The sequence below is a fragment of the Cyprinodon tularosa genome, unplaced genomic scaffold (assembly GCF_016077235.1).
Source record: "Cyprinodon tularosa strain WSP-4 unplaced genomic scaffold, ASM1607723v1 ctg144, whole genome shotgun sequence".
NCBI classification, from domain to species: Eukaryota; Metazoa; Chordata; class Actinopteri; order Cyprinodontiformes; family Cyprinodontidae; genus Cyprinodon; species Cyprinodon tularosa.
Window position 1 is genome coordinate 758,396 of NW_024038265.1, and position 234,827 is coordinate 993,222.

General features: G+C 37.6%; 5 protein-coding genes and 2 long non-coding RNA genes across 11 annotated transcripts; 4 read left to right on the forward strand and 3 right to left on the reverse strand.

The window, feature by feature from the left end:
* The first annotated feature begins 6,525 nt into the window (after positions 1-6,525).
* On the forward strand, positions 6,526-156,798 carry nbeaa (neurobeachin a). Of its 2 annotated transcripts, XM_038278784.1 has the most exons (62): positions 6,526-7,120; positions 58,166-58,397; positions 64,078-64,178; positions 67,571-67,666; positions 69,623-69,744; positions 75,208-75,334; positions 76,574-76,693; positions 77,536-77,682; positions 85,778-85,975; positions 88,094-88,227; positions 88,670-88,778; positions 90,071-90,223; positions 91,626-91,794; positions 100,809-100,888; positions 101,188-101,250; positions 101,662-101,759; positions 104,088-104,180; positions 107,145-107,253; positions 107,388-107,469; positions 107,626-107,749; positions 107,868-108,060; positions 109,469-110,158; positions 110,266-110,715; positions 113,200-113,417; positions 113,544-113,697; positions 114,132-114,155; positions 116,187-116,270; positions 116,879-117,059; positions 119,094-119,218; positions 119,324-119,392; positions 119,505-119,673; positions 119,962-120,356; positions 121,821-121,957; positions 126,206-126,360; positions 127,642-127,768; positions 130,372-130,491; positions 131,948-132,081; positions 132,661-132,722; positions 135,916-135,980; positions 138,555-138,663; positions 139,273-139,439; positions 140,959-141,083; positions 141,164-141,319; positions 141,408-141,440; positions 141,702-141,838; positions 141,948-142,065; positions 143,247-143,349; positions 143,441-143,556; positions 143,997-144,109; positions 144,254-144,394; positions 144,485-144,604; positions 145,803-145,955; positions 146,060-146,224; positions 147,887-147,976; positions 148,469-148,661; positions 148,744-148,815; positions 151,534-151,689; positions 151,908-152,078; positions 152,156-152,257; positions 152,359-152,555; positions 152,643-152,794; positions 155,201-156,798. In XM_038278784.1, the coding sequence occupies exons 1-62, from the start codon at positions 6,797-6,799 to the stop codon at positions 155,289-155,291; spliced, it is 9,213 nt and encodes a 3,070-aa protein (XP_038134712.1). In that variant the 5' UTR covers positions 6,526-6,796; the 3' UTR covers positions 155,292-156,798. The 2 variants fall into 2 exon arrangements, with proteins under 2 accessions (XP_038134712.1, XP_038134713.1); XM_038278785.1 differs by lacking the exon at positions 141,408-141,440.
* Positions 115,308-135,056, reverse strand: LOC119779209. Of its 2 annotated transcripts, none has more exons than XR_005280192.1 (3): positions 134,766-135,056; positions 121,687-121,968; positions 115,308-120,318 (listed from the first exon to the last, which is right to left on the reverse strand). It is a non-coding gene; the product is annotated as an uncharacterized LOC119779209 (long non-coding RNA). The 2 variants fall into 2 exon arrangements; XR_005280193.1 differs by having other exon boundaries at positions 121,793-121,968; positions 134,766-135,046.
* Positions 156,799-159,502: 2,704 nt separating the features above from the next.
* On the reverse strand, positions 159,503-177,178 carry LOC119779207 (serine-rich and transmembrane domain-containing protein 1). The gene is made up of 2 exons (XM_038278782.1): positions 176,840-177,178; positions 159,503-160,919 (listed from the first exon to the last, which is right to left on the reverse strand). The coding sequence occupies exon 2, from the start codon at positions 160,912-160,914 to the stop codon at positions 160,570-160,572; it is 345 nt and encodes a 114-aa protein (XP_038134710.1). The 5' UTR covers positions 160,915-160,919; positions 176,840-177,178; the 3' UTR covers positions 159,503-160,569.
* Positions 177,179-181,862: 4,684 nt separating this feature from the next.
* Positions 181,863-206,511, forward strand: ccna1 (cyclin A1). Its single transcript, XM_038278788.1, has 9 exons — positions 181,863-181,925; positions 200,427-200,585; positions 200,664-200,883; positions 203,019-203,131; positions 203,214-203,440; positions 203,531-203,735; positions 205,692-205,805; positions 205,902-206,035; positions 206,179-206,511. Exons 2-9 carry the CDS (start codon positions 200,427-200,429, stop codon positions 206,228-206,230), a joined length of 1,224 nt encoding a protein of 407 aa, XP_038134716.1. The 5' UTR covers positions 181,863-181,925; the 3' UTR covers positions 206,231-206,511.
* Positions 206,512-206,730: 219 nt separating this feature from the next.
* LOC119779212 lies at positions 206,731-212,667 on the reverse strand. Its single transcript, XR_005280194.1, has 3 exons — positions 212,543-212,667; positions 207,199-207,338; positions 206,731-207,109 (listed from the first exon to the last, which is right to left on the reverse strand). It is a non-coding gene; the product is annotated as an uncharacterized LOC119779212 (long non-coding RNA).
* Positions 209,357-220,254, forward strand: sparta (spartin a). 2 transcript variants are annotated; one of them, XM_038278786.1, is made up of 8 exons: positions 209,357-209,515; positions 210,270-211,035; positions 212,578-212,772; positions 213,491-213,647; positions 215,130-215,324; positions 215,489-215,650; positions 215,795-215,885; positions 219,625-220,254. In XM_038278786.1, the coding sequence occupies exons 2-8, from the start codon at positions 210,271-210,273 to the stop codon at positions 219,914-219,916; spliced, it is 1,857 nt and encodes a 618-aa protein (XP_038134714.1). In that variant the 5' UTR covers positions 209,357-209,515; position 210,270; the 3' UTR covers positions 219,917-220,254. The 2 variants fall into 2 exon arrangements, with proteins under 2 accessions (XP_038134714.1, XP_038134715.1); XM_038278787.1 differs by lacking the exon at positions 219,625-220,254 and adding an exon at positions 218,436-219,017.
* A 1,822-nt stretch (positions 220,255-222,076) lies between these two features.
* On the forward strand, positions 222,077-228,382 carry ccdc169 (coiled-coil domain containing 169). Of its 2 annotated transcripts, XM_038278824.1 has the most exons (8): positions 222,077-222,197; positions 222,278-222,360; positions 224,408-224,518; positions 224,983-225,023; positions 225,875-225,973; positions 226,250-226,303; positions 227,315-227,391; positions 227,744-228,382. In XM_038278824.1, the coding sequence occupies exons 1-8, from the start codon at positions 222,121-222,123 to the stop codon at positions 227,934-227,936; spliced, it is 735 nt and encodes a 244-aa protein (XP_038134752.1). In that variant the 5' UTR covers positions 222,077-222,120; the 3' UTR covers positions 227,937-228,382. The 2 variants fall into 2 exon arrangements, with proteins under 2 accessions (XP_038134752.1, XP_038134753.1); XM_038278825.1 differs by lacking the exon at positions 226,250-226,303.
* The last annotated feature ends 6,445 nt before the right edge of the window (positions 228,383-234,827 follow it).

Here is a 234,827-nt window from a genome sequence, read left to right on the forward strand (position 1 = left end):
TTTGGGGATCTCTAAATATTGAGTGAAATTTTTAATAAACTTCTGGGAGTTTGGCAGCATTAATATCTGACTCATCAGGGAGCCGAGGCTCCATGGGGCTAGAATACTAAGCCATGCTTAAATACTGTCAGAAATATTTACGAAGGATGCTCACAAGCGGAGGAAAGGAGATTAATCTGTCTAGTGTCCACTGCTCTCTGGTGAGAACTGGCCTTGCCTCCCGATGTGGTGTATAAGATATAATTTATTAGCTTTTCTCTTACATCGAAGAGCATATGTAATCTCAGCCTCCCAATCTATAGCAACATGTTCCATGGTGCAAAGCTATAGGACAACAAATTCCTTAATCGTAGACCCAGGCCATCCCTTACTTGATAGTTAAACAGGCCATTGTTGTATGGAAAGCAAACTTGGCATTTAAATGATTACAATCACAAATTGGGGCCTACAGAAAACGTTTTAAGGAAATTTTGTTGTAAGGGTATTTTTATGACTAAAAACAGCTGTGAAAATGTTCATCCGTTAACCCATATAACAAAGATGTTGGTTTGTATCAACTCAAATGGAGGATGTAATTCTTAAAATATAATAATCAACTTTGCTTAAAGTATAAGAAAAGTTTCATACAAAAAGCACCACTGTTTTCCTTTTTATTCATTAAAATTCTACTAAGCTAGAGGGAGTGCTTCAGAGGATATAACCCTACCGCTGTACTAACCAACACACAGAACATATTTTGTCCCAAGATTACTGAGGATTAAAAAAAATAGGCCAATAAGAAAATCTTTTCTAATCTTTTCTAATACTGTCAGAATTTGGACCTTGTTTGTTTTGTTTACAGGGGAAAAAACCCTCAAATGTAGCAAATATGAGAAGTGCTAATCATTAAATTACTGAAACATAATCATCATTTAAGTCTGCTATACAAACCAAGGTAACACACTGCCAAAGAAAATGTAATATTTTAGACTACTTTTACTACTTTTACTTTTTCCATCAGCAACCAAACACATTCTGGGCTGCTGTATTTCACGATGTTCCAGGGCCAGGGTTAGAGGCCTTTTGTCCTCTTTTGGTCGTGTGAAGTTGAAGCAAGGCCAGAAAGCCTTCAAAGGTAGATTCCCAGGAGGCTGGATGCTCATACTAGCAGAACACACTTCTTAAAAGGCAGCAGAGCCGATATTCTACTCTAACCTGATGAAAGGCACCACCTCGTCTTATCTTTGAGAATAAGCTCTGCCACCCCAAGATAAAGCCCATTTCAGCTACCTGTTTTAGCCAATATGCATAGTGAGTTTTGGGTTTGTAAAAATATTTTGTCTACCTTTGAAATTATTTCTGCTTTTGCTTAGCTTTTCTGTCACATTTATGTATTTCAGACCATTGTGCAAAATCTACACTGCAAAAATGTCAATCTAGGTACCGGTAAGTAATTTTTCCTTAAATTAAGTGCATTTCTTCTTGAATTGAGCAAGTAAGTAAGGCACTTTGCCAATGGAATAAGAAAAGTTAAATTTAAAAAAAGAAAAAAACAACTGCAGTGTCTTATTTAAAGTGTATAACATCTAATTATCTCAGTTAAGGCTAAACATATTGATTCCACTGGCAGATCATCTTATTTACCCACTCAAATTAAGGGAGAATACACTTATTTTAAGATTTTTTTTACTAATTTTAAGATTGTTTTTGCAGTGTAATAAAAAAAAAGAACTCAAAAGATGGAAAAAGGCCCTTTCTAAGAAAGAGAGATCAACAGAAATCTGGCTATTTATGAAAAGGCATCATACTACCACAGTAAGAGCTGAAACGTACAAATGGAGAAAGCACAAAACAGTGGGGGCAATTACTAGAAAAATGTTTCGATGACTCATGCACTGGGTCACAAAATTACCAGAACAACATCTAAAAGCCACCAGGATGAACTTGTCTCAGTTGAAGTCAGTGTTCAGGATTCAACAGACAAAAAAGAAGCACAAATGTGGAAATATGACAACCCTTCAAAAATCAATAGTTTGATGTAGTTTTGCTACTGTCTGGTGTGACACTGGCTCAGTAGGCAAATATAACACAGACACAAACTACAATCACAAAAACAAAAATTCAGCATCCTTACAAAATATAAAAAAAAAAAAAACACCAAGCCTCTCTTTTGTCCTAATAATTACCCTTCAGATTCCTAAAACCTTTGGGAAAAGGCCACATCAACTGAAAAGAGAAAAGTCAAAATTTGTGGAAGGTGCGCTCACTATTTCATCTCATCATTTAAACCTACATTTTGCATTTACTTATTCTCTCTCTGTCTGCTTTGGCCCTTTTTTTTTCTTTTATAAACCTGAAAGCATACTCCGTGGGTGTACAGGAATATATCTTTAACTCAGGTTAAGATAAAAAAAATAATACCTTCAGGTTTACAGTTACTTTATAACAAGGCACCGCAAGAAATGTTAGAAACATACAGAATTGAAACTCTGTGTGTTTTTAACATCTTTCAACAAATATATGTTAGAGTGAAAAAATAATTATCAGGTAACAGGCTCTCGGAAATGACATAAAATTATTCTCGGACGATTTGCAGAAAGTCCCAGAGAATTGATGGGTTTTTTTCCACTCCTGTAATCATTCCATTCCTCATCTTTATCACACTCTCCCCCTCACATACAGACAGATATTGACACAGATTACACACAAGAGGGCAAATGGACGCGCTAGCTCACAGCCATCTTGCTGATGACTCACATTTGTCTGTGAAAACAGGAAGTTATTACCTGTTACCATCCTTGTCTGATGTCATGTCTGTAAATCGCCGAACCCTAACAACAGAGTCAAAAGGAAAATAGGCTTTTACGTTTCAGATCTTAAAATCTATAGTTGGGTATTTTCTATTTTGTTTAGTCACACAGATGCTCCAGTTCTACATGTGAAATAGGTCTACCACACAAGATGCTTGCAAGATAACCTGGAACTGGTGCAGGACTGTGTCTGGCTGCAAGGGCTGCACATCTAAAGGAGACATGTTGCAGAAGACAAACAGGAGAGTGAGAAAAGAAAGGAGGTCGAATGATACTAATGCATTTCCTCCAATCACCAGCCAGAACCCACTTTCTCTCATGATGGAGTCCTTTGTGAAGTCATGACAAAAGCTGCAGAGGAAAAGTCTTTTGTACAAAAACAAAAACGAGTGTGTCTGCGCGTGAGGACCTGCCATTGTGCTTCTGCACATGCATGTGAATCCAAGGGTGAGCGTGAATGAGAGGTACAAGCTATGTGATAGCTTGAGAAATAGCTTCTTGGAGGTGTGAGGGAAAGTGTGTAGCAGATGTGATCCGGGCAGAGTGTGTGATTGTCTTCTTCGATTTCTTTATGTTGAAGATTGGGGCTGAGGAGAGAATGAGATGATCTCTGCTCATCTGTGAAATTCACTAATGATGTTACTCAGTCACATGCATGGACACGCACACAAGCATATACACACATACAATATGTAAGCCACAGCTTGATGCCCTTTTCCAATGGTCAGTAACCCAAGGAGATAAGGAGGAAGACAATAAAGAGACATATTTGCCTGCATGAAAATACACTCCAACAAACACAGGCAGGCAGAGATAAAGAAACAAATCAGCCTTCATAACCTCCTTGTTAAAGGAAATCCTACCCAGCAGATGTGCCCTGTTGAAGAGCACATGGTGCAAGAAACAGGCTTATGCATACACACACACACACACACACACACACACACACACACACACACACACACACACACACACACACACACACACACACACACACACACACACACACAATGGTTGTCAACTATATGGCCTGTGTAGCCACCACGGGGTGCTGTTGGAGTATGATTTTGATTTGTGCTGGCTTGACCTGTGAGTCAATACTCAAAGTACAAAAGGATTCACATACATGGTAAAAAAAAAGAGACATGAATTTTTATTCTGATGGTTTGACAAAGTTTTTCCTCGGTTGGGTGATTCTTAAGGCTACTTTCTCTGATATTTGTTTAATTTATAATGGAAAGTGAATATTTTTCAATAAAAATTTTCTATATTCCACATGGTTTGCATCCTCCAAAAGCGTTTTAATAAAAAAAAAAAAATCCCAAAATGTATGAAAAACCTAAAGTATGCCTCACTGGCATTTAAATACGGTTTCAATTGTCAATGAAAAACATATATATTTTTTCCTTTTATTATATGACTGTATAGCTTGTTTTAGTGTTTTACCCACCCAAAACTGTAATTAAAAAATGTCAGATTTTTATATAAAGCGATATATGCCAACTGCATGTGTTCAAAAAGACTGGATTGCGATGTAGTCAGATTTAACCCTGCATATCTCTTAATATATAACAGCCTTTTCCTGCAAACTAGACATCATAAACTGAACTCAACCTGAACTGCCCCTGTGCTCAACCCAAAACCTTGTGGAGAACCGCATTTATGAGTCCCCCCCCCCCCCCCCTCACTCTACATTACTATATATTTGCCTGAGTAACCATTAACTATTTATGATGAAAGTTTATTTAAAGAATCCTGAAAAACTCCACTTGTATCTTGCAGGTCTGTGCTCTGCATCAACCCATGCATGCATGGCTCCATGTTATTCTGCTTCAGTACCCTCCTAGGGAAGCTTCAAGTGCGCATGCCGCACATAGGGGGCGTCAACATGGATCCAAATATGGAAGGTCATTATAACACATATTCAAATATAAGTCGTGTCTCAAATAAAAGTATAATTTAAGAGATTTTGACAGCCTTCTTAGTCAGTTGCACATTTTTGTATTAGTCAGATTTAACAATAATGGCAACATCCTTCAAATTAAAATAGTTTCCTAAGTATCCATTAGGATGATTTTTGTCAAGAAGTAATTTCTTTTAAAATATCTTTAAAACAGAAATAACCAAATAAACGATTTTAAAAAATGAAGCTTATCAGTATCACAGGATAGGTATATGTCTAATTTCCTAATCATAATGAAAACTGTCAATTAGATAATCAAATTTATACAAGAAGAGTTTTCCTAATAAAAATACCTTGTAAATGGTTGATATTACAAAGGAACAAAGAAATATTTTCCTTGTTGTTATATAAATGAAAGCTGAAGATCTAGGTGGCTAAATAAATAATTTATTGCCCCCATTTTTGCTTAAAAGGTTGGTGTCAGCAATTTCCTAAGAAGTCAACATTTGTTAAGCATGATTTTCTTACTTTTGTAATATAGATAGTCATAAAGTGTCAGATACTGTTAGGTTAAGCCCTCTTCATGCAGAATTTTTTTTATATAGTTTAAAAAAAAAAAAAAAAAATTTAAATTTAAATTATATAGTGTTGTAAATTAAGATCTAAATGTGCACCAAGCCTTCTTTAGTAGCACAATGCAAAGCTACAGTGAAAAGCAATGCCATGTCTACATTTCCTAATGTAAATGTAACTGTTGCTGAAAATCAACAGAGATAAGTTACCCAACCAAATACTGAATAAAAAAAATCTGAATTGCACTAAATCTGATATAGATTTCACATTAAACACAGGTGTAAGAAAGCACATAGGGGAAAGAAAATATCAAATATACAACTGCTGGATACACTTTGAAAATATTTCACAGCCTATTTAACTGATTGTATTTGTATTGAATTGTGTTATATAAATAAACTTTCCTCAATTTTATATCATCATTCTGATTAATGAGCATGAGCTACTTTAGATTGGTAATAATTGGTAATATGAATTGATTGACCAAAACTAAACAATGGGCTTAAACAATTGACATTCTTGCCTGCATCCTGCCTCTCCTTCTGTGACACATAATCAAAAAACAAAACACCAAAAATAGATTGTCTTTGAGTCATTTAATATATTTTTAAAAACACAACTTAGCATAGGTCTATTGAATCTGTCACGGTCTTGGTTCTGTTATGTTTTACTTTACTGCATGTTTTCCAGTTTAGTTACTTTAATTACTATTTTGTTGTATTTTCTGTATATATTTGAGTCTTCTTTTCCCTAGCTCCTTTCTAGAATCCTCTCTTCACACCTGATCCCAATCTGCTCGTTAGTCTTCCATAAATACTCTTCTTGTGCAGTTCCTCAGTGCTGGTTCCTCCGCTCTCCTTGCCTTTCCCTGAATCCACGTGCTCTTTGACCATGATGTCTCCATGGTTCTGGTTAAGGTTTACATTTGAAGTTGGATTTTGGATTCCTGCCTCTGTTACCTGTGTTGATTCATTAAAAACTGTAAGAACTCACCTCTGCCTCTCAGCCTCTGCATTTGGGTCCTCAAATCTCCACCAAAGCTTGACAGAATCCAATTATATGTGAAATAAACTTACATTTTTTTTTTTATAATAAAACGTCGATGCCAAGCTATGAATTCTGTATTTGGAAGTGTCTAATCTTACAGATGGCGAACTGCCTTATCAATGGGCGAAATGTAAGGAAGTATTCCAATTATGTGGCATGTTGTCTTGCCATAACCACCGCAACTGACTGCAACCTGCCAATGAGAGGGGGAGACAGAGGAGAGAAAGAGAGATAGGAATATAGGCTTCTGTCAAGGCGCTGTAGTTTTCCTCTAGCCTTATGCATCCCTATATATTTTCAGGTGGATAACGTGAATTTAGAGGATATTTTTTAATATTGCCTCTCTTGTTTTTTATTTTATTTTTTTTCTTCTTGTATTTACTCCTCAGTGGATGGTTTTTTGCAGCAGCAGACGCCCGAGCTTGTAAAGCAGGTGTGAGAGACAGCGGCGACCGCTCCTCTCCTCCCTGTTTTCCAAGGGGAAATGTCGAGCGAGAAGCCGGTTTCAGCACCACCGGGCTCTGCGGACACAGACCAAGACTCGCAGCCCCCGCTCCCTCTTCCCCCGGGGGGCTCCTCCGCTCAGCCTCCGCCGCAGCAGCAGCAGCAGCAGGTCGCCGCGGGCGCTGGCTCCGGCTCCAGCGGGGAGAAGATGGTGTCTGCGGCGGGCTCTATGGTTCTCCCGGCCGGGGTGATCAACCCCGCGGTTCCGATTCGGAATATCCAGATGAAATTCGCCGTGCTGGTGGGCCTGATCCAGGTCGGGGAGGTTAGCAATCGGGACATCGTGGAGACGGTGCTGAACCTGGTGAGTGGATGCCGCTGGGGGGGAAAACAGACAGAGGAAGCCATAGAACCACTGCGCCCCAAATGTTTTATTTACGAAGCTTCTTTCACCCCCCCTCCTCCCCTCCCATCCCTTATGTTGTGTGGCTTTCAAGCGATGATGTCATTTATTTGTTCAAAGGATGCAAACGGTTGATTATTAGGAAATAACTGCAAGCAAAAATGCTTTAGATGGCGGAATAAACGAGGCTGTATCCCCATAGAGGCAGATGGAAACATGTGACTCCACCAGGGCTTGGAGGGATGTCTAATCACCAACCATTGTTGACTAAATAACCTGATTGTTATTGGATGCAAAGAAATGCACAGATCTGTGCAGAAGGAGAAGGTGCTGGACTCTTCTCTTGACCCCGATCTGTGATGCATCAGCCTGATCCAAACGGCTTTTTTTTTATTGGTGCAAAATTACGCACGCATGCATGATGTGTCACCTCTGTGCGCTCATTTAGCAGCATCGGACAAAAGGCCCGACTTAGCATTATGCTATCCCCCGTTATATTCATATTCGTTTATGAGGAAAGAAAAAAAAATCAGTACAGGCCCTATTGTTGCAGGCAGGCAGGCAGGGCCCTGCATCCTGTGCGCAAAGGGAGTGATGTATTGGTAGCTTGGAAGCGTTTAGTGCTTTATATTACTGTGCCTCACATTACTGTTATTTATGGAGTTGATATAGGTTGCAACCACCCCCTCTTCCTCCTCCTTCCATCTTTACTCTTTGGAGGTTGGTAATGCTGGGCCTGCCTGACACAACACATCAGAGAGGATTTAATCCAGAGGGGGGGCTACAGAGATGACTAGTGTGGATTGTTATGAAACAGTTCATGCTGAGCTTTATGTAGAAACTGGATTTCTGTATGTGGTTTTAACCTCCTCTATGTTGATGCATAAATGTATATGTTAGAGGCTCTGATCTGTATAGATTCTCTTGTAAAAGAGTTGAAAGATGCATGTTTTTAAAATTTACAATGCTGGAGAGTAACTTTTTTGGGGGGGGAGGGTGTTTGTGTTGCCAGTGGCCTGTTTTTTTAAAATTTATTTATGCATTTTGTTCTTCCACTGGATGCTTTAAACCATCTTCATTCAGGTTGCCTCTTATCTCTCAATCTGCTGCTTATTGCAGCAGAGGAGCTTTTTCGCCTGCTCACTCCAATCTCGTCTCCTTCTGGAAGGAACGGAGAGCAGTGATGCTGTATGCACAGGCTGGTTTGGCTTGGCAGGGAAGCGCCATGCATTTAAAAGCAGGTGGAGAGGGGTTGAAGGAGAGTGGGGGAGGAGAGGAGAGGAGAGATGGAGTAGGAGGAGGAGGAGGAGGTAGGATGCTGCAGTGGCTATGTGCTCAGAAATCACCAGCTGATGCAGTGGAAGAGGAAGGGATTCTGGATTGGTCCACATCAGATCAGTGAAAGCTCATCAGAGCATTCAGCTGAAAGACACTCTAAAGTATTTTAAAGCAAACACCTGTCCTTTTTTTTTGCCTTCCACTTTTAGGCCGGTGTGTTTAATCGCCAATTCCGCTCTGATGTAACACACACAAGGGGCCTGACACCCCGACGAATTAAAGCTCTATGTGTTGGTCACACAAAGCTTTAGTGGCTAAATCCTGAATTGAACAATCGCTCCTGGTTGCAGGGCTGCCAATAGCTAAGCCTGTTAGGGAATTCTGTTGCCCAGTTCTTTAATTAAAAGACTTGAAACAAAGAGGTGCAGAGGCAGGAAACCTCAGTGGTCATGCTGCTGGTACAATGAGTCCACAGTGACCCAAAAGCTGATCCATTTTTCCTGTCGATGTGGGAGACCATAGCAGCCTCATTCTCTGCTCACCGTGGCTGTATTGATCAGATCCCACTGTGTTTAGGGTGAGCAGCTGGTTTGTCAGTTATACCAATCAGAAGGTGCATACTGTTTGATGTAAATCACACTATTGCCAAATGAGGGGATCTTAATTTGATTTCCATCTTGAAAATTGCATTTGCATTGCATCTTTATATATAAAGATGCAATGCAAACACTATATATATATAGTCTATGTGTATAAAAACAGTGTTTGTCGAATTCTGACTACAAGCTGCTCAACTATCATCATCAACAAGGCATTGCTGTTGTCCTGGCAACGCTACTCTTAGGCTGCTTGCATCCTGAAGTTGGACCTCGTTGTGTTGTTTTCCAGTTCTAGATTGCTCTGCCAACTCCTACCGTCACTGCTTTTTATTTTTCATTTGTTTCTCTGGTATATATATTAGTATCAGCAATGCACAAAGAAGAAAAAAAAAACTAGCTAGAAAGATTGATTAGACGATGTGCACCACTAAAGCTGCATTGTTTTGCAGTGACAATGATGAGGTTTGGTTTAGGAACAGATGGGTGAAAAGATCCAGTAGTTTATTGTTAAATATCCCAAATATCACCTTATTAAGCTAAATTCTGTTGGGATTTTTAAGGCCATTACACATAATTCTTACTTTTTTAGTATTCTTCCAAAAAACACAATAATATCTACAAGTGATGTAGTGATATATTCAGTTAACTAAGAACACATCCTCCATTTGTTGTACAAGAAATGTGAGATGAGATTTGAACAATATTTTTTAAATAATTTTGAGAAAAGACAGAAATACAGTAGTGTCAATACATCATTAATCAAGCATCAATCAAACTATACAAAAAATAGATAAATAAAATCAGTGTAGAATGATCTAATCATAGTTTGACAGTTTATATTAATTTATGGTGGACCTTATTTCCAAAAAATAAATACTGAAATGCCATGTTTGTGTTTCACAGGTAGAAGAAAGGTGTCATGATTCCCGATCAGCTTTTTATTTTTGAAACATTTTTGTTTTGTAAAAGATAAAAGCAATTCAGCACAGATGTGTCCAGTCTAAGTAAAATAGCCTGTTATCTTGGTGCTTTATTTATCACTATAGGGCTGGCTATACAGATCATTTTAAAAGCTTACCCTTACTACTAAATGCCTCTTATGGTGATGTGTTAATGAAATGACAAAGAAAGTGCTTTAGAGAACACAGTTTTCTTACTGTATGTTTTAAAGCGGTGCATTCCCTCCCTCACCTATTGCTCTGCACTGTTAGTCAGTTTGCAAAGGGAATACAATATTTTTCATGCTTACAGGAAAGAGAATTTTGGCTTTACTTTCATAAAAGGAAATATTAAGAACAGTATTTGTTTATTCAGACTTTATTATTATTAGCTTTAATTTCAGTGCAGCACAAGGAGTTATATTATATTGCTGAGGTATAAACACATAAATTAGGGGTTTATCCGCAGCTACCAAGTTTGGTCAGCTTTAAACAGACCAGAGTTTTTTTCCCCCTTGGTCTGGACCTTTTGTGTGAATACACCCAACAATCCTCAGTTCAAACATACGAACAACTAGACCGAGACCCACTTTCTGTGGTTGTTTTTGGTCTGAATACAAACTGGCCTTAATCTGACCCATCTGAAGAAACCATGCATCTCTTTTGGGCTTAAAAAGCCACCATAACAGTGAATGAAGTATCAAAATCCTACCTGATCTGCTATTTGTTGCTTAGCAACGCAGCTATCAGCATGCTGTGGATCTGCTCTGGCTTGATGTTCTCAATATCCAATAGGGTTCCAAAACTAGAAATAAAATATCCTAAAACGCGCTTTCAATGAGCGGCTCTTGTTTTCCAGCTCTATGCTCGGTCTTGGTTCGTCATTTTTGTCCATTTGGAGCAGCAATTGTTAGCAGCATGGCTTTGTTAGAAGTTGTTGTCCACTTTCAAATAGTATAACATGAAAGTAAACCAAACCAGAAGGTCTGCTTTTGATCCAGAACTAGAAAAAACTTTTCTGTTATGATTATGTGCACTCATGCCAGTTTGAAAAATGTTGTCCTACTCTGAAGCCATGTTGATTTTAGTCGGGTTTGCCATAGAGTTTCATTTGTCTCATGCATGATGCTCATATAGTAGGAAGCTTCGAATGCTAATAGAGCCATCAGGAGCTCCTTGGCTATGTTTACAGTCGAGTGTTGTCAACCAGTTAACCCGATTAACACAACAGGGTGAGCAGAAAAATCTATTCTCTCTTACTTTCATTTCAAATTATCAATCAGAAATCTCATTCTGAGAGCAGCTTCACTTTAACAACTGAAGTTATTGCATTTTAGTATTAAGATTAAGTGATTTATTACATTATACATGCTACAAAATTCGTGTTTTACCAACTGTTTGGTTTTGTGCAAAAGAACTAAATCATTTGGTGCAGATTTCAGGAATCTGTTTCTTTTCTATCTTTGAGTCCTGAAGAAGGAGTCATGTAAAGCAGCTGTGAGATAAATGAAAAGCAGGTCTTTGATTTTTTAAAGATTCCTTGAGTTGTTTTGCATAGAAATAATCAGCACCTTTCTATTTTCAACCTTAAGAACGAATATTTTTATTTCTGTTGACACAGAGATATTAAATTGATGACTCGGTAGTTCTTGTTCAAGGCGAAAGCCTTCAATTAAGATGACAGTTTAGAGGACACAGTTCTTGGTGGTGTAGTGATGGACCAATTTACTGTTTGTGTCATCCCTTTGGAATACATTCCCATTTATCCTGCTCACTGGCTAGATAATGGTCAGTCGCTTCAGCTCAAAGCCTTTCGTTCCTTGACATGTTGTGATGCTTCCTGTTGTTACAGAAGGAAGCCAGCTGAGCAGCAATGTGTCTGTTGACAAAAGGGTTGGCATGTGTGACTTCTCTATCTAAAGCACGCTGTCATGTTTTTTTTTTCTTTATGTGAAGACTTGGGACATATTTCAGATGCATCTACAGTCGGCCTTGTCAGTCTGGGCGCCTTTCGAAAAACAGCACCAGGTGTGCTTATTTATAGGCAGATTTATCTTGCTGGGCTGCTTTTTTTGGATCAAAAGCAAAAGTTTTTTTTGGATAGAAATTGACTCATGACAGATATTTTTTTTTGGGATAGATAAATGTGCGCTTGCACTCTCTGTCTCTACCTTAGCCCATTTAGAAGTCCCACTGAATCTCTGGCAGCAAGCTTTTCATTATCCTTGTCCTCACGCTGTAATATCACAAAGGTCTTCAGTCCACGGCCACTAGTCAGCGTTGACAGATAAATCAGAGCCTGGAACACACTGACTCACCAAATTAGCTCAATAAATAAAAAAGTGAAATGAAAAAAGGAGGAAGGCAGGGTCTCCAATGAAGACATCTCCTTGGGTTTTTGTCATGTGCTGAGCAATGTGTGACACTTTGCTTTGCTGAGGTATAACCTGCGGGATTTCAAAGGAACCTGTCAGCCATTTTTAATATCTGTTCTAAGGCAGGCACGCCAGGGTGGTCTAAACAACTCCGCAGAACTGAGTGCAATCAAAGTGTCTTTCAGGTTTGCCCTGTGGCTGCGGACTTAAAGCATGAGACGCCTATTTCCTGCAGCGCTTCTAATCTCCTCCAATGTCCACGCAGGGGGAAACAGTGCGTCATGGTGCGTCTGGTTAGCTGAGCAGATGAGCGTTCCACTAATAGCCTTAAATCTTTGATCGAATTATGATTTGCTGCATTGTGAAATCCTTTATGCCAGTGAAACAAATCCTTTTTATTCATGTGTAGTGTTTTATTTTTTTATTTTTAGAGCTAATTTTTGTACTAAGTTTGTGTCAGAGTGTTTATCTCACAGATTTTGCCCAGATTATGTTAAAGGTACACAGTACTGTGAATATGTACTTTTAAAATTTCATAATTAACTCATAATTGACTTCAAGTTTGATCTTATTAGCACACGACACACTTGAAAGCTTTATTTGTCATACAAAGTACATCTAGGATTAATGTTGTTATTTTCCAGTTGAGGAAGAGAAGCTTTCAGCTTGATCATTTTAAAATGAAATTTTTTTTGTTAATGAAATTTTTGTTCCTAATGATCCAGCCTGAGATTTTAATCCAAATTGGAAAAAATCAAACTAGGTTCTGAAAAATATCACAAAAGTCTAAATCTCCTTTTTTGTTTTTCTACTGATGACTGACGTTTTTTCCTGAAACCTTTCCAGGGAAAAGTGTTGCTAGCTCCTTTCAGCCTGCTGGTGAGCAGTCAGCAGCAGCATTATAGAGTACTACACTACTCTATTATAAGTGCAAAAAGGGTCCAGAAAGACACTCAATACTGCAGTAATTTTAAAACTTTAACTGACAAAAACATCAGTAGACTTTGACCACGTAACCAGCAAACGCCTGCTGTTGCTTATATTTGAGTATTTGGAAAACTTTGATTGGTTTTTCTGATTTCCTGATTTTATTTCTTTAAATTTGAGCTTTTTTGGTTTGGATTTCTTGTTACAAAGTACTGTTTAGGTTTTTTGTGTGCATATTTTATTCTGTTATGTGTCCTGGTACAACTGTTTAATTTCTGATATGATGCCAATATTGCAGCGTTAGGAATTGACTGATACTGATATTGAAACGATACATTAATTATCACTAAAGCTTCATGCTTTTAGTACTTATTATATACTGTAGAATCTTAGAAAAGCCTTTATCAAGCGATGAAAAATATTCAACAACAACTGACCCATGTAATATTAACCAATAAGTTACAGCCTGCCAATATCGGAGATATTACGTGCAGGCTGATATAATCCAATATTCGTTTTTTGGCTAATGTTGGACCAATATCTGATATTAATATCGGATTGGGACAGCCCTAACTTTGATCTTTAAATCAGTTACATTTCTGCTATGGTCTGACTTGATTTTTATTAACTAGCAGAATGACTACTCTATCAAGATGAAAGAAAGATGCAAACTTGACCTTCAGGCCATCTTGACTGCAAACAGAACATCTAAGTCATTAAGATAGGATAATAGGGAAATTAAACAATGGAAAATATCTCTATACAATGCGCATTTAAAGTATTCATCCTACATCTCCATTAATATGAAACTGGAGCATCTTTGCGGAAGGATTTGCTAACATTATGAAACAGAGAAAGCAGTGCTGCTCCAGATGCATGAAGCAACAGGAAATGTTTTATCACAGACTGACCTGCTACTTGGACTGCTTAAACAGGCTGTCCCATTTTCTTCCTTTCACTTCCACACACGCATCTATCTATATAGAAATGGAGGACAGAGGGTGTGGCTTCTGCTGCAAGGTCATGAATGACTGCTATCTATCACACAGCCGGGCTGTCCTGACCCCTGTGTGAGCCATGCGGAGCGAGAGCCCAACCGTGTGATAGATGGAGGAACAAGGAGGACGCATGTGGGGGTTCTTATCTTAACTGTCGAAAGCAATAAGGAGAAGAAGTCTGTTAATCTTTGGAAGGTAAAGGATGAGAAGGATTCAGAAAGAATATTCAAAAGTCGACTGCCCCCCCTCCAAGAGCTATTTTCATCTGAAGTGTGGCATAGGTCCAGCTGCATGATGTTCCATGGGGGTCTGATGAGCTCGGGGGCCCCCTGCAGAGCCTTATCACACCGTAGGTATCACTGGTTACCCTTCCTCTGCTCCTGGGGACAGGGGAGTGAAATACAGCAGGAGTCTCATGGAGACGGTGCACACGGTTACTAAACAAATCACAAAGCACATTAGTGAAACCTTGACATGCTGAGTTATAATTGGACCTTTTTCCCCTCATCATCACTTACCTGTCATGCAGGATGGTAAGCAGCTAGCTCTTTAGCACAGCATGCATGTGTGAAACCAAGCTCTGCAGTTGCAGTTAAAAAAAAAACCCTGAGGCTTGTTGGCCAAATCAAGAAGCATATCTTCCCACTAATACCTACTAAAGAACCCAATTAACAACAGAAATCTCAAGTTGTCCCTTAAACTGCACACCCTGTCACTCCCAAATCCTCTTATTAGCAGCTTGTTTTGATCTGCTCTCACAGCAAAATAATTTATCTGAAGGTGGAATCCTGATTGCTGTTGTTGAAATCTTTTTTTTTTTTTCTCCCTGTTAAATTCTTTAATATCTGTGCACATGTGAGACGCCGGGCGTACTTCTTTATGTCCTAAAGCGCCTAAATTCTGCTCTGCTCCTCTAAATTCCTCCTCATCCTCTTGTTAGCTTCCATATCCAGATGGTCGGATTTGTTTCCGAGGATAAGCCGTGTGAGATTTTAAGTGAGGCTTCCAGTCTGGAAGTGGGGAAAAGAACGCAAAATGTAGTATCCTATCCTTGCCGGGTGTCACCTTTTGTTACCTTTCTCTGTTCCTTGATCCCCTCAAAGCACACATATGTCCTGCTCACTGCTGAGCGTAATCTGGTCCCTCGCTCCCGGACTGGAGCCGGGTGAAGCCGCTGGTGAATGATCCCTATTATGGGGAGGTAATGGAGGTCTCTGCAAAGTCATCACCTCTGGTTTCTCGTCTCTATGCACATCCTCGGTTCCCACATTTACAGAAAGCCTGCTGATGGAACCGTGGAACCTGCAATCACTTCTGTGTAGTGATGTTTCTGTACCTGGGGAGTGTGGAGTTGAAAACAGAAAAGGGAGAAGGTGAAACATTATTTAGAGGCCCAGAATTGTGGAAACTGTAGTTTGGAGCAGTTAAAATGGGTCATCCTTATTATTTAGATAACCAATGTATGATTTTAGGCCCTTTAAACCTAATTTATTTTCATAATCCATTTCCTTCCACGTAGAAACAATTTTAAATCTGTGAAAATATACATTTAATCAGATATAAAACCGTAAATGTACTTTTTACCGCTTGCTATATCTTTTAGAGGTTCCCTGTCGAACTGGGTTATCAGTATTTATTTAAAAAACGCAGGTCTGAAACGACTAATAAGATTAATTGTAATTAATCGATTATTGAAACAATTGTCAACTAATTTAGTAATCGATTAATTGTTAACTGGAGTATAGAGACTCTGAAACATGCCTTTAGCTGGCAGAGCAACCCACTTAGAGCAGTAATTATACCATGATTGTTAAAAAAAAGAAAAATTTTGCATTTAAGATAAAACAAATGTTTCATTTGTCAATACACTCTATCCAGAAGTCCTCAAGTGGAAAAGTTTTAGATTCACCTGGTTTAATTTAATAAAAAATTCTTTAAGGACTTTTCGCTATCCGATTATATCTTGATTAATCAAAAAATAATAGACCAATTAATCGATTAGCAAACTAATCGTTAGTTGCAGAACTAAAATAAAGCATTATCCAGTTAAATTCTGACATTAAAATCTCGTTATTAATGCATTGGAAGTTAATCACTGGCTGGTATGAGGTTATCTCAATATCATCAGTCAGAAATCAGGGTCTTATTGTGCAGTGATTGTTTCGCAATAATTGAAAATTTGCTGATAAGCTGCATCAAAATGCACATCTAGTTTACAGACAGGAAATAAAAAAGGACAAAAAATCAAAGTGGGAGCATCTTTAGAGGAGATTGCACAAAAAGTAAAAACAAAAAAGCATATGTAGATGAATATGGCATGTAGTATTTAGTATTTACAGAAGATAGAGGTTCTGCTCAACGGTCTATGAAATTGGCAGGAGGTTTAGTTGATTTCCAGCAGGGTTGTTTGGTGTCTGCCTGCAGGGGACGATTACCTTCACAGCTGTGGGAAAGAAAACTGTATCTGAATCTTCTTTTTTGATGTTAATGTTCCTGGATTTTTGTTTTTTTTGTTTTTCTGATGGAAGTGGATCCAATAGTGAGGCTGAAAAATGCTGTGGTTCCACTCTACTTAGGTATACCATTTAATTTTTTTTAATCTATAAATGTATTCAACATCCAGATCTGCTATTCTTTTTCATTTTAAAAAAACACACAAAAACTAGGTTTTATCCTGAATACATGTTGATGAATAAATGTATTTTAAATTTTAAAATATGAAAAGTTATTTGCACCTCTTTTCTTGCACACATTGGTTAACTACTAGAACAAACTACTGGATGGAGCAAACAATGAAAATGTGTTGATTTTTATTGTTTAAAAAAAAGTAGATTTATAGTTCTGATGCTGCTTAAAAATCCTTTTTAAGATAAAAAAACAAAAACAAATGATATATATATATATATATATATATATATTAATGCTCTCCTGCCTTCCTATTATCTCTGCTGTCTTCCTCTCTGTTGTCATCGTCAATGACTGTCTGCTTCATGCCATTGTGTCTGGCTCTTTTATGTGTGCGAGTGTGTGTTTTTTGGAAAGTGTGCATTGGGTTGTTGTGATTTTCACATTGGATAAGCCGTGTCTGTATGGCACCTTCACACAGTATTTGGATGCAAACCAGCACTAAGACGCTGCTGTGGCTCTGGGTGTGTCTTTCTGTGTGTCTTCCTGTCTGGCTCCCCTAACCAGCAGAAATATTCAAACTCTAACAACCCACTTTGTTGGAATCAGTTGATTGTTATTTTTATTTTCAGGGCTGAGCCTGTTTCTAAATGAGCATTCTTTTGAAACCATGGCTTTAGTTCCCTGTCATCCACTTTCATCTTTGCATTTTTTTCTGGCAGCACAATTCTACTCATATTTAAGCATCCAGAAAAGAGGAAAGAAAAAAAAAAGCACACACTGCTCTTCTCCTTCTTGTAGCCCACATCATTGCCTGGCAGGGGTGATTTTATATTCATGCTGGCCTACTTTGCCTTCCTCCCTTGGCTCTGCACACACATACATCACACATCTGCTGTACTGGAAGTATAACTGACTATGGTAGCTATTCATCATGCTGTGTGCTGCAGTGGCCGAAGGTTGATTATAGCCAACTTTGTAGCGTGTGTGTGTGGAGGGGTGTGTGTGTGTGTGTGTTTGTACCTGGGGAACTTTAGAATTCCACATTAAACATCCGGAAATTTCCTGCGCTTCTCATGGATCCCCTGCAGCCTGGAAAACACTGTCTGTGGTTGTAACTAGTCTTTTAAGACTACATCAGGCTGGTTAGGACATCCACACTCTATATCGAACATTTCCACCGTCTCCGTCCTTCCTTCTGTTCTCTGCATGGGGAGAAAAATAAATCATGACTTCTTGCTGCCATTGGTAAAAAGATCTTAAGTAGGGATGGCAGAGAGCAATGTTATTGTAATAAACCCACATCAGCAGATTGAAAAAGCTAGAGTTAGACCAGGGTACACATTTTCAGAAATAGCCCAGATGGATATCAGAAGAACTTAAACAAACATGTTTAAAAAATTAGAGATGCCTGATGTAAAGATATCAAACTATATCAGTTGGATCTAAACTGTTGTCAACAACAATTTGAAAGTCTTTCGTACACTGGAAGGTCTTTTGTCGTTTTACTTTCAAAAGTTGCCCTGCGATGGACTGGCGACCTGTCCAGGGTGTGCCCCGCCTCTCGCATGTAGACAGCTAGAGATGGGCACCAGCACCCCTCGCGGCCCCACTTGGGATAAGCGTGTAAGAAAATGGATGGATGGATGGACTTTCAAAAGCAAAAACTGACAAATGTCTTTTATTCTTTGGGCTAAACAGTAAAAACAACTTGTGGATGGGGGGAGGGGGACCAGGGTTTGGAAAAGACCAGAAAAGATGAGTGGATTGTCTCTAAATTTAACAAAAAGTTGACAAGATGAGAAATAATCCATTAAAAAATTTATTATTTCTGAGTAAAAAAAAAGTCTTTTTTTTCACCTAACAATGTCTGTAGCAGTGGCCCACTTTTGACAAGCAAGCAAACATTTTTAACTTAAGGTTGAATCAGAATTTCTTATGGTTGCCATCATGAAATGGCAGAATAAAACCGACTGTTTCCGTTTATCCAGTTATAAAACGATAAAAAAAATGGTCAAGGCTGATCTTGAGCAAATGCTAAATGTCACTGTCTAAGCAATTAATAGTGGGAGAAAATGTTGGAGTTGTTTCGATATACATCTATGAACTTGAATGCACCGTAGTGCATCAAATGTATGAGGACCACATAGACTCATCCAGACAATATCAGTGCATGGTTGCATTGTTGCTTCTGTGAAGACTTCATATTCTATTCATATTCTCAATGTTGATTATTGTGATGTTTCAGATTACAGGTTGAGTTATATCCAGGGTTGAACTGTTAGAGGAGGGACATAAAACTGGTTCAGTCCATCTTTCTTTCTACATCATCTTCAAATTTCTCCAAAATTTGAAAAAGCACTTATAAATAAAATTTATCATTATTATATGTTTTGATGTGTGTTAAAAACTGAAAGTAGTGTTCCCAACATTTCTGCACCTGCAGAGCATCCCTTTAATATTGGGTAATGTCATTATTTGGTCATTGTTGTGGCTTGTGAGTCACAGTTCTTTAGTTGTTGTGGTATTGGTACTGTACATGTTTTTTACACATGAGCTGTGGTGCTCACATGGCTGCATGTTTGTGTTTGGGATTTCAGTCCCATGCTGAGTTCGAATTCAGGGGCTGCGTCCTTTGAGGGCTAGATTTGTCGGTTGATTACGCCGGACTGGAAGACTCCGTGTTATGTGGCCGACAAATGCAGCATTCTTGTTTTCCTTGTTGAAGGACGGGTATAGTGTATCCTTCCTAGCCTTGGGTATCTTGTGATTGATTGCAAGTCCAAGCAAGCCGTTTGCTCTGTGCTCTGCCATCCAACAGTGGTGAATATTGTATGTGCAGTTTAATATAATGCAAGTATGAGAATAATTCCGTCTGAAACTAATGAAAATAGTTTTTCAAATGGTTATTGAGTCACGTATGTGGTGGTTAATGTTTGGTTTATTGAAAGAGTTTATCTGTTCAAATGGCTTTATTGGACATTTAAGCTCAGATTCCAATATCTGTGTAGTTAAGGAACCATATGAAAGGGTGAAAGCCGCGGAAGGCTGGACCTGTTTGAATCCACACCCAAAACTCTTCCTGTCTTCTTATTTTGACCAACCTAAAAGGATCCATTCTAGATAGACCGGGTCTTTGGAGGATGCAGACTGTGAAGTCCAGCACACCTTCTACTGTGACTGCGTCCTCTACAGAAATGCTGCTGCGCTGCATAGCAAAAGGGCTCCATGCACCATCTACTAGAGTGTCAGTGCAGGTAGCCCATTCTCCCTCATTGTTCTAGGTAAAAAAAAAAATAATAATAATAAAATCAGTATTAGGAATTAAAGGGACTATGCCTCTGAGCTGGCCTGGTGTCACCTCGGGGTCCCCCCAAGAGCAGCTGGAGGAAGTGTGTGTGGATCGGGAATCTTGGGCATCTTTCCTCAGACTGCTGCCTCCGCGACCCGGCCCCGGATAAGCAGAAGAAAATGGATGGATGGAAAATAGAATATGAGGAACTGAATGATTGATATTATATTGGGCAGCCAAATACCACAATATATCGCCAAATCAATGTTTCCCACACCCCTGTTCATTGGGCTTATGCTTCAGATGATTTTGGCTTTCAAATTCTGCTGCTCTACTCAGGGATCTAATCTAACTTTTTGCTGTGGTTGCACCGATGCACCTTACTTTTTTCCTTAGGTGCTGGCAAATCCCATTGGTTTTAGAAATTCACAACATTGGGCTGCTCACTTGCAACAAGAAGGTTCCTGGTTCGATTCCCAGCCCTGAGTGTTTCAGCATGGAGTTTGCATGTTCTCCCTGTGCATGCGTGGGTTTTCTCCGGGTACTCCTGCTTCCTCCCACAGTCCAAAGACATGACTGTTAGGTTAATATGCTTCTCTAAATTTTCCTTGGGTGTGAGTGTGTGTGAGAATGGTTGTTTGTGTCTGTGTTGCCCTGCAATGGACTGGCGACCTGTCCAGAGTGTACCTCGCCTCTCGCCCGTAGACAGTTGGAGATAGGTACCAGCTCCCCTCACAACCCCGCTTTTGATAAGCATGACAGACAATGGATGGATGGATATACACAACGTAAACTTAATGTATATATATATATATATATATATATAAAAAAACTAACGATCTATTAAATTCTTTTTTTAAAGCACAATTCTATAAATACATAATGAGAATATTTTGGTTCCTAATGTCACTGAAATTAAAATAGAAACTTGAAATACCTCCAAATAAATACAAAATAGAAGACAAATGCAAGTGAATAAATCCTTATTTCTAGTATCATTTTCAAGGAGTATTTCCATATAATCATTCCCTTAAAAAAAATATGACGAATGACAAAAATATGTATATTAAATATAAAATGCAAAAAAACCCAAACATCTAAGGAGCTATCTAACACACCAATCAAATCTCTATCTGAAGCTTGTAGCACATTCCCCTATTTTATTCTTGTTCTTTCTGCAACATTCTGACTTGTTGAAGTAATGTACCTGGCAGTAATTTCGGCTTATAGTGGTACTTCTCAGACTCCTCTCAACCCACTCCTCGCTATTACTAGCATTACATTTCTTTCTGAACCTGCCTAAATCTTACTTTAATGACACTACTGTCTGGAGTATACGTATGCAGGGTGGTTTAATCTATGGGTCATTTTTATGCAATTGATCTGTTCTACCTTAATGGTGCTAAGTGATAAAAATACGTGTTGGATTAATTTGAGGATTAATCTGGCATGGTGTAGGAGAGCAGACCTAATGGAGTTCCAGCTTAGAAACCTGTATCCGGAAGAGTTTGATCATTTTAAGCTGGTTCTATTTTTTAGAACATGCTCTTCTCTTCTTGCACCACTGGAGTTATTGCTCCAAATTTCTGGCCTTCCCAGGGAAGAGACCGTGAGATCTCAAGGCTACATGTGCAAGCTGACAAAGAGCAGTGATATTTGAGAATGGACTTTGTGTTGGAATGACCTTTTCTTCTAAAATTGTTTTTTGCGAGGGAGTTTGACATTTGACATCATCTTCATCTGGGAACTAGAGTTTCCCTTTTTCAAATTATCTTCAAAGCAGACTCCGTTGAATGAAAAAAAAGTTAAAATAAATGTATATATATTAGTTTTTCCCTTGTGTGGAATAAGTGATGTCTAAGGCTTGTAACAAGGCAACCTTATGATTAGACTTTTATATGGATTGTGTAAAAAGTAGCCTACTGTTATATCCTTTCATCACAGCTGCAGCTCTAGATGATTCTCTTCAAGGTTCATTTTTTTTAAGCAAACATCTGACTGCCACATTTTTCCGGCTCTGTTTTATCTCAAACGACAGGAGTGTGAAGCGCTTCCTCTGTTCTGGCATCCAGACAAATCTAAACAAGAGATGAAGTATGAGATGGGTTTAAAGAAAGAAGGGGAAAAGGCAGAAAAAATAATTATTTTTTTTCTTTTTCTCGGTTAGATTTTGATAAACTTCAGCTTTTTAGAAAATCTTTTTATATATAAAGCAGAGATTCTCAATTATTTTGTTTTTCCTTGTCAAGATTTAAGTTTTTTTTGGAGTCAAGTGATTTTGTTTTTGTTTCAAATCCATGTCAATCCTCAAATCTTTTCCAGCTGACAGCACAAGTCTTTCGAAGTACAGATTCAAGTCTTTTTAGGATCAAGTACTCACCAGGTTCTAAAATCAAGTTAATTCTTTCCCCTGAAATTATGGCTCTAATCTATATAACCAAAATCAAATATCACATTGACTGCTTTTTATTTGAACCCTTGAGGTTTTAACTTCTTGATCATCTGTTGTCGTGATCTTCTTTCTGAACATTTCATTTAACAAGTAAGAAAACGTACTTTTGCATGCATTTAGCCAATACTCTGGTTTTTATTTTAAAAGTCTTTGTGGTCTAAATTTGCACTAATGCAAAAAATGTAAATAAAGCAAAGAAATGTAATAGAGGGAAAAAAATAATCATTATTGTGATGTTAAAGGACACAGACACAGATTGTTAAAAACATTAATAACCAACAGACCTTAAACACCCCGTCTTTTTAAATCAAATGCATCATTTTACAGAATATGCATAACTCTGTCAGAGCTGTTGTCTCTGCCTTACTGGAAATGCTTGCTTGGTGGTAGCTTTATATAAAAACAAATGACCTTGAAAGCTGCAGTTAAAAGTATTTGCTGTTATGAATATGTGGCGTGAACATGACCATAATTAGTCATTTGCATGCATAAACCTAGAGGGGACATTTTATTTCTTAGTATAATGTTTTAAAAAACAGGTTGACCATTTAAATCAGTTTGGTTAATAGAAACCACTTTTGCATCAATATGAAGTTTTTTTTTTTTTTTTCCAGTTTCCTGCAATCTGTGGTTCTCCTTCCTGATATCATGTGTCTATCCTGTTAGGTCTCTGTGTGTGGTCCTTGTACAGTAAATCAGCCCCGTTCAGTAAACCCTTCAGCCTTATTCCGTGTGTGTCCCTGTGTCTGCACACAGATTTGTGTGTTTCTTTTTTGACCCTGTCTCATGATGATGGATTACTGCGACTCGTTGGAGCTGCTTGCTGCCTCTCTTATCCTCCATCAACTGTGCCTCAGTGAAACGGCTCCCTCCATTGTTTCATTGGACAGCGGATCGGGCACGGAGGGAAGCAGATGCATGCGCGAGTGTGTCTCTCAAACAGAGAAAACAAACAGATTAGTGGTCCTGAATTGTCACCAGCTTGGCTTGATTCAGGTCTGCAGGGCTTATCTGGAGACCTCCAGCCTCAGAATCAGCTAGACTACACCTGCCTCATCACTCAGATAGATGGAAACACACTCAGTTAGTGAAAAACCTTGACATTGTTTAAGAGTGAATGGTAGGCAGTAAGGGAGAAACAAGTTAAACCTATCTTGGTGGTTTTTGAGAGGATAGATGTAGCATTTAAGAGGAAATAAAGCTAGAGATATGGAAGAGAGGCGTCATTCTTTTGGATTTTTTCGAGCACCAACAGAACAAATCAACATTAATCAACATTATTGTTCAGAATGAGGGACTTCTAACTTTTGGTATCCACTACAGTTAAAGGAATCCTCTAAATACTTTTTTTTTTTTTTTTTATTTCTCCTAAAAGAGCTTAACTGAATTAAATCTGGAGACAAGCAGTGAAATGTGTTATGGGGGGAAAACACCAAGGCTACATTCCTTCCTCCCACATGTTGTTACAAGGAGGCCTTGATGGTTTTGATGCTCATTAAAGATCAAAATCACTATACTGACCAGGTTCTCAAAGCTCATGTTTTGTAAAGCTTTGGCTAATGATACTAATGATGCTGGGGGTGGGGGGTGGGGGTTGATAATCAATTTTTTCTTTTAAGCTATAATTAACAGCATTATAGATATATTCTTCTAGAATTATTAGAATGAAAAATAATAATTTCAGAAATAGAACAGTTCTCTCAGTCTGCATCCTGTTGACATAGTGTATGGGTAAGTGTAAAAAGGTGTTGGAAAAAAAGCTATTGTTGAACATCATTTGCTTATTTATACAGTCTATATAAGATTAAAAGGGAGTTTCTAGATCCGCTCTTAACGCTAACTCTCAAGAAAAAAAAATCTTTCTAAACTTCTAGGTCCAACTCCTAGGTTGTTTTTTTTATCTCATAGTTACTTACAGAAAAGCAACAGAAATGGTCTTGCAGCAACTTAAATGAAACATAAGATTGAACATAGCATTGAGGCTTACATACAGTACTTGAATTAAATTGTGTTGATACTCCTTCCTAAAAGAAAAAAAACCCACAATGGTTACAGAAATAACTTGAATCCAACAAAAGTAATAATATATAAAATAATATGAAAACAAATAAATAAATTCAACAGAAATAAATTCATGAAACAGGCCTGAAAAAACATGAAGTTACAATTAACTTAATATTTCAATGCATACCCTTTCAGGCAGTCGCTGCAATGAAACAATCCTTTTAACTGTTAGAGACTTCTGCTCCTCTCATCAGGTATTTTGGCCCACTCCCCATGAGCAAACTGCTCCAGTTGTCTCAGGTTTGAAAGGTGCCTTCTTCCTTGTGTGAATGTAGAGCTGATGTGTTTTGCCACAAAGTTCAGTTTTTGTCTCCTCTATCAACAGGACATTATCCCAGAAGCTTTGTGGCTTGTCAACATGTCGTCTGGCAAATTCCAGTTTGGCTTTTTTATGATTTGCTTTTAACAATGGTGTTCTCGTTTCTCATCTCGCATAAAAAGCTGTGCATACACTGTATGATACTTTTAGTCATTGTAGTAAGCTACAGCTCAAACTGTACAACAAAACCAAAAGGTTTAAAAGTTCACAGCTCAGGATGTATGTTCGTACACTGTATGGCCTAATGCTCTGATGCTATCTTCCTGCTCACTGCATGTCCAAATACCGCATGGCGGAATCTTCACCCACTGATAGAGCTGCTTGGACTCTAGATAAAAGATGTATGACGGAGGAGACTCATCCATGACCTCTGACACAAAACTCTCCTCCCTATATCTATATCTAGCCCTATATCTAAGCCCACTGACTGATTACAAGATTGTAGACACATGTGATGCTAAGTAGTTGACACACCTTAATTTTCCATGTCCCTTTGGTCACATTACTTTCAGTCTTTTCTAAGGGTACCATTATTTGCTGACAGGAAAGGGGGTATGAGAGAGAAGGAGAGACATGCGGCAAAGGACCGACTAATTTCTCCGTACATGGGTTGTGCGTGCTAACCACTGCGCCACCTGCACGCCCAGTATATTTTCTTAAATCATTCTGTTGTAACATGGTTGAAAAAAAATGCATGACTTTTATTTATGGATTTTCATATCAATTTTATTTATCATTGCTTTTGTCAAACTTGAGTTAAATCTGTGACCGTTGTAGATTTGTCTTTGTTTAAGTGAAGGGCATAAACAATTCTTGTCAGTGTGTAGGTTTTTTATATTTTTTGAACTTGCTTCTTTTCATCTAATGCAGGATAATTTCTCTTGGGTTTGCAAATCCATAGGGAAGATTTGAAAGTAAATGAACCCTTTACCACACAATCGAACAGCATATTCAACATTAGCATTGTTTCTTTTTAATATGGAGAAAGTAATGGTTTTGAAACCAAACAAGGACACTGTATTTTACTCAAATGAACAAACTGTGATAAACATGGCCAGAATCAAGAAGTGTTGGTCTAACGATATATTTAGTATTGAAATGGAAATTGATAAGAAACCCTGATTTTAACATCTTAAATTAGTGATAAATTTGGTACAATCACCATAAATCTGAGCTTTGTAATATCCTGACAATATTCACAAATGCATGTTTTTGACAGACAGGAAAGGATGAAATCAAATAACTTTATTGTAATATGTTCTGCTTTTCTGTTACCTGCTGAAGCATCGCTCCCTGTTTAAACAAGAGCCTGGATAAACAGCAGATGTCTCTAAAAATACTGTTTAACTTTAGTTATTTAGGGGTTCCTCAGCCTTTCTTTCAACCAACTCCGTAATGAAAAAGGCTAACTTTTATTCTTCCGTCAGTGACAACAGCATCCTGGGTAATGTTGTTTTTACCACATAGCGAATTCAATGACCGGAAAAAGACAATTTATCTCCAGTCAGACCAGTGGAGCTAAAAACTATAGATTTTTATTTTTTTTTCAACCAGTTGTTTTCTTTCTGAATGATTTAGAAAAGCCTTTCGACAGAACAAGGTAAAACCTTTAACAGTTCTTATTCATTAAAATGAAATATTCTGTCAGTTATTGTTGTGATCATAATTCACGTTTCAGTATTTTGGTTGCTTCCAGTGATTTTTAGGAGCTTTGGTTTAGGGTATTCTCAAGATAATTCATACTTGTGGTTTTTCCTCTGAAATGTACCAAGAGACACCAGCTAACTCCCCCCAATCCCTCCATTCCTACTACATACATTTCACATTTTCCTTTAATGCTGTTCCCTGCTCTCTGTGGCAGAGAATACAGTACTCCTGCATGTCTCATTTGTTTTCTGCTGTCCCTCTAAGGGTGAGCTCTCAATCACAAGCTCCCTTTCATGCTTCCTGGCTGATATCCTCTTGGTTTTCCTCTTTGTTCTTTATTTTTTCTCTCACTCTGATTCTCACCACTTCAGATGTTTTCTCTCTGTCTTTCACCTCTCCCCAGCCTGTTTGTGCCCTGGTGATTTAAGTGCTTTTTAATGATAACTCTCTCCCTCTTCACATAAATCAGAATGGTTTCTGTTCCGCTATGGTCCAGCTTTTAAACAAGTACAGTAAAGTGTAGCTGTTCCTGAATGCTACTGTTACTTTTATATTTCCTTTAAACCTGGTTGGTTGAATTGATGGTAAAACAGTTCTAACATCGTTTGTTTTTTAGATCTCTGCGGCTACCGCTATTTTCTTAAGTGTTGTTTAAAGTGTAAATTCTATGGGTTAACGCAGTAGAATAAACCTTTACGTCAGTGAAGGCCTGGCCAATAAACCAGATTATTACCATTAGCATCATTCACTACGGTAATCGTGGATTATTTTCCCATGTCGGTAAAAGTAATAAACTTAATTCTACTGCTTTGCCTGTTTGCGCTGGTGGCTGGTATTTCCTTCCCCTTCAAGACATGGCAGCGTGTGTCCAATCACGTGAGTCCACCAATCCAGTCAGAAGCATACACAAAGAGAATGGAGGATGAGCCCAGTTACAGGTATAATGGAGGAATTTAACGAAAAGACCTGCTCTCCTCTTAAAAAAAAAAAAAAAAAGAAAGAAAAAAGCACATGCACAACCCTGTACCCACTCCTGAAAGGGAACACCTATTAAATGAGTGCAAGAGCATGCAGGAGGCCATTCCCCCTTGTGCATGCTCTGTTTAAAAGTTGCTGTTTGCATCGTTCTTACAAGCTTGCTTTGCTTTTGCAATTTTTCCACTATGTCAGACTAACCACTGGTAAGTTAAAAGCGGAACGAACACGTAGGACGTCCTTACATAGACATTAGGGATGGGACGATTTATGAAAACCGTCAGAATCGTTCGGTTCGTCTCGGTTCGGTTCGCGTGTGTTTCGTTCAGTTCATGCGCTGCTCCTTTTTCTCATAGAGGAAGCGATTACACTCCAGAGCAGAAGGTGGCGGTACTGCGACCAAAGCCAACCACCAGTAGTAAACAAGAAGAAGAAGAAGCGTAGCAGCTTAGCCGGGTGTAGCAGAAAAAATCAGTTGTGGAGAATTGTGTCAGACTGGCGAGTGGGAAAGAACAGGAGTTGGAAGACGCGCCAGCAGCACTTTATAGGTCTGCTGTATGGGACCACTTTGCATTTAGAGTGACCTACGATGACGGCGGAAAGAAAGTTATGGATAAAAGTGCAACAGTGTGCAAGCATTGCGCAACACGTTTTATGCTAACAGCAACATGTCATATTAACCCCGAAATCCCTCATACTCCGTCAGCAACCCCTGCTGCGCTCCAGACCGGCTGCTCAAAGCAAAGCCTACAGCCTCCACTGTGGCTTCGTCTGCTCCCCTCTGAGTTCCTTGGAGATGGTAGAGAGCATGTAACCTGACAACAGCCAGATGCATGTCTGGCTCCGGCGGAGCCAGACATGCATCTGGCTGTTGTCAGGTTACAGAGCATGCGCCAGATGATTAAATTCAAAGCAGCAAAACATACGGAAATGATCCAGGGTTTCTCCGGACCATTTAAAATAATTACAATCCATTATTTTTGGGGGGAGTTTTTCATTAATTTCATAATTTTTTATGGGATTTCGGTGTAATCAACATGTATCGAATCGAACCGAAAACCCGTGACCAGATAGCTTTAAGATGCGTCTAACAGCTGTAAAGGAAATTACATCAGTTAATCTTGTGGAGCTGAGTGAGATCAGAAATTAAGCTGAGCGTACAGAGAAGAAATCAAGAGTGCGTTGTCAGAGTTGAGTGCACAGCAGACCAGTTTTGAATAAGGATGTGCGAGTTTAAACAATGCACATTGTTCTCACTTTACAGTCATTTTGGTGGCACCAAAATTACGCCATAGATGTTGAGCAAAAGAACACGAAATGCGAAGTTCGTCTGAAAACTGCTGGGACTACCCAAAGTAACACATCCTACCACCTACAGCACAGCCATGCTGTTGACTTCAAAGTTGGGCAAAAGGCTCTATTACCTTTGAACCCAAATGTTTCCAAGAGAGGTAACATTTTTCCCCTCTTCAAAGAGACATTGTTGAATGTTCAAACCTGAATGGGTACAAGACTTTAATATTTAAATCAAAATAAAACGTAATATGATTTATTCAATAAATAAATTATAAATAGATCAGTTGCATTTCCTGCAAATGCCTTTATTTCTGATAGAGGAACCGGAGCATTTATCTTACATTTATTGTTATTGAGGTAAAACTGCCTAATTTATCATGTTGATTCCAGGTCATATTAGGTAGCCCTACCTCAGTGTTTGCCTTACCACTTTCAGTACTAATACATTCAGCATTATATTGATAACTGTATGGCTATATTCACAACCCAGCAACCCGGAGATCTCTGAGATCTATACAGGTGCTGGTCATAAAATTAGAATATCATGAAAAAGTAGATTGATTTCAGTAATTCCATTTAAAAAGTGAAACTTGTATATTATATTCATACAGTACATACAAACTCATATATTTCAGATGTTTATTTTGTTTAATTTTGATGATTACAAATGACAACAAATGAAAATCTCAAATTCATCATATCAGAAAATTAGAATATTGTGAAAAGGTTCAAAATTGATGGCCCCTGGTGCCACACTCTAATCAGCTAATTAACTCAAACCACCTGCAAAAGCCTTGAAATGGTCTTTCAGTCTAGTTCTATAGGCTACAAAATCATGGGGAAGACTGCTGACTTGACAGTTGTCCAAAAGACGACCATCGACACCTTGCACAAGGAGGGCAAGACACAAAAGGTCATCGCTAAAGAGGCTGGCTGTTCACAGAGCTCAGTGTCCAAGCACATTAATAGAGAGGCGAAGGGAAGGAAAAGATGTGGTCGAAAAAAGTGTACAAGCAAGAGAGATAACCGCACCCTGGAGAGGATTGTGAAACAAAACCCATTCAAAAATGTGGGGGAGATTCACAAAGAGTGGACTGCAGCTGGAGTGAGTGCTTCAAGAACCACCACACACAGACGTATGAAAGACATGGGTTTATGCTGTCGCATTCCTTGTGTCAAGCCACTCTTGAACCACAGACAGCGTCAGAAGCGTCTTGCCTGGGCTAAAGAGAAACAGGACTGGACTGCTGGTGAGTGGTCTAAAGTCATGTTCTCTGATGAAAGTAAATTTTGCATTTCCTTTGGAAATCAAGGTCCCAGAGTCTGGAGGAAAAGAAGAGAGGCACTTCATCCACGTTGCTTGAAGTCCAGTGTAAAGTTTCCACAGTCAGTGATGGTTTGGGGTGCCATGTCATCTGCTGGTGTTGGTCCATTGTGTTTTCTGAGGTCCAGGGTCAACGCAGCCACATACCAGGAAGTTTTAGAGCACTTCATGCTTCCTGCAGCTGACCAACTTTTTGGAGATGCAGATTTCATTTTCCAACAGGACTTGGCACCTGCACACAGTGCCAAAGCTACCAGTACCTGGTTGAAGGACCATGGTATCCCTGTTCTTAATTGGCCAGCAAACTCTCCTGACCTTAACCCCATAGAAAATCTATGGGGTATTGTGAAGAAGAAGATGCAATACACCAGACCCAACAATTCAGAAGAGCTAAAAGCCACTATTAGAGCAACCTGGGCTATCATAACACCTGAGCAGTGCCACAGACTGATCGACTCCATGCCACGCCGCATTGCTGCAGTAATACAGGCCAAAGGAGGCCCAACTAAATACTGAGTGCTGTACATGCTCATACTTTTCATGTTCATACTTTTCAGTTGGCCAACATTTCTATAAATCCTTTGTTTTTATTGGTCTTCAGTAATATTCTAATTTTCTGATATGATGAATTTGAGATTTTCATTTGTTGTCATTTGTAATCATCAAAATTAAACAAAATAAACATCTGAAATATATGAGTTTGTATGTAATGTATGAATATAATATACAAGTTTCACTTTTTAAATGGAATTACTGAAATCAATCTACTTTTTCATGATATTCTAATTTTATGACCAGCACCTGTATAGTGTCTTTTGCTAGGAATGGTGAGACGATAATACAGCCGCCAAAAAAAGGCGTCCTATGATTTATGTAAAAAAAAATGGAAAAGATTGAAATTTGATTTAAATGTTTTTTTCTTATTCTATATCATACATGCAAAGAACAAAATTCTTAAATAAAATAAAATAATTTAGCATTTTGGGCTTCGAATCAGGTTCAATTTAGTAATGTAAATCATATTTTTTTTTTTTTTTTTCTGTTGGACGCTGCAGATCATAAATTGTGGATTATAGAATCTAAATCTAGGATAATCCTGTGCAGATCTTCTGGTATTAGAGATTTTTCCATTTGTCCAAATGCCAAAAAACTGTAAAATAGCCCTTTATCCAAACTAGATGAATATTTTCTTCTCGAACTTTGGCATAAAAAAAGAATAGAAAACCAGCTGGAAAAGTGTTGGATTTTGAAATAAAAATGTCAGTTGAACCCTGCGGGTAACAAATCTCTCTTCTTGTCAACTGTCCTCTATCACACAGTACTGCAAGATGGTGTGTTAGAAAACTTTAGAAGGTACTAAATCTTAAACATAATGGTGAGAGATTTAGATATGATTAGCAATTAGTCCCAAAAGCCTTATTAATGGTCACACATGTTTCTCTGCTTTTTTGTGCTAATGGCTGAAAAATGTCTCACACCATTTCTGGTGTGGCTCGTGGCAAATAGAGGCCAAAAGGTCGAAGGAAAAAATTGAAGCAGCTTTTTGTAATCCAGTTAACCTTCCAGTTTTCTGCCAAAGCTTGTTGTTGATCCTCTGTAAAGCACAGTGTCTCTGTATGGAATATCATCTGTTAATATTGTTTTCACACTCTGACAAAATTTTCAATGCTGTAAATATTTTTAAAAACTGCACAACAGCAGGCCGTCTTGTTTTGTAACATTGCTTTCTATAAATGAATCAAATTTTTGTTCCTAGCTTTGTCGTTTGTGGACTCGGTTCTTTCTCGTATAAAATTACAGTTGTATGTTTCAGTCAGTCAGTACCTTTTAAAATGACCAGATTGACAGAAATTGTACAGTGCATCTGCCTAATGTATGGATTACTCAGGCTAGTCCAAAGTCGGTCCACGAGGGCCTCTGTCCTGCAAGTTTTAGAGGTTTCCTGCTTTAGCTAAGCTGGTTTCCATGATAGCTGATTAAGAGGCTTTTACTGAACTGCAATAATCAGAATCAACTGTGTTGAAGCAGAGAAACCTCTAAAGCTAGGCATACACTCCCCGATTTTTTTTTCCCTTTTGGGCCGATTCTCTAGCCATAGAATTTTTCAGATTGCTTCGACTTTCAGCCTGATTGTGCTTCTTGCATCGTGCAGTATACAGGGGGTAACGGGGGGCAATCAGCCTCTCATGACCACATCCCAATCTGGTATCGTAAGGTCGGGAGAGATTCAATAATGGTTGAAATTCAGTCAGCACTTATAAGGTGGTTGTTGGTAAATCCATCTGTTGAAGCAGATTTATGAGTGTCTACGAGTGCATTTACCAGATCCTCACAGGCTACGCATGTCCAAACAAGGGAGTTCTTCTTCCAGACTGACGAGTCCGACCAGCGCCGTCTTTTGGCGCTGAGTGTGACGTGTGGTTTTTGGACGTGCAGTGTAAGCACTTAGATTGCGTCAGAGCGTCGGGCCGTACAGTGTAAGAACATGCATCGTGAGCTGTGAACTTTTAAACCCTTGCGGTTCATCGTACAGTTTGAGCTGTACCTGAATAAAGCGATATCACTTTAAAATTAAATTCTTTCATTTATCTTTAGATTTATGCTTGTTTAGCATATGGCAGAACTTAATTATCTTTGCTGTGTCCCTCAGTAGTAAAATGTTGTTGTCTCACAGCAAATTGGCATGCATGCACACTAAACATAAAAAAAATAGTTATAGAAAAACATATCCTTACATCTAAATCAAGTACAAACTTCCATAAAGGAAGTTAACGCCTATGTTTATGCATATCTTGTCTAATTCTTTGCCAATCAAGAAAGGGACAGTTTTAAACAATATATTTTCAAAAGAGGTTTATATTTTCTCCATATTGTGAGCTATTTTTTTAAGCTGAAAAGACCTAATATCTTTGAAAATAGCATGAAAAAAATGATATTTGGTTTCTCTAAATCTTTTTAAAGTCATTGACAAAATTGTTTTGAAACACATTACAACGTTTTGTATAGAGAAGCTCTAATAAGCTTTGCTGTGCTAACTCAAGTGGGTGTTCCATGCTACAAATTTAAAAACTGTCTTACTGCTGTGTTTTTGGTGTGAATTCTTGGTCTTCTCAGTCAGGCCACCACTGGAGGTTTCTTCCTGGTTTCTTAGTGAGATTTCCAATCTCACTAAATGGATGTTCATTAGTGATGCTCAGAAATCAGTGACCTATTACTGTAAAAACAATAGTACAATGTCACAACATCCCCATATAAATTTCGAGATTTCTGCTAACCAAGGCAATCATCTGGGTTTCCATAGTAACCTTTTAAGTTATTAAACAAAAAACGGAACAGAACTTGACTGCATTGTTTGATAACAAGAATTAGTTTTTAATATATGTGAATCATTGAACTGAATGGAATCTGTTTCTTTTGCCACAAATTGTCTTGATTGCATTTTTCTGTGAAATGTGGCTATAGAGATAACTTAATTCAAATGAACTGATTAAAAAATAAGTTTGACTAAAAAAACAACAATGGAACCAAAATTTGAGTTGCATTACCAAGTATTGCTGTTTGTTATATTGTAATACTATGCTGTCAGTTAATTTAAAAATTGGGAAAAAAATCCCTTTAAAGTATGTGTGAGTGTCTTTGGGACCATTTTACATATGCCAAAGCACTAGACCAAATGCTCTAGTTGGGACAAATATCTGGTTCCTATGGATACAAATGCTGTTTTAGGCTTAGGTGTTAGGTTAAGGACTAAGGTGTGAATTGAGATTAGGGTTAGGTATGAACCTGTAATGGTTAGGTTTACGGTAAGTGTCACGGTTAGTCTTTATAGCTCACCTAAAAATGAATGGAAGTCAATGGAAAGTTCCCACCAGAATAGTAAACCAGACAAGTGTGTGTGGGTATGTGTCAGAGTGCATCATGTGGTTCCTCTGTTACACAAAAGGGCAAATATGTTTTTTTGTTTGTGGCCCAATAGCATGTGACGAGGCTTATTGCTCGGTCCGTTACTAAGCCTCTTTGGCCAATCAGGTGGCAGACATTTTCAACTGCTCTTGGGATGAAGTCAGCTTTGTGATCACTTGGCTGGAGTCCTCAATCCCTTCAGTGTGTATGCACATGATTGTGGTTTTGACCTGGAATCATTTTTCCAGAGCTGATATTTCCAGAAAATAAGGAATTGCTGTTTCAGCTGTGTTCATACCACGTTCTTCTCTTTTATATTTATTTTTACATTTGCTATATTTATCTGTTAAACCTTTCCTTCTGGAAAACACTGATGGTCTGAAGGAGTTCTGAAACCCTGTCATTGAAGTGTTTGTTTTGAAACTTCTTCCCATTAGTGCTACTGTCTGCAGAGAGAACAGGAGCTGTCCATTGTGCTGAAATGAAGACTACTGTATTTGTGTTCTTTCTCCTTTTGCCATTTGTCAAAGCGAACATTCGCACATTACTTGCTGTGTTTTTCTCCTTTGGCTTGATGTCACTTTCTTGTCATTTCCCATTCCCCTCTAGATCTGCCTGTCCTTGCTGTTTCTCTGTTCTTTCTAAAGCTTCTTTTTCTTCCTCCCCTGAAAAGAAGCTATTTTTACCTAGCATTTTATGCTAATGAGACTGCATTTCATTACAGTAACGTGTGAAAGGATCCATATCCCTTAATATTTTTCAGTTTATTTCATTGTATTGGTATATGACAGACCAACACAAACTGGTGTGTAATTTTGAGGTGGAATGAAAAGGAATGTATTTTTTTCTGTGATTTATTTTTGAGATTAAACTGTGTTTTGTATGGCATATATCTCTACTATGCTATCCTTACTCTACTACTGAAGGAGGATCAGAGATCCACAAATTAGGTTGTAAAATCTGTTGGCAGATGAGAAAATGTTGTATTTAAAGAAACACAGCAGCCACAAGCTTTGTAGAAACATTTGAGATAAAGAAAATACGTTTTCTTGACAAAATTTAATTTCATGATCTTCATGTAAAAAAAACTATGTGTGACCAAAAAAAACAAACAAATATAGCACCAACATATATTTCAGATGAGTTGGTGTCAATTTAACAACATATCTTAACATAAAGATTGAGCTATGACAAATAGTTAAGTCAAAGTTCAAACCTAAATCCTGCTGGCGGCACTTGCACAGTGATTTTTATTGATGCTTTCTGTACGATAAGACGCACAAAAAAAGAGCAAATACATTTTCTTTTCATATTTAAGCAAAATGGGTACAAATCTAGAATGATTTTTCTAAAAAAGTTTTTTTTTTCTTTTCACAAAACAGTTCCTTCATAAACACATTAAAACGAGTTGCCTTCCAAGCTTCATTTCATATTTTCCTTGGTTCTGATGTCAGCTGGGTCCACACTGCAACTAATAAATATTTTGCAAATCTGTTTGGTTGTTGATTATTTTATCAATTAACCGATTAATAATCAGACAGCAAAAGATTTCTAATAGAACATTTTTTTATGAAATAAAAGCAGATGAAACTAAAACTTTTCCAAATGAGGAATTCTGGATAGAGCGTATCCACAGACAAAAAGTTTATTTTTATCTTGCAAAATGTTTATATATTTATTTTTACAATTTTGCCATAATTACTGCTCTAAGTGGGTTGTTCTGTCATCTAAAGCCATGTTTCATGTCTCTATGCTCCATTTAATTATTAATCGATTACTAAATTAGTTTACCATTATTTCAATAATCAATTATTCACGATTAATCTGATTAATTGTTTCAGCTCTAGTCCATACAGAGCCCTACAAATAAAATAAGCATCAAACCACTTCAAAAAGACTAAATATGTCTGTGAGATGTTTTCCCCATGATCACTTCTGTCTCCTAGCCTGACGTAGTCCTACTCAATTCTAGTCAGAATATGAGTCTGATACTGCTCCATAGAGCTATGATTATGGGGCGTGTTTTGAACGAACCAGGAAAAAAAATGCCTCTGCACTCAATTGGATAGACCTACAACCAATAAGAGCAACGGAGTGCGTGACGTATGTTAAGCCACGCATTGTTGTTGTCAACAAAAATCAAAGCGTGCAGTTGCACACCTAGAATAGGAAGATGAGCCTTGATCGTGTTTCTCTGTTCCTCTTTTAAAATTAATTTGCTGTCGATATCTTCTAGAACAGACCTAATAGCAGAATCTACTCACCTCAACTCTCCGGCGGCAGCCATTGTTGTTGTCACCCAAGCGCGCTTTGGTCACGTGGTTGATTACGTTACTGTTGATCATCTGTCCATCGTATAAAGCCCGCCCTGACAATTTGATTGGCCTGCCAGAGAGTGGGCGATCATACTCGCGCTACTATGGAGCAATACCAGACCGAACTTCCCGACCTCAAACCTTGTGGGCGGGACTAAGTTCGGAATGGCACCCAGGCTATCTGTCTCCATGCACCTCACTATAACTTTTCCAAATTGTAACTTTTTAAACCTGCAACACAAAGAGTCGGCCCCCACATTTGCTCCCATACTGTAGTTGTACATCAACTATTAGGCAGAGACGGGAAGTAACGAAGTACAAATACTTCGTTACTGTACTCGAGTAGATTTTTCTGATATTTTTACTTTACTTTACTACTTATTTTTATGGCGACTTTTTACTTCTACTCCTTACATTTTTACACAAATATCTGTACTTTCTACTCCTTACATTTAAAAAAATTGGCTCGTTACTTTAGTTTTGAATCATTTCAGTGAAGTTACCGTGATTATTTTTCACATCATCAATACCAAATTCAATCTAATTGGATGGGAATCTATGTTGCATTTGACGCACCACTACAAGGTGAATTGACAGATTCGGCGGTATTCATTGGCGGCAAATCATTGCAGCTTGGTGGCGGTGGCGTTAGCATAGTAGTATGGACGACGAGATGATTGAAAATGAACACAACGGAGATCTAGTCCTATTGGCAGACATCCATTTAAAATGTAGGCAACAGCATGAAAAAAGTGGTTTCAACTTTTACTTTTATACTTTAAGTAAATTTACAAACCTGTACTTTGTTACTTTTACTTGAGTAAAGAAGTTTAATCAGTACTTCCACTTTTACCAGAGTATTTTTTAACACAAGTATCTGTACTTTTACTCAAGTACGGAAAGTGAGTACTTTTGCCATCTCTGCTGTTAGGTAATACTGCACTTGGACCGCTCATCTGGGCTAGTCACCAGTGTAACAAAGACAAGTAGACTTCAACACACCTAGCTTCTCTAACCATACAGGGATGTCAAAAAAGGTCTCACTTAGAAGTGTTTAGAGAAAGGGGATGGTGACAGGTTAGTATACAGAGTCCTGACCTAGGTAGGTTAAATGCAAATGCAGATAACAATACTTTAGTTTATAAGAAATATATATATAATGTAAAAATCACATGTCCATAACCTCCCACTTTGCTAAATCCAGTTTGATGTTGCTCTGTTCAAAGTATTCCTTTATATACATAAATGTAAGTTTGTAGCTGTTAAGTCCCAAACTGTGCAGAAAGTACTATAGAAGGTTGCTATATTCTTGTCATGTTCTTGTAGGTGTATTTGCTCTTTTCACCTTCACTCATGCTGTCATTCATGTGAACTCTTTCTGCCAATGTGAGAGTGTATGAATGTGTCGGTGACAAACTCAGCCAGAGTGTGTGTGCGAATGACTAAGTTCTTCGCTCTTTTTTTTTTTTTGCAGTGAATCGTCTAAAAGCCATTCAACCTTAGAATGCTGAGTGTGTACGCTTGTATTTTCTAAGTGACTTATAAAGAATGGTCATGTTGTAAGTGTAACTGACTTTTGTTGTTCTTTTGTTCATATATCCAATATGTTTCATGTTAGCACTTGAGGTTTGAGTCAGATGTTGGAGGCGGTAAAAGGCGCACACCAAACCGGATTGTGTTGAAGTGTGGCTTTCATATAGAAGTAGTAGGCAATTAATATAGCCTCCACTTGGACCTTATTTTCTTACCTGACTCTGCCTCTTTGTTTTCTGGAAGTGTTAATAATAACTGAAAAGGAAATACATGGCAAGAGCTCAATGGCTTTCTTTTCATTGTATGTACAGACGTGCATCTTTACTTATTTTTACCCAAAATTTGTGCCCAGGGCCTCGGCTGTTGACTCTGACTTCACAAATGTCGTGTTTTTTAAACGGCTAAAGCTGTGGAGCACGGAGTTATTCACCAGATTGGACATAGAAGCTGTTGATTAAATAAGCTACCTTTGTTTTGCAGTGCCCTTAACTCAAGCCGTCTTTGCCGTTTGGTTACAATATGATGCATAAATGATATTTGCTGTATGCCAAATACAAGAAAATATTTTTCTTTTCATTTAATGTGCTATGATTCTTGCTTAAAGCATTTCCTGATCTATAGCAGAATTAGCTCTGCGTATATTTTGTTTTGCAGCATAATAATCCAAATTTATTTTCAGACCCTTTTGGTTTTACACTAACAGAAATATTTCACTCAAATCTTATTGTAATTTTTTTTACATTACAAATTCCCATTTATGGTTTGTAGATAATTTAAACACAAATCTATCAAATGAACCTTATGATGAATATTTATTTGTATATATAAGTATACTTACTTAAAATTAATACTAATAATATACAAAGTTTGTTGTTTGAATTGCATAAAGGCAACCTGATTATTATGCAATTCAAATCAACTTTATGTATTTAAAATTATATACTCATTAGTATTAGTTTTATTATGTAAACTTCAGAGTTATTTATTTCAAATAAAGAAGCTACATGAATATGCCTCATGTAAGGTTTGTAGCTTAAATTAAAAAAAGTAAATGGGTATTTGTTATGTAATAAAATTACATAAATCTTGACATTCGGATAAAATATTTTTTTGAGTGTACAGAGTAAATTATTTTTAATGCATAGCCTTAGGAAGGCATATGTGTAAGATGGAGAGAAAAAAGAAGAAGCTGATTTTCAGGCTACAATATTTATCATCTTATAATTTTCTTCAATCTACATTCTTCTGGATATAGTAAATGTTCATATTGTACAACTTGCTGTGGTTATTGTCAGCTTTCTAAATGTGTTTTTATTTTATTTTTTGCTTTGTCTTTTCATTTCGGTGCAAAAAAAGAGTCCTTCATCCACTTGTGTCGTGTTTTGTTGTGGGAAGATAAAAGAAGATGCAGTACAGGCCTATTAGTGTCAGTCTTTTCACAAAGAGGATGCTGGATGACGACATGTCAGCTCGTCTTTTGATCCATGAGGGATTCTGTTGTTCATACATATCGTCTACAAAGGTTTTTAGTAATGCTTTAATTTGCGATTTTTTGTTAATTTTTCCTCCCTCAAAACCTTCAGTTGAGGTTAAGAGGTATACTGTAGGTTTAAAATGCAGTTGGAGATGATTCTGCTCCTTTCGCTTTTGTTCCTGTTGTAATTCTTTTTATTGCAAATTTACAATGTTTGCCATATCATATATAGTACGGTGAAAAATATCCTATGAAACTTATTTGCAGCAGCCCAGTACTAATGGTAAATTATTTTCTATACTGCTAATGCAAATTTTGTCTTTTTCCAGCTCTTATCATAGACTTGGCAATTTAAGGTACATCAAAGAGAAACGGACAATAAAATAACAAATTATAAATTTAAATAAGAATAATAAAGAAAACAAAAAATAACATTATTAAAAAGGTAATAACTGCATTTTATTTAACGTCACATAAAAGCATTAATGGCTGATTTAAAACATCTTTCTAAAAGGTGAGGAAAAACGACCTTATTTTTCAGCTTCTATTGGGAAGCAGTCAATTGTTTTCACTCCTGATTGGATTAAACTATCAGTTTCTATCTATTCAGTCTTTTGATAGTTTGTTCAATTGAAAGTAGAAAGTAAAAGCTGTTTCTCTTTGCTTAGTTCTGGTTCTATAGCACTTTTCTGAAGTGAACTTTGGGCTACACTGAATGCTTCATACCTTAGCTCCTGAATTATTAGGCTCTACACAAAATATTCTGCCTTTTATAAATAGAGAACCAGTGCAGTGTTTAAAGCATTTGATATAGGAGCATTTGGTTGAACAAGTTTCAACTTTCTTTTTTTTTTCTTTTAGTAAAACTTTTTAAATGTCATAACAGTAAATGTCATAACTTTTTAAATGTCATAAAAAATCAAACAATGCAATATTTTATCATTGTCCTCTTTTTATTCTCTCTATGATAGGTCTATACTGGCAACAATATAAACATTTTTTTCGTCCTTTGAATTCTGATGCCTTAACCTTTTTTTCTTTTTTTTGGGATAAAAGCAATGACCTTTGATTTTTAATTTAAGTGGAGGAAATATCGGACTTATTATTCATTAAATTGATCGATAAAAGAGCAACGCTACCTTAGTGACTACTACGACCTGTGGTGAGGTGGTTTCACTCAAAAAAAAATGGTTTTAGTTAATTTTACAAATGCTAAGATGAAGCATGAATATGAATAAAAGTAGGCCGAGAATAGAGACTTGAGGAACCTCCACATATGGTCTTAACTTAGCTTTATATAGTCATGAAAAAAATTATTAGTCCTCTCATGATTTCATCAGTTTCTTGTGCTAAAGGTATATTAACTGAGCAATACGAATAACAAAACTAAAAACAAGGATGGTCTATGAATAATAAGTCAACTTTAAACCTAAATAAGTAATAAATAAAAGGCTTTAATGTAATTGTACAGAACATAGAATGTTCTTTCATTTGATAGCGTCTCTTTAAGAATGGACAAGAATGTTTAAAATTTAAAAAGTATTGGCAACTCACTTGTAAAGATAAAGATTATAATTATTGGTTTGAAAAAAAAATTTTTTTTCAACTGAAAATAGTTTTCCAGCCTTCAGAAAGTTATTTTCGGTGAAGTGGTGTTTATGGTTTTGGTTTTTAGTCTTTCCATCAGTGTGTTGAGCACGGTAATAATGATTAAAACATTGCCATGTAGTTGTGTTGACAGGGAGGGAAGTACAATCCTGTTTTGATGGATTGTTGATGTGTGCACAGAGCCTTAGAATCTATAAAACCTTTACCTTTCAGTTGGCTTGTACTCTATTCATATTCACCTCACAGGTTGAAAAATATCAAACTATAAAAGTTTTTTTTACTTTGTTAATAGTAAAAACTGCCAGACCTGAGATCTACTGTTTCTTAGAGCCATAATGGTTTCTTAACAATATTGTTTGAGTAAATGTTACCAATAAAATATGCAGAGATTGAAATAAGACGATAAGCTTGTTGGACAAAAATACAAAAACAAAACTAAGAATCCCTGCTTTGTTCAATCGATTATTTCCCCAAAACAGGACATCTACATTGATGTGCTTTCCTTTTTTTGGTTTGATTATAAAAAAATAAAAAAAAAACAGATAAAGCTTAAGGTTGCATCCTTTTTTAATAAATAGGGATAATCATATTTTCCCTTTATTTTGGGTTGGATTCAGATCTTATACGGCTACCAAAGTGCCTGCTACTGATTTCTTTGCTTTTATAAATATTGTATGGGCAGTTCAAGTACCAAATAAAAATGGAAGAAGGCCTTTCTCCAGACAAGCCTTGATTAGTACATCTCCAGTTGTTGGCTTGGCTATTCAACAGACAAAAAACAACAACTTTTGAATGTAGGATTGTCTAGTAGCTGATCAGCTAAAATTTTGCTACGTACGGTCAGCTTACAGATCGGATCTAGTCTTTATCATTTATCTAAAAGATTTTTGTGAATTATTTATTTGCATGTCTCTGCTAGAGGAATGCTAGAGGAATAAAGCATAATTATGTCATTTTTTTGGAGAACTTTGACTGAAACCAAACAAACAAAAACACTGTCATTGTAATAATATACAATATAAAGTAATAGTTTACCTGCTCTGAAACTATTGAAACTGACCCATAAATAATTACATATAACTTTGTGAAAAAGATGAATATTTCAATTAAGTCGGTGCGATATGAATGATAAATATATAACCATATAAACTTTTCATCATGTTAGATATATTTGTACCTATTTGAAGTAAGCATCCAGGTGATCGTCTTAAATTTAAACTGTAATCCAAATCCTTTTTAAATGTAGTCTTTAACTTTTATGAATAGATCAGCCATATTGTCGAACTTGCTTAGTTTAGCTGTGAGAGATTGGGATGCAAAAACCTTTCCTCCAGCAACATCGTCCCATACACCATATAGTTCTGGATCAGAGTGCAGTCGAACTACTGAAAAGTCTATTGGATGTATTTTATATTAGAAATGATCAGGGGATTATCATAATCTTTATTGATATTGATTTATTAGGTCAGATTTCATTATAAAAATTTTTACAACATGTCCAGCTATGGTTTTCAGATTCTGTATCAAATTGTTTATTTTTTTCTATTAGAACTGAAACAATTAACCAAATTAATCGTGTTTAATAGATTATTGAATCTTCAACTGATTTAGTAATTGATTAGAGACTGGAGAATAGAGACTAAAATGTGCCTTTAGCTGACTGGGTTACCCATCTTGAGCATTTTGCATTTAAGATAAAAATATTTTTTTTCTGTCAATACGCTCTAAGGATAGTTGGTGCTACTTAAAAAAGTGGAAGTAAGGTAAGAAGGTTAAAACACTTTTCTTCTCTTTTAATTACTCTGAGACAGTTAGGCCAACATTAAATATGTCTGTCTGCTAACAGAACAGATTTTCCACAATATTAATAAAAAGATCAACTACTGAAACTCTCTCCATCCCTGGGACGATTGTAATACTTCTCAGAGACAGCTGATACATGACATAAATCCATTCAATTTTATAAATAAACTTTAGCTTCTTTTCCTCAATTAGCATATTATTATTATTATAATTTGAACTGTTTATAAAATTCAGCTTGCTGTACAGTGCACATACACAAAAGCTGGACGTGATAAAGACAAAGACTGCTGTTTGTAACTGAATTTCCTTTGCCACTTTGCTCCATTACCTGGATCACAAATGTGTGTTTAAAAAAAATAAAAATAAAAATATATAATGATTGAGTGAAATCTATTTTTGATGTTTCTAAAATAAGTTGAAAATCATTTAGTTGGCATGTAGAAATGTTTCTTCTGTATGATCCAGAGCTTTAAAGTAATTCCTGATCTTCCTAAATTTTTTTTTATATTTTTTTGTAAATTCCAACAACTGTTTTTGAAAAGATTCTGTGGCATAGTGGCTTTTATTTGCAGAATCAAGAGGAAATGGGTAAAGGAGACATGGGAAGACATGGAACTAATGTCTCAAAGCTGGCAATCAAACTACTGACTGCTGAGAGGACTGCGAATTGGCCACATCTATACCACACCACAGTCCAGTGACTTGCATTTTTCTGCGCTGACCTGACTTCTACATGCCAAATTTCTCATCAGAGTTTTATAGTTGGTTTCAAAGACTGTGAAGATGTAACCCTGTTGTTTGATGTATCTGTTGTGTCTAAAAATAGCTCCCTAGGCCAATGAGCATCCTTTCTCCGTTGTGCTTGCTTTTACAATCTTACCATCCGTGGGAATTTATTTCATCATTTGCCTTTAACCTTTGTTGAATCATGACTTCATTTTGCATCCTTTCATAAAGTAATCTGCTGTGATTCTGCACTATTTCAATTTTTCAACTCTTTGTTTCCTAATTTCTAAAGTGGAACAGATGAACTCCAAGCATTGCTGCTCTGAATGATTGTAAGAACTCATTGTTTATAATGCTGATTTTGCTGACTTGTGCATTCATTTGTGTGTGTGCTGACCTGGTGATGGGGAGGCACTGAATCTTATGAGTGGGGGTTGTGTCTTGTCTCGCCTACCATCTGTGCTGATGTTGCTACAAAGGCCCATGGGAAATGCAGTCCAGCAGGCTATCCCTCCTCCCTCCTCTGTGTCTGGAGGCTATCCTGGGTCCATATGTCATTATTGATTACAATCAGTGAGGAAACACACACACTTACTGCCGTTTCCATACCAGATATGAATCTGTGATTCAGATAATAATTAGTTTATTTTCCATTCATTGGATTTATAATATTTTAGGTTCAGGTTAGAAATAATATCGACTTGGTCTTAATGGCAGCTCTTTATTGGTCACAGTTAGTAAAAACTACATGGCATATTTAGAGATTTTTTTTCTGCTTCCTTCTTTTTGCATTAGTCTGAGTCCTCCTCCTTAAAGGTCTCATATTATACTACATTTGAACATAAAACATATTAATGATGAGCCCTCCAGAGCATGTTTTTGCTATTTGAGCAGTAAAATTGCTCTATTAGGTAGACAGTGCGTACCAGTAACCTCCCGAAGGCCGTGCCCCCACAACCAGCAACCATGACAACCACTCAGAGTTCATAATGATGGCAGCTAGGAGAGCAGAGTTACACAGAAGAAAAAGGATGACCTTAACCAATGGGCTCTGAGCAGCTTATAAGTGACAACACATTACAGGAGCGGCTTGACCAGATCAAAGCTCATTGCTATACATTTATGATGTTAAAAAAAGTAACGCACATTTGTTTGTCCCATCGGAAATATGGACGAATCTTACTTTAATAATTTCAATAAAGAGCACGGAGCATTCCTTCTACATACAGAAAACCCCCGTTTTGTTCAAGGGATGGCTGGAAACCCTCGACTGTAAAACAACCATTCAATAAACAAACAAGTACACCCAATAGTCAGTTAACCTGAGCTGCTACAGCTTGTATCTGCTGTAATGAACTAGCCGATCTGCTACTGACAAAATTTATTTTATACAAGTACACAATCAGAATGAATGCAGCTATTGTGTTGGGAAAGACTGCTTGTAAAGAACAGAGAAGATCATCTATCTTATAAAAACCACCAGCTTATTAAAACAGCCGAGGACTCAAATGTTAGCTGCAGTGTGAACATGTTTATAGGCTAAGCATTCCAACACAGTAAAGTCATGTTCAGCTCTTACCTTCACAGCTTTGTAACAGACAGTTAGCTTTGATCCACACTCTTCATAAGTGTGTGGAGAAACCTGCTTGTGAACACCTATGTTGTGAAGCACTCTTCTGAAATGATCAAAAATAAAATCCATCCTCTGAGTCTTCAGGGGTCAGCACCTGCTCTGTTAGCCATGTCTCCTTGAGCGCTCAGCAGTGTTAATTTCGGCATTGTTGGACAGGCGCCGTGTAGAAACAAACAAGGCAATAACGTGTAATCTTCTATGAAGTTCAAGAAACACTTATATTAACAATTACAAATTAATAAAAACAATTACATTTGTTAATGTCAGTTCGTCAATGGCTCGGAAATTTCATCTGGTCTTAGTCTCGTTAACGATAATCATTTTTTATTTTCGTCATATTTTTATTTTCTGAAAACAATTTTTGTGCGTCATCGTCTCGTCATCATCAAGAGAAAAAGGGGAGTTGAAAAAATATTTTCATCATCGTCCTGGTTGACGAAATTAACACTGATGCTCAGTTGGTCTTAGATGGGAGGAGGGAGTGGTTATTTCCCTAAATGACATCATAAAGGGCATGATTTTCAAACATAGTATTTTGTGTGCACATTACCTAAACAGAGGATGAACAAGGGAGTCAGAGAGGAGAACTTTTTTATTTTTTATTTGTGAATCTCACACACAGGCTTGAGGACACATATGACTGTGATTTATTTCATAATATGAGACCTTTAAACATAAACAACTGCATTTAAGTTTAAGAGTAGTATTTCTGTTTAAAAAAAAAATCTCAAATGCTGTTCTTTTCTTCCGACTATGTTTGTGCTCTCAGATTCAATACCTCAATGTTCTCTTCTGTTTGTAAACTACTACTCGACGTACAGAAACAACCTCTGCCCAAGCTTTACCTGGACCTCCAGGTTTACGATCTGCTCTGTTCCAGTTCTCTTTAAAAAAAGGTGATAAAACATAATTTTAACATTTCCAAATCACAATAGGATTTTGTTTCTACTGTTTTCTGACAGTGTACTCTCTACCCTGAAAGAGCAGCTTGTTTTATTTAGTGTTCATTTCATGCCAATGAGCCAATGCCGAATAACAAGAGCATGGATTTTCAATGTAACAACAAGATTTTATATTCTAAATCTGCCATTGATCTTGTCTCCCTTTAAACTCGTCTCCTTTAGTCTGACATATGTTGCTAGCTTACAAATATGTTCTACTCTCTTAAAACCAAACTTCTGCTTTCAGGTTCAATACTGATTGTAGAAATACTCTCAACCTGTTTTCAACCTGCTTTCTCTCAAACTTTTTCTCCTCGTTAGTAAACTCATGCATTACAGTTGTTGTCTTGCGAAACAAATGTGAGTCTGTCTTTTAACGGATCAAGCAGGTGGAATCACAGCATGCAATAACATAACTGCTTGGTTTTTGGTACACTTTTATTATTTTGTTACTCCAGCGAGCGTGTTAAGCCAATTCAACATTGGGAACTGCTTTCACTTAAACATGATGTTGCAGCAGTAAATGAACAAAGACTGCAAAAATTTCAGACTGTTTCTGAAATATATGTTTAATTGCTTAGGAATAAAAATTCTCCTATAGCTTCCAGATTCAGCATAGAGAATTGCTGATATCAACACTTCTGATGCTGAATAGAAAAACTGAGTTTTTTCTTTTTTGTACAACAACATGAATATGCTCTTCTTTCCTAAAGGAAAAGAACCCAACAAAAAACGCAAACATACTTCAGTTAAAAACCGAATTGATCAGCAATTTACACACAGAATAAGATAAAGCAGAGGAATACAAATTAAAGGAGAAAATATTACTAAAAGAGGAATTTAAACTGACTTAGAGAAGATATAACAGAGTGGTATCTTATATGGAAACACTTTTGATCTTTATTAAGATGAATGCTCTTTTTTTATAAGGAAAAAGGTAATGCAACTCATTAAGATTAGAATGCTATAGAATGTGATTTAATTTCCAACAGACTATTAAATAATTTCTGCTTGATATTAGGTTTTTATTTTATGTAAACCTTAAGAAATAAATAGAGGTTCCCTGTATGAATATAAATTTTGTGCTGCTGATAACATTAACCGCTGCTCTTATTGATGGAGTTTATTGCAAATGAGGTCATGCAGAAAGCAGAATATGGATTATGGAGTGTTTAGTGGCCCGTTTAGACCCAGCATAATCCATATCTTTGCAGAGATTTGCTATGTTCATCTGTGGAGCATTAAAACCCTCCACTGCACATTGTAAAAGCTGCAAGCAGTAAAATTGGCTTGCAGTCTTGATAAAGAAAACACAAAAGCGTGCGCGAACGACGACCCCTCCTGCAGCCACCCGTGTTCAGTGTGACATAGACAACATCTCTTATAACAGTTTTCTCCCATCTACGTGCTGCTTTCTTTTTTCCCCCCTCACTTCCAGTTTACACTGTCCAGTCTTTTGTTTGTTTTTCACTGTTTTATCTACCCCCCACTCTCTTTCAGCCTTGCTCTCCTGTGCTCTGTTGAGCCCTCTTGGCGAAGCGTTAAGTGTATAATCTGTGATCTCATGTCTAGATGGGCCTCTTGTCTCCCCTCTCTCTGCACACAAAGGGCCTGAATGGTTGCGAATCACTCAGGGGACACAAATGAGTCGTGAGCCACCCGTGCACACTCATGCAGACACACACCAAACAAACATCCAGAGGTGTCCGCAGCTCTCCAGCACTCTCCCTGGAGCTTTGAAGTTGCACATTGATGATGCCAGATCTGAAGGCTCAATTGAACGTGCAGAGGTAGAGGGGGTGGCTATTGACCGTCCTCTCACCTCTGTCACCTGTCATCCAGGATGAGCCGTAATGAGCAACAGGTGCCTGCTTCGCCAATGTTCGGCGTTCAGTCAAAGTAATCAGCTGGTGTAATCACTCGTTTGATGTGTCATCGCAGCTTTTTATAATGGGCTGCAGCGGGGCCTGAAGAGAATTGTTTTTCTAAGAGGTCATTAATGTTATGATTATTTAAAACGTGCTTCAAGAACAACATCCTCGACAGTTATTGACACCTCTGTTAAATATTTATAAAAAAGCTTTAGGAAAATCATCTGTTTATTGCAGCTGCATAATGAATAATATGAAATATCTGTAAAATTTACGTTTTGTACGTTTTAGGATTTCTTTTTTGGCTTGACATTAATTCAGCCAGTCTGCAGTGTTTACACAGTTTTCTAAATAAATAAAACAATTGCATAATTTTTTTTATTGGAATTGGGTTTTTAAAGATGTTTGTTGATTTGATATTTTAAAAAAAGTTGTTGAAACCACTGATCAACAATTCCTTCATAGTGACAACAGAAGCAGTTAGTAGTTTGTTTATGCATGTAGCAGACGCTTTTATCCAAAGCAACTTACAAAGTAGGCATTAGCGTGAAGGGTCTTCCCTAAGGACTCACACTGGCAACTCATGTTTTGCACACTTAATAGAGATGCGTTTAAAAGTCTTAAAGCTAATTGTTGAGATGGAAAATTAAAGATCCTAAGTATCCTCTTTTTTGTAGTTCTGCAAGAGTTAGATGCAGAGTTGGCAAGTGAAACTTTATGTTCTCATCCTGCCTCTTTCATCACCGTTTAAATCTCTTTATTGGTTGCCTGGATCTAAAATGTATCCTAATTAGTCAAGTAGCTATTTTGCTGTCATGAAATACCGCTTCTTTAGAGTCAAGTCACATTTATCTCACCGCTAAGGCATGCTCTCTTGTATTCCAATTTTAAAGACTATTTAGGGGAGTCATAACAAAGTGTTAGATTTGTAGTTAAATGTGCATGCACATTTTACGCACAGAGGAATATATTACAAAATAATTGCTACCTTTAATCTGTAGGAATTGTGAGGTGAGCCATTAATACTGCCAATTACTCCTTAAAATGGGATCATTGTTGGCTTTCAAATTTTGGATTACATTTTCTAGTTGTTCAATGCATTAAAAGAGAAATTCTTACAAGGGATTTTCGAACCTTTAAACAGGACGGTCTGTAAATGTGGATGCAGAAGACAAGGTCCAACTTTAGGAGCAAATCTGGGCCCCAAAACAAGCCTGAAAGTGAACAAGTTTACAACAGAGAGATCATTAGACAAAACATGCTGACTTAAAGCAGAAATGTCAATGAATGCTGGTGGGTGAACAAACTACAGAAGGGTTATGTTTAAGGGCAGACCTCTTATCTCTTGTTGGGGAAAAATAAACACACAAAGTAGGTTTAGTTCTTCCCAGGTCTCCTCTGAGCATCATCTACTGTATATTTCATTATACTTCTGATGATCAGCAGGCCTCTATTTTCTGTGAAGTTCTCCTTGCCAACCGTAAATGTCTATGTGATCTACGGGCCCATAAACTAAAAGCCCCTCACAAAGTAGTGTGTAATTATGTTGGCAAAGAAAATAACTCATAGTTTTATCTCTCTTTACAAAATGAGTACCTGAAGTGTTATAAAAACCTCTGTAAAAACAGATTTTTCAGTTTAAAAATTTCTATAAAAAAAAACAAAAACCTTATCAGTTTTTTTTTTACAGTTTTTTTTTTCTCTTATGTAAATTACTCTAAAATGTTGTCGTTGCAGTTGTCAGAACTCTCGTACCTAAACGGCTCTGGTAGATAAGGTTGAAAGATCCGTGAAAACAAATTACGGAAAATTCCTTCAAATAAATATAGTAGCCTACTTTAAACTGTGAATTTATAGACATTTCTTAAAGTGTAGCTAGAGTGCTGTGCATTCATATCCAGCCTCCTTTACTTAAACAACAATGAATAAAGTCCTGAGCAATGCAAAGGTCAACTTATTGATAAATGGATATGTTTACTTCAGTGGAGCTTCTTTCAGTTTATTTCAATACATCTGTTTTTTTTTTTAACTTGTGATACTATATCAGGATTATACAACTCTGAGCACCAATCAGTTCATCATTTCAGGCAGTGAAAGCATCAGTCAAAGACGAGTTTTGGAGATCACCAACTTAGAAGTGGGGAAACAGTTCAGCAATTTAGTATAGTCATACAGTTCCCAAGTCTGTGCTTCATAGAAACTGCCAAGAAGAAAGCTATTGTAAAATGAGCTCTCTGCTCAGATAACCGTAAATAACTTTTCTTTTCAAACATGCCAAAATGCGATGGGTGAATTATGTGGAAATCACCCTACAGCTTTCCAAGGTGGAATGTCGTGGTGGCAGCATGACAGTTTGGTCCGGAAAGAAAACCTCATGGCCGTCGAGAAATATAGAAAACAGAAATTCAGCCAGAGCTGATGAATACAGCTACATAACACTTTTTCTACACAGAAATCAAAGAAATGTGTTTATTTGTCCTTTAATTGATAATTCTGATCTTTTTTTATCTGTCACTTAGAACCACAATAATGTACAAAGAATTAAACCATGAAAAAGTTGATGGGATATTGGTTTTTCAAGGCACTGTAACAGGTTTCCACGCTGACTCTTTTCCCCTCTGATGCTCTGTAACCTCCTGCAGTCGTGGAAAACAGGCTGCTGCTTCCTTAGCAACTGGTTTAAACAGGCCGTGACTCAGCAGCTAGTGTCCCTACATGGCTGCCTCTGTGCCTGTGTGTTTGTGCGAATGGAACATGCAATGCTTTGGGAGCAATCACTGTCATGATGCTGCCAAAAAAAAACAAAAAAACTTCAACGGGTTGCCAAGAAAACAGTGAGGTCAGTGTTTTACAGCCAACGCGGTGGCACTGCCAGGCTCCTTCTATTCAGACAGGACGGTGTTTCTGTTGGTGGACCCTTTATCTTCCAGCATCATAAATGCCGCTAGTGTGATTACTTGAATAGATGGGAATCTACACAGTGGGATGTGTGCGGCAGGGTGAACGGAGAGATGAAAGGTGACTAGTGTTTATGCAAAAGAATCATGTTTGTTCATAAAACTAATTAGTTTGCTTTTGTCTGTTTGCATGATGGCGTTTGGTGCTTGAGTGCACTCGAGTGAGCACGACCTTATTGCTATTTAGGGTGCCGTGTTTATTTAGACATCAATTAAAAGCCCCGTTTGAGCAAATTATGAGCTCAAGCCTCCATTTTTTTTTTTTACTTTGATGCTTCCGCACCGCTTCTCTAGGTTTCTCTTGGTAGCATCATTTCGGGGATATAAATAGTCTTTCCTGTTGTTTGTTTTACTGCAACACAGATATTAATAACAGGAGATTGAGGACACTTCCTCCTTTTGGCCTTCTTTCACTGTTTTTTGCCCCCCTTTTGCTTTATTATTTGCCACTAGATGTTTCGTTGCAGTTGTTTGCATCACCCCACATATCTCGCTCTGATGCTCTAAAGAAGAAAGAGTTAGCACAGGGGCGTAACGCTCGTGCTCTACATGAGTAGACATACCTCAGGGATGTGTGTGTCTTTCCATCTTCAGGTTTTTCCACGTATCTACGCCCTCCGCCACCAACCCTAAACCCCCCTCCTTCACCAGGTTGTTTTATATTGAGCGTCTTCAGACGGACAGGTTCTTAGAATGCGCTGCGGTCCCCAAGCGAGCGCTGTAATTGGGAACCTCAGTGGAGTTGCAGGGAGAGAGAAATTCGCCGTGGGCTGAATTTAATTCCTCCTGATTTTATTCTGAACACCATTCTGTGTAATCTGTGCTAATGTATTCTGAGAGTGCGGCGGATCAATTCACTTCACCAAGGGGGAGATGGGACGGGCAGAGAAAGAAAGGAGAGGAACACACGCAGGTAGACAACATGGAGGTGATCTAAGAATTGCAGCAAGGAAGCTTGAGATAATGAAGATATTGAAATGCATAAAAACTCCAACTGTTAATATAAAAGAAGTCTCCGGGGGCCTGAGATTAGAAGCTGTCGATTTGCTGCAGCCAATGTTCCTTCTTACTGCTGACCTCAGTTGGAGGTTTCTTCCTGTTTAAAGGAAGTTTTTCTCTCCACCTTTGCTGCATGCAGTCAAATATCATCGCTGTAAGCTCAGCCAGAAGGAGCAAATTTCACAAATTCATGACTCGATGCAATCAACTAGTTTTCCTTAATAGAAAATTTTAACCTCTCTAACTGTATTGTCTCGTTTAGACATGTGATGAAATGTGTTGTGAATTGGTTCTATATAAACAATCTGAATTTAATTTAATTATTGAAGTCAAGATTTTCTTTTTTTCATTTCTGATACCATATCGATATTGAAGCCTTGACTATTGAGCGAATCAAACATACTTTTATTACTTATTTTTTTGTGAGGAATACCAGAAACTGCTTGATCTAGATATGCAGTAGCACTCAGAAATAAACCAATACTCCACAAATAAAACTTTCAATGCGGCTGAAAGTAAGCAGGCTTATAGTTCGATACTCATTTTTTGGCTGATTTTGGACCAATTTCCAATATCAATATCAGATCAGGAAATTTCTAGTCAACACAGCATATTGTTTTTACTAGCAATGTGTTTAAACTAGAGGGAATATTTAAGCCATTTCAACTCAAAATTATCTAAAGAATTCAGAAGCTGTGATAATCTTCCTGCAGTATTTGTTAGCTCTATGAAAATATAAAATTGTTTCTGTCATTTTAAATAATGTATGTATTTTTTGAGGACAAATTTTCAGTCAGATATAATAGTATGCATAAATGAATTTGGTAATAGAAAATTTATTTAAAAAAATACATCTAAAACTATTTATTGATTGCAGCCAGTGATGCATTTCAAGCATTTATCCCTGTTAATTTTACCATTTACAGTTTACTAATAAACAAAATTCAAAATTGAAATCATGGAAGAAAAATGGAAAAAGATTTGAAGAGAAGAAAAAAAATGTAGTGGCCTACAGCGTCATTTGGAAGAGGTTACTAAAGACTAAAGACTAAAGCATCTGTGAAGTGAATAGTGTGAAAGCCCTTTGGGAAACTCCTCCAACTCCCATTGTCATTGTGACACAGCGCACACAAGTGAACACTGCACACCATGAAATTGCATTTATGCCTCACCCGTGCAAGGGGGCAGCCCTCAATGGCGCCCCAAGGGAGCAGTGTGGCAGGACGGTACCATGCTCAGGGTACCTCAGTCATGGAGGAGGATGGGGGAGAGCGCTGGTTAATTACTCCCCCCACCAACCTGGCGGGTCGGGAGTCGAACCGGTAACCTTTGGGATCCAAGTCTGACACCCTAACCGCTCACCCACGACTGCCTCTATGGAAGCATTGCTAAGATGCACAGTCTGAATATTTTTTTAAAAGTTTCACAGGAAGGTTAAGTGCAAGGCAATAGTACACATCAAGAAGAATAACTGTAACTTTAATAGAGTTGGTAACAGTGACTATTGAAAGGCACAGTGTGGACTTTGTGACCTAATGAGTTGATGCATATGGGTTATTTTATTATTTTATTTTAAATATGTTCCCTGGCCAATATACATTGCTTGACACGATCCTTGCTATGAGTGGGGCCCATCTTGAAATACCGTCTATGTAAGTTGGGAGAAGATGCTCTGTTGTTGTCCAGGTAATGTGACCTTGAAGAACGCCCCGTCCAACGCAGTGGCTCTGGGTGGACCGCACACTCCTTTGCGTGGGACTACTCGATCCGTCCCAGAAGCACGATCCGTTCTGCATCCAGATATACGTCCGGGTCGTCCTCGACTTTCTTTTGTTGAAAATACCTGAATGATATTTTCCCTCCCCAAAAATAGTAAACATACTAAAATATAATGTTTTAAAGGTAAATAATGTATTTCCTGAGAAAATAAATGGCTTTAAATACTTTCTGTTTTATCAGTCGTCTCTGCACGATCTGCACCGGAAATGCAGATGGTGCAGAGACGACTGATAAAACAGAAAGTATTTTACTTACGCTACTTCCGGTGGCTAGCTTTTTCGGCTTCGGATAAAAAAAAAAATCTACTTTTTGAGTTTTATGTTTTCATTTCATTTTAACCTTATGCTATATAGTGCATAATCCAAAGAAAGAAACTAAAATGCAGATAAACATGGTTTAATCATATTCTGCCGGACTGCTCTAAGCATTTCTAATGATGACGTCGGAAAAGCAGTTTAACAAAGGAAATGTAAAAAGCATAAAAATTGTTTCACAAGTCATAAAACATATTTTAGAGATGTGTATTGGCATTCTTTAGTGAGTTAAGGATTAAGTAGTTTAGTACCATAATTACATTATTTATGTACAGCTGGATGTATATCTGTTTGGGCATGTGCAGAACGGATCATGCTTCCGGGACGGGGCATTTCTCATGCCCCCCGAGCTGAAGCTAGACGCCTAGTAAGGTCTCCAGTCAAAAGACATGGGAGGCCTGCCGGCTGACTGACTTTTGCATCAGTACTGCGGCATTTGTGGCCAAAGGTTACACAGTGTGCCTTTAAGGGTTTTCTCAAGTTTTACAAGATGTGTACTGTGACTAGAGTCGGTGCTTCAACGGCTGCACACACCTGGTTTCAGGACATAGGTTACAGAAGTAGCATATTTAGTTTTAAAAATGTACATTAGGCGACTTCAAGGAGAAAAAAGACTGATCTGCAGTGTAGAGTCCAGTGGAAGGAAAAGGCACAAAAATTCAATTCCACTGGGAAATCTCTGCAGTCACTGATGATTTGGGGAAAACACCTGCTTTATTGGGTCTACCATGTTTTATATTGGTCTGCTGACAAGCTTTATGGAGGTTCTAATTTTCCATTTTTCAAATCCAAGTACCAACACCTCCATCAATGACCATACTGTCACATTTAATTGAATGATAATTGAATTAATCATCAGCTAATTTAGTAGTCCAAACTGCTAGCTTTGGTATAGAGACTCTAAGCAAATCATTTGCAGACACAGCTACTCCGAGCTATAACTAAGACAAAACTGTAGAAAAAAGAAAAACAGTGTTTTAAGATTGAAAACCTTTTTGTTTGTTAAAGGCACACTATGCAACATTTTTCAGTTAATTAATGTGTTCCATAACGTTATGGATGATTAAATGAGTTATTTCAGGTTGAACAAAGGTATTCTCGGCCGCCCTGTTGGTCTGTGGGGGAAATACTGCACTTGCAACTGCAGGAGCACCGACCCGCACCCACAGGCTCAGAAGTCTCGTGAGAGTCAGTCTTGCTTTACGGCGAGAACTGCTACACCCCCCAGTTAAAAGCATGCTCGTTGCTAGCACAGTGGCAATCTTTGTGGAGTAATGCTACATTCACGCAGCAAAAGCACGTCTGCTGCTTTATTTTTGCTGCTTGTACCAGTTTGTTCTGACGCACGGCTGAAGCAGCTTTGCTGCTCTGGCTGCGCGGTGCAAAAGTGTGTCTGAGGCGCATTGGGCGGAGCTTCACTAACCTTTCTCTGCCTTCCAGCTATATTTGCTGTGATTAGTGGGAATAAAGTAGTTTTAATATGTGTTTAAGTGAGAAAATACACCTGAAAACGTAATCAGTGCAGTCAGTTCATTCAGATTATTATCCTGCCTTCAATATTTTTTCTGTCGGAGCCGCTCAGACCCCCACATACCAGGGATGCGCCGACAGTATGGATCCCTTCATCAGCAGCGGTTCACCGCGGCAGCTGGTAGGTGTTTTTCATCTAAATAATCCAAACTGCATATTCTGCAGGCAGATTTCTGCATTTTAAGTTAATTTAGGCGTCAATAAACTGTTTAAGAGGAGTGATCATCAGCGCTGTGTCTCTCTCCCTGCGTTAAACGCGCCCGATGCGCTGCTTCAGCTGCTCAGACGTGCTGCGCCTGGTGCTCAAAACGCGCCGCTGGACCTTTTGCTGCGCCTTGACGCGCGTCAACCATTGACTTTGCATGTAAACTCGCTGCTTCTGTCGCGCCAGATACGTCCAGTGTGAACGCAGCATTAGTCATTCGCTGCTAAGCTCAAAACAACCGCGCCTGACTTGACGGAGAAACCAGGAGAACAGCTGAGCATATTTACGACAGTGCACTTTTACTTTCGCCCTCTGGGGGGAGCCTCGCTGGAAAATCAACACCGGTTGCATAGTGTACCTTTAACATTTAGCAATAATTCCTCTCGCAGAATAGTTTTAGACCCAGCTTGTTTAGATATTGTAAAAAAAGTATACCATTAAACAATCTTATCACTTTATCAAAAAAAGAAGTTAACAGATTATTGGTAAGAAAAATAATCATCATTAATAATCATTATTTTTCGCTACAATTGTAATCCATTGTCTTTTTAAAACAAATGTAAAGGAGATGCAGTGTAAGTGTATCCTGGACACCTGAGGAAAAGTTACATGCAAGCCTTTTAACATTTATGCACAAATTTTTGTGCATAAATGCATGGATTTGTCCTCCTTTAAATATCGGGAACATAAAGAATTCACCATCTTTTAAAAGAAAAACCAAAGATTACTTGGCATTGGGTCGTTGTGAATATGATTTGGGTGTGGACATGTTATTTTAATGTGAATTATGTGGCATATTTTGTTTAATCTTTGTGCAATATAGGATGAAATATATAAATAGTAGTATTTCATCATATTTCAATTTGTATAATGAATTTTTAAAATTTTCCTGGACCCCAGGGAGACTAGCAACCTCTTTGTGGGGGCTAATTGAGCCGGGGCTGAACAATTAATTGGATTAATCGTGCTAAATCGATTATTGAAGTAATCATCAACTAATTTAGTAATTGATAAATCGTTAACTAGAATGTAGACTCTAAAAAGTGTCTTTAGCTGATAGAGCAACCCACCTTGAAGAGGTATTGTATCAAAAATTATAAAACAAAATAAAAATATTTTGCATTTAAGATTAAAAAAAAAAACATTTTTGTCTGTAAATATGCTCTATCCAGAACTTCAAAAGTAGAAAATCTTGAGTTTCACCTGGTTTAATTTCATAAAACATCTTTAAGGAACCCTTGGCCATCCGATTAACAATCGATTAATCGAAAAAATTATCGACAGATTAATCGATTTACAAAATAATCATTAGTTGCAGTCTTAAATCAAACTCTGGAATGGATATTAACATCTATAAAATTTTATTCAAGTTTTTCCTTGTTTACGTTTCATTTAAAAAGTCTAATAATTGTACTTTCTTTTAAGTTTTGATAAATTACTAAACATTTTTCTTCTTAGAAAGGCACATTCTGCTTAAGGCACTGGAACAGTTGTGGTCTGGCTACCAGAGGCACCCAAATAATGAACCAAATTTTTCATGATGAATATTCCTGTTAGGAATGTCTGTCTGATTATAAACAGCCCTGCTATAACAATCATAATGTTTATCTTTCTGCTCCCTCTTGGTCTCTATAGTCTATGGCTTGTTTCAGTTTCATCTGATTTAATAACCTCAGCGGTGCTCCCAGAGCTTGCTGGTTTCCATGGCTTCCATTTCCTGGACAGTTTAGTATGCCGAGGACGAGCTGTGTGGGTATGCTTGTGTTTGTGAATGTGAGGCACAGCCGTATGTACTTTCACAAGTAATTATAGTGCTTCGGCCATTAAGAGACAGAACATTTGCGCTTGATTTGATAAGTGTGGTATGATCTGACTAATGCCATCTGAGAGCACCAGGACTGTAATGTGTATTAATCAGTGTCTGTGTGTAAGTCTGGTTGTCTGTGCATACCGTGGTGTTGCTGATGAAGAGGAGGCCTATTTTATGTGCTGTATGTTGAGTGATTGAGGTTTGCAGAGGGGAGAGCTCCTCTTCTGGTATGAGAGGGCGAGTAGTAGAAGACATAGTGTGTGTGGGTTTTTTCCTGAGTCCATCTGTGCATCCAGATGAAAGACATTTATTTCTTCACTGCCTATCTCCCCCAGGCCAGAGAAATGTTTTGCTAACCAATCAACATCCATCAGAAGCTATCCTAACCTCTCTTGGAGACAAAACTGTAAACGCTTTTCCAAATCATTCAACATTTTTTTCTCCCCCCTCCCCGACCCCTTGCTTCTGCTTTCCCTTCCCCCTCGTCCTTCTCCAGCTGGTGGGTGGTGAGTTTGACCTGGAGATGAACTTCATCATCCAGGAGGCAGAGAGCATCGGCTGCATGGTGGAGCTGCTGTTGCACTGCGAAGTGACGTGCCAAGCCGAGATCTGGAGCATGTTCACCGCCATCCTGCGTAAGAGCGTGCGCAACCTGCAGACCAGCACTGAGGTGGGCCTCATCCAGCAGGTGCTGCTCAAAATGAGCACTGTGGACGACATGATCGCAGGTGAGACCAGGAGGATGCGTTTTGGTATTATTTTAAATATTGTTATTGGTGTGTAGCATTTAAACATTATTAGAAACTTTTAAAGACTTAAGTAGTTTTCAACAGATGTTTGTAATGTTAGTCAAAACAATTAGTCAGTTTAAAAACTATCTAATAAAGAACCTTAGCACTATTTTGTGCAATATTAAAACTATGGCCTATTAAATAAAGTGTTGCATTATTCAGTTTACTTAGGCAGACTGGAAAAGTATAAAAGGTTTTTTTTTTTATTTGATTTCTAAATTAGCAAGAAAGATATAGAATATTGAAAAACATTTGCATTTTTATGCTTTTCCTAAAAAATCTACATTTCACACAAAGGATCAGACTTGTATCTTATATTGATACTGTATAAGAAAGGGACCAAAAAAAAAATTTCTGCGGTGTTAAATTAAGCCTCTGCTTACCTTACTTTACCTATTTTGTATTTAAATATGAGCACAGGTTCTTGAGCAAAAAAAAGCTGGTGCAGCTTTTGCACGAATTGTTGCAGGACTAGAATATATAGAACCACCTTTGAGAAATCTGCAGTTATCTGAGACAAACCAACAAAAAAGTTGTTTCAAGATCAGTGGTAAAATAGAGTTGTTCTGTCATTTTTTATGTTTGGACTTTGGTTAAATTGAGGTTTGATAATGAAATTATTAAGGAAAACATGGAAATATTGATAAATGTCTCTTTTATCTCCCGTTTCTTTGCACTTCAAATCTTTTCAGTTATTGAAGCATAAATATCAACAATATTTATGACTGTAAATTATTTCTCTGAAATGTTTGTGTTTAGATCATTAAAATGGTTTAAGAAAAGTGGAAAGTTGAATCTGGAGAGAGAATGGCCTGTTATGAGATTAAAATATCAGAAGCGTAATTATAACAAAGGAAAAACAATTTCAATATCTTTAAATCAATATCTGCAAAAAAAAAAAGTTTTTTAAAATATGTTAGAAGACTTGTCTTTTGTTAATAAATAAACCCATCTGATACTCTATCTACTGGAAAAGGTCAATAAAAAAGATTTTTGCAGTTTTGCACTGGAGGAAGTGGACTAACTTAGACCCCAAACAACATGGATAACAAAAAAAACTAAATGATCAATATCTTCTGATGAACATATACAGCACTTGCTTTTTTATTTATACATTTGATAGCAGGGAAAAAATATCGCAATATTGTAATATCGGGATTCGGGCTGAAACAATCTGATTAATCATGATTAATCGATTGATTAAATAATCATCAACTAAGCTCAAAATTGATTGATTAACTGGAGTATAGGGACTGTAAAACATGCCTTTAGCTGTCAGAATGACCCACCAAGATTGTAAAAAAGAAAAAATACATTTTGCATTTATGGTTAAAACTAAAAATCTTCCTCAATATGCTCTATTCAGGACTCCAAACTGGAAAAGTTTGAGTTTCACCTGGTTGAATTTAGTAAAAATCTTCTTTAAAGAACATGTTGGCTACAGTATATGATTATTAATCAATTAATGGAAAAGTAATCAACAGATTAATTGATTTGCAAAATAAAAGCTAGTTGCAGCCCTAATTGTGATAATATCGTATTGTCACCCACGTATCGTGACACGTTTCCTATCGCAACACCCATCCCGATACTCACCCCTACTCTTTACATGGTCATTAAACAAAAAGCATCATTTTAAGCTATTTAATGGAGCATTCTTAAACCCTTATCCAACATAACCTCCATTCGGAGTCTATATTGTGTTTTTGCTGTACGTGGTGGATGACCTCAGAACAGGAAAACATCTGTTTGTAAGGAATATTAGGCCTTTATTATTTTGACCAAACAATACCCAAAGCTGCCAGCGCCACTACACCATAGCAGATAAAGGATATACTGTATATGTTTTATTTAACATATGGTGAAACACAAAAAGTATTTCATTAGCAAATAAAATCACACATATCATATTATTGGTTTAAAGAGTTTAGGTGCTGGAGTCATTTTTTCAAGCTCTTCTACTGGTGGAGTAGAAATTTCACACAGGGAAGAAGGATTTTTCCATCAGCGCCTTTTAGAATAACACAAACACCTGCCTTTAATAATGGATTTTACTGTACCTGCTGAACAAATAAAACCCAAACGGTGTTTCCAATAAGCAGCATACAGGTTTTTTTTTTTTTCATCCTGATTATGGGTAAAATCTTCAATCTTTTTCTTATAGAAAATCTTTCATTATGTTTAATATGCACTAAACTTGCCTAGAATCATTTTTCACATCTAATGTATGTGAACCAGTATGTAGAGGGACTTTACCCTCCCAGTCTTTTCTCTGCATTACTGCATCGACCTTGGCTTCCCTTTAATAACATCTCAGCATGCTCATCCACACACTTAACTGTCCATGTCCTCTCTGTCCTATCCACCGCTGCTAGAGAATATGTTTTATAGATAGCTGCATCAGTTTACTGCCAGTTCTCACCAGCTCTCTTTTCTAACTAGGATTTCTGACTTTTTCCTGAAACTATTTAAAATGACCTATATGGATTTATTGTACCAAAACTGGAGCTCTAGGGACCCTGAGGGTAAATCTGGGACATTTTGTATTGCATTTTGCTCTCTAATCAAGCACCTCAGCGAGCTAGCCTTTCTCCTCTATTCCCAGTCGCTGGATTCTGGTTAATGAATCATGGTGGGGACACTCTTCATATCCACCAAGAGGAGCACCTCTCTGAGCAGACTCTTTCACTCTGCAGAGGCTGAATGCTCTGCCTCCGCCATAGCTACTCTGCTAATGTTGTTTGTGCGAAGTGAAGGTCGATGCAGCAGGGAGGTCATCTAGAAATACCCCTGATTTATTGCAGATATGCTAAAGTATGCTATCATTCTACTAAAGTGAAATTATCAAATACTTTCAACCCAACAGGAAGTCATTTTAGATATGAAGCTAAGAGCATTTGGTCATTTATCATTTAGGATCATGTATGTATATTAAATGAGTTGCTGCAATTTAAATTTCTAGGGTTATTATTACCTTTATTTCAAGATTAATATTCATTTATAATAAATTTTCCATTTTATATTAAATGAAGCTTTCATTTGATGCTTATGGTGAATGTTTCATGCACTTTGATGCCAACTCCAGTTAATTTAGGATTGAATTAATCTTTTGCTTAGAGCAACAAATTTCCTCTGACAAAACTGTAAGGATTTCTTTTGTAATATGGCCCAACTTGAATTGGATTATTTGTAGAAAATGGTCAATATTCAGGTTTTTGCAAGGAGACATTTCAGTCTAAAAGACATTAAAGGTTTATTACCAAAATAAACCAACAAAATAAATGTATTAACAAAGAAGCTGCCCTGTGATTATAAGAAAAAATGTATTCTTATTTTTCATTAATTGTTGAGAATGTTATAATTTAAAGTACTTTTATGTGAAAGAACACTTAGGTTTTAATAATTTCTTTATTTACTATCGCAAACAGGCTACTGAGTTGGATTTCAATAATCTTAAATCCAAATGTATTGGAGGCATGAATGATATGGAGTTTTATTCTGGATAAATATAAGAAAAATAACTAATTTTTGAGGAAGCTCAAAGGCATTCCAGACTTTGGGGCTCGAGCAGAGCCTAACAGGGAAGGGATGCTGATCAGTCTTCTCTTGAACTTTGTAATGCATTTATGGATGGTTTTTTAATTTTTACAAGTAAAAAAATAACAAAACAAAGCACATCTGTGTGTTCTTTGAAAAATGTTATTCTTAGTCAATTCCTTTTACCATATTTTGATTATTAATAAGGGTTACACGTTACAATAACCATCAGCACCATCATTTATAAATGATATAAATTTATAAATGGCATGAGAGAACATTTAATAATTTTGTTTATTTATTTAAGGATCCCCATTATGGGCCTTTCAGATAGGAAGCGATTTGCGCTGCGCTGGCCGCGGGGTTCAGCGCATTTGCGCTGCGCCGGCTGGGTTGCCGGGTCTAGTCATTTGTTTGTTGTTCCAGCTTTTGGTCAGCAGCAAATATGTATCTGACCCGTGCTAAGAAGCAAGCGCTAGCACTAGCCCTGCTAGTTCGAAGAAAAAGAGCAGCAAGAAAGAAGAGGCTGTGGGTGCACGAAACACTCAGGTCCAGAGAGCAGCTTGGGGAGTTCCCACTTGTGAAAGAAATTGCAAACTTGTGTCATATAGTTCGGGGAATTCAGACACACACAGTATAAGCTTTTCCTCCATGTTGCTTCCTGGTCTTTCCAGCCGATGGTTTCTATTGGCCACGCGTGCATTCGTCACGGCGCGCCGCGGTCAAAGTTCAACATAGTTCAACTTTGACCTGTCCTGCGCGCGAGCTCGCGAAGCGCTGCGCTGCGCTGTGCTTCCGCTTTGCTCGACGCAGCGATAAACCGCCCTGGCGCGGCGCAAGCCATTGAAAAGAATTGGTTTCACAGCGCAGCAGTGCGGTCGTCGCAGCCTGTCTGAAAGGCCCATTAGTCTCCACGAGATTAGCGACTACTTTTCCCTGGGTCCATTATCAACTGAAAAACATCACAATCAATACCACTTTTATTAATGTTTAATTCATTTATAAACTGCACATAAACGTTTTATTAAAAGTAAATAGTTCATTGAGGTATCAAGCCCACTGATGTTATGGGGAAATTAATATGGTAGGGTAAAGTGATCCATTTATTTTTTATTAAAGGTTTAGATGCAGTTTATAAATGATCAAACATCCATAAAACATCTGTTAAACATTAATAAATGGTCACTTTACCATTTAAAAGTGATGATTTTTATGGTTACTGTAATATAAGAAACACCTGAGAGTAGTTTGTGGCTTAGATTTTTTTAGGTGATATAAAAGCCTTTAATTGATCATATTTAAATCAGTCGTTCAGCCCAAACAGTAATCTGAACAGCAATTAGGAAAATACAATATTTGAAAAATGATAAAGCAATACATTTCCTTTTAAAAATGCGATGAGATGTTTTTTGGTGTTGTGTAAAAACAAAATGCCTTAACTAATGAGATAAATGATCTTATACACATCTGTAAAATGTTGGGGTATAACATGAAAAAAGGTAGGGATGAAAATGCAGCAAACCCTAATTTGACTTATAGCCTTCAAACTATCTTTTGTTAGTAGTTTGACTGAGTTAGTGTTACTAGTTTAACTGAATGAAGGATTTTTTTTTAACTCCGGCTCTGTCCAAACATCCGCCCTAATCCCTATATATAGCACTATAAAGAGGCTACTCCATTTTAGATGAGTGTCCGAATGTTTAGTGGGTGAAAGAGTAGTGGACTCAAGACAAGCAGTGTAGATCCGTGGTCAGTAGACAAGCAGATGTATCCCAAAATGCTTTGCAAAAGCTCACCTTGCAAAAGGTCATAGGATCTGTCTTGGGGGTGAGAGAGAACAAAGATGGTGCAGGGATGGAGCCTGAGTCATGTGACCAACACGGAGTGAAAAATAGTGATCATCTGTAACTGTGTTCATTATAAACTCCACTATATATTCCCCACTCTATATAGTGATTGAGGGATTTAAGGGCGGATGTTCGGATACAGCCTCTCCTTGTATATGAACTGTTGAACCAAGTTTAGGACCTCATCACACAGACAGAGATAGCCATAACTTTCTGCTCTTGTGTTTCCTCAGACCTCCTGGTGGATATGCTGGGAGTCCTGGCTAGTTACAGCATCACAGTCAAGGAACTGAAGCTTCTCTTCAGCATGCTGAGAGGAGAAAATGGCATCTGGGTAAGTTGGTGCAGTTCCTGCGCAGAAACGTATAGTTGCCTGAAGTATTATTAGTTTAAAAGCAAAAAGCAGTAGTAAGCAGTAGGGAACTGTAGACGTAAATGATAAATTCAAGGAATATTATTTCTAAAATCCTAAGAAGTTTTTTCTTGAGTTTTTTTTTTAACTAAAACTACAAATTGTTAAATAATAATATATGAAGTCACTGACGATGTCACATCGAACTAATATCAGCATTTTTTCCCAACATCTTTCAAAATCATTCATCAAATGCAATAAGAAGACCAATTATACAATTATATTATCGAGAATATTTAACAGTATTAAAAGTATTTAATGTTTAATTATAAAGCATAACTGTATATTTTTTTTGTTAAGTACACTAATTGTTAGTAAAAAAAATTACTCATCTTCGAAATGACAGATCTGAACTGGCATCTCCATAAGGAGCTGGTGGCTGGGATTCTGAGGTTTAGTTATCCAGACTTTATCAAATTGTGCTTTTCCATTGTCTGTTTTCTTCTTAGAGACATAATGTTGGTTAAACAGGACAGATTTTCATGCATAATTCTTTAAAGAAACGCTCTATAATAATAAAGGGCAGTCCAGTCATATAAATCAATCCGTTCAAAATGAATAATGTGTCGGTGATGATGGGTGAAGGACTAGAAATGAAGGCATGTAACACATAAATCACAGTCCTTGGGTTTCTTAAAGGGCACTTTAAAGAAAATGTAACACCTTAGTATATATTTCTTTATTTTCTTCAGTATTACTTGTATGTCTTTGTCTTCTTACTGCCTTTAAATTAGATTTCCCTCTGATTCTAGGACTCTTTTATCCATTTACAATAGTGGTCAAAGCTAAATTTATTCCAAATGAGATTAATTATACAGAAAGAGTCTGTGGTGTGATTAGTCTGGGTGTCACTTAATGGGATTATTGTGCTAATAGACTTGAATAAAAGAGGATGCGCTTGTGTTTTTGTTTGCTGTGTATCTGTCTGCATTGATTTGTAAGTGAATGTAGAGACAAGAGTTATTTGTGTTTTTGTTAAGGTGTTTTTTTTTTTGGGTGGGGGGGGTATGCAGGGGCTTTTCTTCCTCCCTCTCTCTTGTAATTGGCTTGGTGGCAGCAGCGGAGGAGGGACTGCGTTATTGGCATTAGGAGTATTAGAAGCTTGATGAAAATAGCAGTGACAGCCCAATCAGGTGTGAAGGTGAAACATTTAGTGCAGTTCAATATACTCAGACTCCCTTTATATGTAACTACTATTCTGTTTCTAAACACAGAACAGCTCCAATGAATTAAACGGTTTTGCTCAAGGGCACGCTGTTTTTTCTTTCTTCCTTCTGACAGGTTCTATAACCACCGCTCTCCACAGGCACCAATGCAAAACCTAACTTTTCAGATAGAGATGGAAAGTTTCCTTTTTCTAATTTCTGCAAATAATCTGAATCATCCTTCACTCTGCGTCTTTGTTTTTCATATGATCTTATAACTTATGGCGTCTTTCTGTTTGAGCCACTGTACTAGAACCTGTTAATAAGATTACTCCTGGTGCTGGGAATGAAAAGTGATTAGTTTAAGATCAGACGGGCTTCCTGTTGTCGTAATCTGACCTGCTCCCTGTAGTTTACCGATTAGCTCAGCTGCCGGCCACTTGGTCTCACAGCTTTAGAAGAGAGGGTTTAAAACTGAGCTGTGCAAAGATGTTTTTATGAGGTGAAAGTCCATGTGAAAACAGCCAATGCAGGGTTTCTAAATCTGTGTATTTACAGATTTCCAGTAAAAGTAGAAACAACCCAGGATCCCAGCCCCCATTTCCAAAAACCCTTTACTATTTGTCTACTTTGATTGGTCCACCTTTGATCAGGCTGAAATCTGAACATTTTAAATTTCTTTTCCAGGAATGCCAGTAGAACAAGGTACGAATTTCATTACTGTCCTTGTTGGGTCAGATTTGGCAGAAGAGGTCATTAGAAAACATTGAAATGTCCTGTTTGATTTAATGCAGATTTGTAATCCTCTTTTGCAGAATTGTATTCTCTCAAAGCTTTGTAGAAATGGGAATGTTTCACTAATTTCAGCTGCACATTAATACATACAATATAAAAAAAATCCTAATCTAGAAGTGAAACTCATAGATTAGTTGAACAGTTTTGAACTGCATTTAAAGTGGGTTTTTTTTATTATTTGGTGGACAGATTCAGTTTATTAGAAAAGAGGACTAGTTAAAAATACCATTTTGAACTCAAACTGTATGTAATGATTGAGATGATTGTTGTCCAGCAGACAGGCATGGACAAAAGCCCTCCTTAAGTGGGATAGGTTCCAAAAGGTCATTTTTAAAGAAGGGTTTGGTTCACCGAGCTATTTTACCTACAGTGTCAAAAATCAAGCAAAAATAAATTTTGCCGTAGAAAGTGCACTGCAAACAGAGATAAGTGCAGCTTTGAGAGGATTGTTAATCTGAGCCCACTGAAGAGGCTGGGGAAGATTCACATGGATTCCATCTACAGGGAGCGTTCTAAGAGAATACAAGGACGTATCCAGCTAATGGCTGCAAAGGTCAAATTCCTTGTGTTAAGCCATTTATAAACTAAGATCAGCATTAGAGCACTTTGTGTGGCCTGAAATAAAAAAATAGCTAGATTTTGCATTATCATTGAAAATTATGAAAATCAGAATTGATGGGATATATTCACTGTAAAGGCGCCTGACTGATTATTTTGTGTGTATATATACATAGAAAATTATCAGTCAGGCGCCTTTACAGTGAATCGGGTGAGACAGAGGCATGGATTGAGTGGATTGATCACTGACCGTGAGCCATAATGACCAAAATTAATTAACAGTAAACAGTTGAAATGTAGCACTCTGTTTATTCAATCTATGTAATAACTTTTTGAAGTGAATTTCTAAAATAGTTTTTCAAATAACTTTGATTTCTTTTCATATAGATTTACCTAAAAAAAAAAAAAAAAAAAAAAAAACGTTTTGGAGGAGCTCATGCATGACCATGCTCGGCCACCTCTGGTCACTGATCGACGGTCCGTACCGTCAGCTCTTTCACAGCTCCTCCGCTGTCCAATAACGATCGTCACCCCGTCCACGTTGCCCCTATTTCCCTGTGCATTCCCATTCCTCCTCCCTCAGCAGACCTCTCAGGGGACAGATCGATTAAGGGGCACCATGGTATTGAGGGGTTGTTATTGAGGGAGGGAGGAGGTGATTGAAGACATATTGATCCACGGTGTTTGCGGTAGAGATTTGAAGCCACACAGTTATTTCTCTTTTTTTTTTTAAACAGTGTCTCTCTGCTCTCCCTCTGATGGACAGCTTTTGTGATGTAATCAGGACTGAATTTACTTTCTCGTCTCCTCTTCCAGCCAAGACACGCAATCAAGCTGTTGTCAGTGTTGAACCAGATGCCTCAGAGGCACGGCCCTGACACGTTCTTCAACTTCCCCGGACGCAGTGCAGCGGTGAGAGACACTTGCAACTCTTTCCTTTTTTGTAGATTTATTCTTTTAGCTTCTTAATACCTTCATTTCCTTTCACTTCATGTAAACCTTCGGTCCATACATTCCACCAAAAAAATATAAACATTTTGTACTTATGATGGTCATACAGTGAATCTCAAAAGTGTACAGCATCCTGTTAAAAGTGTCAGATTTATTGGTTACATAAGAAACATGATTATCCTTCAAAACTGTGTAATATTTGATTTATTTTTACATAAACAAAATAAAAAACTTATAAAAACCTGGTTGCAAACATTTGCATTGTATTAAACCTTCTTAAAGCACCTTTTCCTTCAGTTTTAGTCTGCAGTCTTTTTTTGGTTTGAAGTCTGTTAGCTTTTTTTCATCTTTAACATGTTTTACTCACTCTATCCTGCCAAAGCTTTCAAGATCTGTCAGATTTTGAGTGCATTTCTTTTCTACTGCTCTAACTGGAACATTCTAGTATGTCTTTTTTTTTTTTTCTCCCCTTGAAGCCCTTTTTTTGGTTGATTTGGATGGATCAAATCCCTCTTCAATTTTACCTTAATAGCAAATGGCTTAGAGTTTGGGGTCAAAACTGCATTTCATTTCATCCATCCTCACAAAACTTCCAGTTTCACTCATAGAAAATGAACCCACAGGGAGTATGGTGTTTCTTTCAAGATGGCTAATATGTTGGGGAAAATTGTTTTAGATATTTTGGCAGCTGCTTTAGTTTTGCTTAAGGCCTGTTGGCAGCAGTTCTTAACAGTTTGTATATTTCTTGTGTTTGTCAGATAGACCATTGCCATTGAGCTGGGGTGAAAGGGGAATTTTAATGTGTTCATGTTTGGTTGGAAGCTCTTTTTATTTTTAGATGATTACATTTCCTAAAAAATCTTTTTTATGCTACACATTCTGTTTTCTAACCCTAAAAAAAACATTTTCAGTGCTAAATTAAAACATGAGCTGTTGCACATGTAAAAGGCATGGAAATAAATGTCAGTGGATGTATCATTTAGAGCTGGGGTTCCAAAAGTGGTAGTCCGGACCCCCGGGGGTGTCGTGATCCATTAAGTGGGTTGGAAGATAGTTTTAATAGTTATTGGGATGTGATTCCTTTGGTATATAGGTAATATATCTTAAACATCAATGTGAATACCTGAAGTAAGTGTAATTTAAGATGTCAAATGTATTTACTGTATTTACTTTTTAAATCTAATCCATGATTCAAATATTAAATAATAGTAATTGTAAAAAGCAAAAAATAATAATTGATTTTGTATTTGTATAACTAAAAAACATTTAACATGATGGATTCAATGATTTATTGACAAAGTAAAATGCATTTAGTTTAAAATGAATTTTAAATGTATAAATAAATTCAGGGTAAATACAGTATATGTATTTTCAGGGGGGCCCCAGTCTGATGCTTTGTTGTTTTTTGGGGTCACAGGCTGAAATGTTTGAATATTTATTGCTGTGTTCCTTTTTCTGTAACCCTCTGCTGAATGATACCTCTGTGCATTTAGATCTTCTGGATGATGACTCATTATGGATTTATATAAAGGATTGAGATGAGTAAATACCATCAAAGCTGTTTAGGTTTATTACTAAACAATTCAATTTACTATAATAGGTTTTAGTGCATTCTGTAGAAAATGGTATCATTTAAATGTTTATTTTTTTTTTTTATCAGCTCAAAAATCGCCTGGTAGTTGATTTGTACACCATGCATATTATGTAATGTTCTGTATTTATCAGTTATGGTTTATTATTTAATAATTTCATTTTTTTTTATCATTATTTACATTCTATTAAATTTCCCTTATTATTATTATTTCTATTATTATTAACCTGGGCTATCAATAGCTGTCTGCATACTTTTGAGATCCACTTTAATTGCATGTGTGTTGCGTTGTTGTTAAACGAGGTGTTTTGTGTATCCCTTACCAGGCTATAGCATTGCCACCAATTGCCAAGTGGCCGTACCAAAACGGATTTACCATCAACACCTGGTTCAGACAAGATCCGCTCAACAACATAAACGTGGACAAAGACAAACCGTACCTCTACTGGTGAGTTGAAACACCCCTGTACTTAAACCGGAACTAAAGGGAAACTTTGATTTTGTAAAATAAATGTTATCAAATGTATGTTTTTATCTTTTTTCCACTTACAGCATTATATAATTGTAACAAGCTTGGTCTCAAAGAACAAAAGACATAAATCTTCTTTGTTTAAAAACCTTTTTCTTTTTAATCATGTCTATTTTTTAGCGTCCAGTGATGCCTTTTTTTCCCCTCAAAAGAACCTCTGCTATTGAAACTGATTCATAAATCAAATAATGCAAAAATAATACCACATCTGAATGAAGAGGCTGGGTTGACTTTCAATTCAGTTCAATTCAGTTTATTTATATAGCGCCAATTTGCAACACATGTCATCTCAAGGCACTTTACAGAGACAATACAACCAGATCATACAATCAGATTGATTCAAAGTTTTCTATCTAAGGAAATCCAATTGATTGCATTGACTCATTGGCTCAAAGGCAATCCTTCGCACAGAGCATGGTTGTAGTGACTGTAGAGAGGAAAACGCCTCCAGCAGAACCAGGCTCAGTGTGAGCTGCTATCTGCCGAGGGTGACTGGGGTTCAAGGAGATAGAAGCAGACATAGAAAAAGAAGCAGAGATACAAAAGGCAACAGTCCACCAGCTCTACAGGCGGCCCCATCCAGGAAACACAGCCAGAAAGACGACCTCACAGCCAGCTCCCATGTCAGAGAATGAAAAAGAGCACATGCATTTAGTCGCAGTCAGAGAAACAGGACTACACTGAAAAACAGGCAAAGTGCCAACATCTATAAACAAAGGTGTTGATGGTAGCAGCAAAGCTGATATTTCTCTCCAGGATAGAGTCACAGCCAATCAGAACAGACCAGATGAAGCTACTATGAGAAAAAGCAGAGAGAGCATAACGTTAGACATTGAACTACTGTAACAGATTCTGCAGAGTGGGAGAATAGAGATAGAATGAAGCAGCATGATGAAAAAGGGATCCCTATGTCCTCCAGAAGTCTAAACCTATAGCAGTATAAATATAGATAGCTCTGAATAACCTGAGCCACTCTAACTATAAGCTTTATCAAAAGGAGAGTTTTAAGCCTTTCATGTGTCCAGGTTGACAAAAAGATAGTTGGATTAAAGGAAGCTTCTGCACAAAGCAGAAAGTAAAGTCTGATACTTTCCACAACAATAATTAGTTGATTGATTTTAGCCCTGTTATTTCCTGTAATGTAAATCTTTTAAGCATGGCAGATGATGGAAGTATAATGTGCACACAATTAGTCTTTTTCATCCACAAAAGGTGAAAGAATTACTGAGAAGAGATATTGGCTACAAAATAAAAGACATGCATGACTAAAAACTGCGACTGTGATTTTCTTTAGCTTTGGATGTTAAGTTTAGCTTTTAGTTTAAGAATATACGTATGTGATGAATATTTTCTTAACTCGGTCATTAAAGCATTCTAACACTGTATTTCTAAAGGGAGGCAGGTATGAACTTGTAAACCATAATTTCTAAATACAATCTAAAAATGATTGCTGAAAAATTTAAATATAAAATAATAGGTTTATTATGTTTATATATTTTATAAGGTTTGACCTGAAACCTGTCAGAATCGTTTCACAGGTATTTACAAGGTTTTATAGTTAATTACATTTCATGGTGTTTGTATGAGCCATCTGGATTAATTAGTATTAAAAATACTTTAACGTCTCTCATTGAAAGGTCTCGACGGCTCAATGATGAAGCTGAATAAATTTTTTTGAAAAAAGAAAAACCTAAATTCAGATAACGTTTACTTTGTCTTGTTTGTTTAAAAAATTATATATTATTCAATAGTTACCAAAATATGATCATGCAACATTAGCACTTGTTTCTTTTTGCAATTTGCTTAATTATAAATTATGCAAACACATTTTACCTCCTTCCTTCTATGCAGGAAACAACATGAAACAACTGTAGTGTTTTTCAATATTTAGATATTTGTCAATATTGAGTCAATGTACAAAAAATGTTATCTTAAAGCTCTTTACAGAAATAAAACTGGGAAAAAAAAGAAAAATGTGTCATGGGGATAAAAATACAATTAAGAAAGATTTTTTTTTTTTTTTTGAATTTATACAACTTTTTAAAACCTTTTTATCTGGATCTGCTGCTTCATGGAACAATATTAAACTACTCTTTCTTTACAAAAGCAAAAGGTCTATTAAATTAAACATGCATCCTCACAGCGAACTCTTTGAATCTCCTTAGATTTTCTGCAAAATATTACAACAAAGATGTGTAAAATTGTAGAGTAGAAGGAAAAAAGTATTTTTCATGTTTGTTTTAATGATAAAAACTTTTATATTTTCTTACCACTTTGTTCTCCTCTTCAACAAAACTCTCAGTCATATTCATTGAAGTTAATATTTGAATTGGGACCAAATAGGATAAAGTTTAAAGAATATGAAATCCCTAGAAGATTCTCTGTAGACCTTATGGTAGATTTTTATAGTATGTTGTCCATTCATTTTTAAAATCATGAACATATTTGATGTACATTCAAATATTTATTGGATACATTTTTTAGTTCTCTACTAAAGCGTTTTAAAGATCCTATTGCCTGCTGTTTACATGATATATGTGGCTGATCATTTCAATTTCCGTATCGTATCTCGGGAATAATTTAATCACTACCTAATTCAGGTTTTGAGCTCTATGATGATGGATGTCCATATGGTTTAGTCAAAATAAAAACATGAAATGTATGAGATATTTGGCAAATTAAGATGAAATTATTTTGTTGCTGCTGCAGGATTTGTCTACTCTTTTCTATTGTGAAGTTAGGCTTCACAATGGAAAAGAATGGCCTTAACTTTCTTTGTATACAAGATGTGCAACAATATGGCTGAGCTTTTTCTCATTTATGAATAGTAGGTTATCTTAAAATGACTATTACAAATATAGAACTTTTTTCAGTGGTGATCAGGAGGATAATGAAATCATTATAAAAGCTAGGGTATTTATAAATATTTGTTATGAGCATTTTCTGTGCTTCTAGTCAACATATAGGTAGCTATCTCTAGTCTTGCAGGGGCAGCAGCCCCCAAAATTTCCAAGATAATGTGTTTAATTTAGCATCTGTTAAAGTTTGAACTTAATTAGATTATTTTTAAAAGAGCAATAAATTCAGCTCTGGTTTTGGGGATTGATCTCTCTATACAAGCTGAAAGAAGAGCTTTATTTTTCCACGTAATGTTAGACCTGAGGTGTTTTCACAATGTATGTATGTAATCCTACTTGCTAAAAGTAACCAAAAACCTTTATTCAAAGCATGATTTTGCATTTCTCAGTCATGCATGTTAAAAAATAAATAATGAAAAAAAAACCTCTGAAGAGAGCTTTGGTTGAAGACAGCTAAATTGTAAAAACCTGAGTGAGAGAACAGAGTGACATAAACAGTGAGGTAAAAGGTAAATAGATTATTGATTTGGGGCAAAACTTTAAATGTCAAGACTCTCCATTATGAGCGTACAGTTTGTTGATTCCCTCTGTTTGCTGTGCACCTATGCACCCTGCTTGTCTTCCTGTTAGTGTTGTAAGAGCAAGCTGTAAGCTGGTTTAAAGCGACATTACTTTTTACCTCTTATTTAATTTAACCCCTTTTTCGATGTGATGCTAACTAGCAGCCTCCTTATTCACCTTTGCCCTGATCCCCACTCAGAAAAGTTAGTCATTAACACCAACAAACGAATTAAAACGAAGCAGGACGTAATCTCCTGAAGGAAGGATACTATCACAGAGATGAGCTCTAATCATGTAAAGCGTTAGGATGTAATCCTGTTACCTTAGTAACCGTTTGTCAGGTTGTCATGGCAAAAACGGGCGAGAGAGGGAGGTTGTCGTCCTCTGTTCTGGCCCAGGTCTTATCATCCTCCCCCAGATGCAGCTGCTTTCTTGAGCAGCGTGTTTGACAGTAGCCCATGCAGCTGCGTGACGGCCACGATAACGCACATTTACGCGCTCCTAATGCACACCAAGGATTCGCTCAAGAGGGATTTATATCTGCTCTCCGGATTTGCAGCATGTGTGATCCTTCTGGGCCTATTTTAGGACAGAAATGTGTCTTAGCTGTGAAACTGTGCCGTGCGTGGATGTAATGAGAGTGGGAAGATAAATATTATGAGGGATAAATAAAAGGAAAAAAGGATTAGTAATATTCTTTAAAATTGTGTAGTCTATGGTCCTTGGGGTTCCTGGAAATAAAAAAAATTGGTCTTAATTCACTGGCTTGAAAAATTAAGTGGCTGTTCTCTTTCCAAATTCAGACCAACATTCATATGAAATAAATATAAAATAAATAAAGGCCATCCTAAACTAAAATACTGATTGTGCCACTCCTGTGGCAGTAACAGACATGAAGCAGATTTCTTTGTCAGTTCTCATATGAAACCATTTCTAAATAAACTGAAACTATTAGATGTTTTCATTCATGGTCTTTCACCCATCGCAGAAACCTCTAGTCCTTGGTTATCTGGGCATTTTTTTCCTCAAACAGACATGTTCGGTGGAGTTATTAAATATATAAATCAATACTTACACAGTGATCATTCTCCTTCGCAGCTTTTATTCTTTAAACTGTTCATTCACAACCTGCTCTTTGATGTTTTATCCATTTAAGTTATTTACAATAACTGGAATTTTTCTGTTACATTGCTGTGGAGAAGTTTTGAACCTCTTTTGCTTTCTGACGGGTCTTCATTCAGCCACACTCGTAGTTCTGCAGTATTTTTCATGGAAACCCCAGAATACACTCTTGGAGTAACTTTGGTAGGCAGGGTGTTTCTAGATATGATGGTCACAGTTTGATGTCTTCATTCCTGGATAACGGCTCCAGTTGCAGTCCCAAAATCTTCTTTGAATCCTCCTTTAAACTGATGGGAAAGTTTACATACCCTTCCATTGAAGACAGAAAAATAATCAGCTCAAACTAATAAATAAAAACATATAAAATGGAAATCATGGTGTATATACTTATATATATATGTATATGTCTCTCTCTATATAATATATTATAATATAATAATACATGTATATGTCTATATATGTATGCATATGTCTATATATATGTATGTGTGTATATATGTATGTATATGTGTATATGTATGTATATGTTATATGTATGTATATATGTATACGTATATATGTATGTGTATATGTATATATACACGTGTATATATGTGTATATGTATATATTTGTATGTGTTTATATATATATATATATATATAAGAAAAAGAAAAAAATTGATTTCTTCTTGGCCTTGTGTTTGCTGCCTAAAATATTTATTGTAAATGCTCTTATATTTATTCATTTAATTGTAGTTTTATGTAAAAAGTAAATAAACCAAAGACATTTCAGGATTGGTCATATTTGTTGATATTAAACTAATTTATTTTATAGAAACTATTCTTTCTTGTTCTTCCTCAGTTTTCGCACGAGTAAAGGGATCGGTTACTCTGCTCACTTTGTGGGAAACTGCCTTATTGTGACATCTTTGAAGTCCAAAGGAAAAGGCTTCCAGCACTGTGTAAAATACGACTTCCAACCACGTAAGGTAAGATAACCCGCAGTCTAGAATTCTTAAGCCGCTGATTCAAATAGACGGAGTGTTCTGCTGCTCTCTCCTTCTTATATCGCTCGGTGCACCGAATATTGATGAGCCTCGATAAGGTCTGTCAATTAAGGCCCCCTCTGCCGTTTCGTCAGCAGTTTGCTGCTGTCCTAAACAAAAACACCCACACAAGTCCTTGCGTGTGCCCGTAAACAAACGCACATTCGGTTGATGAGATGGCCTTCTGCAGTATTTGCTGACCCAGTGGAATTCTGGCACAGCCTAACAAAGTTCCCTGTGGTTTCATCTGATCAATTTGTATGTCACCCTCATTTGTCTGGTTAGTGTGTGGGTTAATGTTCATGTTTAAGTGTGCGCTGGAGAAGTGAACGATTACCTCCCTCATGATTGCTAAACCTCACAGAAATTTACATTTTCTTCCTGAAAGATTTTTAAGTATGGGATTCATTTTTAACAGGCACTCATAGGCAGCCTTACTTTGAGAGGTTTCCTCCTGCTGAAAAGACAGAAACGAGTACAATGAATAATGAGGTTTTTACATTTTACATATTCTGAAAAAGTCAGATGTTTTATGTTGGTATTTTCCAGGTCTAGGTAAGTACGGAAAAAGACAATGGAGTATGGGAAGTTTGCATTATCAAACTTTAACTGGTTGTCCCTCCTTCTGACTTCCTTTATTCCAGTATCTTGTTTTTCGGATTTTATACATAAATTCTGAACATTGTAAGCCAATGCTTAATTTCAGTGTTTAATTAGAAATTATCAAAAAAATTGTAGGGAAGTACCGATTAATCGTTTGGCCAATAGATTGCCTTAGAATTCCTTAATTTTGTTAGATTGGTGATTGGCCGATACTAAGATTTAAAACCAATCTTTTCCACCAATCACATCTACGTCTGCAAAGGTCTGAAAATCTCCCACTTTATTTTATTGTTCCACAGGGACTAATTAATTTATCTCTATCAGTAATATAAGGTTAAAATATTAAAGGTAACTTATGATCTTATAAGAACTTATGGTACCAGTTATTTTTAATAAAATCTGTATCGGTCAAAATCTGAATCGGCATGTTAGACTTTTTAAAAATCGCAAATCTGATCTGGCCAGATTTTTTAAGGGAAGTGGTTTGATATAGCTAAATTATGACCATAATATTGATATACTGTACAGATTGAGCTAATTGATGTTGTTTTCATGTTTTTTTTTGTGTGTTTTTTTTAGTGGTACATGATCAGCATCGTCCACATCTATAACCGCTGGAGAAACTCAGAGATCCGCTGCTACGTCAACGGTCAGCTGGTCTCCTATGGCGACATGGCATGGCACGTCAACACCAATGATGTAAGGATGTTATCGATGCTGTCTTTAATAATAAACAACTTATTATGGAACAAGGGTTCACAGGACCAGTTTTTTTTTAAATGGCTTCTAGAGATTTCTTTTTTTCGTAATTCATCTTTGGCTACCTAACAAGTGCTTCTGATAAAGCTTTGGAATCGAGTATTGCTTTGGCTTTGCTTCAAGCTTTTCCTCATGTTGCGATCTTGGCAAACATATAAGGTGTGCCCTCTGCATTTGCCAGCTGCAGCAGACTTGCCCTTGGGCTCTTTTCCAGCACAACTCGCCCAACTTCCAACTTTTCCATTTATCCAGGGACAGGTAGCCTGACCTCACAGCATCATGTCATGCTTACTTCCTCATAGGTTCTCTACTTTTTGCTGCAGTTACAGTAGGGCTGGAGATTACACATTTACCTGGCCTTGAGGCAAGGTGTTTTATCTTGTGCAGCTCATCAGAAAAAAAGAAACCAGAGGTGAAAGAACAGGTCTCAAAATGCACCGATCTTATCACAGTTTGTTTTCTCTTGAAGGCTGGAGATAAAATGTTTGTCATCATTTTTAAACAGCAGAGCTGGGCAGATCTGATTGTGATAAAGGATATTAAAGGGATGTAGCTGCTGAGAGGCGAGTGGACTTAAGGAACATATAGAAGGTGTTAGTGAAGTTGGAGGAGAAGAAAATAGAAGCCAGCAGTCGTTAAAGATTCTCCTGCTTTCCTCTGTCCACAAAAGGCTTTTTATCCCTTTGAACAGAGGCTAAAAGTTAAAAACATAGAAGGATTAAAGATAATACTTAATGTTATGAAATAACATTCTGAATTAATGATTATTCTTTGTTTTTCAGAGCTATGACAAGTGTTTTCTGGGTTCATCAGAGACGGCGGATGCAAACCGAGTCTTCTGTGGTCAGCTTGGAGCCATTTATGTTTTCAGTGAAGCTCTCAATCCTGCACAGATATTTGCCATCCATCAGCTCGGTCCGGGATACAAGGTACATTTCTATAACAGATCGCATCTCCACCTCTGGATTCTTTTCTTAGATTTAAACTGAATTGATGTGAGGCACATTTGGCATTTTTTTTTGTTTAATTATCTTGATGTTGCTGTTACCCTGCTGACATTGGATCTGATGGTACTGCTGGGGATCATTGTGCATCTTAATTTGTTTTATTAAAATTAGAATTATTGCTAGTACTGGGAAAGTCATGAAAAAGATACGTGATATGGGGGCAGAGTAGGAAACCCCAGGTTTTCTTTCAAATCCAAGGACTCTAAATCATTCAGGTAATTAACCTGGCCAGTATTAATAAAATGTTTTTTTTAGATTATATTGCTTCATCTCCAGGACACATTGACTTTTTTGTATTAATTAATTTTTACTTTATTTCTATTTATAAAATCTTAAAAGCGTAATGAAAAAGGTTATTTCTGATGAGAACTAAGTGAGGACCCTTTTTTGGCCTAAATCACACACGAGTATCCCATTAGTTAAACATGATTAGAAATTCATTACTCTACATTTTGAAGGAGGTTTTTCCAATTGTAGAAGCTTATCAGTGTAATGAGGGATTTAAGGAGCTCTCAGAAGAATTTTAAATCAGCCGTTGCACTGTTCCAAAAAAAAAAAATGGCTGATGGCACCAGGATTAAGTCAGCTGAAGGAAATACATTCAGCACATTGAGTTAAATTGTTACGTTTTAGTGCAAAAAAATTGCTTTGATAAAAAATTGTTATAAACAATCATTGATTTTATTTTATTTAATTTTTTTCAATATTTTATGACTTTTGACATGAGTGCAAATGTGAATTTTTAAAGATTATCATGAAAAATGCGACTCTTGTATGAAGAGCACCAAGAGCTTTAAAAATCACATCCCAGGCCTTTTTGGCCCTGCTGTCAGTGAAAGATGAGAGATCTCACCAGCTGTCTTCCTCTGGTTTTGGCAGACTGGCCTCAAGCTGCTTGCAGCTTTTTCATGAAGGTGTCCAGACCTGTCAAAAGTTCTGCACCATGAGACTGCATCAGTATGAAGCTGCCGGATATACAGCCATTGCATTATTTCCCAATTTGGCTGATTCCTATTGAATAGGAAGTTTGACTCCATCCTTCCGTTAAATGTACATACAGTTTACATCTTTAAAAGAAAAACATGTATGTATAAAAACCACAGGTGTTGGTATGGTTTTATTACTATTTTAACAAGGCTTTAATGTTTATAGATAATGGTGCAAAAGGTTTGGCTGGAGGCCCCTAACATAAAGCCAAGCCCAAATGAAAATGTAACTTTTTTATAAGCATTGCTTAACAAGCAAACACTAACATGTAAAAACATTATGTCATACTGAATAGGACTGGATATTTTTGTCAAAGTCCTGAATCGATTCGATTTTGATTCATACAGTTCTAAATCGATTAATTTCGATTCGATCTGTTTTTACAATAATGAAAGTGGTTCAACTGTGTTTCAAAATACTCATACCCTGTCATATTAAACACCAAGTGCAAACTTTTAAATCAGACGGTTTAAACTTGAGATATGAACAAAACTGTCTTAGAAGTGCACACTTTTTTGTGAAAGTGAAAAAGTGAAGCCTCACTCAAGCAGGCAGACGTGACACAGCAGGGACACAGCATCATGCATGAACTGCATTATCATCACTGCACAAACCATATTTGCAGCTTTGTAACAACTACAGGTTGTTTGCTGGTCAGCCCCCATTTTTTAATGTCTTCAGTCAAACTATTGGCTATATTTGCAGCTGTCTGGCTTGAAGTCATCTTTCCTGCTCATTTGAATGTGAACCTCACGCGTGTCACTATAACACTAATCGATCTCATTCACTAGACATCGATTTTGCAAAAATGTAAAGGAACTGATCCAAAATCGATTAAATCTGTTTTTTTTACCCAGCCCTAATACTGAAGCATATCTTTTTTCAACATCTTGCAAAAGGAATTGCTGCTGTTCATTTTAAATGCCAGTTTGTAGTTTTACATGGTAACTGAGCTCTACAGCAAGACCATTAGGTCAGATTTATTTCACAACTAGCAACTGAACAAAGTCAAAAGTGGCTTTGACCAGACGGTGAACTCACACTGGTGAGGGAGTGTAAAGCAGGGGCTAACATTATCTCTGGTGAAACGTGCAGACTCGGCACATTTGATATGCTGCTGATGGGGGTGTCTCCTTGACTCACCTCTACCAGACCTGAATTGTGACGGCACTGTTTTTTTTTTTTTTTTTTATCCAATAAGAAACCCAAAGAAACTGAAAAGTACTGATTTCATGTATGTTTTTTAATACATCAGTTCGTTATTATACATTTAATATCAGAGGTTGGTAGTAATTAGTCACTTTACTTGAGTAACACATTGAAAAAAATTTACTTTTAGGAGAAGGTTTACTCATCTGTACTTGTTACTTTTACTTGAGTAATATTATTATAAAGTATTGCTACTCCTACTTGAGTAACATCTCTGATTACTCTGTCCTCAGTGAGTAATTGGAACTTTTCTAAAATCAGGTAAACGGGTAGTACACAGTAGATATTAACAGTGGAAGTTCATTACCTTGCCCTAACATATATAAAGTTCTCATAGTAAGGATTGGTTTTCTAAGTTTTATATAGAAAAATAATATTGATAAAGGTATTTCCTCTGCATGAATTTGTACTTTTATATTCATGACATTTATTTGTATTCTTTAGGCATTTGAGTCTTTAAAATGCCAGAATTTGCATATAAAGTCTGTCTGTCAGCATCATTTATAAACATTAAATCTGGTGTTGTTACCCAACTCAGTACTCAAGTAACTACCAAATACTTTTTTTTACTTTTACTTCAGTAAAAAATGTTAAAGTAGTGCCATTCTTACTTAAATACTGTTCTTTCAGTACTCTATCCACCTCTGTTCAATATATTTATTAGATGAAAAAAATGGGTTACTCTAGGTAACTCCATGGCTTATGTCTAGGACTTAGCTTTGACATTGGTGTATTTTATTGCTTTTATAATGCTTAAAATTTGGATTTTGGTCTGCTTTGACTTTTTAAATGTTATGACTTTTGATTTCAGTTACACTTGTTTTATGGAAATGTATGTTTGGCCAAAGTAAACTAATAAGAATCATCTGATGATGATTTATTGAAAGGATGCACTGATCTGTTTGACTTACAGATTCTACAAATAAGTAGAACATAGAAGCTCTCAGTCATATAAGGATTTTAAGCCTTATTTCTCCATTTAATCCAGCAGAGTAAGAGTAGGATATTTTATAGACTGGACATCTCATATTCTCCTCCTAATGATTACATGCTCTTACACATTTTTTATTTTTTTTTTAGCCCATGAATTCTGATTTTGCACTCTGTCACAGCCCACGGCTTCCTGAGGCTGATCAGTTAGATGATTGCCTCTGTATGGTGCAGAATGGCCTTCTCTGATGCCCAGAAGAGACCATTAAATAGCTTGGTTGGTTGTAAGATGCTGAGCCTCCATGCTGGTGCTGTAATGATAAGTGTGATTTTTTTTCTTTCCACTGGGTTCAAGGATGATGCCACTGAGACTCAGTTTGTCGCCTGGTTTTCTTTCTTAATGGGAACGTAGGTCTCTTCTTGTCATCTTTGTGCCCTGTAGATATTGTCTGTTTATGACTAGAGTTTTTTCTGTTATTGCTTAGTCCATATTCAGGAGAACTTGATCTTCAAATTACAGCATGTAACCCTTGCAGCTGTGCTGTCTGTATTTTTGTGGCCTCAGCCGTTGTCAGTGTTACTGCTCAATAATGAGCAGCTAGATGTACAGTTTGCTCTACTGAACGAGCCTTCAGCACGGCGAGGATGACCGTGGTCTGCGCTTTTCTGGCAGGTTATGATGGCCGACACACTGTGTTGCATTGAAATGTCTGCGTGTGCAGTTTAGCGACTCCATGCTCCACTAATGACACAAGAAAATGGAGCATAACATCTTGTTTTCCTGTGTGGGCTATAGCTGAAGGAAAGCTCCTAAGCTTCTCTCTTTCTCTCTATGTTTATAAAAAAAAATGGTGTGTGGGTTTGTTTGGTTTCTGTGCTCTCTCTCATGTGCTGCTGAAAGCTCTGCTGGTTGCTGTCTTCATAGAAGATCCAGATGTCTTTGTTGTAAAGCTGCTCCAGCAATCTGGCTACTGCAAAATTATTGAGGCCTTCAAGTCTACCTGTTTATGTGTATTTTTTTTTTTTTAACTTTGTGTAAGTTTTGATGTTAAGCTGCTCACTGTAGCCTCATGCCCTGGCTGATCTGGTGGGTTTCTCAGTCTTTGGGGGGTTGAGGGTGGGCCCACATCGCTTGGATGGTCCAACCCATGGAGGCGGCCTCTCTCGGGGTTTCCCAGTGGGTGTCTTTCGAGATCTGTGTTTTTTTTTTTTCTATGCTTCTTGTATCATATTTTTTGTGTCTTTGCTAATTAAGTCTTTGTTTTCTCCAATGTTTGATGTGATGTTCATATCTCCCCTTAATATGCAAAATATCAGACTGACCCAGAGACATAGCTCTGATAAACCTGCTGCTACACACCGGCGCCGCAATGTTAGATTTTATTGAGTAGAAAAAATAAAACAATAGTTACACTATTTAACAGTCAGTGTATGGCCCAATTTCAGTGTAATTTTTACAACTTTTAGTGTAACCAGTGTTTATGCTGAAATGCTCTGGACAGAGCCCTGGGAAGGGGGCTCTGTCTGGGCAAAGGGCCGCTACACTCGTCTATTAGCGTGGGGGCTTGAATTTCAGCAAAGCAGTGAGAAATGTAAGCGTAGTGGCCTGTTGTGCTGAAATACACTGGTGAGGACCATGCAGTTAGGATTCTGTTTTCAGGTTTATTTTTGTTGACCAAACTCGCAGGTGATGTGCCTTAAATTCTGTTACGATTTTAAGTTGCATTCAGATGCTGAATGGAGCTGTTTTACTTTCCATGTCATGACTTACTGAAGAGCAGACCTTTAAACTGAGTGTACGCATTGTAACTCTGGCTCCTTCATTTGAACTTCAGCTCATGATGTATTGTGAAAAGGGAGTTTTTCCTCTCCACTGTCGCTACAAGCATGCTTAGTGTGAGGGATTGCATCCGAGTCAATGAGTCGATGCAACCAACTGGTTTTCCTTTGATAGAAAACTTTAAATCAATTTGACTGTATGATCTGGTGAACTGGAAAGTGCCTTGAGATGACATGTCTAGTGAATTGGCGCTATATAATTAAACTGAATTGAATTGAATTGAAATGATTTAGGTTCATTTTTACAATATTTTACAGGAAGGCTTATTCTCTTTCCATTCAAATTAAGCTCTGTTGTATGAACAAAAAAATCATTTTCAATGAATACTTTCCTGCTTCTCCTTTCGATCTTTTTCCCCTCACCAACAGCAGTGTGCAGTATTAAATTATTCAGAAATTGGAGTTGACGTGATGCAATTCTTAGTGACATCTGTTGAGTCTACATATATTTATCGAAGCAGTCATTTGGAGAAAGTCCAGATAATTTCCTAGCTGACTTGTACATTTCAGTCATATGCTGGAAAGCCTATTTACAGCTTTTGGCCTATATTCTGCACACAGCGTGGAGAGGCAAACTGAACTAAGTGGATCAGACGTTTGTGTGTGTGTGTTTTGATATCAACTCTGTGTCATAGCTGCAGCTGTCAGGTGCATAAAAAGGTGGCAGTTGTCACATTCGTTCCTCTGTGCGTTTAGGACACATATGTCTTTAATCTCAGCTCTGAAGAACTTCCCGTTTAGAAAAAAAAAGGCATTTCTCGCATGCGCCTCCTATCTACTTAAAGCCTCTGTGGCCTTCTTAAGCCTTTCAACACTCAGCAAAGCTCTTTTACACTTTCACCTACCTGTCTCACCAATTCGGTACGGTAGCGTAAATGCAGGCCTATTTTACAGTGCCACAGATGCACACGCTTCAGAAATGCTGCACTGCAAACTGGCTTACTCTGCAAAAATTTGCATCTTATTAAGTGTATTAATTTCCCATTCAAGCTATTCGGTATCTTTTTTTTTTTTTTGTGCAAAGGGGCCACTGACCTTCGAATTAAACCATAGAGCACTTTATTTGTTTATGTGATGGATTACCACTGCATATTTCTACTGCTTTATTAGCATAGCCTTGCAATAGAGATGCTGAAGTCACCTGGTACTAACTTTGGAATGTGCAGCAATCCGTCATTGCTTATATAAATGCTCCAAAGTAGTTGTAGGTGTATGGGTTTTAAATTTCCCTTGGATCAAGATAACTACATCACATCTTCTGCTGCTTAAGAACTGCTCAGGGCACATATCTTCACACTAGACCTCAGATGAAAGGTTTAGAAAAACATGGGCTTGTAGGTCTCTGAGTGGCTCTGGGCTTACCTGTGCAGTCAGGCTGAGCGAGGCACCGAGAGACTCTGCCGCTTGAAGCTGGGAAGAGGAGCCTCTGCCTGGAGCTGCTGCCAAGGGTTGCAGTGTAACTAGTGAGCCTTTTTTTTTATCTATAGGCATTTATACTTGAAGAGACGCTTGTACTGCCAAAGGATACATGAACGTAAAGCCCTCTGCAAACGGATGTTAACCGAAATGTGCAAATGCAGAAATGGCTTCCTGTAAAATTATTCCATCCATCTTTTTCCTGTAGAGGGTTGACATTTGTATGCTTGAAACTATGAGTGTACACCATTCTGTTAAAATGTTTCTGTGGTATCAAAAGTTAAATCCTTTTCAAAAATTATTTTTCCATATTTAAAAGGACCTACGTTATGTCCCATTTTACCACATGGCTGATGAACCTATTTGATGAAAAAAAACTGCTTCGGTGAACAGGTTTTAACATCCAGGAACTAATGCTTTAGGGAAAGACTTTTTGATTTATTTCCATTTTCAGCTCCTCTTTATAACGACATCATAGCTTCAGTTAATGGGTGTGAAAAACATTAAAGTGATGGAAACCAGTAATTACATCTTCCTGCATGCTACTACTTAGTACAGTAATATCAGAAAAGTACCAAATGGTTAACATACCACTATCTTAAGTCAAAAATTATTCTTCCCCTCATTTCCCTGTTGGAATGACTTTTTTTCTGAATGTGTTATATTCATCTATCTATCTATCTATCTATCTGTCTGTCTGTCTGTCTGTCTGTCTGTCTGTCTGTCTGTCTGTCTGTCTGTCTGTCTGTCTGTCTGTCTGTCTGTCTGTCTGTCTGTCGTCTGTCTGTCTGTCCGTATGTACGTACATTTTAGAATACATTTTTCTGTGAAAAGAAATTCTTTGAAGTCATTATTTTGGTTTACAAAAATGTCCTCACCAAGCCAGAATCCAGATCTGTGGAAGGAGTTTAAGATTAGGGTGCTGGAAAGGAGGCCTTCCCCATTCAAAGACATTGGAGTTCATTACCAAATCCAACCCCATAAAAGGGGGAGAATGTTGGTATGATTATGGAAATAATAATAAATTTTATTATTATTATTTTTTTTTATAAAATGCAAATAAGAGTCAGAATAATTTATTTCTCTAAAGTTTTAATTAAATATACAGTATTAATTATAATAGACAAAATAAGCAGAGGGACATGCAGCAAATTCTATCCATTAGAGACATTCGTTTGAAGAGCTTGGTATGTTAGAAAAAAAGTTGATGGGTATGATTGTAAGATTGGATCTTGATAAAGGCTTTAAATCTTGGCGAGGTTAGAATAAACATAATTCAACATGCTGAGATTGGATTACAAATGTGTTGATCTTTTTGCGGGTGGTTGTCTTGACAGACTACAAAAAGATAAATCTGGATCCCTGAGTGCTTCTTTCCCACACAGGCGCTCCCCCGCTCTGCCTCTTATTCTGCACTAATTGAATTAGTGCCCGGGTTAGCACTGTGTTCATTAAGATAATGCTGTGTTGTTTACACGAGGCTCTGTCTGCAATTAAGCAGACTCCATTTTGGGTGTTGAACTTGTACACGCAAAAACACACTCGCTCTTATCTCGTCTCCTGACAACACATTCGTCTTCCTGAGTTGAGGTTCTTTTTTTTTTAATAGCCTCTCTTTCAATGTCCGTCTCTGCAGAGCACTTTCAAGTTCAAATCTGAGAGCGACATCCACCTGGCTGAGCACCACAAGCAGGTGTTGTACGACGGCAAGCTGGCCAGCTCCATCTCCTTCACCTACAACGCCAAGGCCACGGACGCCCAGCTTTGCCTGGAGTCATCGCCCAGGGAAAACCCCTCCATCTTTGTCCACTCACCGCACGCACTCATGCTCCAGGTCAGTTTACACTACGTCCTCTAGAAAACTCAAGCTACATCTACTTTGCTGGTTCATGAAATGCAAAACTGTATGAATAACGTAAAATAAACCAGTCGGTCTGATAATCAGGCAGCTCTGATGAGGGCTGACTCACAGCCACTTCAGGAGCAATTTTTAAAGCCTTGGTGTTTATTTTGCTCAACATATATAGGTTAGGTGGTTTCCTATAAAAAGAATATATTACATATTATGAATAGAAAACTAATTCCGCACAGTATGAATAGCATGCTGCGGAAAATCCCAGTGTCAATACGCCTAGTTTTATTCTTCCTTCTTTTACTTAGAGAGTGCAGAGCTGTGATTTTACTTTCTCATATTGTTATGAATCAGAATATTTCCTCCTGAGCACAAAAGGGAATAAAATTTATATAAAAATTGTAGAAAAGTGACAGTGTGGTTGGCTGTTAAAGAACTTCTTTTACAGATTGGGATTTTTTTTATTTTTATTTTTAGTTTTTGAAGCTTAGAAAGAGGAAAAAGAGGGAACACCAAGTTTGAGCTTCAGCCAACTTGAGCTTCTCTGTTTCTTTGTTCCTTTCTTTCTTCATTCATGTTTTAAGTAATTACAAAATAATATGATTTTATTATTATACACTACAAAAGAAAAAGAGCAGGAAGAAGATAATCTGATAACATTTGTCCCTGTCTGTACAAATATTTCTATTAGGAACCAATGAGGTACAAAAAAAGGTACACCAAATCATTTTCATAGAAGAAAATTGAATAAATAGAAAATACAAACAGAAATCATTGATTCATTACGTCTTTTTTCCTAAGAAGAAAAATAGTGGTGCAGGGTAACATTTTGAAAATTACATAGTTTATCACCTGCAACAAAAGTCCTTAAAGCATCCCCATTTAGGGCTTCACTGTAGATAATAACTATTTATCCTGATTAAAAATAAATTAATGCTAGTTTGGTTGAATATTAAATGAAGCATGAATCTGAACCTGATCTAACTGACTAAATGAAACCAATGTTATTAACCACTTAATATATATTTTTTTGTATATTTTCTCCACCTCAGTCTCCTACTAGTCTGAAATCATGACAGTGGTAACACTTTAGAGAGGCAATATAGTGTTTTCTAATGATGCTGCCACTTGTGGCCAAGCACAGAACTGCAGCACTCTGCTCCTTGTTCTGGTAGCTTCTGCTCATATTTGACAAGTTTTTGTTTTTTTGTTTTTTTTTTCTCTTACGTGGAGTTGCCATTCTTTTAGTGAGTTGAAAAGTCAAATTGTTTGCTAGTTCGGACCCATTTAACATGGAGGAGCTTTATGTCACATCCGCCGAGCAAATAAAGGAAAATAGGCTTATAAATGCATCGTCGTTGAACTACTGAGGTGTCACTCTACTTATCAAACAATGTTTTATTAGTAACTGTTCAAATAAAAAGCCTATTTTAAAGATATTTTTTTTTAGGAAAAACATACATAATGTATCTTAAAGCTCAATTTAGTTTCCAGTAGGGGTGGGTATTGCCAAAGAAGTCACGATTCGATTCGAATCACGATTCACAGGCCACGATGCGATTCTATCACGATGCATCACGATACTTGAATTATTGTGATGCATTGCAATATTTTCTCCTCCATGTTTTGTTTTTGAATGACTCGGCACAGTATCCCGTGGCCGGAAATGCTTGTGACACAAGGCAGCATGCGTCAACACATTTGCAGCGACATCTACTGGACTGAAAGTTGTATTACACTTGTTTTTGGCTGATGTTCGCCAACCATCCATGCAATTTTATTTATTCATTTTTTTAAATTAATAATCGATTCTTGGCATCAAGAATCGATGCAGTAGATCACGAAAATTAGAATCACGATGCATCATCATCACGATTATTTTGCACACCCCTAGTTTCCAGTACACTAACCAGTAAAACTGACCTAAATACTAAACTTAAAGATAGATTTTAAAAACCACTGGAGCATTTTTAGATTAATAAATATTATTTTTCATTACAGCTTTTTTTTTCTCTTTTAAGTCTGCATTACTATTTTGATTCTTTCAATTTTGATTTCATTTGCTTTATATAAATCTAACCAAGCTCTGTTCTTCAACAGGATGTGAAGGCCATTGTTACTCATTCCATCCACAGCGCAATCCACTCTATAGGAGGCATCCAGGTCCTGTTTCCGCTCTTTGCTCAGCTGGATTACAAGCAGCTCAATGACAGCAGTGTGGACACCACAGTCTGGTGAGTCATTAAGAAAGAAAAGGCAAAATGAGCCTTGTCTTGAATTGAATGCGACGTTATACAGCTGTGCTGGAGGCTACAAAACAAGTGTGGAATATTAGTATGAAAGGACAAAGCAAGAAACTCTTCCTCCTGCAGAGAGCTTTGATTTTCCCAAAGAATCCGTCCTCTGGTGAAGAGATAGCACCATGTGGTCTTTAATGCAGTTACTTTATCGGGCAGCATCTCAACATCATGTCAGCCAAGGACAGATTATTTATTGAATATCATCAGGAGGATGGAGATAAGGTAGAAAACACAGCTGCATATTAAAAATGAGCTATGAAGTGGCTGAATGTGGGTGGAAGGAGTTGTGATGGGAATGTCGATCAGGTTTTTGCCAACAGCTCTCAAACTGCAGTAGAGAGCACGTTCAAACTCATCTGTGTGTTGTGTGTTGCAGTGCGACCCTACTGGCGTTCCTGGTGGAGCTGTTGAAAAGCTCAGTGGCCATGCAGGAGCAGATGCTGGGAGGGAAGGGCTTTCTGGTGATTGGATACCTGCTGGAGAAGGTCAGTGCGAAGGCCTTCGATATGAAGAGCTGCAGCTTTTACGTCATGTCTGTTTATTTTTGATAAGTAGAGAAACCTTGGTCTTCATTCTGACCTTCGCTGTTTCCTGATAGCATCCACATATAGGGATTCACTGTCGGTCATATCTATCTATCCTGATTAAAAATAAACTCATGCTTAGTTTGAAGCATGAATCTAAACTTGATCTAACTAAATGAATGAAACTACTGTTATTAACCACTGTAAATATATTTTTTTGTATATTTTATCCACTTCATCATCCATGTTAGCTGTATGTACAGTGTTCTTCAGAAGGCTTAAACTGTTGAATATTTCATCACATTAAATACAAGAAGGAAATAAGACTGAAATGTCAGTTTTTCTCTAAAATTTGCATGTTTTTATTTATTTATTTTTTTTTTTACAAAAAATACTAAATGAATTAACATGGTGCAAAAACATCATTCAACATATTTAAGTCACAACTAAAAGATTGGATGAAGGAATACCAAACTTTTAGCCATCAGTAGAGCCTCTTCACAATGGGATTTTCTGTGTGGATTTTGTTGTGTACATGCATGCATGCTCCTGTTTTAGAATAAAAATGAGGACCAGTTTCAGTTTTGAACCTTTGGAATTTTTACTAACATTTTTACTAAGTGAAGACATTTTGGCTGGTCCTCAAAAGCCAACTGTTAAGTTTAGGGCTAAGGTGTCTATTGGGAATAGAATAGAATAGAATAGAAAATCCCTTTATGTCCCACAATGGGGAAATTCTGGTATACATATGCATAATGTGGCATATTTACTTTGCTGATATTCATCATTATTCACTGTCCTTAATAAATAAATAAATGAAATGAAATGTGGAAGGTCAGATGAGATGAACCTTTTATTTAGGCCTACATTCAAAGCTGTACTTGTGGAGAAATAGTTTCCTCCCATCCTCCCTGTGAAATGTGGTGGTGGCAGTATCATGCTCTGGGGCTTGTTTTTCACAGCTGGGACAGAATAGCTGGTCAGAGCAATTGGAAAGGTAAATGGAGTAAATTTTAGTTCAGCAAATGATTTATGTTTAATTCTAGAGCAGCTACTTCCTAAATCAAATATCCTTCCTAAATCAATATAAGTTTGAGTTTATAATGATGCTTAATGTGAAAGATTCATGGCATTTTCTACCATACTTACGTTTTGTAATGTGTTGCATCTGCTGATGGTTAAATTAACTTTATTTGTTTGATTATTTATTTGCTTCTTGATGTTATAGCTCATACTTGCCCTTCTTCTTGCAGTCGTCTCGGATTCACATCACCAGAGCAGTCCTTGAGCAGTTTCTGTCCTTTGCAAAGTATCTGGACGGTTTACCTCATGGGGCGCCACTCCTCAAGCAGCTCTGTGACCATGTCCTCTTTAACGCTGCCATCTGGATACACACACCCGCCAAGGTCTGTTGATCTTTGTATGCATTACCCACCATGTACTTTCCTCCAAAATAAAATAGAAATAACTAAGCTGATGACAAAGAGAAGGAAATTAATAAAAGAACCAAAAGGTTTTTTTATTTTTTTTATTCTCTTTTCTATAATATTTTGACTGAGTTCATGCTTGAAACAAACAAAGATGAAACACAGGACTGACATCTCTGCGGTCATTACCCTTTACAGTAATTTAATAAATGTGCTCAGAGGACGTACAGGGAGAGGCTGGCTCTCAGGCCTGTTAAAGGACAGAACATGCAAGTGAAGGAAACAAATAGTAAATCTGACATTTGAAAAGACCCCAGGAGAAGAGTGTGGATGTGCAGCTCCTCTGTTATTATTCTCGCTCTGAAATAGATACCGTTGGCATTCCCTCGGGGCCTGTGCCTCCACAGTTTGCAAAACTTTCATCTGACCCTAAGAGTCGATCTGGCAGTCATGCTACTCTCAAGAGCAAGTTGATTAGTTAATGTTTCTCTGCAGAAACACAGAATCAACCACTGATTTTTTTCTTCTTAGTTTTTTTTTTTTTTGATTCTACTTGTCAACATAAATTGGATCAAAGGGAATAATCTTGTTGGTTTTTTTTTTACCCCCGCCATTCAATTGCCAGTAAGAATATGCATGATGATAATTAAGCGTGGATATGATAAGAGGAATGCCAGGTTTTATTATTTCCTCCTCTAAAGGGGATGCCACAACCCTGATTAATGCCAAGATTAACCCTGGAGCTGTTTAGGACGTAATGAAACATAGGAAGAAGTCCCTTTTCTCATCCCTTCTCCAAAAAGCCTGATTGTTAAACACACTCCTGTCAAAGAAAACCCATGTTTCTCTTTTGCAGCACTGCCCAAAAAAGGAGATTATTGTCCTACTGTTTGAAATCTCAGCAGGTAAATAGGCAACTGTGTATAATATTATTTGACGTAATGTATTGAAGGTTTTCCTAATGCAGCTGAGTTGACTCCCCTGCCTAAATGATCTCTGATGTGATGTGGTCAGGCCACGGCCCTGCGTTAATTTCATCCTCTTAAATAGAGCTACCTCGTTACGGCTCCTCAGCATGGTGGTCGCTGTAATGAGCTCAGAGGTTTGTGAGCCGTCTCAATTTAGCAAATGTGCAGCGAGGATTGTATGAGTATTAGGAGAGGGAAAAGGGACAAACGGAACAAAGGAGCAAAAATGCCATTAGAGAGTGCCACCTTTTTTATATGTCAGGAATTGAGAGTAATTCCTCCGATTATTAATGAAATATTAATAAGCATAAAACAGCATTTTTTTTTTTTAATTGCTGCTTTTATAAAGTGCACGTCTTTGTGTCTAAGTGATGTTTATGCCCCAAATGAACGGAGTGTCTGTGTCTGCACAGGTTCAGCTGTCCCTCTACACTTACCTGTCGTCAGAGTTCATTGGCACCGCCACCATTTACACCACCATTCGCCGTGTCGGCACCGTCCTGCAGCTGATGCACACTCTGAAGTACTACTACTGGGCTATAAACCCTCTGGAGTGCAGCGGAATCACGCCCAAAGGGCTCGGTAAGTTCATGCACAAAAAGCCAATACTCCTTATTTCGCTGTGTGTTTGGGTGTATACATAGAGTATGCATGATGAGTCCAGCACTTTTTTTCCAACGACAGCTTAACTTATGCATGAAATGTTATAAGTCAGTGTGCTGAGAGGGGCAGCAATGCACCCGGAGGTGCCCGGCCTGCATAAAAAGCACAAGATTTTTCTAAACTTCGCAGTTGCTGTATTATCCTAGCTGGTGTTTAAAAAAAAAGAGAAAGTTTGAAGTCGCAGCAGATTCAGCATCATGTCTGCTAGAAAGTTTGTTGGTCGTGGCCGTGGGCATGAACGCAGGAGGGATCCATAACACTTACCTTCTCGCTCAACCTATGATGGGAATGATAAAGGTTAGATAAGCTAGAAACGACGACTTATGAGTAACTCACAATTAACGTGTGTCAACGATCACATAACTTGCCTGTAACTTATGCACCACGTACAGTATGGTAGATGTTGGCAAACTTTCCTTGATGTACTTGCTGTATGTCGACTTGTGCCAGCAAACTTCAGCGTGTTTATAACTTATACAAAACATCGGCATATGCTGACTAAATCGTTAAGTTGTGTAAGCATCATTAAATAGACTGAATGGGTCGAGACTCCTTCTAAACTATCTGTCCGTCAATCCGTTTGTAGTTAAGTGATTTGGCAGCATGGCCTAGGGGGCGTGTTAAGCCCTTGAGGAAAAAACCCTTGCAATTGCTAAAGCAGCTCTAAGAACTATCACCTTTGGTTGATTTTGGCTCCACCCAGTGGAAAAAAGATGTATTGTTTTACCTTAAGGAATACAGCTAGCCTGACGTAGTCCGACTCAATTCTAGTCAGAATATGAGTCTGATACTGCTCCATAGAGCTGTGATTATGGGGCGTGTTTTGAACGAACCAGGAAAAAAAATGCCTCTGCACTCAATTGGATAGACCTACAACCAATAAGAGCAACGGAGTGCGTGACGTATCTTAAGCGAGGCATAGTTGTTGTCCACAAAAATCAAAGCGTGCAGTTTCACGCCTAGAATAAGAAGATGAGACTTGATCGCGTTTCTCTGTTCCTCTTTTAAAATTAATTTGCTGTCGATATCTTCTAGAACAGACCTAATAGCAGAATCTACTCACCCAAACTCTCCAGCGGCAGCCATTATTGTTGTCACCCAAGCGCGCTTTGGTCACGTGGTTGATAACGTTACTCTTGATCATCTGTCCATCATCGTATAAAGCCCGCCCTGACAATTTGATTGGATCGCCTGACAGTGGGCTTTAATACTCGCGCTACTATGGAGCAGAGCCAGACCGAACTTTCCCATGAGATAAAATGGTAAAATCCTGAATTCCTGGTTGCCTGCATTTCGATTGAACTCTTTCTGTTTTCTGTGGCTGTGTGAAAGAGGAATAGCGGAGAGGTAATCATTCTAACTGTGGCACAACTGTTGAGGATGTTTTAAAAAAAAAGTTTAACTTGGGTTTTGCACAGTATTCCAGTATCCCCCCCGAGTCAACTCATGAGCAACTAATGTGCTGACGAGTTTAGAGCTTTAAAACAGATAAAAATGATTCTAGATCCAAGCAGGAAGATGCCACATTGTCTGAATATCATCCCTGGATAATTTGCACACGTAGACAATCTCTGAGGGAAACTTCGCATTGATTTCCACGTATAACAAATAGGAAAAGGATGAGGTGACGTATGCTGTGTTACTGCCACCCTCCTCAACGATGCTTAGTGTCTGTGAAAGTGATACAGACCCTCGGGCCATGACAGAGGTGTCATTCAACTAGTTGAAAGTCGAGGTATAATCAGAAAAAGTTAGGAAAACATTTAATGAAGGTTGAAAGTTATTTAGAGTGGTTTAATTACAAATTCTCCAAATGCATCCCTTTTGTTAGGAGCGTTAGAACAAATTTCTTCTTCCAGGTGAATGAAACCAGCCAATGATTGCTGCTCCAGATTTTCCTAATTAAAAGGCCATTTCAGTTTCATTTTTGGTAAATCTTCACCACATTTGATTGTGTCACATTTCAGAATCTGAAATTATCTCACCCTGATTATTTTCTATTAAACAGATCTATTTATAGAACATGATAGATTTATCAACAGATTTCTCTAATGCTTCTTCTAATTGTTAAAACTGATCTATATTTGTCTTTTTTAATTAAGTGGCTGTTGTTTGTTTCATTGAGGCTAAAGGATGCTTTAAAGGAGAGCCCCATAAGTATTGTTATTTGTAACTTTAAGTAAATTCTCAGAGCTTAATAGTTTTTTTAATAAGATTACAAACATTAAAAACCTTAATAATGCTGGATTTCACCCTGGATTTTAAACCAATCTTTTTATCCTGAGGTATTCAGCATAGATAGAGGAAGCGGTTGGCCTTAAATCTTTAAGAGAGATGATGACTCGCATCCACCAGCTATGATTAATGCTTACATGGATCCAAAGTGGAAACAAGCATTTCAAACCTGAACTGGAAAGAGACAATTTGTATTCCACGTTGATGTTTTTACTTGAATGGTTTCCATGCATGTTTACCACCTGTAATTGCCATGTTCTTCTGCTTCACTAATTTGAAATGGCAGCACAGCAGTGATACGTATGACATTCAAATTGATTCATTAAACAAATTTATGCAGCAGACAGTCTATAAAGTAAATACAGAGAGCAGTAGACCCAATTCTGTGACTTGTTCATAGCTAAGTTGAGCAAACTTTCCCCTTCATGCTGTGATGGGAACAACGGTTTTGAATCAAATTTCAGCTTTACAGCTTTGAGAATATAACATTGGTATTTGACAAAAAAAATCCATCCCTTCCTCCTCCACTGTATACAGAGTGTATGCAAAACTAAATTTTGAGGCATACAGCTTACGACAGTGAAATAAACATTACCATTTATAAAGTGCAGCATTAATTAAGAATGTAAACAGTCTGGGACAAAAGGAAACCAGTTAAAAGTCATGGTGCAAAATGGATTGATATGGAAATGTGCAGTGCAGTAAAAAATCTATAAATATGTTGCAGATTGCAGCGGAACATTGAGTTGTGTTCTATTTAAAGGTATTATAATAATAAAAAAAAAAAATCTGCCATATTGGTAGTGCAAATATTATGTTGCAAGTGTGATGCAGAGTCTAGATTAGAGTTTCAACACTGATGGCAGCTGGGAAAAAGCTGTTGCAGAGTTTGCAGGTCCTCCAGCGGATGCTGAAAAGCCTTTTTTCCCAGGGAGCAACAGGAAAAACAGTCTATGGTGGGGGTCTGAGGGGTTTGATTTATATTTTTCTGGTTCAAAGAAAAGTTGGAAAGGCTCATGAATTTGAAAATAGCTTGCAATATGTTTTTCATTTTCATACAAAGATCATTTTAAAAGATTCTAAAGAAGCCACTGACATTAACATGGTTCCTTCCTTTCACCATCTATAAGTTTGAAACACATGGAAATGCAGGAGTTTGCAGTATTTTTTATTTTTTTTATCTGCTTAATTTACATAATCGCAAATCTTTCTTTTAAATTGTGAAAACAAAACAAAAACGGTATACATCCATGAACATATAAACAAGTTCAATTGAAATGCCAGCAGGTTTTTTGGTTTTTATTGGCGCTTGAATTGATAAATGTGTGCAAAGAATAAAGGAACACAGATATCTTCATGTTGTATTTCTCGTGGAGATATTCCTTTGTTTTTTTAAGTAATGAATTGAGATATTGTGGTAGTATAGAATTGCACAAATGTGATGCTCTGAAAGAAAAAAGCGTTCTCAGCTGATTGGAAATAAACAAAGTTATACAGAAAAGGGAAGATGCAGGACAAAAGAATCTGCTCCATTTTGTTCACCTTAGGTTACCTTTTAAGCAGTAGACAGATTATAGATCACTTATAAGACAAGATTCAGAGAATAGTGCTTCAGCAGTAACGGTCGATTGACTAGTTAATTATAAATGGACTCTTTGTATTAGTCCTGTGCAGAAAAAAAGACACAGGAAGCAGGCATATGTCTAGGACCCAAGTACAGAAATGATATCTCTTAGAAAATAATCAGAGACCTGGAGTCCACAATGGATTTAAAAGTCATGTTGTATAAGTTTGAAAAAACAATTACTCCACGTCAGTCAGAATTTTTAAAAGAGCAACAAAAGAAAAACAAAGTTGTTAGAAGCCAACACGCCTAATTAACTAGCCTTGTTTCCAAAAGGATTCTTAACTTAAGAACAGTAGTTTAAAGTATCAGGCTTATAAATCGTAGTAATAATAATCACACTAATGGAGCCATTAAGGCCAAAAACAGGGCCATTAAGGTCACATGAGTCACTGGCATTAACAGCCAAACACTCAACTCCGTCCACTAAAAGAGAAACGAAGATATGTGAGAACATTTTCCTTGGAGCGTACTGGAATCTAGAAAGGTACCATATTCTCAAGCATTTTAGTCCCTCAGAGATTTGTGAGTTGACCCCACTGCTTAATTTTGCAGCAGGTTCCTTGTGGTGGAGCCCAGCTGAGCTCTTTTCAATGAATAACAGATTTATGTTCTTGCAGCATCATTAACTGAATTCCATAGGCAGGCGGGGATGAAAAGATGGTTGTCTCCTTCCTGGGCAGCCGCCATCTATAGAGAAATTTTAAAAATGATTTAGTGTGTCTTAGAATAATGAAATAATTTTCAGGAATAGATGAGGCTTCTGTCTTTTTTATAAATGAAAACATCAAGTTTTCTCTCTTCAGATGAACAAATGTCCCTCTGAATCCTGGTCCATTTTCTACATTGTGAATTGTTAACGTACCCTTACTGTGAAAACAGTGTGTCTGCTTTTTGTACTGTTAAAAAAACTGAAAAAGACAGTTTTAACAGTTTCTGTTGCCATGAACTGCAGCATCAAAAAAGGTCAGAGTACGCCCTCACTTTAATCAACCTCTTCTTCGCCTCAGACCTGCTGCTGACTGTGAGTACGCATCCAAGGTCACCATGGTAACAGACAAATTTGATGGGCAGATCCAAGGGAGCGTTTGGAATTTCTAATCAAGTGACTGTCTGGATCCCTTTTTTGTTTGGTGATATTGCCGTTTGACTGCTGGGATTCAGCCCCATAAAGGAGCGCTGATAGCAGCACAGCAACAATTAGCCTCAGACACATACTTACTGCCATTCAAAGCCAAAATGTGCTAGTTATGGTTTGACAGACCACATGCACGTACACTTGACTGTACTGTAAGAGGGTGATACGCACTAATTTACATAGTAATAGGAAAATGTTTGATCTCACCACAGGCTTTGTGGATAAAAATTGATTCATCTTAGTGTCAGTCTGAGGGAAAGAGGTTGATTCCAAGTTGCACATTAAATTTTTTTCTGTATTGCTGTTTTTTTCAGTTTCCTTTGGCTTTACTTCTTTCATGAGACAACAAAATTAATTTGCACTTTTTTCCCCCTTTACTTGGCAAATAATTCAAATCCTCCTTCCGGCTATAAAAAGACAAATGCGCTGTAATAAAAAAGGAAACCTTAGGCCTTCTGTAGTGACATTGCTTTGATTCTTACAAATAGGTCAGAATTCAGTCTATATGGTAATTGCATTTCTTTCCAGTTTATTGCAGGAAAAATTTAGCAGAAAAAAGCAGTTTGTGTATTGCTTATTTTTACTATTCAGTAGTCTCACACACACCACTTTCCTAATTTTGTAGACGTACATCCACAATTGTTTATGTGAATCTTAAATGTTTACCGGATGCATGATAGAATTAAAGTGTGCAATTGCAATAGTGCACAAACTAAAAATTGGATGGAATATATGAGAGGCTATAATACCTGAGAGGCTCTGCATTGCCAGTCTCTTGTATGAACCTTTACTGCATTTTATGCCCAAAGGTTAAGATTTTTGTTCGGGGTAATATGGCTTTCTGTAGAGGACACCGCTGTGTTGCAGGGGTAGCACAAACTCCAAAAAACAACTGTCAGTTGCATCCAGATTAGTTTTCTTTTGCTCATTTAGATAGTTAGAAAGTAATGAGTGTGCTTCTAGCAGTGTTGTGCAATGTGTAAGCACTCGTGAAAAATAAAGCTGCATACAGCTGGGGGCTAATGGTGCAGAGGATGGTGCTTAAACCAATGCCTTCAACTAGGGCTGCAACTAATGATAGTTTAGTAATGGATTAATCTGTCGAATATTTTTTAGATGAAATTACTTATAATTTGATAGCAAAAGGTGCTCTAATACACTATTCAAACAAGGTGAAGCTAAAAACTATGTCACTCGAGGGCATCTGGATAGAAGATATTCACTGGCGAAAAAGGTTTTCACCTCAGACGCAAAGGCTCCTTATATTTTTCACCATTTCGCCATAATGCTTACTGCTGTGAGTGGGTTGTTCTTTCACCTAACGACATGTTAGAGTCTGTGTACTCCAATTACACATAATGGATTACCAAGTTAATGGACTACTAAATTACTTGACAAACAGTTTACGTATCTATCAATGTTAATGGTTTTCAGTTTGTTTTGTCTTATGTAGTTATACCCTCTTGGAAAGCCTCGTAACTTATATACGAATAATAACCAATTATTTGACCTTCTTGAAATCTCATTTTGGTTTATAAGTAAAGAAAATCCAATTTTGTTTAGCAAATATGCCTAAAAACTGTTGTCTGATGAAAATCAGGAACATTCATTTATAGAAGTAAAACACAGTTTTTAACTTTACCCCTTGGATCCTATTTAAGTCAGTTTAAATCTTATATAGATTGTAATGTATGTAAGACCCTAAAACCAGGAATATATTTGTTTTATAAACAATGATGGATGTTCCCTGTCATCATTTTCAGCCCAAATGAGCAGCCCATTGACAGGTGAGGATGATGGATAACAAAGGAGGGCCTCAGTGTCATGTTTTTGGCTTAGTGAAGAACGGGTGAACGGGCTCAGACGACTAGACGCACTCGTATAATTCAAGGGCACCAAAGCATGGCAGACAAACGCCCAGAGACACTCCTCTCTTTTTTGTTTTCCTTAGTTTTTACATTTCCTTCAGCTTCAGTCAATCGAGATTTTTTATTTTGAAGGAGGGTATGGTGTGTTTCATTGAGCAAAGAAATACTTTGTTTTTAATGGCATTTTTTTTCTCTAATGGCATACAGAAGTGATAAATGAGGAGAGCTCATAAAATCTTGAAAATACACCCAATCTGACATAATATTGATAACAGTTCACTATGAAGTGTGAAAAAATATTAAATCATGTAGGTTTGACATCTTTTGTTGACTTGCATTTCTTATTCGTTCAGGATGATGTATAATGTGTGGCCTAAAAATGACTATTACTGATGTAAATGTTGTAGTTTTTTGGAAAAAAGTGTTTTTAAACCTTAAACTCTTTAATTTTTAAACGTAAACATCTATCAAAGCTGATATTTACCAAAACATTTCATGCTGTACTTAATTAGTGGGCTGTGTAAGATAGTTTAAATGCAAATTATAATGACTAAATCAAATACAGCTGCTGATTTGGGCCCTTTTATTTATTTTGATCAATATGAAAAAGGCATTGGAATATTCATTTGATTCCTTTTCTCTCATTCTCGTTCTTACTCACATTGTTTAGAGCTGCTAAATCTGAAGTCTCAACTATTAAAGGGCAAGGTTGACTTTGGAACTGTGGCTTCCTTATACAGGTTTATTAATAGCTGTTAATTTATCTTTAAGCATCAAGTCCACCCTGGAAACTAAAAATAATAGATACAAATCAAAATGACATACTACATATATGGGAATAAATTACATTTACAAAGGTCGATATTGGGGGGACAAACAACTGCATGCTCCAAAGGATCGAAAGCTGTAGATCTAAAAAATGTGTGCTTTTCAATCATCACCAGCTTTCCGCAAATACTCTTCTATGTCAATTAGGGCTAAAACTAACAGCTATTTTCCAAATCTAATAACATGTCTATTATATTTATTTATTGATTATTAATCAGATAGCCAAAGGTTCCTTAAAGAAGACTTTTTACGAAATTCAACCAGGTTGAGCTAAAACTTTACGTTCTGGATAGAGCATATTGACAGACAAAAAAATCTTTTTTCATCTTAAATGCAAAATGTGTATATATAATGCAAACAGTGTTCTGGAAGTTAGTCCATTTTCAAAAACATAGTCCTTCAAAAAAAATCCTCTCAAACCTTTTATAAACTAAATTAATTCATAATATAAATATCAGATAAATACAGTTTGAAGGAATGAAAATGATGCCACTAATTATTATCTGCAATATTTGAACAGGAAAGACAATAACATCCCAAACAATCACATACAATGGTAGTTTAATATTTTAGTGTCTGTAAAGTCAAGAAATTATATGAAAGTTTTTTTTTAGTTTCCAAAAACTTTAGGACATTTGAAAATGCATACTCTGTCTGCCTCTATTCACCGAGATGTGAATATCAATATCTCCTTTTAAATTCTTTAACCATGTTGCTAATATTTATATATTGTACCACCTTCAAGGCAAGGATGAAAGCTAAAAAGAAAAAACATCATTTTCTGGGATTCACTGGCTTTAATATAGTTGATTAAAGTTGCAGCAACAATTCCTTTCTTAATGTTATTATGCTTCTATAAAAATGGATGCAGTGCCAGAGCAACAAATTAGACACAGTGGATTCTGCAGCTTGTTTGCTTTGGATCACTCTGACCATCAATCACAATTTTTTTGCAAATGACTTTGGCATTACTGTAATAAGTTAAATTAGCACAAGCATAAAATATCCAGATTGCCAAATAGCTTGTGGAGTTAATGACAGTGATTTACAGTTCTGATGAAGAGAAAGTGAGCTCATGTGAATGTTTTTTTCTTTTCTCCAGCTCTCGAGGAAGCCTCATAAAACTGTCAGTAAACAGAAGGGCTCACTCAGACTGCGTTACGGACATGTTTAGCGTGCCATTATCGATCTGTGAAAATGTTTTGCTAATCTTTATTTCTACCTGTATGTTTTTGCTCAGATGGACCGCGGCCGTCCCAGAAGGAGATCATCTCGCTTAGAGCCTTCATGCTCCTCTTCCTCAAACAACTCATACTGAAGGTAGAGGGAGAAAATGTGATTATCTTCATGGCATAGTTTAAGCTGTGGGAAATCACTTTACGTCTTTGATGTTCTCCGTTGTTTCTCCTCCCGGGCAGTTTGCTTCTTAATCTGAAATATGTGGAAAATAGCATTAAAGATGAGCAATGTCAATGGAGCATGGTAGCTTTAGTATGTGCGCATTAGTGTTTGTTCCTTCTTCTATGTTGAGTCATCTGAGGTTAATAAGAAGTAAAAAAAATAATAATATAGATCAATGAGGCGTATTTGTAAATCTATTTTATTTTTTTTTCTTCCAGGACCGGGGCGTGAAGGAGGACGAGCTGCAGAGCATCCTCAACTATCTGCTGACCATGCATGAGGTTCAGTTCTTTATCCTCTTTATTAAAATAGTAAAGAAAGCGGGACAAAGAGGGAGGATGGCGAGAGCCTGAGTGAAGCTGGTGGCAAAGTATGCGCTATAGTCTGGGGGCTGGAGTTATGGTCCACTTAAATAAGTGAGAGTGAGTCAGCTTCAGTACGGTGACAGCATAAAAAACTGCCGCAACAATGGACTGAACAGAATGTACTCCTCTGTAACAATTATATCTATTCTTGCTCTGAAATACCACCTGCTCCTCCGCAATTCCCCCCTCCGTGTCCACCCCTGCATCTCTCTCTTTGTCCTCCTAGCCTTCTATTCATCTCTAGCCTCCGGGCCTTTTCCTTTTGTTCCCCTCCTACTCCTCCGCTGCCGTCTCACCTGTTCACCTTGCTTTCTTTTTCTTACGCAGGATGAAAATATCCACGATGTGCTCCAGCTGCTGGTGGCTCTTATGTCTGAGCACCCGGCATCCATGATCCCTGCTTTTGACCAGAGAAATGGCATCAGGTGATTGCAGCCCACTCATGCATGTTCATAGACAAAGCTCTGCTCCTGCTCTAAGAATTACATCTGTTTAATTTACATTCACACAACCTTAAACATTTACTAGTTATAGCATAGCTGAAACTATAATTTTAGGATGTACAAAACACCCAATTGGTCTCACAGTCTGATGTTATAGCTAATTAAAAATTTCCTCTTTTAGGTCTCCTTGGATACCTAGCCTTTTTCTAACTGATAAATGTTAATAATGTCAGATTGAAATTCTTTAGGATTGTCTTGTAATAATCTTCAAAGACAGACATGTTGTCATCATTAAAGAAGCTTATCTTAGTAGTTTGTCATAACTCCTGCTCATTCCTCCCAAAATAGTGGAACTCAGTCTGGTCAGCCCATAATTAGTCTTCCTAAAACTTTGGGACACTTTGGAGCTACTTTTGATTTGGAAGCCACATTTATATCTTCTATAGTTCCACACATTGCTATTTTTATCCATTTTGTTCTTACTAAGGCGAAACACCTCCACAGCACAATACTGCCACCGCCATACTTTACAGTTGGTATGTTGAACTGGACTTTTTAAGCTTTACCTCTTTCCCTCCAAAAGCTAGAGTAGTTATGATGGACAGACACAACAAAGACAAAACTTAAAGGCTTAAACTTAAATTGCTGACTTTAACGCTATTTTTTCTTGTTGCTTTGAGAGAAATGTTCTATTCCTCCTCTCTGAGTGGTCTTTCAGCTCTTATGGTGCTACACATGGAAATGGAAAGCTTGTTCACAATGGCCATCGCTTTTATTCACTTGATGTTTTATACAAAAGCATGCTCATTTCTAGGACTCAAAGCCTGTCTCCTTTTTAAGAATCACTATTACTGGGCATTCCTATACTATTTATACTGCTGTCTAATTGTTTAAACAGGCGAAGTTTCAGAAATCTATGAACTTTACTACGGATAAAACCGACCCTTTGTAGGTCCTTATTTTCTTTTAGGTCTTTTATTTTCTCTTTTCTAATATTTGGGTTGATCCCTTTCTTTGATGATTTTCACATTGTTGCACATGACATCAGTGTGTTTTAGGTGCTTCCTTAAAATGCATCCATATAATTCAAATAATACGAATAAATCCATCAAAAACATACAAAGTTATCACATCACCTATGTTTTCCTAAGTTGGTCATCTGAGAATTACGTGATACTAATCATAGTATATTAAAAGCTCTCACATATTGTCCCTACATTTAGCAAATATACATATTTTAAATGTGTCCAACTTACCTATAAAATGAAGTAGGCTAATTTAAGTTTAGGTTGTCAGGAAAAAAAAGATGTTTACCTTTTTCATACAGTGTATAACTTTAGAATTAAGCACCATTCTCAATGTTTTCTGTTGGTATGACGTGTCTGCTGATCAGAAGGCATGTTGTGTTCTCCTGTGGTGGATTTGTGCAGCAACATTAACATCACTATGTAATCAGACTCATCTTTGCATGCTGAGTAATAATACTTAAGAGAACAGAGCCTTCTGATTACTCGAAGACAGACCCCGGCCAACTGTGTGGGTAATTTTCCCAATGCATAACTTCACTTGGATGCCTTCTTGGTTGCTACAGTAACTCTTATTGCTTGAGAGCTAATGCAAGCTGTGCTGCCTTCTTATGTGTCCCCTTTGTACACGCCTTTGATGAACATCCCTCTCAAGTAAAAATGTTTTTTTCTGTATTTACAACCCGGGTGTTCTGTGCATTGGGCAAAAGTAAAGCATTTGAATTAGTTATTTCCAAATATTAATAATGGACCTGCAACAATCAGTCTGGGAGGATATCTTTAGGTTTAATTAACACCCTTAAAAGGATTTATGTTGTTTTTCTGCACTTGTTAAAAGCATTTAGCTTAGCATTTAGTAACATTTAGATGGACCATATCACAAAGCAGACTCTCTTAGACACCAGCATGTAAAATAGATTCAAACTGATTTTTTTTTTTGATGCCAATGTACCGGAAGGATTGACATTATCTCACAGCATATTTTTATGTATGTTTTATACACAGAATGCAGATATGACAGATTGTTAAGTATGATTTAAAGCAATCCTCTAAGTCTAAATGTTTTGAAATTGGTTAAAATTGTGAAAAAGCCTTTTACAAAAGAGCAGAATTCTAGATGCATATTGTTTCATGAGATATGGAGCAAAAGTTCATAAAAAGCTTACATTTATTAGTAACCGCATAAAACAACAACATTAAAGTTTTTTTTATTATTATTATCTATTTGTCTTACTCTGCATTTGTGTTATAAAGTTTTATCCCCATGTACATATTTTCATTTCAGGGTGATCTGCAAACTCCTAGCCTCTAAGAGTGAAAGTATACGGGTTCAGGCCCTCAAGGTCCTAGGCTACTTCCTTAAGCACCTCGGCCACAAGTAAGTGCCAACTTTATTCTTCTTTCTTCTAATCTTTTTATGCCCAGTAGTTAACAACCACGAATATTTTAAGACAAGGTTGCATCAACCAAATTTTTGAGTTCAATTTAGCCTTTTAAAAAAATTTTCACATTCAGTTTCTCTTCAATGATGTAATTATAAGAGCAGCATTGAAAATATATATTTCTGGTCATTTTACTATTGATGATTAATAGAAAAATAGATTACAATGCTAGTTGGGGGCTGCTCAGTGGCGCACTAGTAGCACTGCTGCCTTGCTGGGTTCTGGATTCGACTCCCAGCCCAGGGTCTTTCTGCATGGAGTTTACATGTTCTCCCTGAGTATGCGTGCGTTTTCTCCAGGTACCCCGGCTTCCTCCAGTCCTAAAACATGACTGTTAGGTTAATTGGCTTCTCTGAATTCTCCTTAGGTGTGAGTGTGTGTGCAAGTTTGTTTATCCTGTTTGTCTCAGTGCTGCAATGCGATGGACTGGAGACCTGTCCAGGGTGTACCCCGTCTCTGTCCCGTAGACAGCTCCCATCGCAACCCCGCTTGGGATAAGTGTGATGGAAATTGGATGGATGAATGTTAGTTGAAAAGGGGACCATTTACATTTAGATCAGTTGTACTGAAACAAAGACAAAGTGATTCTAGAGTTGTATTTGTTTAATGTAGTTTTCATTTTAAACTGTCTTTAGCATCCTATACTGAAGATAGTTGCAGACAGCATCGTAATAGCTTTAAGTGTATTTAGCCTTAGCTTAAGAAGGTAAATTATATGATTTGCCAATGGAATGATATGTTTGTTTGATATGTATGTTTTTACTCATAAAATAAGATAAATAGATAATATGCACTTGAAATGAGAAAATGCTATTGTTTGTTTTCTTATTTAAATAACTGTCTTCTTCAATTGGCAAAGTGTCTCACTTAACTCCTTAATTAAAGAAAAAATACACTTATTTTAAGAAACAATTACTTATGTAGATTATTTTTTTGCAGTGCAGTGAGAGACGTTGATAAACTAAAAAAGGAAAGCAGTTTTTTTATGTACTCTGCCTTCCTTTTAGGTGCTGAAAATGGTAAACTCTTAATCACTTCCAGCTTGAGCAGCTGTCTTGGTAACTCATTATAATAATGTACAGTTTCCTTTACTTATAAGGGGAGTAGCTAGACTTGAGTTTTCGCCCCACAATAATATTTAAACTAAAGAGGGTTGTAGTCAGTGGAATTTAAATTTGTAAATATGCAGATTATCAATAGCTCCAGCTAATTTGAAAGAAGAAATAAAATGTTCTTTAAAATGATGCATTAATGCAGAGAAACTGTTAGACTTTCACAGCCAATCTATAAAGTAACTACTAATGTCCAGCATCACACTCTCCAGTGAGCTTTCCAAGATCTATTTGTTCATGTTTGTGTGGAGATCTCATCCTTGTCATCATGTCCGGGCAGAAAGAATCATTGTGACAGCGTGCACTCGGAGGGAGGGGAAATCTTGATGAGGGGCTAAGAATGCTGGGGGATTTAGTCATCCCATGTGACACGGACACCTCTCGCTGTATGAGATGAGGGAGGGCCACCACACTGCACCTGAGCCCGACACAAATTACTCCTCCACCCACTTGAAATCTGCTCCCATCACACATCTTATTGCAATTTGCATACTTTTGTATAAAAAATAAAAAAAACTAGTGGCCCACTTTAGCGTTACATCTGCATAACTAAAAAAGCATCTCCACATTGAGTTAACATAATATCTAAGAATTTGTAATGTATAGCAAATAGTAACTACAATTCACCCCTTAAAGTGGTAGGTGAGGATAACTGTAATAAATTTAAGCAGTGTAACATCAAAAGTTACACTTTACATTTATAATGCTACTGGCTTTAGTCAGATTGGGTACACTACACCTGAATGTTAAATGACATAGTGGAGAATGTTCTTTTTCCGGGTGGATCATCAAAATAAGTGCTCCTTCTAATTGTCAATCATTCTGCTGATATGTTTACGTAAAGTCGTTTTACGTGTTCGTCTCCATTTTCACTTACCGGTGGTGAGTCTGCCATATTGGAAAAATTGTAAACCTTTTGGAAAGTAAGCTTGTATGAGCAATGCAAACAGCAACTTTTAAACAGAGCGTGCACGAGGAGAAATGGGCTCGTGCACGCTCTTGCATGCGTTTAATAGTTGTGCATGTGCATTTTTATTTTAAAGTAGGGAGGGTGGGTCTTTTCAAAAAATTGCGAAAATCCTCCGCTATACCTTTAAGTGGAATCTCTAGGATTTTTCTTTAGACTGACTAGCATTAAAAAGTATACCTGCAACAAAAAGCGTATTGCTATTATTTTTGGCCCTCTTTGCTGAAGACCTGTCACAGCATCTAAATCTTACTATGTTTATAATAAGTTTAAATTAAGTCAAGAAACATGAGAAAGCTGCACAAGGTTGGAATATGGAAAATTTGAAGGGGGAAAAAAGGCATTGTTGTTAGTAGATGAACAGCCTCTGAACACCATCTCAATTAACACCTCTTTGAAAGGCACCTTGTTAGTGTGAAAATACTGTCTCAAGCCAGATAGTATCATTTTTTTTTTTTTTTACTTTTTTGTAGATACAAAAGAAAGAAAGGAAAGAAAAATATTTAAGGTTTTAGGTTGTTAAAAGTGTAATAATCGATTTGTTTTAATTTAAGCTTTAAAAGAAAACAGCATATTTTGCAGGGCTACTTTTCAGTATTTTATAAGCAATTTAACATGAAATATATATATATATTTATACAGACTGCCTCTGCTGTGCTCTTTTCATTTCTAAGGCTTTTGTTATCAAACACATCAGTGTTGTTTCCTGGTTGTCAGCCCAGATTATACTAATATGTTGTTTGCTCAGTAGCAATCAGGGTCAGTTCTAATTATCACACTGGTCCTAAATAATATGGATTGTTGTTTCGGTTCCCCTCCAGGAGGAAGGTGGAGATCATGCACACGCACAGTCTGTTCACACTGCTGGGAGAAAGGCTGATGATGCACACCAACACCGTTTCAATTACCACCTACAACACGCTATATGAGGTAGGAAATTGTGGGAAAACGTCTCCTTTCTCTGCATTTCCCTACAGATTTACATTTATCTTTGTCAAAATATCACAATAGAAATGATTTGCTTGCTGTTTAAATGGTGTCCCCTTAAATTTCTGTAAATGCAGATTCTGACTGAGCAGGTTTGCACCCAGGTGGTCCACAAACCCCACCCTGAGCCAGACTCCACTGTCAAGATCCAGAATCCAAGTAAGTGGCAAAACACTCCTCTGTGGCTTCAGTCTGTCATTTGTTTCTCTTTGGTAATGTGAACAAACAAGCCTGGATTGGAAATCGGCTCTGTTTTCTTCCTTGCTATTTTCTTTCCCTCTTCTGTCATTATTGATGCTTTCTTGTTTCATGCAGTGATTCTGAAAGTAGTGGCTACATTGTTAAAGAACTCCTCACCAAGCGCTGAACTGATGGAAGTCCGAAGACTCTTCCTTTCCGACATGATTAAACTGTTTAGTAACAGCCGCGAAAACAGACGGTAAAAAAAAAAGCAGATGCTCATTTATACATTTATTCCACTTCTATTTATTCCTGTTTTAACAACTGATCATTTGTTACATTGATCAGCTGCTCATGTATGTGTTTTTGGTCATCAGTTGCCTGTTGCAGTGCTCAGTGTGGCAGGACTGGATGTTCTCTCTCGGATATATCAATCCTAAGAACCCAGATGAGCAGAAGATCACTGAAATGGTGTACAACATCTTTAGGATCCTTCTCTACCATGCCATCAAATACGAATGGGGGGGATGGAGAGTGTGGGTTGATACCCTCTCGATTGCGCATTCAAAGGTATGTGTGCAAAAAAATCACACTTTAGTCTTCATTGTTTTTTTTTTTGGCCAACTAAAGTAGTGTGCAGAACTGAATTAGACTAGCTTTTCTTTTGCAGTTTGCAATAAATACCATCTGAAGGTCCTGTAGAGAGACAGATTCATATCCTATAATGTCGAATACATATAGTTCTAACAGTAAAAGAAAGAAAAAAATGTATAGCTGTTACTCTGACACAAAAAAAACGGCTTAACTTTATGTCACTGAGCTAGAAGTACTTTCTTTCATCATTGAAATTTTCTTGTTTCTGAAAAACATTAAGATTACCAATAGTAACTACAAACCGGCAGAAATCTATGCAAGTGACGCCTTTCCTTCAGAGAATCTTTGTCTCTTGGTTATGATATGTGATGTGAAAGTTTGTCTACTTTGCTCATTAATTCAGAAACACAGGGACGTTTGATTTATATGTTTTACATTATCTTGCTTATTCTGAAAAACCAAATGTTTTTATTCTTCTTTTTATTCTTTTTATTCTTATAAACTATTAGTGAATTAGTGAGAGCTATTAGTGGAACATATGTCCTCCCTTTTTGACCATAAGTAGATGATCATCTTCTTTTTTGAAGATGGGAGCTCAAGTACACGATTCGCCTGCTCCAAACACTCATTTCCAAATGAGAAAACACATTTGCAATTGGTTGCAAAGAGCAAAAACACAGACTGAAAAAGCGGGCACAGACCGCTTTTGCCAAGACCTACAGAAAGGCTTGAGATGTTTTGATAAAAAAAAAAAAAAAAGGGAAATAAGGGTTTCGAAATGAAGAAGAGAAACATAAGCGCATGAATCTCTAGCTATGATATTATGTGCTTAGATATTTTCTGTGTTTTTTCTAATAATAGTAATAATTGGATCCTCTTTTTTTAAATTTGTTCTTTTTATCTTTCTTTTTTCTCAGTGTACAGTTGCTCTAGAAAGTTTACATACCCATCCAATAAAGAAAATGACAAATTCACACTAGAAATTAAAATAACACAAAACTGAAAAAGTAATAATACAAATTTATTAAATGATCATCTAGAAAATAAAATATTGATTTAAACATAGAGTTTGATTAATTTTTGTGTGTGTACACATGCATATATATTCAAAATCAATGTCATGGTTTTAGTTTTTTATAGTTTTTATTTATGTTTTTCAATTTCAATTTTTTTTTACTTGCAGTTGATTTTTTTCCTGTTTTTAATTGAAGGGCACATAAACTTTAAAGCACTGCTGTTTTGCTCTGGAGTCCCTGTTTTATTTGTGCTCTGACCCTGATGATTTATAGGTCATAGTTGCAGGTAGCTGTAGATGAGGAGGGAAGCTGCTGTCGGCACACATTTTCTGATCACCTTACCATTTATGTCCCACCGTCTCCCACAGGTGACCTATGAAGCTCATAAAGAGTACCTGGCTAAGATGTATGAAGAGTACCAGCGTCAGGAGGAGGAAAACATGAAGAAAGGAAAGAAAGGCTCCGTCTCCACAATCTCTGGTCTCTCAGCCACGCCAGCTCCTGTCGTCAACGGGAATCTGGAGATAGATGACAACTCTCAGACGCAAACCCCAGAGAGCGAAGCCGAGTATGGCGAAGGGGCAGGTGGGGACTCTCGCAACCTTCTCGCCGAGGGTTCAGTGAAGCGCCCGAACGGGGAAGCTCTGACACCTGGGGAGCAGACTGCTGGTCCTGGGGTGAGAGTGGAGGTCCATGACCTCCTGGTGGACATTAAAGCTGAAAAAGTAGAAGCCACTGAGGTGAAGCTGGATGATCTGGACCTGTCTCCTGAGGGGCTAAGTGGGAGTGTGAGTGGCAGTGGGGGTGTGGTAGGAATAGAAAACGGACCTCTTGTAGAGGTGGATTCTCTCCTGGACAGTTCTTATTGCTCTGTTGTTCCAAACCTTAATGGGAACCTGGCACCGAAAGACGAGACGGTGGGCTCTGGGGTCAGAATTGGACCAAGCTTGGGGCTTTCTGGAGTCAACATGGAGGATGATGGGAACATGGGTCCTCTCATCACGTTGGCTGATGAGAAGGACAGCGTTCCAAGCAACAATGGCTTTCTTTTCAGCAAGGTAGGGTATCATTGCTGCTCCCTATGATTCATCGAAATACTTTTTATTGAACTCCATCCTCCCCTAAAGTAAAATTTATAATGTTACCCCTCTTTTATCTGATTCAGGTGGATGAGAAGCTGCTTCCAGCTCTGGCATCCACAGATCCCCTCGTCCTTCCAAGTCCAGACCAACCTGCTCCATCAGGCACTGTCCCCGCTCACTCTACCACCAGCGCCAGCGATGACCTCAGCCTGCTGGCCCACATGACAAGCTGTGACTCTGATTTAACACAAACCCAAAGCCGCCACTCCGGGGAACTCCCCGAGGACGGACCGTTTAAAATCCAGAGTCCTCTAGCTGACATCAGCTCTATCGCCGAAGCCGAGAGTCAGAACCAGCTCCAAGGGACGACCAGGCCAGAATTCCCTGAGGGGGAGGGTGCATCCGGGCCAGAGGGGGAGACTGTGGGGCTGAAGACCGGGGGAGACACGGCCAGTACCACTTCTGATACAGAGAGGTCAGATGATGGGAAAGACAAGGACACAAAGAAAATCCAAACTACAGCAACCACCCAGGTGGGTTTAAACTCCCAAAAACTCCTGATGATTCTGTGAAAATACCAAACCTTAGACTTGAATGTCTAAGATAAAGTGGATCTGGGCCCCTTGATGATGCTCTTAAACCCTCATGTCTCATGGTGTAATAATTATATGGTTATACTTTAATACATTTTTAAAAAGTGGATTGATTCCACATGTTTTAGCTGATTGTGAAATAGTTCACTGATCCAGATGTCAGAGTTTAAAACTATCTACCGTATTTTCCAGATTATAGAGCACACCTCACTTTAAGCCGCAGCCATCAAAAAACTGCAAATGCTCCTTTATAAGCCCGATGTATACTGAACTGTCTCCCACCATACCTGTAGGGGGAGCTCTACATGTAGACCCTGGAGTAGGGACAAAGAACAATGCTAGCTCCCGTTAGCTTGTTGGCTCGCAGCAGTTAAAGCTTCTACTGAAAGATGAGGCTTTGTCAGCTCTTTATTTCAGCTCTACAGGAGTTTAGCCCAGTCTCTTCATTGGTTCAGCAGCTTTAATGCGGCAAATAAATCTCAAAATGTGTACATTTTGGACAGTTGTTCTCCGCTGTGCCTGCTGCTAGCATGTTCTTGTGCTAAATGAAAATTAGCCCCTTATTCTTTCATTTCTAACTTTGACTTCCCCCTCTGGCGGTTAGGAAAAATCCACAGAAAAGCCGCATATTCTTATAAGCCGTAAGGTTTAAAGCGTGGGGAAAAAGTAGCGGCTTATAGTCTGAAAAATAGGGTGTACCGGTATACGCCCCAATCAGTATTCTAGTAAGGACTTTTTGAATTAATCAAAGATTTTGAACAAATCCAGCTGCATTTTGTTTGCTTTTCTACTTCTAGAAAAGCTGGGATTTTATTTAGATTAATTAGTTTTCAGGAATCGATCAGACTTATTAAACAAATTTATAAAAAAAACAAAAACTGATGGTTCCACTAGTTTTGTATTTGTTAACAATCTTTATCTTAAGTCTAGTTTCTATCTGAGGATTCAAAGCAAAGTCTAAAGGCCAAGTTATGCTTCTTTTGCATAGCCTCTGCAACCGTCAAATCTGTCTCTGTGAGCGACCACTGCCCTCGCGCAGAGGTTCTGCAACCGTCGTCGCGCTTCTCAAAAAAATCCTGACGGTTGCAAACCCGCGCAGACCTCAACCACAAGTGTGCAGACTAAAAGCAGCTGTGATTGGTCCTTGGTATGCCTTTTCGGCTGTCTGTGTGGTCTTCCTTCTTGATTCGGTGCTGGGACGCGCCATTTTTAAAAACCGAGGAACAACTACAATGGACAACTACGACGAAAGGTTATTTGGGGTTTTTGCCAACTCCATTAACAGAACCTGTTCCTCTTGGATGTCTAGTACCTCTAGATCCATCTCCGTGACCGTGATATCTTGCAGACGTGCCATCGTTGTTTTGGAAGATAAACACTACCACCGGCGCCGCCGAAGTTCTCACCGGTTCTAGAATAGGCTCTTCCTTGCGCTTTTGCGGGAAACTGCTGTTGTCCCTAGAAATTCCAGACCGACAGTGCAGAAGCATACCAGCAAAACTGATCGCGACCAGACCCAAGCGACATTTGATGTGTGCGGTTGCTGAAGTATAATCTGCCCTTAAGAATTTTGAGGTAACTACCCTAGCCCTCAGCTTGATGCTGTCACCACCATGCTTCACAGTTGCTAAGTAATTGTTTGGTTTAAAAGCCTCAGCTTGGCTCCTCCAAACATCCAACCTGTGGACAGGGAATCTGTTGCTTAGCGATTTCCAGCACCAGTCTTAGCCATCTTGTTCTAAAGTTGCTTCTCAACATCACAATCAATTTCATGTCATCTAAAGGTAACGGTGTTGGTCAACTGTGTAGTCCGAGTCAATGGAGGTTCCAAGTACACTTCAAAATACGTCTTTAAAGCTCTGAATTTATTGAAATGAGATTAAATGTGGAGTCCATGCCAGGAGATGTTTTCTCCTAATCTGACAAGTGTTTAAGTATCTATGCACATTCAGTACCTTAATCATAACTACAAAAACCACAAAGTTTCTCTCCAAGCTACTACAGACATTATCCAGGCATTAGTGGGGATACATAATAAGTATACAGTAGGATTTGGAAAAACCTTGAAGAAATTATTTTTTTTTAATTTGACTTCAGTTTGCTGTGTGATCTTTTTACCCTGAATATAAAGCATCTTTTTTGTTTGAGACGGATGATGATTGTCTGTTCACTTCTACTTGGTATTAATGAACTGTTTATGAATAATTTTTATCTTGTAAATATGAAAAGATCGAACCGATCTTTACAAGCAAACTTCTTTAATGTGCTCAGTTATCTGAAGAGGTGAAACCTGTTTGGAAGTAAAAGTAGACACTGGCTTATCTGTAGCCATGAGTCATAGCGTGAACTGTTCCAACTTATATTTATGTAAAGGCATGAGTGAAAAATGCACTGTTAACCTTTGAGTTGTCCTTTCCTTTGTAGGCCTTGCATGGCCGTACCGCAGCCCAGCTGGAGCGGGATCTGCGGGTTGACCTGGGTTTCCGGGGAATGCCCATGACAGAAGAGCAGAGGCGTCAATTCAGCCCTGGCCCGCGCACCACCATGTTCCGCATCCCAGAATTCAAGTGGTCCCCGATGCACCAGAGGTTGCTCACCGACCTGCTCTTTGCACTGGAGACGGACGTGCACGTGTGGAGAAGGTGAGTAGACCCACGTGAGCTGTGTGTGTCTGCTGCGCAAAAATAGGTCAGCAGCACTTTTTCCCTCTCAGGTGCATCACTATGTTACCTTTCTGCCCTAATTTCCCCTCTTTTATTTTGTTCCAGCCATTCCACCAAGTCAGTGATGGATTTCGTTAACAGCAATGAAAACATCATCTTTGTCCACAACACCATCCACCTCATTTCTCAGATGGTGGACAACATTATCATTGCCTGTGGAGGCATCCTTCCTCTCCTGTCAGCTGCCACCTCCCCCTCCGTAAGTGGTTTTTCTCTGCCCACATGGGGTAGTAAAGAGAACTGCAGCTCTTTATCTTTCAGATATTTGTGGAATTACGTGAAAATGTGTCTCGTCCTGTAGTTTTATGGTTGTTTGTTCATAAACAATAAAATGCTAAAAGTTCAAGAATTTAATATTAATTTCATATTAATATATTTGTGAATCAATTAAACGTCCAAGAACATGTGGTTTCTTCCTCTCCTCAGTAACGTCATATATTTAACTTTTGACCTAACACAGCATTTTAATCTTTATTTAAACGTTGCTCTAATCGTTTGAATTAACAACTTGATTTTATAATTTAAAGAACCTTTTTATTTCTCTCATTTCTATATTTAATCTTTGGTTTCCTCTCTGTTTTATCTCTTTTTTGCGTATTTTCTTGTCTTTCTTTGTCTGTTTTGCATGCGCAGAGTTCTAAGAGTAGTGCCAACACTGTAAGTTACAGTTTCTTCTTCTTTTTCAACTCTGTTCATTCCTGTTTTAGTTTTTGGTATCATTGTGAGCAACACTAACCCATGTATGTCTGGCATCCCTGGTGACCTACAGTATCTGCTGAGCTTCTCTGCCACTAATTAAATCTTTAATTGAGATTAAACCTGCGGAGGACACAAAACAAATATAAGTCATTAATGAGAAGAGGGGAAGCATAACAAAGGATTATGGAATTTCTCCAGAATAAATCATTTGTAGTCATTTTTTTTTTTTTTTTTTTTTTTTTTAAAACAGGTCAGAAAAATAGTTCTGGTCAACATAGCAATCACTTTCAAGTTAATTTTGGGCTTTTAATTATTTATTTGATAAATAATCTTGATTGGTTGTTGATGCAACAGAACAGCTTATTAATTATCTTTTAACATTTCGGTGCATATTTTTTAGATGTCTGAAATTTAACAAAATTTTACATAAACCATCAAATATATACATACATGCCCTCTAATTTTTGGATTATTGTCACTGAAAAAGTACATCAGCTACAAATTAAGCAAAACAAACCCTTGGCATAATGCTGCCACACCTGTGCTTTACTGCTATTCGACAGCTGTAATGCACAGCACATGAGCTTGAGGTTACTTATTTCAGAGCAGAGGCTCCTTTCTTCATCAGCACCATTACGATCCAGTGACACCAGTTTATAATCCGCATTAGCCTTGGTGATTTCTGAGGGTTTCAAACATAACAATCCTAGAGAAGCTCTCAAACAGGGTAGTGGCAGCATCATGTTGAAGTTCTGCTTAACCACTTCCAGATTCTTCAACTGCTCTTTAAATCAAAAAGTAAAGTTGGTTAAAGCATGGACAGGACTGGGATCCCAAAGACACATTAAAAATGGTTTTGGGTTGTTTATACTGAGCTAATTGCAACCTTTCAAATCTTAAGATCCATTTTGCTCTTTAGATTTGAAAGGCAAAGTCTGACTGCAAAATATTACATTACTTTTTAATAAAACACAACCTATTATTTTAGGTAAATATCTGCCATCTGTTGCCACCTTAAACAACCAGCAGTTTATTTGTGTTTTTAGCTTTTAGAATAATAAAAAAACACATATTTTTCTAACTAGTTAAAAGAAAAAGGCTCGAAAAACATATTTCTGGTTCATTTAATGTCATTCTTTTGTGAAAATTCAATTCAAATATTTGTCATAAAGTCCGCTAAAGCTTCTAACACTAATATTTTTTATCATCGTATATTAGTTAGTCCTTTATATCATTATTAGCTAGTATTAAGAGCCTTTGCTAAAGGTCCAAAGAGCCACATGTGGCTCCGGAGCCGAAGGTTGCAGACCTCTCTGCTATGCTGACATATAGCTTCTGGGATGGCCTTTTTTATTTTTAAACTGGTGGCCAAAATGACCATTTTGAATACATCTTACACATTCTTTCAACCCTGTAGAAACACATCCAGCTAGGCTAAAACTGGCTATCTTGTTTGCAATTGATTAGGGGACATTCATCCATGTAATAACTGAGGTTTAATAGAAGTTGTACTAAGCTTTAATAAAAAGGCTAAAACAATGCTAAAATAAACTTGCTATTTAAAGGCTGTTATTGGAAAAGTTTTAATAGATAGCAGGATCTGTAAAGGTGTATTTATATTTTTTATCCAGTTTAAATAATTCATATATTGCATATTATTAGTTTAACATTTCAACAAGTTCTGTTATTAATAAAAAATATCCCATTAATGGATATAAACGTCCGTATGAAATAAAACAGAATTAATATTTTGTCATTTATTTACTTACATCAAGATGTATTTGTTTGCTTTATACGGTGCCCTCCATTGACTTTGAGAATCGTTCCAATAAATGACTAAAAGTTTAAACTTAATTTGACTTCATGCTCTTCATGTCTGTGGGAATTTCTGAGCGGGGCTGCAGTTTATTTTCAATGAGAGAAGCGTGTTTTAGGCAGTCCTAGAGACTTGCTTTTGCTAAGAATGTCCCGTTTGTATCAACACTAAAGAAGGCAGGAGGAGCCGGACCCCAGAGGGGTTCGAAGGGAGAGGAGGTGACCCCCGTTCCTGGGGGAGGAGGCGCAGGGGGAGAGGTGCGTACTGAGCCTGAGACTCTCATCATCACCAGAAGAACTAAGAGCAACAACCAGAGCACCTCTGTCCTCACTCTGTCTCTGTTATTCCTCCACTGTCTGTGCTCTAATGAGCCTTCAGATGCGTGCACTTTGTCTACTCCCCACAGATCTGCACACTCCTATTACAGAAGCAGTGAAACAGCAAACCCAAACACTTGATTTAAAAGCTCTGCTATGCTGCGATTGAATTTTCTATATTACATTTGAACTCTGTGCATTTTGGGATTAACGCAGAGCTGATTTAAAGGTCACATGACGACCACAAGCCGCACTGCTGCTGTCCCAACGCCACTGTTGCCATTACCTGTGTGTCATCCGGCTGCATTTACTCTGTATTTTAGAGAGCACTTTACCAGATTTCATCATCTTGATTTCTCAGCATGACACTGAAGGTTGCTCTTCCTGTTCCCGTTTGTTTTCTCAGACAGCCATGGCTGATCCAGGGCCAGTTTTCCCAAGGCTGATTTATTTTTAAAAAACATCCTTATATACAGTGAGCTTATAACCCCGTTACTTGCAGGTCAATTCTCAAACATATGTGGATTTCTGTCATCTCTCCATCCTAGACGGAGTTGGAAAACATAGAAGCAACGCAGGGCATGTCTTCAGAGACAGCGGTCACTTTTCTGTCTCGCCTGATGGCCATGGTGGACGTTTTGGTGTTTGCCAGCTCGTTGAACTTCAGTGAGATCGAAGCGGAGAAGAACATGTCGTCTGGAGGACTAATGAGGCAGTGTCTTCGCCTCGGTGGGTCCTGCTTTAAAATATACCGTATTGATCGAAATCTAGACTGCAGCAGTCATGAGTGGGGGTGGAGATACTATGTTCCTTACAGTTTTACAGCTTGCTTCAACACGATGCTACTATGTGTAATATAACAGATAAATAATAGCGAAGATTAAGTCAGTTTGTATCTGAAACTAAAATAAATACATTTTACATTTACATATACATTTTTATAAGAGATAACACTGGAAAGGGCTTTTGCCACATGCTGCAAAAAAAAAAAAAAAAAGAAAATGGGTAAAGATTTTTTTAAATATGTATACTTTCCCTGAGCAGATAAAGAAGATGATCTGCTAATAAAATTTGTATTTTTGTCCTTTCATTGATTATAATTAGATATTATGAAATTGAAATAGGATGATGGGTTTCTTTTTTTTTATTTTAAAAGTAAATTGTTTTGTTCCATTGGTAAATTGCATTGCTTATTTTCTCTAACCAAGGAAAAATTATTTTATTTTAGGAACAGCTTGTCTTACTTTTAGTGCATCTAAAAAAATTTTAATCATAAATTTCAGATATTTTTTTTTCAGATTAGGAGACTTTGATCTCCTAATAATGATTCAAAAAATGTTTATTTCTATCAAAGTAGTTATTTGAAAATAAAAGGACAGTATTGAAATCAGATTTTTTTCCCTCCTGTCTTTATCGTTTGTTGTTCAGGACTTGCCCTCTTTCTGCTTTTCTTGCAGCCAGGTGCTGGAGAATACATTTTCCCTTTAGATGACTTTTGCCATCTTTCTACTTCTGGCTTCATTTGAAACAGCTCTTTGATGCTGAAAATTGCTCGCTTAAAGTCTACTTTGCTAAGTGGCACAATCCACAAGAAAGCGTGTGCTTTGAGCTAAAAAACTGGCAATGCTGACATGTAGTGCATTCGTAAATGAGCAGCTTTCATGCCAAAAATGGGAAACTTCGGGTTACAATCTAAAAAAATAAACTGCTACAATCGGCTATGTTAATTAAGTATCTTTGCCATCACAGCATTGACCATTTTTATTCGAACCAGAGAAGGTCCTAAAACGACATGTTCCTGACCCTGAGCAAACAAGGATCCATTGGTGACTCATCTAAAGCCTTTAGCAGCGATTCTCTATCATCACATCCATTGCTTGCTGTGTATGAGAACAGAGTGACTCCCTGGTTACAGAGCTGACCTGCAGTATGACCCACACTCTAAAGCAGAGAAAGTGACAAGTGAAATATGAGGAGTACATTACAGCATTTTCTATATATAAACCACTTCTTCTCAGCCTTTTACATCATTTAGCTTGTAGAATCCTTTATTTATGAAACTTAAGTAATAAAACATTGCTCATGTTCACTGTTTTATAGTAATATATATGCTATTCCGGTAAATAAACATTGTTTTGTTTTGTTTTTTAGATGCAATTCTTCAACTTTCTTAAAATCCTCTTAGAACATCTGATTAACCTAGAAGTGGATTCATAGATGCATCTACATTTCTGAGAAGAAAATTAGATGTTTATTAGGGCCCAAAAGTAGACAAATAAATAAATAAGCAAAGAAGGAAGAAAGACAGACTTCTGGTGCTGACCAAAATATACCCTGTTCTGATTGGTCGACTCTTTAATCAGGCTTTTTTTTTTATTATAAAGAATTTGCTTGTATAGAAATTAAGAGAATTTTCATTCATTTTGCCCAGAACCAATGTCTTTGAGTCACGTAGTTTTTTCTAGAAAGCTGAATTATCTTTAAGAATACCTATGAAATTCAAATTTGCTGGTCTGCTTTTCATGCTTACAGATTTATACCTCAGTCTGCAAACACCTAAAGAATGTATTTTTTTTAAAGTTTTTGCTAAATACAAATCTGTTATACTGCACATCAAATATTTTCTTCTAATTTAGCTGAAAAATCAAACTTGGAAAAACCAAATTGCAAAACATCATTAGGCATAGCAGAGGGATCCACCTGTAGCTTTATGTAGCCCTCAGCATCATACCATCTTTACATGTTTTCTCCTTCTGCCTTCAGTTTGTTGTGTAGCTGTCAGAAACTGCCTGGAGTGCAGACAAAGACAGAGAGATCGAAGTTGCAAGTCTTCATTAACCAGCAGCAAGTCACAGGACAGCCTCCACAGTGCCTCCACTGCCAGCAAGGTACCAAACAGACATTTCATCATATTCGCATCCTGTAGCACCTTAAGGATGAGACAGAGGCTTTGACACCTGTGACCAAATACATTTCATGCCTTATACTCTCAGCAGGATCCAGACAGACTCCTGCAGGACGTGGATATCAACCGTCTTCGAGCGGTGGTCTTCAGAGATGTGGTGAGCAGGCCTGTTTGTGTTTTTTTTTTCCTTTATAACACAAGTGTAAAATGCTCTCTATTTACAATGTATATTTTGTGTTTTTTTTTTTTTTTTTTTTTTTTTACTGCAGGATGACAGTAAGCAAGCGCAGTTTTTGGCGCTTGCAGTCGTATACTTCATCTCTGTTCTCATGGTGTCAAAATACCGAGACATTTTGGAACCACAGAGAGAGATTGGCAGGTCCACCAGCCTGTCGGGGAGAAGCATCCGCCACGAGATAAACTCTCCAACCAGTACAGGTGATTGTTTCTGTGTTTTTCTTCTTTTACTTCATCTTGTACATATCAGTTATTCACCAGTGACTCATCACTTCAACGCTGGAGTGGAGAAAATACAGGCTGCATGCAATAATCTGCCAGGGATATCATACCCCACCCCCCCAAATGTTTTTTAATTATTCAGAACAAACCAAAGTTTACAAGAAAAGATGTTAGTAGATTATTTTCAGTCATATAATCATATTTCCTTATCGGTATAGAGGTGTTTTAATTAAAACAATGAAATGTATTTTTTTCTCATCACAAAAGAGCACCCATCCTCAGCCTTCACTGACCGCGACAAGCAGACCCCTACCCCCGTGGACGACTCCCCACTCGCCGGCCTCCCTCACACAGACTCAGGCATCGGAGAAGAAGGACACGTGGCCGGATCTCTCAACGGCTCAGAGGTGGGCCTTGGAGGGCTCGGTTTGGGCCTGGTGGGGAGAGAGACAGACAGAGACCGAGACAGAGACAATGGAAGAGGAGTGGGAGGAAGTGGGGGAGGAGGCACAGATCTTCTGTGCAGTCTGTCTGATGTGCGAAGGTCGCAGGAGAGCCTTCTGGATTCTCCCCACGAGCCCAGATCCACTCCGAACTCGAGCCAAGCCCCTCCTTCATCCATCTCTAGCATCAGCCAAACAAACAAAGGCATTAATGTGAAGGTGAGCTTAAAACAAGGATATTATATCAAGTCTGTGTTCTTCTGACGTATTTGGAAAAAAATGGTTTTAATACCAGTTAAACAATAAAGAAGAAAATCTTTAAACTGTTCTTTAATAAAAAAAAATCTAATTTATTCTCTTTTAAAAAGGCCTAATTTACACGTGTGCATTTTAGACCTCACTAGATGTACATGATGAGAGTATTGTTTCAGCATTTGGTTTGCCCCAAAAAAAGCTCTGAATTAGGTTGGCTTTAGTCAGTGCACCTGATTAATGAAGTTAAAGTAACGATAGGAGAGGAGCCTTCTGATTTTTGCAGCTACCAGAGCCCGGTAAGTGGTTAAAAATGCTCTAACGTACAAAGTTCCCCCCTTTTCAAGCAAGTTTAGCCTGAATGCACACCACAGTATCCTGAAATAAACCGGAAAAACCCTCATGGGTCCTACTGTACTGCAGGTTATTGCGCTTGTTAGTGAAAACACGCTGCTTGCATTTTGCACATCTCTGATGTTACTGCTATTTTCAAATATCCATTACTGTAAAAATGTCCCTAATTGGTTATTTATTCTCCAGGTGCACAGAATTTATATTGTTAAAACACTTTACACTACAGTTTTGATTTGTTTATTTTTTAACTCGTCACTATTATGTTATTCTTATACACTTTTCTAAGGAATCTTTAGTTTAAATATTTGGATATGCTTGTCAAAAATCAAATACAGCATGACAGGAAAGGATTTCATATTAATTGTAAAGCATGAAGCTACTGCAGAGGTGTCACGGTTTGGACAGGCTTTGGTGCAGCAGGACTTGGTCAGTATCAAATCTAGACACCAAGACTTCTAAAAAAGTATGAGAGGGTACCTACTTGATAAAATGAGGAAACATTTGTAGAAGAAATTAAAATGCAAGCAGATCCCTGCTGCATGGCAAAGATCAAAAACATATACTAGTGGAAGCACCCAGGACAGGCTTAAAATGGGAAATATCAAAACCCAGATCTCAATGAGATGCAAACGGCTGAACATGCAGTAGGAAAGAAGCAAACCTTTAATCTGGACAAGAAACAATCTCTCTGAAAGACAGTAACACTAGCTGTTAGGGGGTGGGAAGCTTATTTATCTGACATCTTTTGCCTTAATAATTAATTTATGGTTGTCTATCTGAAATAAAATGTGTTCATTTTTCTGCTTTATTATGTGTCATGCATCTTTGAACCTGTTGATATACAGTCAGGCTGACTGATCTATATTTTTATCTATGCAGTTTGCATTAAAACAGCCTCAGAATCTTTAAAAAGAAATAAATAGATAAAATGCTTTCACTGTACCTCTGCTGACAGGCTGTGCTTTCATAGTTTAAATCTTCTTTAGACCTATTTTTCTGTTTCTGTGACACAAATCAAATTGTGTCCACAGTAATAATTCATTGTTCACCAGATTTTATTATTTCCCTGAAATGCAGGAGATCCTGAAGAGCTTGGTGGCCGCTCCCATTGACGGCACAGAACTGGGTCAGGAGTCCGGACCAACACCGTACCACCCAGACCCTGCCTTGAAGACCCATCCCATGCTGCCCATGCAGTTCCACTCCTTTGACAGGTCAGTCATATCTACAAGGAGACCAACAAAAAAAGAAATAGATTTGTCAGCACTCACTTTAAAACACATCCAAAAGTTATTACAGTCAACATTGATTAGACTTAGACTTAGACTTAGACTTCTTTATTTGTCATTTTGTATGCACAGGGTGCATACAGAACGAAATTGCGTTACATACAGCTTATGAACGTTGCATTGATATTTCAAATGGCACGAGTTATAGAAAAATACAAAAAGTGCAGCAGTGGTCAAAGTGTGAACAGTGCAGAGGATAAGAGACAGTGTGCAAGTTGCAGTGGTTCAGTGCAAAATGGCATTTGTGCAAAAAATGCGTTATTGAAAAATACAATGAGATGAACAATTTAAAGGGCTAAAAGTTAAAAGTTCAGCAGCATTTGATGCCCGATAATGTGCAATAGGTGCAGAGTTCGGGTTGTGGATCAAAGGTTCAACAGTCTGATGGCAGTGGGGAAGAAGCTGTTGCACAACCTGGTGGATCTGCAGCGGATGCTGCGGAACCTCTTTCCAGAGGGCAGCAGGGAGAACAGTCCATGGTGGGGGTGTGAGGGGTCTTTGATGATATTACGGGCTCGGGACACACAGCGCTGTGATGAAATGTCCTTAATGGAGGGAAGAGGAGCCCCAATGATTCCTTCCGCTGTCCTCACCACCCTCCTCACATTCTTCCAGTCAGAAGCTCTGCAGCCTCCACACCACAGAGAGAGACAGCTGGTCAGAACGCTCTCTATGGTGCTTCTGTAGAAGGTTGTGAGGATGGGCGGGGGCAGGCGGGCTCTCCTCATCCTCCGCAGAAAGTACAAGCGCTTCTGTGCCCTCTTCACTAGAGATGAAGTGTTTACAGTCCAGGTGAGGTTGTCCGTGATGTGCACCCCCAGGAACTTTGTGCTGCTGACCACCTCCACAGCTGAGCTGTTGATGAGCAGTGGAGCATGGTGGGGGCGGTTTTTCCTGAAGTCGACGATGATCTCCTTCGTCTTCTCCACGTTCAGGATCAGACTGTTTTCACTGCACCAGTCCACCAGCTGCTCCACCTCCTCTCTGTAGTCCCGGTCGTTGTCGTCCCTGATGAGGCCCACCACCGTGGTGTCGTCCGCAAACTTCACGATGTGATTGGTGGTGAACCTGGGGACGCAGTCATATGTCATCAGGGTGAACAGCAGGGGGCTCAGGACGCAGCCCTGAGGGGAGCCCGTGCTGAGGGTGATGACATCAGAGGTGTTCTGACCGACCCGGACTGACTGAGGTCTGTTGGTGAGGAAGTCCAGCAGCCAGTTTCGAAGGGGTGTGTTGAAGCCCAGATGTTCCAGCTTTCCCACCAGGTGCTGTGGGATGATGGTGTTAAACGCTGAACTGAAGTCCAGGAACAGCATCCGCACGTGGGTGTTCTTCTCCTCCAGGTGGGCCAGGCTCAGGTGAAGAGCAGAGGAGATGGCGTCCTCAGTGGAGCGGTTTCGCCGGTAGGCAAACTGGAACGGGTCGAGTGTTGGGGGGAGACTGGAGACGATGTGTTCCTTTACCAGCCTTTCAAAGCACTTCATCATGATGGGAGTCAGTGCGACGGGCCGGTAGTCGTTGTAGCAGGTGACTTGAGGTTTCTTTGGCACTGGGATGATGGAGGCAGACTTGAAGCATGCTGGCACTGTGGCTTGCTCCAGCGAGGTGTTAAAAATGTCCGTGAGGACACCAGCTAGCTGACCTGCACACTCCTTGAGCACCCGCCCAGGTATGTTGTCGGGACCTGGGGCCTTCCGCGGGTTGACCCTCCTCAGAGTCTTCCACACGTCGGCTGTGTCAAGGCAGAGAACCTCCTCTTCCTGATGTGGGACAGCCTTCACTGCTGGAGTGCGATTTAGTGCCTCAAACCTCCCAAAGAAGTTATTTAGTCCGTTTAGGAAGTCAGCATCAACTTCATCCACCGGGGCAGGGGGCGTGTTGTAGTCTGTGATCGCCCGTATGCCTTGCCACATGCTCCTGGTGTTGTTGGCGTCGTGGAACAGATGCTGGATTTTCTGGTTATGGTTCCGCTTTGCTAACCTGATGGCACGGTTCAGGGTGGCTCTAGCTGTCCTCAGTGCCTCCTTGTCACCAGACTTGAAGGCTGAGTTCCGTGCTTTTAGCGCGTGGCGGACCTCCTCAGTCATCCAGGGCCGTTGGTTGGCTCGGGTGGTGATGGTCTTTGTTGATTAAGACCCATAGATTCACTTAACAGCAGTTTCATTTTTCCTTCACTGAAACAAAAAGAAACCAGATAAAATCTATTTGGATATTTTAAAGAATGCTTTTAAAATGACTAATAAGGCAATGGTTAGTCCTTTTGTTTAGTCTACACTCTCATCTGAAAATTGATGAGCTGCTTGAGTTTCCTCTGCATCATCTAGTCTCCTTGATCCTGCTCTGTCACTGCTTCTGTGAGCTAAGTCATTGATTGAATACAGTATGCATTATTAATAGCAGCTGCTCTACATTCATCCCTCCAGGATATCTGCATCATTCTTAAGGCCTCTCTCCATATTTTCGACCCACTTTAGGCATTCTGTCTAAGTGCTTGTAGAAATCAATAAATAGATATTTGGGTAGCGTAATCTCACTCTAAAATAACGGGAAAAATCTACTATTATATTTTAGTACATGAATTTTAAGATATAAGCTATAAGTGGGGAAATAACTAAATAATCTCAATAAATCACCAATCCAAGAAATGTTAGTATCTGTCTACTTTAACATTTCCAAATGTTAAAGAATACAGAGGCTCTGATTGGAAACGCTTGGTTCCGATCTCTTAATGCAAGACCCAGTCATGCCCCGGTTTTACTTGTTTTGGGAGACACTACCAGTTGTTTGACTGCTAAAACAGGAAATGTTTTCACTCAAACAATGTTGTTGAGGTGGAAATAATGAATTACATTTGTTTTAAAGTAATAGGATGGACTAACTTCTATCCAGAGTCAATTATTTGCATTGAACCCAAAGCAGAAGCAAAGGTTTATATTATCATTCCAGCCTCTACAGGCTCTGGTCTCATCTGTCCTTTTGCATCAATATTATGTTACATTCACACTGCACGCGACTGAAGCAGCAGAAGCAGCTGGTTTACATGCAAAGTCAAAGGTTGCTGAAGCGGATCGCTATGATCACTCCTCTGAAACTGTTTATTATGGCCCAGATTAATGTTAAATGTCGAAACTTGTCGGCAAAATATGTTTGCTTTTATTATTCCGGTGCCTGTAGTTTGTACCACATACCTGAAAAACGCTACTTCCTCCGCAACTCTAGGGGGAACCCCCCAGCTGCTGCTGGGGATTCCCAGTGACAGACAACACTGGTATGTGGGGGTCTGAGCGGTTCCACTGGCAAAATAATATTTTATGGCAGTATTGTAATCTTAATGAACTGACTGCATAGAAGATGTTTTAAGGTGGACTTTCTCATTTAGAAATATTGGAACTATTTTTTACCCACTGATCACAGCAAATATAGCTAAACCATTCTCTGCCATTCAACACAGGAGCAGCAGAAGCATCAGATGCATCTGATGAACTTTACCGGATGCACTTCAGGAGCATCCGAGATGCTTTTGAAGCACGTTGGATCTTAATGTTTACACGTATAAAAAAGTGAAGCAGCAGCCACTTTTTTTGCTGCCAAAAGCATGTCTGGTGTAAACGTAGCATTACTTTTCATTTTTAAGAGTGACTTGGAGATAAAGGCCTGGGAGATTAGCAGAGCTATTACTATATCTTAAAGAAAGAAATAAAAACAATATTGGTTTTATCTGTAGCTGCATTAATACACTCAAATTGTTGGTTGGATTTCTTTAAATTTTTCAAGGAAAAATTATGTTTCTCCCTTAAAAAAAAAGTTGTTAAAGTTTGCTTTTATTCAACCATCAAGTTTCCATTGGGAGAGGATTTCTAGATAGAAATATTAGAATATTGGCTTTATTACTTTGGTTTTATATTAGCTGATTAATTCAATAATTTCCATATTATTTCAAATAAATGAAACAAGCAAAAAAGAGCCAAATCTAAAAAATATTGTTCAGTCTGTTAAATGAGAGGCTTTTCTACACTACTACTGGCATATGTTGTCACCTGTCGCTTCATGTTGCCACACTGTCTGACTGACTGTCACGTCAGTTCAGTACTGTTTGAACATAAAGAGCAAACTTCCTCTCTGGTGTCTCATGTGCCTCTTTGCCTCATGGTTTTGTGTCCAATCTTTTTTTAGGAGTGTCGTTGTTCCAGTGAAAAAGCCCCCACCAGGCAGCCTGTCAGTCAACACGGTGGGCACACCCACCACCTGCGGATCGGCCACTCCTGGCAGCACACCCAACATTTTCGCTGCTGCAACAGCAACCCCTAAGAGCATGATCAACACCACAGGTGAGAACTTGCACAGATCATTCAGATGTATGGATAAAGCCTTGCTGCTACAAAATAAAAGTTGTTCAGGGCAGAAAAACATACCTGGGGTGGAAAAATATATGTTAGAAAATAAAGGAAAAACATCCTCTCTTTTTGTTTCTGTTCTATGTTTATAAAAAAAGAAGAAAAGTTACACTTATCTCTGTAGATTTTGTTAAACTTCAATGTGATTGTGCAGGATCAAAAGACGCACACAACATTGTTCAACTTAACAAAGACCACATCCTTACTACCACTATTACCTATCTCTAAATGCATTACACAGCTGCAGGTTTTTCTCACTCAGTTTTGTATTTTCCAACTCCAATTTGGATGGTTATATAAGAAAGATAGCAATTTGATTTACCAATATAATTGTGTTTCTCTTATCTAAATATGTAACTCTTAAAAATAAACTTACCTTTTCAATAATAAAATATTTCAATACATTAATTACAAAATTCGTCAAATGTACTTGCTTTAAAAAAAGGAATAATTTATTTCCTTCTTTTAAAAACCATCCCCTTTATCAAAAAGTGGTATCTTCTTTTTATTATCAGAGTCGAATTGGAAAATAAGAATTTACAGAAAACTTGCAATAACGTCGGGCAGGAAAAACTTTTATCAATGCCTCTCTGACCCTGATATAGATTTGGTTAATTAACTGTTTTACCTAAATGACTTTCTATGTGGCAGGAACAATATTTGTGAATTGATTGAGTCGTCTCAAAATTCTCCTTCGCTTTATTTCCACCCAGAGAAAAAACAGAATAAAGACGAGCTGAATCAGCAGCTCCTTTTTTCAGAAATAGTGTCAGCGTTGCAGGAACCAGATGAGACCAGTTTACGATTGGATAGAAAACACAAGCAGTTCGGTGCGAGAAAGCAATCTCTCCTCTGGCTGTCAACAACGCTTTCACACAGTTGCTCTTGTTTACTTTTCTTTTTTGCTGCTCGTAGAAGATGTAGCATCACACTCTGGATCCATTGTAGGGGAATAGATTGGTATTGGTGTCTCTGCCAGCCTCTCAGAGTTACTGTTCTGTGTTATGCCTCCATTATGAACGAGGCTGGGGCTTTGCTCCCTGCATTAGATTGTTTTTTTATATTGATTGCAAAGCTATTTTCACAAACCATGATCAGAAAAGGTGTGGCTGCAGGTCTGGATAAATAATATCTAAATAAAATTTATTTGCCTCTTATTGGTATTTTGTATCAGTGATAGTCGACTTATTTTTGGGCATCACCCCCCCTTCCCAGGTGCTGCTGATTCTGCCTCCTCGTCCTCTTCGTCCTCGTCGTCGTTCGTTAATGGCGCAACTAGTAAGAATCTGCCTGCGGTGCAGACAGTGGCGCCGATGCCAGAAGACACCATGGAGAACATGAGGTGCGTTTAAACACTGTCATGAAAGCTGCTCAGCCATTTGGTTTCTTTCCTCTTTTTTCGTTCCTTTTTAGTTTTTGTTACCACGTTAACTCGTCTGGCTTCAAGTGTGTCTCAATCATACTTCCACCTCACTCCCATCCCTTCATCGTTCTTGGAGAGTTCTTACAGCTCACAGGGAGAGTAGATGATGTATTTTTGTTCTTGTCTGTAAGAGCTGCTGAATATCAGGAAAGTGGCTGCACCAGCCACTTTCAGCCGCAATGAGTTTGTTTAAACACAGCATCTAATATTTAGGTGAAACTAGAGCAAAGCATAAACTGTTTTATGTGTAAATTCATAGCTTCCGCCTCTGAACACAAACGGGAACATCTGCTACCGTTAGAGTAATGAAGTAATGAAAAATCTGAACATTCACAGGAATTTAATTTATCTTATAGGATCTTGCTTTGTTATTAAACCTCCTAGATGGTTAAAAAAAAGAAGAGAAAAATGGCTACAGTTGCACACACAGAATCAACTCATTAGAGGACGGCCAGATGCCTCCAGCCAGAGGAAGTGAAACATGAGCTCGCCTGCCTCTCAGGTTGAATATCAATCAAGATTAATATTCCTCCCCACCATACTTATTTTAAGCTGTCATGCACACGTACCACTGATGCATCCCACTTATTTAACACTGTAATGCTTTTCAGCCTCGACATGATGACTGTGTTTCATTGTCTAAGCTTGCTTTTCACTGTAGGTAAGGTAAAAGCCATTAATTTCAACACACTGTAAAGGTATTCATACCCCTTGAAGTTTTTTTTTTTTTTATGTTCTTCATGTTACAAACAATTTATGCGTTTTGTTTGGATTTTATGTGATAGACCAACATTTTTCAAAAAGAGAGGAAACAAATGTTTAGTCCCCCAAATAGCTGATACTGTATCTGGCCATGCATTTATATCAGTCCCATTTACACAGATGCTTCTAAGTGAAATCCAGAGAAACCTTTAACTTTCAGATATCACCAAATTAGCAAGTGGATTCCACCTGTTTGTTATTTAAGCTGCTTTGAAAGCCTTAGTGGTGCACATTTAATCTGGAGAAACTCTGGAGGAGCTGCTTAGGCCCGCAGCTGAGGACTGACAATGTGTCAACAAAACATCTGGACTGTTTGGAATTGGGTGAAGAAGATGGAAACATGAAAAGCCTGTTTGCAGTTTCCCACAAGCAAGGAGAAGGTGAAAAAATGGCCAGAGAAGAAGCTTTTTTTTTAGATGGTTTGGGAAAAAAGAAACTAGCAACCCCACATAGATCTATGGTGACAACAGCATTATGATATAACATTATGAGTGAGGCCGGATCCCAAACCAGTCCCTAAACCCTGAGAACTAACTTTCTTTTTATGCGTTCTCACAGAGGGTCCGCCACATTAAGTGCCATCCCAACCCACGTGGTGGGTAGGGCCAGTGGACTGTTCAGCCCTTAGATAGTGAGTCTGCATCAGATGAAGGCTTGCTGGAATTCAGTAACAAGTGTTACAGCTGCCTGCTGGCGGAGGAAACACATTCCGCCAAATGTAAATTCTTCTGGTTTGCTGCATCTTTGTAATAATAATCTCAAGTTAGTATATGAAAAAAACGTAATTAAATCCAAAAGGATCAGGTCCTCTTTGAAACTGTTTTATTCGACTGTATATATTTGTTTTAGGAAAGAGGCAAATGTTTAATGCTGTTAACCTGCCCCACAGAGCTACAGCCACACTGCACTTGCACTGTCGCCATAGCAGCCACTGCTTTTCTTTTCTGTTTGAGGGAAGAAGCCATCCCATTCTTGTTTATACCCCCCCCCACATTCAATCAAGGGAGTGACACTTGATAGTGAAGTGTTAGTGATTAGGGAGCGGTTTGGGATTAGGTTTAAGTGTTCAGAGCACTAAACAAACAGCTGGAGCGGCTTTAGATAATGTGGAAGTCAACATCTGGACCTAAATCTGAGGCACAACTTGATCGCTGAGTCAAAAACATTCTCTATTTGTTCTGACTGACTTCCAGTTAGTTTCCAAAGACAACTAGACAAATCAAATCTGTATCTAAATGTAGAGAAAAAAAAACAACTTTAGAAAAAAATATATTTAAATTCAAAACGATCTGCAGATGTGATTAAAGTAAGAAGTGATTCTAGAAAATATTAACTCAGGGGGGATAAATATAGTTAATCTAACTTGCTCTTCATTGTGTTGGTCTTTCACCTCAATCCAAATAATATACAGTAACAAATCACAATATTGTAACAGAACAGGAGAAAGATTTCAGGGGATATGACCAAATATTCAAAGCTATGTATTAAAATATGGGCTTGAACTCACAGTTCGCAATGTTTTCTAGAAAAATCTAAATGAAACTGTCATTAACATCAATCTCTGTTTTGTCTCTAAAGTTTGAACAGGAAAATGACTTTAAGGAAGCAAATGATTTGAAGAAGTTTGTGCTTTAGTATTAGCAGACACTTGTTCTTGTAAAAGTGCACAGACACAGGAGTGTGTGGGTGTGTACGTGTGATCCTTAATCAGTGTGCATGTCTGCATGTGTGTTTTTCTTTATGTGTGGTTTGTATTCCAGTGCCTATTGTGAGGTGGCGCAGTGTGCGCTGCGCAGCGGTCAGACGCCCCCTGAGCTCAAGTCTTTTAGCTCTCTGGCAGGCTTCCAGGCAGCCCCCCGAGATGCAGGACAGTGTTTTAGGCAAGAAGACACCCGTCCTGTCCCCTTCCCCTCTCTGCCACACCCTCCACCACACCCTTTCTGCTCTGCCCAGCTACGACTAAATGTTCTCTGTATGCCATGTAACAAAAGACGGACATCTTTGCTTTAGCAAGATGACGGCATCGCTTTTGTTTTAAGGCCAACAACTCATACTTTTCGCATTTGCGGCACCACATTTTAGTCTGTCACTTAGTGCATGATTGTCTTCCCACACTGAGCCCAAAGTCTAGATCAGACCTGGGTTACACTGTATTCTTTAACCCTCTACTGCACTAGGAAAATAGCTCTAAAGTTTTCTTTTTGTTTTATAACAACAAACTCAGCAGTTTTTTAACATATTGATGTTTCAGTTTGCTTTCCTGCAATTTAATGCTTTAATATAGCTTATATATATATATATATATATATATATATATATATATATATATATATATATATATATATATATATATATATATATATATATATATATATATATATATATATATATTATTTTTTTTTATTTTTTCAAAACACAGAACACAGCCATCGGTATTTAGTAGCTTACACATATTACCAAGTAAGGACTGAAGATACCAGTCAGAACTTCACATCTACTCATTACAAACTTGAATCATGCCTTTAGTGATATATTTTTGGTACTTTTTTGTGCTTTAATTAAAATTTAATCCAAATTTCCTAAATTTCAAGGTTTCAGAATTATCATACACACAAAAAAAATTGCAAACGGTTAAGCCACAAACTATTCAGCTTCCCTGAAATTTTTTTTTTAAAACATGCATTAATACAAAATAAATTAGAGTCTAGGGTTTGTTTCTACTCTTGACTAAAGTTACATGTTTTATTAAAAACCCACAATAAGATAAATGCTTTAAATCATGACTAAGAATCCAGAATTAATTACATCTTAATCCACTTTGAGTGCATGCAAACCACTCAAACCAGAGCTGTAACTTCAAAATATTCAGCTTTTGTTTTCCAAGAAATCTTAAAATTTACTTTCTTTGGTCAGTGAAAAAAATGCATCTATAGTGATCTGTTGTTCTGTTATATAAAGCTAAAATAATTTATAAGACAAGCAAACATACAATCCAGTTTGTGCAACATATTAAAGCTGCCTCATTCATTTATTTTTTTGTAATTGATTTGTTCAATAATGTTTTTAACTGCAGCACCTTCCCAGTATTAACACAGCCGCCGAGCCACTGAACCCAAACCATCGTCATGTTTGATTCGGACCTTTTGTGTCGTCCATGTCTGGTTTACACTCCCTGCTTTTCTCTTGTCCTCACATTTCCCTGCTTATTTCTCTCATGCATGCATGTTTTCCATCTGTTTGTAAATTCTAAAAAGTAAAGTCTGTTTGTCACTTATCTTCTTCTCACTTGTTTTCTTTCTTCATCTTTCTATCTCGCCCCATTCCCCCCCTCCACAGCATCACCACCAAGCTGGAGCGTGCTCTGGAGAAAGTAGCACCGCTGCTGAGGGAGATCTTCGTGGACTTCGCTCCCTTCCTGTCCAGGACGCTGCTGGGTAGCCATGGGCAGGAACTGCTCATAGAAGGTACAGGTGCTGTACACGGCTCCTTTTTCTCTAACTGGCGTCCCTCTCTGTGGAGTCTCCTCATTTACTGTCCCTCACCGCCTTGTCTGAGTGTAAGAAACACCGAGCGTTTGTGTGTGTATGAGAAACTGAGTGAATGAGCGTCTCTGAGCTGCTTCACCCATTCGTCAGGCAAGTATGAAGTCAACACTGCACCATAAGAACTCAGATAGCTAGACAGGTGATTTTTTATTTTTTTTATTTTTAGATCAGATTATATTTAGCATCTCTTAAATTGTAGGTTGTCCTAAATGTGTCCTCAATCTGCCCACCTGCTCCCTGTTTTGTACTTCACTGTCTGTGTCTTTTCTCAGTTTCCCTTCTTTCTCTCTTTTCTCCTCTTTCCTTTCCTGAATCTCTCTCCTTGTTGTCTTTTCTGTGGCATGCTTCTTGTAAATTAAACTTTTGCGACTCTAATAACAAAAAGTATTAACACTGCTATACCTTTGCTAATGTTCGAGTGTCTCTGGAAGTTCAATTTATTTGTTTTTTGGTGGATCAGGAGATGAAAGACTCCTGACTGTGGCGTTTCTGTCTGTTCTGCAGGTCTGGTGTGCATGAAGTCCAGCACGTCTGTGGTGGAGCTAGTAATGCTGCTCTGTTCTCAGGTTGGTGACCATCCAACTTCGTTCTCTGTAATCTTCTTCAGCTCCACTGAGAATATTTTATTTCACTATTTCAAATTTATAAATCTTAAATCAATCCATTTTCCATCTCGCTTATCCCTGTTGGGATTGCAAGGGGTGCTGGTGCCTATCTCCAGCAGTCAATGGGCGAGAGGTGGGTTACACCCTGGACAGGTCGCCAGTTTATTGCAGGGCAACATAGAGACAAACAGGACAAACAACCATTCACGGACACAATGAGCCTAAGGAGAATTTAGAGAAGCCAGTTAACTGTAACAATCATGTTTTTGGACTGTGAGAGGAAGCTAGAGTACCCGGAGAGAATCCACACATGCAAAGGGAGAACAAGCAAACTCCATGCAGAAAGACCCCAGGCCGGGAATTGAACCCAGAATCTTCTTGCCGCAAAGCAGCAGTGCTACCCACTGCAGCACTGTGCAGTAAAAAGACTTAAATGTTTACTTGAATTAATTACATAGAAAAGAGACACAATCCAATAGCAAAATATCCCGATAATAGAATATTGTGTTAGACCAATACAAGAGGTATTTTTCTAACGTAGACATTTTATGGCCGAAAAAAATCATGTTCAAGATAATCAACAGGAAATGCTACTGAAGCTGTTACCCTGGGGTGCATGCAGGCATGTCAACTGAAATTGAAGTGGAAGGAATAAAGGTTTGATTAAAGTTAAGCAATCAACAGACGTACCTTCATCCTCTAGAACTGTTTTTTTTTTACCTCTATCCTGTTAGTCCACTCTCTTCCATTGTCATAAAAGCAGTGCCTTCTCCCCTCCTGCTCATGTATCCACTCGTGCATTTGCACGCTTAAGGAGGCAATCATAAAATGCACTTATCCTTGCAAATAGTTCAAAATTGATTGCCTGTATCTTGATGAAGAAGTCCAAGCACTTGATAAATAATACCCATCTTGATATTTTAAGCCTGTATATTTAATATGTATTTTTGAGATGTGAAAATACACATAGCAGTTGTTACAGGCTTGTTTTTTTTTTTTTTATCTTTAGTTATTAAGACAAACATTTTACTTTTTTTATTTCACGACCCCCCTGGATTGTTGTCTTACTCTTAGTAACAGCACAGTTTTTTGTTTTTAATCAACCTCAACAAAACAATAATTCTTTTCCCTATACTAAATTACTTTTTACTCCAATTCATTCCTAAAGTTGATTTAAATCTGTAAGGAAGGACATGTTCACTAAAAGTATACCTGAATCTGTCAGTTAAGTGATATTTACAATTTTATATCCTTATCCCAAAAGCGAGCTTAAAAAAATGTTAACACTCAACAAAGGATAATATGATGCAGTTAAAGTTGCGGTCAGATTTCGATCATGTTTATGTAAGTACAGTACGTGCAGACATTCATCTCTGGTACTTCAGGTTTTCAGGAGGAACAAAGTGCAGCTAGAGCTACCAATGCCTGGTTTAATGACCGTGGTTTCAATGTGTTGGATTGACCAGTAATTTGCCCACTTTGGAACCCTAAGGAGACGTGTTATGGAGGGAAAGACAAAAAACACAGCAGAGCGGCACCCCCCCCCCCCCCCCCCCCCCCCCCCCAGAGCTGGAGGCTGATCAGCTCCTTAGTTGGCATTGATACTATAGTTTATGTAAAACTAAAACGGATTTTAGCATCCAGTATCGGTAAGGATGGAAAAATCTATGAGGGCCTCTAATTTTTTAAGTAGAATAACCAAAATCTGTAATTTTTTTCTTCTAAGGAAGACGCCTGCAGCTGGAGAATCATGTTCATAGTTTCATAAATATTTATTGTCTCTTTTGATGGAACTTTTGATGGAACCGATAAACATATGCTTACAATAAAATACATCTAGTTCTATGCCCAGAAATTTGACAAAACATTAAAAAAGATTGAGTTTAATCCCCAAAAACAACAAATCTTTATTAATGTCTGAGGTTTTTCTGGTTCGTTTCTCCTGCATGCATTAAATTTGGTTTCCTCTTTTTTTTTGTACTTGATGATCAAAATGAGACTCACCATTACAGAGCAGGACATCTGCAGTCACATCTCTTTTTCCTTTTTCTCCAATTCTTCTTCATAAGAGGTCTTTTTGGAATCATCCTCAACTTCTTTCTTCCTGGCCTTCCTCTGTAACCTAGCCTCTTTACATCTTCTCTCCTATATATCTTCAGTCACGCTTCCAGGCTCTTCTGCTCTTCTGGCTGCAGTGTTTTCAGTAGCAACTGCTTTCATCTTCCACCCTTCCGTCCCACCACTCCCTTTTGCTTTTGTCTTTGCTCTTCTGGGGGGGGCAGCTCGTCAGCATGTATATTATTACCTCCAACTCCCTTCTTGTCTGCCATTTGAGGCCCATGGAGAGCAAACCCAAGCCCAGAAATCGATCCCCTGGATGCTGAGGGTGTAACAGGAGATGGTCTTTGTAGCTAATGGAGCGCTGATAGTTTTCAGGCTTTCAGCAGCACTGTAATCCTGTTTAGAATGTTCCCCCCCTCCTATATGCACAAGAAAATGGAAAATCATGCACAGTTTGATGGATGTATTTCCGCTGATATTTACAGAGCTGTGAAAGTGCAATTTTTCCACTTTTCACATTGACTAATTCTGTATCCATCCCCCTTAGTTACACTGATCAAGGTTTGTGTTTACTGCTTTTGTAATATTTTAGTTAAAACCTCCCTGGTATTTTATAAAAAATTCTTTCTACAGTCTCTGAAAGAAATCTTAAAAGGTAGAACGTGATGTCCAGTTTTAGATTTGATCAGTTAAACTTACGGTGCACTAGGGGCATGATTTTTTTTTATCTCTTGGTCCACTAGCCTCTTTTTCAAGTCATCTTTTGATTCTACAGGAAGTTTACTGGTCTGTGTGTTGAGTGGAATTCCCATGAATTAAAACATAATTACAGTAGATAATTGTTTTTAACGAGGAAACTGTTCATTTTTGGTTTGGATACTTTTTTCCTCCATATTAATTGAAATCACCATGAAAAACTGTTTTAGATTTACTTTGCTTTTCCTATAACTGATACAAAAATGTATTTCATAATTGAACATATATGAAAAAAGCACAAATTCGAAGATAACATGCATTTTCAAGGTAATGTATTCTTTGCTTTTTTTGTTTTTCATTGAATAAATTATTTTCTTGATTAATCTCTTGCATACAGGAGTGGCAGAACTCCATTCAGAAGAATGCAGGGCTGGCCTTCATTGAGCTCATCAACGAGGGAAGGTAATCCATTAGGCTCAGAGGTTACACTGCCATTTACAGAGCCCTTCATCTTTATCATCTCTTCTGGTTGAGATGAGTAATTATCTTTAGAGTAGCACACTTAACAAAGGACGATTTCAGCTATTTTAGACAAGAGAACCAAAAAGGCCTATTCAGTATTACATTCCTGTTGGAAAAAAAACAAGCTAGATTTTTAGAAACAATTTGTTATTTGATCAAAGACCATAGGTGAAGGTAGGAACATAGACAGTCCTGTAAATTGAGAGTTTTTACTTTTTCGGTCAGCTCTCTTCACAGTCTGCATTGAAGCAGCAGCCGCACCGATCCGTCTGTTGATCTCCCACTCCATTCTCCCCTCAGTTGTGAACAGAACCCCAATAATTCTTCATCTCCTCCACTTGATGCAAGAACTCTCCTCCAACCTGAAGGGGACAGGCCACTGCTGCTGGGGGCGACAGTGGCGTTGGATGCAGGAGTTTGCATCCAATTGGAGGGCTGTCGGTTTGAGCCCTTGCTCTGGCTTTTAGTGTCGCTGTCCTTGAGCAAGACACTTCACCTGCATTGCCTACTGATGGTGGTCAGAGGGCAAAGTGGCGCCAGTTTACGGCAGCCTTACTTCTGTCAGTGAGCCCCAAGGCAGCTGTGGCTACAATGTAGCTTGCCACCATCAGTGTGAGAGTGTGTATATGAATGGGTGAATGACTGAATGTAGTGTAAAGCGCTTTGGTCAAGTCGTCTGACTTGGAGAGGCTGATTCTCATCCCAGCAACTTCTTTGCATAAATATTGGTCAATTGGAACAGAAGCGTTCTTGTGACATCACCACATGCCCGGCTCTTCTGGAGCTGCACCTCCTGTTATTGATAGTCTCTAGATATCAATACATTCTTACCTTTTTGTCATTTATTGGGGAAATAATAGTTAACACAGTCAGATAAACACAAATAAAATGGACATTTTGCCAAATAAAACAAAACACTCATCATCAGAGCTAGCAGTACTTCACACACAGCTATGCCGAGAGAGGGCTGCTGCAAACGTGCTTGGATTACTCCTGGGTTCTGTTACCCTCGGAGGTCCGCCAATTGCCGCAGTCCTCTCAACTTTGGACATTTCTTTTTTTTTTTATTACGCACTAAATCCGTAAATGGGCCATATAGTGGCGCTTAAAAGTATAATGTTCTCGCCTCAAATGATCTTAAAACTTACTTTTATAGAACAACAGAGACAGAAAAGTGAACTTTTAACTTAATACTCTGAGCTCTGTGAGCGGTAACCTGGAAAATCACAGCTGCCACAGTGCATGCTGGGATAGCTGTCAATCTTAAGAATTCACAAGTCTGTTCTGATGTATACTCTGTAAAGAGGCAGGGGTGAGAACAACATCCGAGGACTTTGTTTGTTCTCGGCCTGCTGTTCTTGTGAATTGGAACTGTACTGGGCTGAGGCTGATGACGTTTCAAGAGTACACGAGCACATGAGAACGCACAAGTACATACAGTATTAAGAAACCGCCCTCTTAAGGTGTCAAAGTCAGCATAGCAACTGTTAGCTATTTACATGGAAAATGATGCTTTGTAATGTAACACATATCACAAATACAAATATGTTGAATTTGCTGAACTTTACAGAACTTTAAGTGGAACCGTTTGCTTTGTATTTAATTTTAGTAAAAAACTTGTGTTTACTGTTTTAGTATAATGGATGCTCAGGCCCTACTTATTTCTGAAGGCCTTGGAAGGCTTTTTAGAGTAGGCAAGCTGACGCAGTTTCCCCTGTATCCTGCGTTTCAAAGTTGACTGGGGAGGATGTGGTAATGCGCAAAGACCCACCACAGGTTGCAAGACTTAGCAATAGTGAAATACTAGCTAACCTGCCCAGTTATCTATCCCATTTATCAGATAGCCAAGTGGAGGACATTAAAAAACTCCTTTTTGACTTCCCATGTCTGTTTGGGGATGTTCCCACCCAAACTAGTGTGGTGTCTCATGACATTGTTCTTACCAGTCCTGCACCTATAAAGCAGAGGGCATATCGTGTCAACCCCACCAAGAGGGAGATCATGAAAAAGGAGGTTGAGTATCTTCTTGAGAATGGACTTGCCATTCCAAGTTATAGCCCATGGAGTTCTCCATGTTTGTTGGACATGAAGGCTGATGGAAGTTCAAGGTTCTGTACAGACTTTCGCAAAGTGAATGCTGTAACAGTCCTTGATGCACACCCTTTGCCTCTCATTGAAGACTGTATAGATGAGATTGGACCTGAACTGGTAAAAAATAGGTTGTATTACGTATTTGCCAAATCAATCTGCAAATCTTGGAATAATAACTCTACAGTAAAAAGTTCTTAAACTGAAGTTTCTTTATTTTTTATTTAGTATATGTTAATGGAAAATAAAAAAGCTATACATAGATGACTGTAAGTTCCAGATATTGAAGGCAAAACAAGAGCAGTTTCAATAAAACTGTTCAGCTACAATAAAAGATGCTTTCCTCCTACCTTTCATCTAATATCATGTTATAGTTTGATATTTTTCCCAATTTTTACTCAAGTCTCATTTGAACTCTTTTGCCAGACTCTTGTGCCATGCCATGAAGGATCACATAGTGCGAGTGGCCAATGAAGCAGAGTTCATCCTGAACAGACAGCGGGCTGAGGACGTCCACAAACACGCTGAATTTGAGGTAAACATGGACTCTCCCTCTGGATGTGAGCTCTAAATTATCTCCATTCTGAAGCTCCGTCATGTTATACCTCGTTTTCTGGCTTATTTCTACTGCACCAAAGAAGTAGGAATTCAGTATTTTTACTATATATCCTTCTTGGATTTAAAAAAAAATCCAGGCTAGCTAAGTATCTGTACACATTTATTTAGTCGCTTAAATTCTCTTTTTGTTTGCTTTGTCCTTGCAGTTGTATTTTTTGTGTTTGACCATTAACCTTTTATTCTATAACTGTATCAAATAAATACAAAATTGTAAGTAACATTCAAGCTTTATTATGCGGATGAAACATTGGTAAATTTGATTAATTCACTCATCTCTATTTCGCTTTCTGCTCTAAAATCACATTTACATTTATTAAGAGTTTTTTTTTTATCGTGTATTTTGCCATTTAAACATTGTGGTTAGTTATTGCCCTTTTTGATGATGTTTTAAGCTTTATCAAAAATACAATAAATAAGCTGTACAATACCTACAAATTTGCTCATCCAAAGTTTTCTAAAATATTATTATTTTATCAATATATTGTGACCAGTCCTTGCTTAAATCTCTTCTCCTCTCTCTACCCAGTCTAACTGTGCCCAGTACGCTGCGGACCGCAGAGAGGAGGAGAAAATGTGCGACCACCTCATCAGCGCCGCCAAGCACAGAGATCATGTGACTGCCAACCAGCTGAAACAGAAGATCCTCAACATCCTGACCAATAAGCATGGAGCCTGGGGGACAATGTCACAGAGGTGAGCAGAGAAATGTCAGAGTCAAATTAAATCTCATCCGTTTGATGGCCGTGACAAAAGCAGCCTAGAGCCCAAAGCAGATGGAGAACGAATAGAAAATCATTAGGACAAAAGCAAATGAGAGGAGTAAGAACCTTATGCATTAAAGACTGCTACAACATCATTAATGTTTTTCAATGAATAATAGAATAATCCACATTTCTAAAGTACAAACATTGCAAACAAATTTATAGTACAGTAACTCTCCTATTTATGTTGTCATACAAGTAAATTAAGTTTAACCAGTCAGAGATTATTTTGATAGAAATTATAAATAAACCCTTTTATGTTGTGTTTGCAGTATAATAGGACAGTGGTTTCTTCAAAAAGACCAAATAGACCAAAACTTCAGAAGTATCTAAACTTATCCACATTAAGGGACAAAGACAAAAATAAGACAAAAAAAAAAACATTTCCACATATCTCCTGTATAAGATAGACTATTAGACTCTTAACTTTTTTATTTTCTAAAATTAAATGTGCATTGTTTCTGTAGATCATTTTCTTCTAAACAAGTAATTCTGCATCCATAGTGTCTTGATTTGGGCTAATTGACTTTGAAACAAAACATACTATTATTCAATTTATAATAACAGTCAGTAGCTAAATACTGTATTCAAGAGGAAAAAGCTCTCATTTCTTACTGTTTAGGTTTTAATCAGCATATTATACATAAAACCTGGAACTTAGAATTCTTAAACCAGAGTGACGTAATCTTCAAGCTGACAGCATTTAACTTTTCTCCTTTGCTAATACTAATATCTTTATTTTTCGTGTTGTTACAACAATAACAGTAACCTGTTACTGTTAGGTGTGATATTTTATGCATCTAAATAACTTGAAACATCTTGTCTCATGAACTATATATAAATATAATATTGATTTCTAGGTGTCCCTCTTGTTAGGATTTGTGGCACAAAATTTTATGAGTACTGTTAATTAGCTAACAAATGATATTGCATGTGAATAGTAATATCTTAAGCTTCCTGTTATCTCTGTCTGTCTTAAACTTTATTTATAGGGGGCTTTTCATGCCATGGTTAACACTAACTGCTTTACATACATAGGAATAAAAACAAATGCATATCAACATAAAAACAAGTCTTCACCCACACTTAAGGAAAAGGTTTTTCAGGGTCTGTCTACCTTTAAACCTCAACTACAGACTCTTCCTTTGGCATCTTTTTAACGGCATCAGTCCTGAAAATGCTCAAACAGGAATTAGCTGCATTTTATTTGGGACTATTCGATGAGATACACCAAATAAAACTGTTTTATCTTTTAAAAGCATAACATTTAGATTTTTTCCCGTTGTTGATTTGTTAGTCTATCTGCATGATTCCTACAAATGTTAGTTAGATTACTATCATTGTAAAGTTGATTCAGAACTTAAATCCCATAAATGTCCCTAAATTAACATCTTGATTGTTATACAGTTTATAAGACATCAGCACCAACATCTTTTCTCTTTTTTCTTCAGCCAATTACACGACTTCTGGCGTTTAGATTACTGGGAGGACGACCTCAGGAGGAGGAGAAGATTTGTGAGAAATGCCTTTGGATCCACACATGCTGACATTTCACTAAAAACTCTGGAGGACTACGGTCTGTAATTTTTTTTCCTGTGAAACATTGCTCTGTCAGTATCAACTTTGTGTAGCTTCTCATTGACTGTGTAACAACAGGCACAGAGGAGGACGAGGAGGAGGGGGGTCTGAAGTCGAAGAAGACCTTCCGCAGTCAGTCGGTGGTCACCCAGAATCCAGAGGCGGAGTTGATGCTGGAAGGAGACGATGACGCCGTCAGTCTGCTGCAGGAAAAAGAGATCGATAACCTCGCTGGTAAGACGGAGACACAAAAAGGTACACATACACACAGCATGGATGACTTTACGCACAGCTGTAAACTGTATATGACTTTTGTTTTTAGTACGTTTCCGCCCGCGACTTTTTACCTCCAAAGGCAAGTTGGACCTTTGAATACGTATTTACAGCTGCACTAACCACCCAGCTGATTCAGCCGACGTATTAAAATTTCATTATCAGTCACTAAAACTGATTCTGATGCAGATGCAGCCTCAGTGGCTTTAACACCTGACTATGCAGCCAATCTGGAAAATACAAATCAACAATTAATCGATGCCTTTGATCCTTTCTGCTTCTCTAGAACTCAGTCCTTTCAGGGCTAAACAGATCAATTGATACTACCCCCATCCTCTTGCAGGCCCCGTGGTTCTGAGTACTCCTGCTCAGCTGGTGGCTCCTGTGGTGGTGGCTCGAGGTACTCTGTCCATCACCACCACAGAGATCTACTTTGAAGTTGATGAAGAGGATCCTGCTTTCAAGAAGATGGATGCCAAAGTAAGAGAAAACAACCTTTTTTATTTTGTTTTTTATTACTGAATAAATAATAAGTAAAAAAAGTTGTTGTTTTTTTTTGTGTGCGGCTATAACGATCCATCTTCAACAGGTTCTGGCTTACTCAGAGGGTTTGCACGGAAAATGGATGTTCAGTGAGATCCGAGCTGTGTTCTCCAGACGTTACCTACTGCAGAATACCGGCCTAGAGGTCTTCATGGCCAACAGAAGTAAGTCTGTGAAGATCTTACCTCAAAAACAAATAAATCTTTCTATTATCCTTTAATTAAAGTGCTTATTGTTCTTGTGCTATATATTTATAAGATCTATGTTCATCTGATACAGAATCCAGGTCCCTCAGGTTCTCAAAAAAGCATTTTAATGAAACCCGAAAACAAGATCAAAATCCCAATTAATTGATCTCACATTGGAGAAATTTTACTGCATTTCACCCATCCCCTTGGGGAGCAGTGGGCTGCCATCGTGGGGCGCCCAGGGAGCAGTCAGGGGTTAAGGGTCTTGCTCAGAGACCCAGTGGCCCTCTGTGGGAGTGGGGCTCGAACCTCAGGATTCCAAGCTCTATGCCCTAACTGCTAGGCCACCACTCCCCGCAACCTGTGAAGCAGTCTTACTGCAGACCTGAGTACAGAAGAAACTAAAGGTGCTACTAAAAGACAATTAAAGCTTAGTTTCTAGTTTGGAATTGTAGCTAATTTACTTCTAATTAAACCTTAAATTAAAATACATTTTTAAACAGATTCATTCCCCTTTTAGTTAGTGTTAATTTATTTAGCATATCTATTTAACTGTTCTCCCTCTCTTCATTAACATAGCTTCTTTGGATGTTATTTCCTTATTTGTTGGTTACTTGTTCATTGCTTCTTTTTCTTTCTCATGTAAAGCACTTTGCCCTTGACAGGAATGAAACATTTTTCTTTAAAAAACTATTTTGTTACCTCAAAGTTTTCTTTGCAGTTTTTATCATATTTCCTGCATTTGGATAAAATCAAAACTTATTCAGAAAAAGTGCTGAGTCATGCAAGCTAAATAATATTATAACCAGGTGATGTTTAAAGGAAATGTGATGTAGAAAAACTGCCAATGAGACCTAAACTAAGAATATTTTAAGTAAAATTTTTTTTACTTCTGATGGTTATTACTATTGTTTCATTCTAAAATGGATATTATACCCAACTCTTAAACAAGATTTTGTCTAAAAAGGATATTTAAATAAGTTTAGTCAAGGATGCATAACCTATTGTAAGAAGTCAAGGAAACTAAAACTACAACAGATCACTTTTTAAACTGTGACTGAAACTAATCAGGAGTTTAAAGTTTGTTCCAGTAATATTCTACTTTACCCTACTAAATATTTTCAACCTATTTATAGTGTTTTCTCCTCTCTCTCCAGCTTCTGTGATGTTTAACTTTCCCGACCAGGCCACAGTCAAAAGGGTCGTCTACAGCCTCCCACGGGTGGGGGTAGGAACGAGTTATGGACTTCCACAAGCCAGGTACGAACCACCTGTAATGGGATACGGCCTTTCAAAATAAAAAAATAAATAAAATATGGACAATAACAAAAAGTCAATGTTTACCCCTCAGACGTATCTCCTTGGCCACCCCACGTCAGCTCTTCAAGTCCTCAAACATGACGCAGCGCTGGCAAAGGAGAGAGATCTCCAACTTTGAGTACCTCATGTTTCTAAATACTATTGCAGGTAAATTCATTTTTTTAATTCTGTGTTCTCACCGACATGTATGATGCATTTTTGTCTTTGTTGTCCAATCATTTGAAACTGTTTAATCAACATATAGCACATTAAGAAGCTTGGAAATAAATTTATATTGTTGGTTAATTGAAATTTGCCATTTCTAAAGATTTATCTCTAGGGTCCTCATATAGGTGCAGTTTCCTAAAGGAAATTAATCCAAACAGCTGTATGCGTGTTTAATTATTCAGACACTAAAAACCCCTGAGTTACTTAAATGAAAATAAAAAGGGATTTGATGTTTGGATGTAAACCAACACTGTTCATCTAATAAAAAGCTGCTGCTGGATTTGATGCCAGAAATGGAAAAAAAAAAAACAAGTTTTCACAGTGTGACCTTTTTAAGTGAAGTAGTGCTTCATCTTGTCCTCCAACATTTCTCCCTGCAGGGAGGACCTATAATGATTTGAACCAGTACCCCGTCTTCCCTTGGGTCCTGACCAACTACGATTCAGAGGAGCTTGATCTCACTCTGCCTGGAAACTTCAGAGACCTTTCCAAGGTCAGGATCATGTTTTATTGCCATTTTAGAAATAAAAAATAAAAGTATACTACTGCATACAAAGGTTTAGCAGGATTTAATTACAAGTTATACAAAATGAGCAAAAATGATATGATGATGTTACTGTTTTAATGTGTTTTCCAGCCAATCGGTGCTTTGAATCCCAAACGAGCTGCATTTTACGCAGAGCGCTACGAGACGTGGGATGATGACGGCACGCCTCCTCACCACTACACAACGTTATACTCCACAGCTCACTCCACACTCACATGGATGGTCAGAATAGTAAGTGTTCACATAAAACACTTGAGTACACATGCAAGATGTTGGATGTTTAAAGCTCGCTCTAAATAATATCTAATTCTGTACCCTTAGGAACCCTTTACTACATTTTTCCTTAATGCCAATGATGGTAAATTTGACCATCCAGAGAGAGCCTTCTCTGGTATTGGCCGTGCGTGGAGGAACTGCCAGAGGGACACAGCGGATGTTAGGGTAACCTCTAATGGGCTGAAGGAAGGGGGAAAAAAGTGTAGATGAAATTGGTCTGAAACTAATGCAGAGAGCTAAATAACACGGTTTCCCAGCCATTTATTTGAAAAAAGAAATTAAAATCTCAGTCAGCTGGTTTTTTATCAATCTGACTGTTCAATTGAAATGTCTCTGTACCTTGCCTGGAGATAATGTAGAGTAGAATAGACTTTAATGTCCCCTAGGGGAAATTTGTTATGGACCCTAGTGTGCAGTGCGTTTTAGTAGCTGCCCTTAGAAACAATGCACATAAAAATAAATACCAGCTAAAAACACACGCATAGGCTACATACAGACTCAAAAGAATTAAAAATAAACTTTAAAAAATGTAATATAACATACTATACAAAAACAACAAGCAGAACACCAAGTTATTGCACACTTACTATTTCTCCCTTACAGATCCACATAAAATTTTGACTTAAATTTTGATGGAGGTGGGTAAAAAGGAGTATTTAAAGCGGTTCAGTTTGATTTTTGGGATTCTGAACCTTCTGCCAGAAGGCAAGAGCTCGTATTTCTTATTGGGGATGTGGGATGGGTCCAGCAGTACAGACAGAGTACAGACTGCTCATAGATGGACTGAAGGGAGAGCTTTACAGTCCTCCCTATCGCCTTCATAGCAGTCTATACCAGGCACTGCAACTTTGTTTTTGACAGCGTACAGAGAGTGCCGAACCACACCATCATCCCAAACCTGATGATGGTCTCCATTGTTGCCTGATAGAATAAAAACATGATGTTCTGACTGCGTAAAAAAATGCATCCTTTGCTGTAAACAGGAACATATGTACTTAACGCATTGGCGCACATTATACTGAGTATATAGCTATATATTGTATATAGTATATGTTTTATTTTGTATATAGCCAAATATTCTTTATTCTGTATATATATCTAATTAGTCTGCACCATCAACACCAAATCAAATTCCTTGTAAGTTCAAACTTACTTGGCAATAAACTTGATTCTGATTCTGAACATGATCACCCCATCTTAAAAGGTTATCCAGGTGGATAACTTTGTGTTGTGAAATGGAGCTATATAAGTAAACTGAATTGATGTTGTGTCAGCTTTTTTACACAGCTGAAACAGGCTTAAATCTAGTAAGATGAAGATAAAATAAATGGAAACGATAATTTATTTATTTCATCTCATATAGGAGCTGATCCCTGAGTTTTACTACTTGCCAGAGATGTTTGTGAACAGTAATGAGTACGAACTTGGCGTCCGTGACGACGGCGTTCCTGTGAGTGATGTGGAGCTTCCAGTCTGGGCGAAGAAACCTGAAGACTTTGTCCGCATAAACAGAATGGTAGGAGGCACATAAAAACACTTTATGACTGAACTCTGGACCAGATCTAACTGCGTTACGTTTTCTTTTTATCACTCTCTGTGTTTAACTCTCCCTCCACGCAGGCATTGGAGAGTGAGTTTGTTTCATGTCAGCTTCACCAGTGGATCGATCTCATTTTTGGCTACAAGCAGCGGGGACCAGAAGCAGTCCGAGCGCTTAACGTGTTCAACTTCCTGTCCTATGAGGGAGCTGTCAACTTAGACAATCTGGATGCTGCACAGCGTGAGGTCAGAACCCCTAATCTGTCTACACATTATCAAGTTCCAGTTTAAATCCAACTCCTAGCATCATTGTTATTTAAGATCACACAGTGTCATTTAATGAGCATATTCATAAAACATTTTATGTGCTTTTGGAAGCTTTGTTTTAAACTTCTCTGCATTTATTCATAGTAATAATACTAATTTAACTATATTTAATTGGGATTTTGTATTATAGTCCAACACAAAGTATTACACAATTGGGAAGTAAATGTGAAAAAGATTTATACTTTTCTAATATTTTTTTTGCAAGCAGATAATTTTAATTGCAGCGTGCAATTTTAAGTCTCTAACTTTAATACCTCTAAATTAAATCTGGGGCAACCAGCTGCCTTGAGAAATTACCAAAGGATTCCAGGTTTATGTAATTAAATCCTATCTTATATCCAGCTGTTTTGTGAAGCCCTAAGTGGTTTTCTATAGAGGATTGATGAACAAACAGCATAATGAAGACCAGAAACATAGCCGATATTTAAGAGAAAACGTTTGGGAGAGTTTTAAAGAAGGATTAGTCTAGAATAGACAATATTCCAAACCCTGGGCATATTATCAGAGCTCTGTATTTCCCATAATCAAAAATTATAAAACACAGATAAGGGAATGGTGACATCCGGAGGGGCTGCAGAGATTAACGAGTCAGGTGGAAAATTTGGTTGACAGAATGGCGTGTAGGGTTTTCAGAAAAAGCGATAACTTGATGTAATCAATACTAAAATCTGAATTAATTTTGTCAAATTATGTCATGAACTGGTCATTTCCAATTTTTCTCAAAGGTTGCATTTCTTACCGTTCCAGGATTGTACTGACAGAGGCTTAGCCCCTCCGCTCTCTCCTCTCTTCAGGGAACAAAATTTTTGGAGTTATAAAGTCTGCAAAAACTTGAGTAAAGCCATAGAAATAAGCAACCTTCTCTTTTGACATGACAAAAGCAAAGAAAGGTTTCTCTAAGGAGCTTTCCCTATGAACAGATGGACAAGAAAAGCAGAATCCTGAGTGGAGCTCATGCTCAGCTAATGCATGATTGACATAAAAATATAAATTGAGCTCCTGTTTCTGGAACAAACTGGGACACTGACAGGCCAAGAATTGTGTTCTATTTACCGGTACCTGTGCTCAGCTTTCCGGTGTTCTGTCAGACCAGCATACCCCGTCAGACCGGCATAACCATAGTCAATACCCGTTTATCCCTTTAGTTTTGTATGAAAAATACACTTTAAACTAAATCAAATGTTGTGTATCCCTTAAGTCATGTGCTAATAAACTCTTTAATTATTTACTTTTTGGTTTTTTAAGTGTATGGCAATCTTACCTAGATTTGCATATGCAAATCTGACATCTTGCTCATGCGTATTGACTATGGGTATGCTGGTCTGATGGGGTATGCTGATCTGGCAGAACACCTGATCCACTTCCCAGGAGCGCCGTTCTCATCTGCACAGTGGTTCGACTCAATGGAGGGAGAGATTAATCAACTGATGGGTCAATCAGTAACAAAAAGAGAAGCTATGAACCAACCCTACAATCATTTCTTTAGTTCTAAATCTGTTGGACTTAGACATTATTTTGTCTTCAAATTAATCATAACTTTTCTGCTATTTTAACATAGCCTCTTATTGTTTTTGCCTTCAGGTGATCGAGGCTCAGATCCAGCTCAGTGGTCAGGTCCCCTCCCAGCTGCTGATAGAGCCACACCCACCTCGCTCCTCCGCCATGCACTTGGTGAGACACCAGCTTTTTATTCTGTTGTTTGACAAGGTGAAACTTTAACTGAAGATATTGGAAATCCAGAGATGTTTGATTTTTCTTTTTGCCAGTTTTCCTTTTTATCTGAAGATATATGTAACATTTTAGCTTAAATTTCCCATATTTCCAGTCATGTAATGCATTTAATGAATTGCTTTTATGGTAACAGGAGGGTTTTTTTCCATATAGGTGTAATAATGTTTAGTTTTAGAACGTTGTTAAACCCGAATCTGTCAGTCCCAAACCCTGACCAGCCAGTGCCCCCCACCACCACTCTCCTAGTTCTCAAGCCTCCTCAGTGTGTGAACCTGCTCTGACCCTGAGCTCCCACTAATTTACCTTTTCCCTCCCTTCCCTGTTTCATCTGTTCTGTCTTTTTTCCATTCCTTCGTTTCCATCGTGTACCTTGACCTTCCCTCCCTCTTTCTCTCTGTCCTTTCTCTCTTTCCTCTCTGTCTGTCTCACCAGTGTTTCCTTCCCCAGAGCCCTCTGATGTTTAAGGATCAGATGCAGCAGGATGTCATCATGGTGCTCAAGTTTCCCTCCAACTCACCCGTCACCCACGTCGCTGCAAACACGCTGCCCCACCTCAGCATACCGGCGGCCGTCACCGTCACGTGTAGCCGGCTGTTCGCCGTAAACCGCTGGCACAACACAGTGGGTGAGTGCTGCAGGACTCATTTTAGGTTGACAAAAAAAAAAATCCTCTTATGTTTACGTGACTGAGATATGTTTCTGTTTAGGCCTCCGTGGAGCCCCAGGATACTCTCTAGAGCAGGCTCACCATCTACCCATAGAAATGGATCCTCTCATAGGTTAGTGGGCAACAACAAATTAAAAACATTATTTATTTTTATGTCATATGATAGAGAATATTAGAAAAAAAACATCCTTTACTTTGATCACATTTACCCCTTGGGAGAAATGTCTACATCAGGACAGATTTTTTTTGCACAGAATCACCTCAAAATACAGTAGCGGTATGTCCACCATTTATGCTTGGCAATCTCTCAGGCTCTTTTCCTGATTCAGTTACCGTATTTTCCGTATTAAAAGCTGCTACTTTTTTCCCATGCTTTGAACCTTAAAAGAAGGTTCAGAGCATGGCTTTTTTCGTGGATTTTTCCTAACAGCAAGAAGGGGAAGTCAAAGTTGGAAATGAAAGAATAAAGGGCTAATTTTGCACAAGAACATGCTAGCAGCGGGCACTACGGAGAACAAATGTCCTGAATTCTCACATTTTGACATTTATTTGCCCCATTAAAAATGCCGAACCAATGAAGAGACTGGGCTCAACTCCTGCAGAGCTCCCCCTACAGGATTGATGGGAGACAGTTCAGTAAATATCAGCTTCTTATAGCCCAGTGCGACTTATATATGTACTTTTCAAGATTTTTCAAAAAACTTAGCTCATAGTGAGGTGTGCTCTATAGTCCAGAAAATATTGTAATCAATTTAAAAGGAGTGTGTTCATGAGAAGCTCTGAAGGTTCAGGAGCTAAACTGACTAACTGTGGATATTGACAAGTTTAGGTTTAGATTTAAAAAGATCAACACACATCAGCCTCTCCAAAAGCAATGTTCTTCTACGTTTCCAATTATCAATTTGCTAAAAGAAATCAGCCCATTTGTTATCTATTGGTTACTAGTATTAAAATAGAAAAAAATACTCCAGTTACATTTATATGGTTTATATCATCTAAGAAGTGTTTTATTTCTGAAAATGGTAACTTCTAAATTGATGTGCACATATAAGTTTGGAGTTTTCCAAGATTTTTATTGAAACAGTATTATAAAAGAGGATATTTTATACATTTTTACCAGTGTGAAAAACTATGGAGGGCAAGCTTATCATTAAGAAAACTAACAAAATGTTGTAAACAGGATTTTAAATAAGGAATGAAAAAAGAAATAGACACGGCAACCAAAAAAACAGACTTAAATTGGATGGCTACTGGACTTTCACTCCAGTTTTTCTTAAGACATTTTGACACCTATCCAGGAGTCTTGGATAGGTGGTTGCTACCAGGCATAGAGCTTTGCAAACAAAATGAAAACTAACTGAAACTGTAATAAGAATTTAAGCCATGACTTAAAGCTACAGTGTGTAATAATTACAGGGATATACAGTCAGAAATGTAATATATTATACATAACTATGTTATTTATCATCATCTACGAGCTCAGCCTCTTAACCTTAATATTTGCGTTGCCTTAGAATTCGTTATTTATAACTACATAGGAGCGGGTCTCGCAGCCATGGAGGCAGACATCTTTGCGCTACGGCAGCGCAGAGCCAACAAACTAGCGATTGCGAGATCGCCAAAACATCACAACGATGTAGAAAAAATAACGGGTATATTTATTATGTTAAGTCTACGTGAAATCTATACCCTACACAGACTAATGAAATACTATCTGTAAAATTATCTATGTAAACAAACCTCATCACTTGAGAAGGTAGGTGATGCGGACGTCGTGGAAGACATTTTGTCCCGTAACGCTCGCCGTACTGTTGGGGGGGAGAAGTGGTGGGGGGGAGATGTTCATGTTGCTGCAGTCTGCAGTGTGGCCGCTAGATGTCGCTAAAAGTTACACACTGTAGCTTTAAAACTAGCTGCTTACTTTATCATTTCTGTCTGCATCTTTATGCATTGATATGAGTTCTAGTTTCCGGTGTTCTGACAGACCAGCATACCCAAAGTCAATATGCATGCACAAGATGTCAGATTTGCATACGTCTGACACTAAGTAGAACTAAGTACTAGGCTACTTTATTTATGCGTGATATGATAAACAAAAGGTTGTTGTTGAAGGTAAACACAGAAACTTAGCAAAAGCATACCGGAAGTCAAGTAGGCTAGTTTATTTATGTGTGATGTAATAAACAAAAAGTTTTAATCTGAGGTAAACAGTATTTAAAGCTAAATTGCTTTGAACACAGACAGCATTGCTTTCTGTGTTTGCTACTTCACACCCTGACATACCTGCTACCTCTCTGATTGTCATACTGACTTGAAAATTTAACAGAAGTTGTTTAAATGTCCATTTGTGCATGTGCACGCATGCGTATTACTATGTGTATGCTGAACTGACAGGGCTTTGTTTCACTGCATTGTATTATGGCAGCAGATGTCAGGTAAAACAGTCGGGTCATACATGTTACTGCAGCCCTCTCTCCTTGTGTGGGATTTTATTTTTATTATTATCGTTTTCTTTTGTCTTGTCATCAGTTTTTAAATTATAAAAAAGACAATTTAAATTAGCTAACAAATGTTAAAATGAAATAAAACAGAATTGAAAATCAGAACCGAAAGCAAAATAATTTTTTCACAAATATTTAAACATCAGTGAAGGATGATTTTTTATTTTGGAATTTCCCTAAAGTCGACATCTGTTGAATTATATTAAAGACGTCTATTTAGAAGGTAGTTATTTTAAATTTGGAGCAGAACATTTAGCAAGTAAACCTGTAATAATCCCACTTATGACTGATTAATACCGATGTGCCGTCCTGTCTACCTCACTGTGCAGCGAACAACTCTGGTGTGAACAAGCGACAGATCACTGACCTGGTCGACCAAAGCATCCAGATTAACACGCACTGCTTTGTGGTTACCGCCGACAACCGCTACATCCTCGTCTGCGGCTTTTGGGATAAGAGCTTCCGAGTTTACTCGACTGAAACTGGTTGGTGGTGTGGATTTTTTTTGACATGTTTTATTTGATATTTTGCTAATACAGTGGATTTAAAAGATCAGAAGTTTTGCGCCAATTCAGTCTGCTTGTTTATCCATCTGTCGAGGTTTATTTTTATCCTGGGGTTGAGCAGCCGTGACCTTCTAGCATCTGAGTAGAGGACACATGCTGACTTCATTGCCCTCCCCTCCTCCTCTTCTTCTCTGCAGGAAAGCTAACCCAGATAGTTTTCGGCCACTGGGACGTAGTGACATGTCTGGCCCGCTCAGAGTCCTACATTGGAGGAGACTGCTACATCGTTTCAGGCTCCAGAGACGCCACTCTTCTGCTGTGGTACTGGAGTGGACGACATCATATTATCGGGGATAACCCTAATAACAGTGAGTGATGTCAGGGTGGAAACGTTGCTCTGATGAAGTTTAAGAGCTTTATATTCATGGTGATGTGTTTCCTCAAGGTGACTACCCCGCTCCCAGGGCGGTGCTGACAGGACATGACCATGAGGTGGTGTGTGTTTCTGTCTGCGCAGAGCTGGGACTGGTCATCAGTGGAGCCAAAGGTTCGTAACAATTATTTGTTTGGTGATTTTAAATCAAGCTAACACCCCAAAAAAAAAAGAAAAGTTTTATTTACCAAAGCTTGGTTTTTCTTGTTTCTCAGAGGGCCCATGTCTGGTCCACACCATCACGGGCGACTTGTTGAGGGCCCTGGAGGGTCCGGAGCTTTGCATGCAGCCTCGCCTCATCTCTGTGTCCAGTGAGGGACATTGCATCATCTATTATGAGAGAGGTCGCTTCTGCAACTTCAGCATAAACGGCAAACTGTTGGCGCAAATGGAAGTCAACGATTCCTCTCGAGTAAGGCTGCATCTAATGCGGCTTATGTAAACAGGCTGTAACTGTTTATCCGCTCATCGCTTTAACCTCTGCTGTGCCTCTCCTCAGGCCATCTTGTTAAGTAGTGACGGCCAGAACCTGGTGACCGGAGGTGATAATGGAGTGGTGGAGGTGTGGCAGGCATGTGACTTCAAACAGCTTTACATCTATCCAGGCTGCGACGCTGGCATACGGGCCATGGACCTCTCACATGACCAGAGGTACACAGAGACGCAGGGAAGAGATTCAATGCTGAAGCTAGAAAACTAAGCATTTACTGCCAAAGGTCTGTCTGAATGCTATAATCTTAATGGCTAGCTGAGGTCCTGAAGGGGCTGAGTTAAAACAAACACCTGTTGGTTTGTCCAAATGAGCAGAAATTTAAAAGCATCAAATGTTGCATTAGTGTGAATGATTAGTAGAAGCTAAATTGTTAGATTTAGTAAAAACTAAATGGCAAACAACATGCAGCTGAATGGGGAAAGACCAAAGTGTAAGATCTTGCAGTGTAACATTAGGTTAAAAGGCTCATAGCAGCTACATTAGAGCCTATTTAGCAGCAACTTGAGCATTTTTGACATTGGTAGCAGAAAGGTCCCAGCTCTACACAGAAACTCACACCCTCTAAAGCTAATAACTGGTTGTTTCACACTTGGCAGCAGCAAACTGCCATCAATCATTTCAGATGACTGGCAGTGACTCTTTTTACTTCGCTGTGGAGCAATTTTGGATGTTTCCCAATTTTCTAAATTGTTATTTATGCCAGTAATGTTCCTCTATCAGATTTGCATAGGCCACTCCAGAAACTGTATGTTGTCTATATTGGGGGGCTCGGACATTCAGAGGTAGACTTCCTGGAGTCTTTCATATTGATGTCCACATATTGTTGTCTGCGTAAGCTAAGGATGGTTGAGGTTAAGGTTTAGAACCAATGTACTTGCCCAGCACTTTGCTTCAGCATTTGTGGATTCATGACTTCGAATCGTTTTCAGTTGAACATCTCTTTACCTAACTTTATATCGTCAGAAAGTTCTATTTAAAGGAGCAATAAGTAAAAAACCATACCGTCAAATAGGGTTGGGAATTGAAAAGATTTTCACGGTTCCGATTCCCTTTTCGATTCTATGAAACGATTCGATTCTTTATCGATTCTTTTTTCGATTCCAATTTGGGGAAAAAAGGAGAACAAACAGTTTGATTATCAGCATCAACTTTGTTTACTTAACTATTGCACAATCTTACAAACTCAACAAGATCAAGATGTCCACAGGAAATGTGAAACTGGAGTAACATCTGTGTTTAAATTAAAAATGAATACAAGAACAAACTTAATAACCAACAATGTCTAATAACAAATGATGGGATAATAACCTATTTTAAATAACAAAAAATAGTAATTATAAAACAGTAGTAGGGAAAATTAACAGTTCTTTTGCAGAAAGATGAGCATATCTGCTTTTTCTGGAAGGATACGGGATCTTTCAGGGCTTATGGTGTCTCCAGCCGTGGAGAACACCCTCTCAGATGGGATGGAGGAAGCCTGCACACAGAGGTAGTTTTCAGCCAGTCCAGATAGCAAGGGCAGCGTATCTTGCTTGTTCCACCACCACAGTGTGGCGCTATCCCTGCAGGGGATGGAGGGCAAGCTTTTACAGAGCTGGATTTCCTGATCTACCCTCTGGGCTAAGGAAAGACGGGGCTTTGATTCACAAAGTGACCGCAGCTCGTTGTCTTCCTCCTCGAATAGTTCTTCCAACTTGCGTAACTTGCGTAACTTACGTAACTTACGTAAAAAATGTGACGTAAGTCATGCTCCCCAGAGCCGGCGCTCTAGGCTCTGGTGCTGCGGGAATCGAAAAAAAGAATCGTTCAGCGAGCTTCCAAACGATGCCATGGAATCGGAAAATACGAAACCGGTTCTGAACAGGAACCGGTTTTCGATTCCCATCCCTACCGTCAAATTAACCAAATCTTCAAATTCTCATTTGTCACCCAGTATGGAGGGAACGTTCCCTGTAAACAATCTGTCCTTTCATTTAATAACATCTTGGTCATATTTTTCAAACTTCAAACTTAGAGTTACAGAGAGGAACTACTTCGGTGCAGTTTTAAATCCGTGTTTAATTCCTGCTTCCTCAGCAAATCACATGGAATAACTAGGGGTTGCTTGAACAGACAGCAGTAATTGGTGTTTTATGTCTGCAACAGGGAAGCAGCCCTGAAGCCCACGAGAAGTAGATCAGAAATACTCAGTCATTTAATGTGGCTAAATTGCTTCATTCTTCGTCTCAAATTTAGCTGAACTACTTTCTCAACTCTCCTGACCTGACAGTCTGCATGGTACTCTCCGAAGGGGGTCTGCTGCAAACTTTTTGGATGTAGTTCTAATTTGAAACACTAGGTGTCACTATTACTAATTGCTCTTAAGTTATTTTGCTTTTTTTTTTGCCTGTTTCTTATTTTTAGGTCTGGTAGTAATCTGGCATTGATGTGCTTGTTAAAATTAACATTTTTTTTGGTGGTGATGCAGAGTTAATTCATGATTTATTTCATGAGTTTATTTCCTGTCTCATTGTGCAAAGTTGATGTTGTAGATTTTATATTTCCACTTGGGTTCTGCCCCACAGGACTTTAATAACAGGCATGGCCTCGGGAAGCATCGTAGCGTTCAACATCGACTTCAACCGTTGGCACTACGAACACCAGAACAGGTACTGAGGCGGACGGCATGAGCCGGACAAGGGAAGGAGTGCTACATCACTGCTGTGCCTCAGGGGGAAACCACAGGTACCGAGACAAAGGAAGATTTAGTTTCAGACCTTAGGCTCTGTTCCTTTGCATTGAGGATGCAACAACGCCGACGGGAACAGCCTCCTCTGTGCACACGTGTGTAACCACAGACGCATAATAACCAGAAGATCTACACCGAAATCTGCTTCAGTAAAACAACACAGTGGCTGCAACATGGGGGCAGGGAGAGAGTGAAGCAGAGGTTGATCCTCACGGAATGGGTCAATTTCACTCTTCCTTGTATGTTCTAATCATAAGACATACTCAAGTCTTTTTTTATTCATATTTTTTTTCCATGTTTTATTTCTCCTTTTTGATTTCATTTATCAATTATTTGGGTGAAATATAAATGAAAAATCCTTTTCTTGTCTCTAAATGTAAGCACCAGCCTCTTTAACCATTGTCCTGAAGTCGGTGCTATTGGCTTGATCTTAAATTTACCCCTGAAAAATCACCTAGGGTGTTTATTTAGATTTTATCTTTTTTGATTTTAATCTGCCTAAATTATTATTATTATTATTATAGATTTTTTTTGTTTCCAATTCTGATTTAATGTAAATATGGCTCTCCTTCCTTCAGAGTCACACTCGTTCTTTCACTACACAAAATGCGCTTCTCACCTTTAATTTATTAATGACTTGCTGTATGTAAAGTACTGTGTAATAATTATTATAATGTCGACAAGACTGATGGTAAAACCGGTGGTACCAAGGATGATGGGGTTATTTTTATTGTCGTTTAGTTTTATTTTCCGGAGAGGGTTAATATTAAAAGCTTTTTTTTTCTGTGCCACTACGGATGGTAAACACGAGACTGACATCATTTCCTTTGTATATTTGGTGACTGTTTTGTCAAATATGTACATACAGTCTTGGTTCAGGTGTGGCAGGAGGCTTACCGGGCTGACTGGGACTGAAAGAGCAAAGGAAACCTTCACATACCCACATTTTTCGATTATTTAAAAAAAGAGCTACAACTCTGTAAAAGTTTGTTTTGTATCTGCACTTTGCACCAATCACATATCATTATTAATTAGCTTTTAGTTTTTTTGTTTGTTTGTTTGTTTTTTCCGGTCAGCTGCCTTTCCGTTTAGGCTCCACATTTTTTTCTTCCCTCGGGAATTATTTGTGCATCAATGTTTGTATTTAAAGAAAACTGTTGAGCTCATGTGTGATTCTTCAGTTTTACAACCTCACAGTTGTAAGCAATATCATGATTCTGTAGCTGACAGAGAGCGAGACAGCGAGGAGGAGGAGGAGAGAGGACGGCGTGTGACACGTACTGTATGTGTGAAGCCATCATGATCAAACGCGCACATGCACATACTCTTATCAACAGGCTCAAACTTACGTATCCAAAAAAGAAAAGAAAAAAAGCTTAAATATTTTTGGATCTATGAAACAGACAAACGAAAAAAATACAAAAAAAAAAAAAACTATTGTATTCATGTTTTATTGCAAAGATGTAAAATATGACGTGTGAGTTGGGAAAAAATCATGAGAAAAATAAAATATGCAAAGAATTTGAGGTCTGGGCTTTTGATTCAACACTTTGTCTGCCTGTTGTTTGCCTGACGTTCATCCAAGTCGATGACAATGATGTGTTATGCTTACAGGATACAGAGCAGTCTCTGATTAGTGGCTTTACTGCAACAAGTCGGTTAAAGTTTGCAAGTTTTTATTCGTTTTTTGGTTGCAGCAGTTATTGATCCCCCTCTACCCAAAACACAACAAAAATAAAACTCCCTTTGAAATAAACACATGCATAATCCTCCCTGTAAACTAACATTTTAGGTTAATCAGAGTTGTAATTCTTGACTCACTGTTCCATTAAAGATACAGTGGAGGATGTTCTTTTTTCCCGGTGGATCATCGAAATAAGTGGTCCTCCTGATTGTCAGTCATTCTGATATTTTTACGTAAGGCCGTTCTACATGCTTGTCCCCATTCTCACTTACCGGTGGCGAGTCTGACATAGTGGAAAAATTGCAAATATCCTTTTGCAAAGTGAGCTTGTATGGGTGATCCAAACAGTAACTCTTAAACAGAGTGTGCACAAGGAGAAATGAGCTTGTGCACACTCTTGCACGTCTTTAATAGACGTTCCCTCTCAGGAGCGGGAAGAGGGGTGGGTATTTGCATTTTTTTAAAGGGGATAGGGCAGGTCTAAGGTTAAAAAATGACATTATTCAGACAATGGCTTCTAGAAAATCACTAAATCAATCCTTTCAACTGCTCCCCTATTCAGTGGTCACCAAAGTAAATCATCACAACCAGCTCACAGCAATTAGTTTTTTTTTCTTTTGTTTTTTTGCTGATACGCTTCCTGATAAAACTGGATTAAAGCCTTAGCCCCATCATTACAGTCATACTTAAACCTCTTCACTATAGGGGCTGGTTTAATGCAAAACATTTAAAGAAATAATCATGTCTACACACACAGTGAAGGAGGACAACATCAAACACCAGTTCAGTGTTAAAAAAAACTGCAGCACAAATTGCACACTTTTTCAGTCCCATCACTATTAACAGAAAAATGATGGTGGTGTGTGATTGGACACAAAATATTATCATTATATATGACAATAAAAACCCTCTTCATTACCTCTTTATTGTATTTCTTAGGTTGTATGGTTCTGCTTGCACAGCAGTTGTAGCACCAAATTCACAAGTACTACTCTCACAAAATAAACACATTTAAAATAGACTTCTTTATGACACCTGTTACCGTATATAGAAACACGTGATATTACTCAACATCCCATAGCAACGGATAAAGTTGAATCTAATCTAATATAATTTAATCATAGGCCTATTTTTTAAATTAGCTAATGTCCAATGGAATAAAAATAAAAGTTCTAAAGATTTATTTTTTTTTTTAATCCTCATTATCATCAAAATGATAAATATCTAATATCGTCTAAATGAGTGATTCCCACCAGGAGGTAATTGGACCCCTATGGTCCGCGAGTGCATTGCATAAGTTAAATATTTTATTTCTCAGGTAATAAAATAAAATAGGGCTAGGAGCTGTTCTACGTTGTGGGGACCCTATTAAAAAAATAAAACATGCTTTTTTCAACCAAACACTACGTTTTTGTTATATTTATGAGTTCACCTTCAGCTTTGCCAAACTCAAAACCAAGCAGAGGAACAGACAGGATTTAGAGAACAGCCTGGGATCAGCTGATTTCCCACACCTGATCAAAGCAAGCTCATGTGACATTAATGATGTAAACAAAGTAAAACAAATGGAGTCAGTGTTTGTTCCCAATTTCTCTTGTTTAAATGTAATTATAGTTACTCAGAGGAGCTGTAGTTTTATAGCGGCAGATTTATTTGTATTTAGGGTCCTTACTAGTTTCTGGACGACATAGTTATGTTTTTTGAGTTAGAAAGAAAAACATGAGAAAGAACTAAATGCTCAAGTTAAAATTAGTAAATAAAATACATTTTTTAGTCATAATTAGCTATTGTACGTTCAACTTTTGGACAATCATCAATACTTTTGATTGAGAGGGGTACTCGTGGTTAGAAAACATTCCCAAAGGGGTACACAAGTCAAAAATGAGAAACACTGATCTAAATGATTAATAGAATAATATCTAGTCATGATACATTTTTATCATAACTAAAAATGTATCACAACATGCATAAAAGATATGATAAATGCACACCCCTTATAAAATATGAAGTTTCCTAAATTGTAGTTTGTAAAATCTGCTTTGATCAGATGAGGATTGGGTTCTTTTAGGTTTTATTCAGTTTTTTCAGTTCTTTCATTCAGAGATGTTCAGTCCTGGGACTCGATGGATAATTAACAAAACATGTTAGTAAGCTTAGAATAAAACAAAGATGAAACAAACCTCTTGATGACCCCTGTTTGGTAGAGTGGAAGACCTTTGAAGCTGTACGTCTGTTTGCTCTTCCATCACCCTTGGGTGTCCTGTCAAACCGCATTATGATCTCTTTGACATATCAGGCTGTGTTATCTTAAAAATCTTATCAAATCTGCTAGAAAACTACATGAAAAAGCAAAGGGTCTTCTATTGGCAGAGGGGTTGTACAAAGTAATACAGTGATAATCGTGTCAGTAGGGATTTGTGTCTCACTGAAAAAATATGGAATGTATAATGAAGATTTTTTTTTTATCAGAATGAGATTTATGCTATTACAAAATAACAGATTAGATTTGAAATTTTTATATGTTTTTACAGATGTATGTCTTGGTTGCTGCATAAGACAGACAGAGCCATGTCTGTTTTTTATAAACTTGTCAACCCCCCACCTCTCGGCTTTAAGTCCAGTTCTGAAGCCTGTCTACTTTCTTCCACTCAACTAGAACCCTGAATTTTTCTCCTAAATTCTGCCAGACTGTCCAAACTGTTGCTCGACTTGCTGAACATGAGAAGTGACCTTTACCAGGTTGTCATCCAGGCGTAGAGAAAAGACCTGACAGCTTCAAAGAACCCCACCAGCCCCCCCATCCACCCCCCACCAACACTTCAGGTTTGTTGCAAACCTGGCTCAGGCACTGCGGGAGCTGACAGGCAAGAGAAGGTAACGTCTGCAGACCTGTCTATCAAGGCTGGGATTTCATCTTGGAGTTTGTGCTGCTTTTGACCTGTTCTTTACAGCTGTGCTCCTATCAGAAACTCTGCAGCTATCATTCTCCTCTGTGTATTCTGCTGTCTGCACACTCTGTGGGATTATCTACCAGTTTTCAACACAGCCTTTCTGTTCAAATAAAGAACATATATGCAGCTGAGGGACTCATCTCTTTACAAAGTAGAGATCTTTAATATTTTAGAATGCTAAAATTTGCAATGCAAACTACAGACATAATCAGTAATGATTTACAAAGCTGCTAAAGTGAATATGACAGAAAAAGGATTGAAGACAAAAAGGATAATTGCCATTGCGTTTCCCTGCACAGGGAAAACATTCATCTGGTTCGTTTGTTGTTAGTCAAGTTTAGCAGAATATTTTGACTTTCGACCTTTATAACCTCCAATGTGGCTATACAGTGCATAAACACACCATATTCACTGATCCGCCAGGATTAAAGTATACATGCATGGGAGGATATTATTATTCCATCAGTTTATTTTGCAAAGGTTTTCTTTTTCTCATTGTTGAGCATGCTTTCTCGCTCAGTAAAGAGAAAACAGGGTGTTTATACATGAGTCTGTAAGCTATGAGTTCCCTCAAGTGGAGAGCGCGGAGATGGTGGACCTCTGAGAGGAGATGCTGCAGATCTCCATGTTGGTGAAGGAGCTCCCTCCCTCGCTGCTGCAGTCAGGGACTGAGGAAGACGAGGATATGATGTTCTTCAGCCTGTGGAGGGAAATGATGAGCAGCGTCAGCAGGAACACCAGCAGCCCCAGGAAGAGCCACACGTACACATAGACGTTGCCCTGGCGACCTCCTGGGGGGGAGGCGCCTGCGGATGTGGAGGCAGACGTTGGGGAGAAACGGAGAAAAGTCCCGTTATCTATCGGAGCTCCTCCAGTCTTGTTGTTTTCTACCAGTAGGACATCCATTCCTGACATCCTGGCTGACGTTTTGACATGGAGGAAAAAAAGGGAGAAGAGTTTTATTACTAAGATCCAGAAACTCACAAAAGTTATAACATCAATTTATTAGACAACCTCATATACCATATACCCCTTTTTGTTTTTTGTTTTTTTACAATGACAGACATTTGCTGACAAAGGAGCTATCCTCATCTAACCTCAGAATCAGTCTATTTATTTTGACAATAACTCTAGATTTCTCCTGCAATTCATATTTTGGAGCAATATACACTCACCGGTCACTTTATTAGGTACCCCATGCAAGTAACGAGTTGGACCCCCTTTTGCCTGCAGAACTGCCTCAATTCTACCTGGCATAGATTCAACAAGGTGCTGGAAGCATTCCTCAGGGAGTTTGGTCCATATTGACATGATGGCATCACACAGTTGCCGCAGAATTGTCGGCTGCACATCCATGATGCGAATCTCCCGTTCCACCACATCCCAAAGACGCTCTATTGGATTGAGATCTGGTGACTGTGGAGACCATTTGAGTACAGTGAACTCATTGTCATGTTCAAGAAACCAGTCTGAGATGATTGCAGCTTTATGACATGGCGCATTATCCTGCTGAAAGTAGCCATCAGAAGTTGGGTACATTGTGGTCATAAAGGGATGGACATGGTCAGCAACAATACTCAGGTAGGCTGTGGAGTTGAAACAATGCTCAATTGGTACCAAGGGGCCCAAAGAGTGCCAAGAAAATATTCCCCACACCATGACACCACCACCACCAGCCTGAACCGTTGATACAAGGCAGGATGGATCCATGCTTTCATGTTGTAGACGTCAAATTCTGACCCTACCATTCAAATGTCGCAGCAGAAATCGAGACTCATCAGACCAGGCAACGTTTTTCCAATCTTCTATTGTCCAATTTCGATGAGCTTGTGCAAATTCTAGCCTCAGTTTCCTGTTCTTAGCTGAAAGGAGTGGCACCTGGTGTGGTCTTCTGCTGCTGTAGCCCATCTGCCTCAAAGTTCGACGTACTGTGCGTTCAGAGATGCTCTTCTGCCCACCTTGGTTGTAACGGGTGGTTATTTGAGTCACTGTTGCCCTTCTATCAGCTCGAACCAGTCTGTCCATTCTCCTCTGACCTCTGGCATCAACAAGGCATTTCCGCCCACAGAACTGCCGCTCACTGGATGTTTTTTCTTTTTCGGACCATTCTCTGTAAACCCTAGAGATGGTTGTGTGTGAAAATCCCAGTAGATCAGCAGTTTCTGAAATACTCAGACCAGCCCTTCTGGCACCAACAATCATGCCACGTTCAAAGTCACTCAAATCACCTTTCTTCCCCATACTGATGCTCGGTTTGAACTGCAGGAGATTGTCTTCACCATGTCTACATGCCTAAATGCACTGAGTTGCCACCATGCGATTGGCTGCTTAGAAATTAAGTGTTAACTAGCAGTTGGACAGGTGTACCTAATAAAGTGACCGGTGAGTGTATATATTCATATAAAAACACTTATTTAAGCCACATGGATCAGGGTTAATCTAATTATAACAATTATAGCAACATAACTTTAATTTTGCACCCTAAAAATCTCCCCTATATGGGAGAAATCCCTCGGTGTGAACAACTGTTAGAAATATTAAGAGTTTGTCAAAAAAACAGAAATCCGTTGAATGGAACATAGCAAATGTGTGAGGAAGCTCATGTTCATGTTTACATTAACTTTTGAATATTTATTTATTTTTTTGTTAAGCTGGCAAAAGGAAACTGTCACGGTGTAACAGGAGGCTTGAAAAAGCAAATGCAAGTTATTTCACTTAAATTACTTATATGTTTATATATTCTATGATACCCCCACTGCCCCACTACTCTTTAGGGCTTAAAAATGTAAGCTCACAGACCCACGCAATTTAACTAAGGTAACACTAAAAAGAAGAATGATAAAATATTGTTTATGTGCAAAGTTGTAGAGTTTTTACATTTTAATCTTTAAAAGATAAAAAAATTAAAATCTCCCATTCCTTTAAAATGGCCAACATGCAGCACCACGACTTTAATCACTCACAAACAAATATTACAGGTTTTGCACAGGTTGCACTGAGACAACATGAAAAGAAAAACATTTAAAAGGCACCATATAAAAACTATTATGAAATAGTCATTTCAATAATCTCAAGGAAATCTTTTTGTAAATGGTCAAAATGTATTTTATATCAGGTTTTTATGCTAAGTATGAAAATTAGTATGGGAGACAGAACTGTCGGTACAAGCAAAAATTAATATTTCTTAATTTTTAGGAAGAAGAAATCCTTATTCAGTTATGAACCAACCTTTCCTCATAGTTAAATGACCAGCAGGGGGAGCACTAGTCCTACCAAAGTCCTGTCAGACCTCTTGCCTCCAGCAGTGCTCATAAATGAAGGCATTATCTGATTAAATTAAAGCCTCATAATCAGCTTTCACAATGACAACTGAGCACAAACCTTCCTCCTCTGTGTATTAATACAGCTCATAATGTTGGATCACAAATCACTACTTGGAATGAGGAGAGGCTTGAGAAATGGAGAGAGAGTAATTTGTATTTGGTTCACGGTGCTCTTGTGTCTTGACTTGATCTATGACAGTGAGGAGAGAGTCACTTCAAAGGAGGGAATAAATGACCATGACAAGAATGAAAGCAAAAGGTCAGCACACACTTTTCATCAGTGGTGGTGTGTGCGCCTACTTTGCTCTTATCTGTCAGCTATGTCCTCCCTTTTCTATTCTCTTTTTCTCTCCATTTCATTATTCATTTTTCAGCATGGCCCTTATTGCCATCATTCCTGGCCACTTGCTTCATATTTAGGCGAAAGTGTTCAAATATATTTTTGCTCTGCAGAAGCCGTTTGAACTGCATTAACAGCATGTGTGGGCCTCCATTAATGGAGCAATTTCAATATTTATGTGCAGAATGGAAAGGTAGCAAATAGAAAAAAACACTAAATGCATTTTAAAAAGGTTACCACTGTCTGATTGCTGGAGTTGTTACCAATTGTTATCATAAATCCTCATCTGAGTTGAGAGAGGCACCTTGGAAAAACGCATAATCAGAACTTAAGAGCTCTGGGTAAGTAGGTAGGTAACTAATATTAGGTTCTGATTTATATGGAGCCCCAGAACTGACATAGGAGAAAAAAGAGATACATCATGCACATTTGTGGCCAGGAAATAGTAATTTGCTCCCAGGAAAAGATGTTTTGTTTCCACAAAATACTAATTCGTTGCTACAAAATACTAATTTGTTTGCATAAAATAATAATTTGTGGCCACAAAATGTAACTTCTTGGCAAAATACTAAAGCATAATCTCCCTACACACAGCACACTGTTTCAAAAGAACAAATGCATCTCACTAATGACAATTTTTTGAAACATCAAACTTCTCAGAATGTCTGTGTAGCTCATTCCCAGCCAGAAATAAAACTCGATCAGGCTATCTCTGTTCATCACATTTTGTTCCTCTGAGAAGGTTTGCTGTGTGTAGGAAGATTATGCTTGTCTAGCAACTCTAGATCCATCTCTGTGACCGTGATATCTTGCAGACGCGCTATTGTTGTTTTGGAAAATAAACACTTCCGTCAGTGCCGCCGAAGTTCTCGTGACCATCCGCCAAAGTTCTCGCGAGTTCTCAAATACTGTAGGCTTCTCCTTGCACTTTGGTGTGAAACTGCTGTGCGTCCCTAGAAATTCCAAACCGACGGTGCAGAAACATACCAGCAAAACTGGTTCGCAACCAGACCCAAGCGACATTTAATGTGTGCAGTTGCAGAAGAGGTTTAGCCTCACAGGAAGTGACATATTTTGGAATGTTATCCAATCAGAGCTCCACTTTTTCGCTGCTTACCTCAATAGACCGAGGTTCAAAACTCAACAGCGATTTCTCATAGAGGCTAAAGGTAGCATCCTGCTGCTCCAGAGTGGAGGGGGAGATCTCTTCAATGCGAGCGGGCTCAACAGCTGATTGATGTGCATCATACTCATAAAATCAGTACATATTTAATGCAGTTTAATGGCTACATTTATGTGGTTTGACAATTCATATTTTACCAATAATTGTTCGAAATTTACAGGGGAGGTTTAGCCTCCCTAATAGTCAATGAGAAATCACCGCTGGATTTTTTTATGACCCAAAATAAAGTTGAGATTTGAATTAGCAGCATCCATGTGTGTTTCTATGTGTAATGACATCCAGAAAACTAAAGGTTATCAAGACAAAACCACAGGAGTCTGGGCGTCCTTCCTTTTCTGCTGAGCACACAACAGGTGGTGGAACAGGAGCTACTGCCTCAGATTTGCTGTAATCAGATAAAGTTTTAAAGAATGCCAAACTATCATCCGATCTGTCTATAAGATGATCTTACAGCTCCATGAAGTTGTGATAGTCACAGTTGTTAAAACTATTTTTACACTTGGTTGAAATTGACACCTTCACATAAGCAGCATTGTTACATCAAACAAGTCCTGGACTGTATTAAATGTTCCCAAATCAAACATTTATTTTTTTCTAGTTAATGACGTTATGTGACTATGATGAAATCTGAATTTAATGTAAGGCTAAAAAGAAGGAAGCTTTTACTAAATAGACACATTTATTTTTCATAGCAAAAAAGGAAAAAAAAACTTGTTTACACATTTGATTGTTTTAATGAGTGGGATGATGGAGCGGAGCTGAAACAATAAGGTAAGTATCTGTGACACAGCCTCCTCTTTCCAACCAAATGAGACTGCTGCTGGAACCTGTGTTTTAGACCGAAGGTGAGAAGAGGTGCAAAAAAAATATCCGACTGGGCCCTTTAAAATTAAACTTTGCATATGAAGAAATATCATCTATAATTGTCGGATTAAGAAGCCTTTTGATTGCATTTATAGAGGATTATGGAACTTTTTTGGGAGCCTTACCATCTTCATGCAGAAGAAAACTTGCAGAATCCCTCTGTCCCCAAACTGTTTTATTTCAGCTTTCTTTTTTTCAGTTCCTTTCATCTCTTTCTCTATGGATTGCGTATTTGACAAGAACTCTACTCTCTTTAATTTGAAGCCCAAAGTAGCTTCAGGCCGGCACACACTATAATGAGGATGGATGAATTGGGGTGCCTTGTTTCTTTTTCAATCAATTTCTATTGCCCAGACTCTTATTTTCTTTTTAAAATGGTCCCCATAGTCAAACTGGGCCAATCCTTATTTTGTTTCATCAGTTTCTTTTCCCTCCAGATTATTTTCATATTATTCACTGTCAATGTACAGACAAACAAAATTTTGCATCTTCTTGTATTGGTTTATTCTCTATTTCAAAGTTTATCCCACATATTTCTTGCCAAGAGGTCTTCTTTTCTGACATCTTTACAATGTTTTGACCTTTGCCCTTTGCCTTACTTTCACACCCCTCCTTGCTGCTCTGTATGCACTGTGGTCCTACCTGATGTGTTGTTTTCAAATCAGTGGCGAAGCTTGTTTATTGTACGTTGAAGTGGCTGATAATTGTGCCTAATGATGCTTTTTGTATCCAGGCAACGACGTACGCACAGTTCTTTTTCCAGCTAATCTACTTTAAGAGGGCAAACGGCGCAGTCCCAGAGACTCTGAAGAGGTTAGACGTGCGTTCACATGCCTGCCTACGCATTGTAAATACCGCTGGTTTTAATTTCCCAAGGAAAAGCAGCACATGTAAGGTAGAGAAACACTTTAAATATTTTCGGGGTAAAAGTTTGTGAATCAAAATGTTTGTTCCCTTTCTGTATATCCCTTCCAAATGTATAAATAAAATCTGCTTCACAACCTGCTCTCTACTCCTGAAATTCAAGAAAAAAGTGGGTGCATGAGTGAAGATGAGAGATAAATTGCTCCTTTAAAAGGAACCTTGCATCAGACGGAGGATCAGTGTTTCACTGGAGTCTAAAAGACCAAGTCGTTATTCCCTCCTCTGGGAATATGCCGACTTTTCTTAAAGGTGTATGACCCTCAGAGGGCCATCTGGCTGTCATCTGTCTCCTTTGTCCTTCCAATAGCAGAACAGAAACTCTAAAGAATAGTGCATCCTAACAACAAATTCACTAATGCAATTATTCATAGATTTCCAATCTTTGCTTTTAGGAAACCTGTGACGTCCCAATAATTCTTAAAAGCAAGAATTTATAGCATTTCATTTATATTTTACAGCTTTCCTGCAGTGTCTTATGGGTGTGATGGCAGTCTTTCTGCATATGGGAGATCATTTGCTGTAAAACAAGATTTTAACTTTACACAGAAAAGGAATGATTTAAGTTTCGCTCTATAAGCTATAATTACATTTTCTATTAGCAGCTGGGACAACTGTCTTTGTTAGCCTGGGTTCACACAGACTACATTCTGGGCTCTCTGTCATGCTACAGAGCAATGAGACCTGTGGGAGTTTCACATCCATTAGAATGGCTTCCATTAATGAAGGAGAGCAGAAAGCATAGATGACAGTCTATGTGGTACATACTGTCTGCTCCATGTCCGCCCCACAAACACAGAGGATGCATCTAGAATCTGTTCATGCATCCTGACAAACTTTGAGCCAGTTTCAAGTGTTGTCAGTTTAATTACCACTATGTGAAGATGGGAACCCCCTGTATGATCAAGAAGTTGGTCAGATACCCTAGAAACCACAACAGTAAGTGTTTCTGGGTTTCAAATTTAAAACTGGAGCATCAAGTTGGGTTTGACGCAAGTTTAGGTTCAGTTTGATGCACAGGATAGTGATCAGTGGTCCGGATTCTTATTGAGATGGGGGGTGTTTTATTCCCCTGGAACACGTCAAAATATACTCAGTTTAATTACTCAAGGTCAGAGTTAACTTTTGGCCCAGAACTTTCCTTTATTTATTTCCAAATCTATTGAGTGGATTTTGTTTCATTAATCTTGTAAGCAAATAACACTTTTTTGAAATCTGGAAAAAAAGGCAATCCAGAAATGAGACTTTGAAAACATTTTAATCAAAGTATGTTTTTGCTGGAACTTTGCTTTTTTCTCAGATATATTTGTTTTTACTTTTTAAAAAAAAAGGGTATTTTATCATTTCAAATCTTATTTGCTTATACTTTTTTTTTTTTTTTTTACTGACTTTCATATTTTTAAATGTTCTTTTTTCAGTTTTCACTTTTTCAGAATGAGTTTTATGAATTGCAGTTTTTTTTTTTTTCTGGATTTTATTCTCTTTACTTATAGCCCAGTATAAACATGCCGTCTTGACACATTGAAAAAATACATAAAATACTGTTGCTAAAATTCATGCAGACCAATAGAAATGTATCTTTTCTTCTCACTCCCCAGGAAAGCCTTGAAGTGAAGAGAATGTGATCTATAAAACTCAATTTTTCATGAGACCTAACCTGAAAAATATATTTATGAACAGATAAAATATATTTTTTATAAATATCTATATATAAAAAAGAAAGAAATAGTGAAATTAAATCTGAGATAACAGCAAAGTTATTTACAAAACCTATTGTGATTAAGAAGTTTTTCTTAGTTTTATTTCTGGATTACAATTAAAATTTCCACACAAAAAAAAACATGTTCTTTGCTTGCAACCTATATGGTAAGGCACAGATCTAACCATTTGGTGAGACTAATGTGTGCTTTTAAATTTCACACAATCTCGCACTTTGCATTATAGATAAAATCTTTATATTTTTAAAATTGCCTTAAATGTTTTGTCTCATTTTCAGGATATAATTTCCTTCAGCCTCTGAGAGCTGGTGTAAAACATTATTTGTTTTGTTTTTTTTTACCTGAGGGATGCTTTTACAATATCCAGAAAATGTTTTTTATTATTTTTATTTTAGATATGTGGAGGAAAACTTATTGCTTTTTTCTATTAGCATTTGTCAACCATTGTAGTTGCCATGAAAGTCCAATTTCTTCACTATAGAATTAAGTTGGTCTACCTTGTAGGTGTCATAAAAATGTAACACTCCTCTTTAACCTAACTGATCAGAGGACTGCAACAGCCAGTGATGAGGGAGAGGCTGTGTTGCTCTGTGCTGCGTAAAATGTAAAAAAAATAAATAAATAAATATATATATATATATATATATATATATATATATATATATATATATATATATATATATATATATATATATATATATATATATATATATATATATATATATATATATCTCCATCCCTATATATACATTAAATCTGCATGGGATAGAAGAGGGCTCCTTTCTGTATTCAAAAGATTGGGGTTTGAAACAACAAAAATGCAAAGGAACCAAATGGTGAAAGAGTAAAATAACCAGCAGCCAACGTCTCTCTTCTAGCCTGAATACACAGCTAAGAAAGTGATGCAATGTCTTTTTAAAAGCACTTTAAAAAGCTCCTTGCTGTCACCATGACTGGTTCATTTATTGGAAAAAGGATTTCTCAGTGCCCAGTTGCAGTCTTTTCAAGCTTAAAATCTGACCATTCTGGTTACAACCTCATTTCTAGGGCAGCTCTAGTCTGGAATGATTAAAAAACTCTGACATCTGTCTTTCTCCAAATATTGCCATATTTTAGTAAAACCTGACAAGATGTATTATATCTAGACTCTTGACAAAAAATGTTTCTGGGGACTTCCTGATCTCTTTGACATTCAGACACTTTAACCACATTTAAAATAAAAAGAAACACGGATTAGATCCATTATGAACTGGAATTTAATTCCTTCTAGCTTTCTTATTTGTTATTTTTCTTTTTTGGTTTGTAAAAAGAACATTTTTTTGAAAGAAAAAAAGAAACCTCCCACTCATACACATTACTTTAAAAGGTGTGCTGAGAGACACTAAAAGAATATGTTTATCACATATAATTAACTGGTCCTTTTATCATTGCAATCCCATGAGAGCAAGTTGACACTCTGTGTGTGTGTATTACACAAAATTAAGCATTGTATTCATTAGTAGTCTCACTTTAGTCCATTTCAAAATAATTCTACTAGCCAGACAAAACACACACACACAAAAATAACAAGCTAACACAAAAGAGAATAATACTTATTCCTCTAACTGTAAACCAACTTGTCATTCCTTTCAAATCTTTACAGGGTAATAAACTAGTAGGGCATCAAATAGTTTGGCCCATTCAAAATACAGGCAGATTTGGTAATTATTTTACAAAATACACGATTATGAAAAAGCTTACTACTTGATAAGATGCACTCCATACTAAAGCTCTGTTGTTAGCCATGTAAAAAAAAGTGTTTCTTTTTTTAAATATAAAGCCTGTTTAAATCCCATTCAGTTGACTTGTATTTCCATTCATGTAAAGGTAAATCCTTTACTGTCCCACGATGGGGAAATTCATTCTCTGCATTTAACCCATCCCCTTGGGGACCAGTGGGCTGCCACTGTTTCGCCCAGGGAGCAGTCTGGGTTTAATGGTCTTGCTCAGGGACCCAGAGTGGCAGTCTGTGAGAATGAGTGGGACTTGAAAACAAGCAGAATTTGACAACATTCTGAGGAGGTAATTCTGACACTTGAGAGACGTGTTTAAGCAGGGATTCACAGAAAGTTGGACTGTGGCTCTTAAGAATCCCCCTTATAGATGTTAACATTTTGTTTAATGTGATAAAAGATAAATAGAACAACCTAAAAATCCTGTTCTTCGCCCACGCTCCGCTCTACAATGCTCTTTGAAATGTTGCCCATTGTCACCATTGTCAGACCTCTTTTATCTATATGGGTCTGGGTAACACTCATTTTAAACAGGCATAAAACCATTTATATTTAAAATATACAGGGATGCTGTTGGGATAAGATCATACGTCTTGTTTTCTAATCTCAGCAATTCCTTCTGGATATTTCTAAGGTGCTTTGGTGCTTCAGTCTTGGTAAATCTAAAGCTGTGATGTCAATTCCAAATCCTTAAGAGCCACTGTCTAACTTTCTGTAAATCCCTGCTTAAACACATCTAAATCGAGTGTCTGAATTACCTCCTCAAAATGTTTTCAAGTTCTGCAGACACCTAACAATGAACTCTTCATTTAATTCAGGTTGTCTGGAAAAGAGATGCAGCTGAAAGTTTAAAGATAATAGCTGTCATAGACTGGAGTTTGCAACCCCTGATCTGAAGTGTTCAGGCAGAATTATAATGTTCCACTCTTTTTAAAATGACCTTCATCCTTTTTTTTTGTTTTGCTGCAACAATTTGTTCATCCTTAAATGTGACTGAGAAACTTATCTAATAGAGCAAATAGAAAAGGAAAACAGTCCTCCTGGTTAGCTCTTTTACCCTTTGTTTAGTGTCCTTTCAACTATACTGTAGCAAAAAGCCTTTTTTCTGTTTATTTTTGGTAATTTTTCTATATTCTGCTTGTCATGTCTAGATCTAGCAATGAGTTTTTCAACAGCAGGTTAAATGTAAATAAATATTTTACGATGTGGTTATTAAGATATTGTAAAGCTTTTTCCTCAACTAACACAAAGTAAAATGTGACCTTGTTTCTGTCATGATCTTGGCACTGATGACTGGACTATTGGTTTATTTCATTCACCTGCTTAGCTCCGCCCAGTTTTCATTATCACTCATCAGATCCACCTGTTCTAGTTCCTATTTAAAGAGCTTGATCCCAGCTAACAATGGCAGATTATTCAAGCAGTAGGTGAGAGTTCTTTAGCGTAGCCAGTGTGGTTACTCTGATTGCCTGATCATGATTAGTTTGCCTGCCCCAGTTCTGATCTTGTTGCCTTATCTGTCTACGGACTCCTATTGGATTCTGCCTGCAAATGACCTTGGCTCTGTGTCCCGACCCCAGCTTGGATTTGACCTTCGGTACCTCTTCAGATCTCTTATCATTTGGCCTGGACTTCTGCTTCCTTATCGACACCGGCTTTGGATTCTCCTTCCAGATACTTCTGCTCTTCTTCATCTGGTGGCTTAGCTTGTCGGTCTGCTCTGCAGGACCTTTTGCTTTGACTCCTGGAACTCTCTGGGCGGCTTCTGCCTCATGCCGTGGAAAATCATCCAACTGAATTCCATTCCTTCCTCTGGGCTTGGAATGAACTTAATACCCGGTTAGTGACTCACATGCACGCTATCGTTCCCTGTCAGAGTTGCATGGTCACTAACCCGAGTTTTTCTCTCTACAGTGATTCCAGCCATCTAGTCCTAGCTGATGAGACGCAGATTACTGAGCAATTAATAAACGATTTTTATAAATCACTTCGGTCTGTCTGCCTGAATTCTGGGTCCAAGGTTCTGAATCCTGCAGTATCTAGTTTTAAAATGAATACATTTCCAAAGAGGGCAGATATTTGTGCTCCTATCGGGCTCTCTTTATGATTTCTCTAAGTCTTGCACCCTTCTTTAAACTTTTTAAAACCACTGTGTCTTCAGTTTCTAAGGCCCTGCCAACAGCAGCTGAACCTCCTGAAGATGCTGCTGCTCGACTGAAAAACGACTGAACGCCATTCCTTTGGATCAAACTTCCCTGGGCTTTACTGCCTGTAACTTGAATTTAAATCCTTCTTAATTAAGCCATGAAAGACTATCTCTTTGCTTCCCTAGAAACGTGAACTTTTGTCAGTTTGGGTTGTCAGCATTCAGATTTTCATATTTCTTCTTAAATTAAATATCCCAACCTGCAGCCTATTAGTGGCTCCTTGCAGACATATTCCTGCTCTTCTCAAAAAAAAAAGAAAAAAAGTCTTTTGTCAGCTATTTAACTGTCAGCACAGTTTTCTTTGCTCTGTCTTTCCTTTAAACTAGCCTGTCTGCCTCTTAAAATAATCTTCCAGGATTTCTGTAAATTCAAGCTTTAGTGCGTTTTGTCCCCTATCCAGCTGTATGTGTGGTGAACTTTGACTCTCGGAGCTCAAGCTTTTCCTTCATCTGCTCGGTCTCCTCAAACAGTCCTATTCATTGTTAGAGAAGCACATTCAGCCAAAACTCCTCCAGAGACTTTGTGCCGCATAGCTTCCTCTGTTCCACTTTCTCAATCTGTCTCCTGCATGCTTCTCATTTTTTTCTCCTCCATCTCTGTATAATCTTCAATGTCAATGTCCTATATGTATTCAGCTCAGGTTATCTTTAATATATCCTGAAAAACTGTAGATTATATGGTTTTGGAAAATAATTTTGATCGTTTTAAATAAACATCATAAAAAATTGTGATTCAGAAAGAAACATTTTTCAAAAACCTCCATTTTGAACATTCTATTGACTTTTTCTGAATTTCTGGAATTCTTCCAGACAAAAAAAATTAATAAATGCTAGGAATAACATACTATACATTTAATGCCAGCAGGTTATTTTCTGACTTTATTGAAAGGTTTTGATCTTTAAATATGGCAGTCTTACCACCACCATAGTGTCTCATATCAACCTTTTATTTCAGTCATGAAACAATTACCCTGTAAAAAATAACCATAGCATTGCCTTCCTTCTTAATAGCAATGAAGTACACACAATTTAGCACTATATTAGCAAGGTTGCTCCTCATATATGCCATGTAGGGACCACATTGATTGCATAATCAACACAGATGCATAATCTCTAAGGCTCATTCTTCGCCTTTACTCATACTGCACCTTTTCAAATGAGAGGAATCCTAAGTGCTTTAAACCACATTAGGCCAATCTCCGACTGCTGGTGGTGAGCTGAACTGTAGTCACAGCTGACATGGGGCACACTGACAGTAGCAAAACTGCAATGCCCAGGCATCACTGGGACCTAAGACCATCCATCAGTGCATTCAGTTCACTCCTCTCTTTACTTCCTGTTTTCCCTTTGTTTGTATTTTTGTCACTGTTGTATCTCTTGGGATCAATTATCCAGTTTCTAATTATTTTTATCACTTATGCTAGTTCTTTAAAGTACTTGTTTGGTTTAGTAATTTCCTTTAACCTTTCACAGGTGATTCGTGCTTTAATTGTTACAGTAGTTACCATTTTGTAATCGGTTCCCCTGCTCCTTGCTTTGTCATTGCTGCCTGAGCTTAAATGCCTCTGCTCAGTTGTTGTGTTACTTGTTCCTCCTCATATAATCTGTCCAATCATGTTCTGGGTTCGCTTTCTGCTGTCAGTTAGTTAGCTTTTCATTTAATAAAATCAGAGGTAAAGTATCTACGTGTCCATGCCTTTGTTCTAACCTGTTTTTATTGTCATAATGCCCTTTTTGTTGGGGTTTTGTGACCTATTCCTTTCCTGTCTTCAGGTAGACTTGACTTCTGCATTGCAGTTGTTTTTCAGAGTGCACAGGTTTGCCCATATTTTAATGCTTTTACCCTCTCCTCACTAGCTCCTTGTGAGTCCCAGAATCAATTTGAACATTCTCCTGCTGACCTATAAATGCCATAATGGACTTTCACATCTCTGACCTACTTCCGGCTTATGTTCCTTCTTGCGGGGCCAAGATCATTGGATTGGCTATTTTCCGATTTTCACAAAAAACAAGGATGAAGCTCAGAGGTGATCAGGCTTTTTCATTCATGGCTGCAAAATTCTGAAATATTCTCCTTTCCTAAACTAGACAGGCTTCTCCAGTTTTGGTTTTTATGCCTCTTACAGAAAAACATCTGTTTTCCCTAACATTCGACTCAGGGTGTGTTGTTGAGAGTAATGTATTACTCTGTGTTCTCCAATGACGTGGTTGTTTAAACGCGTTTTATTTTACTTTTAGCCCCCTATTTTTCAACTTTCAACTCATTTCTAACTGACATTTCGATGCAGAATGAACCCGAAAAGAACTTATATTTCAACCATAGTCATGAAACATTTAGTTTATGATTCAGTATTCTTTTCAAACCATTGTTTGGTAGCTTTATCATAAGACAAAATCCACTTAAAGCCACAGATTTGGAAGCCTAAAACATAATCTGATAATCTAGGTTAAATCTATAACCCACCTATTTTTTGCAACTTTAACCATGTTTTATAGTAGGACCCAAAAGGGTTTTATAACCCACCACATTTTAGAGTCTGTAGTTGTAAAGTATAAATAGTTTAATGTTACGCCTTAAAAATGTGCTTTAAACAATTTAGATAAGTCTACTACTTAAAGTAAATTCTGTACAAACCTTTCAATATGTTCCATAATGACTTTGCAATAATCGCAAAACAACTTAGATTTATCACACCTTTATTCACTTGTTCTGTTTTTCCCCCCCACTAATTCCCATGTTATTATTTTATTTTTATTATTTAATTCAGGGACTCTGTGTGGAGCTCCCTGCTGTTTCTAATTAAGCTTCGAATATCTACAACACAAAGTAGCCTAGAGATAACTGTAACAATCCCTGTTTGTAGAGTTTGCAAATATTTACTGAAATACAAACTTCCCAGAGGGACTTATTCTCACCGTCTGATCAGTCCTGCTGTTAGATCTCTCACTCATGAATAATGCACGAGATCTAGATGTGGCCAAATGTCACTGCATTTGGGCCGTTTTCTCTGACTGTATGCATGTCTGTTCTTGCTCTCTCATACTGTACTTGCATTACACGGCTGAAAAATAAAATTAAAGATAAGCCTACAACACAAATTTACGTATGTTCACACACCTATGAAAAATGTCCAAATTTTCATGTTGCAAATATGCAAGCTTTACTCAAATAGTAGATTCATCTGAAAAAGAAAAGGCAGGAGATAAAAGCAGCCTGAATTCCAACCATGTCAAGAATCCCATCTTCTGAGCCAGATCAACTAAAAACAGACCTCAAGCTTAACCTCATGAATTCCAAACGACTACTGCAGCCCCAAATACCACAGATAACCCATGCAGGGGTGGGGGATATCCAGGGATGATCAAAGTGTAAAGAAAAGTGATGCTTCAGTCAGCATCACAGGCTTAATACATTTTCTTTTTCTTGTTAAACAACAATTGGTTTCTCTCCCGCTTGGTTTGCCAATAAAGAACAATCATGGCTTATAGTTTGGAGAAAGAGATGATAGGATCCACAGACAATAGTCTTGGCGGTTTATTCATTGCTTCTTTCTTTTTTTTTTTTCTTTTTTAACATGTGAATGACACAATCTCCCAGCAGCACACCTGAATGCACTCAGAGCCGCAGCAGGGGTCAGGCACTCTGTAAGCGGGGCTGTTATGTGATTCTCTCAGATATGCAGGGCATTAAAGTGTGTCGATTTCAAAAGGCGCAAATTGGGACGACGTTTCAAAGGACCTGCAAAATGCTTATGATAATTGACAGTGAGGTAAAATGAGCGGAGACCCACGCAGGCTGTCAGAAACTGTGATCCAATTGAATAGAAAATATTAGACTTGTTTTTTTTTTTTTTTCATTTTTGGTCAATGGCCAGCGAAGATAATGAGCTGTATTGCTTTGATGTGTGTGTGTTTTGTGTCATCCCCCTGGTAAAGCGTACTTTTACACCTTCCTCTCATATTCCTCTCTTAATTACCCCTTATGCTTCAGAGTGTAGCCTACTGTAGCTGCACCTTCAAGTTTGATACTGACACAGTATCTTTGAGCAGCCTGTTTACTCTCTGTTTATTACCATGCGCATGGTGAGTCATACAAGATTTTAAACACAAACTAAACCTTGTTTTGTTCTCATTACCCTGAGAGGACACTTCCATTTTTTCCTCCCCCCTCTAGGGATGCAATCACCCAACTCATCACCACTACCCCATTAAAAGCTTGTTCCTTTTGCCTAGGTTTGAGAATGAATGCCTCCATGAATATTTGCCCCACTCTTACATTAACCTTGTTAACTGGATGCAGCAACACAGTGCAGTGTTTAAATTTCCTGATTTTCTTTCCTCTTCTCTTCCATCCTCAAAGTACTGTTAGTTTTTTTTTTGTAAAATCCCCTTTTGCATACCAATTTAGCTCCTTTCTTTGCTCATGTTGCCTTTCACCAAACTGTTTGCAAACTTCCCAATATAGGCATCCACATTTTTTTTCTCCACACATAAAAGAAAAATAGTTACATACCTCAATATATGCAGTTTTCTTCTCTTTGCTCACTTTGTGCAGAAATCCATCCCTTCTTCAGGCTTGCAGCAGGGTAAAGATCTCCTTCCCCTCAGATTTCCCCTGTTTCTTCCCGTCTCCCTCTCAGTCATTCAGTGCAGAAAGGTTTCCCAGCTGCAGTGGACGCTGACAGATGTGGGTCGTCTCTGTGAATGGGGATACACAAACAAATGGTCCTGCCTAACAGTGGCTGTAGTGATACTGCCTTTTTTCCCCTGGAGAAGTGCTGGAGAGGAAAGAAGAGGCAGCGTAGTGCTCATTCTACTCCCATCCCCTCTCTGTGACTCTCTTGTCTCCACCCTTCCCGCTCTCCTCTGCTTGCTCATCACCTTCACAATCTCACCAACAGTGAAATCTGGTGCCTGTGCTCGTTTCTCCAAAGTAAGGACACTGCCTTTGCAGAAGTATTTTGATATTCATTAATGTGACAAAAAACTTTAATGATCCGTTTGAAGTCCTGCAAGTAAGATAGATTACTAAAATCTGAAAGTGTGTTGTGCATTTCTACTGTATATTTTTCTATAGTTGATCCAAGCAAAATTCTTTTGGATCATTAGCTCAGATTGACATTAAATGTAGCCATTAAGCATTAAAGACAATAACATACCCTCAATATGTAGGCATGTTTATCATTATAAAACAAGAACACAACAAAATAAGTTTGAAGTTATATTGGGTTGTGTGCGTGTTCCCTTTGTTTTTCTGAGCAGTGTATAGTCATTTTGTAAAGCAGCTACAGTTATTCTTTCTAAAATGTTTAAGCTTTTCACTTGCCAATGCTTTTTATGTTAACCTCACAGTATTTTTTTTTATCTTGTAGAGATATGTTTTTCCTCTCTGCTGTGCAGTTTAATGTTATTTTCTTTTTCTTTTTTATATTATTTAGTCTTTTGCATACCTGTAAGCTTTCTTTAACTTGCTTTAGCCACTTTCAGCTCTGAATTTCCCCATTGTGGTACAATCAAGCTGTTTCTCTTCTATCATTTTTATCGCTTTTGGAGCAGATTCCCAGTTGGATTTAGATTTAGGTTTTTACTAAACCTCCCTAGCTTGTGATTATCCTTTAATCTAAACCATTCAATTTTAGTTCTGTCTGTGTGTTTTGAGTGACTGTTCTACTGAAAAGTGAAGGTCTGTCTGAGTTTTAAATTCAATTTTCTGCAGCCCCAGGATTGACCTGTATTTAGCTGCATTCATCTTACTCTGAACAACTCTGATCAGCTTCACTGTCCACCTGAAGATGAGTTTCAGTGCATCCTGATGCTGCTACTAGGTAGGTGTGTTCAATTTCATGTGAATTGTTCTATCACACCTAGCTCTTTCATATGTAACTAAAAACATATACATGTATATGGTCTCACAGATTTGTGGATTGTGAATCTGTAGATATCTGCAGCTCCTCCAGAGTTACCCTTCGACCTCTCGTATAGATAATCTATTTAAAATTTTTAGAACCTGTCTGCCAGTTTAAAGGGTTGCAATTTTTTTATACTCTTTCCATATGTCTACGTATAACCCCAAGGCCCGCAGGCTGAATCTGGTCCATTACAGCAATTTATCCAGCTCTTAGGAGTCAAAATAGGTGAGCCATGTCATAAAATAGAGATGTATGTACTTTCAAAATGTACAAAGTGGGTAAAACTAATAAATAAAGGGAAATAATTATTATAACACCAGACAAGTGTATTCTTAGTAAATGATCAAACATGTTGTCTATGCAGCTGCAACCTTCCCTTTTAAAGATTGCATAAAGCTGAAGTGACCCAGAAAAAAATATTTTGACACCCCTGTCTGTGTGATTAATTGAACAGAATTCTGTGAGACATTAAAAGCCTATTATATTTTCATAACCTAACCCTGCTATAAATTATCCACATCCTTCTCTCTGACTTGTCTGCTTTGCTCCTTGCTCTTCATGATGCTGTTAGTTACTTATTTTTTCTTACAAGCCCCTAAAGCCCTCATTGATATTAAATCTACCAATTAGGTAACTTTTAAAAGTAGCCGGTTGCAGAGTAGAGGAACATAAATGCAAAAACATCATGTCACATTCCCAGAAACAAATCAAATTCAATTAAAACACATTTAAATGTTTTATATTAATGTAGCAAAAGGTGGAAAAAAGTGCTTAAGCACTGTAGATTGAAAAGGGCAAAAAAGCTCTTCAAATTTTACATCAAAAGGTGACTGATACTCAGCTGCAAACGTAGCTCATTAAAAGTCACTCGAACAAACATATGCCTCAAGAAGAAGAATCAGTGTCCAATAATTCTTATTTCCTGAGATTTTTCATCCCATTCAACTCTTGACTTTTCACTTTAACAATCGACAGCAAGCTGTCAGCTAACAATGTAAATTCTTTAAACAAATATTTTTATATGAGCTAAAAGTGCAATATGTCTTTTATGAATCTTTCACACTTTTTCCTCAGCTGTCCAAATAAAGATCATTCTATTCTTAACTGTGTCACTTATTGGGCAGAAAAAAAAAAAAACAGAATGACATTTCCCTCCCTCTCTACTAAGCTGTCAAGGTGTGCAGATTTATCAGGACAAGTTTTCAAAAGTATAACAGGGGTTCGATCCTCAAGCGAGTCTGGTGGCTGTCACAGTTTCTATGTGTGTTGCTTCCAGAAGCCAGTCCTCCTCATGCTCCAACCCAAACACCTGCTACAGTATAGAACTCCACAGACCTGACTGACATCCCCGTGATTCATTGCTGCTTGAAAACATCCATCAGAAAACTTTTTTTTATTTCCCTTATGACATTTCTTCGCACATGGAGCTTTTCTCCCTTCTAAGAAGGTGTTGATTTAAACTGTCCAGGCTGTTTCCTGCTCAGTCCTTGTAGTTTTTACCTTAGTGTATGTTTACATTTCTTAAAGCCCATCTCTGCTGCTCCTGCCAATCCGAGTCTTTTTTGTTATTCTAAGCTCAGCGCCATGTGTGACACCTGGTGTTTTGACTCTTTCCTTGACTACTGTGGTACTTTGTGTTAAAGCTATTGTTGACATACATACATGTTGTGTTCTCTATGGCAATGTTGGTGTGTTTATTTAAAAACATAATAACTTTACAGCTGAATAGTTTGAACCAAATTTTTAAAACAATAATTTACATACTAAGTCTTTAAAATACAACACAAGTGTCTGAATTTAGTTTGTACTGTTTATATCCTGCTATTTCACAGCCAATGTAACTTAAAGATCCTTCACATTAAAAGCTGGGTCTACTTTGTTTCCAATTATACTTTTTTTTTTTTTTTGGGGGTTTTTACGGCACTAGCGGCTTGTCTTTTCGACAGTAGGCTGACAGGAAAAGAGGTAAGAGAGAGAGGGAGAGACATGCAGCAAAGGACCACAGGTCAGATTCGAACCCAGGTTGGCCGCGTCAAGGACTAATGCCTCTTTAAATGGGTCAGGTGCTCTAACCACTGTGCCATCTGCATGCGCCCTCACCTCAGTATATATATTTATTTATATATTTTAATATATACATATCAATATCAGTACAATTCAGTCATTCTAACACATACTGTGATAATGATAAATATAATTCAATACAGTCTAATGCTGTTTAAGATGCCAAGATGTCAAAAGTATCAATTTAGTAAAGCCAAGGGAAATGCATCGAGGCATTGCCCTCTCAGCAATTCCTCAAACAAGAAGATAGCAACAGTGGGAATGAAAGATTCCCTTCCTTTCTCAGTCTACCCCACTTTTCAGCTCTGGAGACAAGAAATTTTTCCCCATTTAGACCTGCATGTTGAGAATTATTTGGTGGATTCACTAATATCGGCTCAGAAAGAGAACATAAACAAACACACAAATCTAAAAACCCAATCCAACCCTCCGAAGCTTCCCTAAACATTAACCTACTTAAACCAACAACCTTGAAAAGCAATTTGAAATATTCAAAAATAAACAAGAATTTAGCATTGCCTAAATAGAGACGAAACCTTCCACTAGAAATGTGTTTTCTTCTTGGTTGCTGGAATCCTGAACTTCATCATGTCTCCCTTGCTTATCAAGCAGAATGAAATTTGTAGTTCGGATTCTTTCAATGGGCTCTTCTGACAAGCAGATATGTAAATACAGTTTAGATGTTTTCTATTTTTAGGGTTTATATTTATTAGGGAGAAATAGTTATTTTATATTGATTTTTGAAGTTAGCATGTAAAAAAAATTGCAATTGTGTGTACATCTTAAATGCACTATACCTGAGTGTAAAATCATTCCCATATTAAGGGCTGGGTATACTCCCGCAGCAGTGTGTCGCAGTGAGCGTGTCGCAGATATTTTTGATTTATGCCCAATATTGAAGCGCTGTCTGCACTATGTTACTCCACGCCACAACGCAAGAGGGACAATCAGGAACTAGCTGTGGGTCTAGATACGGCCGAGGCGGTGAGGAAATGGGGGCAGACGATCTGCCGACCTCACACGCAGACGACCTGGTTTCTGAGTATAAATCAGCCTTTAGGGTGGACTTTCGGGCACAGTAAGCATATATAAGAGCTTGTATGAACAGCAACTTTAAAACAGAGCATGCACAATGAGAAATAGGCTTGTTCATGCTCTAGCACGCGTTTAATAGGCGTTCCCACTGGGGGAGAAGGTACAAGGTTTTGCATGTGCATTTTTCTTTAAAGTGAGAGGGCGGGGCTTTTAAAAAATTCACGAAAATCATCCATTATGCCTTAAATGGCAAAGCAGCAATTGACAAAGCAGTTGTGGTTGACATAGCAATACCAAATGCTTGCAATATCAGGAAGAAGCACTATGAGAAACTGGAGAAATACCAGGGGCTCAGACAAGAGCTGGAGAAGATCTGGAAGGTCGAGGCATCATTTTTGCCTGTGGTCGTTGGGGCACTCAGGGCAGTGACGCTCAAACTGGAGGAGTGGCTAAAGCAGATCCCTGGAAATACATCAGACATATAGGTCCAGAAAAGTGCACTTCTAGGAATTATACTGCACAGAACCCTCAAGCTCCAAGGCCTCAGGTAGAGGATGTGAGCTTGAAGAAGAAGAAGAGCGGCTGTCCGTGGTGAGTGAGGAAGATTTTTTCTTGAAATGCATTTGTTCTCGAATTGAGGAGTTAAAATAGACATTTTGCCAGTGGAATCAATACAATTTACATTTAAAATAAGCAAACACAGTTGCATTGTCTTATTTCAAGTTCATTTTATTTAAATATCTTCTTTTAAGAGTAAAAATACTCATTCCATTGGCGGATCATCTTATTTACCTACTTAAATTAAGGGTAAATACACTTACTTTAAGAACTTTTTATATGAGCGTGTCTTTCACAAGCACTGCAAGGGGATAATCTGTACAGAAGTCAGTGTACATTACCCCTCCCTCCTGATTCCCAAAACAAAGTAGTTTGAGGTCTACATCAGTTGACCTGAGAAAGCCAGGATTGACTCAGTGATGAATTGTCTGTGCGAGTAACCGGATGCAGGATTTAAAACCAACAACACTCAGAAATGAGTCTGGTGGGATGATTGAGGTAGAAAATCTAATTTAAATTTTAAACATTTGCTCAGCCCATTTGCTATGTTGAGTTTGCTCACTGTTATTGTTTAGAAAAGAAAAAAAAAAAACAGTGGAGACTTATGACAGGGATCTTTTGTGTAGTGCTGACGTCAATGTGGCACCAAACCTCCTGTTGTCCCACACTACCATCATCAGAGGCAGCTCAGAGGAGGCTTGTCTTTGAGTGTTTCTGATGGAAATGATCTGTAAAAGATGCTGTAGTCAAGGTTACGTTTAGGCTACATCAAATATTTTTAAAACATATAACTAGATGCATAATTTATGCTTTTTTAAATGAAATCTGGCAATCTAGGTAAAGAAGAATTGCTGCTGTCTGACTTTATTATACTTAAACTTATACTTATATATTCATATATTTAAAAGCTCAAAAGTTTTTTTTAACATAAACCAGTAAAAGTTTTAACAAGTCAGCTAAGCTACAAAAAGATGAATTAGAGATTTAATGTTTCTGTTTCATCCCATGCAGAAGTGGGAAATTTAGATCCCAGAAAAACAGGATTAAGTTTATATATCTCCTCATGGAAATGATTAGAAAACTGATTTGATTTAATTAAAACAATACAAAGTTATTACTTATCCTTTAATATCTTATCCCCTTTTTTTAAACAATCATTAATTCTAAATCTTTAACTTTCTGCCTCATTTAAAACCGTTAGCCGGGTTTAAAACAAACATCATTCAAGGCTCTGAATCTTATGTGAGCTTGTTAGCACATTAATGGGATTCATGAGAGTGTCGACTGTGTGGCAGATGACACCTGGCCCTGCTCTGTGAAGCTGTGAAGGGGGAAAAGGCACCTCCCCTCTCACGGCCCGGCTCCTCTGCCATCTGCCAGCTGAAATAAACACCAGAGGGGACAGATCGGTTGATTATTTCTCATCTAACCATTGACTTGCTTCACATTTTGTAACCTCATGTGCAAATTAAACACTTTGGAGGGGTCCTTGAATTCAGCACATGTTCGTGCGTTCGTGTTTTCCTAATCTTGGCTCCTCAAGAGGAAAGAAACTTGATAAATATTTCAGTAAGAAGCTACAGGCAGTTTTAATGGTTGCATGTCTTGGGAGGAATCAAGGACAGAGGAAAGGGGAGCAACTTATTCAATATTTTCAAAAAAAAAAAAAAAAAAGATTTACCTCTTTTATACGCTGCTAAGGATGCTACATCTACTTTCAAGCGTGATGGGGAATTGTTCCACACAGACTTAAACACATAATGAAAAATATTTGCCAGGGCTAATTACGCCTGTGCAAAAACATCTTCATGTCTGTACAAGCTTTAAAGATATTCTGTTGCGTGTGTGTGTGTGTGTGTGTGAACATGAGAGAGGACTGAAGGATGAAGATAACGGCTCTGGCCTTAGTTTGCTTTCGTCACTAATCCCACAGGGTGCAGAAGTGGCCGCTGATTCCATGTCATTCACCGATATCCAAGCCTGCTCTGCCTCCACGCCGTTCGAGCTTTGCCCTTGTGAGGACACTGGTTTCTGCGCTGCATGTTAATGAGACACACACCAGAGGAGGGAAGGGGATTTATTTGACATTCTGCAAAGCCCATGTGAACACAAGTTTCATTTTAAAATAAAGAGACGAGGAAATGCCACAACATATCCTGCAGGGCGTCTCTAGGTTTAAGAGACAAGGGTGGCTCAGCCCCTAGAAGATAATGCGCGCGCATAGCGCGCGCCGAATTTTTTCAGTGCACCTTCTAAGGCGTTGTCTAAGACAAGGGTGTAACTTTGTGTTGAAAGTTGGTGGGGACGGCTCATAAGGAAAGGGAGCTACCTGCGCGACGCCTTTTTTGTTTTGTTGGAAAGGATAAAGCCAAAAAAATGCGAATAACATTTATCAATTTAATGCTTACAGTTGAAAACATAACTGTTACAATATTCACTTATATATTTTGTGCAAAAAATATCACATAAATCTAAACAGACAGTACAAATCAAAGAAATCAAATAAATATATCAGTTTTGTAGAATATTTATTGACAGTCAATTTTGGGTCACTTTTTAAAATTAATTTACTTTTAAACCAGGACTCGGACAAGATCTTATGGGACCTTAAGCAGAATATGATTAAGCAACTCCGTCTTTCTGTCAAGAACATCCACCAGCAGGGTATCCAGGGGGGGGATTTACCATTAGGCAATACTAGGCAGTTGCCTAGGGCCCCAAGTTCCTGGGGGCCCCATAAAACTCTGTTTCCATGTATGGTTAATACAACTAATCCTTATTTGTGCACATTAATTATGTTTTTGATAAAAATCCTTTGGCTAAAATGCCATCAGAACGCTGATAAATAGAGAGGAAAAAGGGACAAGAAGAGAGGGACAAAACCTAGAACAAATAATGGATGTCTATTCTATTAACATTTCTCTATCTGTAGAATGGGTCTGTTTTATGGGTTTTCTTCTCAGGGGGCCCCCTGCCTGTCTTTGCCTAGGGCCCCAAATTTCCTAAATCCGCCCCTGAAGGTATCAATACTGATTTGATAGAATCTGGGAGAGCGGACTATGTTCAACCATCCATTTTCTTTAACCTTATCCCTCAGTGGGATCAGGAGGTGCTGGTGCATATCTCTAGCCACGTTCTGGGTGAGAGGTGGGATCACCCTGGACAGGTCACCAGTCTGTCGCAGTATGTTCAACCAGCTTAAAAGGAATCGGTAATCAGATTTATTATTTGCACTTTTACTAAGTGAACTTTCTAACTCCCTTAAATCTGAAATTCCAATGCCAAAATTGTTTAAATCTTTTATCTTTGGACCCCCTGCAGAGTGACGTCACACCTGCAAGATCCTATCCTTACCTCCTCATGAGTTGACAACTTAACACGCTAAATCTTAAATGTACCTGTACATATAAAAGAAAAAGGGGCGCAGTGCTTGCTACTGAATGGCAACACTATCAAAGTCAGGAAAAAGTTTTAAGTAAAGCCGGGATTAAAACAGTAGCTACAAGAAGCTTCAAATAAAAGGTGTTCTTTATGTTCAACCTAAACACCAACTCCGATAGACCATCAGTAGAGCAGGTGTTTAAATTAATCAATCACTGCTGCGAAAGCTTATAGCAGTGAAAGCTAATATACCACAGTCATCACTTAATAAACGCAAAATAAACAACCCTCTAAAAACGGAAAACTGTAATGGACTGAAAGTCCTGTTTTTTATGTGGGAAATTATTTGCGTGTGTTTTAGTATAATTCTGATATATTGGCGCTGTTGTCTGTTTCTATGGCAACGATACTGAATGTAGTGTAGCTTAGAGACCTGCATGGGTCGAGTTTTACCAACCCGCACCTGCCCGAACCCGTTAGGATGACTACCGAACCCGACCCGTCACCCGCGGATATCTTCAATTCAAATGTTATGGGGAGAGGTTGGAGGGGGGTGATGGGGAGAAAGCGAGAGGCAACAGATTCTTTTTTCTGAGTTTTTTGTCGGGGTTTGTGGACGGTGAGCAGCGGGGAGAACTTTTTTAATTTTCTTTCTGAGGAGCGGCATGAATGGGGTTTTAATCAGATATACACAGCACCGAAAGCAAAATACGTGTACAAAATATTGGTGGGGACATGTCCACACCAGTCCTTAAGGAAGTTACGCCTATGATTGTTCAGATTAACTTGTCTTCTTTATGGCTTTTATTCGGTGCTTTACTGCATTTGTTTTGGGAAAATATGAGGAAAAAATAAATACAGAAAAAAAAAATATTTTTTTTTAAATCGCAAAATAATTATAGGGTGGCTAATGCCAAAGAAAGGGTGACTGAAGCCACCCTTAAATAGGTCTAACGACGCTTATGTCCTGCAGATACGCGGCATGAACAGTTATTATAGTTAATTCCATTGTTAGACAATTTGTTGTCAGGAACAGGAAAAGTTTTGCGGTTAAAGTTTCAGATTTTTGCTTTATTTCTGGCCTTGTTTGCAAAAAAACTTAACATACCAAGAATAAAGCATTTAGTTTTGTGTAATACATTTTTGGTCTAGAGTTGGGAGTATTCACAAGTAGTTTTTAATATGAGACAATACATGTCACACAGGATAAGAATTTTTTAATGGAGTTTAAAGCTATTTTAGTTTTAAAAAATGCCGTTAGCTTTGACATGTTTTCCTCCTCAACATAAGTATTGCCCAAATGTCATTAGAAATAGCAAAAATTCCAAATAAAAATGTTTTTTACGGCCGGCAATCATTAGATCAGCCTCACAGTCAGTAACTGAATTCTTTTAGTGGGGTTAATTTTTATTTGCATCACTAGGTAAGATTTGTCAGCAGAATCTCTTTTAGCTTGACAAGAGACACACAGGTATTGAAACTAAAATAAAATAAAAAAATGTTCTCTTTTCTTTACAGAAAAATTTAATTTGTATTCCAGTCTTCTCTAAGATGTACTCGGGTGAATTCTCCTTAGATTTAGTAGCTGCATCAGGAAAAAATGATGGAGCATAGCAATCTTTTGCAGCATTATATTTCATTGGTATTTTCTGATATGGGCTAACCACCCAGGGCGCTGCTATTGCTGAATGAAATCATCGGTCAAGATGCTACCACCCCCCTTTGTGCTATAAGAGTTTAAAGCAGAGTAGGAAAAGTTAGCCAAACTGTTTTTGGCTAATGAAACTGAAAATCTCTTAAGGAATATTTAACCATCTTTTATTTTAGAAGGATTAAAAAAACAAAACATTTTTATTAACATCATTTTACGTGTTGAAATATATTAAATTTTCTCTGTATTATATATTTTAAAATTTTTATATTTTCTTCTTTCTTGATAATTCATAATTTTTTTATTAACTATTTATTTAAAATTTAACTTACTATACAGGCACACCTTCAACCCACTAATTCTTCCCTCTATGTGAATATCTCCATCTAAATATTTGAACGTTCGTCAAAGAAGTTTATGCGCTCATTTGCTTCACTGTTTAGGGGATGGATCAACAAATCTACTTTCTTGGTTTTCTTCATCTTCCCAGACACTACTGGGATGACCAAAAGTCGTCATAACTCCTAACATTTTTTTGTTTTTATGAGTCCTATTAAGGCTCAATGTACTCTGTTTTTTTTTCTTCATAAAATGACATTAAGAGCTACTTTTAGGACAGGATTCCTTGTGAATATGAACCATGAATTTAAGCCTTTTGTTTTTAAGCCTCTATTTTCTATTGCTTTCCAGTCTAATAAGATTTAAAAATTGTTTATCACATCACCAGATCCATTTTGTCTTTTTCTATCTTCCCTATTTTATTTCAGGATAAAATGTTACTTTTATTGTCGATACATTCTAAGTCTCTCAACTGATTTTGCACTAATATATTTTGCTTAACATGATTAAAACCAATCAAAGATTAAGTTCAGTCTACATGAAGCTGAAAAATTTGTCATATGAAGAAGAATGGTCTCAGCATACCTGCCAAGTAATTGAGAACTCAATGACCAAGGTTATTTATATTTTTGCTGCATCACCACATATATTTTACATCTCTCAGCAGTCCTGCTCAATTTAAGAACCACAGAGGAGATAAGATTGAAGAAGAAAAAAATGGTTCCATTTTTCATTTTTACAACAGGAGAAAATCTGCATATGTATAATGAATCCATGTGGACTGGATATCTGAAGATTATTAGAAACAACGTTTATTCAGAGGTCCAATTTACACATGTCCACTGAGGCTTTCTGTGCAGCGAACCACAACAACTATAAAGCATTTCTTGACCACATCTGTCTTAGTGTCATTAAGAAACTGTAACAGTTTTCAAAGGCTCCCCACTTAGAAGGCATACATCATAGACAAAATAAATAAATTAAGATATTAAACACAGTTAGAAGAAATATGTTTAACTGTAAGCTTAGGGGGACATGACTAAGCCAAATGGGAAAATATGCTCAAAGAATGTATTAATTGTTGTAGTGCTACATTACCTTGACTGTCTATGTACAGTATCTCATTTTAATGCATCCAAGCACTAAAGGAGCATGTCCACAAATATAGTTTTGCAGTACTATGTCTGGTCACGACTCAGAACAGAGGACCCAGTATTCAAGGCAAGAGACAGTGGGATTGCTCAAAAGGCGTTTATTTAAACAACATATCTGCGGGTCTGCAGTAGCAGCAGCTAGGGCAGGAACCTCTACAGGAGTTAAACACAGGTTAGTTACCACAATAAATCTGTAGGAGGATGATTATGATTGTGTAAGTCACTAACCTGGTTTAACAGTTCAGTCCATGCCCAGAGAACGAGGTAGCATCCAGCCGGTGGGCCACCAACAAGATGCGGCGGGTGCTGCTTAGTGTCCCAGATGCTGTAGCCCTGGAAAATAGAGAACAAGCAGAAGTCCAGAGAAAGGTAAGAACAGGAACAGGCAGACTTATAGGTCCAAGAGTCTGAAACTAGGTCAGGTAAGCAGTTCAGATGGGAACAGGCAGGCTCAGTGGTTGAGAGGCAGACAAGAAAACTCTAAGGCAGGGATGTCCAACTGGTTCCAGAAAGGGCCGTTTGGCTGCAGGTTTTATTTCCAACCAAGCCATAGCACACCAGACTCCAGTCATCTCATCATGTGAGTCCAATCTGAACATGATGACATGAATGGAGTGTGTTGTGCTATCGTTTGGTTGGAAAGAAAACATGCAGCCACACGGCCCTTTCTTGAACCAGTTGGACACCTGTGCTCTCAGGTAACGCTGGCCCACTCTCCCCACTGGCTCTGGACCTGATGGCTGGTAGCAGGCAGCTTAAATAGAGGCAGGATCAGATGAGCAGTAATGAGAACTTGGACAGGTGAATGAAATGAGTAATTAAGCCAGTCATCAGTGTCAAGATCATGACACTGGTACTTGACCTAATAAGAAACAGTCTATAAGTCGTGCTAATCAGTCATTTTTACATGCAACTTCCTCCATGTTTTAAATGTTTGGCAGCCATTTTAAAAAAGGCCTGTTGAGCAACAACTTAATTGGGTTGAAACAGTCAGAAGTACTAATAAATAGTTTATTGAATGCTAGTTTTATCTGCAGCACTGGGAGTAGCCATATTGGGTAAGTAACTTCAGACATCTTAGAATTTTGTGATCTGAATTCTGACATCAGAGAGACTGTACTCTTCAATTTCTGACTGAAACTCCAGCTCAAATTTGTCACGGTTTAAGCTTATAAAGCAAATAGACAAGCTTGGGATGTTCTAAAATGTTTATTTTATTCAGACTTATGATTGAAATCCTAAAGACTGAGATGATGACAAAAAATTAAGAAGTGCATTATAGGAAAAAACTAAAAAAACAGTATTTATCTAGAATCAATATTTATTTATATTTACGTGTGGTCTATTAGATTCCAGTCAGGAGGAGTTGAAGCTTTGCTTTGTCAGCAGGCATAAATTACATTGATAGTAACGACATCAAAATCTAATCAAAGAATATCGCAGGTTAAACAGTTTCAGAAAATCATTGAAGTCCATGCTTTTTTTGACACTGATGACCCTTTTCTCTCACTCAAACACTTTCTCAGTTTGCATTTGGGGAGCTGATTAAAAAACCTTAATACAGCTTTAATGTGTATTTAGACTTTAGCAGAGAAAGCCAGAGCAAGCATTGAATAGTCTCAGACCAAACATCACCAAAAACCATCTTCACCCTGGAAAAGCATTTTTAAAAACTGAACTTTAAGGGTATGTGAGGTTCAAACTGTTCTGCTAGCTTTTAGATTTTTTAGCCAGAAGCAAGAAAACGCTTGAAAGATCAGAAAAAAAAGGTTAAATAATTTATTGAATCCGGAAAAGTCAGAGGGAGGGGGTTTGTGAGGCATAACCTCAATGCCTCCTATAGGCATAGAGGTTAGCAAACTCAGAGATATGGAAGGATGATGTGTGCTTACTATGACTGCAGGTAAAGATTCTGTGAAGAACAGTCTGGATCCGGGGGTTGTCTTTTTTTATGTGGGCATAATTGTATTAATTTGTTAAGTTTGGTTTTTGCTTGGAAAATAAACTGAGCTTTTAGCTCAGATCGAAAACTTAGTCATGTTTTGTCTTATCATAGCAATACTTGCTGTAGAAATAACAAACAGATAACTACACAATGTGAAATCTTAGAATCTAGAAAATTGGCATACAAATGATAATTAACCCTCCATTCCTCCCGAGCTGAGCAATGGGGATCAGAAACTGTGTGAATTTATGCTCCAGCAGATGTGATCCACATCTCCTAGCAGCCAATTTGTCAGGACTCCAGCACAAGGCAGGTTTTTGAAACTGCATGTTTGCATCCCTCATGTTGATGCAGGTAAAATATGTATTTTGTTTGTCTCCGAGATTTGCTGAACTATTTAGGATTCCCAATTTTCTTTTTCAGAGAGTTTCAGAGGATGAAACATGGCACACTGAATTTGTACCACACCACTGCTTTTCGTCTCTCTCACAGCAGCAGCATGCCAATCAGAGTGATCTCCACAGAGCGGAGGGCATGGAGCGGAGCAGGCATACTGAGACGCTACCGTGACACCCCCACCAACCCTTCAACCTCCTACACACATACAGGACAGCCGCCTGATAAGAACGCACCTCTTTAGAATAACAATGAGATACAGACATATGATACTGGCACCATCTTAAATAAACATCTGGGAGTAAAGATATAGAAAGAAAAATGCGAGAGACGTCCAACAGAAAGCTGAGACCTGTCAGGAAACACTATTCTACTTCACCTCTCATGACCTTGGCAATTTGGTGCAATTCCTCTGAAGGGGACACTCTAAATTCATGAAAGAGGAGAAGAAAGGAAACATGTCCTCAAAGTTAGATTCACTTGAATACATGAATAATTTATAGCACCAGAAGATTTGCGGCCCTTAAATGACAAAAAACAGGAATTCATTATCCATCTGTTTCAAACAGAGAGATATTTCATGCACAACTTACACCGTGTTGAAGTTCAAAGTACAGGACAAAGTTGTTTTGTCCTTCAGGAAAAATATAGTAATTTTATCTGTATTTTTCACTTGGTTAAAATATAATTGTCCTCTGCCTCACTTTGTCTGACTTATTGAATTTCTGACCATCAATCTTTGATGCTTTATTTCTATTAAATTCAGGTCACAACAATTATTTTATACCAATGAATAAAAATAAAGTAAAATAGAGAACAAATAAATTAAAGAAGAGAAGCAATGACGAAGCAGGAAAGAACAGAGATCAAACTCTAGCAAGGTTGATAGCACAGTTACCCATTTTACTCTCCCTAGCACAGGTTATTATGAGGATGTTATGAGGGAAAATTATATTACCTACATTTTAAGGCATATAGTTAAGGGTTTATAATTATTCCACTGAGGAGGGGATACACAGGGGAAGTATTCCCTGAGAGGCAAAGGGCTGAGAGTCTTAACAAACCAGGAACCCACATGAGAAAACAAACAAAGGCTTCCTATAAAGTCAGGAACCTGTGGAGACCACAGTTTCTACATACCAAAGCGTATGCACATGCTGCCATGAAAGTAATTGGAATGTCCAAATTTACTGATTTAGGGATATTACCAAATGCTTTTTTATTTTTTGTATGTTAACCTGTTTTTTACGATTAAAGTCATAGGTTTCCAGATGTTGAATTCAGTATAATAATACCAATTCTTAATCGAAGTAAGTATTCAGTTTAAAGAGCTTAATTCAAAGCCTATCTTAATGTCAGACTAGTTTTAAAAGTTAATTATTTTCTATGCTTTTGACATTAATACATTTTTTTCTGTTTTCTTCTTCTGGTTAAAGACTGAACATTTGAACATTTTTTTAATACTCACCGCAGCAAGCATCTTTTAAATGATAAACTATTAGCAAATTGCTTCAGACCATTTCACAGTAAAAGGCCCTTTTATCTGCATTAAAAGTTATATAAAAAAAAAAAAAAGCTAAATATACAAAGAAAAGCTAGATAAGCAGAAGAAAAAGAACAACATAGAGTGGCCGTTATTTTTAATCCCACAGTAATTTGATCCTGGGCATTGGCACTCTACAAATTTTAATTCCCAGTTTTTATTGAGTGGTTTGGCAAAGATAAGTTGGCCTCCTTTAAATGATCTATTTTTCTCTTTAAGAACTGGATATTGAAGCTCTGATTACAGGCCATCTTGTTGAGCCAATACAGGCAAAGATGTCTGGAGCTCAACCAAATATAATTTTGCTTGGAGAAAGTGCTGCAATTCTAACAAAGTCATACATAACCTGAGGGCCTTTTTGCATTTTTTTCCACACCTATTAAGCAACCTTTTAAGATAACTGATTCTGAGCATTAGAACCTCCTAGGAGCGCACTACATTTATTTTTTTGTTGCATTAAATGAAACAACTGTGAACTTAGATTTTTATAATTAGTACTGATGATTGGTGATTATAGTGTTGCTTATAAAACAATAATTACAAAAAGGTAGAAGTGTTTCTTTTACAAAATATTACCTGTGATGTAAGCTTTGATTCATTTTTTTATATTATTAATTTTACTTTCCTTTGACATGCTTACATTGTGGTAAATAGTTTCAAAGAATTAGAAATCAACCAGTGTCATATTGTCTATGCCATGCTGCAATGTTGGATTCAGAAAAATATGTTGAAATGTCTGAAAGGTCGGAAACAAGCGAGAGCATATCGGGAGATGGAGACCAACAAGACCTCTCTCATCCTTGGCCCTATCTCAAAGGATTTTTCAAAATAGTTAAAAAATTTAGCTTTCAATTTATATAGTGGCATCTGACTTTTTTTTTTAAAGGTTACTTTACACTTCTATACTTTCAGTAGTTTTTGGAGCTCATACTTTTTCACTTTTACTGAGTAAAGAGGTCAAGTTGATACTTCAACTTTTACCAGAGTGTTTTTAAACTGCAGTATCTATACTTCTACTTAAGTAACAAATTTGTGTACACTTGACACCACTAATTAATTGCAAGTTAAAACTTACAGAACATTAATGTATTATCTGTTAAATCCAAGTGAAACATCCAAACAAAGGTAGTTGTTTGGTTGGGTGATGCTGTTTGTCATGGTTTTATAGTTTCACTATGTTATAGAGCTTTTTGAATTCATTGTTTTTGCTATTTTGATTGATCCTCCACTCCTGTTGTGCAGAACAGAGGTTGTAAAATGTTTAAGTTGCTCTCATGTGAACACTTTCAAATGTAAGTCTGTTTTAAGGATTTTTAGGGATTGTTCTCACAATTTCTTATATTAAATATCCATCGTAGGATTAGGGTTTTTTTGTAATGTTGATTATTGTTTAAGAGATGACTGTTGATCCTGCCATCATATAAAACTAAAAAAGGACGATGTAGTTTGACTCATAGGATATTGGAGTCAAACATACCTGCAGGGTATAAACTAGGAACAGTTGCTAGAGTGAACATAGAGAAACAGAGAATGATGCATTTGGAGCATGACAACAAGGAGAACTGAAGTAAAACAATCACTGCTCACAATCTGGCAGCTTGAGAGTGATGGCTCTTTTCAGCTGAGATGAGCAGGTGTGTTGTGATGGTGGCAGGAGCGGCTCCCGAAACAGTTTATAGGAGGAGTGAGAGGAGGAAGTGGAAATGGTAAATAGGCTTTACAGAGCTGCACACTACGTTCCAACAATCGCTCATTCATACGCTGATGGTGGTGAGCTACATTCTAGACACAGCTGCCATGGGGGAAAGCGACTGAGGTGATGCGGTGCCACGTCCTTATGAACACCAATACTAGGCAAAGTTGGTGAAGCATCTTGCCTAAGGACATAACGACTGAGATGGACAGATCTTTTCGTCCTAATTCCCGATGAAGATGAAAACACCTCATCGATGACCCTCTAATCAAGTGGTGTAGGGAAACCAATCAGGTCCTTTAATATGTTTTATCATAACAAAGATGATTAACATCTACTCCTCATCATCAAAAATAATAAAATAGTGGAGATTGTGAGAAATCCTAATTGCCAGGGCTGAACTGAACACAATCTTCACACATTAACAAAAAATTACTTTTAAAGGAGCGCTTCCTTTTTGGTGTAAAAGAAATTGCAGTGTGCAAATAATGCATCAAATCGAGACTGCATAACTCTTTGTAGGGATGAAGTTCCCACTTATATTACCAAGGTGAAAAAGAAAGGTAAACAATAACAGTAATATCTGGCAAACAGTTCAGATGAATAAAGGCAGAAGTATTTTCAGCCTTTAATAAGAACAGAATAACAGAAATTGGTAAAAAAAAAAAAAAAATCATGGAGATTATTTTGGCTAAATTAATGATGGTGTCCCTACTTGTCTGTTTAAATTTCTTAGAAAAGCACATTTTATGTGAGGTCATAAATAGCAGGAAACAGATTAAGGAAAGTTGAGAAAAGAACAAAATGACAAAAATACCTTTTATCTGTGGCCCTGTTGAATCTTGAGTAAAGTGTTCACGGAGGGTTTAAAATTAAAGAAGAAGACAAAGGTCAGTAAAACTCAAAAGGACTGCATAGTGTGAGAAAAAAAAGACCAGTTTCTAATCAAGACAACAATCTGAAAAACATATCCAAATAATGTGGGGAAAATCAAAAAAAAAAAAAAAAAGAAAGCAGATTATCTCTTCTTTAAAATTAATGAGTGGTGGGATAAATGTATTTAAAAACCCTCAGAGACCAGAAAATATCCACGGGAAAAAATCTATGAATAAAAAAAAAAAAAACCTTAAAGAAAAAAATCATAATTGATGGGGTAAAAGTGGGAATATATATATATACTATATATGGTGTATCTGTAGCTAGTTTTATTTTCTTTTGAGGATGTTTTGCAAACAGTGAAAAATATATAATTCTTATTTCTGAAGCTGTTTTTTGAACTCTTTGGTGCATAATTGGGTAAGAAGCATTAAAACTATTACTTTGCACCAAGAAGGTCCTGGGTTCAAATCTGTGTTACCTTTCTGCATAATGTTGGTACCTTGTGCATGTATGGGATCTCTCAGAAGGGTTCAACTTCCCTCCTACAGTCCAAAGATATGCATATTCTGAAAATATTTAACTCCAACGCTGACCTTAGGTATGAGTGTCTGCATGCATGCTTACTTTTTTAATGTGTGGCCTCGGTAATTAACTGCTGACCTTTACAATGTGATCTCTAACTACTACCCTGTAAGCCTGTAAGGGTTATGCAAGCATAAAAATGGTATGTTGGATAATTGATTAAATATTACGACCAGGGATGAATCACATTGATGGATAAATGTGGTTTCAGGGTCTCTGCATTTAACATTTTCATAGCTTATCCAGTGTTTTAGAGCTGAATCTTCACTATTCTGTACATCTGAAAATATGTCATGCTGATGAAATGGCCCAATACTGTCTGTCATGAACAATTTGCATCTGCTCAGGGGCCGAAAAAGATTTGCAAGATGGAGATAAAAGAGAGGGAGAGGAAGACATACGAGTCTGCTGAGGATGTGTCACGTTTACCGTTCCTGGTCTCATCTCATCCGAGAACAGATATTGATTTTTGTTTTGACGGAAGAAAATGGCCTCAGCAGGCCAGGGCATCCTTCATCTCAGCTGGAACAGATAGGTGAAGATACTTCATATAGTCTTTGTAAAGATCAATTTTTAAAACAATTCATGTTATCTTAACTTGCTCTGCTTTGAACTTTTTGATCTTAAAAACAATTAGTGCAACATTTAATTTGTTTACAGGATTGCTTTGTTATACCTTCATTTTCGGTAATTACATTTGTCATTTAAATGTAATTACATTTGTCATTTAAATGCTATTATTATATTATAATTATAACAACACCCCAAAATATTCAGGTATTCCTTATAAAAAATATTTACCTAGCGATTTTTAAACTCATTTTATCCCTGAAAAGCAATGTTTTCCTTTGCAATTAACAGCAAAAATGTAAATTTTTCTTTGCTAATTGAACAAAAATATATAAACAAAAAAAAAGGGTTTCTCTCATGGATCACCTCTTATGGGTTATCCAAAAATTATGTCATCAACAACATGAAGATATGGGTGTTCATTTGATCCAGGATGTTTTGTTTCCTAACTTGTAACTGGAGATTTATCATTAGGATTGTGCTTGTTTTCCAGATGACCGTACATTTTTCTCAAGCATCCTTTGATACAATATACAACTCTTTTTGTATTTTACGATAGTGATATGCTCAGGTCCCTTCGGGAATTAATAAAGTATATTTGAATTTAATTAAATTGAATGAAGCTTCCCAAAACCATAGTGATTCTACCCCATGTTGTACCTTCTAAGTTAATATTAGTTCTTTTCCTTCAATTTTGTATCTAATTCATGCCTAACATCTTTCCAGAGTAAGCATAAAAAATAATAAAAATCAGCAGCATTAGATACTGTCCATATAATATTATTTCAAAACTCCTCTTTGTCTACCTTATTTGGCAAAAGTTAAAATTGAGTTTTTTAAATGTAGAAAGAAACAACAAAAAAATATATGCTTAATATATACATATATATTTTCTTTTCTTTTTATATGTTTAATATGAATATCATATGTTTAATATTTTCTATCTGATATGTTTCTTTTTCACCATTCAGGTCAGATGAACCTTGATGACATTTTGGTCTTTGGCAGACTTTTCTTTGCATATTTTGGTGTGCTTTTAAAATGAAGTTGCTTAGACTGGCAGAACTTTGTTGGCATGTCATTATCTGTTTCACATGCTATTCACCTGAAGACAGTTTTCCATATTGGGGGCTTAGTATGTTTTGCAACAGCTGTAAATTAATTTGGTCCTTTCAACTGGATGCCCACCTATGTTCAGGAAAATTATGTGGTATTGCTCTCAGCTTACATTTGCTTAAATTTCTTGAGGGATCACACTATTTTAAAACATTAAGAAAATACAGGTTGTAGTGAGATGTAAGACAAACTAAGTTGAGTGAAACAAATTTAATGTAGATATATATGTATATATATATATGTGTGTATATATATATATATATGTGTATATATATGTGTATTTATATGTATATATATGTGTATATATATATATGTATATATGTGTATATATATGTATATATGTGTATATATATGTATATATGTGTATATATATGTATATATGTATATATATATGTATGTATGTATGTATGTATGTATGTATGTATGTATGTATGTATGTATGTATGTATGTATGTATGTATGTATGTATGTATGTATGTATGTATGTATGTATGTATGTATGTATGTATGTATGTATGTATGTATGTATTTTTTTATTTGTACAAGTGAACATGTCTACAATGAAAGACTTAAGGTTCAAGATTCAGCTTTCTGACTCAAAGGTTGCAAATTGGAATCCTTAATCCACAGTTGCTCCAGTGGAGCTGCTCAGCAGCACCAGCAGCATGAAACGTTGCACTTTATTCTCCTTCTCTTATCTATTTAACTTTTCTTCACATGCTGTTCCTGCCATGTAAAAAATTATTAGACATTAATATGACCCCAAGGCATATAAACACAGCTTTCAGCCAGTGGTAGATATTTCAATAACTTTCGGATGGAAATTTGCAAAACATTGCACTGCTTTGCACCATTTCCAGTCTGCAGAGAGCAATGATTTAGAGCTGATTTGTTGAATTACTGTTAATAGGGTTTAAATATCACGTGGTTAGCCGAAAATTTTAGAACAACCATTATAATGATTCGAGGGTTGTTGCTGGTTTGTTCTTAAAGGGAAAGCCTGACATCTAGTGGAAGGTATGAAACCTGCAGGCACTCACTTTTGGCAGAACACTTGGCTGTACCATTGCTTCGGTTCGGTCTTAATATTATAGGTATTTTAATAAATGTATCAGTTTCATATGCAAACAAAGGGAAAGCTCATATGATCTATCTATCTATCTATCTATCATCTATCTATCTATCTATCTATCTATCTATCTATCTATCTATCTATCTATCTATCTATCTATCTATCTATCTATCTATCTATCTATCTATCTTAGTTAGTCTCATTATAGCAATTTATTAATAATCTAAGTAATGGCGAATCATCTGTTAAGTACTTATGTTTGCAGTTTACTCTATGCTTTGGGGTTTTTATGCAATACATCGTATAACTGAACATAGATATGTTGTAACTGATATCTTTAAAAAATGCATCTTACAGATTGTCTCCACAGTAAACAATTCGCCCAGTCTGTGACGGAAGCAGTCAATGCTGGAGTTCTTGCAGGCGATTGGACAGAACCCCTAAACAAATGAACAAAAAAACAAAAAACAACAATAACTCAAAAACTGATGTTAATTAACCGATCCCTCTAGAAATATATTTCACAGCAAAAAATAAAAAAAGTCTATAAAGTCGCTTCGTTGGCCGCCTTTTCCCTAAATAATTCTGGAAAGAGGTAATAGAGACTGGAGAGTGTAATGATTGGTGGACTACGTGCTGTTTCTGCTGGCAATCTGCGCTGATGTTGACCATGGTAAGCTCATCTTCACTATTTACTGACAACCGACACATTTATGGTCTGAATTCTTGAAAGCATGCATTCTGCTCTGCACTTTACAAAACATCTGCTTCTTGGCTTTAAATGATATGTGACTTGTCTGGATTTTTTTATTTTCTTTAACCTGGGGTCCGTTTCACGAAGCAGGTTTAAAAAAACTCAGATTTAAATCTTCAACTCTATAGCCTAAAGTCGGGAACTATAAGTTTAAGGTTTAACAAGGGCTGCCATTGGCTACCAAGGGCTACTATGGATTATTCCAGTCAACTCCATGGGCCCCGTTATCACTGGGGCCCCGGTTCAACGAGTCACCATGACAACAGGCAACAGGACACGTCTGGTTCACCCCACTGGGTTAATGCGTAGTTTATATGTAGGCTATGGCAGGCCTTTTGACATTTATTAAAAGCACTCTCCTCTGTGTTGTTCCATTTGTAGATCACTAAAATAAGATTCTTCCTGATCAAAATTACATTTTAGCAGCAGCAGCTGAATTTCAGAAAGCATAAATAACTAAATTATACTAGTAAGAATTAAGTTTTATATCCCTTGAACTGTTTACACATTTTAGGTCTTTTTTTTTTTCCATTTATCAGCTTGACTGAATATGTATTGACATCTGAAATACATTTCTTCGTAGTCAAATTAATACAAATGAAGACCAGTAACAATTTCTGGACATCCAGAATATGTATTCCAGATCTATCATTTTGTTCTAAATTGTCATTTTGACGAGGAAAATATCAGATATCAGGAATACATATTCTGTAAAATTGATACATACCATGTATCTAATCAGTTGAATAGATCTTTTTGCAGCAGCTCAAGATGAAGTCTAAAAACGTTGTTTTAACAGATGGAACCTGTTCATCATCACTTCTTCAGTTTTTCAGGTTGATTCTGTCTTCTTTTACACAGTAAATACTAAGTGGTTGTTTCCAGCCGCTTCAGATGTTCTCATCCCAATAAATTGTATTTATTAGTGGTTATCAGTCCCATTGAATGGCTTCAGATTGTGCCAGTAGGTCAGTAGGTTGATACCACTGACTGAATCCTAATCCTTACCCTAAAGTAATTAGGGTAATTACAAAATTAAGAACAAGGCAAATGCAACAAATAAACAAAACCAAAAAATTAGAATGGAATGCAAAATATTTCTTTAATTCAAACTAGATTTTTTTTCTGGAAATATTTTACAACATTAGAAACAATGGAGGCATGACATTTTTTGCCTTCATTTTCAAAATAAAAACTCTAGAGAGAATAGAACAATCTTGTTTTTGTCTTTGTACCTCAGTTAACCTTTTTTTAACTAGAGACTTTGTCGTTTACAAAGAGCTCTGAATGTGATATAAAACCAAAGGACTCCAAAATAGCATGGATTTCGTTTTAAAGATGCTTTTGTTTGGTGTGTTTAGAGAAAAGAGGTTAAATATTTTTTTCTTTCCTAACTCTTTCTTCCAAAAGGAATTAGTTGTATTTCTGTACTTTCACGAACTCTATGTTTTTTTTAAAGATGAATTGCAGCACAAGCACCCATCGTGGTAGTCCCACCCACAAGGAAAATATTCCACCATTAACCAAAGCAGATGCTTTTCAGCACCAGAGGACCAAACAGCGCACAGTGCTCGGGGTGTTGCCAGAAAATGAGCTGCGTGGACGGTCACTCAGCCAGGTCGGTAATAGGAGCCCTGTGATCTTTCAGGTTTTTACTTCCAAATCATGGAACTGTTATGTCTGATTTCCTCCACAGGGAAGCCAGTTTTCCAAACACAGTTCTGTTTTGGACAGCTCGCAGCTTAACTTTCTGGGCTGCACCTCCAGTTCCAGCTATGAAGTATATGTTGAGGAGGCCTGTGAAGTTGTTCTGGCTGCTTCAGGTCAGGAAGTTGTTTCAGATAGTTGTGACCTTGAGGCTGATACCAAATCCCTGCAGGATGAACACGTGCGGCTCCTGATGGAGTTTAGTTCAAGTAAGTTTTGCCTGGTGGAAAAACAAAAATCCCTCCACAGTGCATTGGAAAGTACTCACACATCTTAAACTTTTTCACATTGTCTCACATTTAAGCCATAATTTGCTATGTACTTTAAAGGAACTTTATGTTGTACATCAATGAAAAGCGCTGCATTAAAAATGATTTGGTGCAAAATAATATGCCTCCTGTTTGGGGCCCTTATACTACTAAATTATACCACTATCTTTATTAGTTATTTAATTCAGTCGAGTCTACTTAAAGCTACAGTGTGTAATTTTTAGCGACATCTAGCGGTCAGACTGCAGCAACATGAACATCTCCCCCCCACCGCTTCTCCCCCCCAAAAGTACGGCGAGCGTTACGGGACAAAATGTCTTCCACGACGTCCGCATCACCTACCTTCTCAAGTGATGAGGTTTGTTTACATAGATAATTTTACAGATAGTATTTCATTAGTCTGTGTAGGGTATAGATTTCATGTAGACTTAAAGTAGCAGTCTGTAACATTGAGAAGAGAGCAGACTTCGACTGAAAATCTGAAGAAAAACAGGTTTCACGCCACTCCCCCACCTCCAAGCTCCACCCCTCTCACAGCACCTGCGCGGCTACCGCATGCGACCAGAGCGTCCAAGCAGCGTACGCGGCATGGAGTGTGAACCGGCAAGAGCGATAACACTCACCTCCAAGCAGCTAGATATAAGATGCTGGTTATACCGAAGTTTGCCGTGTAAGCAGTTGTCGGCAGGGGCAGTAAGGGCAGTTTCTCTTTCGCTGGTGGCTGTCGCTCCGCCATGACTTCCACGCGCGTCCTCCTGACTGCGGCAGCCGGGCGCTGCGGCAGGTTAAGCGGTGAGGGGGGGGGAGCTGTGATTGACACTCCAGCAGACGCTCCTCTGGCTGTGATTGGTTGTTTTGACTCGTCCCGAATTATTCTTTCCAGATTGAAATACAGGCAGTAGGCGGGACCAATTGAAGGAGTTTTTTTCACAGGTTACATATCACATGTACTGCTGTCTGGGCATAGGGACAGTTTTAGCCAACATGACAAAAAAGTGATTTTAAAAACTTACAGACTTCAGCTTTAAGATAATAAATATACCCGTTATTTTTTCTACATCGTTGTGACATTTTGGCGATCTCGCAATCGCTAGTTTGTTGGCTCTGCGCTGCCGTAGCGCAAAGATGTCTGCCTCCATGGCTGCGAGACCCGCTCCTATGTAATTCTAAATAACGAATTCTAAGGCAACGCAAATATTAAGGTTAAGAGGCTGAGCTCATAGATGATGATAAAATAACATAGTTATGTATCATATATTAAATTTCTGACTGTATATCCCTGTAATTATTACACACTGTAGCTTTAAACCAATAGGCCAGGTAATGTGGATAATAACTACACAAAAACCAACGGTAACTCTAAAAGAGCTGCAGTTATCCACAGCCTAGTATAGTCTACTCTACAAACAGTTGGAAGAGGGCGCATTGGCCTAAACAAGGAATTACATACTCCTTGATCACACCATCCCCACAGTTAAGCATGGCGTTAGTAGAATCATGCTGTTTGAAGGATTTTTATTTCCACAGGGGTAGAGATACGGGTCAGAACTGATGGGAAAATTAATGGAGAAAATACAGGAGAATCCTGGAAGAAAAAACACTTAGACCTGCAAAACATGAAAAGAGTGGCAAAGGTTCCTCTTTTTCTTTTAAAAGGACATCAGGCAGAGCTACAGTGGATTGATCTTAATGAAAGAAAGCTTAGATTTTGAAAATCATATTTTGAAAATAATTTAGGCTGAAAAAGTTATAATAAAAAATGTGCAGCTTATTGCATCAACGTGTATTTCCACCAGGTTTTAAGTAATATGGTACCATATACAAAAAACATGAAATTTGTTCAGATTTTTTATTTTTCTTACCTTGCCCCACAGTTTTATGGGCATGCATTACTTTGTGTTGCACTGTCACTTTAAATCCCAACAAAATACATTAAAGATTCTGGTTTTAAGCAAAAAAAAAACATGGAAAACTTTACAAAGTATGAATATTTTCGGGGGGAAAAAAAAATATAAATATATATATATATGTAAATATATATGTATTCCCTTTTGTCACTGGTCACTGGTTGCCAGGTGCTTGGCTGGATGCTTCTATGCACGCTGAACCAGAGGAACCTGAGGTGTCAGGGGATACCTTCTGTTTTGATTATGCAGACGATATTTACAAGAACTTAAGGGAGATTGAGGTGAGTTTCTTCTTATGTAAATCGTTTAGGCCTTTTCAGTGCTTAGAAAGATTTGCTAAATCATGCTGGTTACTGATTCCAGAAGAGGTTTAGGGCAAAGCCAGGCCACTTGGAGAGACATCCAGAGATCACCGATGGTATGCGGGTCATTCTGGTGGACTGGCTGGTGGAGGTTGTGGAGGAATACAAGCTTAGTTGTGAAACTCTGCACCTAGCTGTAAACTACCTGGACCGGTTTCTGTCCAGCACAGCATTTATCAGGAGGAGCAAGTTGCAGCTGGCTGGAACAGTTGCATTACTGGTTGCCGCGTAAGAAGCATCCTTATTTTCTCTCCTTTACCTGTTTTATAAGGCAAACAGTGGTTGTAACTGTGATGCCACGTATGTTTTTTTTTTTAGGAAATATGAGGAGACATTTCCTCCTGAGCTGAATGAGTTTGTGTACATCACAGACTGCACCTACACCAAGAAACAGCTGCTCCGGATGGAAAGCCTTTTGCTGAAGGTGCTTGACTTCAATTTGGCAGCACCCACCACCAACCAGTTCCTTCGCCTGTTCATGTCGGTCCACTCTGTCTGTTCAACCACAGAGAACCTCGCTCTGGTGAGTTAAACAAATGTTCTTTCCCTCTACAGCAGAAACAGCCATCTCTACTCCATGTTTACTGCACTTTGGGGAGGTAATCATAACCCTTGAACTTTTGTCACATGTTGTCACATAACAACCAAAAACTTGAACTTTAGATATATTATCAAAACCATTCCTTTGTAGATTGTTGTAATGTCCCCAAAATGTGTATTTCCCTGCATTAAGCTTCGACAAACCCCCTCTCAGCTCTGACCAGTTTCTGATACCTGTGAGGGAAAAAAAAACACCCCATAGCATGATGCTTTCACCATCATGCTACACAGTAGGGCTGGTGTACAGTACTTACAATAAAATTGAATTGTATATTTTTATTACAAAAATTGTTTTGTAATATCTGCCCAAATGTTGAATATTCATTTTTGTTTCACTGGGGCACTTTCTCACTTACACTCAGTTAGTGTAATGTTGACAGTTTGGAATATGAAAATGAATAAACAATAACTCCTCGTGTGCAGTATGGTGCACAGTAGAAGGAGATGAGCAGACCCTATTTTCCTGAGGAAGCTGAGATCCTTCAATGTGTGCAGCAAGATGTTGAAGATCTTTTACCAGTCTGTTGTAGCCAGTATCATTTTCCTTGCTGCTGTGTGTTGGGGCAACAGCATCAGGCAGCGACACCAACAGACTTGAGAGAATCGCCAGGAGGGCTGGCTCTGTACTTGGACTCAGGCTGGAGTCTTGAGACTGTAGTGGAGAGGAGAACGCTGGATAAACTTTATCCATCTTAGACAATGATCAGCACCCTCTCCATCACACAGTGGTCAGACAGTGGAGCACCTTCTCTCACAGGCTGCTCCGCTTTTCAAAGGGGAAGATTGAGGAAATCCTTCCTGCCATTTTACTCTGTACAGTAAAAAAATAAACTCTTGTCTTGTCTCAGCATACAGTACCCAGCACTGTACTGTACTCCATGTTGTAATACATTATACATCATTGGTTCACTGCACCTTATACTTATTTTTACTTGCATTTTAACCAGTACTGTTTATTTATACAATTTTATATTGCATTTTTATTCTAAATACATCTAGATATTGTTTTACTTTTTACCTCATTGTGTTGTGACTGTCACTATGTGTAAAGATGCTGCTACGCAGCCATTTCCCAGCTTAGGATAAATAAAGTACATGTATCTATATTATTTGTATCTTAAGCTTTAAAAGGGTCATAGAATGATTACGCATGGCATTTGGTGCTGGTCCTTAAGGTCTCTGAATAGGGTGTGTAACATTGGTTGGGCTGAAAATGGCATATTTGCTGTTCTATGAGCCCTAATGCAAGCTTAGTTAAGAGCACGAGAAGGTTTTCTTCCTTTTATAGTATGCTCATGAATATTTAGATGAGTTGTGCGCTGGGGAAGCATACCGTCACTGGGTCGGGTCCGGTAGCTCGGTCCCTGGCCGCCGGGGTTCCCGGACCAGGCCCGGAGCTCACGGCTCGGTTCGAATGCCTGGTCTGGTCCAGTCAGCAGCCCATCAGTGGCTTGTCTGTCTGTCAATTTCGAGGTGTGACAAAAGTACAGGCCAGAACCAAATAAGGCAACATCCCTGAATCGACGTCAATTCGGTGCTTTGCTTAAATTCGCCCATTTTATTGTGGAAGTTTAGAATTGTGAGATTTGCAGAGAAAGGAGGTGTTCATGGGATTTCACCCACTGAAATATTGCTATTCATCTATGACAATGTAAACTTGGTTTTGCATTCTATGAACCCTTACAGATTCCATCATAAATTTTGCAGCAAAATCAGTTTTCAAATACTTTACATTGTCAGATTCATCGTGAAAAGCATGAGTCCTTTACCTTCCGCTGCCAACTTATAATTTATTGTCTTGATCTTTCAAATACAAAGAAAAGACTAAGAGGTTCATGAAGCAAGGTACTGCATATTTTAACCTTTTCACTACTTCCAGTATATTGCAGAGCTAAGCCTACAAGAAGCTGATCCCTTCCTGCGATACACCCCATCCATACTCGCAGCTGGAGCCTACTGCTTAGCTACCTACACTGTGAGCAAATCTTACTGGGTGAGTTGGACCAGATAATTCTGTTTTTTTTTTTCTTTTCTGGTTAAATGTGACCAATACTTTTCTTTATATTTATATATATATATTGTATTTCAGCCTGGTTCTTTAGTTGCCTTTTCTGGGTATACCATGGAGGAAATCATTCCCTGCCTGAGTTATCTTCACAAGTTGTACATCAGTGCAGAGAGTTGGCAGCAGCAAGCGATCAGGGACAAGTACAAATCTACAAAGTAAGGGGTTGTAGAAAGTTTTTTTCAGAAGGAGTTAGAAACTTTACAAAATATTTTGTGTCTTAGATTGCCATCTCAATTGTTAATGAATTAAGGAAATGTTTTTTTTTTTTTTAAATACACCCTTTGTCTGTCTTGTATAGGTTTTGTCGTGTTTCAGGCATCCCCCCGCCTGCTGCTTTGACTCTCCTATGATTTGATCTCTTCACCACTCTAATCCTCCCAAAAGAACCTAGTTACTTACCAGCACAGTATAAACAAAGCTAACACTGCTTTAAGTCTTCTTTACCAGACTTGAAGAAGGCATAAAGCAGGTACCTGTATGTAGACTCAGTTATTTTTAGCTTTTTCTTCAAACAATACATAGTTACGTTGAAACTGTTTAGATAGCACAGTTAATAATTGAATCTCCTTCAAGATGTACATGGATGTAAGTTTAGAGTGTTGAATAAATAATTTTGATTTCAACTACAACATGAAATGTCTTGTTCTTATAGTATTTTCTTTGTATAATTTAGTTATCAGGACAGTAATATATTTTCCTTTTATATTAGATTGTGTGATAATGTAGGTTTCAACAGGTATCTCACTTTAAAATATGACCTTTCCATCCATCCATCCATCCATCCATCCATCCACCCATCCATCCATCCATCCATCCATCCATCCATCCATCCATCCATCCATCCATCCATCCATCCATCCATCCTCTTCTTCTTATCCGGGGTTGGGTTGTAGGGCTAGCAGCTTCAGTAGAGAGGCCCAGACGTTCCTCCCCCCAGCGACTTGGGCCAGCTCCTCCGGGGGAATCTCAAAGCATTCCCGGGCGAAACATATTCCCTCCAGCGTGTCCTGGGTCTCCCTCTGAGTCTACTCCCAATTGTACATGCCTGGAACACCTCACAAGGCAGGTGTGCGCACCTCACAAGGAGCAGCGACTCTCTGCGGCTCTCCGCAGGAATGAGCTCCTCACCCTATCTCCAAGGCCGCTTGTATCCGGGATCTCAGTCTTTCGCTCATGACCCAAAACTCATGACCATAGGGGAAGGTAGGAATGTAGATCTGTGAGTCCTTCTGGTAAATAATAGAAGTTTTAGTTCTTTAACCTTAAAAGGTATATGTATTAAATACAAGTTAAAACTTACAGAACATTAATGTATTACCTGTAAAATCCAAGTGAAACATGCAAACAAAGGTAGTTGTTTGTTGGGTGATGACGTTTGTCATGGTTTTAGAGTTTCACTATATTGTAGAGCTTTTGTCTGAATTCAATTTCGCTATTTTGATTGATGCTCCTCCATTCCTGTTGAGCAGAACAGAGGTTGTAAAATATTTAAGTTGCTCTGATGTGACCGCTGTCACATGTAAGTTTGTTTTAACGATTTTACTTGTTTTTCACAATTTTTTTTTATCAAACAAAGAACTTTTTTCTATGCATAAATAAAAAAATAATCAGTTAAACAAAAAATAATCTATGTTAAGTAAATCTTGAAAATAACCAAACACTTGCTCTTTGAAATGTGATTATACAAATGCATTGCACAAAAATGTACAATGAATCTTGTTGATCCTATTATTTTGTCCCCACAAATATTAATTATTCAGCTCAGACTCTGGGTGCACAACATTTGTTTCCTGTTGTGGATAAAAGTGCAAAAGGTGAGTGTGGTTACACACATTTTCAACCAAAGCATCAGCTGGGACATTACGGGGGCTGAACAAACCATTCCCTCCTTCTAATCTGTCGTTCCTTTTGATGAACCACATAAACCCACTGCCCTACAGAACAGACACAGTAGTTTCTGTTAATACGAGGTTTTACATTTTATGGGTTAATAAACACACAAATTTCCCATGGGTATTAATTTATAGTCAACTCAGATATGTGTGGGAAAGTGGTTGAGCTAAACTAACATTAAAAGAACCAACCAAAGGGAAAATACCTACAAGTGCCTAGGAGAAATAATTCAAAAATACAAAGAAAATGGAAATTAACTAGTATGGCAACACTTTATACAACAAAGAGGAAATTAACTGAACATGGAAAAAAGCAATGAGGAGATGTTAAAAACAAAGACGATCAAAAACAAAACCGAAGAACCTAAACCAGGAGTCACCAACTTGGTGCTCACGGGCACAAAGGCAAGGCAAGGTAAATTTATTTGTATAGCACAATTCAGTACAAAGACAAAGTGCTTTACGTGATTAAGATATAGGAAAATAGAGCAGAATAAAAGCATGTAGAAAAAAAAAAAACATAAATAATGCCGAAACGAAAAAGAACATTAAAAACAGTTGGACTAAAGAAAATTAAAAAATTGAACTAATGATGTTTCAGTTGAACAGTTTAAGGGCCCCTCAAGGAGCACATGGGTAGAGTCTTAGTTGGAAATTTAAATATATTCTGTTGCTCTTCTTTTTTAATCATTCATAGAGCATTTCAAAATCACAATGTCTAAAATAAAACAAATTAAAAGAAACATTAAAAATTTGCAGTTCATGGGTCAGTATTGGTAGCCCTTCCTATGACTCACTACCCTTGAAGTGGCCCTAAGCCTTAATAAGGTTGGTGACCCCTGAGCTACTGTAAACCCATGTTGATCATAACAGTGACTTTAGCTCCAACTGGCCGTATGAAGTGTAGAGAAACCTAGCTCTTGGTTTGAAATATTTGATAAATTCTTGACTTTATGTTAGTGTGCCACATCATACACTTGCTATTTTACAAATGTTGTAGTATTTTCATCTAAACTGCCAAAGTGATTGGTTTGTAACTTGAAACAAAGTTATGGTTTATCAGCAATTGAAACTTAGGTCAAATAAATGGGCATTTGAAATAAAGTGCACAAGTTTACAATATAAAGCATTAGGCTTACTAAATATAAAAAAACATTTAAATCATTCCAATATATCCGCAAAAACACTGGAAATATTTTTAGACCAGAGGGGTGGAAATTATATCTATTTCTTGTTAATAAAAGTTAAACTTGACATTTTTTTGGTGAATTCCAAGCCAGCATTAGTACCATACTCCATAGTGTATGCGTGACACAAAGCCAATGAGGGCTGAAGCTGACTTGACGTCAGTGGGAGGCGTTAGTGGACAGGTGTGGTCCAACGTGTTAACAGAATGGGAAAGATTTTCACCAATATGTGAGAACCGAAAGAAATGTTTAAAAACTAATTAGATGTGTCTGTTTTTTAAAGTCCTTTGCAAGTAGTTTATCAGTTTCTGTATGTTTCTTTTCTTTCATCGGTCTATAAATAGCCTCATTCGCAGGTGATGTGGTCTGTCTTTCTGGATTAACCAGTTATGTTCCCCAGCCCAGAAATTTAACCCTACAGCTGACAACAATACATCTGTGACTCACCCGTTCTTCACGCCCATTGCCTTAATATTGCCGTCAGTCTGTTGGAGTGAATTATTTAAAACTGACGTGGAAACCTCCAACTACCCGCTTTTGGTTTTCTTTTTGAAAGGTAAGGAGTAAAAGTTTTATTGCTTCTAATTTCAAGCTTACAGAAATACAAAGCCATATTTTAATAATAAATCAGCTGTAGCTTCTTTAGAGGGTCAATAAAAAGGTATTTTGTTTAAACTGTCTTCTTAAAATGTTGGGTTAATTGGATTAATTTCACAATAATACATTTCAGGTATTGCTTCTTTTTAATTTAGAGGATTATCTCTTACTGATAATGAAAAGCCAGATTTTCACTTCTTAGAAAACAAACATATTACCTGAAAGCAATAAATGATGATATAGTTTGCATGGAATGTATTTAACACTCAGTTCTTAGAGTGTGTGGAGGCACTACAGACAAATCTTTTTTAAATCTAATAATATGATAAGTGCAATTCATTTCCTCCTTATTTCTGTTTTTATTTTACTCTATCTTCCATAAGTATGTGTTGATTCAGTTAACTGTCAACTTCCTTAGTAATGATAGTGGCTAGTCAAGTCGAAATTAACTATAATGCTTACAGCAGAATTCAGTTTTAAAACAAATATTTTTTGGTCTTCTGTAATATAATAAAAATACTCCAAGTAATAACAAATAACAGGGATATATTTGAATTCTTTCCCAGTATGAAGTCTATGAAATATGAGTTTTACATTTTTTGATAGACTAATTTATTGGGACACATCCATGTCTGTATATTTTAGGACATTTTTTTCCAGTATTTTCAGGATTATATATCATCTTATTTACTATTTACTTTTTTATTTTCCAGCATGGCAGAGCCTGCAGAACTGCTGGTCATCAAAGACCAGTATGAACTGGCCCAACAATCCCTGGATCTTGGATTAATGGCAGAAGAGGCTGACAACAAATCAGGTGCTCTGATGTTCTACAAGAAGGGTCATCTTCATCTTTCTCAAGGATTGGAGATTCCCACTGGAGGGGAAAGGCACAAAGGAGAGGCCTGGGAGAAGGCCAGGCAGCTTCAGCAGAAGATGAAGGAAATGTTGGCAACTATCGATACACGCCTGTCTGTTCTGGAAAAGTCCACAACGGGATACACAAATGGCTCATTGTTGGATGGTCCTCTCAATCTTTACCCCAACTTGGCAATTACCGGCCAGCCCACCAATAGTTCTGTTCACCATTTGTACCCAAACATACCAGATACGTCCCAGAGTGAATCGCCAGCCCCTGTCAGCTCTGTGTCTCCTGCTGTCCTGGATGCACACACACTGCCTGCAGCAGATGTGGAAGCTGTGGCCATGGATAGCTCAGCAGACCTGCCTCCAGCTTACACATCAAAGCCCATGGATGGGCACCATAGCCTGGCTTATGATCCTGCTGGAAGCGCCGTTTGGTCAGGGGAGCCACCAGATGAGAAGGAGCTGCTGCTGATCCCCTCTGGGGTGCAGCTTTTCTTTGTCGAACCAAATGGTCAGGTCAGCTCTCTATCTAATCCGGGTTACCTCCGCATCGTCACGGTGGATAATCAGCAAAGTAATTCCAGTGCTGGAAAACCGGCTGCATTGTTACATGTAAGTTAAAGGAAGAGCCCATATTTGTTTAGACGGATGTTCAGGTGTTTGTCTACCAGATAGATAGGCACGACTGCAAACAAACCAAAATATTTTAATCTCTGGAATCTTTACAGTATGATTCAGGAAGTTGTTGCCTTTGTTAAAAAGAAAAAAGAAACAGCTACAAAGTAATATTAGCCTCAAAATTTATGCTGAGGATTTCTTAAATCACCATAACATTTTGGTCTAAGATCTAATGTAATTTAAGCTGCCATGATTTCTTTAAACGGTGACAGAAAAAAATATTTTACAATGTTTGTACCTTTATTTTTAATATCAGTAGATGCTATCTGATTTGTAATCCAACTGATTTTCTAATGGTTTTTCAGTGTTACATCTGCATTCCCCTTCTTTTGTGGATGCCTCATTTCAATACTCTTCAAAAGTTGTTTAATCATAGAATTGAACCAGTAAAATATCACATATTAAACCTCAACGATGAGTAACTCTTTGAAATACTTTATATCAGTTTATAGATTTGGCAGAATATCCTCATATCTGTTTGATTATTTTTTGGTTTAATACCATATAAATATCTATTCTCGCATCTCTACAAAGCGAGCATTGTACTGTGCTTTGTGTTGCACTGCAGCCAATGACTTTACTACCCACCATGGCAGGCTGGTTCTGGGCCCGCTTTGTTTCCCAGTAAGACAATGGTCTTATTAACAGATGACTCTGCGCTTCTGTTGTGCTGCCGGTTAGGCTCCTGTGTCCCTGTTAGGGTCATTCTAACAAATCTGCATGCCAATGTGACAGTATGGAGCCACAAGTTTGAGCAGTCTGCCTCTGGTGAAAATTACACATATTTTGGGGCCTTGATAAGAAATAGACTCACCAAACCTAGAGACGTACCTGTATTAAAGTGATTCTATCTCTTATATATTTGATAGGCTATATAAAAGGAGATATTTAAAAGAAAACCAGGAAAAGCAAAAATAAAAATCATAATTCCCTGCTGTGCATTAGATTTGAATAGAACTAAATAAAACAGAAAATCTTTCAAAAATCCTGCCGTGGGGAATTACCAGTGTACCAGCAGCAACTGAAAGGCCTTTAGTGCAGATGTATTTGAATAAATGAATAGATAAATGAAAAAAAGACGAAAGTGGAGGTAAAGTGAGGGCAATTTTAAATCTTCCCAAAACAACGGGCCATTTAGCGAAAAAAAAAAAAAAAAAAAAAAAAAAAACAGCAGGAAAGGGAAACCTAGTTTTTTAGGATGAATGATGGTGATAAAATTCTTAAAGCTGCTGGGAGGAAGGAGCTGTGATAATGCTATTTTGGGCAGTTAGAATCAAACATGCTGTAGCAGCAATTCTTCATCTCCCACTACCTGCACTTGGCTGAGGACACGTTCCAGGGCAACTTTGACCTTCCAATTTATGAAATGCAATGAATAGGGTTTTGTGTAAATCACTTAAATAAGTTTCAGCATAATTTTATAGAACCCTGCATAGCTTACCTTGCATATATATTTCCTGTGCCTTTGTTTTTCAGGTGTGCGACCGTCTGTATCCTCTCACAGCAGAAACTCCAGTTCTGCTAGCAAACTCTGGGATCTTCATGTTTCCTGACTGCTTAGCAGAGATGCCTGGCTGCTATGTGGGTGTGGTGTTGTCCTCTGAACTGCCTGCTGCAGACCGTGAGATGTTTCAGGACCTGCTGATGCAACTTGCCGATTTCAGGATCCAGGTCAGTCTTAATTAATCATAAAAAATAATATATGGATGGATGTGCAGAGTGGTGGGAGAATAACACCTGTGCGGAGTCTTAAACCTTCTCTCACACTAATGTTGTGTGAGAGAAGTTTCCCAGAAAAATTAATTCTCCACATCAGCATCAAACTTCTATCTGGTGCTTTTCTAGAACCAAGTATAATACTTTGGATTTTCTTTTTTTTTTATCCTATCCTTATTATGCGCCAAAAATGTGCATACAACAATTTTTAACATTATTAATATGCCTGCAATTCTTATCTACTATTCTCACAAATTTTATTTAGTGTCTATTAATAAGCCTTGAACATTTTCTCATATTTTTAGGATACATGCTTTAAAATATGCTTACAAATGCTTTCAAATTGGTTATAGCCTCATTTTAATTGAATACCTTTAAGAATGTGCCTCAGTGTGAACGATCATCTACCATGAAAAACTAGGTTTGAAAAAGATGGCCAAAAGGAATGACAAATTTGCTATTTTTTAGTAATACCCTGATAACTATATTAAGTGTTTTTTATTATTTTGATGGGTTGGATAACTCAGTTTTTTAGTTATGAAATTTAAGAGTGAAGGAAGTTGTTTTCATTTTTCACTAGATTGTTAAAGCCAAGTGTAAAGTCACAATCTTAAAAGTATAATGCAGTTTTATAACTCATGTTTAAAGATTAGGAGATTGATGTTTCTAACAGGGAACGGAAGGTGCTGAAGGAGAAGTCATGGACTTGACTAATAAAGTCCCCCTCAGTCCTCTCCATGGGCAAACACATCTAACAGCACCAGAGGCGGAAAAGGTAACGCCTTTACTACCTGGGTGGAGTGAGAAGATGGGTCAGGGAATCTTGTCTGGTGAGTTAAAAAAAAACAGGTTTTTGAAGTATTCCTAGAAGTCATTACATAACTAATTATGCAGAGGGTTACCACAAATCTCCACTAGGAGGTGCTGTTACAGTGTGCGTTTGGACCTTTGGTCAGCAGAAATTACAATCCAAAGAGCAATGTTTGCTCTCAGACAAGTAACTGAAAATGATTATATAACTTTGAATATTGCATGTCTTTATGAAAAACAGATGTCTTAAAATATTGATTAATCCTTGCTATAGAAAATGTGTTGTTTGTACTTTTTTAAATTAAAGTCTTGTTATTAAACAGAAACCATATTTAACACAGTTACAACAGAAGTAGTAAACATTTTCCATTATCTTTTCCTCAAAACATACTCTTCTGTAAGAATGGAGCCATAATAAGGAATATAAATATATTAATAATAAAATAAAATCGACATGTTAATAAAAAAGGTTAAGCGATATCATCGTCATCTATATTTTGGTCATATTTAGGGCAAAATAGTGTAGAGGGCAATTGAGCTGAATGTATTAGAGAGATGGTTTAGTGTTACAAAGCATGTTACCATACATAGCAATGTATGAACAAATGTACAACTGAAGTTTAAGGAATATTTCTAAAAAAAAAAAAAATAAAAAGTTTCTAATACCACCTAATTTTGGACAAGTCCAAAACATATGTAGTGAAATAGCTGGCTCTTGTCCACCCAGATCACAAGTTGAATTATACTCAAGTCCTGTTTTTGACCAGTGGAAGCCATAAAAAAACCTTAAACTGAAAAGCCACGTGTTTAAGAGATAAGTGAAGAATATATTCTGTTAATTTTCCTATGCTAAATATCAGCTTCTATCTAAACATCCAAATTTCTTTCCATTTGTTCCTTTAGTAAATATGGTGAGAGCAATTTAAAGTAACAAACAAAACATAAAACATGCTTGCATTCCTATTTAAGATCAAGGATATAGTTTAAAATAGAAAAAAAGGCAAATACAGAAAACATAATGAAAAGGAATAAGGTTTCTGAGTTCTAAATATGTGAAGCGTGTATTTTTGATACAGAATATGTACAAAAACAATAAAAGTTTTGCAAAAAGTGAATGGATTCATTTAAAATTACAAGATGTTAATACTTGTGGAAAATTAGACAAAAAATATATTATTTCCAAACTAATGATTAAAAAGAATGGATCTAAAATATGCAATTAGAACTTTTGTTTTTCTGTTGTATAAATTTCATGTCATTATTCTATTAAAAAGAAAAATGCAAACATTTTCATTTATTATATTGATGTTTAAAACATTTGTTTTAGCCAGCGATATAAATAATCACTGCTGAATATCCAAAGAGCCCCCTGTTGCTTAGGTGCTTTTGTTTGAAGTCCCTTGGTCTAGTTTCTGATTTTATAGTATTCAGTGTAGAAAAAAATATTATAGTTTATTTGACGTTTTTGTGCAGTAACAAAGCCAATGTTTATACTTCTGCAGGAGCTACTAAGCTAAGTCAGTCATTAGCAAAAGGAGCAGAGGCCACTGGAAATATGATTCAAAAAGGAGCTGCAAGGATCCGGGAACGCATCACACCAGAAGAGACCCCATCTGAGGTCAGTCCAGGGGTCACCAAAAGTCTGAATGCTACTCAAAAAGCCACTGGGGGGGCTGTTCGAGTGAGTAAATTCTTAGGTAAGAGCAAGCAGACAGATGTTACTGACAAATAAGACTAAATCCTTTTTTTCTCTAGTTTGAGTGTGTTTTTCTCATTTTTTAAAAACCATTTATTCTGATTGGTGAATGGAAGTACATGTGTATCTAAATCTATTCCTTTTGCATAACTTTGCATCATACAGTGGATGGGATAAGCACAATTGCAGGACATGTGGCAGAGAAGGTAACACCTCATGTGAAGAAGCACGGTGCTAAGTTAGTTCCAGAGTCTCTGAAAAAGAAGGAGGATGGCAAGGCTTCAAACCTGGACGGAGCCAAGTTTGTGGCAGCCAGCAGTATACAAGGTATTTACTCATTTCTAGAAGATAAACTAGACTAGTGTGACATGGGGATATTCTCTAGCACCTTTGTTTAGAAATCAGAGCATATCCATAAGATGGTTTGATATGGTTGGTGTGTAATAAAAAAAAAATCTGTTTTCATATTAGGTTTAAGTGCTGTTTGGGAATGTCTAGAGACTGAAGCAAAACGCATATGCAAAAGTGTTGCTACTGAAACTGTCACAACAGTAAAATACAAGTAAGTTCACATTTTACCCTTAATGGTTTTTTAAAATGTATCTTCTGAAGTCTTGCATGCATTACTATATCTTCGTTTCCCTTCTTTATTCCATTGCCTTTTTAAACTAGGGATGTCCCAATCGAGATATTTTGTTGCATCTCACACTAATCTAAGTTATTTAGGGATAGAACTTCATCAATAGGGGACTTGTTTGGATTTTTTATGAATTTTAATGACATTTTTATCAGAGGTGTCCCTCATGCCAAGGAACAATCAGTTAAATGTTGTAGATGATCCAGATCATGATCTGGACATAGGAATGTTTTTAAAGATTATCTGACGTTGTGAGAATATTGAGGCATATTTAGCAGAATAAGCAGTACCCAATTAAACCAGAAGGTGGCAGCAGTGACTATTGATTGAAGACAAAAACACAAGAAAAGGGAAAGATGTTGGTTTGTTAGCCAGATCAACTGAAACCTTATAAACAGATTTTATGGGGGGAAAATTTTTTTGCAGAGGTGCGTCTCATGCCAAGGAACAATCAATTTAAATTTTGGTAATGATCTAGATCATGTGAGAGGTTTAGCTATAGGTGCAAGTCACAATTTGGGGAAAAATTTGCTTGGTGGAGGTGTGCGCTCTCTGAGTGCTTTTCTAGTTTTTAGCTGTTCACTTTTGTTTCAGAGTGACAGACTGTTTCAGCCTGGCTTACTGCAAGACAGCCTTATGTTTCTAGAAGTAGGTTGCATTAATTTAACTCGGAACTGCAAAGTTGGAGTGACGTAATCTTCTAGATGAGACCAGTTAGTGTTTTAGTTGCTTATGAGTGGAGGCCAGTATTCAGTTTGTCAATATAAACAGCATTGGAACATCTAGATTTACGAACGTGTAGAGGTAATACTTGTACAACTGATCAAAGGTTAAAAAGGAAATAAAGAACTACTAAAATCAGTAAAAGTAGGAACGTTTAACGATTGGCGATACATTTTTAATCACCTTGGACAAACAGGGGAATTCCAGTTAAAATATGCTATTTGGAGGTTGGAAATTATAACTTCTGAGAACAAGTGGGACTTATCATTATATCTCTTTTGAGAAAGGAAGACACAGTCTTGAATTAAATAAGCCATATAGATAGATGGATTGAATTACTTATTGATGCTTTTATTTAATAAGCCAAAGAAACTTCATTGAGATTAAAACCTTTTTTCCGAGCATGAACCAGCCAAGACGGCAACTTGACTGTTACAAAAAATAGAAATACACAGGCATAGATCACACAGAGAAAAATTATCATTTTACAAAATGTTGACACAACATTCAGACATGCTTTTTACCCAGCCATTTCTAAAAGATCAGAATTCCCTCAATGATAAAAAAGAAATCTCAATTTTAAGTCCTTCTACACATTATTCCAGGTTGCTGGGTTAACAGAATTCAAAATCCTTTTTGACTCTCAGAACCTGCATCAAGACGATACCCTGAAAACAAAGGCCCTATTGATTAAAGTTTCCACACATATGCTTGCATTAATATGTAGGCAAAAGTCCTAAACTAGCTTTGCAGATGAAAGTCAGGCAGTGGGAGTCTATTCCTTCTGCTGACTGTTTTAACTCAGGGCTGTTAGCTAGGACTGGTTTGGTTTGTAACCAAATTGACCATTTATGAGCCTACAACAAACTAAATACATCAAACTGCATCAGGCAGTGCCATGCCTCATGGAATTTCAAAACTCTGATTTTATATAGCTGCTCAGTGATGCAGTGGGTGGCCTTGCAGCAAGAAGGTTCTGAGTTTGATTCCCGGCCCGGTGTCTTTCTGCATGGAGTTTGCATGTTCTCCCTGAGCATGCGTGGGTTCTCTCCGGGTACTCCAGCTTCCTCCCACAGTCCAAAAACATGACTGTTAGGTTAATTGGCTTCTCTAAAATTGTACTTAGGTGCTAGTGTGTGCATGAATGGTTGTTTGTCCTGTTTGTCTGTGTGTTGCCCTGCGATGGACTGGCAACCTGTCCAGGGTGTACCCTGCCTCTTGCCCATTGACAGCTGGAGATAAGCACCAGCAACCCTCGCAACCCCACTTGGGATTAAGCGTGTAAAGAAAATGGATGTATGGATGATTTTATATATCAATGAAATAAAAGGCACAGCCTATAAAACAGGTTTAAATGTGTTGCAGTGAAATCTCAGCCCACGTTTCTAAAAAGAAACAACTGTTTTTTTAGAGGAGCAAATTTTACAAACATTGCTAGCTAGAGGTGCTTTAGAAAAAAAAAGAAACGGCTTCAACTTCATTGACCTTCAGCTTATATAGTTGGGGTTCTGTCTTCAGAAGGAATTGTGATGTTTTCAACTACTAACCCCAAAAATATGACTTCAGATACAAAGAGTTGAGTGAGGGACACTAATACTGATTATTATTATCATTAACTTCCTAGATTGTGACATCCCTACTTTAAACATCAATAGAAGACATGTTTAATAACCTCTTTTATAATTGCCTGCTACTATCTTTCTTCTTGGTATGCTGGTGCACTGACTTTCCCTCACTGTTGTTTCTTTTCAGATTTAGGGGTTTAGAGAATTTTATAAACATGTCTGGCAAGATATGAGCACACTGGGAAGTAAAGGCCTGTCACTTTGAATTAACTGATCTGTCTTTGAATCTGATCTTTGAATCTGTCTAGTTTTGCTTTTACTAAACCCCACACAAAACTGGTGTAGCACAAAATAAATGTGTATATCGTCAAACTTCTTTTCCTATGCTTATTTTCACATAAACTATGATTTTCATTGACTGTGGAATTGCTGTGGCTCTTTTTGCATAGGCATCTAAATGGCTTGCATTGTACTGTACATGCCCTGCTTACTAGTGATGGGTTAATGAGGCATCTGGAAGCGTTTCGACACATTGCCAAACTGTATTGATACTGCGTTGATACTGTCTCACAGAATACTGATACCTGCTGGACCTTTAAAGACACAACAGGCAGCTTTTATTGACTAAACAGAATTTATTTGATGGTCTAGTGAAATTATATAATTTAGGTTATTGTAGGTTATATTCTATTATTTCATATCTATGTTTAAATTGAAAATATATTTGATATTTTTACATTCAGCCCATAAATAATGTAAACATATAACGTAAAAAATTTAGGGGAAAATGTGAATGAGGATGCTTGTGGACTAGGTTTTTAAATCATGATTTTAAAACGATAAGTGCAGTGAAAACAGTAAATAAACTAAGAGTCATTTGAAATGAACTTTAATTCAGATAAGCTGAGTGATAACATATGTGTGACACAATGAGAAAATTAAAATAAAAACGCAACGGCTAAAACGTTCCTATTCCTTTTAGGCTGCTCCAAAATTCTTGATCATTTTAATGATAAACCGCAAAAATTAGACCTTTTTTTTAGCAGATGCATCATACTGACAGATACGCTTTAAATACAGTTTAGTGTGTCTATCAGTTAGAAACAAATCCTGTATCGGTCACATGACTTTCTTGAAACGAAACATGCACCGATGCAGTGTTTTGCTCTATGTTCTTGCATTGGTGTTGCTGGACCCATCACTACTGCTTACTAATCAACGCAACCTGATATGTGTAGTTTTCTGTTTCAATCAAAATTATGATATATATATACACTTTTCTAAAATATTAAAAGATCTCTGAGATTTCGTGTGCTTTATTTATTTTATTTTTCATCACACTCTTCTCTCATACCCTATAAATGTTTATGATGAAGGTATGGCGACGATGCTGGCCAAGCCACAGACACAGCTCTCCGCTCAGTGGGCAATATTGGTTTGACTGCACATAATATTGACAATTTGGGATTGAAAGCCTTCTTGAAGACTACTGGCAAAGAGACTGCCAAGGCCATGTTCGTAAAACCCGAGGATGAAGGAAAAGAAACTGAAAAGAAGAAGTTACGAAAAGATGAACACCCTGTTCAGGCTGAGGAGAAGCAAGTGAAGAAAGAGGAGGCACCAACCAAGGAAAAGGATGTGCAGAAGGAACAAATGGAAAAGAAATAACAGATTTTTATTAGCACTAATGTTTTATTTGATGTTTTATATATATATATATATATATTTAAAGGAATATTTAAGGTATTGTGAGCTGAATTGTGTTATTATTATTATGTTCGAAGTTATGCTTAGCAGTGACTTTGGCTTCGGTGAAAGAGTTGCCTTGCAATCTAATTGTTTTGGGTTGTCTTCAGCTACTGTCTGCCACATGTGCCACACACTTAGCCCTCAGGGCTTCATGGTGTGCATATCTGCATGAATGTGTGTGTGTTTGTGAGCAGAATTGGCTGTATGTAATGTAAAATTACTTAACATGTCATTATAAATGGAAACGTCTAGAAAAATTCAGTCTATTTTCTGTTTTGTCTTGAAATCTTCCCTAAGCTTTACATTTGGTTTCTCTTTTACAGTGCCGTCAATAAACATCCTTGCTCGCTTACCTATTGCCTCTGTTTTGCAAGGCTGAGATTAGTTCCACTTGTCATTCCTGATTACTATCGAGAATGCAAAATAAATAAATAAATAATAAAGAAACAATTTAATAATCTGTCAGACAAAACCAAATAGACTTAGAGATAAAAGCAAGAAGCAATACGCTGACTGAACGAATTCAAGAAATGGGAAAAAAAAGTAGTCCAACTATATGTCACGATCTTGACACTGATAACTGGATTATTAGTTCATTCTTGCCACTTACTTAACTGCGTCCATTTTTCATTTGCTTTCACCTTATCCACACTAACGTAACCCAAAGGCCTGGCCTGTGCTTACCATAAAAAGGCCAATGAGCTCCAAGACTTTTAGGAAAACATTTATAATACAATGATAAAGAAGTGAATTACTTGTGGAACTTGAGCATCATTTAGAGGCAGAAAATCAATCAAATATAAAGTATGGTGGTGGCAGTGTGATGGTCTAAGGTGGCTTTGATGCTGCAGGACATAGATAACTTACAAAAATGAATGTCACAGCTAATTCCGTTCTCCTCCCACCAAAAATTAGCCTTCATAAGTGAGTCATTGTGTGGAGTTTAAGCCAGGTGGCAACTCTTTACTAACTAAGAGGCAAAAGTGCTCTGATGGTGAATTGGAGCTGCAACTTATTTGAACTTTTTCTTCCATTTAGAAGAGGGTCCTTCCAACACTCGGAAAGAATGCCACAGCTCTTTGCCATTTGTATTCTCCATTACAACATTTTAGAACTAACATCTTAACTAAAAGGGTCCTCACTAAATTTACATCTCTGTTGTATAATGTCTCCCTCCCCATGCATAAAGCTGTTGCTGAAGTGGAAAGCTCCTTCAGTGATAGACTGCTGCACCCAAAATGCACCAGGGAGCATTATCACAGATCCTTCCTCCCAGCAGCTGGGAGACTCTATAACCATCACTGTTCACAACCAACCTCAATAAATTGTTACATTCATGCAGATTTTTGCAAAATTTCTGTCTTAGTAAGTAAAATAACATGCTGCTGTCATTTTGAACATCTCTGATGTTGCTGCTATTTTGAAATATCCATTACTGTAAAAATGTCCACAGCTGTATATTTGTTATTTGTTTTCTAGTTGCACAGTATTTCTATTATTAAAACACTTTTCAGTACAGTATTTTATTTGTTTATTTATTTAATTTCAACCGTTCAGTTATTTCTATACACTTTTCTAAGGTCTACATTTGTGTGACCACTTTTGATATACTTTTTGCTGCTGTAACTGTAACACCACAATATCCCCATTGTGGGACAATAAAGGGATTTTCTATTCTATTCTATTCTATTCTATTGTATTCTATTGTATTCTATTCTATTCTATTAAATTTTTTTATATACTTTCAAGGATAACGTTGTGGTGTGATTAATTTAAATATCTTAAGGAGCCCGCCAGTCTTGCTGAATATTGAGCGCCCGGTCTGCTGCACGCGGATTTGACCAATTGGGAGTGACAAGCGAGCATTTCGGTATAGATTTATTCAGACTACACGAAGTAAAAGGCAAACTTTAACCGATCAGTCTCAAAATAAAAGGAAATAAAATAAAAATAACAAAAATTGCAAAAGTGGCAACATTTAAAGTAGGTTAATTTAAACCTTGCTGAGGGTGGGGTGGGAGGGCGAAGCCTCCGTTTACGGGCCCGATCCGGAAATGTCGGTTTCCATGGAAACCACGAGCTACAAACTTGACTGCTCTCAATTTTCTCCCCGAAAAAAAGAAATGGCCAAAGGGAACGACTACAGTAAAGACGACATGGCACGACTGCAAGAGGAATTCAGAGAAGAAGTTGAGATAAGGTGAGTTTAACCCTTTAAAAGCTTAAATAAAATGTTAGGTTGAGGAAAAGGTGGAATCTACATCCTGATTCTGTTTGCAGAGAGATGCTCATAGACTCTGTTTCTGACCTGCGATATACTGTTGCTGAAATGCAAGCAAGGTTGCACAATGTTGATGGGGAAGGTAAGAATATTATACACAAAGCTTCAGAAATTATTGTGTAAACATTCAACTATTTTGTGCCTTTTCCAGAAAGTAAAAATTCCTGTCATATAGATTAGCCTACACATATACTGAAATAATTATACATATTTAAATTTTTTTCTGTATGGATGATGAATGCTTAAAATTCTGGGGTTTTACATGTTTAAAATATATTTTGGAGAAACATGGTGTTAACCACTTTTAGTTAATACAATTTAAACATGTACAAACTATTAAGCCTCTAAAATGTATATGTTTTCTTAGTCTGGATTATAGGAGACACCGGAAAAGATCGGTTTGGCAGTTGTAAGGAAGATAGTTGTGCTCTGCAAAGGGAGCAATGCAGAAAAGGTCATTGCTACAGCTGTTTGTTCACATGCTGTATACTAGCATCTTCGGAGAAAGTTTGGTGGAAGGAAAACCTGCTTGGCAATGGTCAAACTAGAGTAAAGGCAGTTTTGAGAAGATTATCAAGCAAAGACTCACTAAAAATGTTTGAATTCTGTCCAATGGCCACAAATGTTGAATTCCTTGTGACTCCTTTTGCTCCTGAATCAGAGGCCAGCTGTTGATTTGTGGCCTCTTTTCAGATGAAGGTGAAATTTGCATTTTAGAAATCAATGGCCTAGAAGGCTGTTTTATAGTCAGTGATGATTTTAAGGCGATTTCATGTGTCCACTGTAAATACAGGGCTGAATGTAAAAATTTCTCTGATCTACTATGTTCTCACTGGATCTCCTGCTTTTAGCTCCAGCCAAGCCTCTTGCCTGCATTCAGCTCTCTAATTGCGGCTGCTGGCAGAACCGTTGGGCTCACAGGTGTGGGCTCATGGGACCTAAGTGCCATAACCACTAAGGTTGGAACCCTCAAAGTTGGACCTTAGGTGCTCTCGTCTGCCCTTCTCGGGTGAATGAGACATTTTCTATGCCTGCCCTCCCTGTGTTTAAATCAGTCAACCTATTGATGTCGCCTCTATGTGTCTGACACAGTGCATCCCAGTCTGTGGCTTAATTTTTTAGCTTTCTGGGACCACCCTCTTAAGGCAGCCACATGCTCTTGTTCTTAAGGTTGCAAAGTGAAAAAAAGAAATTGTTTTTCTTCATAGTATTTATAATCCATGAGAAGTCTGGTTGGAACAGTCTGCCCCTAAATAGCTTATCACCAAAGATTAATTAAGAGTTTGAAACAGAGGGGGTCACAGAGAGCAGGGCAAGCATAGAGCAGGAAGAGAGCTACAATTAGAGGAGCAGACAGAAAGAAAAGACTCATAATGTAATTTAACAGTTATAATTGGCTTTCACCACCAAATGTAAGCAAAAAGCACAGCTTTTTTTTTTACATTTTGGCATCCAATAACTGTTTTTATGAATTTCACAGTTATTGCTGCCATCTAGCAGGAAATGTTGGAGCTTAATGCTTTTTTTCTGTTGACAAGTTGTGTGGCTATAATAATTTAATTTTCAAGCAAGACTTTGCATCTGCCCACTGCTAAAGGTACTAAAAGTTAGTTCAGTGACAATGGTTCTAATTTACTGGATTGGAGAGCAAAACTGAACTTTATAGAGAATCTATGGGCTATTTGGAAATAGAAGATAAGAGACACCATACCAAGCAACACAGAAGAGGTTCCAATTAAACCTTAGCAGTGCCAGTAATAAAACGTATCCAGAAACCTGACAATTCTGTTTTTTTTTATTCAAATTTTCTAAATGTCTTACTGGGGTTTTATGCATACTAATGGCATTTGACACCACAAGTTTAACTTTTTTTTTTCTTTTAGGAGAGTCTAATTTTCTTAGACAATTAGTATATCTGTAAGCCAAAATAACCAAGATCCAAATAATTAAGGCCTAATATCTTTAAATCTATGTAATGAATCTATATGATATATAATTAGAATTTTCTTAAAGAACATACTAAAATATTTCCCTTTTTTTTCAAATCAATATTTCAATATACTTGTACAATTGGATGTGTTTGCTTATTTCTTAGATTGGCTTGTTTTTGTTTTTTGCTGTGTTTTTAGAAAACGAGTGGAAGACAAGGTTTGAGACACAGGTAGAGTTAAATGGACAGCTGGAGAAGCAGATTACACATGTTCAGCAGAGACTGGAGAGCATCAAAGGAAACCCTGTTGGTGAGCCATTGCTTTCTTTTAATACAATGAGCCTTCTTTTATTTCATGGTACTTTTAAATAAGATTTTAAACTTTATTATATTTCTCAAATTAAAAGTTTCCTGTGACTTTGCAGGCTATTATATGGCCATTATTTTATATTTTTACATAAAAAGTTTCTGAATTAGTGTTATTTAATATGTAGATTTTCCAAGACATTAAACTTTGATAAGTCATTATCAGTGAGCCACAATTATAGAAATTGCATAAAATAAAAACTTGAAATATTTCCTGTTAAATTGTAGCTTAAAGGTTTCCCTGTTTGAAAAACAATGATAAAAAAATGAGATGTAGCTCCTGTATTTAAGCTAGCTGCCTTCTTTATATATCCGAACGTAAAACATTGTTTCCATTGCCTCCTTTGTTCCTGAAAATGTTGTGTATTGATCTAATCAAAATGCTCCCTCTTGTCCTTTTTGTCTCAGATCGGTTGGCTTTCATCCGCTCATATGAAGGCATGACAGTTGTGAGTGATTTCATGCAAATTTCTTAAATATTTTTCAGGACATCTTGAAATTATTATTTCCAAAAGTATTTTTCCAATCTACTTTTACATGTTGATGAGCTTTATTGACTTTCCGTTTTTAATCTCAAGGATACATGCAACCATTTTCCAGCTAATAGCAGCTTTCATAGTATATTGTAAAATGCACTATATTTATAATACCCAATAAATTGGGATCATTTAGAGCATATTCATGCACTTGATATTTTCTGACGCATTAGAGCTCCCTGTTCATGAGGAAAATGCAAAGAACCACTTACACCAGCAGAGAGCACTAGAGGCACACAATTAGTGTAAACGTTTTGTTTACACTTATTGTGAAGCCAGCTACTCTCCATGCTCCGGATGATGCAGGCTGCATAAACCAGAGTTTAATCACTGCTCTCTAATCATGGGATTAACAGCCATGGGATAGTAATGCAGTCTAATTACAATACTTATACGCACACATACACACCAATACGTGTTACACTGAAGGGTTATACAATAAAGCTGAACCACCATTCAGCCTGTCAGCCTAAAGGCATATAAACAGATGCTCATTAGTGTGTCCAAGAGCTAACTGCAAACAGTGTGACAGAAGTATAGACTGAGCAGCTGAGATGAATAGGGATTAGCGTTACAAATTGTTGATGGATTATTTATGAGCCTCATTCATTATCATACTTTTGATGTCAGCATTAACTATTAACACATTTTTTTTTTAAATCTTTCTTTAATATTATAGGGGAAATGCAATTAACCATTATTTTTAATTAGTCTATACCAGATTAATTGAAACATTTAAGAGTTATTTAAATTTTTTGTCACAGGAAATGCTTAGACAACATCTTATGGTCCTGACCGAGGAGAAATCTGAGCTCCAGAAACAGCTGAGGGACTGCTACCTTCAAATCGAGCAGGAGGGAAAGGTCTGGGTCCTAAACATTTCTGTAGAAAAAGAACAGGGGAGGGATTGTGAGGAGATTTGTAAGGATCAGTGGGTTAAATCCCCCCAAGAAATAATTATTTTAAATACAAGAAATCTAATTAGGAACAATTTCAAATCATTTCTATTCTTTGTTTATGGTTTTGCTAAGAAACCTATGATGTAAATATCACTAATATCTTGCTCTTTACCACTGACACAAATCAAAGGTTTCACTCATGAGGTGACTCCATAGTTCTCTATTTCTTTCACTTCTCAGGCTTTCCATAAAACCAATGATGAAAGGCGAGCATACCTTACAGAAATATCTACGGTAAGCATTTGAAAAAGAAAAAAAAATTCCCTTCAGGGTAATCTCTGCCAAGAACATATAGTGTCATCTGGTCAGAAGTTTAAATGCAGCCATCATGAGCACAGATTTCAAATATAAGGTTTTTAATTATTTTACTAAATTGTTGTTCTTCTTCAAAAATTGAACTCACTGAGTATAATTTCAATGTGAAAATAGGATCATTGTTCTATTGGAACATATAACTGTGTGCAAACTTGAACCATCATACCTAAACTGACATCTTCAGATGACCAGTTTCATTCTCCGAGCCAGTTTAAGTGTCATGGACTAAGAAGGTGATGACTAAGAGAAAAATGTATCCTTTTAAATATGATTGAAACCAGTAAAAGATATTTCCTGGAGAAGGGTTTGATGATCAGAGGGGATAAAAGTCAAACAGTTTGATCACAATGACAAACATGGTGGTGGCTGAAGAAAATAATCCCAAACATACATCATGACTGACTTTAGAATTAATTAATTGGGTAAACATAAAAGTAGAAAAACCTCTATCCTGTTTAAATTGTATGAACTTAAAAGCCATCCCAGTGCTAGAATAATTACAGCTTTAAATGAGCTCTACCATTCCTGATTAGAATAGTATACCCAAAGTCATTTAAATTGCATGTTGGATTTTTATAGTCTTGTACAATTAAAGAACAATTGAATAAAGACCAGTAGTTCATAATAAAATGGTATATTCATACATATGATGGATGAATGCAAGCTTCTGACTTGATCTACACATGTCTTCTCCTTTCTTCTACAGGCCTAGTTTTGATTCTACACTCCAGCTTCTCTTATGTTTCCAAGTGCATCATAAGAAAAATAATATGCTGCCCTATGTTGTTAGAAGTTGGAGAGCTGAAACTGAACTACATTCTTGACACTCCAGAAACATATCATTAAAATTATGCATTATTGCCTGTTGTTATAAAATAAAAAATAAAACTTTAATTTATATGTATTAATTAAACTCTAATTACCCTGCAGCTTTCTTCTGTTCAAAAGCTGCAAAGAAGACAGTACTCCAATCAACGACAGGTGGCACCAGAGATCAAGCAGATCAGGTTTGTGACATCCAACAGATGATCAGGTTGTTAAGTTTTAACTTTATGTAACATGATAACTGTAGATTATTTCATGCAAATGTATAGTCACATATTACTGTTTCTTTTCTAGATAAATTATCAACTGATTTCAGTCAGTTAAAGTCTATATTTGCAGTCCTTCAATTTACATCACATTTTTAGAATTGAATAGAATTTGAATGATAGCAGACCGGATTTTGACAACAAATGGTAAAGATAAATAAGCAGATGTTTTTATTTTTATTTTTTGCTGTAAGTGTGAAAGAGGTATAATTCATGTTAGCAGATGTTCATTCATATACTGCTGCTTGTCTCTGTATTTTTGTTTAAGGGCACAAAGAGAAAAACACATTCGTAGGAAGGTACAGGCTGCCTCTGACAACAGAACGGAGGAGGGATTGATTGAACGTGTAAATGGAGGAGGAGGAGGCTGTGATTCAACGATGGAGAGAGAAATGAAGAAGAAACATCTAAGAGAAAGCAAGTTACCCACCTTAAAGCATCGGCAAACAAAGGATCCTTAAATCAAAATCTTGGGGGGAGAGGAGCTTAAACCTGTACATGGCTGCAATTCCTTTTCTTTAGGGTTTATAATGTAATAAATTGTGACTCAACCTATTTACAGTTTCCCATTTAGCAATATGGGCTGATAGAAAATGGTCACATAAGAAGACATCTGCATCCCTACCAATACCTATGCAAAAAAATGTTGATATCATGACATTAGAAGGAATTTAATCTTCTAGTGGAAAACTCAGTAACTTTGAGCATTACCTACTTACAGCGAGTAATGAATGTTAACCAGTGTTCTGGAACTCTTTGCCTGAAAAGGTAATAAAAGTGTTAATCAAAATAGTATAATGTGTCATGACCACAGGTGTAAATGTATAGACTTTAAATACAGTTAAATTTACAAGATAGTATGAACCTTCACTCTGAATTCCCTTTAAATCTTTAAGTAGTATTTCTATCAAATGTTTATTTGTTTTATGTTTCATTACTTGATTCATTAAAATATAAAAATACTATACATTTTAAAAGCATTACTAGTGCTTATTGTGATTCTTAAACTCTATACAATTTATTTTAATTTCATTTTTGCATATAACATGGCTCCCTGGTCAATGGCAAGATGTAACTTTGTCAGAGAGTTAATTGATAGATTAAGGGAGTGGTTAATTAACCAGCCTTTTAAAATGCTTTGCACCTCATGTTAGATTAAATACTGAGATATTCTTGTTCTGTATAGATTTATGAACGCATTTCGAAATCTGATCTAATTGTATTTTTTCAGAAGAAAGCTGGCAGTGTTGTATTACAAGCTTGGAAAATGGTGAGGTAAACAGCTATGTCTCAGAGGCCTGCCAAGTTTGACATTTCTTTTGAAGCATTTTTTTAAGCACCACCTACAAAATGAATTACGTAAGCAGCACAGCATCTACAGATTATTGTAGTTAAAACACAGAGCAAGCATTCAACTCCATCCTTCCCACTGACCATCTTCAAACATGTGGGTGTTGAGAAAAAAAAAATATCCATGAGGAGTAGTGGTCTCAAAAACTGCCAGGTTTTTTTTTTTTCTTTTGCGGGGGAACATTTCAGTTCTTTTACTGAAATCAAAAAATGGTAAAGCAAGGGCCTAAAACAATTCATGATTATAATTTAGTTTTGAATCTTAATTTTTATTTAAGGTTTTTATTTTGTTGTTTGTATTAGCAACGCAACATCCGATCCAAATATCTCCACTTTGCCCTATATATGAGCTGGTAAATTATGGATTTGTCGGATTTATGATTCTCGGATTTCTCCTGCTTGGATTTGGAGGATAGGATGTCGGTAGAAATCTGGCCATTGATCAGGCTGCCAACAGCAGTTGATGCCCTCACAAAAACTATGAATGAGCAGGACTGGGAGCCGAGCCGTATGCTGGGTGCAATTGAACGCAGGCTGGCTGTGGTAGTTGAACTCAAAGGTGAGATATCTTGAATGTGCACACTGGTTACAAGCCGGAAAAGCCCAACAAATTTGGAATATTGGGTTTGCCACATGAGGCCAGCAAGAAAAGACTCAAGGTTGACGGAAACTTCCTGTGCATTCTGCTCTCAAAACAAGTGTTATTTTGGATTCGGCCTCCTCCCTTATCAAAATCTCCCCTGGATGTTTTGGCGTAAGGGCACAGAAGAATTGCTCACCCCCCCCTCATGAATCTCACACATCATTGTTTCAGTTGCTCTAATTAAAGAGAACGTAGGTCACTTTTGGGGGGAAAAAAAGGTCTCTGTGGAGAAAAGTCCAAAGAGGGTTTGACTACAGTGGTTCACTGTAGACATGTTCTTAATTTTTCTCTCATCCACACATAAAACTATCCATAGGCCATAAATGCCCCAGTTTACACTAATCGCTCCCTTGAACAAAATCTCCAAATATCTTTAGCTCATTTATAAGGTGTCAGCATATGGGAGCAGATTTTTTTTATGTGCTTCATAGTCAGTACTTATTACCAGTGTGAAATTATATGGCCATTTGGCATTTACTAAGTGCCTTAACTGAAACACCAGAAGGTACTGCTTGTATTGCTGCAGGTCTTTAGTAGTCAGTTGAGGGTGTTTGACCACCCACCTCTTTGGGAATCTGATGGCAGCCCCTGATTAGAGCTTCCTCTTTCTGCTGAGTTCAGAAGGTGTTTCCGCTGCATCATTCCAGCTGCATCACTAAGAGTACCTATGGCCTATGTAAACATTCTTTGTGCAAAGCAACAATCTGTTTCCTGTGTTTTTTTTTTTTTTTGTAAACACCTGAACAATGTAGTATTTGCTAAGAAACCAAACTTTCAGTGAAGGTTGAATATTTATAGGTGCAACAGTTATGTTAGCAGGTCTACAAGAGCATGGACAAATTTAACACTTTTTCTTCGTCTGGTTGCAATAAGGTTCAGTATTTTATGAAACATTTGAAATAAAGGATGTTGTTTTGTAATCAAATTTATTCTTGTAAATTTCTATCTTCCATCCATCCAGTTTCTGTCACACTTATCCTTGCTGGGGTCACAAGAGGTGTTGGTGGGAGAGAGGCGGGCTACACCTTGGACAGGTCACCAGTACATTGCAGGGCAACACAGAGACAAACAGGACAAACAACCATTCACACACATCTAAGGAAAATTTAGAGAAGCTGAATAACCAAACAATCATGTTTTTGGACAGTGGGAGGAACTGAAATATCCGGAGAGAACCCACGCATGCACAGGTAAAACATGCAAACTCCATGCAGAAAGACCCAAGGCCAGAAATTGAACCTGGAACCTTCTTGCTGCCATCTACTGCTCTACTGTGAAGCACACTAAATTGCTAGCTTTGTCCATGTAATTATAAGATTATTTGTCCAATTATTGTTGCAGAAAAAAAAGACAGACCATTCAGTAGATTCTCATCTACTTATAGTGGATTTCTTAACTTTAGCCTTTTATCCATTGGCTGTCATTGTATGTGTGGGTGTGTCTGTGATTTCTAAAGAAGAACTCAGTTTCTCCCATTAACTAAAAGCAATTCTAGGTTCTAATGATTCAAGGTATCTATAATTCAATTATCTATTCAACTGTTGACCTTCATTTCTGCAGCCTTCGTTTTAAGGCATTATCCCCTATATTGTGTGTGTCCTGCTTCCTCAGGATTAATTTAGACAGGAGCACCTTGTGTGATGCACACTGTGTCCCGAAAGTTTGTCCTTAAAACTAAAAAGCTGTATATGGGCCACTCTCATACAAATAGATCCCTGTGCATATTTGGAAAAGAGACTCAATCAAAGAAGTTTCTACAGGCCGTTTGGTCATATATATAGTGTTTTAGTCTGAGAATGTAAGGCTAGATTTTCAATGTAAGACTGCAATGTTAAACTTATGACGCAGGAGTGTACGGTTCATCAGGACTTTCATCAGAATCAAGTGAATGGGCTAATCTCTAGAGGTCTTCATGTAGGTCAGTAGCTGCTATCTTTTCCCACTGAGTGAGAATGTTTCTGCTGTCATATGAAAAAAAAAAAAGATTAAATATGTCCTTTTCAGTACATCTCTCAACTCTTGTGAATTCAATTCAGGTTATTCATATAGAGTCAATTCACAACACGTCATCTCAAGGCAACAATAAAACCAGATCATACAGTCAAATTGATTCAAAGTGTTTTACCTAAGAAAAAAACAGTTGATTACATTGACTCTCTCTCATCGATTCTCTGCAGTCCCTCACACCAAACATGGTTGTAGCGAGAGTGGAGAGGAAAAACTCCCTTTTAACAAGAAGAAACCTCTATCAGAACCTGTGAGCGGCCATGTGATGAGGCCGACTGGGCTTCAAGGAGACAGAAGCAGACATAGAAAAAGAAGCAGAGATACAAAAGTCATCTGAACATTAACATTAGCTTTCAAGAGATAATGTGCTAACCATTTATGTATAAAATATGTAATGTCGAGTTGAAATAATTTTAAAAAGTTAATATTTGTATTTTCATGGCCACAATTTAAACAGATAAACTATAAGAATACATTTTGTGGCAGTTGAATAATAGCTCTTATGTTTATATCAATGTCGAGTATGTTGATTTACATAAGCTTTGTTCAATGAAAAATGAATCCTACAGTAACAATAACCTTGTTTGTTGTCTGCAAGCTAAATATTTAGTTTAGATTTATTACTGAAACAGTTGAAATATTTTGATTTGTCTAGTCTATCAAAGAATGATAAGGCTGGTGCATTTGTGTTACTTAAAAGTCATATATAAACAATACAAATGTATTAACTAGTACAACCTTGTGGCCAAGAAAGAGCAGAGAAGAAGTTTGTAGCTTTAACATGTTTAGCAAGCAGCCTAATAGTAAGTACACAGTTCAGTTTTAATAACTAGAACTTTTTCTGATGAAAGTCTGATCAGAAAAATCAATAAATCACTTCAAAAACCTGGCTGGCAGCTCTAAGTAGGCTTAAATACTTTAAGATCATGACAGAAACATATTCTATTGGAGTCTGAAAATAAGGAAAGAAAAGAAGAAAAATAAAGTCACTGATCAGGTGGTGGTAAAGGGAAATTCTAAAGCTGATTTTAGCAGCCAACAGCCAGACACATGATTCACAAATGGAGAAAAAACGGAGAGCAGTAGTGGTTAACCTTTATAGAGTGTCATCCGGGAGGTCACAAATAAACTTTCCAGCAAAACAGAGACAGCCAAAGGACATTTGAAGGGCAAAACCACTGCTGATCAAAAAGAACAAAATATTTATAGTACATTTACCCAAAATATATCTTATATTATCCCGAAGACAAGTAAAAAAAAAAAAAAAAGCACTATTATTGAGGCTCAAAACTCTAGAGGATTTTCTCCAAACACAAAATCCCGGTACATTTCAAACCAAACAAGAACCTTAGACAGCGGCTAGTGCATCCTAAGGATAAAACCCTCAAACCTAAAATGAGCGGAGTTTTGTATGTAATTCAATGCAGTGAGGAATGTTTTGATCTTTATATTGGAGAAACTAAACAACCTCTCTACAGACACAATGCTCAACATAGGCGAGCTAGCTCCGCCAGACAAGACTTTTTTTTTTATTACTGAGGCTCAGACTGAAGCATGGAGCAACATGATGAAGATTTATTATGTTATTATTATTATTATTATTATTATTATTTATTATTATATCACAAGCTTACAGAACTAAGAGGAAAAACATAACACAGAAAATGGACAAAGAAACTAAGCAATACAGCCTAAAACAAACAAAACCAGGAAATTGAAATAAATTAGATGTAATGGGCTGCGTGGAAATCAGGTGAGCGCAATCATCATACTGTAGCACAGTAGAGAAGAAACTAGGCAGAGAAAAGTGATGAAAAAGAACATTTTAGGGTGACACAAATCATTCATAGCAGTTGTTATGATGGGTCATCAATCCTTTCCCATAGCTTAGGTTAGCTTTGACAGCTTTTTTTCATTTTGTAAAGCTCTGTTAAAAACAGCATAATGTATGTCTTCAGGTTGTTTTTATCTAATATTATGAAGAATGGACTTGACATTTTACCAAACCAAAGTGATTCCAAATAGTTCTAATGATGCATTCATTTTATAACCAGTATATATATTTCTATGGGATATTAAATGATAGGACTTCCCCTAAGTGTCTTTGAGGCTTTTGAGGGTGCGTAACCGACCAGGGGTGGAGCTAGATGGGGCGCCAGAGATGGCCATGGCCACCCTTAGCCAATCATTGGCCACCCCTGTGGCTACCATTATATTCGCCGTCTAAGACAGACGGAGGCAGCAGTAATACTATCAAGAGGAATGTTTAAACTTACTCTTATATTAATAGTTACTTGACATCTAAAACACTGTGGTTAATTATGCACACCAAAATACTAACATTAAAATTGATATATACAAAATGCATGCTCTTTTAAGACCCTAGTTTTGTGTTATATGGGGTAAAAAGAAAAGTATATCTCTGCAACCCATCAAGGAGTTTTCAGTGAAATCATAGATAAATAACCACTTTAATAATAAATTAAAAAAACATTTAATGTAGATATTAGTACATGTAATATTAATGTCATGCAGAACAATTTTTGATAATAGTAGGTAAGTAATGACAATTGAAAAGATGTTTGCCCCAGACATTTTGTCCACTATAGCTTTTATTTAGACAGCATGGATGTTTAAATATATGCATCTATTTGTAATCAAAAGGCTGTAGGAAAGTATAGTTTGTCTTTATTTACGGTAGAAGATATGGATGTTGTGCTCGATCCTGTTGGAACATTGTAGATGGACCCTGAGGTTCTGGTGCCTATCCGCTTTCGGCCCCCCTCAGTTTACATTGGTTTTTGACTGGCCACCCCTATTAACCCTTTATAGGGCAAGTTACCATTTTTGATCGCTTGCATACCCCTACAAATGGAGTGCCATTTCTTTTACTCTCAGAGTGTTTTTCATGAATTTCTTATAGAAGCACTTTTGTTATTTTTCTTAATATATACGGTCAAGTTGGCGTTTCTTGTTATTACATTGACATTCATTTATGCCATCAAAATGCACATCTTTTTTGAACGTTACAAAGGCAATAAGGTCTTGTCCTGGATTCGAATAACACACTACTAAAATGATCTGTAAATTTGTGAAAATGTCTTAAAGTAAGTGTATTTACCCTTAATTTGAGTAGGTAAATAAGAACATCTCCGAGTTGAAGGAGCGTTTTTATCCTTAAAATCAGATTATTTGATATTATGCACTTGAAATAGGAGACTACATTTCCCCCCCTTATCTTAAATGTAAATTTTCTTATTCCATTTGCAAAGTATCTCACTTACCTGCTCAGTTCAAGAAAAAATGCACTTATTAGCCTAATGAACTTATTTTAAGAAAACCTGACTTACTT

Excerpts from the sequence above, each read along its gene's own strand:
- sparta (XM_038278786.1), top strand. The coding sequence starts at position 210,271 with ATGGCAGAGCCTGCAGAACTGCTGGTCATCAAAGACCAGTATGAACTG. Across the intron at positions 213,648-215,129 it reads GGGTCAGGGAATCTTGTCTG|GAGCTACTAAGCTAAGTCAG; the intron begins GTGAGTTAAAAA and ends ATACTTCTGCAG. Across the intron at positions 215,651-215,794 it reads GGCAGCCAGCAGTATACAAG|GTTTAAGTGCTGTTTGGGAA; the intron begins GTATTTACTCAT and ends TTTTCATATTAG.
- nbeaa (XM_038278784.1), top strand. The coding sequence starts at position 6,797 with ATGTCGAGCGAGAAGCCGGTTTCAGCACCACCGGGCTCTGCGGACACA. Across the intron at positions 114,156-116,186 it reads CTAAGAGTAGTGCCAACACT|AAGGCAGGAGGAGCCGGACC; the intron begins GTAAGTTACAGT and ends TCAACACTAAAG. Across the intron at positions 139,440-140,958 it reads TGGGGGACAATGTCACAGAG|CCAATTACACGACTTCTGGC; the intron begins GTGAGCAGAGAA and ends TTTTTTCTTCAG.
- ccdc169 (XM_038278824.1), top strand. The coding sequence starts at position 222,121 with ATGGCCAAAGGGAACGACTACAGTAAAGACGACATGGCACGACTGCAA. Across the intron at positions 222,198-222,277 it reads AGAGAAGAAGTTGAGATAAG|AGAGATGCTCATAGACTCTG; the intron begins GTGAGTTTAACC and ends TTCTGTTTGCAG. Across the intron at positions 224,519-224,982 it reads CATCAAAGGAAACCCTGTTG|ATCGGTTGGCTTTCATCCGC; the intron begins GTGAGCCATTGC and ends TTTTTGTCTCAG.
- ccna1 (XM_038278788.1), top strand. The coding sequence starts at position 200,427 with ATGAATTGCAGCACAAGCACCCATCGTGGTAGTCCCACCCACAAGGAA. Across the intron at positions 203,736-205,691 it reads CCACAGAGAACCTCGCTCTG|TATATTGCAGAGCTAAGCCT; the intron begins GTGAGTTAAACA and ends CACTACTTCCAG. Across the intron at positions 205,806-205,901 it reads CTGTGAGCAAATCTTACTGG|CCTGGTTCTTTAGTTGCCTT; the intron begins GTGAGTTGGACC and ends ATTGTATTTCAG.
- LOC119779207 (XM_038278782.1), bottom strand. The coding sequence starts at position 160,914 with ATGTCAGGAATGGATGTCCTACTGGTAGAAAACAACAAGACTGGAGGA.